At 35.3% G+C, this 208,286-nt stretch overlaps 14 protein-coding genes across 55 annotated transcripts; 3 read left to right on the top strand and 11 right to left on the bottom strand.

Annotated features, from left to right (window-relative positions):
* Positions 1 to 704: 704 nt before the first annotated feature.
* vg (transcription factor vestigial) lies at positions 705 to 31,094 on the bottom strand. 2 transcript variants are annotated; one of them, XM_036370211.2, is made up of 8 exons: positions 30,262 to 31,094; positions 26,090 to 27,445; positions 16,054 to 16,495; positions 14,050 to 14,301; positions 4,609 to 4,700; positions 4,268 to 4,458; positions 3,723 to 3,814; positions 705 to 1,670 (listed from the first exon to the last, which is right to left on the bottom strand). In XM_036370211.2, the coding sequence occupies exons 2-8, from the start codon at positions 26,183 to 26,185 to the stop codon at positions 1,621 to 1,623; spliced, it is 1,215 nt and encodes a 404-aa protein (XP_036226104.1). In that variant the 5' UTR covers positions 26,186 to 27,445; positions 30,262 to 31,094; the 3' UTR covers positions 705 to 1,620. The 2 variants fall into 2 exon arrangements, with proteins under 2 accessions (XP_036226104.1, XP_014095034.1); XM_014239559.3 differs by having other exon boundaries at positions 707 to 1,670; positions 3,723 to 3,796; positions 30,262 to 31,093.
* Positions 31,095 to 33,464: 2,370 nt separating this feature from the next.
* AspRS (aspartyl-tRNA synthetase) lies at positions 33,465 to 36,359 on the bottom strand. The gene is made up of 7 exons (XM_014239550.3): positions 36,244 to 36,359; positions 35,609 to 35,738; positions 35,226 to 35,542; positions 34,988 to 35,165; positions 34,702 to 34,930; positions 34,025 to 34,642; positions 33,465 to 33,950 (listed from the first exon to the last, which is right to left on the bottom strand). The coding sequence occupies exons 2-7, from the start codon at positions 35,717 to 35,719 to the stop codon at positions 33,787 to 33,789; spliced, it is 1,617 nt and encodes a 538-aa protein (XP_014095025.2). The 5' UTR covers positions 35,720 to 35,738; positions 36,244 to 36,359; the 3' UTR covers positions 33,465 to 33,786.
* Positions 36,360 to 36,807: 448 nt separating this feature from the next.
* On the bottom strand, positions 36,808 to 50,177 carry LOC106620899 (uncharacterized). The gene is made up of 6 exons (XM_014239556.3): positions 48,842 to 50,177; positions 40,234 to 40,617; positions 38,499 to 39,179; positions 38,353 to 38,430; positions 38,050 to 38,284; positions 36,808 to 37,720 (listed from the first exon to the last, which is right to left on the bottom strand). Exons 2-6 carry the CDS (start codon positions 40,412 to 40,414, stop codon positions 37,567 to 37,569), a joined length of 1,329 nt encoding a protein of 442 aa, XP_014095031.1. The 5' UTR covers positions 40,415 to 40,617; positions 48,842 to 50,177; the 3' UTR covers positions 36,808 to 37,566.
* Positions 50,178 to 62,424: 12,247 nt separating this feature from the next.
* LOC106620901 (phormicin) lies at positions 62,425 to 62,706 on the bottom strand. The gene has a single exon (XM_070108498.1). It carries the CDS (start codon positions 62,704 to 62,706, stop codon positions 62,425 to 62,427), a length of 282 nt encoding a protein of 93 aa, XP_069964599.1.
* Positions 62,707 to 67,759: 5,053 nt separating this feature from the next.
* Positions 67,760 to 68,041, bottom strand: LOC106620913 (phormicin). The gene has a single exon (XM_014239568.3). The coding sequence runs from the start codon at positions 68,039 to 68,041 to the stop codon at positions 67,760 to 67,762; it is 282 nt and encodes a 93-aa protein (XP_014095043.2).
* Positions 68,042 to 68,663: 622 nt separating this feature from the next.
* On the bottom strand, positions 68,664 to 70,403 carry LOC106620912 (ataxin-10). Its single transcript, XM_014239567.3, has 3 exons — positions 70,291 to 70,403; positions 69,130 to 70,235; positions 68,664 to 69,061 (listed from the first exon to the last, which is right to left on the bottom strand). Exons 1-3 carry the CDS (start codon positions 70,305 to 70,307, stop codon positions 68,898 to 68,900), a joined length of 1,287 nt encoding a protein of 428 aa, XP_014095042.2. The 5' UTR covers positions 70,308 to 70,403; the 3' UTR covers positions 68,664 to 68,897.
* Positions 70,404 to 71,448: 1,045 nt separating this feature from the next.
* Positions 71,449 to 157,483, bottom strand: CAP (Cbl-associated protein). Of its 28 annotated transcripts, XM_070108232.1 has the most exons (21): positions 157,421 to 157,483; positions 157,266 to 157,354; positions 156,882 to 156,985; positions 119,494 to 119,880; positions 114,811 to 114,873; positions 103,022 to 103,489; positions 102,566 to 102,661; positions 101,831 to 101,970; positions 101,576 to 101,648; positions 99,899 to 99,931; positions 99,064 to 99,229; positions 97,571 to 97,691; positions 96,906 to 96,938; positions 94,758 to 94,810; positions 94,512 to 94,690; positions 88,630 to 88,680; positions 73,821 to 74,160; positions 73,643 to 73,757; positions 73,059 to 73,265; positions 72,763 to 72,995; positions 71,449 to 72,695 (listed from the first exon to the last, which is right to left on the bottom strand). In XM_070108232.1, the coding sequence occupies exons 1-21, from the start codon at positions 157,466 to 157,468 to the stop codon at positions 72,524 to 72,526; spliced, it is 3,171 nt and encodes a 1,056-aa protein (XP_069964333.1). In that variant the 5' UTR covers positions 157,469 to 157,483; the 3' UTR covers positions 71,449 to 72,523. The 28 variants fall into 28 exon arrangements, with proteins under 28 accessions (XP_069964333.1, XP_069964332.1, XP_069964316.1 ...); XM_070108231.1 differs by lacking the exons at positions 156,882 to 156,985; positions 157,266 to 157,354; positions 157,421 to 157,483 and adding exons at positions 125,433 to 129,512; positions 149,950 to 150,320; XM_070108215.1 differs by lacking the exons at positions 156,882 to 156,985; positions 157,266 to 157,354; positions 157,421 to 157,483 and adding exons at positions 125,433 to 133,108; positions 140,100 to 140,114.
* Positions 152,248 to 155,088, top strand: LOC106615352 (uncharacterized). Of its 4 annotated transcripts, none has more exons than XM_014231537.3 (5): positions 152,248 to 152,682; positions 152,876 to 153,154; positions 153,878 to 154,003; positions 154,359 to 154,661; positions 154,724 to 155,088. In XM_014231537.3, exons 1-5 carry the CDS (start codon positions 152,493 to 152,495, stop codon positions 154,894 to 154,896), a joined length of 1,071 nt encoding a protein of 356 aa, XP_014087012.2. In that variant the 5' UTR covers positions 152,248 to 152,492; the 3' UTR covers positions 154,897 to 155,088. The 4 variants fall into 4 exon arrangements, with proteins under 4 accessions (XP_014087012.2, XP_069964346.1, XP_069964345.1 ...); XM_070108244.1 differs by having other exon boundaries at positions 152,259 to 152,682; positions 152,834 to 153,154; XM_014231536.3 differs by having other exon boundaries at positions 152,272 to 152,682; positions 152,834 to 153,154; positions 154,727 to 155,088.
* A 612-nt stretch (positions 157,484 to 158,095) lies between the features above and the next one.
* On the bottom strand, positions 158,096 to 163,751 carry LOC106615332 (uncharacterized). 4 transcript variants are annotated; one of them, XM_036370204.2, is made up of 6 exons: positions 162,549 to 163,544; positions 160,946 to 161,600; positions 160,509 to 160,662; positions 159,461 to 159,560; positions 159,177 to 159,383; positions 158,096 to 159,113 (listed from the first exon to the last, which is right to left on the bottom strand). In XM_036370204.2, exons 2-6 carry the CDS (start codon positions 161,051 to 161,053, stop codon positions 158,291 to 158,293), a joined length of 1,392 nt encoding a protein of 463 aa, XP_036226097.2. In that variant the 5' UTR covers positions 161,054 to 161,600; positions 162,549 to 163,544; the 3' UTR covers positions 158,096 to 158,290. The 4 variants fall into 4 exon arrangements, with proteins under 4 accessions (XP_036226097.2, XP_069964347.1, XP_036226099.2 ...); XM_070108246.1 differs by lacking the exons at positions 160,946 to 161,600; positions 162,549 to 163,544 and adding an exon at positions 163,629 to 163,751; XM_036370206.2 differs by lacking the exons at positions 160,946 to 161,600; positions 162,549 to 163,544 and adding an exon at positions 163,606 to 163,748.
* A 2,244-nt stretch (positions 163,752 to 165,995) lies between these two features.
* LOC106615333 (uncharacterized) lies at positions 165,996 to 179,725 on the bottom strand. 3 transcript variants are annotated; one of them, XM_070108247.1, is made up of 8 exons: positions 179,597 to 179,725; positions 169,495 to 169,709; positions 169,361 to 169,426; positions 169,120 to 169,251; positions 168,319 to 168,428; positions 168,147 to 168,258; positions 167,198 to 167,653; positions 165,996 to 166,492 (listed from the first exon to the last, which is right to left on the bottom strand). In XM_070108247.1, the coding sequence occupies exons 1-8, from the start codon at positions 179,651 to 179,653 to the stop codon at positions 166,216 to 166,218; spliced, it is 1,425 nt and encodes a 474-aa protein (XP_069964348.1). In that variant the 5' UTR covers positions 179,654 to 179,725; the 3' UTR covers positions 165,996 to 166,215. The 3 variants fall into 3 exon arrangements, with proteins under 3 accessions (XP_069964348.1, XP_036226100.2, XP_069964349.1); XM_036370207.2 differs by lacking the exon at positions 179,597 to 179,725 and adding an exon at positions 173,640 to 173,980; XM_070108248.1 differs by having other exon boundaries at positions 166,317 to 166,518.
* Positions 179,666 to 183,183, top strand: Syb (Vesicle-associated membrane protein synaptobrevin). 3 transcript variants are annotated; one of them, XR_004977983.2, is made up of 5 exons: positions 179,666 to 179,851; positions 180,039 to 180,126; positions 180,909 to 181,216; positions 182,135 to 182,363; positions 182,467 to 183,183. XR_004977983.2 is itself a non-coding variant. In XM_014231523.3 (4 exons), exons 2-4 carry the CDS (start codon positions 180,083 to 180,085, stop codon positions 182,535 to 182,537), a joined length of 423 nt encoding a protein of 140 aa, XP_014086998.1. In that variant the 5' UTR covers positions 179,669 to 179,851; positions 180,039 to 180,082; the 3' UTR covers positions 182,538 to 183,183. The 3 variants fall into 3 exon arrangements, 2 of the variants coding, with proteins under 2 accessions (XP_014086998.1, XP_014086999.1); XM_014231523.3 differs by lacking the exon at positions 182,135 to 182,363 and having other exon boundaries at positions 179,669 to 179,851; XM_014231524.3 differs by lacking the exon at positions 182,135 to 182,363 and having other exon boundaries at positions 179,672 to 179,851; positions 180,945 to 181,216.
* On the bottom strand, positions 183,167 to 186,376 carry LOC106615360 (uncharacterized). The gene is made up of 5 exons (XM_014231544.3): positions 185,936 to 186,376; positions 185,682 to 185,835; positions 184,742 to 184,867; positions 184,532 to 184,681; positions 183,167 to 183,622 (listed from the first exon to the last, which is right to left on the bottom strand). The coding sequence occupies exons 1-5, from the start codon at positions 186,253 to 186,255 to the stop codon at positions 183,461 to 183,463; spliced, it is 912 nt and encodes a 303-aa protein (XP_014087019.2). The 5' UTR covers positions 186,256 to 186,376; the 3' UTR covers positions 183,167 to 183,460.
* An 811-nt stretch (positions 186,377 to 187,187) lies between these two features.
* Positions 187,188 to 189,302, top strand: LOC106615355 (uncharacterized). The gene is made up of 6 exons (XM_014231539.3): positions 187,188 to 187,523; positions 187,591 to 187,735; positions 187,791 to 187,916; positions 188,557 to 188,706; positions 188,792 to 188,979; positions 189,057 to 189,302. Exons 1-6 carry the CDS (start codon positions 187,387 to 187,389, stop codon positions 189,151 to 189,153), a joined length of 843 nt encoding a protein of 280 aa, XP_014087014.2. The 5' UTR covers positions 187,188 to 187,386; the 3' UTR covers positions 189,154 to 189,302.
* Positions 189,284 to 200,014, bottom strand: Hdc (histidine decarboxylase). Of its 4 annotated transcripts, none has more exons than XM_036370174.2 (12): positions 199,905 to 200,014; positions 199,264 to 199,415; positions 196,586 to 197,164; positions 196,376 to 196,485; positions 195,214 to 195,267; positions 194,968 to 195,143; positions 194,629 to 194,897; positions 194,311 to 194,565; positions 192,955 to 193,100; positions 192,824 to 192,875; positions 192,565 to 192,726; positions 189,284 to 192,188 (listed from the first exon to the last, which is right to left on the bottom strand). In XM_036370174.2, the coding sequence occupies exons 2-12, from the start codon at positions 199,289 to 199,291 to the stop codon at positions 191,113 to 191,115; spliced, it is 2,907 nt and encodes a 968-aa protein (XP_036226067.2). In that variant the 5' UTR covers positions 199,292 to 199,415; positions 199,905 to 200,014; the 3' UTR covers positions 189,284 to 191,112. The 4 variants fall into 4 exon arrangements, with proteins under 4 accessions (XP_036226067.2, XP_014086987.2, XP_069964350.1 ...); XM_014231512.3 differs by lacking the exon at positions 199,905 to 200,014 and adding an exon at positions 199,642 to 199,659; XM_070108249.1 differs by lacking the exon at positions 199,905 to 200,014 and adding an exon at positions 199,125 to 199,204 and having other exon boundaries at positions 199,264 to 199,590.
* Between the last annotated feature and the right edge of the window lie 8,272 nt (positions 200,015 to 208,286).

Here is a 208,286-nt window from a genome sequence, read left to right on the forward strand (position 1 = left end):
GAATTGGATTAAAAATTTGTATTTAATTTTAATTACAGTTATAATAATAAAAGAGAAAAATTTTTATCTCAATCATATAATTAAGAATTAAAAAAATAATTCGTTACAGAATTAACATTTTTTCGTGTACGTTCAAATCAAAAAGTAATATTTTAAGTTTTCAACTTTCAATCCCAACCATCTTGGTTTAAAAAATGAAAATCGTAATACACGATGAATTACAAAATTCAAATTTATAATTAGAAATAAAAAAAGTGTTTTTTTAATTTTCATCTTCTGATTTTAGGATTAAAACTTAAATTTTAAATTTTTTATTCCATTTTTGCAATAAAAATTACATTTTAAATATTTTATCTGCTTAATCCAAAATTTTTTAATTAAAAAATATCATTTTTAACTTTTTCGGCTGGAATCTCGAGAGTAAAGTTGTGCAAACGTAAAGGGCACCTATTATACATAGATAACCTGAGATAAGCTTTACATCCTATATTCCAAGGTTTCCAATCGAAAAGTCTTCCAAATGACGTCATTTGAAGCAAGAATAGGCGAAGAAAGCGATTTGTCCCCACTTTTAGCCCCCCTATTACAAACAGATACATACATACATACAGAAAACACTATGTGCATTTTGAAATATTAAGAAACACTGTTTTGAATTGAAAATTGATTTATTTCTTTCTTTACATTTGATTTATTTTCTAAAGAACTTAGACGAAATTACATGGATAATTATTCATACCATTTTCTTAACTAATTACGAAGTGTCTTAGCATTTATTGCATTTGAATAACTTTAAGTACCTCATTTATTATTTATAATATTATATTTACTTGTTTCTAACATAAAATCGTAAGTGTTGTAAGTACATATATGTAAATATGTATATTTATATATTTCTATGTACACAGTATCTTGTATTTATAAGTACCTTAATTCCGCAGTAATCAATGCAAATCTACGAATAAAAATCGACTAACTAAAAACCTTTCAAACACAGCAGCGTCAAAATTACAATACACACCCACGTAAGTATGTCTGCAAACAAACTTTGATGCCAATATGTGTGTGTGTGTGTTTAATTGATAAATAATAATATAAAAAAATTAAAATCGGTTCCTAGCTACACCTAAAAATTATGCTTTTGTCTTTTTTTCACATTTAATAAAATATTAAAAGTTTCGCTACAATAATTGTAATAAATATTTGATCTCGCAATCGTTGCAGCATTCAACTTAAACTAGTTGTTTTTATGCTAAATGTTATATAAATAAATTAATTAAATTAATGCTGCTGTGAAAATTGATTATTTTGAGGCTTAGATATCTTAAAACGCTATTAACACAAAAGCCCGTTAGGTCAACACTGGCAATTACATATTACATACACATACATACAGATTTGCACGTTGGTTGTTGTATTAGTGTTGTTGCTTTTCATTATGCTTTTCTTTATAAACATTGAATTTCGAGAATTGAATTAACGCTGAACCACCAATACTTAATTATTGAGTTTAGTTTATAAATTATAACAATCATCGCTTGCGAATATACATATTTTGGTTTCGTATATGAGAGTGTATGTGTAGTGCATGAGAATTCTGGTTTAACGTTACACGTCAGTTTAAAACCAATAAAGATCCTTAGATGACTCCTGCACTTGGGCATCAAGACCTGAAATGAAAATGATAGCCAATTAAAATATAGATATATATATATTATATATAGTCGACTTCGATGTCCTTAGTGAAGCCATAACAAAGAACTCCTGTATTCGATATGATTAGTCTACAAAGCGCCTTGAGGCATATACTACAAATATGCTTAGGAGTTTAATTTCGAGTCCCAAAAGCTTAGTGGGATATTTGAAAGTGTGAGATCCCGAGTGTTTAAGCCTTGATCTCGCAAAGGCGAGACAATCAACAAATAAGTGTTGAGATGTTTCTTCTTCGTCTTCTTCCGAACAGCCTTTAGACAAAGCAAAATTAGATAGGTTAGCAGCTACAGTAGTCAGGAACATAACGAGTGGAGAAGTGGCGAATAGAAGAAGCTGAGATTACTTGAATACCTTATAAAAGTGTTTTATTTATGTCAATGATTTGTCCGATTTGCTTCAAGTTTCGTTCAATCAACTACAACTCAAACAAAATACCAATAATTAGGGACAACTGTGCAGTATTGATGCTTTAATCTATTTTTAGTTCAATTTAGTTCCAAATTTTAAGGGCCTTGCCATACATTTATAGCAATAACTTAAATCTGTGACACCATCATTGTTCGAAAAACTCGTTTTAAGAATATCGATTTGCTTATGGAATATCTACCGTGCTTTGACAGACTAACACTTTTACTTCAGCGAAGAAATCGTAAATACCATCGATAACTTAAAATATACTAAATAATTGTGAAGTACATGTGCTCGTTTTTAAGCTAACTGGGTTTACATCACATACTACATATATACTAGTCAAAGAGGGGTGTAATGAGCAGCTTGAAATATGTGGGTGGCAGGTTTTTTTTTTTTAATTTTACGACAGAGACATTCCAGACTGGCGGCCATTTTTATTGTTTTATGGCTTTTGTCCTTTCGACCTCGTAAGCGTTGAGCATATGTCATGTAAAGAAGTACATATGCTCGAACTAAGAGTTATTTGTATGTATGTAAATTTGCCAGGCCAACTTGGGGACATGTAACCACCAAAATTGTTTTACAAATGTAACCGCATACATCGTGTACACAGAAGCCAAACACAAAGGGAGGTTTAATGTTTGTATGTAAGCGTTTATGTGTTTACGGTCGAATAAATTACACATATGTACAACTAAATGTATGTAAGTAATATGCACATAGATATGTACAATTATGTAAGGTTTCATGTACATCCTTTTTTCAAAGTGAAATTTCACCGTGCTGAAAAGGGTCCCTTGTGTTGAGCCATGCTTTTCAACAGCTGGGGTTGTCGTAGCTACCGTCATGTACATATGTAGTTTTTCATACATATAAGTATATGTATGTATGTATGTATGGCTATAAATATGGATATATGTACATGTATTGCCAGGCATATGAAAGGACACTTTAAAGCTTAAATTCACTTTCATCTACTCCCATATACAATATATGTAGAAATGAAAGAGTAATGATATTCCATTCCAAAAATGGACAATGCAAGATATAGGTAATTGAACTGTACTTCTAGAAGAGGGTTGGTCATTTACATATTCGCAAAAAGTTCTCGCTTTGATGATTTCATGCTGTTTTTTCAAAGCTAGACAAATCTTTTAGTTCTCTTATCGTTTCATATTTTAAATCAAATGACAGAAGGATTTTGATGAGCACCTTTGCTACGTAGCCTAGGTATTACTAAGAATTCTGACATCACTTGCTGAGGACGAATGAAAAAGGAAGCTTTTCGGTATAATTTTAGACACTGCTCCGACCGGCTTCCGAACACTGAAATTGAGGCAGATGTTTATACTAATATTTAATAGCAGTTAGTGTTTCAAAACCCGGCAGAAGCAGCGCAAGGCATGGACGAGAACGGACATTTTCTTTTGAGCACGTGTATGTTATAATACATATGCACGAGTATGTACATTATTTACCTCATATATATATTTATAAAAACTATGATTATGGACTTTGAAATTTAATTGTGTACATTCATATACATACATATATGTTTTTGCATATATTAGTTCCCCTTTTTGTGCGTATCTACTCACCTGCCATTGTGGGGTAACTGGAATAGGCTGCCGCACTTTCGAGCGCATGCGCGGTCTGTTGGTCGTGATGCAGTCTGCAATGAGAAAAATTTCTAACAAATAAATATTTACATTAACATTTATCGCAAAAATCAAAACTACATACATATATACAAGTATAAATAAACTTGTAATTAATATAATAAATAAAAAGTGCAGTTGAATGTGACTCCGATAACGCCATATAACCATATATATATTGTATATATTTATTAAGGTGTTTCCTTTTCAATCTAAATTTTATTTTTGAGAATTTTAAAATCTTAAAAGAACTGTAAATATTGCCGAACTGAATAAAATTCTTCAAATGTGTCTACTTTTGTTCAAAAAATGAAAAAAAAAATCGACATTGGATGGTTATCTACTATGAATAGTTTTCCTACTAAAAAACTAAAATTTGAAATTTGTTTTTTTTTCGAAAAAAATGGAGCCACCCTAGCACTAAGTACACAATTGCATATTTTATATAAAAAACGCACAAAATAGAATTTGTATATTGCATTTACCTGGTACCGTGGCTATATTGCTGTGGCAGCCGTAGCAGGCTACCGTATTGCGCCATATTGTGGTGGTAGGCATGCGCGTGAGCAGCGTGGGCATGTGCAGCGTGCGCATAGGAGCCGTAATGTGCGGCGGCCGCATGTGGCACCCAAGGATCGGTTGCGTAGCCACCGTCCGATGCATACAAATCGCCAACCTAAAAAAACAGAGACAAAATAATCAGAAAATTGCAATATACTTGTAGATATGCGTGTAATGTCTTAGTCGAGTTCTTCTAGAATTTATAGGCATATACTACTAGCATGTTGTGCTAACTTTATACTATATGTATGTGCACTTATCATACCTGCGGATGTGCTGGTGCGGGAACGGGATGTACATAATTGCTATTCCAAAACGAAGGTGGGAAGTTTCTTGCTGACATGGGGCTACCCGTTTCTGTTAAGAAAAAAATATAGAAAAATTTATAATTTATTTTGTTAATGTATAAATATGAAAATATCTAAGTAACAAAAGTTTGTAGCAATAAATAAAGCTAAAAAAAAGAGAAAAAATTCCCTCTTCCATATCCCAGACACCTTTTTTCAGTAATTGACAAAGTTATTGGGTATAAAAGCCAAATAGCAAAGAAATGCTTCAGCTATCTTGCCGATCCGTAAAATATATACTCTTGTTTTTTTACAAATATTTCTCTAACATAATTTTAGAAAGCTCGACAGATCTTAGGGTCGTTAATTGAAAATGTCAGATCTAAGATCAGATCATCTGATTAATATGAAACGATAGTCCGATATACAATCGTATTTCTTACTAGTAAAAATTCCTTCTAAACCTAGTTCAGAGTGGACTGAAATATTGTAGATCTCGCTTATATCGAATAAGATCAATCAGATGTCGGTTAAAGGTCCAACATGTATTCGAAAACTAGAAAAGGATAAAAAGTCAATGGTAAACACTTCTACAAATGATCTACAGCAGAAATAATATAAAAAAAAGCAAGACAAAATGTTAACTTCGGTTGTACATAAGCAATAATACCCTTCACGAATACAAAAGATTTCTTAAAAGAACTTAATTTTTATACTTCAGCTTGTATGCCCTTTTATGCTATATGTGGTAGTCCGATCTAAACAATTTGTTCGCAGATTATACCGTTGTCTTCGATAATAATCATGTCAAATTTCGTGAAGATATCTCGTCAAATAAAAAAGTTTTCCATACAACAATTGTACCATTCAGTTTGTATGTTAACTAACATAGGTATGTATATGCTATAATGGTCTGATATCCGGTCGTTGTGATAGATTAGCAGCGCCTTGGGTAGAAAACAACTTGTGAAAATTTTCAGATCGACATCTCAAAAACTGAGGGATTAGTTTGCGTATATAGAGCAGACAGACATGGTGAAATCGACTCAGCTCGTCACTCTGATCATTTATTTTTCTTTATATGTATGGTATGTACATAAATATTTTATTGGGTTTCGGACTTTTCTCACTGGGTGTTGCAAACTTCGTGGTGAACTTAATATTCCTTTTATACCAGGATCAGGCCAAGGATCATGATTGAGTAACAATAGTTCAGCTTAAATATTGGCTATGACATTGTTTATTGTGAAACAAAATTTATGGGAGATGCATTGCATAACTGACTGTCTCCACCAAGGCAAAATCAGGTTTTCTTATTTTTTTTTTTAATTAATGACCTCTAATGTCAAACTAAATTTTTTTTTTTAATATTCTCTGTTTTTGTTGAAACTAATGTCATACTCAAAAATGTTAAGGCTTCAATTTCAAAAAGACTTTTATAGCTTTTAAGAACGCGCTAAATCTCCCACTCAAACACACTTCTGCACTCAATCGCATTCTTAAATCATGCACCCTCTTCCTACAGCCACAGCTGCCGCCTCCACTGATTACCGCCAGCAATTGTACATATTTTGTGGCATTCGTAGTTTCAATTGGTTGGCATTGAGGAATTGAAAGTGAATTTAAATGATGCCTGCTCTAGCCACCGCTACCGACTTTCGGTGCAAGCGCTGCCGCAGCAGCCTAACACGGCGTGATGGAGACATCTTGGCGCACGTATGCGGTTGTTGTTTGTCGTTATGGATTCGTGTTCGGTTTGTCTTGTTACTTCTGTTTATTTTCGTCTTTATTGCAGCTTTATTCAGACTTTTTACTTTCGCGGTGTTTTGATGTTTTTGGTTTGCATGTGCCTGTGTGTGTGTTTACGCATGCACGTTAACGTGCCTCAATTGTGTTGGTATTAATGGGAATTCCTTAGCGTCATTTCGTATGCGCATCGATGGGCTGACGACAGTCTTCGCAGCTGACTGGCGGGACTGGTTGCCAGCAGTTGCCTTTGGCTAACTGGAGCAGACTGGGGCATTGCTGCAAACAAGGAATTGGGTGTGTTTGCCCCCAATGCAACGCGTTGCATGTAAACATCAACCAATGTATATATGTATGTATTTATATATGTATGTTATTTGTTGTTGTTGTCTATTTGCGCCTGATTTTGGCTGTACTGGAGCCACTGTGGCACGCGGCATCTGAGCATTTGAGCATTTGGCATAAGCAGGCGCAATACGACGCGCCGACTGCGATTGCTACTGGTGTGGCATCGAGCGTTTGCGTTGTTGTTGTTGTCACAATTTTGTAACATTCAAGCGGCACAGCGCTAGTGTAGTATCAAAACATATGTAGCGCGCACAAAGAGTGCAAACAAATACGATTCCCGCACTAAATTGAGTTCGGAATGTTGTTAGTCGTTGGTAGAGTCAGACTCATCCGCGTCGCCATCGGCATTGCCATCATAGAGCATAACAGCAACGGCAATAGCAACAACAACAGCAATATTAGCTGCCTCAGCTTGTGCAACATTGTCTGCCGCCGCTACCAAATCTAACCGCCTATTTATTGGTTAATGCAGTATGACTGTGCAGCAACGCGTTGCGCGCTGAGCGTTGAGCGTGCGACAATACGAAATTCCGGCTGTTGCATTCCATCGCAGCACTCGGCAAGTGTTGAGTAGTGTTTGCTGTTATTCGCTCTATTTTTGGTAGTTAAACTTCACGGGACTTAATAGTGCAAGCGTTTATGCATTTATTATTCCATGTGGTCACGTTCAATGAACACTCTTGCACACACACACACACACACAGCTAAACATGCAGTGGTACATATATGCAGACGTGCCTTTATTTAGCTAAACTATTTCATATTAATGAGTTTAATTTATTGCAGTAATTGGTAAGTGAGTCCTTTTATTTTTATATCCGGCGCACTACTATGGCACTAGGGCATTATAACGCTATTCATATAACGGCTAACGCTTGTTTTAGATGGAAGAAATCAAGTTTGATATACGAGTATGCATATACATATATTCAATTTATACGCACTAGTTGCAGTGAATATATACTATATAAAACGCCCTTCCATATTAAAGTATTTTATAAACAGGTACTTGTGTATATTTGAAATGAGAGTATCTACAACTTCAGTTGATATGCGTGGCAGTACTATCACTGAACCGATCTCGCTTTGGAAACCCGTCTAAGTCAGATTTCTCGATATCGAAAATCAGTTCGTATAGGTACAAGTATATGTATATACATAAGTCATTTAGTGAATTTTCGACTGAAGTGCCACATAGTGTTAAATTTTTTTGTTAAGATAATCAAGTTCTTGTATGGAAAAATTTTTGTTAAAAATATTATTTCTTTTACGAAATTTAGCATAGATTTTTGTATAAAGCAATGCTACGATTTTCGAACAAATTGTTCAGTTCGAACCACTATAGCATATAATTGCCTTAAAAAATGACCGATCCAAATCAAATTCTTGTAAGAATAATTTTTTTATTTGACGAGATATCTTTAGCATATATTTCTGTCCAAGGCAGCGCTACAATAACCGAATATATTGTTCAGATCGAACCACTATGGCATATAGCTGTTATACAAATTGACCAACAAGATAAAGATTTTTTTTTATTATTCTTGTGCTATAAGAAATCAAACTTTGAAGAGTATTATTGTTTTGGTAAACCGAGTGAACGTCTTTTTCACAAATACTCTTCAAGTTTTCACAATGCCATCTTCAGAGAGAATGAATATGTAACTTTTTAGATTTAGCTTAAGTCGATTGTGGATATTATAAAAGATTTATGAAATACCTGAAATCTATTCTCTTACCGAAACGCAAAGAATTCATAAGGCATTCAACTGTCATTTTGGTAGATTTTAGAAGAGCCACTCACGCATTTTATGAAAAAACTTCACAAGATTGGTAAATGAGTCGAAGCTTCGAAAGTTAGATTAAGTTTGTGATAGCTAAACACTCCTAAATATTGATTGGAAAGAACCTCGAAAATCAACAGAACACTTTGAGCTTGGCACAATTTTTGGAGGCGGCTAACATCAATTCAAGCTAGCTCATCAGGTTCGCCGCAGATATGCCGATGTGTTTTAACCTTAATCTTGCAAAACCTGGTCAATGGAGGAGAAAATTCCTAGATGTTTCTACCTCATCTTCCTCCATACAACTTTGGCAATTTGCGACCGACAAGATTTTTTACTATTATGGCAAGATGAACTTTGCTGAGTAAGTAGTTCAATGAATCTCTTGCGTTTTACTTGAAGCCTTAAAGATTAGCGCCTGCTAAACTTCCACGAAGTCCAGAGGTTCGATAACATTTACCAAGGAATATATTCCTACTTGGTAGCAAAATAATCTCATATTTTGCCTATTCGAATTCTCGCTTGGCATGGTTAAGCTCTCAAACAGTAATTCTGAATGTAATAGGTCTAGAAAGAAACTTAATTGGCTATGTTCTATATTATTAATAATAACAACAGTTTTAGAGAGGCATATTATCAAATAATATTAAACTGCCCAGCAGATAGTAACTTTATAATTTAGCCCCTGTGATCTTTGTTTTTACATATGTTCATACTCAAAATGCTTCCCAACTATTTTCCATAAATGAATATCTACTCTTGAATATTTCTTTATTTTCCTGTAATTTTTAGTAATTAATAAAATCAAGCCTACCGTATTACTAATAGCCGTGTAGTGGCCTTAATGGCAGATCAATTGCTACTTTTTAAAGATAAGCGAAGGCTACCAAAGATTGTCGCCAAGCAATTTACTTTCTTTTACCTACAATTAAAGTATTTGCTAGCCTGTATGTACATATGTAGATATGTATGTATTAGTAACAGAATGGATTAAGATGTCCTGCTGCGCCTACGTGTGTTCCACGACAGGCCTGCACATGCACTGCTGCATGCAAAGGGGAAGTATTTGCCTACGTGTATGTGACTATGCATGCCAATGGGCGTTACTTGTTATTTATTGCGTATCAGATAAGCGCGCTTGATGAGTTTATCTCCAAAAGACCACACACACCCACAGCACACCAAAAAGAGAGCATACAAAGAGGAGATATGTGTGTAAGTATGTTTACAAGTCGATATGAGCGCATGCATTCTTTGCACTAGAAGAAAGTAAGCAAGAAGTCTCACTAAGGTATTGGTTGAATGCCTTCGGCCGCACTTAGCGCACCTTTCATTGAAGATATGCGCGGCCGGCAACCGCAAAAGCGAGCAAGCAAGGACCGCTAAGTGAACGATGATGCAGTTGTTCGACTTTTAGATTTAAAATTAAATAAATGACAAGAAAAAATAGTCAACGCAAAGGACGGACAAAATCGGTAGGAATAATTAAAAATAGCTTGACATCTGCATGTGATGCGGAGCAACTGTAAAATTGTAATGTAACAAACAGCAAAAACAGCGAAAAAATCTGTATGTATGTGTGTGCTTGCACTTGGTGTTAGCGTTGTCAACAGGCTGCGGCGAAATTCGATGAAGATACAAACGATTTTTTTCCTCCGCTGTTGGCACTCGTTTTAGCCGCCGCTGCTGCGCTAGCTGTTCTTTTTACTTGCACAACTTAGTTTTGTTGCTTGCGTTGCATTGTGGCGCGCACAAAGGAATTTCATCGAATTTCGGTTGGCATCTAATTAAATTGCTTTCGAATCATGAATATGCCATGGCTGAGCAAGTCAGTGCGTCAGCAACGAAGTAGAGTTGCAACATAAGCACAGAGCACTTTTCTACACCAATGTACAAGTATGTGTGTGTGTGTGTGTATGCATTCATATAGCGCCGCTTTAGTTCGATTTAAGCGTTTTATGCGAGCAACTAATGAATTAATGCAGTGCGGCGTTGGCATTGCAGCGGCCCGAAACTCAAAACAGTTGCGCGGCCACCGCCCAATGCATGCGTCCGCTGCAACAGTGCATTCCAATGCAAATACCGCACAAAAAAGTAAAATGGAAAATTTTAAAAAGTAAAAATTTCAAATGTTAAGGAGCAACAGCATATCTAAACCAACTGTTGGAATACGCGCGGCACCCTGTAGTTGATTAGTAACTGGGTTCACCTAGTGTTTGGCAAGCCTGTGCAAAAATATTAGTCTTTTGGCGGACCTATAGAAGTAAAAACAATGTTGGGAGAAATTCTATCTAAATTATTATATATAAAAGGTCTGAAAAATTTTTAAATAAAAAAAAAAATGGCTTTTATGAGTTTTCTAAACCCACTTCGCCCATAGCATTCACTTTTGAGCGAAAAACTCGATTTATTAATATAATAATATTTTTTATAGACTTCTATCAAAATTAAGCCTAAATCTGCGATCTAGGGATTTTAGATAAACAAATTTTATCGATGTTTTTCGTTTGTTGATTTCTGATATACTATAAGTATTTGATAAAAAATTGCTTTTTTAATCCATAAAATGTCTATTTTCATTATTGAAATCAGTGGAGCCTAACTTTACCAGAATAAATTGCAAATAGTGCATTTCTTACATTATCGATGAATCTAAAGGTGCAATAATCAAGTACTCCGAATTAAATTCAGCTAATGTCCAATATTTTTGATCAATTCGAAATTCAAATCAAATTTTTGCAGGTCAAAAACGACAAAAATTTGGTAACATTTTTTTTCTTTTTAAAACGCCTCCATTTTGTCAATTTGTGTTCTTTTTTGGACAGCTAGTCATTGCACGACCAATATCTTCCAAGAGAAAAATCGGAATCACTGCTAAATCTTTTGGCGTTGGAAATTTTTTCTTAAAAAATTTTGTTGTGTATATTTAAAATATGTAAAAATAAACACTTAAAATTTTAAAACAATTGATACAGTATGTGTCTTCATAAACCTTTTAAAAGGCATGTAGTTGTTTTTAATTATTTTTCTAGAAGATTTTTAGGGACTCATCGTAGAGTTGTAAAAAAAGCAGTGACTTTTGATTTTAAATATTTGACAGACTAGTCATACTACCACCCTGTTAAATTTTATGAAGGAAGTCTCGTGCTCGTATTGATTAAATGCGTTTTTAATGATTTTATTTCTTTTAAGGGCATTATTTATAAATACAATTTTAACAGCACGATGCATCTATATCTACGCTTTAACTCCAATGCCAAAGCATCATTTGTATGCATGTATGCGCGTACATACAGTACATATATTTACGTATGTATTAATTATATACAAAAGGCATTTTTTGCAACCAAAGTATATATGTACAGTGTTGTATTCGGATATACATACATATATACACACATACCAATAGGTACAAACAAATGCTTGTAGTCTTTGGGGAATTCTTGTAAGTGTGCCACATTCCAGTTTGGTGTTGAAGTTCAAATACTTTAAAGAACTGACATTTTCGAGATTCTTGCAATTATAAAGATACTGTACATATGTATGTCCTGCAATCGATTTTTGGCATAATTAATTACTTTCACTTAAATTATGGTAAGCGTATGCGAGTTAATGCGTGGATCAAGTTGTGTATAAAAAGAGTTGGCTGTTGTCTTCAAAAAAACAAAAAAAACCCAAACATTTCTTTTGAGGAAATATATGGTACAAGAACAGTGTTAGTGTATTGTTCCATAAAAGGGTAAAATAAAAAAAATAAAAACTATTAATAAATATACGTATATTGTGCACATTTAAAATAACAAATATATTAAAAATACATGTACGTATGTATACGTAACTAAATACATCTTTTCATTATTTGTCAAAATTTTCTTAATAATTTTTTAACAACTTGATCTACTTCTGTAGAGATCGTTATGAATTTTTATAAAAACATGTTAGATATTGCTCGTATTTTCTTTGGAATATTCAATAGTTGACTGTTCTTATTTAAAATTTCATTGACTAATAATGGTTATATTAGAATGTTATATCCACTTGCAAGTCAGAAAAATTGTGTGTTTTTGTTAATTTTCTTTTTGAAGAGTCATTTCATTTTAAAAATAAACTAAGAAATGTACATTTACAGAATTAAAAAACAAAAAAATTTGGGTGTAATGCCTGCACATTGTAAAACTAATTTTAGTTATCATATGCGATAGCAAAACTCATTTGTGTCAAATGAATCAATTTTATTGACACCCTGTGGTGCTGTTATTGACAACCGCAACCAAAATAACAAATCAAAATATGTTTGGTTTATGCACTGCACTTGAAGCTTATTTTGCTCTTTAGTTAAAAACATTTGCGGTAATGAGTCCGAACATGCTGATGAACAAGCAAAATATATGCAATACAAAAATCGAAAAAGACGCCCAGACACGTGAAAGTTAAAGCAACTAAATGGCAGGAAAAAACGCCAAGGGGTGAAATGAGACGTTGAAAGACACGAAAAAAGACAAGTCATGTGCTTAAGACAACGCGTTTATCTTCATTAAATGCGGTAATTAATTTCGCGAAATCGAAAAGAACAAGCAGCAAGTGTCAGGCACTGACAGCGAAAGCAGCAGCCAGCAGCGGTGCCGGCGGTTGAGCGGTTAAGCGGCTGCAATGCCACGCCTTGACTAATTTATGAAGTTATTGTATGCGACAGAAAATGCTGTTTTGCCAAAGAATCAAATTAAACAAAAACCATATAAAGTAGACGTGCAATATTGAGATATCAAACTGAGGCAACAGGCAAAATTTAAGTAAAACTCGTGTTAACTTCTTGTACACACTCATTATGACATGGCAAATTTTGTATGTTATTAAGTATGTGCGTGCACGCCGAGCGGGGGTTGACAAACGCCAAATACAAGAAAAGTGGAGTTTCTTTAACGTTTTAAACACTTGAAAACTTTTTGTTTTTGTACACACAACTCCCTTACTTCACGCCTTCCCTACTTGACGGCTAATCGAGGAAGGCGCGTACGTTGCGCCACTGCACTGACAGTTACATGACAGCAGCCGCTTTTTGATCATCACAAACGCCACAATCACACAAGCACACAATCACGATGACAATCATCCATGGCGCATTATAAAAGGCATCATTAGTCGTGTAAATCAAAGTGGCGAAATTGGTGTGGGCATCGCACTTTCACGAGCGACACCAAAAAGCGGCAGTTTTCAAGTGCGATTTTCATGGAAAAATTAGCGCAAGTGAAACCACAACTAACATACACTCACATACACATACATATATAATATATATATATATACTTCATGCAGCACGATTTCTTTGGAAAATGTGCAATTGGAATTACGTTTCGCTTTATTATCGCCAACACCATCTGCAACCAACACTACCAAATATGCATAAACTTGCAGTATGCATGTACAATATATATGCATGCATTTATGTGTATGTATGGCCGAACATTTCCATGCACAAATATGTATAGTTGTTGTAGAAATATGTGTTTAATTGCTTGGTAATTGACTATTTTATTGACTCACCTTTGCTGTCTTTGTTGTTGAAGTTGAGCGCCCGCGAGAAGTGCTCATCTACCACGCTGGCCGTGTCGCCGGAATAGTTTGTGAATACGACGCAGGTGGCTGATAAGTATTGTGCTCTGCCTTGTCCATTGACATTCGATGTGTCCAATGGCAGGGGCAGCTCCTTTGCCTGAGCTCCATGCAAGTTGTGACGAGGTGAATCGGGACTCGATGAGCAGGAGGACTCGTTGTGATGCGAACCCACCAGACGTGCTGTGAAGATAAGAAAATGATGTTTAGAAAATTGTGAAAAAATTATAGTAATTACAAATAAATCGTTGTTTTATCGCCAAAATAATATTTAACTATAAAATGTATACAATATAAAATATAATATATAAGTATACCAAATTTGTATATGTATATTTTTGTCGAGGTCATTTATATCTTAATTTTCCATTAATTATGGTAAGATGCTCTTGTTGGCAACAGGAAGAGTGCAGAAGATCTCCACATCACTTTTGTGTCGACGCAACAAATTTTGATTGATGTTATGGGTATGAAGCATGTAAATGAAATGCAAAAACAATGTCGAGTAGAGTTTATTCATCAAACGTATCGTTATTGGCGACGAGACAAATGTTTGACGCAGATCTGGGTAAACAAATTCCATGTGATACAACTAAGATTGAAATGAAGTAATATAAATGAATTTATCGCCTTGCTGCATGGTCTTTGATCAATTAGATTGAGGTTTATAATATTTGAATAAATTTATTTTATGTATTTTATATTCCCCGGAGCCTCATTGGATTCGGTTTACGCGAAACATAACCTAATTAATAAAATAAATAAAATAAAAGCACAAGTTTTCTCGTTGTCACAAACAAGCTTGGCGTTGAGTCAACACTACAACTTAGTTGCCTAAAAAGTTGATACAACCACCCATATGCGTTTATGTGTGCCATCGTAAAAGTAGATAATTAACGAAAACGACTAAAAAATCCCGGAACACACGCATTTCGCTTGTCATTTTAAACGTAAGCACATAAATCAGCACAGCTTGTTGATTAAACACCTCCGACTAAGTAAAGTCAAATAAGCATTTGACAGTTTGGATTCGCCAACAAATTTAGTAATAAACATTTTATTTGCTTAATTTTTTAAATATTTCTCAACACTTCCTTACAACACGAATGTGCGTTGAGATGGGCAATCAAATGTATGTATGTATGCACGGTATGTATGTAGGCAGTAAACAAAATGAAATTAATTTAAACGAGAGTTAATGACATTGAAAAATCTGAAAAATTTGTGCAAATTAATTAGCAGCGGCAACGGTCTTGTCACTAAGGCGCGCGCGCATTCAACCACAAAAGCTTACGCAAATACACATATACACATATCTACATAAAAATATATATATGTATGCAGATATAGATGTGCGCAAATATGTAGATATGTATATGGAGTAAATATATTAAAAATTCGTGTGTGGAATGCGAAAAATTCAGATGGACTTGACTTGACTTGAGACGATAGGAGAAGTACGAATAAGTCGCGCGCGCTGAAAGCGCTAGCCTAAGCGACGAGACGCGACACGACGCACCAAAGAGTGCGCAACCGCATTCCGATCAAGGCGCAATGCGGCTACTGGAATTCACTGTCAACACCTGCCCGCCAACTACACACATTTCAGTGTAATTTTGTTTGAGTCAGAGCGCGTACACATACATACATATATGTATGTGTGTGTGCAGGTTGCGTTGATCGCTTTCAAACAAAAAATGGTGAATATTCGCGGCGACTTGTAAAAATATTTGTAGAATTCACCAGCTATGATTAGATGTCGCATAAATTTTGCGCTCATAAAAATTTTTTGGTGAATGCCGATGTGAAATTTAAATATTTTTCAATGTCGTGCCGCGATCTACATACACACACACGTACATACTTGTACTATATAAAAAAAATTGTATAACATTAAAATTTGGCATATGTAGTTTATTAACAGTTTACACTCACCTTCGGCATCACTTCGTTGCACCCCCAGATCCTCTTCTTTGGTATGCGCTCTGCTGTGCTGTATCGCGCTGTTGACCGCTACGCTGCCGCCGCCGAGCACTACTCCACCAGCGCCACCGATCACAGAGCCGGCGATGCCCGCACTAACACCAGCACCTCCAACATTACCGCCGCCACCACCTCCGCTGCCGGGCACAACACTGCCGCTGCTGCCGCCCAGTGGCAGATTCGTCGTTGCACTTAAACTCGCCGATTGATTGGCGGTTTGCGCTGCGACGGCGACGACCGCGGCGGCGGTATTGTGAGCGGCCGCTACTGCTGCAGCGGCGGCATTCGCACTCACCGCCGGCGGTAGAATGGGACTGCAGGGTGAGTGTGAGCTGCCAGAGGCGCTGGATGAGGCCAATTGCACACCAGACGAAGAGTACAGATCCTGATTGAACTAAGCAGAGCAGTGAGGATAAGGAAGAAAACTAAATGTTAGTAAATTTTATGGAAAATTCGGTAAATAGTAAAAATTGTGGATGTCTTATAATCATAAACAACTATGAGAATGTAAATTGTTTTTCTAATAAATGTTTAGACGCGCTTCTGTAAGTGAAAGCACAGAGGGAATAATCTATACATTTGAAGTCACCGCTGATCGTGCCATGGGTTTTTATTAGAAGTACAAAAAAGTGTATTAAATATTAAAATATTTAAGTTTTAAGCTTACTTTCGATAGTTTTTACTAAAATTATATTTACTTTGATCACATTTGGAATTTGAATCTATCAGGCGGGCTAGGTGACTCAAAAATTGCAGTATTATACATATAATAATATATTTTATTTTTCAACTTAACTCTTTTAATTTTATTCCTCTTAAATTTCACCTACACTACTACTTTTTATCTTTAGATTTTTCTATTTTTTAAATAAGGTCATGAAATTCATATCAACATGCTTTGTTGGCTCCACCAAGTTTATGAATGCTTTCATGAACAAATAATGGTTTTGAAGGTTGTCAAAATATTAATTAGAAAATATTTTAGGAGCCTATCAAGCTACTTAAATGCATTTAAATAATGTTCAATTAATTTGTGACAACGGTTAATCATTTTACAGTGCTTTAAGAGCTTGAAGCAAAGCTGTCGTAGGAGATAAGAATTTATAATCCATTTCTCTTGTAACACTGCTAAACACTATTATATGCAAATGTAATAATTTAAGAATTCTTCTCAAACTAACGCTATTGATTCACCAAGTTTCGAAAATTTTAGGTAATAAATGGTTAATTTATTGGTTAGTAGTATAATTAAAACTATCAATTACAAAAGTGAATCATTCAGAAGAAATTAGAAAAAAATTCTATTTGGTTTTTTCATCGTTGTTGTAAAAAATATTACTGAAGTTTTACAATAAAACTACCTTAAGAGGCACACGCAGTATGCCAGCCGCAGAAAAGGTTTTAAAAATTTTAAGAATATATTTATACATAATTTAAGAATACAATGTAATATTTTTAAGAATAAAAACTAAATATTTTTCAAGTCTGCACTGCCGCAATGATTCGGGCTCTCTCCGTGGATGAAACCTAAAAAAACTTTTCGCTAGAAGATATTCCCATAGAATGCTCTGCGGTCGAAAATAACTCAATTGTCTCCAAGTAATCACTGTAGCAAATTCGAAAAATTTGGCTTTGGAAAAAGTTGTTCAAAGATAAATTGATTACCTACATTGAATTTTGTTGGGTACATTTTAAAATAAAAAAAGTTGCAAATGGGAAGTAGCTAATAGATCGTTTCATAGAATCTATTACTATCATAAATCGGAACGCGGAAAATAAATTTTAATTCAAATTCAGAAGAATTTACAAAGTCAAATTAATCAAAAAAAATATATTGGAAAACAAATTTTTTTTGAAGAGAAAAATTCTGAATCCGCCACCGCACACAACTACATAAGTAATTAACAAAACGCGACCGAGATATTCTCTATAACATCATTTAGTTTAACAACAAATTATGAAATTAGAAATTGATTTTACAGTTATAAAATTATAAAAATATTATTTTTGGTTAAAGTTTAGTTAAAGTTTTAGGTAATATTTAACCTTAAAACCTTTTCTTAGAACCAAAAAAGAAATATATAAAATATATATTTAGAATACACGTACAACAAGTATGTATAAGCAACTGAAGTTTAACGAATTCATTTGTTTGTAATTTGCTAGACACTCTTGTGAAAACACATTTGCTAATTGACGTTATTTCTAATAAAAAACTCCATATAACATAAAGATATACCATACATACATATTCTAAATGCAACGGCACTTTGGGGCATGATACAATGCAGAAAGCATATACAAAGTTTGCTGCCACGCAACATTTCAACCAAATTCGAACTGACACAATGCCTAATTTATGATTATGGAAGCGCAGCAGTAGCGGCCGAGCGGTAGCAATGGCGGCAATAACAACAACGCGGGTGTTGAGAATTTATGAGTGCGCAGCATATGACAAACGGCTGTGGCGCATTATTTTGTGTGTTTATCAAAAGAGGTGACATTATTGCTATTTATTAGCTCCGAAGCCATGCATAGAGGGCATAGCAGGGTCGCGCCAAAGGCTAAGCGATAACTCGTAGTAACAGCAATAACCAAAACACCCACATGTGATTACGACACTGTGTGTGTGTGTGTGTGTGTGTATGAGAGTGCCTACAGCTAACCCCAAACACAGCGAGTTGTGCAACACACCCACTAATGAAATGGATATTGGTGTCGTTAGGGAATTGGCGCCGCGACAAGCGTGCACATACTCACACATGATTACGAAAATACATATGTATGTATGTATGTATATATATGTAATGTGTCTGTGCCATTGTAGGTATGTGCGCTTGTTGTTGCGGCTCATTTAGTTTAATTTCATTCGGTTTAATTTTACTGACACTTAAAATTATAAAATCCATGCTGAACTCACGCATCATGCCGCCGCCTTAAGTGCCCCATAATGGGTTAACCAACACGTCTCATTTGCGCTTATGTGCATAAAAATAAAAGCCATCGACAGCGCTTGCAATGGGCCGCGGCTGCTTTGATTTACGACACGCTTATTGATAGGGTTTACGGCAGCACGTGGAAATATGCAATTTCGGTTTGTACGAAAGTATAGAACCCCATTAACATATAGCTATAATACCTCAATAAGCACATGTGTGTTCTAAGATTATCTGCTTATTGACAGCATTGAACTTCAAATGATTACAGTAATTAGAAAGCACCCTAAAGGAAAATCGCGAAGGGCACAATTTCAAATTCGGATCATAGCATTTAATTTTTACTTAAATAGTATTGTTTTCAATAGGGATTATACAAGTATATAGTGGCAATGATTTTCAAAGCGAGTTTATTGTTAGTAATTTCGAATGTATTCCCTGACCGCATATAAATCTGCTTTGTAAATTATATTAGTAATTCATAAAAGTAAATGCTCATTTTAAGAAATATACTTTAAGACACATCGTGAGATATCAGAGGTAACTTCTTCTGGAACTACAAATCAAGTTCGTATTGGATCACTCTGTTTGGAAGAAAGCAGTCCCAAATAAAGGTAGAACTAACTATATTTCCATTCCATTTAAAACTCTGCTTTTCCTCTAAAGAAACCCTTTAAGTTGCGGTTGCGGTTAAACTAGACATCTAGCTAGTTGGTGCCTCTTCTAAAATAAAAGCAGCCCAGTGGAAAAACTATTATCGTTTGCTAAATTTTTGTATTAAAAAAAGCAAAAATTTTGTCATGGTTGTAATTGTCAGTGAATATGGTTTGCTTTTCCAAGTTCTTCTGGGGATTATGCAGAGTTTCATGTAAAATATAAACAATCCTTGGAGAGTAGCGAGCAAACAACTAGTGCTTACGCTAGATGTTATGTTTAAAAATGTATGACGTCCGATGATCATAATCGGGCTATTCAAGTCAATTATTTTTTTAAAGTCCATTTAATGTTATCTAATTTATTTCTTTATACCCTGAACAGATATACGAAATTTGCCACGATGGGTAATACTCAGAAGGAAATGTGGGAGACCCTATAAAATATATATACATATTAGATCAGCGTGATGAGCTGAGTCGATTGAGCCATGTCCGTCGCTCTGTCTGTCTGTCCGTCTGTATTTACGCCCACGTCTTTTTCTTCCCAAGAAGCTGCTCATTTGTCGGAACCACCGATATCGAATCACTTTAGCTGTCATAAAAACTGATAGATCAAAATTAAGTTTTTGTATGCAAAACTTTTTTATTCGAGAAATTATTTTTAAGAAATTTTCATAGATTATTATCAAGGTATAGTTACAATCTCCGAACAAATTATTTAGATCGGACTACTATAGCATATAGAATCAAGCTCTTGGATGGAAAACTTTTATATTTGTAAAGGGTATTAAAGCTGCTGTGCAACCGCAGTTAACTATTTTCTTCTTTTTATTAAACTATGAACTTTAAGAAAAACATTAAGAATAAAATATAAAAAAAATCACAAAAAAATCACAAAAAATCTGAAAATCAAAAAAGTGTTTACATTAAACTTTAACTATCTGAAAATAGTATGTTTATTTGTATTTATGTATGCATTTAACATAAATATATAATTATTTACTCTATCACCTATATAAATATAATATCCTCACGATCAAAAAATAAATACCTCAAGTTAATTTCATTATACTTTATAATAACAGCAAATGAAAATCCTTCCCCTTCGATCCTCCTCCTTCTCCTCTACTGGTTTGCTAAAAATTTTTGCGCGGAATGCACATGAAAAGCGACAAATAATTACAAGAGCGAGTTAAGTAAATAGACACAGATACTATATTCCACACATACACATACAAATGAGTGTAAGTGTGTGATTGTGTGTTCAACGTCTGATTGTCGCAAGTGTCTGTCAGTTGTTTTAAGCACATAATCAATGTTATGCGCTTATCGACGGACACGATCGCCAATCGAACCAACATTCATGCGGTCAGCCAGCGATCGATGCACACGCCGAGTGGCAAACAACCGAATTGCGCAAAAGCGAAAAATGCACAGTAGCAGTAGTCGATGCCGCCACCGTCGCCCCCCATTTACCCACCGGCACAAAGTACAAAGACAATAGGCGATCGCAATGCCAAAAGCGTACGCTATTCAACCAGCCGCCCATCGCATTGCGACGCATATTCGCTAGACGGCCGTCTTTGTTGTTGTCAGCCGCATGCTAGCTGCTTATCTGTGCATCGATGTGTGCCGCTGCTGCAGCGATCTACTGTCGCTGATCGAACGATCGACCGGCGAAATTTATAAAAATCGAAAACCGGACTCGAAGGAATGTATGCAACGCTGCCAGCCGACCATATGTTGTTGTTGGAACGCAGCGCAGTTAAACACATTGTTGAAGGGAAGATTGAGTCGGAAGAAGTTGCAATGTGCGTAGCTGCGTAGTATTTGTCAAGACGTGCCGATTCCCATTAGTCGTATGAAAATTTCGATTTGGCTTGCCACGAAGGTGAATTTGTTGGCAAAAAATGGCTCACACGGCATAAATCACCGTAATATGGGTGCGAGATATGTATGTATGTATGTCTATATGTATGCCTGTGTACGTATGTATGTATGTTGCATCGGTGATGCTGATATCGATGATACTAACGAGAATGAGCAGAAGGCGGTGTCTGCCAGCGAACAGCGAGTACAATGAGTTGAAAAGGTAGTTACTCCACGAAATTAGCGATCGGGGAGGTGGAAACTATGCCCCTGACACGGCCTATTGTTTGTCCACGCTACACAGATAACTTCACTGATGGCAACAACGATTGCATATCGTTTGCCAGTATGATGACTAGTACTATATGCATATATCTCACGCGCTTCTCACAACCTTTCGTGTGTGCTGGTCAGCTTTATTGCGCTCTTCGCTTGTGACACTTTTCAAATGAACTTAACACATTTTTAATGCAGACAAGCCAGAACAACAACTCGACGGCGACAAAATGCTGTGATCATCGTCGATCAGCAAAACAAATCATTAAACGAATTTGGTGTTTCAACGAAAACAAAAAACAAAAACCTCCGCTTGACACACAATTCACACTCTGTCTCTCACCGTGTTGCGCAAATGAGCGGGAGTACGAAAATCGTATGTGTGCGCTGTGATCGGCGGTGGACTGGAGCGTTCACCGCCAATAAATTAAAAACAAAGGGCAAACATGCTGCTGCTGACATTTTGTACGTACGCCCGTTGGTTTTACGTCCGTCCGCCGGCAGACCAAATGCGTGTAAACTTTTTTTTCGATTGGGGGTGCCCGCAACAACAGAGCTCGACGAAGTGGTAGTCACAGTTTGTCCGTTTGTCCGTAGCAAAGTAGTTCAAGCGTCTGTCCATATTTCTTCAGCCGCGATCCGCTTCCAAAAAAAGTGCGCATGCAAAGCTTGGATTCGCGTCCACTTCAATATTTGTATGTACATATGTAGCTTCTGAAGTGCTTTTGCGGCTTCAACGCTTTTGTTTGTTTTTGTTGTATTTGTTTCATTTTCCTTTGGTTAGTTTGTTGCACGGTTTTGCTACATAAAAGGGCAATTTCGTTTTAGTGCCGCGGCCTTGTATAATTGGACCCGAAGACAGCGGAATTCCTTTGAGTAAAAGCGACTTGAGCCGCTTTGCTGGTTTTCTTTTAATTTTGTGCATTTTTATTTTATTTTACAACATTTGTTGCTGCTCACTGTGTCACACATTATCTTTGTTTTAGTTTGTTGTCGTTTTATTTATTTATTTATATTTATTTTTTCGTGAATCAGTTTTTGCTGCCAAACTTATATGTGAGTAAGGCTTAGAACAAAAGGATAAGTAGTTATGTTTATATCTACTTATGTATAGAGTGTGCACTATTGTATAATCTTCGACCGAATATTCGGTTTCGATTGCAAAATGAGATTTTAAAATATTACCTTTAAAAGTTCATGTTGAAAAATTGGGGAGTTTAGAAGTCAAAATTACTTTAAACTTTAAGTTCGAATACAGACCTGGACAAACAAAAAATTAAGAAAAAGCAAGAAAAAACGTTTACTTCGGTTGCACAGAAGCTATAATACCCTTCACAAATACAAAAGGTTCCTTAGAAGAACTTGATTACGATTGTTCAGTTTGTATGGCAGCTATATGCTATAGTGGTCCGCTTCTTGATGAGAAACAATCATATGCTAAATTTAACTTCGATAGATTAAAAACTGAGTGACTAGTTCGCGTATATACAGACAGACAGACAGACGGACAGGCGGACAGACCGACGGACATGGACTACATCAACTCAGCTCATCATGCTGATCATTTATGTATATATTTTATAGGGTCTCCGACGTTTCCTTCTGGGTGTTACAAACTTCGAAACAAACCTAATATACCCTGTTCAGGCGTGGAAGGTAACTAATCAAGCAAACAACTGGTATCTGTGGCGGATCTAGAATTTCTTTCTGGAGGACATTCAACAGAAAAAATTTCCTCCCAATATATTTCTAACATTGATGTTACTTCGTAAATTCATCTGAATTTTATGATAGAAGCGGATTCAACATTCATCAATATTTTTATTGCTTTCAGAAGTAAAAATTTCGATAAGAGAGCAGAGAATAAATCACGGGATTTCAATACACCTAGTATTTTCCAAAAGCAGTACCTGCAGAAACCTACCTCTGAGATTCTGAAGCTTTTCATGAACATTTGTTGAAACAAATCGGCTAATATACATGTCAATACTCTCAAATAGTAAAAAAATCCGTTTAATTTAAAATTCGAGATCTTTTCTTAGCAAAACCAGGTTTTACCTAACTTTTGATATCTTGGTCACGATCCAACGTTTTTTCAACATGCGCAAAACATTCTCTATGAAATAAAATTCATTTGTTATTTACAACTTCATGCTGAGTTTCGGTTTCGATCACAACACCAAATCCTCAAATTCGTCACTAAAAATTTATATAACTTGTGTTCTCCCTTCATTGTCTCAGTTGCCTTGCAGCAGCGTGAGAACTTTAGGATTTTATAAGAAATGTCAATTTTGCAGTGGCAGATTGCATACCTATGCCTACAAACATACAAACATGTGCAAATTGGTCAGTCTGGCCGTGAAATGCGAGTTTTTATATTCCTCTACATGTATGTCATATGTACATACAGACATGTATAGGAATATACAACACATAAACAAACAAAAAATCTATAGATGCGTAGTTTAATGCGCGTCGAAAAGTGATGAGATGATTGGACAACCAATTTCATGAATCATGACTCACTTTCAATCATTTATGAAGTATGGGTAAGTAGTAAATACAAAATATTGTATATAAATAAAAATGTTCTTATGTATACATACAAGCATACAAATATAGTTTATTAATTAATATTATTATATCTATAATCATATTGTTTGTTTGTATAATTTTTGTATGATAACACTATCTTACAAGAAAATGTTCGTTTTTGCGTTAAAGTGTTTTTATAACTTTTTTAAAAAGTATGGTAGGTATAAAGTTTACTTTTGAGCTAGTTATGGTAATAATATCACCATTTGAAGTTTTTTTTATAAAGTTTAATATATATAGAAATGAATGATGCATGATTGGAGGGGCTCTATACCTTCACATAGTGCTGTTAGATGGTACAATTCTTTAAAAACTTAAAATGGCATCGCGAATGTGCGTATGTGAAGCTAATGTTGTTTATTTTGTCGTTTTTACTAAAATTCGAGATGTAAAATACGAACTAAAGACTAAAATGGTGTGATTTTTAAAGGGACTATAGAGCGGACATAGAAAGTATCCGTGTTATTTGCGCTTAAGAGATAGTAGAGTAGAGGCATTACAAGTATATTCAACGGCCATGACCTGAAAAATTAAAACTTAGTCTATGAAAACACAACTAGAAAATCGGATGAAACTTTAAAAGCTGTTAGTTGCTTGAAAGTGCTTTTTCCGAAATTTTCAGACACAAAAGCTAAAGTTGAGGTTTTCGTAGGTTCACAGATCGGACAGGTTCTTGCCGATGAAAAACTTCCAACTTTTCTAAAATGTATTCAAAAAGTGAGTTCCAAATTTTTAGAAAATAACAAAGCTGAAAACTATGAAAAGTTGTGGATATGCTAAAAGAAATTAAGGTCGTGACATTCCATAAGTATGGTACATATTAAGCATGCTCATTTAGAGGAACAAGGGAAACGTGAATGGTTATATCTTAAAACCACAGATTTAACATCATTCAACATAACATAGACCTCGCATCGTCACTAAGTCAAAGTTAGTATAAATTGATTTAGCAGAATATTCGAATTCAAGAGCTGTAGTAACTTCGATGATACCGGGAAATAGCTGGTATTTGAATCTATTCATTTATGAGAAATTATTGAAGAGCTCAGGAAATACTGATTATATGTGTCATTTATATTTTTCTATTATAATTAATGTTTTTCATACTCAAATTATTGTTTTTTAATGAAATATATGCAAGGGTTACTCATACGCCACCTTGCACAATTATTTTATGTATTTTGCACTATTACAAAATATTGTTCATAAACAATATTAATATATTTTTAGTTCATTATAAGTATGTCTTGATATCTTGTCAATACTATAGATAACAATCAGAATTCTTTTAACCTAACTAAGTGGTGACTTTTAAGGGGCACACCTAGTGTGACAGCCTAAAAAGGCGTGAGGGTAAACAAACAAATAAAAATTTTTTTTCCAGTCTCGATTCTCGACTAATAGATTTTGTCCGTTCAATGACCTACGGCCGAAAAAATATCAAAAATTGGCAAAATCTGCGGCGTTATATACAAAAGTAAAATTTTCCTCAATATTTTAGTCGATTTTGGTCGATCGATTTAAAAATTTAATATGTTATGTTTAAAGGTATAACCTTAAGAAATGTTATAAAAAACATTTAAAAATTGACACTATGTTTGCCTCTTAAATTATTATAAATATATGTGTAATTATTCTGCTTATAATTACTCTCACCCTTTCATATTGATAAAATGAACGACTTGGTCCGGCACGGCCATACAAATATGGATAGTAAGCACCGTACATTACTTCGGGGCAGGACACTGCCATCGTCCAAGTAATCCAAGGACTGAAATTTTTTATAAAATCACAGTTGCTGAAGGTCTGCTACTTTTTGTAGTTGGATTTCCAACGTAGTTCCTATTGTATTATTGGTATGGTATATCGGGCAAATTTCACAATTATTTATTTTTATTGTTAAACTATTTTCCAAGTAACTGAATTATTATTATTTTATATTTTTTATGCGCATGTGATAAATAACTGTTACTTTAAGCAAACGTAGCACAACACTTTTACACACAAATCATGCGAATGCTCTTCAACTTAACTTCAATTAAATATGCACTGGCAACAACAAAAAAAAAACGAACGATGCTTGAATATTTATTTTTCAATAATATGCATTTCAGCTTAGGTGTTGTTGTGTGTAACTCCTTAAACGTGCGTGTGGTATTATTAATACCTGTTGTTTTTTTTTTTGTTTTTTGCTTTCTTATTGTTGTTTTCTTTTTTTTGCTTTCGTAATGTTGTTGTTTTTATTAGTAACACTACACGTTTTTGCTGCAGCTGTTGTTATTACTGTTGTGCCGGTGTGATGGTATTCACTTGTTTGGTTCCGCTGCAATGCCGTATTCCAGGAATGAAATCTTCGTGCCAATAGTTTTATTGCATTTTACATACCGCGGTTGAAAATAACAAAAACAACGGCAAAAACGAGTTACACAAACATCAACACGTCCGCACTATTCGCACACAATGAGAAAAGCACAGGTGTTGTATTTGTATTTGGTAGGCAATGTTACACGCACAACCGATTGAGCGAACGAACGGGCCGAACACACGATTTTCTATTATTTATTCCTCTTTGTTTACAATATATTTTTTACTTGTTTTTTGTTAGTGCTTTTAAGTAACAACAATTTAGTTGTTGCACTTATTCATAGCGACTGGCTGGCACAGTTGAAGGAACGGAGCGGCAGTTGCAAATAATGTTTTAATTGCTCAGCTCATGCACGTTTCACTCGCTGGTATTTCTCTCTCATCGCGCGCACTGCTATTCCACGGCATATACACACACGCACACAAACAATCGTGCGACTACTATTCAGCCAAGAATAGTTATCTACGATTTACCTCTCCCCTGCACAGATGCGCTACCGTGGGCCGGTCAGCATTCACCACTGCAGCAAAGTTTCCCCTCAACAGCACTTGCTAAGCCGTTGTGCTGGTCTCGTCATCACGATCGTGTTCCACGTCATCATCGTCAACAGCATCGACGAAAAATCAGCCTGGCCACCAACAATTGTACTGCAATTAAGAAGAAGAGAAGTCATTATCAAGAAAAGTAGTAAAGCAGTGCTATGAATATTAAAAATGGTGGAAATACTCGTTTCGTGCACAACTCAATGGGGTGCAGTGTTCGCAAAAAAACTATAATTAGAAAAGAAATAAGGTTATGTGGAGGCAAAAACAACTGACGGGAAAGGATGACTTAAAGCAATCATAATTATGAGCGGATTAACATTTCTGCATAGGCCAACAGTGGTTATTTATCATGGAATCGCAAAAAATACTAAATGTGCTAAGAAGAAAAGCCAATCTGGAAATACTTTTTTTACAGACAGTAAATGAAAAAATTGAGGACATGCGAATACAAATGAAAATGGGCTCAAAGTAACAAATAAGCGCTTGTTGGCCTTAAAGGTATTACATTACTGTTATAAAATATGAGTTTATCATATGTATGTATGTCGATGGTTGTCAAGGACCGATGACAATGCAATACTTTGGTAACAGTTTCTCATTACTTTAAAGATGGCCGGCAAAGCTAACTCAACTAAATTTGCTGAGAGGAAGTCTTTTTAGCCCTTTTTCACACGCTGTGATAATGGGCAAAATCAGATAATAACCACGCCCACTCCCCATATAACAGTTATGTTAAAATATACTAAAAGTGCGATAGCTGAAGAAATAAATGCGCCATAAGCATTAATTTTCACAAACAAGATGGTAGGGAAAAGCTTTATAGGAGGTTTAAAAATTCCTTTAAAGCGCGTTTTTTTAGTTTTTTAAACTATAATTTATTTGTGAATTTTTTTTCGAAAGAGCATTTTATTTAATAAATAAATAAATAAAAATTCACATTAACAGAATCTATTGTATTTTAATAATCGGTGATTCATGTTCAAACATTTTGAATTCCCTTGATCCTCTAACTGATTGACTGGACTTCCGGAAAAAGATATCTGGAGGTCAGAATGTTTTTATTGCTGAAAATACTCTCAAATCTAATATCAAAAAAAATTCTTATTTTTACAGATGAATACAGGCAATGATCGAAGTACTATAAAAGTTTGATTTTTGACAAAAAAGTAGAATTTTGTGAAATTTTACACTTTTGATTAAGGAGGTGAGCGCCTTAACGAACTATATCATTAGGAAAAGTTCTTATAAAAAGTAACAAAGCTTAGATTAAAACTATTTTCACCTTACAATAGAAGAAACAAAAAATTACTACAATATATCAGAGACTGTTGACAATCAGTAACTATTTGAACCCCAAAAATACACGTTCAAATAATTAGTTCAATAAAATTGTATTAACAGATCCATTCCAAAGGAATTTTGATAATTTTGAAATTGAAGATTTCGCCTCAATCTGAATGAGAACTCAAAGTATGTTTAGAAGTTTTAATATTCAATGCAGGGTCTACCGCCGATTTCTTCAGCACATATTTTGTCCGAAAAAATCACATCCTTACCAGTATTCAGTTTTGGAAATGCATTTTCTGTATATGATTACAATAGAAGCTTTTAAGATAAGATTTTAGATTTGTTTATGACTTGTTAACCTACGACCCACCGAGTCGGCTCCGACGGCTATCTTGTCTACAGTAATAAATACAGTACAGAAGTTATGATACCGCTACTTAATTCATTTTGCGACAATTTAATTTTCAAACTACATAAAAATCAGTATATTACTATCTGTTCAAATTTGACCCAGACTGGTACATTTAGCTTGAAAGTCACCTTGTTAGCACCACAGAGATAGCAGAGCATCTCAACATTTCTTATGGATCGACTTAACAAATTTTGGTCACCGTTTTGGGTAAGAAATATAATATAGATACTGGACTCGTATCAAAATACCTGAATATTTTGCAAGATACGACATTGAGTATGGGCCGTAAAGGAGATAATAGACAACGTGGCTGAGTACATTCATCAAGCGCATCATTACTGGTGACGAGACATGGTTTTATGAACATAACGTCAAAACAATCTAAAACATAGCGCTTCGAAAATTAGCTGAAACCAAAAAAAATTAAACAATTCGCTGAAGGCACAGAAGGCTATAGCTGGCGATGCTTATAACTATTTTGAATGAAACATTTTTGAAACAACAAATACACAACTCAAAATACTTTACATCAAGCTTTCTGATGCAACGTATATCATTCAAATAAGAAACATAAATTAATGTATAAAAAGCAAGTGCGCCTTCTCAATACCCGACGTACTTTATCGAATGTAACTTTTAAACTAAAAAAAAATTACAAATTGCAAGAATGAACCACTTAAAACATTTCAAAATATTTTGTGCCTTAATTTTTATTGAATTTTGCGTTTTCTATTAAAAGGATCAATAACTCAAAATATGCTCAGTTGTAAAAGTAACGTTGTTAAAAAATTTTACTCTGGGTATTCCGAAAGAAATTTAAGTTTGCCAGCGAGTAATGGATTAATTTTACAAAAAATATCTTGCATGAAATAACTACTCAAATTAACGACAATAAAAATGTCATATAGCGACTTTTGAGAGCTAAAAACATATTTTTCAAATCATAGCTGACAAATCAAATGCTTATTAATTATATAAGGGAGAAGAAATATATGTAGGTGGTCGTGCCATCCTCAAACAGATGAGACGAGTTTCCTAAACAAATTATTTTATTATTATTTCTAAAATTTTCAATTTAACGATTTATATCATTCATGGGAAGACCTAGAGTGGCAGGCTAGCAAACCGCACATACTCGTACGTACATATAAAAAGTATTCATATATCTGCTTATAATTTATAAAAACGTTAATGTCATACGCCTTGTGACGCTTTATACCTGCAATATTTTTGTGTTGTTTTGTGTAGATAATCCGCCTTGGGAGTGAATATTTTGAAAACGTATAATCTTTCTAAATCACTTTGTTTATTTGTAGTTCACTCTTGTTGTTGTTTTTTTCAATATTGCTCAACAAATTACACAAACACACTAACACTATTCATTATTTTTCTATTCAAATATGCCGAGGAAACTTTTACACAGTTGAAAGAGTCGTCAAATATACACGAAAACATATTTCAGATACTTTTTGCAATCACACAAACAACATCTATCTCAAAAGCGACAAGAATTAATTTTTTTATTGAGTCTTCACTAACAAAAAATATACAAAAAATCGCCTAATGTCAAATTCCAAAATACTTTAAATATTTCGATCGCATCTACATCTACTTTAAGACCGATAAAGACACCGACAAACGCGCGCGTGCTAGAAATATGCGAAGAAGCTCGTTACTTAGCAGGTATTTGTTCATAGCGTACACACTTTCGCTTTCCGGCGTGCAATGGAAGGTATTTGATCGCGCACTCGCTGCACATGAATCGAGTAACGCTTGGAATTCACAAAAGATCAGCTAATTGTCGCGCTTCACATTTAATTGCGCAACGTTGTTACTATTGTTGATTGAATTGCGGCTAGAACGAATTTGAATGACAACGCGGATGCGACACTGGGCCGCTGTTAAATGATGACTCGCCAACTAACGTCAATGGGGGAATACACGTTTCCCTTGCACACTACACAGATGCTGCTGCCACCGTTTTCAGCGCGCAACGTCTTCAGATTTCGAATCAGCGCGAACTACACATTTAACATGCGCTGAGATACAAACAACACTGCCAGCGCCCAGCTGTTGACATTACCGCTAGACGCAGTGCGCGGACAGCGCCATGCCAAGTTGTGGCGGCGAAGCTGTAGCAGGAAAGAGCTAACTCTACTCTCTCATAAAATACGCGTTTTGTGAGCGCTGATTGGCGGAAAACCCGTTTCGCTTACAACACAAGCGCGTTGTTGCATGTGTTTGTGTAAAATAAGCCACGCCTACCGCGCTTATAATTCTCAATAATTGTGTAATATGGTGTAGGAATGCAGTTCTGGCGTTCATTTTGATGAAAGTTTGCTGCGGTGTTCACTGCAGGAGTGTGCGAGAGAGCAAGAGTATGCATATGTGTTTGCCTGTTGAAGAAGTAGAGCGCAATGTGTTGTTTGTAAAAGTAAGAAGGGTGTTGAAAGGGTGGTTTTTTTTGTTAATTATTGTTGTGTGCGGAAGAAAATGGCGTCGCTCAAATGCAAGCACATACATATCAAATCAAAAAGGAATGGACTGATACACCTTTACTGCTTGTTGGTGTGCGCTGGCGTTGTTGTTGTTGTTGTTCGTTGGCAACATAGTGCATCAGCAGAAAATCTTGTAAAGGTCACGAAGCTCAGGTGAACTGATGAGTATCTCGATTTGTTGTTGAAAAAGGGGAGGTTTATTGATACATGTAGATTTTGAAATAATTTTTTCTAAAAACTTTTCGCGAAGAGTTTTAAAATTTTAAAATGTTTATGCTCGATTACACAAAAGGTTGAATTAGAAAATTCAAGATATGGAGATCGGTGGAATACAAGTTTACTCGCTTAATATTAAAAATATGTTGAAAGAAAAAACTGCCCCCAGAAAGAAATTCTGCATTCGCCACTGAGATAATTTGACGAAATACGTTTGCATACATACATTTGTATGTATATAGGTTGATTAGAAGGTCGATTCAAAAGAGGAACACATCTGTAAATACTCCTAAGTAAAGGTCGCAGGCCATTAAGCGTTACCCAGGAGACACTGAGCGAAGGCGAAGCTAATTTACATCATATTTATATAAGTTAATTAGTCGATTTCGAAAACACTCAAACTGCCTTTACAGTGAAAAAGTTATTTACAGTGCAAGTGCTTTAGAAATAAGCTTTTATGCAATATTTCGAAATTTTTTATTGTACCGTTATCAAAGGGTTGACGGTTGCAAGTTCGACTTGGGAAAGGAGGTGGCTTGGATGGTTCGATTGCCTTCGACCAAGTGTCTCGAGAAGATAGAAAATGCAGCTCGCAATGCTCACTGAAAGGCCTTAAATTTCAACCGAAATGAGAAAAAATTACAGCAAACTTGTTTTTTATTGTAAGCGAAAGGAACCCCGTTCGAAATGTTTTCTAGATGCATAACGCACCGGTCAGAGGGGCTGAGCCCAAAAATAACCAACTTGCTGATTCTCTTGTAGAAAGTTATAAGAAGGCTGAATATCATGCCTCTTTTTGTGATGGACCACCTGTGGTGTGGCGAAAAAAGAAGAGGTTAGCCTTATGGGATGGCGACTTCTATGACTTTGACTTCTACTTTGTCAGATATTGAAATGTTTTCAGATTTCTAGAAATGTTGGATGCCGATCAAGAAGAATTGATATACAATATTTTAACCCGTGGCACTACATAATTATTCATTAATTATATTAATATAATATCAATCAAATATATATACATATGTACATATATAATTAATATAGACTTTTTTGTAAAAAATAATAAACAAAATTAAAAACTTGGTTATTTGAATGTTTCACATATAGTGGAATAAAAATCTTTTTCTTACATAACATAAAATTTTGCCATTTAACTTCATTCCATAGGCCTCGTGGTTTTGCCGGGAATCGTAATAAACCGCTTTTAAGCCTTAAAAATTGAAATACCCTGCACTCCCGACTCTCTTCGAGCTCAAATCGCCCGTAAATTATTTTTTATTTCATTTTTGTTATAATATTTTATCTTCGGTTTTCAATGAGTTTCATTCAACTATGATTTTGTTTTTGGTTTGAAAATTATCGAGTCTGGTCTATTATTTACATTCATATTTATAGTGTTATAATTTATATAACAGTTAAAAAAAATTATACTACGTTCAAAAATAATGTAATTTTATGTTACATGTAAAATAAATGTAATTTTTTTATTTCTATTATTTTAAACAATAATAATAAATATACCGCTATTTTCTAAAGATTATGATTGATCTGCAACTATCTGTTGCATTTTTGTGTCAGAAACGGTGCTTTTTTGAACGCATCCAAATATAAAATGGTCGGTTTTATTCTTTCGTATTCTCTTTTGGAATCTACAGAGAATATTTTAATGTAATTCCATTTTCCGCTTGCTTAAAGAAAACAACAACGATTTGTTTGTGAAGATGTCGTCTTTATTTCAGTCTTAACACCTATATAATTGAAATGTGGACACCTTTTACACTAAAGCGGTTAGACAACTTCTGGAGTAACTACATAATTAAGTAAATAGTTGGATAAAAAAAAATTAAATAAAAAAAAGAACAACCTTTAAAAAGATCAAATGGAAAATCTCGTTTCGAATGATCAAGGGTAGGATAATGATGTCACTAAGGAAACAGAGCAAACACAAAATTTATTTGAAACCCATTAGCAAAGTCCGCGTTGATTATTTCCCATTCAATTTTTGATTTTTGCGCATAAACATCAAACATTTAAGGCGTTAATCGTTTGGGATCACGTGGGAACATCGACGTTTTTCGAATATTGTCAAGCCCTAGATAGAGCATGACAACACGCTCCATGCCAATACCACCACCAGCATGCGGTGGGCAACCAAAACGGAACGATTCAATGTATGACGCAATCTTTGAGATATCTGTAATGAAAAGAATGATAGAGCAAACAATTAGTAAAGGAAATGCTGAAAGCGTCGCGCTTAAAAGCACTTACCGATCGCATGATGTTTTGCGCGTTCAATAAGGAAGTCGGGATCGTGTATACGCTGCGCACCAGAAAGTATCTCCTCGCCACGCATGAACATATCATAAGAGTTGGAATACATTGGGTTGTTGGGATCGGGCATCGTATAGAAAGGACGAATAGCCAGTGGAAATTTGTCCAATACATAAAAGTCGGTGTCATATTTTGCCTTAACAAGCCGGCCCAACAGCTTTTCGTTTGGTGTCGACAGATCTTCCTCATCACCGGTTTCAACGCCAGCTTCACGCAACATTTTTACACCTTCAGCAAATTCCAATATCAATGGCGGCTCCAAGAATTTGAATGCCTCCACTTTAAATTGCTGATTTACCGCCGCAATTTCCGCGCTATAATTATCACGCAAACCCTTAAAAATGCCAGTAAACGTATCAGCAATAGTGTGCAAGACCTCGTGGTAGTGATATTTGAATGCCATCTCCAAATCGAGACCGACGAATTCAGTCAAGTGGCGATGAGTGTTGGAGTCTTCTGCACGAAAAACTGCGCCGACAGTGAAAACTTTATCGAAATCAGCAGCAATAGCCATTTGCTTATATAATTGCGGTGATTGTGCCAAATAAGCCGAGTCTAGAATTGAAAGCAGTGTGGGTTAACTATGGTAGAATACGGAGTAAACGGATGTTTACCTTTGAAATAGCTAACGGTAAATACGTTTGCGCCACCTTCACTGGCAGCAGAAATAATTTTTGGAGTGTGAATCTCTGTAAAGCCTTTTGTAGTAAGAATATCGCGGAACAGACGACAAACGCCGGCTTCCAAACGGAAAATAGCTTGATTGGCCGGTGTACGCAAATCCAACACACGGTTGTCCAGACGTGTATCCTGGTTTACGCGAATATTCAAACTGTCGGTATCCTGGAAGATTGCATATTAGTGTCAGCATATAAATTACAAATATTTATTTGAACATACATCTGGATTTTCGGCGCGGGATGCATCTTCAATTTGTAACGGCAATTGCGGTTTGGCTTGTGAGACCACGAATAGTTGTTCAATACACAGTTCAATCGTTTGTTCAGTACAAGACTCGATTTTGTTGGGCACTGATACAACTTTGGCTTGCACATCGATAATACTTTCTCTGCTGACGCTGTTAGAAATATTTAATTATTAAAATTTTTTTGGAATATTTTGTGAATTACTAACTTACTTGCCGCTAAACTTCACCATTTGTTTGGAAATACGTTCTCCTACTGCCAAAATGCATTGTACGGTGCTGCTCTGCTGACGCAGCACTAAGAAACATTGCTTGCCCTTCGAACGGGATGTATGTACACGCCCGCGCACCCACACCAATTGGTCCCTATGCGCCGGCTGGCTCAATTCGTTCACTGACACAAATTTGCGATCTTCAAACTTATCTTTCGATTGAATAAGACCAGAAGAACCATATCGATCTGCTGACACATCAACGCTATCACCAGCTTCTTCACCATTGTTTGAGTTGGCTGCTTTATGTTCAGCTTTCTGATAACACAAAATAATAAGTTAGCTTTACATAAAATTTCTTTATTTATTTATAATTTATTATACCTTAGCAGCTTTCAATGCTTCTTTCGCTTGCTTCTTGGCTGCCTTTTTTGAAGTCGTCTCGCCTTCAAGTGCGCTCGCACCAGTCGCTACGTTTTCCTTATCAGCTACCATACTGAACTTTTTCTTTCGTCTAAAAATTGAAAAGCACAAAAATGACAACAAGATCATATAAAATATTCATGCAAGGCATAAAAACAACAAGTCAAACTACAGATAAACTATTTGTCACTTCATTCGTCACCGCAACTGGCTGTAAGCGCCAAAGTACCCCACAGTAAGTATAAATTTTTTCGGGGACGACGAGCGGGCGGCTACATTTCGTATTTGGTTTCGCTATTGCGTCATGTTTACAATTTAGTTTTTTGCAAATTAAACAATTTTCTATTTACACATAAATATTTGGCCTTAGCACGCTTTCAACACATTGCACAGAGAGCTTTCGTTTGCTTTCATTTAGGTTTTTTGTGTGTGATTTTTGATGCACAGCTGCAGCGCCGGTGCCTCATTCCCTTTCTCTTTCAGCTATATAAATCACATGGTACTTGCATCATTAGTTTTGCTAAACTAATTCGCTGTATATAATATACGATTCTTTGTGTTCAAATTGGAAAATTTGTGTTTTATTCACTGCTCACCCTTTTGATAAAGATTTATCTCAGTTTTATACGGAATTTGTGCTTAGAAACACACAAGTTGTAACACCACACACGTTTCACGTCCACTGCATTCCACAAAAGATTAAATTCAATTGTCATTGCGGTAGCAGCTGTGAAATGCGGACGTGTCAGCACAGGGTTGCATGAAAGAAAAACATATTAAATTGATCTTTTGATTGCGATATCTGATATAGTTACACCTTTATTCTTTTTATAATAATGCTAAAAATGTACACGGTAGTATTTAAAACTATTTGCGAACCCATAGACATATTTTAAATACTACTTTTTGCACACAATTTAAATACTTTTAAATATCGTATATGTGTCATCCTGTTTCAAAACATTCCTTACAAGTCTTGCCATATCCCACCAATTAAAATGTACATGTATTGCATAGTTTATTGTATTATAATATATATATATATATATACTCTCGCATTATGTTAATACAAATATACCAGTAATTTTTTTTGTTTGTTTTCTTTTTTATGGAAATAAACTCAAAAACATTACTTGCTTACTTACCACACTTGTTTAAAGTAATTTTTGTAAAATGTGTCGAATATATTTTTATTATAAAGAGAGAAAGAGAGACTTATATATATATATAAAGCTGATAAACTAAGGAAAATATTTTAAACCTTAAGTAATTTGTTTAAGCAAACTTCGTCTTCTCGAAAAACTAACTTTTATGTCAATAAATTTCTTGTTTTTTCGTGCTATTATAATGTTATTTGCTTTGAAATATTAATTTAACAGTGAACAAGTTTGAAATTTTCGAACATGCATATATACAAATATAGCTTACAACGAAATTGTACATACAATAATTAAATATTTAAACAATAGTGACTTTTTTTGGTTTTGATTGCTCATTTCAATATGTGAATGTGTGTTTACATATTGTTTTATATTCGTTTACATGTAAAAATTGCTTTTAATTTCTTTTATAATTATAAAATGTAATTATCTTTATTTTTACAACATTAGTCATTTAGGAACTGCAATTTCTTTTAGTAAGAAACGTATTACTTTCATATAGCTCTGACTAATTAAGATTTCTACTCAAAGATGACCATTTCCGATGCTACAATATCTGTTTCGTATCATCTTTTTGTTTCATGTAATAATTTAAATTTGCATTATTTGTTATCTTTCGCAACAAAATGGTTATCCCTTGCGCACATTAGTGAGTATCTTAAGGTACACTGATGATCGGTGGGCACTATTTTGATATATATATACATATATTCATAGATACATATGTATATATTGCACAACATTAGTTAGTTAAAGTTATTATCTGCCCATTATTGTAGGCTCATCTGCCATGGCTACCTCATCGTTAGGTGCCTTCGCACCCTTCTTTTTGCCCGAGTACCACATAAAGAGGAGACCACATACTAGATTCACTATAAAAGTGAACCATGCTAAGTAGACGCCATAGCCATATCTGAAAAAAAAATTATATGAAAAGGTTTTAATTTACTAAATTAAATATTAAATACAAAATTTGTAATAAGAAATGCATTTAAAAATATTAAAATAAAAATATTAATATACTAGTAGAAGAGAAACTAATATTTAGTACGTGGTAACACTAAGCGGGTAACTGGAGAACGGTATGGAATCGAAACGAGTAGGTAGGTTGGTTGCAGCAACCGGAAAACGAACTCGTACCGTTAATCGCGCGATTGTGAAAATAAATGTCAAAATTTTAAGCATCTAATTATAGCAACAATAAAAGAAAGCTTTTTTCCGTACAAAAATTTGAATACTTACGTAAGTTCAGCACCCTCGGGATAAGTGTAGAATAAGTGCTTCTTTGTATAATCAACTGATGATTTGAGCACCTGTATAACGACCACGGCAGTAGAGGCGGAAACCAAGTGAATACCACCAGCTAAACGCTTAAACATATAGCGCGGATTCTTAAAAGTGTAAAAAGAGAAAACCGAACCCAAACTCATAACGAACACGGTGATGCAGGCAAAAGAAGCCTGCGTGCGTATATAATCTGTCAAAAGAAAAACAAATAGTGTAAAGTAGCTGTTGTGAGACAAGCAAAACTGCGCGCTTGCTTACCCATCAGCTCCATATCGATGCCGGGGTCTTTGTTCAACGACTTGGGGTTACTGAACATGTCAATGTATTTGCAACGTTCTGGAAAAAATGTGATGGTAATTTTCACAAAATTATTTTCTTACATTATTTATGCGACTTGTGCTTACCATTCGGTTGATAAACATAACCGTTCGCTTCGCGACCACTACTTGGTGGTAGTGGTGGCACCAGCTGCAATATCACCTGATGGTCATCCAGTACAAATGCTGGTACGCCCAAATCACGCACATATGGCCAGAAAAGTTTCGGCACATATGGCTTGTCATTCCAACCCGCAAATATTGCTAATTGCGCCGCTTCTGGTATAACAAAATAATATGATGTCGAATTGACCTTGACATTTTGTAGGGCCGTTCCAAAAATTTTTCTTGACTTTATTTCGAGTACATTTAGCGGATCAATTGCGATCGGCTTAGCATTGATGGGTATGGTTTCGGCTTGTGTGGCTGTTGTATTTAATACAAGATCTTCAAAGATTTTTTTGAATGCCTTAAACTCTTCCTCGTCATTACGTACCCAATGCGCAAACATGCGTCGTCTAGCGGACTCTGTGAAATTTTTCATTGGTATCTCCACTATTTCCTCGCTAAATTCACGCACAAACTCAAGTGCTGATGCATTCAATTTGGCATCGATTAACGTTGTAGGGTTCACATAAGCAATGGAGGTGAAATTGCGCACCACATTGGCGGCAGGCAAAGCGTTAGGTGTTTTAGTATGCCGGCAATGCACCCACAAACCGGAGTGTGAGTCCATAAAAAATCGACGTGTCTCAGGTATGAATATGCCTATTGAAGTAAAATATAAATATATTGCAAAAATTAATTAAGACTATGCCTATAAAATATATCAATTCAAAAACAATTTTCGTTTGAATTTTTCAATTATAAATCTGGTATTAAATTGTAATTGGGATTCACATTATTTTATTCATTCCGGTATTTGTGAATAAAAATTTATTAAACATTTTCCAATTCGGTATTTGGGATAAGAAATTATTTTTAATTACGATTTTTGGGAATACAAGTAAAAAGATTTTTCTTTTTTGGTTTAATTAAAAAAATCATGAAAAATCCAGATATTGAATAGGTGGCAAGTACGCGAAAACATATAAATTAAATTCAACATTTAAAAATCGTTTATTTCTCCTCGAACTCTTCGCTACTGATTCGAAAATAAATAATATTAAATTGCTTCCTGTTAACTTTTTTTCAAACATTCTAAAATATGACCATACGTAAATCAAACAATAAATTAAAACAAAAATCAGTATCTTTGCCTAATTGGATATGCTTAGCGGATATACGAGTACAAAGAAGCTAAGGCATCTAATATCTAATAGGTAATTACAAGAGCTGAACAAGAAGACTCGTGCTAAAGGCGGAACGATAGTACGTTCTGGCGGATGTGTAAACTAGTGGCGAATTGCTGCCATAAAACGCAGTTGCTACATATAAACATTCTTTCAAAAATAGGAAAAAAGTGATAAAAGTTCTGAAGTGCGAACAAATAGCTCATAAAATTGTGAATATTGCTCTGCGCAGCCTGTCTCTGATCATTAGCGGCATCTTCGAGCCAAATTGCTTCCTACTTTTAAAGAAAATAATAACAAAAAATAAAAAAATTACAAATCAAAAGTATTCGAAATAACATTGTCACTTAAAATATTTTCGAATTTGTTATCGCCAAAGTTTGTATTTGGTGTGTATGTGCTTCGGTGTGCAAAATTCGCTTGCTATTTAATGGCCAAATGTTATACTATATTTTCTTGGTGATGGAAAATCGAAATGTGTCTAACAAAATATATATAAATATTCAATTGGTCGCTGATATTAGTCTTACCTTTTCCCCCGGTTATAATAACCCAATGATCTGTCGAAATGGCAACAATCCACATGATGAGCGACACCACCATCAACACGCTACAACCGAACAGCACACGACGCTGAAACATGTACGCTGCCATAAGTGGCTTGCGTTCCTCCTCGCGTCCAAGTGTTGAGCTGGAGACATCTCGTATCATTTCGCTGGTGTTTGGTTGGTCCTTGCTATGGTACTGTTATTGATAGCAGCGAGGCGCTCAAGGCACAAAAAGCGCTATGGCTCTGTGTCGTGTCTTTATCTGCTTGATTGTTAATGCTTCGGATTTAGTTTCTAACCCTCAGGGCGTATAAGCAACTTTGTGCCCCAGCCGCTTATACAAAGTGTAAGCGCCAGTTTTGTTTACTTAAAAATGAATGAAAAAGATTTTTGATTATAGCTACGGAGATCATACCAAGTAATTAGGGAATAAATATAGCAAATTAATATTTTATACATTCGGGCAGAGCAAAACCAAATACTTATACATACATATGTATGAACATACACATGTCTGCCAGAGAAAATTTGACAGCTTACTCGAAAAATATGTGGCTATAATTTGTTTTTGCAAAATTTTTATTTTCGATTCATATTTTAAACTTAATATAATATTTTATAAATATTTATAAAATGATCGAATATAACATATTTTGTATACTACAGACAAGTTTTTTGGAATAATTCCTATTTTCGGTATACGGTCTTTGCGTAATTAAACATTATACTAAATGTATGCTACATCTTATATGCTCATGGCTCTTATTGTAACCTGAAATTTTGCAGACATCTTTTTGCGCCCAAGAAGCTGTTCTTTTGTCGGACCACAATAGTCTATAGCTGTCATACAAACTGAGCGATCAATCGAAAAAAAGTTCCATACAATACCTTTTTTATTTCACAAGGTATCTTCATACATATCTTGACATAGTTTATTGTTCAAGGCAACGATACACCATTCCGAATACTTGTATGTTCAAATCGAACCACTATAGTATATAGTCGCTACCATTGAAAGTGACCGTTGGTCCGTTACGTTTTCAGATATAGTTATGCTCGTACAAATAATTGCAATAAAAATGCACCTGTTGTTAGGTCATAACAACAACAGGCCTTCAAAAGCTTTTAGATGAAGCCGCTTAGGTTGTGAAAATTACGAGTTTTTATTAAAATAATTAAGATTAAAAATAAGGCATGTTTAATCATGAAAAATAATAAGAAACTTTTATATTAGAAATTGATAATCAACAAAATTTCTTCAACTATTTCATCCATTTCCTCTATTGTTGAAGTCCAATATATTTTCTATTATAAATAATAAAAACTATACAATTGAACGAATTCTGTTAGCTATCTGCGAAACAAATTGCCGGCCAAAGCGTTTTGTTTCAACAACTTTTATGTGTTTTAAATTATTTTTTCGAAAATTAAATTTAAATTTCTATTTTAATAAAACTGGTAACAGTTCCACGGTTCGTCAAACACGAGCACAGGCATTGCTGTCACCGCTGGCATATTGACGTTGAGTTATGTGCACGCATCATTGCCAAATATGTGTGCGTGGGCGTGTCAAGGTGTGCGTGCAAGCGCGCAAAATTTAACAACTGTTTGGATTAAGATGCGCAAGTGGTTGTTTCTTTAGCTCAAATACATACATACATATATGCATGTGTGGCTGTTTGCAGAAGTACACACTTTGCGCTGCCAAAATAGTTGTCTGCCAAAATGTCAAAATTGCGTGCGACTAATTTATAAGAATGCTTGTTGGTAGATTGGCGTCAACGTTTTAGTTTTCATTTTTCATTTTCGATTTAAAATCTTATTTTTTACTCTTTTGCGTCCTACTTTTTGTTGTTACTACATATATTTACTAAATAATTAACAAATAATTGTTGTTGTTGTGCATGTACGCTTAGCGTTTTATGTGAATATGCTCACGTCGTTAAATCGCATTTAAACAAACAAAAGCTTCATTACCAGAAGTCGAAGCAAAAATCGAAATAGGAAATGTGATTTTCCCGTATGAAATGTGCGATAGTTGGTCCATATGTGCATGTATGTATGTATGTATTTACGCGTATGGTATACCTTGAAATTGAAGCTGGAATGAAAATGCCTACAAATAGATCACTCATCTGAACAAACTGTTAGCTATTTTTAAGTAGCCCAGTGGGAAATACTTTTACATAGTATACATACATATGTATTGGATGTATGTATAAAGGTGCCAACTATTTCACAGCTGGTATGATGCCCAAGGTCGATTAACTCTAGTTTTTCCTAACAAGAAAGTGATATTTTAACATTTGAATGCCCTAGAGTTGTCAGCTACCCGATTTTGGTTAAAACATAGAAATCTTAGAGTAGTTCAAACTTGATAAAGTCTAGATCAGTTTATAGCTCTAGAAAAAAAAACTTCTTAGTAGTTTGTTTAGGTTCTCCAACATATTTGTATAAATCTGATCCTTTTCTCAATTGTGTGAGTCACATGACTTCGATGAAGCTTAAAAAGTCAGACAAATAACGGTAAATTTATTATTTTTTGTGTCCGCATAATTTAAGATTGATTTCTATCTAGGTTTTCCTACTTTGTAATCATTAAGTATATTATTATACTTGTATGTATGTAAATATATAGATAAAATAATTATTTTGCTTTTAATTTTAAATTTACTTCATTTGCAGATTTTTTATTTCTGTTCGAGGAAGAGTTTGTGATTTGTGAAGTAGGTTTGTATATAAATTTCATTCATTAAATATGTGGTCATTATTAAGAAATGTTGTTATTTTTCAGTATTTTAAGTGCGTGTGGGCAGATCGGTTAATTAAAAAATAAATAAATAAATAATAAAAAAAAGCAAAATTATACACAAAAAAAAAAAAAATGGCAGTTAATAAATATTTAAGTATTCTAATATAAATAATAATAAAAATGTGATAAATGTGAAGAAATGAGAAAGAAAAATATGAATATGTCAATTCGGGAATACACAAAAAAAAATAAACAAGTAATTAATAAAAAAAATAAGGCAAATTAAAAAAAATTAAAGAGAAAAATGCTGGCTATAAACAAGTTAAGTATTCTAAATTAAATTGTATTTAAAAAGTAATAAAAATGCTATTAATGTAAAAACATAAAAGTGCAAAAAAAAGTTATTAAAAAGATGTGCTAAGGAAAAGAAAAGAAAAAAAAAAGAATTATGTGAAAAAATTGATATAAAAATATAAAATCGAAAAAAATTTGCAAAATGCAATTATTATAATATAATATTAGTATATTACAAAAGAAAAAAAAATTTAATTTTCATATATTATAATATGGGATATATTTAGAAATTAACACAGCAAAAATATTATCGGCTTCTGTTTCAAGAGTTAGAGAATTTTATTCTGCTATATCTAGCAGAAAGTTTAAAATGATTTTTTTTTTCAGTTAATGAATTTGCCAATTTGTATTTTTTATATTTTTTGCCTTTATCATCTTATTGTTTCGTTAAATATTTCGGAATATAATAAGCATATATTGCAGGCAGCATACCGGAAATAATATGTATGTTAATTGTAAAAGGCGTTATCAAAAAAAAAAATATGCTTCAGTCTCAATTGCTTCCAAATTACATATGCACATACATACATACAAATCAAAAATTTTAATTTTTTTTTAGTAATTGTGCACAAATCAGTTTTTATACACATATTATATTTAGTTTACCTTAACTGCAGTGTTTTTTTTATACCTTTGTTCTTTTCAAAAAATTTAATAATTAATTCGATAAAAATCCTGATAAAATCCAAAATAAAGATAAAATCCAAATCCAAATATAAAATAGTCAAAATTATCATTTATAAATTTTAAAATTAAATAATAGCAAGTGAAACAGTGTGATTGAAATAACTTCGGGGTCGCACCTTAGCTCCAAGATTTTAATCGAAATCGTTTAATTTGCTGTTAAAAGTTGATAATTTCTATTACCAAAGTGCGAGAGTTGCGGTGCATAGGTGAGTAACTCTAAGTTATAGTTTAATTTTTTTGTTTAATAATTTACAATGGCTTTTTGCGATTCCTAAAAACCTACCCAAGATTACTTTTGATTAAATAGGTATACTGTAATTTTACCACTGGGTTAATTTGCATATCCATGCGTGGACAAGTATTCTAAAAAAAGTTTACATTTGTGTACATATACATGTATATTCATAAGTTATGCGCGTACTTACATAGAAATATATAGCGGTATAGCACGCATGGTAATTATTTAAACAAACGAGTTCATCACGGAAATGCCAAAAAGAAATTCTAAAAAATATATTTTTTTTTTAAATTAAAGTAATAATTCTTTCATATTACTCAAGGATAAGCACGTGTAAAATGCTAACATATTCGCATGTGTATACATACGTGCACATACAAGCTAAATTTCCATGTTACCGCTATTCATGTGTACATTTGCATACTCTTCGCTCTCAATTCGCTCTGAGCTCCGCGCTTGGCCTTCAAGAAATGCTTGCAATATTCCTGTTGCATTTAACACAAATTTTGAGTGTTGCTAATATGTATGTATGTATGTGTGTGTATTTACAGAAGTAGTTTTCTTGTTTTTTACTTCTATGCACAATAATTATTGCTTTGGACACGCATATACAAACATGCCTAAAATAGATGTAGATATGTGTGTACATGTGTATATACATATATTATATATTGCTTAGTTTTGTTTGGTTTAATTTGTCTGGCACTTGGCATTTTACTACTTGACTCGAAAGTCTTTCATTTGCCACTTGCGGCGAGCTTCTTGGCTGCTGCTAATGTCTTCGCACCAAGTGTTGTTGTTGGTGTCTTTGTTGTATTAGTACATTTCATTGTTTTGTATTTCAAGTAATTTTAAGAATTAAATATATAATAAGTATATAATATATTATTTATTGGTGCGCGTGTAGGTGTGTGTTTTTGTGCTCTTGTCTTTAGTGGGATTTTCCCATTTGTTTTGAGTGATTTTTTGTTTTCAATTTGAAGAGCTGCTGATAATTTTATTTCTGTTTAAATCAATAATATTATGTTCAATGCGAAAAAGTTAATATACGGTATATATTTGTACATATGTATATTTGTATATTGTACAGTTTGTTTTGTTTAGCAATAAAATAAAAAAGGAAGTATAATATGACAAAATAACAACAATAAAATGTAAACAGAAACTAAATGAATTAAATAAATAGTAATAAAATAAAAGAAATAAAAATATGTTTAACTTGCTCGAAACAAAATGTAAAATATATTTGAATAATGTGGAAATTCTTATAATATAAAATACAGTTTTCTCGTCATTGTTGTATGAATATGATATCGTGTTTATTGCTTATTCTAAACTTTGTTGCCTTTAGTTTAGTTCACTGTATTGAAATTTTACTAAAACTATACCTTGAACTGAAAAGATTAGCTAGAAGTGACTTCACTGGAACCTATTGGTATAATCTGGATATGGGAAACGAACTCGAACTGAAAAACATAAAAGACAAAACAAATAATTTCGTGGAAGACTATCCTTAACTCGATTTTCTTCAAAAGTAAAAAAATTATAAAATTTTAAACAATAAAATTTTCAAATAATCTCAACTACAAAATCTAACAGACATGCTGACCAGAGTTCATTCTGATAATGGACTCTCTCGACAGACAATGTCAGAAAATAAAAACATATTTAGGATTTGGAGAGATAACTTCTCGAATTACCTCGTTAACGTACGAGGTATCGAAAAACAACACGTAGGTACCGACATCAACAAAATACTTTAAGTTATTTGAAAATGTTCTAAGGTGAAACGCTCTATTTTTTAATTTGGGAAATGACCTTACATATATGTAGATGTCAAAAATTATTTTTACTTACATCAATATATGATGAAACACAAATGTGAAGGCAACATTTTTCCTCATTAACAACAACATTAGACAAAAAACTGATTTCTAAACATTCCATTCCACACATTTGTGGGCGAGTCTGGTGCGTCGTCAACATCGTTTAACGAAGACCGATTGACATGTTTCGATATACGCATGGACGAAGGTAAATATGTATGTATATATGTATGTACAAGTATATAGGCAAATTTTTTTTCGCTAAAACGTACTTATTGCCGATCATTTATTATTGTCAATAATAAATCTTCAGTACAGATTTAGGCATAATACAAGATACATAAGGCTGAGCCAAATGTTAATCTATATACAGAATAAAAAGTGTTTCTTGCGAGTTAGTATTTTTAGCTAAATTTTAAAATGTGTCGGTGAGCTTTGAAAGTTTTCCATTTAAATAACTGATAAAAAATGTTTTTTCATTTAAAATACCATAACTTTTGAACCTCATAGTATAATTTTTTACATCAAGGATTCTTGTAGAGCATAACATTTTCTAAAGAATATACCTCAGAGGGATTTTCGCATTAAAAATTCCTGTATTTAAAAGCTTTGAAAAGTGAACGAATCAAATATTTAAATATATTTTTATCAGATTTAAGAAAAATGAGCTTTAACAGTGTTCCTATATCGCCAGAATTATTTTTATCATTATTTAGTATTTACCAACGTACTCTATAAGGGTTAAGGTGTCGACGCTCTCTGTCACTTTGTAAAACATCTTTTTGTTTAACGGAATTTACGTCTTCGAAATTTATGCATATTTTTTCGAAATATTTTGTATAATTTTTTGTGCAAAAATAAATAAGAATAAATTTAATAAAGAAAATAATAAATTAGCAGGTTTTCGCAAGCGTTCGCCAGCATACACAGCACATCTTTGTAGCGTAGCAGCGACACACATACATACATACATGCACACAATGTAATCGGCAGCGCTAATGGGCTGCAGAAATATTTTGAAATGCGCAACACAAATAGGTGCTTTTCTCATAGAGATTGTCATAAAATACATACAGTTAAACACTTATATGCATATGTCATTATGCTTGTGTGTTGGGGTTTATTGTCATTTTGGAATACTTGACATTTTTCGCGACCAACACTGGCACAGCTTCGTGAACATACATATGTATATCGCACAGACTTGAAGATCTTTCGCTGTGGCATTTTTATTGTTGTTTAAAATATTAAGTATTTAAAAATATTTTGAAACTTGAGTGATATACATAACATGAACAAAAATGACATTTGTAAAAACATAAATTTGAAAAGTGTAACAACGAGCTGGCAAAGTGACTTTGGGGCTTTCACACATTTTAAAGTACTGCCAAACTGTTTATTATTTAAATATAAACGTTTTAAATAGAATAATATATAAGGTGGAATTTGAATTCGGCCCATGGTTGGATTTCAAAGATTTTTAAAACCGAATCAAGTTCTTGTTTGAAAAACTCTTTTATTTGACAATTTATCTTCACGAAATTTAGCATAGAATATTATTCAAGACAACATTATAGTTTTCGAGTCAATTTTTCAGATCGGACCACTATAGGATATAGCTGCCGTATAAACTGAACGATCAGAATCAAGTTCTTGTATGAACCCCCAAATTATAATAATAATAATCCCCCGGGATTAAAATAAAATACCGGATTAAAAAAAAATGTTTAATCCCATATACGAAATAAAAAACTAAAAATTATTTTTTTTTTCAAATGAATTTTTAATTTGGTTTTTGGGATCTCGGATTAAAATTTTTATTTTTTATTTCAAGCATATAATTAAGAATTAAAAAAATTACATGCTTTTGAATTAACATTTTTTTGCATTCAATTAAATCAAAAATTAATATTTTCAATTTTTAATCCCAAGCATCTTGGATTAAATATTGAAAATTTAATTATATATTTGAGTGATTTATTGCTATATAGTGTATGGAATTTTTTATCACAAAACAATACTGAGTTTATTTTTATAGTTCATTTACGAAGTAACCTCTTTTTTTATTTTTTTCGAAAAACTTTCAAAATTTTTAAAATTGCTTTAAAATTACTGTTGTACTTCGTAATATGTTTGAGCCGAAAGTGTGATGTTTGGAGGGTTTGTGGAATTGTTAATATTAATTATTTTATGTACTAACACTAACTGAATATATGATGAACAACTAACAGACCTAACATAGGTACTAAGTAGTTAAATTTTCAAAATTATATATGCACTAAAGCGCTACTTGAAATCACAACTCTGGCATCAAGCTCAAATGGTCACTCATACGCCCCGCACAACACTCATACGCCATGTAGCCTACATAATAAATGAAGAGTAGTTGTTTATTTTGAGATTTGTCGCCTCGTAGGCATTTTCATTGTGTCAATTTCGTTTAGTTGTGTTTATTCGATTGTTACTTATGTTTTTGGGTTTACTTTTTTTTCGCCTTATTTCCCATATCGCCTTCTGTTTTTAGCTGGCTGTGTTTTCGATTTCACATATTCATTGTCAGACTGATCGCGAAAGTCTTAGCAACTACTACAGACAAAGTTAGCAGGCAGCTTACAGCTCAAATGAATTATGCAACTGCGCTGTCAACAGGGTAATATAATAACACAAATCGAGCACATTATAAATAATTAAACGTTGTATATCTTTTCTTAGTAGCTGACAGCTAAATATTACCTGCTGTGTCGCACATAAAATACGACGTTCAATTCAGCAACAACCAAATGTTCGTACGTGAAGCAAATTTATTTATAAATAATTTTTGTATTAATTTATAAAATTTTTAGAAATTCATTTGGAAATAATTGTTGTATTTTTTTAAATTTTATTACTTTCTTTAATTTTTATTTATTTGCAAAGAAGTTGTATTAATATGGAAACTTTATATATTTTTTACTTTGATGTGATTAGCATACAATCTTCTGTAATGTTTCTTTAAATTTCAATGCACGTTTACTGCTTTATACTTTTCCAATTAAATATCTTTAAAAAAACACTTGTGGCTATATATTTCGATAAGTAGACTTTTCGTTATAATTACACATTACGCACTTTCACACTATAAAATCAGTAATTCATCAAGATTTTTTCGCTACTGTTTACTTTATTAGCACATTGAATTAGCTGAAAGTGTTTGGGACCCGCACTTTCCGGGTATGGGGGGCACCGCAAGCAACCCGCTCGCTTCTAACAACGATAACAAGAGTTCGTCCGATCGGTCAATCAGTCATTCGCACACTGATGCGACCGTTTTCTTGGTGACTGGCGAATGCTCATATAGCTGCCTGGCTGCCTGCTTGCCTTTTTCGCCTACTTGCTGTATTAGCAGCTCACTTGCCACTTGGTTTGTGCGCGCGTGTATGTGTGTGTGCTAGCTGCCTGGCTGCGAGCTGATCTGAGTAGGCGACAAGTAATCATTCTTCATTATATTTCTGTTGTGCTACTCTGTGCCGTCGCGGCACATTGTTTAGCTGTTGATTCTTCTTTGTTTGCCTGCAGACCGCAAGCGCTGAGCGAGTGCGCCCAAGGAGCGCCAGTAAAAAAAACAACGCTTGCTCCCTGTTTGCACATCAAAAATGTAAATGAATTGAACGTACTTCTAAAGAAGTTGTTGAAGTTGCACTGGTCTTTGAAGCATGTTGCTGATTGAGCGCCGCGAGCTGGTGAACAATCCAATCCAACAAGTTTCTCTCTTCTCAATGGCTCTTTGCCATTGTATTTATGTTTTTAGATACATATGTACCTATGTGTGTATATCAACATGCAAATAACGACAGTAAGGCAGCAAGGCAACTCATCTCGCCCGCCTGCTCTGCGAGCGGGCCAACAAACAACTAACCACAGACCGCAATCAACGGGCCAACAAACAGTCAACAGTCAGGCAATTGTTTTGCCGTTATTCATGTGCTCTGCTTGCTCCGCTCATGTGAGTTTATAATTTCTGCGCTCTTTGTCATGTATAGCTAGTATAAACACATGCTTTACATAGAGTTTCTTTGGCAACTTCAGCGCCTGTTGATTTTTTACCAACCGACCACCCCGGAAATTCGCCCAGTCGCTCTACATGCTGTTCTCATTACAACTGAAGCCGAAAAAATACACACACACATTGATATAAATATGTATATACTATATAACGGCAGCTTCCTTTTTTCATTGCGTGCTTAAATAAATGGCTCCGTTTGCTTTCGACGTCATCAATGAACATACCCGTTTGCAGCCCCATTGAAGATGTCAGTGGCCCGAACGTGCTTTCTACACTCACTTTCATGTACATAGAATTTTCACCCACAACGCCGCTCTCACTTAAACCAACACCATCATTAAACCATTGAAGCAATACAATAGCAATAACAACAGCGTGGCACGCATACATCGTTATTCCGCTAAAAAATAAATATGAAACGGAAGCATTAAGCTCGCAAATGCTGAAGTATCACAGCGTGTAGCAGTCAATGTACAGCAAATAAGTTTTTCGTTGTGCATTTGGCAATAATGTAAACAGCTCACGTTTTCCCCCAACGTAGCAATCAGCGATAACGACGCAGGCATGGTCTGGCCCCACGTGTTGCCTCTCGAAGTGCCCGCGTGCTTACTATCCACTTTTGGCTGGTGTTAAATGAAATTGAAATTTCTATAAAAATATCATACGCAATATCACATACAAAGTTCTATATAGTATACATATAAAGATTTAGGCCCTTGTTGGTGCCTTTCAATTGTTACAAATTTTAAAATATTTATAATTTAGAGAAAAACAATTTTTATAGTTAGCAATGATTTTCATTTCAAAGAATCATTTCCAAAGACAGTTAAGTCTACGTTACAGAAAAACTCAGATTATAGGTTTCCGGTATGTTATAGCACACTCACTGCAACAATAGCAATACAATTTAAGGTACACACCTAGCGTGAAATTAAAAAAAGGTTTTTTTTTATTAAAAAATCGATATCTCAAATAGTTTTGGAGTTACAGCCTTCTAAAGTATAGCCGCTCAGTTTAATCTGTACATTTTCCAAATTGCGTGAGTGATTATTGGGAGACAAATCGTTTCGATCACTATCAAATTTTTTCTGCATTTTCTGTATATATATATGTGTGTAGTTCTCCATACAATGAGCCACAAGTTTTTTTTTCTGAACATAAAATGAACTTTGGCAGGCCAAAAATTACCAAAGTTTTGTGTGAGTTTCAACTTTTTATTTTTAAAAACTGTCATTTTGTTAATTGTTGATATTTTTTCAACAGTAGATGATTGTTTGAACACTATCTTTTAGTCGAGATGTTTTTTTTTTTTTTGGGTTAAACCATGGAGAAGACCGCAATCATTGCAAGGTAGAGGACCTTTGTTTAGCGCCGACGGAGATCGCGTTTAGCTCGGAAAGGAATAATTTTTTCATTTTACTGTGTATTCTTAAAATGTTTTGGGTAGTTATCATGGACACTACTAAGTAATAAATAAATTTTAATTACTTCTTTTTCAATGAAATCACTTTTTAAAATTTTCTTCAAACAATCGAGTCGCAGCCTTGTGTGTACCTGATCTACTACCTGCACTATAATAATGCCAAAAATACCGGCACACTAACAACAGAATGCCCACTGAGGAGAATGTGTCCAAAACAACAGGTTTGACAACGTTCACAAAAATATTTTGCTAAATTATAAATAAATTATTTGTTGTTGTAACACATTGTTGCATGACATGTCGACAGTTTCGCTAATTTTGTTAAATGACCTACAAATCTGGTACAGCATAAATAAAGAACGCTGGCAATTTATTTTGTCAAAATAATTTCATTCGAGAAAATAAGTGAAAGTGAAAGAAGTGAAGAAAATACACAAGTTTACATACATACTCGTACATATGTATGTGGTGTAAGCTTACATGCTACTCGTACATATGTATGTACCTGTATATGTGTTACCTGTGCTCGATTCGTGTCTACGGCGTCGGTCGCACTACATAAGTGGCCTACATGTAGGCGTTGCTGGTGACAAACATTTACATTTATATATATAACATTATATAGATAGAGAGGAAAGTGATTCGAGAATTGGCTTGCATGGCGATACGTTGCAAAGAGAGAGGGTTTCATATAACTTATGTGCCAATTTGTATAAATGATTTCGAAAATTGGCTGCCAATCGAGAATCGAAGCACTTATTTATTGTACATTAATCACACAACAACAGAAGTAAATTTTAATCAAAGCTATTGAAGTAGATTGGCAGATTTCGTGATGCGCTGCTGGAAGTACATAGTTAATCAACATTTTTTTGTAATTTATTTTTCATTCGCAGCAATTGGTTGATACAAGTACCATTTTTTTGATATTTCTGCTGTGAGAAGTTTTATGGTGGTAACATAGGAGCCGTCATTTCGGATTGAAAGCACCGATAAATGTTTTTTTGTTATTAAAAAAATTCTAATAACGTTTATTCGAAAAATTATATATACTCGTATTATATTATATAATTATTTAAACCCAAAGATAGATTTAAAAAACTGTAAGACATTTGTTCTGCTTAGTTGAAATAAGGGGTTCAACTGGGCTAAGAAACAAGAGAGTTAGTGTAGAATATAGAGTTGTATTGAACTATTTTAATAATCGCACCTGATTCCATTCTTTAGAGATTTACCAAACAAAAATTTACACCTAGTCGAAAGCCTGAATACAAGGCCGATTTTTTGAAGAAACTAATCCATCAATTTTGTTTTAAATTTTAACGAAATATTTACTCATATTTTAAAAATACACAATAAAAAAAAGTAAATATTTTTCACATTGAAAAATGACAAGTAAAATATCAATTCCATTAAATATGACATTTTATTAATATATTATTTTCCCTCAATTCTTTAACCGGCTGCTTGAAAATAATAGTTTTGACAAATTGCGACATCAAAAAATATTTGTGCGACAGGTGTCGGCAACGTAACACCACAATACTGCTGTGATCAGCATCACCCCCACCACTACCACCGTTATGTACCGTCATGGGAAAATTCTGAAAATCATTTTGATATTTTGTAGCATTTCGACGCTGGTGCTTGCTTTGATTATATCGCTACATTATTTTTGCGTATTTTATTATTTTGGCATCTGCCGCATGTTGGCCCATGTGAGTGTGCCACATAGGCGCTCTATGTATACGTAAATACCGCTGTGTGAATTGTCAAGTCGTTCACAAAAGTAGATATATCAAATAGCCGGGTGCGCCAATTAAAGTTCATTAAACGGTATTCGAAAATGATTCGCGTTTTTCAAAAATTATTTTAAAAGATTTCGAAATTAAAGCAAAAGTATGGAAAGAATTTCAAAATCACGTTGTGCTCTATTTTTATGACTTAATTATTGTTGATTTCTTATTTTTGCGCATTGTTGTTGTGCTAACAGGCGTTGCTGCGGGCTGTGGTCATGCTTAAGCTCCGAAATACAAACTTATGTAGATATGGTTGTGTATAGAAGTCCCAATAAGTGAACAACTACCGCACTGAAGCAGTAGTTACCATACTGGTGCAATAATGAATATATTTGGATTAGTTTATAACTAGTTCGATAACTTGAACAGGGTATATATGGAAAATTTCTATATTTGAGAAGATATAAACACGAACTTTGGCATTGATTGTTATCCAAGGCAAAGCAACAATCTCCGAACAAATTATTTAGATCGGACCATTATATTATATAGCTGCCATACAAACTAACTGATCGAAATTAAGTTAAATATATAAATTTTATACTTCCATATATTTGAGTCTCACCTCTTCTCGCTTTTCTAGATCAATTCCTGCGCATTTATTTGAAGAGACATTGCAGCACTAAGCAAGTTAACTAGTTGGCAAGCATATTTCTATGGTCATGGTTATTTGTATACGTACATATTATATATTTAAAGCTATGTGGGTGCTTTATCAATTGGTAGTTTTGCTTGTCATCTACTCATTCTCTTTCTCTTTTGAGAAATTTGCAGAAGTTAATATGCTTTGAGTTATTGCCGCATAAATATATGTATGTATGTGTGTTCGAAGTAAGAAAAATACTTTGTTGTAGTGTTTTTATGCCAAATCATAATCGTTTACATTAAAGAATAATCCAGTCGAATTACATCGGAGCACTTTTCGCCATTAATGCGATCTCTTCTTTTGTTTGGGGAAGCACCAATATATGTAATATATATATAAACAATATAAATACTTTTGATTTAGACGCGTTTGATTGTATAACCATAAACAATTTTGTTAAATTACTCATGGGGGCAACACCTGCATTGAGCTGGCAGTGAATCGGTTTCAAATCTTAGTTTTGCTTATTGCTTCGTGAGTGACAAAAATAAACAGTTATAGCCCATAAAATTAAAATAAATCGTAATTTCCGATTGTACCCAAGACTTGCTCATCTCGATTAGAAGCTTTGTCGCTCGCATTGCTTTTGTGAAATTAATACTTTTTGCATGCCTGTGAAATTATTTTCAGTTATAAAATACTCGTATACCTTATTCTGTTCTAAGAGTTTAAAACTTCGATATATCGAATATCAAATTCTAAATTTCGTGCTTTTAATATGAAAAAAACCTCCACCGAAAGTCATCGTATTTTTGTGCAAGTTTATTGTGAACATATTCTGGCTGAGCGAAAGTGCTAAAAGTGGTTTGCACGATTTCAGAGTGGTGATTTGGCTTCGAAGACCAAGAATGTCCTGGATGGCAAAAAAGTATGAAGCTGAGGAACTGAAAGCATTTCTCGATGAAGATTGTTGTTGAACATTAGTACACTCGCTGCATGAACACTAAAAAAAAAGTCGTTTTTACATTGGATTGTGACTGCTGATCCTTCATTACGATAATCCTAAACGCCAAAAATCATATGTGAAACCTAGCCAACCAGCCAAATCAACGGCAAAGCCGAATGTTCATGGCGCCAAGGTAATAATCTTTATTTGGTGGTATCCGAACGGTATGCTGTATTATGAGCTTTTAAAACTAAGTAAAACTATTATTAGGGAACACTACTGTCCACAAATCATCAAATTCAAGCAAGCGATTGTCAAACTTTCAGTCATGACAACCTCAGTCTCATGCTGCAACCGGTGAAAAACTATTTGGAAAACAGTGACTTGGAAGTTTTGCTTTACCCGCCTTATAGCTCAGACCTTGACCCTTCTGACTAGCATTCGTTCTGGTCGATGCAAAACGCACTCACTGGATTAATAGGTTTCGCATGAGAACTAGTTATTAAAAATTGGCTTCATTCATTCAAGCCTGCGCAGTTCTTGTGGGGTGGAATCGACAAATTGCCAAAAGGAGGCGAAAATGTTATAGCTTCAGGCGGACAATACTCTGAATAATATAATTGTTCAAGCTTTAAGAAAGTAACAACACGAATATAGTTATAGACCCAAATATATACGAGCATATGAAATTTCCAAAAACGTGGCAATCCTACTCTAAATTATTAATTTATTTTTTATGCCGCTTTACCATGTTAGCTATTTTCTAAGCAATTATTTCATTTTATAAACTTTATTGAGTTGATATTTTTTAAATAGGTGGCAGCACTTCAAATATACTTTATGTTAACTGAAATTTTGATTTATAAATTTTCAACAGGCCTTTATAGATAATATCTGAAATATGTCTTCAGGAATATCGCCGATTCTTAACTTAGCGTATTTTTCTAGTGATTATAATATAACTTAACTAATTGTTATGTAAGAGTATAATAGAAAATTCTTCGTTTTAGAAATATTTTCGAGAAAAAAATTTAAAAATTTACGAAATTGAATATATTAATACATATCATCAAAATGTAGATAATGTAGTCACTTTCGAAATATAATGTATATGCGTCGAAATGTTTCCAAAACTGCCGCGCCCACCAACTGTGTGCGTTATTGATGTGCTCAATAAAAGAAGAAAATCTGAAACAAAAACATTAGATAAACGTTTTACTTTGAGTGCGTTCAAAGCATATTTACAAGTGCACACACACATATAAATATATATTACATACATGCACATACATACATGCATGCATGCATACAACAAGACCACTTGTTAACAACAACGGTCGCTCGTTGGTGTTAAGTCAGTTGATTGGACCAGATGGTGGCGACGCCGACGCGCCTCACTTATTAAAATCTTCAACAAAGCATAAGAAATTGCACGGTCACAGAATTTTGATTTTCATAAATTATGCACAATTTTTCTATATTTTTCGACAATTTCTAGTTCTGTTTATTTAATTCACGCTGTGAGCGTGTGAATTCACAGACCATACAAACCATTTATTCATTATCGGTCGCACTGATCATCATAACGGTGCATCTATCCTTTCATTGCTTCATTGAAACGCTTTATGGCCGTTGAAACGATGAGCAAATTTCCGAAGCAATTAATTAATTAAAAACGTTTTTTTACCATTTTTGTTGATAATTTTCAAATTAAAAATATTTTTTTATTATAAATGAAATGAAATAGTGCATACCAAAATACTTGCGAAAATAGTAAATAAATGCGCCCCTCAACGCGCCGCTGTGAATGCTTATCAGCGACAAGCGCACACGTGCTGGCGATTACAGTAACCGTCACTTGCTCACCCGAGCAATATGCAATGCGCTTTGCAGGCATAGCTGTTGCAGGTGAAACGCCTTTGGCGACTCAGTGCAATAACGGGGATTTGCTTTGCTTCACCCATTTGTGGTGTTAACGGTATTGTGTCGCCGGGTGCAACTTCCTCACAATTGCAGACGTAAATGCAGAAAAGGCAGAAGGAAAACGCGAAAAGTACTATTCTCGTCATATCGAATTGTTAACGCCGCGAACTCAACTAAATTCTGTTGCTCTCAATCGCAGCGCATCTCTGTTTTATATTGCACTTCAGAACTTTCGCCTCAATTCGTTGGCGATAACGCGAAATTCGCGCATGTGCTTCCCAGCGCAAAGCAAACATTACACCTACACATGGGGATGTGTGTACATATGTATATACATTAGGGTTCCTCTTAATTTGAAAAGAGTTGAAATTATTGCGCTCGCTGACAGCGGAAGTCTTTAAGTAGGTCATTTTTGATTGTGTTTTTTAGTGTTATCAAGATTATCTAATATCAGATGTTGAATTGCATAATTATAGGAACTCCATCCCTCATTTTTTATTAATTTTAGCTAGAATAAATTTGGGTTACCTACCCAAGTGGTTATATAAAATACGAGGGGATTTTACGAGGTACATATTGTACAATACATAAGTATATCATTTTGAATGTATAAATAGACATATAACTTTTTAAAGCCGAGCTAATTTATTTGCATTGCAGTTATATACACAAATACATACGTATATACATAAGTATAAACATTGAGGGAAATTCCGTTAAGTCTACATCCACCATTAAGTTCAGATAGGATTCAAATTCATTATCGCTACAAATTTATTATCGCTATTCAATTAGTTTACATAATACACTTAATTGGTAAACGAATAATTCTGTGTAGTGTTGAGATGTTTTTACTTCGTTTTCTTTCATACAGCTTCTGCAGCTAGCAACCGGTAACACTCTCAACCTTAAAGCGTGGACGCCTATAGAACAATGACCTGTTAGAACCACCAGAACTAGAGAAAAGCTAGCCTTACTGTGAACAAAAAGCTCATTTGATCGACAAAGGTCGATCTTTGGACAAAAAGATGTTGCGACAGCATAAGAACCGATGATAGCCGAGCGCTGGCCAAACTCCCGCGAAGCCCAGCTATCCAGTAGTAAAACACACAACACGAACCGTTCCCATTCTACTTGTCAGGCGCCAGAGTGGATAGTCACTTCTTAGAAGGAGGCTGCACTCCGAAGCAATTAATCTGCCGCTACCTTAATGGTAGCAACGTTAACTTGAAAAACGCTACAGTAGTCAGGAAGTTTGAAATTGAAGTTGATAGAGAGTTCCTGACAACCATCAACTTTCCGCCCAAGAAAGAGAAATCCTGATTCTTTAACTCAAATAACAATTTTCGCAGCCATACACCTTCCGACTATATCTATGGGCACTATATGAAGAGTGGCATTAATCCCAGAAGAGAACACTCGTACCTTTTTCGTAGTAATTTAGGCATACTTTTGACTAGTACAGATACGGACCAATCGCTTTCGTAGAAATCTCGGGTGCGTGGCTTTGGTTCTTTTGAGATTATGTGTCCGAATACTTCAATAACCCGTTTATAATGCACCACCATCATGAACTTAAGCCGTTAAAGTCCTATTCGAACGACCTACTTATATGACCACCACAAATAACGGATGATTTATCTATAATGTTGTGGGCAAGTCTTTTGTCCTCAATACGCTTTGTACTGAGCCCTCTGAATGGAGAATCATACGAAGAGACAGCGAGTTTATTCTATTTGGGGAGACTGTGGTAGCGATTTGTTTTGTCAGCCTCTATTGGATCTTTTCATAATATAGGTAGGAGTGTTTTTAACACTAAGCTAATACGACCGATCATTGTGGGAGGAGTTCCCAACAACTCTTAATTATAGATCAACAAGACTTTCAAAAAGCGGAAAAGCACCTCGAGCCTGTCACAAATTTGTTGAAGCGGCCCAGACCTGTTTCGTATGTTATGGCTATGTTATCTAAAGAAGTTTTTGTTTATTATGGTTGAGTAAAGTATTTCTTTTTGATACCGAATGCTCCACTGAGATATTTATCATTCTGGAGTCTTAACTTTAGAAAATTAATTTGCTTAGTTTGAAGGGAACATTGAAATTTGGTTTAGAGTTTAAACAATTTTGATAACTGTTGAGTGCTATTTACGAAATTATGTATTTTAGATAAATTCTGCAATCCAGTTGTATATTATTCGATAATTCTATCACGTAACTGGGAATGGTTTTTTTGAGTAGAGAATAAAATGCGTCTCACACTATCACCGATTAGAAAACCATGTAAGTTACAGTTATTTATGTAAGCCCAATATTCACTAAGTTTATCATTATAAATAGAAATTTAGTGTGTTACGAAACACAATTTTTTTAATGAAAAATGCTTTTCTGCGGTAAATTGGTAAAGTCCGTATTGCTTATAAGAGCACTGAAGACGATGGACGTTCAAAAGATAAGTGCTTCGATGAAACCAACGAAAGAATCTGCATAATGACTCTGAATAACCGTAAAATGAACCTATTGAATAAATATATTATATTGTGGTATAAGAAAACTCTACGCATAGCAGTGTTTAATATTTTTCATTTATAATAAATCAGAATTTATTTTGCCAAAAAATTGAGGATATTAAAAAACAAAAATTAAAAAAAAGGAAAGTGAAATGTCATTGCACTAAAAATCGATTATTTTTGTAATCCTTCCAAGTATTAAATTGTCTGAAGAATAAATTATACGTCTCCATATCGCCTATTACTACTAACGAGGAATAGGTGCATGTCTGTTATATGTTGAGAGTTTTGAGAAAACATTTTATTTACCTAAACAATGGATCACTAACAAGCTGCAGGACATTTAGAGAGGTAAAATATTGAAAACTTCTCAAGAAAAACATTTGTGATTTAAACTCAGTTAAATTTTTAAGCATACCAATTTGATACTTTATTTTTGGATTAGAGATATATATTTTTTGATTAAAATGATAAAATAAATGTAAGCAATTGGTATATAAAATATTTATTCACTTCATTGACGACAGATACAGGTTCCACTACGGCAGTAACCGCCCCGCGATCTACCGAGGAACACGCAATGACTGGAGCAAGCCGCCGGACTCTTGAGCACATCGCAAGTAAAACGCTTCTGCCGATGTAAAGTCACTAAATTTTCGAGATTTTCGGCTGTCAATTGTTCATTGAAACTAACGGTTTCTCTATCCCTATCGGCAGGTGCAGCCTTTGAGAGGCTGAGTAAGCACAAAGCGCAGATGAGTCCAGCAAAAAATACGATTTTCATTTTGTGCAGGTTGTTGTTGTGGGTAGTAAATGTTGCCTATTTGAATGGCTGATAGCTTTGCTTTAAGTTGTGCATGTTGCTGCGAAGACCGTTGTACACTGATGCTAAGCTTTCGTTCCCAATTCAGTTTTATACTCTGAACCGAAACTGAAAACACACGTACCCCTATTTATGTAAACAAATATTTCTTCCCAACTCTTAGGGGACTCACGACGCAACTTTTCATATTCCATCAACAAAAAGCATTTACGAGTGAGGTGAAATGAGTTTACTGCTATGTGAATCATGTTAATCGCATCAGCCAGTAATAAGCTGGGAAACATTTGTATTTGGGAAAATCCGTTACACTATTTATAACCATAAATATTTTTAAATAAAATGTTAAATTAATTTAGTTTCGCATACGGATCATTCCACGTGAAATCGACAAATAGTTGGACACGACCCCCCACCGATTCGAATGAATTTTAGTGGAAAATTTGGCTTATCATAAAACGAAGTTCTGCCAAAGGAAAAAATATTTCCTAAGAGCTATGCAAAATTGAAAATTTCACTGTTTTTCCGATTTTATGAGTTTTTTTATTTAATATTTCAGAAACTACTGTATATTAAATAAAGAACGCTTGTGCGTTTTCAAAGGACACTTAGAGGTGTGAGAAAATTTTTTTTTAAAAAAAATTTTGAAAATTTTGAAAATTAAAAAGTTTTGAATTTTTCAAAATCGTAAAAAGTAATAACAAAATTTTGTATTATACCTCTAACATATCTAAAGAAATTCTGAAATTTTCAGAGGGGCGTTATTTGATATGACTTTTTGAATTTTGGCAAAATAGTTTTTTTCTGTTTTTTCAACTTTTAATAATCTAAACTATTTTTCTTATGTTAATGGGATTTAAAAATAATAAAAATAAAAAATATTAACATAAGAAAAATATTTAAGACCTCAAATTTCAATAATCATGTGATAGAAATATGATATTGAACAAAAAAAGTTACATCGTAAAAAATTGGTTTTTAAAAAATGTTTTGTTGAGTTAAAGCAAAACTTTCGGTCAAGAATTATTAAAAGTGCGATGCAGTTCTTCAAGGAACTAGAACATAAGAAATTTATAGTTATTGTAGATGCCTTTGAGGGTATGCATTTATTAGTTTTTACTCTAAATAATATATACAATAAATATTAAGGCCGAATATGTTAAATGTGTGTCTTGACTTGACCTCAAAATGAAAATAATTCATTGGCAAATTTCGCGGCTACATTTTTCAAAGCAATTAAATAAATTTTCTTAATTTCAGATTCTTGTTTCCAGCTTTGTATAGTTGAAATTCATGTCTATGGTCAGCCAAGTTCATTAGGCATAATTCATGGAATTTTCCGTTGTAGAAAGATGGAATGTTATTAAGAACCATTAGATAGTATATTTAAAAGATCTTATCACATAAAAATTACTTAACACAAAGGACTCACTTAGGTCCCCGGATATGTATCATATTGATTGTCAGTAGTTGTGCAAATTATTCAACTAACTTCAGTCAAGTGACATTAAATGCACTTCAGATGTGGATCGATATAAAGGGCAGAAGATAAAGAGATCTTTCGACAGGTTAAGTTTCAACACTTTATCTTTAAACGAGTTTTTCTCCCAAATACATTTTCCAAATTTTTTTCAGTTATTACTCAAAGAAAAATTATCTGAATTATATAGCTGTGTATAGTTTTACATATGTACAATAACCTGCCAATTTTTTGACGTCATTTTATCAATATTTTTTTCGAATGTTATATGGATAATATCTCCTAGTAAAGAATTTTTTATATTAGATTTAGAAATGACTATTTCAATCTTGAAAAGCCGATAGGTATGCATTTGTCTAAAAAATGTTTTTAAACCTAAACTAATACGCCGCTGTTCTCGATTCAATTATCGAAAAACAATATAAATTCTACAGATTAGAATCCTTTAGAAAAGCAAAGCTAAATCCTTAAAGATACAGTTAAAAAAAATTTAAAAAAAGCAATGTGGAGAGTAAGGTTACAAATAATAACTACTGCTTATAATATAATATATATAGAAACAAAATATTGTGAAACTATAATAATTAAAATAAAATAACACTAAAGAAGGAGTTCGGCCAACGAAATTTACAATTCATCTTCAATTGCATTAAATAAATTCGACAATTACTTTCTTACATATTTTTGTTTATTTAATCATAACCCATTTAAGTTTAAATACAGATTCTTTTAATAAATGATTGAATAATTGAAATCTCAAAACATAAATAAAGAAGAGACGTACTGCATCCTTAATTACGACATTCGCAAACTCCACGTCCATTGCAGTGACCGCCACGATTGCCACGGAGTAAACAATGGGCCGCACACGCACTGTGCTTGATGCCGAATCCGCTCAGTAGATCGCAAGTGGCGCGCTTTTGACGAATCAATTCGGAAAGAGCTTGCTCCTCCAAGCCAGGCAATTGTGCCTCCTCTGGTTCTCCAACATTTGCTCCAGCAGGCGCTGCGTTGATCGTCTGGAAAAGGCAGTAAGCGCAGATGAGACCGGCGAAAAGTACGATTGTCTTCATGTTGATTATTCCGGAAGCTTTGTTGTTTTTATATAGTTTACTGAGGTGTGTATAATGTTGCACTGTTAAGTTCTGTTGCGTTCTGATATGCAATTCAGCTGTTCGTCTCTATTATATATGACTCGTCTTAGTTGTGCTGATTAGGCGGTGATCATGGGCATGTGTGGGTGGTTTTCCCAATAATAACAAATATCGGTTCAATATTGTATAGGGGACTCACTCAGGTGGTTTTGTTGTAAATCATTGAGCGTTATTGAATTGTGAAAACAATTGGGAAATTGCAAAAATTTCCATTAGTTTGACGTAAATATAAACGATCCTAAAATATAACATTAGCACGAGTCGCAAATAAACTGGAATATATGTGATCGGTCTTGGAATTGCTGACATACAAATTTTGGATTATTTTACCGTCACAACTTTTTGTAGAGATTATAATAGGATTGTTCACCTGAATATGGTTTTAGAAATTTATAGGAATATATATGTATATCAAGGTATTTGAATGACGGAATTCATTGATTCCCAGATTTACATATGTCTACGAGTCCATTCGTTTGTTCTTGCAAGCGATAATTTGCATATAAATTGATGAAACACGAGTCTCCTAGCATTATAAAGAGATCGAAAATACATTTTGGTGGAATAGAACCAATACCATGGTGGCAACCGTATTACAAACAAAAATTTTCAAAGAAACTAAAAGTGCCATAAAGCGATCATCATTCAAGCTTCGAAACTAGATCCTAGAACAACCATCACCATGGCAAAGTCGAGAGTGGAAAGAGTTAAATTTGGAAATAACCAAAATCAAGCGTTGCAAGATTACTGAAAATGCGTTCACCGATGAAAATGGGTTATATGTCCTAGTCTCGGTATAGTGAACATGAGGATTTCCGTCATTCCGCTTGACCTTATATATAGACCGATCAATATGTGTAATATCCAAATAGACTTCTCAATAAAGTTAGTTGATAATTGATTTGAAGAGGACAGCCCACTTTTACTCAATTTAATAACTTTCATTCCTCTGATATATAGTATATCGGTTGTTATGTGAGATACCTTAGTAACATTTTATGATAGTAGATTTTTTTCAACGGATCTTGATTTGGTATTAAAAATCGATCTAATTTTATTATATTTTCCTCAAGCTCTCACATATCGCACATATCATTTGAAAGTTAAAAGAACGTTTCATTCAGGACGTTCATAAATTTTATTTACAAAGTTATCATATACAGATACAAGTATATGTATGTATTTTTGGTAGTTAAATGGGTGAAGGGTGGTCATTCATTTACACAATTTGGATCAGTTCTCTAGAATTACAAGCAATACATTTCACGAATTTTGGCAGTAATCTAAGTAGAGAAGCTACATTATTTTAATTGCTTTTGTTAATTAAATAAATATACACTTAATCACATTTAGAATAGTTTTTATAAAAATGCGTTTGAATGGATTTTAACTGAATACAATTTAAAACAAGAAAAAAAGTTAACTTTAGTTGCACCGATGTTTTAATACTCTTCGCAAATAAAAAATTTCCATATAGGAATTTGCTTTTTATCGTCCAGTTTGTATGACAGTTATACTCGTATGTTATAGTGGTCCGAATCGGCGGTTTTGACAGCAGAGCTCAGTAATAGGGTCATACATAGACTTTACTCTAAGCCGAGTTCGCAATATTGCTTTTAAAATTACAGTCCGGATTCCGAGTTAAGCGTCCCGGCCGACCCGGGCTTAGGAATTAAAAAAAGATAGTGTATCTCTTACCTATTATATGTCGCGATTTTCAGTGAATTATAATATGGAAAAAATCGATGACTAAAAACAACCGACAAATATGGTCACTTAAATATAGACCCATATACACTTATAGACGTCTAACGAAACGAGTATCTTCATGTTTAATATTTGGAAAGCTTTTGTTGGTTTTAGAAAGTTTACTAAGTTTATTGCGCTCTGACATAAAAGTCAAGTGTTGGTCTCTATTATACAATACATACATATAGATATGCCTCCTTTTATTTGCGCTGAAAAGGCGGAGTTCATGTAGTTATCTCAATAATAACAAATATGTGTAAAACATTGTCGAGAGTACTGAATCAGGTAGTTTTGCAATAATTTATTCAGCTTTATTGATTTGACATCGCATTTAAGAAGTTCAAAATAATTTTTGGAATACTGAGAAAACTACGCTAGCACAACATTGAATTCGTTTTACCTTTTGTTGGCTTAACGTAGATATAAACGAACCTAAATTTTAATATAAGCACGTGTAGCACATAAATTTAACAATAGAATATATGTATATACGATTTGTTATTAATACACTATAACATGTTGCATAGTGTATAATAAATTGTTACGAGATATATGTAGAATCATGTATACATGTGAAATGATCAGAATGGCGGGATGTATTGGCACAGCACTGCTTTGGTGCTCTGGAACAGGCAGAAAGCGCAAAGGAGACCAGCGAAAAGCACGAGTGTTTTCATGTTGCAAGTTTAATTGCTTAAAATTGATTGAACCTTCGAAATCGATCTCGCTGCAAAAAGTTGCTACTGCTGTAGAATCTACAGATAGTTTGATGCTCATTTAAGTTGTTTAGCTCGGTTTTATATGCGGCTTGAGCCGCGTTTGGTGTCATATTGCTGATGGCGAACTATGTTTGGAATCTCCCGTCCAATGAAAGGGGACTCACAGAGTTGCTTTCTGTTGAATCTGCTGGAGTTCGATTGGATGTACGTATAGTATGCTTTCTAGGTGTATGTTATTGTTAAGGCGTGAATAATAATTATTCTTGGAAAGTCCACGGCTATATGTAAGTATGTATGTAAAAAGGTAACATTGAAATCTTGAAAATAATTGAATCGTTTTGATCTGATTATGTGTGAGCATGTCTGTAGTAAGACTTATTTGCTCGCACCTAAAGACATCGGCGGAAGAGTTGTGCCATTTTTTCATTGTTTGTGGAAAGTTTAAATTGGCATTATCAATATTCTGTGTGTGCATGAGGTACTCTTGCTAAGGGGATGCACTTTTGCGCACTTCGTGCTAGGTATGTACATAGGTAGATAAATTCACGACTCAGTTCTTCATTTACGCTTACCTTACTTGAAAACATTCATAATTCATTTATGCGTTTAATGACAATTTGTTTGTAAGTAAAATATATATATATATATATATATATAATATATATAGTGTGTGTTATAATACTTTTTATAGTCATAGCAGTTCATACTATTGTATCGTATAGTAAAAATTAACAGCTTCTTGAGGAGAAATCTGTGTGTAAAATCAGATCGATATCTCACTAACAAAGAGACTAGTTCGGGTATGGTATACACATCCTTTCATTTATCGGAACCGCCGATATCGGACCACTATAGCATATAGCTGCCATACAAATTGATCGATCAAAATCAAGTCATTGTATCGAAAACTTTGTGATTTGATGAGATATCTTTACGCAATTTGGCATAGACTAAAGTCAACGGTATATTCTCCGAACAATTGGTTCAGATTGGACTACTATAGTATGCCAACAGGGCCGTTGAGAGAAAATCGATACCCTGGGGGCATCTAGAAAGCGAGCAATCTGTTCCAACAATTGTTGGAGAAAATAAATCTGTAAAAAATGTTGCAAAGCATCGGGATGTCCTGAGAACTCCAGACCCAATAGGAATTGCGCTCATCTCACATCCTCTCTCTTCATTTACTGCCATACAAACCAACCGTTCAAAATCAAGTTCTCGTATAGAAACTTTTTTATTTGTAGAGAGTATTCTTCTAACGATGTTAACGCTTTTCCTTGCTTTAGATTTCATTGGACCTATACGCTCCTTGACTATTTTCAACAAATGTTTTATAGAATTTATGTATAGAGTTTTTTTTTTTTTGTATTTTTGGGGGAGGTGGGGGGTTGGTCTGGAGATGCCAATCCATAACTTCAACTCCATTGCTTAAAAAACAAGTTTTTGCTAAGCCGCAGATGTGTTCGGGATCGTTTCCTGCTGATATATTCTTTTTAAAAACATTACCGACTAAGCAAAAGGTAGAGTGACATTTTATGTAAAGTTATTTAGTCAATTCTAAATTCTCAGATCTAAAGCTACGTAGCCAGTATATATTGAAGGAGGGCACAACATAGAAGCGATAGAACTTAGAAGGCTAATACCATGAGTCTGTTGCTTTACTACCACTTTACATACAGCATGTTGCCCATTATTTTTACTACCGCCTGTTGATTTTTTTCTGTTTATTATAGAGGCATATGAGTATTTTAGTTTCGGCAAGCTCTCTCCAACACCACAAGGCCATAGTAGATATCGCAAAGCCCAATAACTTTTTGTCTAACCTCGCTTATCCCATATCTGTGGTGCCAGTATTGTTAGGCTTTGTATTTCCGAGGACAGATACACCTTTTCACCATTATATAGGAGGAGCATGTTTATTATAAGCTCGCCAATTTAATTTATAAATATTTATAAGTCCGTATCTATCTGTATTATGTAATATATTCAGCTGAAGAATAAGGAATTACTAAAGTTGAATTTTACCAAAAATGTTGGTTGTTTTGAACTGCCAAAATTAGATTTTTGATCAGTTTAAAATTTACCTAACACGCAGAAATTTAATAGTGATCAGCGGATTGGTCGCAAAATAACCACTCAACTAAATTTGAAAAATTTACTTTTGAGAAAAGCGTGTTTAAGATAAACTGATTTAGCTGATTAAACTGAACAGCAATACGTTAGAAGGATGTAACTCAAAAACTATTAGAGATATAGATTTAAAAATTTTTGTATTTTGCTTTTAAAGGTGAAAATTTTATTTTTTTAATTTCCCTCTACGTGTGCCCCTTAAACATCCTGTATTAACAACTCAGTTTGATTTCCAAGATAATTATACTTTAATCTTTTTGAAAGTTTATTGAATCAGAAATATACATTTTTGAACAAAAATATTCGATGATTGCTACAACATGTTAATTTATATAAGGTATGCGTTAGTTTAAATTATTTTTGCAAAAAATCCGTTAATTTCGGCAGACGCAGACACCGCTACCATTACAATAACCGCCACGATTGCCACGAATTACGCAATGGGCCGCACAAGCGCTGTGATTAACACCGGTTCCGCTCAACAGGTCACAAGTAGCGCGCTTTTGACGACTCAACTCCACCGCAGACTCTTCCTTCAGCACAGCCAATTGCGCGTCAACGGCCTCCAGAGCAGCTGCATCAGCGGGAGCTGCTTTGGTGCTGTGAAACAGGCAGAAAGCGCAGAGGAGACCAGCGAAAAGCACGACTGTCTTCATGTTGCAAGGATTTAGATTTCAGTTGAATTGGTTTTACTGCAAATAGTTACTGCTACTTCAGGCGCTAGAGATAATTTGATGTTTAATTCAGTTGTTCAACTCGGTTTTATACTGAATTTGAGCCCAGCTTGCTGTCATATTCGTGATATTGCGTCCATATAAGTTTGGGATCCCCAATTGATTGATAGGGAACTGACAGTCGTTTTTTGTGGCATCATGTAACATGTAAATTTACTGATAACTTACTTATTGTTTTTCCGGGGAATTACGTTCTATTTCAGAAGAAAAAGCTTATACCTTCAAGAAACTCTATCCTTCGTAAAAACACTCTTTAAATAGATATGAATGTATGTTTGTCCCCTTGAAAAATCAAAATAGCAGTAGAATATTTTTATTAATCAAAAGCACCTGTGAGAGTGTGTGTGTGTATCTAAACCTGGTCGTTTGCATTGAAAGCCAATGGCGGAAGTATTGTGTCACGTTTTCTTTGCCTGTGTTAAGTTCATAAATCTATATTATCAATGAGCGAATAATATTACAATTACAAAGAACGTACGCGAACACAACACACTCTTTTACCCCCGAAGAAGCATATAGCTGCAACTGAACAATCAAAACCAAGTTTTTGTAATGAAAACTTTTTTTTATTTAAAAAGATATCTTCACGAAATTTGGCATGGCTTACTATTCAAAGAAACGATACAATCTCCAAAAGATCGGACCATTATAGCATATAGCTGCTAATCAAACTGGCCGAAAAAATCAAGACAAATATATTTTTATACTTATCTATGCTAATATTTAAATTAATTATACATGGAAATAAACAATACAATTTTTTTACAAGCGGACAAGTTTATCGACTGGGCTTAATGCGCAGAGCACCCATATCCAAGTTCAATTCGTCAATAATATCATTCTGTGCCGCGCCTTTATTTGTCATATTCGCTATCATGGCCTGAATCTCTGGACAGCCGTAACAAGCATTGCGAATGGCCAATATGCTCCACTCTTTCAGAACTAGAAAGATAACAGTTACAATTAAAAACCTAATGTTATTAAAAATATTAATAAATTAGAATACTTACGTGGATTTCGTGCATCCATATTGGTACATTCCAGCAGAGTGGGCAACAATTGGGTGTCTATGCAGTAACCTTGATTAGCTGGATTTTTATAAAGCAAATTAGCAATGCAACGCATCAATAAGGTTTTCAGCTCAAATGACAATTCCGTTTCGAAATCACGCGATATGTTCGATGTGAGCGCTACTTCTTCCAATTTATTCATGGGTGTGAAAATATTTTGTGACTCTTTACCCACTTGCGCCAGGCAACGTAACAGGCTACTCACATTCAAAAACAGTGACTGTTCGCTCACATATTTATCTGCATAGAATTCACTTCCAGTCGCGCTGGCAATTACACGCAAGAGCGCATAAGCTTCCCGGGCGGGCATTGGATCAGTGGCAGGCACCTGGGCGCTATCCGGTTTGCAGATTAATATACGATCAGATTTCATATTGAACTCTTTGGTTATGTATTTCAACAGAAATTGATGTATATGCCCATTTGGACTGTCTTGACGAAGATAATGTACTAAATATTCTAGAAATGAAATGCGTTCCGCAGATGTTAAGTGTGCATAATAGCGTACAGTATTGTGTCCGCCATGTACAATGAAATGCTCAAACAGAAAATGCAGAAATTCATAGTTATCTTCGCTGCGTTCATCCACAATTGTTTGCCAAGTACGAACTGCAGCACATAACGCATGTTGCTCCATATTCGACACTGCAGCACATTTCAGCACATTGTAAACTATCATAAGCAGTATATTAGTATGACGTCCCAGTGGTGCTACCAATCCACACTCCACAATAGCAGCGCCATGACGTTTCCAAATGTTGCGTTGCGAGTTTGGATTTTGTACAATTGCATTCGCGAGTAACTGCAGCGCCATTAGTTGCAGATTTTGTGGTGGTCTAGGTGTAATTCTGCTATCGAATAGTAACTGATGCAACTGATCGTTGAATTGTTCATGTTCAGCAATTGTATTCTGATGCGCCGGATCTTCGGCACAAAGATTTCGCAGAGTTTTCAGTTGCTCGACATAATGAAGCGCATTTGTGTCATCCAGCGGTGGCGTCTGCATGAATATTTGGATTCTTTTAAGGCTCTCCAGCGGCTCAGTGCTGGAGAATTTGTACATTTTTATTAATTTTTTGTGGAAGAAAACCAAATACTTACTTTTTGCTGCAGTCCATGGTTTTGCCTACAATTTGTTTACGTTTTTATCAAATTTTGATAGCCCGCGATGTAGTGAACATGTGAGCTGCTACAGGGTGACCTGAATAATAATGATATAGGAATGCATGGCGGAGTCATCATATGATATACATACGTTCTTTATGAACGGTGTCTTATTTTGACGGCATGAAAATGACATCCGTAACATAAAAATATAAAATTGTGATTTGATTAATAATTATTTACCTCATTATATATATTTATTTGTAATCATTTACTAAAATGTAATTTAATATTTATCTTTGTTCTATTTTTAGGTTGGAAAATATTTGAGAAAAAAATCAAGTCTTGTGAAGTAGTAAAAGTGTGTCTTGGCATAAGTAAAATTGAAAATTGAAACTTTTATTTTTAATTTAATAATAAAAATTGAAAAAAAAAATTTTATTATTTAATTAAATTTTTTTTTAATTTCATAGTAAAATATTAACATCTTGGAGTAAAAATTAATAATATATATGTTTTTTTTTTATTTCAAAATTGGGGTAACAAATGAAAACACTATTTTTCAAATTAAAAGCTGGAATGAAAAATGGTAAAATAGGAAGCATTTACCTATTTCTAATTGAAACAATACAACAAAAAGCAATTAAAAATAAATAAAGTAAAAAGATTTAAGCTATGTTGATATTTTATTAAAAATATGCTTTCCTTTCCAAAAGATAACAAAAAGGATTAGACGCAAAATATGTAAAATCTAAAACAATTTTTTTTTAGTTTTTAATTATAAGTTTGTGATTATATATAATTTTGTAATCCGATATTGGGAATCAAACATTAAAAATAATTTATTAATCCATTTTTTCGGATTAAACTTTAATTTCATCCGATATTTGTAAATAAAATTATTTTCTTTTTCAACGGAATTAAAACTTTTAAATTATTTTTAATTAAGATTTTCGATATTACAGAATAAAAAAAACTTTATTGATATGTTCATTCACTTATTTTAGTTAATGCATTATTTTTTAATTTTAGACCAGACTTGTGGTACCTTGAGAGAGACATTATGAAAGTATTTAATATAATGTTCTCATATTCTAGAAAAAAGTGGTTTATTTTGAATTTTGATACTTAGTACAGGTAAAAAAAAACAACAAATAAAATTTTTTGGTGTTTAATGCTTTTTTATTATTTTTTATTTTTTAATCTAATAACAACAAATACATTAATATGTATGCGAATTAAAACTAAATTGTGTCAACTACAAACCAGCAGGCAAATATTTTTGTTATATTAACGTTTTATTTTTTACAATTACAATGCAACGCGGTTATAGAATTATGAATTGTTTTTTTTGTAATATAAGGCAACATGGATGGATGGTGGTCACGAGAAAAGGCACATTTCGTTTGATATTTTTGCTATGTATATAAAGGGTATATAAAAATAAGATGGAATTTATATGCCATATACGAGCTGTACATCTGTTTGTTTTACTAAGCTGTGCAGTGACACTAATATCGGTTGAATATCTCTTTGTATAATAAAATTTATTTTTTATTTTATTTTTCAAACTAAAAATTTGTGTTACACTGAATTTTTTTTTTGTAATTTATTGCCCCTTTATTTAAGTTAATTTTCGTACTGCAGTAGTAATTAATCAATTAATAATTTTTTTTTTGGAAATAGCTTTGACTAGTTTTATTAGTAAACCATGTGCAGGCTTTATTCGCGGCCGCATTTGTTCTGGCTGCTCTTGTTGTTGTTGTTTTCATAAACGCCTCACTTTATGCTTTTTAGCAAATTAAATATAAATTATTATTTTCCAACGCTAACTTTGTGGTTAATAATTTATATGTATATAATGTATAGAGTTATGTTCTTCAACATTAATATATGTAAATAAATATGTTTTTTGTTTTTTTTATGTTTTTGTTTTAAGTTTAACCATTATACAAGTCTGCAAAATAAAATAATATATGTATGTATATAATAACAACAAAAATTAAATGTAATTTATATTAAGCGACTTTTACTATTGCAGCTGCTGGTATTTGTTTTTGTTTTTGTTTTATTAATATTTAATTTCTTTGATTGCTTTTCATTAAATTTGTTCATTCAACTAAAGTGTTCATCATTTGTTTGTTTTGTTTTTGTGATTATGTGTATGTGTGTGTGTGTTTATTAGAACGCATTGACCAGTTCCACTGGCGCCAACCATGCACTGAGGCGCTCAGCGTACTCGTTCCACATAGTTGCCGGGAAAGGTGCCGAAGCAGCCCGTACGCTGTGACGTGCCCACGAACCAGCCGTCGTCGCATATCTCCAGCACATGAACGATGTCGCCCTCCAGCAGCTCCATTTCGTCGGAGTTCTGCGGTCGGTACTTGTAAAGTGCGCGATAACTGTGAAAGTATTTAGAGCGAAATTAGAAATCATTTTTAATTTAAATTGTTAGTTCTTCTAACTTACACTAGAGGCTCTGAATGCGTGTCCACGTGTAGTGCATCAATTTTGTTGTTGTGGTGTTTGGTTTCTTTGAGTATGCCATTCGGTGGCTGATGGCCATTTTTGGTTATTAAATTGAACTCGTTATTAATATTTGTGCGTAGTGTGTCGAGTGAGGGACGTAAATTCGTGACGCTCGCCTGTTCGGTGATAACGGTGCGAGCGGCAATATCTTCGGCGCCAATATCAGTGAGTACCTGAAAGTTGCATAATATTTTGATAATGGTAATATTTTTTTAAAATTGTACTCGTTTACTCACCTCAACATATGACACTGGGAATATGCCCTTTCTATTAGCTATTTTGCCCTCAAACCAATTCTCATCCACGCGTCGTGTCAGTGTGACCAGTTCGCCTTTGTTCAGCGACAATTCTATGCCGGATTGCGCTTGGAAGTTATATTTGGCACGCGCCTGTCCTTCTGATGGTTTCTTTGGTTGTTGACGAGCAATTTCTTTGTTTACGACCTACGAGAAATAAATTTAGTCTAATTTAATGAACTTGAATTTCGCATTAAATGTTTAAAGTTAAAGTTAAGGTCACTCCCAAAATTTTAGCAAATTGGGTTAAAATTTATTTAATATTCTTGATAGAGTTAGAGTTTGCAATAAATTTTTTCAAAAATGTAGAAATATTGATTAAATTATTTGAAAGTACTGATGTCAACGGGTTGCCACTTTTTTTTTGAAAAAATATTTTTAAGTAGTACACCTTATATATTTTTTCTATAAAATTTTTCTATAAAACTATTTTTAAAAACGTAAATTTTTTTTCTTCGAAGCTACATCTCATTTTTTCTGCTTTTTCTCATTCCTTATAATTTTCCAACAATGGCAACACTCACCTCCACATAGCTCACAGGCAGTAGACCAATCATGGCATTAAATTCACCTTCGTACCAATTACGATCAATTTGGCGACGTATGTAAATGATGTCGCCCTTCTTGAATGTGAGTTCTCTGCAAAGTATTTCAAAACACATGATTTTCAATTTAACCATATTATATGCATTTCCAATTTACCTTGCATTTTGTCCTTGGAAGTTGTATAGCGCACGCGCTGCCGTTCGTGTTGTTATCGCGTTCGGCGATTTGGGCGCCAAATCCGATTGGAAGTCATCATAACGATTTAACGGTATTGGTGATTTTTGTGTTGGTGTAAAGTTATCGGTGTGGCGACGTGCATTCATATCCTGCAACTCTTGTAAGTACTTGCGACGACGTTCCTCCTGATAAAGCTTTTGCATTTGTTCGGCTTGCCGTTGTGCTAAATCCTCATCCGACATGGCCTGTTTGTATTCATGACGTATTGGTGTCTTGAAATGGATATTTACATCCGATTCAAGATAACGATTTGGAGATTCTAAGGGAGGAGAATTAAAGGGAGCGGAAATGTTATTAACGGCAGTTTTTCTTGTTGTTGTAGCAATAAAGTGCATATGTACTTTAGACTAGATTGTATTGGAATTGGCTGTTAGAAAGAGCATTAAATTATTATAGTTTTTAATGCGCTACTAACGCCTCGTTGTTCAAGTGTTTTAACATTTTCTTACTGATAACACGTGGGAGCTTTAATTGGATTATATTATTTTTAGGCATTAAAAACTAAACAATTATAAGCAAATGGGTAGAAACAACTTGTAGATCCTTATCGGTTGAGTTTTAGTTATTATTATTCAGATCTTTATATGCATATTTCTGAATAATCTTAGAAAAAAACTGTATTAGGTCTAAGCTATAAGTGTTGAGTTTTCAGTTTTCGGTGAAGTTTTTGTTTTTGATTTCATGGTGATCTGCTCTTTCGATGGACAATATCGTTGACGTATGATTTATATTTTTTTGTAATCAATCATAAAAGCATATAATAGTTTATTATACCTTAATCTGAATATTATCTTTTTATTTGTGTTATACGTTTTAACGATATTCGACCAAAACAGTTCTTAGGATTTAAGTCTGCTTTTGGAAACATTTATTAATTTAATAAATAATATTTTCATGTCGGAAAAATACTATAATGTTTGATATTACCTACAGAAAGCTAAATCATATTAAAAAAACCTTTTCTCGATCGGAAATAGAGATTAAACTAGGTTTTGTGGAGATGTAGTGTCAATATACCACAGTGGCCGCAAAGTATGACTTCAATAATGAAATTGGATCACTTCTAGATCTAATGGCCGTTTGTAGCGCATATCGGTAGATGTTTATCAAACTGCTAGCATAGTAGATTTAAGTTGATTTAAAAAGATTTTAAGAGTTTATAGGGAGCCAGAATTATGAAAATCACTGAATAACTGAAGAAGGTACATTTTTTAGCAGAAAGCTTAGGAAAAACACTTTTAAAATGCTAATTATTAGCCATTTTAAAATTAACCATAATTAATTTGAATTCTCTCGAAGAGAGGAAGACGGTTTTCTCTTTGGAATTTCACTCGCACTTTAGTTTTCTACCTTAATAATTAATTTATTTTTGGAGTCTATGAAATATTAAATAAAAAATTATTTCATAAATACGTGTGAACATAGTCACCAAATTTTCAAAAACGGTTGATTTCATCTAATCGAAAGCATAGAAAATTATTAGATAGTGGTTTTTTTATATCCTGAACATTCAACTATTCATACCCCGTCATTCAAATCATATCCTGAACGCGGTATATTAAATTTGCTATGAAGTTCTCTTAGTTTTTGAGATATCGGTCTGAAATTTTGCACAAGTCTTTATCTTACGAAGAAGCTGCTCATTTATCGGAACCGCCGTTATCGACTCGCTATAGCATATAGCTGCCAAACAAACTGACTTTTATATTTGTGAATGCTATTATGGCTTCGATGCAACCGAAATTAACATTCGTATTTGCTATTATACATAAGTATGCATATTGATTTACTTCTACCTTAATAGCAAATCAACGGTTCAACGCTGATGAATTATTACAAACCCTTATTGATAAATTATTTACATTCTTTCATATAATAATACATTACAACCCCATTACCAAGTAATGTTTATTGTTGTTGTTGTATTGTTTTTTAATATACGTAACACAAAATTCCACGAATTATTTATGAGTTGCGAGCAATTCATTCATTAATATTATATTTTTATTGCCGCGCTGGAGACATTTTACGAGCATATTAACACCAAATATGTATATAAATATGTATGTGTCTTATTATAATATAAAAGCACTGCATTAAAAAGGACTAGTTCAGAACTAAAGCAGAAGTCACTCATAAGAAGGTGGTACTATTTTATTTCTGGAATTATTAATGCTTTCAAGTGTCACTTTTCATATGAATATCTGCGAAGAGGTTACGATTAACAGCACTACAGGGCTTTAGAACGTGCCTTTAAGTGCTTTCAGGAGAGATGTTAAATTTTACTGTTATTTCTACAAATTGGTATTAACTTCTTTCGAATTCCACAAATACTGAAATTGTCACGAAATCTGTGGCGCAGAACTAGCGCTTTGTTTGTATGTGGTTCTGTTTGTGCTTCGCTGTTTGGATTTCTTTACATTTAATTAGATTTATGTTTAATTGCGCTAAAAACACAATTAGAAAATGTATAGCAATTGTCACGCGCCGAAAGCCAACAACAAACGAACAATGCAAGTCAAGTCTCAATGAATGGTTAAATGAATGATGACGCTCTCTCTGCGACAGGTGCGAGTACTAATTTTTTTGTTGTGTTTTGTATTTGCTACTTATTTGGTCTAATGAAATTCGAAACCATTGAAAAAGCAGTTTGTTTTCAAGCTTAGAAAAAGAGGCTTTTAATAGTCTATATATGTACATATGTGTATATTTCTATGTTTACAAACCGTCGTCAGCGCACACGTTAAAAAAAAAATTAAAAAATATTTCTATATATATAATTAACAACGAAAACCCAAGCCTTAACAATACGACTAGAGAAAATAGACTGTCACTGATTGCTGTCATTCAAATCATTGATCGTTCAGTGGAAACTTGATCGCCTCAATGTTTTTCAATTGTTTGTAGATACACTTTTGCCTTGACATAAAGAACTTAGTGATGGCCGACAAAGAAAAGCAGAAACGCGGGAGTCTTATGCGCCGGCAGCGCTTAACTCACATATGCACATACATACACACACTCGAGTACATATGTATTTATTATATATTTATGTACATAAAGTATTTGCGTCGCCACAAATTTATTGAATAAAGTAATTGTCGAATAACAGCAAATAATAATTGTCAAATAACAATTAGTTGGTCGCCGCCGCAACGCGCGTGCTCGCTTGGGTGCTGGCGAAAGAGTGGGGCGGCAAGGGGAACTACAGACTGACTAGCTACTAGTCACTAGCAAGTAAGGGCTAGCGTATGTGTTGTTAGACCTTCGTTGGGTGGTTCAATTCAATCGTGTAAGCACACTACATAATACAAGCGTATATGTGTGTGTGTCAAAGCGGAGAGTGGACGAGCGGTTTGGGTGGCTGGTGGCTAACACGACAGACGTCTCAAGCTGTCTGCCTCGCCTTCGGTTACAAAAGTGAGGTAAACAAACAGGTAAATAAACAAAAACAAAGCAAGAAAACAAAATAGTATATGTGTGTGTGTATGTGGCAATATGTTATTGCATATGAAATACAACACATTTTTATCTAATTTCCTGACTTTATCTGCAGATAAGCTTTTTTAAAAGAAATTTAATTTGTACGTCTGGCGTGGCATTTTCCGCATGAGCAGCTGGAAATTGTTTAATTATTTTGATTGCCGTTATGCATAAATTTCTTGTTGTGCTGTGATTGAAAGAGAAAAAACTAATAATTGCATGCATAGCTAGTAATTGCATACATACATACATACACATATACCCATTTTCGAAGTGTAAATAATAATCAATAACCGTATGGGGAAATAACGCAAATAAAAAGCAGGAAATACGTTAAAGTAGAGGTTTGGTTGTATAATATTTAGACTGTTTCCTTGTAAGCGAGTAGCAAAAGAACACTCGCTAAAATAATAAGATATAAAGTAATTCGGCTGCATTTTCAAGTTGACAAAGTTGTTAAAAAGAAATGCGTTAACTTCGGCTGCATCGAAGCTAATACCCCTTACAGGCTAATTTTTTATAGCTTAAAATTATATAAAGAAATTTTTATCTAGAATTTGATTGGTCAGTTTGTATGACAGCTATATTTTATAATGGTCTGTTCTGAAAAATTAGCTCAAAGATATAGTGCTGCCTTGGAAAAAAAATCTGTGCCAAAGTTCGTGAAGATATCTTGTCAGAAAAAAAAAGTATTCCATACAAGAACTTGATTTTGATTGGTAAATTTTTATGACAGTTATACGCTATAGTGGACCAATCTGAGAAATTTGTTCGCAGATTGTACTGTTGCCTTAGACAATAATCTATGACAAATTTCGTCAAGAAATCTCGTCACATAAAGGTGTTTTATACAATAATTTGTTTTTGATCGATCAGTTTTTATGACAGCTATATGCTATAGTGGTCCGATATCGCAGTTTCTGACAGATGAGCAGATTCTTGAAGAAAAAAGGCTGTGTGGATAATTTCAGGTCTATATCTCAAAAACTGAGGGAAAAGTAGCTGAGTTCTGCTAAGATAGCAGGACCGTTTCTCAAGCAAATAGCATTAATGGTGCGGATGTATTCGACATATTCCAATATGACATCTGTACAAACTAGACTATATAACGTTACAGTAATCTGTAAAATATGTGTTAATTAAATATGAGATCTATATCAGAATATTTTCACTACTACTACTTAAATGCTCAATTTAAGGTTGTTTCGTGTATTCAACAAAGGAAGAGAAAAGTGATTGAGCAATAGCAGAAAATCGATAGAAAGAAAAAATAAACTGGCTTAGTAGAACCAATCAAATGTAGAACAAACCAATTTTGTTTGACCCAGAAACGATTTGATTTAGTAGCTCAAACTATTCTCTCCTGAATGGCTTTACAGCAATGTGTTAAATAAAACCATAAACACCAAAATAGTAATAGACAAAATACTGTCAAAAACTGAAAAATAATTACACACCAAAAGACAAAAGCTAAAAAAACAAAAAAAAAAAATAACGCAAATTGCTAGTTTGATGCGGTTAATTGATTGTGCGCCAGCCGAACCAGCTTGTCACTTAGCGTTTGTCTGCGGTCTGTGCGCCGCAGCGCCAGCTGTCGGACGAGCTTTGTCTTGTGATGCCGGTTATATGCGGCGCGTTTAATTTACACTTTCACTACTGCGCAAGCGGGCAACAACTTTTCCACAACACTTTTCCCACAACTTTTTTGATTTTGCGTTTAACTTTTTTGTTCCGTTTTGTTATTGCTTTTTCACAGTGACTTAAACAAAAGCGCTGCTTGGCGGGTTAACTACCTAAGCATGTATAAAATTGCACATAAAATACCTCGAAAAGCATTGCACTGTCTAGCGCACTGCATTTGACGGTGTGTGACGGTGTGCGGCGCGGCGACCAACGACGTCGTCAGATAAGACAACTTGTAGACACTAAACTAAACTGAACTGAATTGAACTTTATGGCCGTATGTAAACGTAAATTAAGTGTTTTCCACTTTTTTTGAACCGTTATTCAACGAACAATACAATCAGCGCGGCGTGTGGAGATTGCGGTGTGGCAAGCTGAGACGCACGCTTCGAATTACGCGCGTATCAATTGTTTGCTAATTAGAACAGTCCACAAATAACAAAAACAATAATGCAAAGCGCACAAATACTAGCTAAGATTACATGCAGTTCGATGCCGCAGTCCCTAATGTTATCTTTGCGCGCGGCGGCATGCCACTGTCGCTCGCATGGCCTAACACTTACTCGAATTTAATTCTATTATATCCAGTGAACGTGCCTATAGTGCTTGATTCGTTGAAGTTTTTTTTGTTCTCTCAATTTAGCTTTCTATTTGCCTCAGCTGCTGAGCGTTCGCGAAAGTCTGCTTGAACCCACTTGAAATAAAAAATTCGATACAATTCAACCGTTAACCGTTAGCGTCTGTACATTACTGGCGGGCGTGCATCGTACAACTGTTTGTGGCGCCGTTCAATCGAGTCACTCAGCCAGTTGCTCCACTGCCGGCTGCGCTACTCCCAGTGGGCTCGACTGTGCATGCTTCTGGCGCATATTTCGCGATGTGTCTCAGTCGTCAAGTACTCGGGTGTACTCACGTACTTTCATTTAGATTTGCAACGGTCTTTTATTAAAGTGACTGATTTTTATGTACTGTGGTGTATTTGGAACATTTGTGTGGGAAATATTATCTCTGGAAATAACATTCTACTAAAAAAAATCGAGAAGTCATTGAAAACTTGTCTCATTCCGGTCTTCCATGCATTGCTGTAAATTACGTTAAAATCTATAAAGTTAAAGAAATAGCGCTTAAAAATCGTCCTGTTGACTTCAAGGAGATAGCAGAAGATCTCAACATCTCTTACGGATGGAGTCAAGACATTTTGGTTTAGGTTTTGGGTATGAAGCGAGTCAATACTAAACTCGTACCAAAATACCGGAAACCTTTTACAAAAGCGATATTGAGTGGCGGTCGCTAAATAGATGCTTGACAACGCAGCTGTGGACCCTACATTAATCAAACGCATGATTACTGGTAGTTTATGAATATGACGTCGAAACTGTCTAACAATATAGGGAATGTCACCGAAAACAACAAAATTCGCTGCAGGCATTGACGGTCATTACAGGCTTTTAACAAATGTGTGGAAAATTGGATTAATCGTTGGCGTTGCTGATATAGGCTCAAGAGCCTATTTTGAAGAATTTCGGTTAATTTTGATCCTGTGGTAAATCTTGCATTCGATAAAGAGCGTTCCCACATTGACCTTAAGCATAATTTCTCCATTTAATTTCTGATTATTGTTGTTATATATCTCCGTTAAAGATGCCTGTATACCCTTTAGAGAGATATTTTACTATTTCTTCTAAATTGGAAATAGATAATTTTCTTACAATTATTAATATTTCACAGTTCCTCGAAAATATTTATGTTTTCTTTCAACTTTTATCCACCTTGTATCACTGTAATCATATGCTATTTGACTTACTGACTTATGGAGCGCGCGCGAAATTGCTCGTTACTCTCATTTGACGCACTACCGTAACGACAGACTCTCCACTCGGTTTCTTCATACTAACACTTTTACCATGATTACGATTTTCACATGTGCCACGAGGGTAATTCGTAGTTAATTCACTTGTAGTTGTAATTAATATCTCAACAATGCGGTTTAATTGTTCACTCTTATACCCAGCCGTGAACGCTTCTCGCAAAAACTGAGTACCGATTTATTTTGTTGCTTTACAACAACTTTACGTGATAACAATTTTTGTTGTTGTCTTACTTTAAAGCAGCGATATGTTTACCTTTTTGCCATTTGTTTATTTTTCATGAAAGCTCTGGGTGCCACGCTACGCGATAACTCCATTTTTAGATTGTCTCTTTTGTGTTTTCGTTAATTTTGGAGTTCGTTTAAGTGTTACGTAAAGATTTAGGTACGTAAGAAATAATTTTTGAGTGTCGACAGTTCCACCCTCTACTTATTGTTATAATTGCCATTGTAATTGCTTTTGTGGAGCGCTGTGAGAAATTATATTAAATTAAATTCTTATGTTTTTGTCAAATTGAGTCAAATTAGTGTACTCAATTAAATGCTTAAGTAAATGAGGGGTTTTGTGTGAGTGTGAGAAAAGAGAAAGGAGGGTTATACTATAGTGGATTAAGTTCAACCTGCTTTGTTTTATATGTCTTACAACAAAATTGTGAGACGTAACAGAATCACGTCAGAGTCGCTGTTTAGATGGCACTACTTATTATAATTATATAAGTTATTTAGATTATAATAAAAGTTCGAAAACGTTTGCCAACTGCCTAAAATTATCTGTTATGGAAAGTTAGTAAAAAAAACAAGTAAGGAGTGGTTAAGATCGGGTGTAACCGGAAATTTCATACTCTTGCAAGTTGCAAGGAACAAAGCCGGGAAAATACCTTCAGGTTGGCAAAACTTTATATTAGAAATGTAGCGAAAATGTATTTTCACTTAGTTTTATTACTATATTATATACTTCCTGTCAGCGAAAATTATACTAAAATCATTGGGGGCTTTCTCAATTTCCTAAATATAACTTGCACATTGATTGATATATATGGTATTAAGCTCGAATATTAGGTATATGAGAGCTAAAGGAAGTATTGATCCGATTCAACGCATTTTTGACACAAGGTTATATTAATATCAAAAAAACATTTTCCTCAAACTTCAATTATATATCTCACAGATTGCCAGATATTTTCGGCAAAAAGTCATCCATAGGCTCTGGGGTCCACATTTCCGCTTGAATAGTTATAGTCGGACTTTGACAATTTTTTGACCTGAGATGACATAACTTAAAGTAAATATTTGTATCCCGATATATTAACTAGTGCTTCATTTGTACATATACTGGAAAGTGAAAAAAAATCAGTTGGAATTTAAAGTTATATGGAAAGTAGGCGAGGTTACTGTCCGGTTTCGCCCATTTTCGCACTTAGGAATGTCCAAATAATCTTTTGTTACAAATTTGGTTGACATAATTGGAGTAGGTTCGGAGATATGTAATTTAACATAAATATGGGCGGTGCCTCGCTTATTGTTCAATTTTGACAACTGCTCCTTTAAAGCCCTTTTGTGTCATCTCGGATGTAAAATTTAATATCCCTGACACATTTCGTTATTGATTTGTCGCAGTTTTAGTAGTTTTTAACAAAACCGTTATATGGGGAGTGGGCGCGGTTATTATCCGATTTCACCTACAATATTTTCTTGCTGTCGTAAGAAGTGTCGAAATTATATGTTTTGTGCAAATTTGGGTGATATAGGTTGAATAATTTGGGAAATACATATATACATTAAACATTTTTGAGGTTGCCACCTGTTTATAACTTATTAAAATACTTAAAGTTTAAAGTTTAAAAATTTATGGAGAAAGGCTACCTTTTGCTTAAATTTTTTGTTCAATTAAATTCATTAACTTAATGAAATAATTTTATATTAACATCACACTAAATAGATTTAAGAAAAAAATTTTTTTTGAGAAGAGTTGCACTTGTTTCTAAAATTTACTTAAAAACGTTTGTCAACAAAGCTCAGCTAATTATTTTTTTTTATTTATTTAAATCTCTGTATTCTCTTAATTGCCTTTTGCTACCTTCAGTTGCTGTTAATTATATTGTTATAAAATTACCTATATAAACCCGTACATGTAAATATGTTTTTGTACTTGGAAACGTCATTCAACACAGTGCACTTCACATATGAGGGTCACTGTTATTACATTCAAATGTGTGCATGTGTGTTTTTAGCAGTCTCTCGCATTAAGTGCATTGTGACTCGTGTCATTTATTAGAACAACTTTTTCTAAGGAAATAGCCTTCTTTTGTTCCGTTTTTTGGCGGTTAAATTCTAGCCTTTGACTGAAGGAGTTCGCTACATGGCATTTATGCCAAGGCTTCGCAGTGTAAATTACTTTAAATTGCATTTAATAGCTAAAATTATTATTTTGGAAGGATTTAAATTTTATATGTGCCAAATATAATTGTATGCAAATTTCTGAAAATTGCCCTACTTTAGAGAAATGGAAAATGACTTCGTAATTATTTTGAATAAATAAAGGTTATATGCAATATATACTAACTTTAATATCTAGATTGTATACTGAAACTCCGTCACGGATGGGAAAATTAGATGAAAATGAACTGTGAAACGATATTAATAAAGTATATACATATGTACATACATATATATGATGATTTTTATACCCTGAATAGTATATTAAGTTTGCCATGAAGTTCGTAACAGGCAGAAGAAAACGTCGCAGACTCAACAAAATATTATACATATAGATAAAAGTTATTAGCGGAACGAAATGATTCGATTTATTCATATCCGTCTGCTGTCTGCCGACGAGAGGATATCTAACTACAACTAAAATCGACTTTCACTTTTTCAGATTTATTTTTTACTCATATAATTAGAGAGAATATGATATTCTTTAAATAAATAAATTTTAGAAAAGTTTTTGAATTTCAATCTGGCCTAATCTTAATAGTTTTTGTTGGACTATTTTCAAAATTATTTCTTGAGTAAATTTAAACGATAGTGATCATTATAGCGATCCTACTACAGTAGAACATATCTAAAAGGAACCCTATAGTAGGGATTTATATCTGGTCAAAGCTTATCATCAGATTGCCTATTTTACCATCCCAGTTATTACTCAATTGTAAACAACCACTTCTTTCACTTTCGGTGAGCAGTACATTTATACTCCTGCAACATGTTGCTACAAAGTATAATAGTTTTGTTCACATAACGGTTGTTTGTATCACCTAAAACTAATCGAGCTAGATATGGAATTATAAATATCTATAAAAGATCAAGATGACGACACGAATTGAATTCCGAGTGACTGTGACTGTTTGTCTGTCCGTCCGACCGTGCAAGCGGACGATTGGCGCGCCTTTAAAACTCCATTAATCAAAAACATATAAAGTGCCATAACTAGGCTCACATTTAGGAGAAACCCCATATCTTGAGACCTACTTGACCGATTTTAAACTAATTATGCATGCAATATTGTCCTGACATGCTTACATTACAGTGAAACCGAAATCAGACAAATACCACACCTCCTTTCCATATAACACAATTTAAAATTCCAATTTTATTCTTTACCTTTCCAATATACAAATCGAAAACAAATTAATGTATCATAATGTGCATTTGAGATATGCCACCTTATGGCCAAAAATTGTCCAATTCGGTTTGATCTTTGCAATGTGCAAAAGTTGAAAATGTTCAGTTACACCAGAATTTAGCTCTTCCTTACTTGTAGTATCCTTTAATAAACATTCAAGTATATATAGAAAGTATACAACCTTATGTGCTATATTTTGAGCAAAGTAAATCTATTTTAGTTACTGCTGAAGCTATAAATTTGAACCCGCCTTAACTGCATTGACATACTTTCCACTTCAAAATATTACACTATGCAAATCACTCTCGCTCCACACACACACATTCCCACACACAATAATGCAAATAGGGCACTAGGATACTAACTAGAGTGACGGCGCCTGTTGAATACCAACGGCACCACTGCTTCAATGGCGCGCTGGTTAGCTAGGAAGTCCTGTTTGCGCTCCGGCAACGGCGTATAAGGCAGCCCCTTGGCATTGGTACGTATGCGCACATTTTGCTCGCGATCATAGTAATAACCTTTACTAGCGGCAAAAGTGCGCGCTGCCTCATAGTCATTGTCCACTGGTACGCCGACTGTCTCGCGACTCACCCACAGTATTTTACCGCAATTGGCAATATTGCAGGAGTCGCTGGAGCGTTGGCGCGACCAGCGGTGTGTTGCAAGCGTTGCACTGTTATCAGTTGTTGCATTGTTGCTGGCGCCGACAGGTGTCTCGATGCGTTCAAATGCGGGCACTTTACCGGCTAACGCACGCGGCGCAGCAGTCAGCGGCTCTTGTAATGCACGTAAATCATGACAACTTTGATGCAAGCGACTCGGCGTTGTTGAGGTTGGTATGGCGGGCGTGTTGTTGCTGTTGGTGATGTTGTTGGCCAAGTTGGTGGCGCGAGCATAATGCTGTAGTTGTTCCGCATTCAAATGGTATCTGCGGTTTGTGGCCACCGTACTCGGCGGCAAGTGGAAACCATTCTGCGGCGCTTGATATGAAAATTTACCGATGCGCGTGTACTGCGTTAGCGGACGCGTGGTTTCGTTATAGCACTGCATGTGAGTTGGCGGACTGACAGACGTACTAATCCACTTCAATTCATTCACTATTCACTTTCATTTTCGATTTTATTATTAGCTCACTATTCGCTGCTCACTTATTATCTACACTATATTTATAAAAAATCGATTTGTTGTTTTTACGCCGATTGGATACAGTGGTGCACGCGTCTAATTTCTGTTAGAGTTGCGGAAAAAGCAGCGGTTCAACGCCGACTGACCAACTTGACTGCCTTGGTGGTACAACGTGAGTGTCCAATGCGCCAGCTAAGCCTGTTTGCTACTAGCCTTTTAGTCTAGTGGCTTGCTGCCGCTGGCTAGCTGACTTGATTGCCTTGTGGAAGGGCGTTCGATACTAACATTGAGCGCTGCATGATTGCTCTGCCCATTGTTGTTGTTATTGTTGTGTTGTTATGACTGTTGTTAGCGCTGGCCATGGCAACGCTTTGAACATTTGCACGAGTGCAACCCCCCGAAAACCACCACCACACTGGCTTTGACGTTGCGAAGTTTTCTTCCACCAACTACGTACTAACTTGGCTAACTAACTAATAGTCTGCGTACTGCAGCGCACTGGCCAAGCCAAGGAGGTCACAAAGCACTATTGGTAGTATTGATTTTAAGTCTTGAGCTACAACACACATACACACCACCGAACAGGTGTAACGGTGCGCAAGTGGAAACGAATATGAAAATGTTAAGAAAAACAAAACGAAATGAAGGGAATTAGTCTTTTGACGGTGCTGCACCTAGCAATTCGCTAACCTTCTCAGCCTGTACTCGCTAAGTAGTAGTGGGCAGTTGTAGACCGGCGACGGAAACGGCTTTTAGCGTTAAGCGTCTTCGATTTGTTGTTTGTTTTGCTTGAGCTGCGCACTCGCCTTCGCCTTCGTGAGTGCGAATTATCTCTTTTTGCGGTCAAAAGGAAATATTCCTTTTATTATTAGTTTTTGGTTTCATTTTATTTTCACTTTGCTTTTCATAATCTTAATGACGACAGAGTGTTTCTTAAAGGTTACGCGCACTTGGGTGTGTCAATGGCCTATTGAGCTTGAGGTTTGTCTGAGGTAGAAAGAGTAGCGGACTTTGTAAGTTCCGTACGCATAAGAAATGTAAACAAATGTTTATTTGTTGTTATTATTATTTTTTGTAACGAAGAAATGCAGTGGGGGTTAAAAGTAAATTTAAGCAAATGTTGTGTCTAATTTTATACTGGAGCAGTATTTCTGAAGCTTATCAGCCACTTTGTGAGTAGTTTATGGTTATGGTGTCTGGTTGGAAAACATGATTCACAACAATGAACAATGATTCTATAAATTACAGTTCATAAGAAATATAAGACAAAATATATACTATCGTGAAATAATCACAATAGTCGTGTAAAATATAGTCTTCTACGTCACTATTGAATATGAAGTTAAAATTAAAACCTTGATAACAATTAGCGAATTTAAATCGATCTAAAGATTATTTCTGAATCGTTTAGGTCTTCGAAGTACACGTATTGGTTTAAACGAATAATGCACAAGTGTGTAAAAATAATTTTGTATTATTCCCTTGAGAGATCTTAGGTCGTTTCGATAGGAACTTCAGAACACTTACGACACCGTTTTATGTTCTTGTGAAGTTTGATCTTCATATGGCAATTAATGTGTTTTTGGAATCTAGTTGTTACAGGAGTGTTTTGGGGAGTCTACTTTATCACGATCACAAATATTTAAAAAATTTTAATCATCAGTGCTTGAAAATCGTCGTGTTGGCATCAGAGAGATAGCAAAGATTCTCAACAGCTCTTATCGATTGACTCGAACACATTTAGATTGATGTCTTGGGTATGAAGTTTGTTAATACTAGATTTGTCTGTATGTGTTGTAAAAATTACGCGCCGAGTAGTCCAACAATCAAGCGATAGGCGCTCCAGCAATGAACTTAAATCGGAAAAAAGAAAATTCGCTCAAGACACTGAAGGTCATTCCAGCCGAGGCCTACATGCTTGGCCTATTTTGAAAGCTGTTTGTTTATGTGAATTCGTGTAAAAATTGATCAGTTTATACTAAGAATTTAAGTCAATTATATAATACAGCGAAGCAATTTTGCCAGCATTACAATATATGACATTGACTCCAACGATTCAATTGATTACAAAGTTTCCTACAGAGGCTCGAAGAAAAAGACTGTGCAATAAGGAAAACGCAATGAGAAACGCGTATCAGAACAGATCGAGCGAGATCGACATATTTCTTATTCGGAAGTACGCTCTAAGCGGTCTAGCTTTTTAAAGTGCTTAAAATATCTGTAAACCGCATTCTTCCCAAATGTTTATACTTTATTCTTTAACAAAACCTTAAGATCAACATACAAACTCTAGTGGGAGAGGTAGAGAGGATCACCAGCTTTACGAGAAGAAGGGAAATTAGTGAGACTAATTTTTGATTTGCAGCATCAAATTCGTATAACCTACTGTATATGGAAGCTTCTTCAAAATTATGAAGGATCACATATGCATTATGTTGCTTAAAACTAAAATGCTTATTTTAAATACTAATAAATAAATAAATAGTTTTTATATAATTTGTGTAATTTGTTTACCACTATTTTGAAAATAATGACTTTTCGTCTATTCTGAATGAAATATCGGTTACAGTTCTATTTTAAACCACATACTAGCATATGCTGTTAGGTTTCCAAAGGTTTTTTGTACTTTAAACTTAACATACTGCATTGGAAAACTATAGCCGTTCTCAATGCATTTCCTCTCTGTTCGCTACGTTAGAGTTCTGCTATCATCAAGTGCAAGTAATAATAATATTATCCAGTTAAATTCAAAGATTAAAGGGAACCCGTACCATAAAACATATAACCGCTTGCTATATCCGATTTATACCAGTTGTTTGTTCGATTAGCCACTCTTGAATGCTATGCGAAATTAGCGAAACTTAACATATATTATAGTAATGAGGATCCCATCATCTCTTAAATCTTGTATGAATAGCAGATATATGTATGTAACAACTCACCTGCGCGATATCCACTGGGTTTTGGTGGTACTGGTGGTTCGTTACCGTCATCTGCGATAACGTGTTTAGAACGTAGGAAGCGGACATGAAAAAGGACATTTAAAAGTTGAAGATGTTAATAGAGATATAGATAAGGAGAGGGCGTGAAAACGCGTAAGCTAATGAAGCCAAAGCAGCAAAAAACGGTATAACCCAGCGAATCAGTCAACCATTATGTAAAGACTCTTACACAAATACCAAAGCGAATACGAATATTATGTACGTAAAAGATAAAGAGCAGTTAGAGCTGCTAATTACTGAGAAGATGGATGTGTAACAATGGCACGAGAAAAAAAAATTATTTAAATACATTAAGTACTCATAAGGGTCCTATTGGTTATAAATAAACATGCAAGTTTCATAAGTAAATATATAAATAGGCAGGTGGAATGTTATGAGCCCAAACCTTGGAGTTTCATTATTAAAGACTAATAATTAAAATATGTTTCTTCAACTCTTTGATTACGCACAACCCAATCAACATTGTTGAGAAATAGTTTTAAAGGTTGATAGCTCTTTAAATCACTTTAATTGTTGTGCTCTTTCTAAGTATCATCATAAGTTGTGCATATTTTGAAAATTTATATTTTAAAAACCTTGAAATGATACCGCCATCGCACTCTTGAGTATCTCACAACTGCCACCGCAACGTGGATGCGAAGAGGCACGCTTACGCTCACTTGGCTCGGCGCCGTCTGGCACATAGCGTGCCTTCGGCTGATGCTTCTTCGGATCGAATTGTTGATTTGCGAATATATCGCTACGATGCATTCTCCATAGCGAGGTGTCACGACCATGTTGCAGGGTTTTCGGTGGTCTTGGCGGCGAAGCCGAACTCGACCGTGGCGGCAGTCTTCGCAAAATTTTTGCTATACGCACTGAAGTGCGTTCTTTACTTATCGGTTTTGCAATTCCGTTTCCTTTGTAGGCATTGTGGGTTGGGCTTGGATATTTGTGTGCAATCCAGTCCGCCGACAGATGTGGTGAAATGGCTGCTGCTTGTAGTATATCCGGGCTTGAGCGCGATTTAAACACGTCTGTTGGCGGTGATAAGCTACGTTCATACTGACTGCGTATTTTTTCAACGACACAACTACGTTCGGGTGCTGCTTTTGCTAGACGCCGCTGTGTCGCATGCTTATTCTCTTTTAGGGCAGCTGTTTTACTTATTATATCGATATGCGGCATAAGCCGATCTCTTACACCTATCGGCGAGATTACACGACGGTATGGTGTACGTCCACGTCCACGTCCACTTCCGGTGCGTACGCGCATGCTCTGACTGCGTTGTTCGAATTTGTGTGCCAGCGCTTGTACATCACCACATTCTTCATTTGTGGTCTCCATATTTAAGGCGTCTTTTGAACCTGTATTGAATTGCTGCAATTCAGGATCGCTGCGCACCTTTCTCAGCGTACTAACCCCAAAAAAATTACACCGACTATCATCGTGTGCACCAAAACTTTCGAAACGCTCCTTCATTTTACGTACATCTCCAGTGTGTACGCGACATAGGTAAGAGGATGAGGCCTGCGAGACGGGCGAAATGCTCCGTGAGCGATAGTGTGAATCCAGCTGCTCAACACTACTGTTTGGCGTCAATTCGCCTAAATCATACCAAGCATCCTCTGTCACTTCCATGCAATCATGCACTGGACTCGTGGGTTGAGACACGCTCCCGACGTCGGGTGGCCGCTCGGGTGGTGAATGCATGTGAAAATTTACACGTGCTGTGTGGCGTTCGCCAAAAATATCCTTTAAATCGGTTAAAGAGTGACTAAGCTCCTTATGATGATGCTGTGCTGGCGTTGGAGTTCCTTTGCGTGCGCGCGATTTCATATTTTCTTCAATTACCTTCATTACTTCGGCTTCGTCCGGAGAAGAGTCTTCGCGTGCATGATAAATTGTCGTTGGTGGTTCATCATATTGACGTTCTTCAAAGTATTGTATCTTCTGTGTGATTTTTTCCTTCGGTTCTTTTCCGGTCGGCGAGTGTTCATATGACCTATGTTGTTCCTTTTCAATATCCTCCTCGACTTGTTCATAGTGCCCATGATTTCTAAATGGCTCGGTTGCTACATTTGTATGTTCGCATTGTTCTGTGGTTTTCCTATCTAGTTTTCCAGATTTGGGTTGTTCTGGTATTGGGGGTGGTTTGGGCATAAAAACTTCAGCATTTTTTGCAGCAACTGCACCACGAGTTTCACGCGCCAGATACACTGGCGAGCTGCTACGTGCGGTTTTAACGGTAGCTTCTATCGAAGTGGATTGTTTTGCGGCCTTATCTTTTATGTGCTCTTTGCTAGTTGTAGTTTCTTTTGCTAATTTTTTGCTAATCGTCGGCTTTAAAAGTTCTTCTTTCGTCAATGTGGAGTTACATCGCACTTTGAGGGCACCCGGTAGGGCGGCTCGTCTCTTGGCATCCGCATCTACAGTGATCACATAATCTTCCGAAGTGGCATGCGTGTTGTTTGCATAGATTTCATTTAATTGTTGTGTAATCTTCAATATCTGATCCTTGGAGAGCGTGCTTACGAGATGGCTGCTTAACTGACATTTTGCGAGCTCTTCAGGCTCTGCTATTGCTGCCTTGTGATCGACTACACCATGTGGCTGGAGTTTGACTTCCAAACTGGAAGCCAAATCTGCTACAGTGTTTCGACGCCAGTAAGGGCGCACAATTTCATGTGACCCATCAAACTCTTGACGCATTTTTTGTTCATAATCAGCGAATATATTCTTTTGTTCGAAAGTATATCGCAAGTCCTCCACGGATTTATCTTTTGAGTGCAAGCCAAAGTCTGTATCCTGACGCCATTTTACGTCCTCCACGTCTTTGGGACGAAACACAAAATCCTTTGTACGTTGTTCATGTTTAAGCTTACCTACCAAATAGTTTAGCTCCTTCTCTGCACGTTCATGATGTCTTATCTTACGCCACTCATCAAAATCTAAAAGCTCGCCCTCTCGACGTATCGGTTTAAAGGATGATAATGAGGTAGCACGCTCTAACTGACCGACTCGCTCTAGAGTGCTGTAGAACCTATTCAACTCCGTAAAACGTTCGGAGTTATTACGATAACGGCATGTGGGGCTGTGCCGTTCATAATGTTCGAGCGAGGTAGCGCTGTGCGCCAACTCACCACAAAGATAGAGACCCCGCTTGGAGCGATCATCGGCACTGCTCAAACTGCTGGCTCTTATTACTTTACCAGCATCGTATTTATCTGTAGATTTTGTGGTGCTGGCACGGTAGGTGTCTATGCGACGTCTTGAAGGCGAACGTACGCTGCGTGCACTCTGTTGTGGAGGAACTCGAATCTCACGTGTGGGCGAAAACTTTCGCAAAGTGGAGCTCTCGTCTCTCGAAGGAGAGCGTACTGCACCGCGCACTGCGTGTGCGGAAGAAACTGGTGGCAATGGTGGTGGTAAACTTTGTTGGGGTTGTGGCACACGTATCTCGCGTGTGGGTGAGAATCGTCGCGTATTATCCGCAATAGCGGGTGATTCCGGTCGTGCGATATCACGTACAGTTCGTGAAGACTTCGAACGTTGCATTGCGGGTTGCAAACTCGGAGGCAAGTTTGGCATACGTACCTCACGTGTTGGAGAAACTCTACTGGTGCGTTCGGTACTAATGCCAGTTCGCACCAACTCTACGTCCGGCCTCGGTGATTCGGTTTTGCTGTACGAAACTTGCAAACTTCTGGGCTCTTGTGGCACACGTACTTCACGAGTAGGAGAAAACTTTCTATATTTCAAGCTTGGTGTGGGGGATTCGGGGCGTGCGATATCTCTTGCAGTTGCCTCGACTGGCGTAGCCTGTGGTGGGTAGCGTTTAGCAGTACTACGTTCATATTGCCAAAGTAAATCATCTACATAACTACGATCCACTACATCGTAATCGTCTAATCTGGCGTTATACTCTTCCAGGTGATAGTAACGCTTTGGACTGAGACTACGTGATTGATGTAGGCTTATTGATTGATAACCGCTCCGTGGTATAGTATGCGAATCATCCACGCGCTTATAAGTGGTAACTGTAGGCGAAGTTTGTGTCTTTAATGAGCTACGCATTTTCACCGTTTTGGGTATTGTGTTGCCCTTCGTCGAAGCGGAAACACGCTTACCATTTTGTTGGGTTACATATTTTGTTTTGACGGACTTGCTTTCAGGCTTAGACTTGGTCGGTACAACTCGTTTCGCAACCACTAAATTAGTTCTACTCACGTTTTTAGGCGCTGTAGAGTCTATCGAGAAGGTGGAGTCGGTGCGTGCAAGACTGACCGTAGATACCGTTTTCGGGCGTGGACTCTTCGAACGAGTCAATGATTTACGCACTGCTTTGGCACAATCGAATATTTTGGCCTGTGGAAAACACATTGAATGACGTACTGTGGTGCTAACACTAGAGTTCTCCGTCTTCTTTATTTCCTCCCTAAGGCGTGGCAGTGACTTACTACGCAGATGTGCCACACATGTGGCATATGAGCGCACGGCTTGTTTCACCTCTTGCGGTGACTTGAGTGATGGATCGCGTAAAATATTAGTACTGGCTTCAAAATTTGTCAACCCAGTAGGCAGAGTATTCTCCAAACGCTTCTTTTCTTCGGCAAATGTACGCTCCTTCGAGATCGAACGTCCGAAAGCAACCGGACTGCGACTCGATTGACGTAAGGTCGCTACACGACTTTGCGAACGTGTGGGGCTAATCGAACGAAAGCGCGTATGTTGTTGCACACGTTTCAGCCTAGTGCCATCGGGAACGTTTGAATCATCGCGACAAATGCTGAGTGCTCTCGGTGCTGCAGGTGTTTCAGCGCGACTTTTTGTAGCCGCCAACAATGTTGAAATAGCGCCAGCAGATTTTGAGCGGCAGACAGCGCCATTAATGCGACCGTGCTTGCGCAAAGTAATTGTTGCATACTTGTTGGCGCCCAATACGGTTTCTTCGGGGCTTTGAAAACATTGTTCATGACGTTTCGGTATGACCGGTGTTGGCTTCGGTGGACGTGCTGGTGATGTCTTTGCTGTCACCTTTTGACACGACGATTTACGATTCGGTGGTTGTGGTGGTGAAGCACCGCCCGTACTGGAGGTACGCTTACCGCCGAGCGGTATGAACGACGGCGTGAACATTTTCGCTTGGTGGTGAACTTTGATATGCGTCAATTGTAGAGGAGGCGCTTGTTGGTGTGTGACTTGGCTAGATTTCAGATTCTTGCTAGCAGTATTACCGCTCGCTGGTGCTGTTGAGATCACGCGAATTCTGGTCAATGTTGGCGAGATTTGTGTGTAGTCGAGGTATTCTTTTGACGTTTTCAAAAATGGAATAATTTAAATGTATACATTAGAATTTGTTGCGGTAGCCGTTAGTTTGGCAATACTTTGTGAGTTACTTTCCAAACGGTGCGGTGCGATTCCGTGGTGAAGAAATAACTTTTTGTGCGCGAAACTTATAATGCGCATGTTGAGCGTTTGTATTTGTGAATTATTTCTAATTTACAGATTAACTTAACGGTAATTGTACTTAATATCAAACAATTCAAATTGTGTTTTAGGGATCAGTTACACTTGAGACCACACCGGATTTAACCTATGTAGAAGTTATACTAATTACTTTCCGTGTGGTTTTTGTTGTGTTTGGTATTGTGTATTTGGTAGTGTGCATTCTAGAACAGTATGATAAAGTGATTCTAAACATTTAAAATCGATTTTAGTATGCACGTAACCTTGTTCTTGTACCCAGTGTTAGTATCAACAATTATACAATATTAATAATCTCAAAAACAAAATCTACAAAATATGCTTTCGAATGCAAATTTATTATTTTTGGGGCTTACCTTTTGGTCTTTCCGGTGCTGGTTTCCTAAACCCGAATAAAGGCGGTTCGCCACCTGCTTGCACGCTCTTATAAGCCTGCTTTTGTTCGACCGGGCTGAGTGGGCTAGCTTGGGGCACGTCACGCTTGCGGAATACCAAATTTGAATCACTTGCGTAACCAGACTCTTTGGCTAAGGCTCTACAAAAGTATTGTGAAAAACGCGATTAATTTAAATATACTTTATGTGTATGCTTGCGTGGTTTACCTGGAAAGATTTCCTTCAGTATAGTGCGGCGAGAGCTTTGTTTGTTCCAAGTGCTGTTAGTTAACGGAGTGTGTTAAAAAGTGAGAAGAGAATAAATATGTTAATACATTGTTGAGGTGAAGGCTTTAACGCATCGATTGCAGTTTTAAGAAGACATTTTTATTAACAAAAATTTAATTATAGGTATGTTTATATGAAAAAAAGCTTTTTAAGTTTGAGCGTTGAATTTGCAGAAATGAAATTATTTTTTCGTCAAAAAATTTGTTACGATTTTTTGGGTATGTTTTTACACCGTCCTTGCTATAGAAACCCGGTTTAGACCATTGGTTGGAGAATTTGTCCGACAATGAAAAAGTGCCCGAAACTTATTTGTTATGAGTCTTTGCTTTTTGAATGTGATCTTTAAATAATAACTTATAGCACATAATTAATTCAATCATCACTCCACAAACTTAAAAAGCTTTTCTTCCTATTTATATACCATACATAGTTCAAACAATTACTTAAAAAATAATAATAGTAAAAAATAAATAATTAAAAAATTATAAAAATGTAAAGCAAAACTAAAAAAATCGCTCAAAATCATAATAAACGAAATAGTGGTGTTGATTATTTCTCTCATTTAAAGAAGTCATTTAAAAATAGTATGTAGTTGCAACGCGATAAAGTGCAGGTGCCTTGTCCAATACGCAAAAAATATCACACTTATAAGTTTCCTTTATCCAAGTTTTTATAAAAAACCTATAAAGTGTACGTTCAGTGCAGTGCTTTCTACGCTACGTAATACGAGTATTTGTGTGCTTTATATATAATGCACTCGTGATTCGCATAGTAAGTTATTTAAGTGCACATGAAATTGTGGTGAACTTACGGTTACATCATCGGCGAATTCGATGAATATACGCGGAATTACACGATGCTCCCTTAACCACTTAACAAGTTAGCGAATTCCAGATATAGAATTATTTTGAAACAGTAAATATTAGTGAAGCAAGATTTATTGTGAAAAGGTGATTTCAGTAGAAAGAAAAATACTAATATTGCACTTAATCACTAAACGAGTATGTTTTCAGAATCTTAAAAGAGTTCCAGCTACATATTATTATATATAAAAGTGAGCATTAGTGTGCGAGAGGTTGGCACTTGTAGATTATAAATCTAGCTGAGACATGTGTAGTTTTAAGAAAACATATACATATGTACTTTTCTGATCTCAAACAAACTTTGATAGTTTGCTTTTGTTTTTTAAAAACGTCGAGAGTTACGATAAAATTCTTAATAGAGGGATTTTACAGATCAGAGTTGTGAGAACTCAGTTTTCAAACAATAAGCTTAAGCGTAGATTTAATTTTTTTGTGTCATTTCTATGTTCTCTTTTCCGATGCAAAAACCACTATATACAGGTATATAAGTCAGGGCCGTAGAGAAAACACCGGGGAGTATATGGGATGCGGGCTCCCTGATCTATCAATTTTTGGAGAAGAAAATCTGCAAAATATTATTGTAGAGCACCGTGCGGCACTGAGAACTGCAAGCCCGCGAGAAATTGTTCTCGATCTCCCCAACCACTTTTGGCCACTGATTTTAGTAGTGAATTATATTAGAAAGCCAATAGTGCAGAGAAAATTACGCAAAATCAATCGCTTCCTCAATCAAAGTTTTTTGATTTTTCTAATAATCTGCTTTAAAATAGAGAGCTCAGTCACTTTTAAAATTTTGCTACAGGCCGATGAAGACCGTAGCGATGATCAATGGCAAATTTTTGGTTTTCGGTTCTAAGGATAGTTTTCGAAGCTATCTAAGAAACTGAACGGCAAAAGCTATTGCTAAAATTTTCTTGTAAAAGTACTTCCCATTTTTCTAGGATAAATATTTGCCTAAATAATCATTAATACATGCAGTACCGTTACTAAAAACCAGATATATTTTTATGTTTAACTGAACATAATACCTAAACTACTCTGTGTTCAGCCTTCTACGCCCTCATTATCAAAAAAAAAAAATATTCCCACAACCAAAATAACACTAAACTAAACATTATTCATATCATCTAATGGCTTTTCAATCATATGATCATAACTCATATTTATCAATCTTTATACTCGTATCAAATAATAGTTAAAATTTAATCAAAAAGGTGATGCATACCCCGTTAAAGATGTCCATCACTTCGTCCCACCACTAGAAAACGTGGAATAAAATAGATTTAGTTAAATGAAATAATAAATAAAAAATTAAAAACACAAAAATAGCTGCATTAGAATACAAAAGTTTATACATATGTATATAGGACTAAGTAGATTTGTAGTTGCTGTTTTCGACTGCAGCAACCTTGACGATAATCGGCTGGAAACGTGATAAGTACTGTTATACACGTATGAGTATTGTACAGCGAACGTAATCGAAATTCACGGACAAGGTAAATAATATTTACGTTATAAATAACTGTTATGCAAATAGAAACACGTATAATCGTATATGTATGTATGTGGTTAAAAGCGTTAATAACTGAGCGTAGGTGTTGATGTGGATATGTTGGTGTTTGGTTATGTATTTGATCGCATAAGTATTCGAGTGTTAACGGCAAGTGAAAGTGAATAGCGTAGAATACAAATAAATGCACGTACATAGTGTACGTAGTGTGTGTGATCTTAAAGTGGAACGTATGATTACTCGCAGCAATTAGATTGCATTACTTTGCATTAACCTGGTTGACATTTGATAATTGCTGTTGAATTTACTTTTTATTGATTTCAATAGGTTGTAAAAAATTTTTTCTATGCAACGAGTTGTTCGCTCTTTTATATTTATACCTCTTTGCGTTCCTTCTCTGAGACTGATGAACGTCCCGTTACGTAGTCTTCAATGCGTCCAGGTTGATTTTTATACGTGTTTTGTTCCGATTTAATCGGATTTGGCATAGTACCATATAATCTGAAAGTGGTATAACATAAGAAATATTAATTGATGTGATTTTTGAAAATTATTATAATTATTAATTTTTAAAATGATAACAAGAAAACACGTTAACTTGGGCTGCACCGAAGCTATAACCCCTTCACAGCTAAATGTGTCATAGCGTCTTTATCTTGACTAAGGTCGCCAGTTATCGTAATTCGACCATTAGAAAATACAATTTTTTAACAATGTTAATAGTATTTAAATTTTATTGAAGAATTTGAACAAAATTTGTATGTTCGGTAGGCGATATGTTTTTTGTTTTCACAAACAATATTTGAAATGTAATTGTAACAGAATTTAGTGGTGTAACATGAAAAGTCAAAACACAATTAAAAGTGGAAAAAAATCGCAACCACAAATCCGCCGTAAATAATCGGATATATGTATGTATTTGCTACTGATACAGAACAGTGACGAAATGTACTTCTGTATACGACTGTGTTAAGCGCAAAGGAGAAATAACACCAATCAATTAAATGCGCCACCGCGCTTGTAGTTGTTGTAGTCGCTAAATTTGAATTTTTACCTGTGTTCCCCTACATGCCAAAAAATAACTTTGTGCATTTCTGCACGCCTTTTCCTTTCCAACAGTATGAATTTTATTCATATAGGTATGTGAACGGCAACCCAGTCAAAAAGGGAACACAAGCTTTTCTGCTAGCATATTTATATGCTATGACAGCTCTATCTCTATCTATAGCATTAGATATTCAATCTGAAAAATTTGTATAGAGAATGTAACGCTGCCTTGATTTGTAGGCGGAAGCGCTTATTAGTACTCTGGAGAGGTTTGATGTCGAATTAAATCTCAAGCATCTTTTCTGTGACAGAACTGTCGTAGTGGAGCAGCGTGTGTGCACTATGAAGTGACAATAGATGGGGTTCTGTCTCCTTTACTTTGCGTCTTAGTGGTAAATGACTCGACGGACGAGGCTATCGGATCATAGCCTATGCAGAGGATGCTGCTGTTATGGTTAAATGGAAATTCCCAGATACCTCAATGTGGTAGCTATCTGAACGGAAAGAAGCGGCTTAGCTGTTAATCCAAATAAAACTGAATCGGTATCGGACATGCGAAAAACGGAGTCAACTTTATTGAGAATACAAGTAGATAATTCACAAAAAGCGTTTATTACGAATCGCAAGATCAGAGGAAGGTCAGGTTAGGTTAAAAGGTCGGTTCTAACAAAGATCTCACTTGGATAGCTTAGAACGCCGGAGGATTAGAAAAAACTTATTTTCCAATTTATATGAAAGTTGATCTATTATCTACCTATCTTATTATTTATCCTCTATTAATTTTCAATTATATGCTATCTTTAGCCTACATACGACTAATACTTACTTATCGTCCTGGTATGTATTCGTGTGGCGATTCGCAACGTTCGTGGCCGATGAGACCGATTGCAAACGTCGGCGATCTAATGTTCGATACTTTACTGTGGAGTAGTCGGAATCGTAATTGGGCTCGGGTTCTGATTGGTAGCCGGTCGACTTCAATTGTGGACGAACTGTTGTAAAATTCGAAAATATTCTTTAAAAAAATGTGAAATAATAATAATTTTTAGCTAAGAACTACAATTTTATTTTTCTGTTATTTTTCGTTTAGCGCATTTTTAGTATAATTTAGATGCATTAGCGGCGTATCAAAAACCTCCCAATAGTAAAGGTGTAATTTAGTGAGGTGTATACTTATGCTAGATATTGTTTGCTGTTAGGATTGTTATTGTTGTTAATAGTATTTTAAATGCAGTGCTAATGCTTACTAGTAATTGTGGCGAATTGTTTCTTAAAATACTCCTAGAAAATTACCCAAGGAATCAGGCATGCAACTATTTATTCTAGATGTTGATTATAAGGGGTATTCGGTACATAACATAAATCTAAATAACCGGGTTCATGGGTAATATTGTTAAACCTCTTACTTAAGTTAATACTCTCATATATATGTACATATAATTAGACAATGAGGCATAACAGTTGTGTTAAGGTTCTAAAAAAGCATTTCAAGCATTCCAAGACACGCGTTCTAAAAATGTACGTATAATGTTGTATAAATATCTAATGAAGCATATAGTCCAATGGACGCGTTTGCAATTTCTACAACTATTTCTATAGTTTACTACATTTTTGTTGTTCTTTTAATTTTCTTGTTAAAAAGTAAACGTAAAATTCATCACCTCTTTGACATTTGTAGCGTATCACGTAATCATCTGTAAGTGTTGTAGTTGTAGGCGCGAGAAGGACGCATTGCAGTTGCGATGCGTTGCGTTGCGGAGCGCAGCAGCGTTGCCGGCGTATTGTGTTGCGAGCATTAAAACGGGGAATGGTATAAACGCGGGAAAGCATTGTCAAAGCCGAAAAGCATAACGCGTATTATGAGCGAGTCGAAATTCGATAAAAAAGGAAATTATTGATTGTAATTTATGTAGTAGTTGTTAAACTGGTGAAAGGATTTTTTAACTTATCTTAGATACTTAAATAATTTTATTTAATGTCGTCATTAATTAGAAAGCTCGAAATAATAAAAAAACAAATATAAAAGCGAATAAATTACCTAACTTATTAATTTTATTTTGTATGAAAATACTTTTTCTTTTGATATTTTCTATGGCAATTAAGATTTCTCTAATTTCGATCTCTGATTGCGCTATTTAAATGGCTATTGCTGGTTCTGCCATACGTTCCACGAAATATTTTCTTTGTACAGATATACGTTTTCATATAGTTTGTGCACATCTAGTTATATACGCTTGCTATTTTCATTTCCGTTAAACGAGCGGAAATGCTACTAAATATGGCACGCCAATAAATTTTATGCACATTTTCTTCATTTACTATAAATTAGTGCCGCTCGATTAAACAAAAAAATTGGTTTGTGACAGCACAACAAGAAATTCGTCACATAGAGCTCAATTACTGTATAAATGTTGGAGAAAAATGAAAGTGGGATATATGTATGTATTTGGTTAGTGATGACCATTTTGAATCGAAATAAATTTTTCGGTAACTTTTAAATCACGATGTTCTTTTACCTTACTTAATATAAAGGTTATTAAAATTTTTTTTCTGATAATTTTTAGTGATGGTCGTCTGAAATAGGTTTCGAAATACTTCCACCTTTTAAGTTTTGGTATGGCAAATACATACGTACATTTATAAGTGGAGGAATTGAGAAACTGTTCTTATTGTGTCACTGTCCGCAATTACCATTATATGATAATTAAGTTTGCAAATAATGCATTAAAAAATAGTTCAATTCATATTTTAATTAAATTTTTTTCATTTCTAATCCAGAAAATCTTACTTAGAAATATTTTTCAAATTTCTAATACCAAATATTACATTGAAAAATTTTAAATATATTGTTAAAAACTTTAAGCTTTATTGTAATCAAAAATCAAACAAAAAATTTTTTTTTGAAGATGTTTTGTGAATGCCATCGATTAATTATCGATTGTAACTGCCGCGTATATTTATTCATAAGATTTCAATTTAGTGAAATCTAATTAATTTGCAGCTTTTATAAAATTTTGAACGCAAGCGCAAAAAGCCTTAAAAAATGTTTTGATGAGTAATGTCTTCAGACCGTTAAAGCTCAATGTAAATTTTATTCATAATGCTATTCAATTGCTTCTAAGTTCATATTTCTGGATTAATGCGATAATATTTTTAAAAAGTGGTCTACAACCATTGCATATACCTATCTAACACCTAGATCAAACTCATTATTCTTTAATTTCTCTTAGCTTTTTTCTACACAAATCGACACTGGTCTATTACAACCTCATTTACTTAACCTCTACTACAGATAAAATTTATTATTTTCGAATGATTAAATAATTTATATTCATTACCGCCGCTCTTCTGCTTGTGTATCGTCTGATAGAGTCGTTTATACCATTCATGTTGATGTGGCTCCTTCACCTCCTGGGACGCGTGACCGAATAACAACACATCATATACGCCATTAGACATCGAAAATGAGCGATCGTTGCGTTTCGAATCGTTTCGAATTTGTTGTGAAGTGTTAAAAAATGAAATTTTTCAATACGATAAATATCTAATATGCTTATTTGTTTGTAATGTGTGTATGAGTTTGCGCTTTTTACCGATCTCAATATGATGGGCATTCCATCGTTGGTAACCGGTCCGATGCCGTCGACCTGCCGTCGACCCAATTGTGCCATTTTTCTTGGACGATCGTGCTCCGTTTCCGGTTCGCTCATGTACTCATGTTTAACTTTAAAAACTGCAAATTCAGTATTATAGAGTGAGGATTTGTTGTTGTAGTTTCTATTAGTTCATATTTTTATACAATTGCTTGTATGAATTTCGGTTCGGAATAAAATTTCCAATAAAACATATAAGATTTTGTAAGATTACTAGGCAACATGGATATTGATAAAAGTTACGACATTTAATAACAATAACAAAAAGTAGATAACATGCAAAAACACAACGTACACACTCTAATTATTTTAGAAAAATTTTCTGCTTGAAAAAAAAATAAAATATTATTTCACTAAAAATTTGCGCTCTTTTTACACTCGGTCTAATACTATTTCTCGACAAGCGATAATATTTGTATATATATATTATACACCTATTTAAAAATCTCACTTAAACACAAAACAGGTGCTACCGACGCTTTTCAAATCCCACAAGTTCCCACAAAAAATCATAGAAATCATAAAAAGATAAAACACAGAGTTGCTTTGCCACCAGAAAGTGTGCAAGTGTCGTCGTGAAAGTGATCGTTAGTATAAAATACGAAGACAGTCGAACACCATAAGTACGCAACGGAGTTCGCCGTGTCTTTCGATCATCATATTGGCAATACTTACTGACTTCATTGGGTTTGTAAAATGGCTGAGCGGTGTCGTGTCGGCGTCGCGCCGCCGGCGAGTATAATGCCGATGTAGAGGCTGATCTTTCGAACGCTGTAGAGGGTGTGAGAAAATGTTATGTGGTTAGAGATGAGAGAACTTCATTATAATGTGCCCGAGACAATATTTGCAACAATTATAAATTGACCAAAACACGAGACGTTACCCAGCCCCAAAGAGTTGAACAAATGTAAATTGTTTACACAAATTGTCTGAATTTCACAATTTCGCACATGCAGCCGAACACAAAAAACATTCTACTATGTATGATATGTTCGTGAGTGAGGCGATTTCGTAGGCACAATTCACTCTTTATGCTCAAAATATGAAATGAAATCACACAAAAACAGCACAACGACAACAACATTTAATGTAACCGTTAAGTGATAGCGATACATTTTTAACCATCCATACTTTTAATTTTATCCGCAACACTCTGGCTGGGACCGGTGCCCACGTGATTCAGCAATGACGATTCAGATGGTATGGAGTCGCAGTAGTTCGTGCTGCCAGCCGAGCCGATCGTAGTTGTTGGCGTACTGAGATTCGTGTAACTGTAGGCGGAGCGTGGTGAGGGCGCTGCATAGGAGCTATCGCCGTCAGTGGTTGTGGCGCTTTGACGCCAGGGTGGCGGTATTTGACTAGTACCGTCGTTGGTTTGCGGCGAGACGTAACGACGTGGCAGTGTTGGTGATTCGAAACGCACAGGACGAAATTCTTTACGACCGCTAGTCGGCGATGGCTGTGGCGTCCAAACGGTATGCCCGACGCCTTTTGCTGGAAGTGGTGGTGGCGGTGGGGTGGGTGTGCTGACCTTCGGATGTATGTCGTTCAAATTGGTAAAGGATGTGTTGGGTGTTTGCGTGCCGGGTGTCCAGATGCCTAAATGTGCATATAGTCCAAACAAATACATATGCATTCAAAAATCGTATGTTCATAAGGAGTATGAGAGAAGTAAAGAGAAAACTTTTGATTGAAATCGCATTTGATTTGAGTTTGAACAAAATGTGGGTGACATTGATAAGGATGAGCCTGATGAGTTTGATAACGGCGATCACGGAAACGACTCGTAAAGAAGGAATAACAAAGGCTATGTTGACAATGGCGACAAAAAGGTTTTAAGAAATATATTTCGAAAGGAACGGAAAATAATGAGGTTACAAATATAAAGGGCATGTGAAATCTGAATGAGCACAAGTTCAATTTCGAAATCCTCATATTATTTATAATTTCTGAAGAACTTTTGGAAATTGTAATGAGAAAAGAAAAATGAGTTCGAAAAAATGTATTTTAGTTACACTAGGTTCTTATTTGAGTCCCACTCTGATCTATGGTCTGATTTCAGATTACCAAAGTTCTTGAACCGAAGAATTCGAGTTGCTTCGAATATATAGTGAAAACTGCCCAACTTCCTTTTGAAGAGTGTTGTGGGATATACACCTATTCTCCTCCTATCTAGAATCGACTCCGTTATACCAAATATATGCCTTACGTGCCATGAGTCTCCGCTTAACTCTAAACACCTCTTTGCATGCCCAATGAATCTAACTCATCTAACATCACTCCACCTATGGACCGACTCCGTCGAAGTAGCACGTTTCCTGGGCCTCCTGTTAGATGATTTTGATGGACACATTACATCGACAACAAGATCGTAAAAGTCTTGTCTAGCAAGACAGAACTTTGTTAACCTACAGTATTTTCAAGATGCTGAACGCATTAGACTCGATCGATCAAGAGTGTAGAAGTAGCTAACACTTTGCACTCGAGCGGCGCCGATAAGCCCAGCCAATATGAAGTGTCAACTCGAGCGGCGATGCTGCAGCGCCTAATACTCAAAGTTTGTTGGTTTTGGCATCTAAATGAATAAACAAATAAAATTTTGTACTTGTGTATATTTTTTAAGTAAAATGTTGACCTAATTCGGCGGAAATGGTCTCGAGTTGCTGGATCGCGCAAGCGAAAAAGGTCTTGAGTGCAAAGGATTGAATTTGTAACGAACAACATCCAGAAGGAAGCGTCGGAGACCCTATAAAATATTTAAATTATCAGCATGACGAGCAGAATCGCCCGTCTGTCGGTACATACGCGAACTAGTCCGAAAAAAATTCATCGAATACATTTCACTGCAGTGCCGTAGTAGAGAAGATGACAACCAGTAGTGACAGTGAGAAGAGGGATCAAAGCAAAAAGTCGGTTGTTCAGTTGGTTGTCGAACCCTTAGGCTAATGCGTGGCTCTCACATGGTGAAAAATGAAATGCTAAGGCAATGATATTTTCTTACAATAATTGTACCTCGGCAGGTACTTTCAAACGTCATAGTATATTTTGTTCGAGGTAGCTCAAAAAATAATAATATTACGTTAATTTATAAAATGATTCCAGTTGTGAAATACTGATGAAGTAAAGATGTTTTATGATTAATGCTCCAGAATAAACTTATTGAAACATCCATACAGCAAAGTAAATAATTTTACATGCTTAGATCACTACTATTATTGTTATCAATTTCAATTTCGCTGAAGTATTGCAAAGCTTATAACATTACTGTTTTTTCCCCTGAAATACCGCATCAACTTAAATTAATTATTTTTCTAAACAGTGTAGAGCTAAATTTAAAGCAAAGCGTACACGAAGAGACTATTTTTAGCTGAATATATATGGTATGTATTTAGTATATATTGAACTATGAATGAATTTTTCCATAGCAGCAGCGAAATCGACGGGTGAGTGACGTTTGCTATCTGGAATTCTCACTTTGCCTTCACTTAAATTCTTGTAAAAACACTTAGTTACATACGTAAACCGTTAAGGTATGCTGCTAAATTGAAATCACCCGCAGATGAGAACAGAAATTTCTGCAAAACGAAATTCTTTCCAGTTATTTATGTTTGTCCGAAAAGAAAACATTCGCTACAGATCATGATTAACAGCCAAATATCGAAAAAATTTCAATATCGTGGGATTTCGAGGCGGAAATAAAGTAATTTGATTAATAAGAAGAGTAAATAATAACAAAAAAAAGAGTTGTTTGGCATTTCTTCTTTGCATTCGACACGCTTTTGTTTACAGGGTAATTCAGTATTTGCGTGCAACACTGAGGTAATCATGCAACAAAAACAACATATATGCAATCCGAAAGCATCACATTTGGCAAGTAGTCAAAAAATGAATGGCCAATAGTAGTGGCCAACGGCGATGGATGAATCATCCGTTTTGGCGCACGTCGCTACTAGGGGCTGCTACCAAGGAACCGAACAAAATAATGGCAAAAAGAACACGAATATAGACAGTGAGATGTACAACATCATTTACAGTCTCAAAGCCATCGCTGAACGCAATATAGTTTTAGTTTTTCACTTCGACTTTTTTCTTTTTGACTCTAAAGCTACGCACAGAGCACTAAATTTACTAGCGTTCGCGCTGATATTTATATATAATATTTGATGTGTTTGTGTGTGTGTGTGTGTGTATATGGACATGTCCATTTAACGGCAGTGAATCTAATAAAATTTCGACGCCTTCATAAATGTTTTTTTTGGTTTTGGTTTTTGCTTTCCTTAATTTATCTGCCACCTGTAAGTGAACGAACGCGGTGAAGGTGGCTGCCATCAGAGACATCATCAACACCGCTGGTTCCTTGGCTGTAAGCATATAAAAAGAAACTGTCTCAAGGGAAGTGGCGACACTTCATTTCTCATCAGCATCACATCAACGTTGACTCAGCGCACCCGCTCTGCTTTTTATATGGTACATTATATTGGTTGTTTCATTTTATTTTTGTTGTTGTCTTTTTTTTTTATTAATCAATAAAAGTTGTGGTAAAAGGGAACTTTTTTATTTTTAGCAAATATTACTTGTATATAAAAACTATGTTGCAATAAGTAACAGAGGTAGATGAATATTCAGAAAAGATTTAATTTTGAAGTGTGAATAAGGTGTGAAGTGTAGATTGGAAGGTGAATATTTGAAATTAGAATATAGAGATCCTTGGTAGTCATTTATTATTCTTCTATTCCAGAAAAAGAAAGAAGAATAAACTGATTTGGCAAAAACCATATGATTGATATAATTTAATGACATTATTTGGTTTTAAAGGATTAAGCTTATTCGATTTTTTGTAATTTTAATACCCTGAATAAGATATATTAAGTTTGCCACGAAGTTTGTCACACTCAGAAGGAAATGTCGGAGAACCAACAAAAATATATATATGTATAAATGATCAGCGGAAAGAGCTGAGACGATTTAGCCATGTCCGTCGGTTTGTCCTTCTGTATATACGCGAATTTTCATACGTTCTTTTCTCCCCAAGAAGCTGCTCATTGTCGGTATGGCGGATATCGGACAACTATAGCATGTAGCTGCCATTCAAACTGACCGATCAAACTCATGATAAAGATCTTTTTATACCCTTTCAAGCCATAATAAATGCACCTGTGAAGGGTATTATAGCTTCAATGCAGTCGAAGTTAAAGTTTTTTCTTGTTTTTGATAACAATTCCTTCATTAAACACACCTCACAGAGTTGCAATTTTACACTAAGTGAGCAAATATTTAATTGCTTCATAAATTGAGAGCAATTAGTGTTTAAAATTACAATAAGAAGACGGTTTAGATATAGTATAACGTGATTTCCCCGTCTGAGCATAAGAAATTAAATTTTACAACAAAATGTAAATTGAACAAAAGTAAACTTTTCAAACGTATAGCCCACGGAACGTTTGATAAGCAAAAACCTTTGCATTTCAATTTAATTATTTCAGGGGTATAATGATACTATAGTACGCGATCGTAGTTTTTATTTATCCGGTTAACTTAATACAAAACAAAAACTACAAAATTATGCGAATTGTGTTTTTTTTGTAAATTAAATTTCGGACTTTGCCGCAATGACAAACTAAACATAGAATTAGCTGGGAACGTGATATGATTAATATAATAAGATATATTATTATATGTAATAATATTTAGCAGAAATTAGAGGCTCTTAAACATTAGTTCTATATATATGAATACCGAATCGAATTACTGAAAGCTATACGGATCAAATTTCCAAAATACTATGCTTTAATATTCTAGTAACAAATATTATAAACAAAATAATATAATATTACCAATATTACAACTAATCTTTAGCATTTTACGATAATATGATTCATTATTGGTCCAGAAACTATCAAAATGTAGTCATGGGGAAAAATAAAGATTCTTCCTGAACAGTTCATTTGCTTCAGTGGCATAGACATGGTGACCATTAAAAATGCTTCATGGTCTCACCCTATTTAAACATTTAATTAAGTTGTAATATTATATAAGCCTACAAGCCACATACCGGTTAAATCGCCGGTAATTACCCAACAACACTACCAGAGATTTCTGTCAAAGTTTTTATTAGCTTCTTAAGGCCCAGTTGACAATTCTAACCGAAACTTTTGCGTACGGGTTATCGTTCATCCCTTTGTTAAACAAAGTACTTCTCAGTTACAGGGTGTTTATGTCCCTGCTAATACTTTCAATGTATTAGAGTTTCGATAGCCTTGACTTACTGGAACTGAACCTGATAAAAAAATGTCAAAAAGGGATATTTTCAAAAGGTATAAAAATTGATTTGACCATGGTGACATCCATTTAAATAAATAAAATTATGAGTTTTCTTTTAGAAAATAAATTGCACTGAAGATGGTAGTAATTAAATAAATAAATAATTATTTTTAGCTTTATTTTATATATTCGTAGATATATTCCTTGCACATATTATATAATGAAATATTATTCCCAAGACTTTTTAAATCACAACACCCCTCATCGCCACTCAAATGTTATTACTCACATACAACTACTTCAACATTTGTAAGTCACCCACAACAGCATTAAGAATTGTCAGCCAACACAAAACTTGTTTTGAAAAAATCAGCTATACACACTTTCAAATAACCTTTACGCTTTCAAATCACTCTTAATGTTAACAAAATCACTTGCAAACACAAAACACTAAATCATGGCTTAACACACTTTCGAACATACTTGGAATAACAAACTTCGACTACACCGCTATCACTGCGGCAATATCCTTTTTCTGTAAATGCACAGGATATTTGTGAAAAGGAAGCGTTTTTTCGTTTTCACTTGCAAATTGTCGCTTTTTTATATTTAATTGAGAGATTTGCTCGACGATTCGCGTTTTTGCTGGCTGACTCCGCGCGCGTTTGGAGTCGACTGAATGTTGCGTGACATCGCATAAGTAAACACTCCAAAATGTTGACTGCTTCGAAGCGAAGGCAAAACACCAGCGCTATTTTGTTGTTGTTACGGCTGCGGCTGCGGCGGCTGCTGCTTCTGCTATCGCTGTAGTATTGTGCTGAGGCAGCTAAATGCCCACCGCAGGCAAAATGAATGCACTGCCAAAATCACTACCTTGTTGAATAGACTATGGCTTGACGTTCGGACGGAAGGACAGACGGTCGGATGGATGAACGCAGCGCGTACGCGCAGACAGACGGTTGGACGGGCGTAGGTCAGGCTAGGCTGTCGCGGTAGATTCCAATGCGACGCAAGCACACACCCAGTTCGAGTGGCGTTAAATGAGTGCAGCAACAACAAAAACACTAACAACGACAACAATAATAATAACAGCAATGACAACAACTCTTACATGTACCAGTTGAGGAACAAGGCGATCAATTACAAAAGCGAAATGGCAATGCGACAACCGGTGACTGACTGACTAAGCGGCTGAGTGAATTAGCGCGTCAGGGGCGAACAATGCAAATCAAGCGTACTTTTTATTCTCAATTTTGTTGTTGTTGTTGTTGTTGTTTTGCGGGAATTTATTTCAATCCATTTCTTTTTTAATTCGCCATTTAAATATAAAAATGGAAAACAATAAAAAAGAAATACCTGATCAGTCAAGCATCAGTCAATCGTGCGCGTCCACGTTCGTCCGTCCGTTTGTTCGCGCTATATGCGTACACAAATACAATTTGAGCATTGACAGCATTTTTGTGACTCCCTGACGCACCCTACAGCGGCGCAAACAACCGCACATACGCGCCTGTATGCATACGTAATAATAAACTGCCAACAATTAAGCTAATAGTAACAACAAGAACAAATCTCATTATTGTCGATTTGTAGTCCATATTCGCATATTGTCTAATTATTGGTTCTTTAAAATATTTGCTCCGCTGGTGTGCGCTTATGCGCTTTATATAGTCTAGCGGTGGTTGTTTGAACGTTGCGCGCCATCGCCGCGGGCCATGAAGCAATCGAACGCGCTTCCGGTATGTGCGGGCGCGTACACAGTAAGACTTGCGCATACAAGCGCACACCCACAAGTACGTGAGCAAGTAGTTTACAATGGAAGCGACCGCTCCAAGGCACTCAACCGCGCCGCACCACCGCTATACCATTTGTAAAGTCGCGCGCCCGCTTTGAGGCACAGAGCGCTGGGCTGTTGGTAGCAAGGTGGCTAGCGGCGTACGGCAGTCGCAGTCAGTCAATCAAATCAAATCAATCGGAAACAAGCTTTTATTCAGCTCATTTTGCAGTACTCGCATTATCAAACAAAAAAAAAATTTTTTTTTGTTAAATAAAAAACATACGAATAAACTATGTGTAGAACATTAAAATAGGAACAAAATCACAATAAAAATAAATGTAAAATTTCAGCGCTCAACAACAAAACTAGGCGCGTACAAGGAGCGCCATTGGTGCATTGAAATTAACTAGCGTCAATCTGCCTTGAATACAACTCCAGTCGCCACCTCAATAGAGTTGCGGCACATATTTATGCTTTAGCACACACATACACACGCATATTTGTTTGTTGACGCGTTCAATGCCCGCCTGTCTACCAAGTTGTGGAATGGTGAGCTTTGTGGGCTAGAGTTAGGCGCTCATCGTAAAAAATCACTAAAAGTATTATTGATTTTCTACAAGCGCCGACGGACACTATTTAGCGTATGGTGAGACATAATGAAACGCGGCAAATAAAAAAAATTACAAAAACCCTATGGTTATAAAAGTAAATAGAAATTTATTGGGAAATAAAGCGCCCGTTAAGTTTAGTCGCTCTATCCGCTTACACTCTACATCCGTGTACACTTTTGCGGCTTTTTATGCGAATCTCATGCTTATGCTACTAACATAATACCTTTGTTCTTGTTTTTGGCCTTTAATAAGGTGCGGCAATTTAAATCGATTTTCCGTAGCATAGATTCGTGCAAATAGATATTTTCTAACGCTTTCCGAGATTTGTTTACGATGACCCAATTCGCGGAAGATAAGCAAGTGGAGAATAAAAGAGATGATTGATGGTAGTGATCAATGTTCGTGTGTTGTAATTACATAAATAAATCATTAATTTTGAAATGAAAAAGAAAAGTAGTTGTAATTATAGGTGTTGTTTTGCTAATGGAGTTGTAAGCGAAAAATCAATTTATTTACGACAAAAGAGAAAGAGAGAAAAGAACCAAAAAAAGGTATTTATAATAATAATGTTATGGTTTTAAAATATAATAGCTGATATTACCATTATCAAGTTATTTCTTTTTATCTCAGTAAAGAGTCTGCGGCAGGTGCGGTAACTGAGGTGGTCTTAAATATAATTGTTTTAATTGCTGGTTTATCGCTCCCTATTCTATTTAAATATATGCTATTTTTATGTTATGTAGGCCAAGCCTTTGTAGACCTTAAATGACGTCATACTCTTGTAAGTGAACGGCAAAGGAACACTCACTAAATTATCAAAGTCGGCTATTCTTGTGAAGTTTAGCAGTGTTGGTAAAATCATAAGCGTCTCAACATAAAAAAGTCAGTTCTAGCAACTGCCAATCCACCGCAGTAAAAGTCTCTGCATTTGTTCATAATTTGGGTTCCCGTTCAGAGGAACACTTTCAGCAACGAAAAATCCAAAGAGTTGGTCAAGTCATAAGCCTCTCTGGACGACGTATGGAACCCGCTAGGAAAGATCCCGCTAGGAAAGATCAATAGGAAGCTCCATACACTATATGAACAAATAGCTCAGAACGGATGAAAATCTATAACCAAATACAACATAGCGAAGCAGATATAAGATAGAAATAAGTAAAGGGTTTTATACTTTTTCTGTGAACTCCCAGTTCTATCACAAACTCGACATAGAATTATTGGAATCCATCAGGTACCAAGCCTTGAATGGAGACAAGTAGTTTCATTGAGGGCACCAACTTTAAATTCTACCCGAATATAGAGTTCTGCAGCAATTCTCTTCAAATCTTTACTTCTGGTTCAGGATATATTTTCAAATCGCCCAATAGTTAATCGAAAATATTCATATCGGTTTTGAAGTGTATCAATTTCGATTACTACGACCTTTCAACAACTATATAAAACATATTATTTATGTATTTATGGGTATTTACATACATGAACTTGAGTGAAAATTATTGTCAAAATTTTAATTCACAGCGCTGTTGTGAAATTTCGCCCACACATTTAGACCTGACAATGGCCCTGGACCGAAGATTTTTGAAAGCGTTATTAGAAGGGTGCCCAAAAGTGCTCACCCCGAGCGTGTTACTTGTGAAATGCATATGTAAATTTGTTTGTAACATACATTCGGTGCGATATTGACTCATAAATAAATCATTCACACGTGTTCATAAATTAGTGACTATATAATTAGATGTTATTTTGCACGCACACTTGCCATAGAAAAAGGACACATATACATACGAACATATTATGTATGTATGAGTGTGGGTGTATGGAATAAACATCCCACACACCATTCGTTCATCATTCAGGCGCTGCCAATAAAAATACGATTACCAGCGACAACACGCATTCGGGATGCTTAGCGGTGGCAGCAGTAAAACTACCAGAAGATTTTTTAATATGTTGACGCCAATGCAAACGAAAACAATAAAAAAAGAAGAGGCATCGAAAAACATGATAAATTTAGTTGAATACCAGAATTATGTGCTGATGGATTGGTTTAAAGATTTAAAAGGGGCATATAAGAGCGGACAAACAATGAGATGCTGACAGTTCATTTCCAGCGGGTGGCAGTTTTGAAAATAGTGTAAAAAAAAAATTAAAAAATATAAAAAAGTGCTGAAAACACACAAATTCAAAGCAAAGAAAATCGTAAAAAAATAAAATTGTGTGCTAAATTGAATGCTGGCTCTGCCAATAGCACCAAAACCACAACTGCTGGACAATATGTAGCGTTAGAAATGGTGACAGGTTGGCGCACAGTGGGTCTTAATTGTAAAAATATGCCACAATTTTTGAAGATTAATAAATAATAATAAAAAAATTAAGTAAAAATAAATAGTGACGCATACAACCTTGATGTGGTTGCGGGTAAGCTTTGTACGACATTTTATTTTTGGTGAGGATGACGGTAAAGATATGAATAAGTGGTTGTGGTTTTTGCGGTTAAGAATTTATATGTATATTTTTTAAAGAAAAAAAGTTTATACTTTTTACCCGACAAATAGTTGGATTTACAAATTTTCAACCAACTTGGAACGGCTAATGGGTTTTTGGAGAAGAAGAACAGACATACATATCAGAAGAAAGAAGATACAGAAATATCCTCGGGGATTAAGCTGATGAGATGATCGCTACTTGATATTGGTTGAGATATAGATCGATAGAGCGTTACAAGAGGGTTACAATTATTGTATTACACTTCACTAACTGAATTTTGTGTTTAAAATGGTTAAACTCAAAGTGTACATCACCGATGCATAAATTACTGATTTTCATTTTTCAATGTAAAAATTCAGTTTGCTCCCATTATAGATTTTTTTGGTTTCAAAAAAGTCTGTAAGTATGGAAAGTTCGTCATCCTGTTAGAATATATATGAATTTAGGCTTGCACTACGACCAAACTCGTAAGCACAAAGGCCCAGCACTCTAATGAATTTGCATGAGGAACCTGCTGGGCGCTATTTAAGCAATGTGATTTCTATCGGATATATAGATCAACTTGCGTCTACAGATTGCTATGCAGTCTAGAATCAGGTGCTCAGGTATTATCGACTCCATGTCGTAAAAACGTCAATTTGCACAGGAGGCTATACCCATATCGAACAGGTGCTTCTTAAGCCTGTGTCTTCCGATTTAATGACTGACGAGGCTCCGTCAATGATTTCCAGATAGATGTTCGTAGTTCGTATTTGGGCAAGTGATACAAAAACAAAAATTACGCCGATTGCAATTGTTTGTTTTTGTAAAAATACACACTGTATCAACTCGCGCTACACACGCCCACGGAAAAATCAACAGCGCGTCATACAATAAATTTAGAACTTGTTTATATTTAATAAATGTAGCGGATGGCAGCAAAGATGCTGCAGTACAAACAAAAAATGCGGGAACTTCAAAAATATTTCTTTCGAACACATTTTTGTAACGGAATATTTGCTAATCGCTAATAATGGAAAATCGTAAACTTGAAAAGAACCTGTGACTCTTTCGCCATTTGCAAATTCAACTGGATCGTTTTAGTAAATTACATAATAATTTTCAAAACACAAAAGACCACTTATAATAGGAGAAAGAGAAATGTGATGGAAACCACAGCAGAAACAACAAAAATACACGTAAAAACCACAAAGCACACAAAACGCTTACAAATGCGATTAATTAAGAAACGCTAAAAATAAACGGTAATAAATTTCCAACAAATAGACATTCGAATGCTGAAGTGCACAATAAAACAAAAAAAAATTGAAAATTTAAGACACAACAAACGGAGTACTTATGGAGCGAACTAGTCGAGCATTGTGGGTGTGGAGCAGGTGGTGGCGGAAAGCGCATCAACGTAGTTGGCAGCGTGTGAATAGCTTTGATAACCGAAAACACTAAGAATAGTAACTAATAGTAAGAATAGTAGTAAATACTTGCAACGACGGTTCTGGCACTTGGAGCGCGCAAAGGAATGCGTGTGAAAGCGCAAAAGATCGCGATTTGGAAGATAGACGCTCTTTCAAATGGTGACACAAGTCGGAACTGGGGCAGATGAACTCATAAAACACACGCAGACTTTCAATTATGCTAGACAAGGTTCTAAGCGCGAATGTTTTTCGAGTCGCTGATGCGCCTGATGAGATGCTGGATAATGATGGTGATGGATGACGATGGCAATGAGACGAAAGAAGATGGGCTGATAATGACTATGCGTGACCACTTCTATGCTCTTTGATTACCTGAGCCACTTGGTGCGGTCGCTTTGAATTTCGGTACGAACATGCTGCCTTTCGTTGCTGGCTCTGCAAGTTAACGGAAAAGATATAGCGGGAGGCTAACTCAGAGCTTTTATGATTTTTCACTTGACAGTTATTTAACTAGCTGCTGTGTGTGAGATATGTGACACTTTAATTGGAATTTTCAAATTTTGCTAGCGTTTAATTGCACTTGACTGACAAAAACGAACATTACATCACTAATTATTTTTTCATGGTTTTTTTATTGCTCTCACTAAATTGAGGCTCACACAAAATTGTAGAAATTCACAAGTTTAATATTTTTTTTCATTTGGAACACTAAAAAAATCAGTAAATTTCATTTAATTTTTTTCTACAAAAAACTAACCCTGTCCCATTTTGCTGACGCGTTTTTACAAAAAACAGAAAATGAAATTATTTTCAAAAAAAATTTAAAAACCGTAAATATACAAAACGAACGCGCTTTTGGTGGGTTGTGTGTACGCCTTTGCGTCCGCCGCTCAACTTGCACGAAATTTTCAATTTATTTTGATTTTATTTTTTACTTTCGAAAAGCATATTCGAATCGTGCAGATCGGGTAATTGGACGAGTGAGCGTTTTGAGATACGAATGGACTACATATTGGCGGATCGGCTATTGGCTCGCATTGCTTCTTGTTTATTCTGTATTTTCGAAAAAGCGACAGAAAAGTTGAATATAGCATAGAAAAGTTTTTTATGAATAAAATGAGCTCAAAAAAGAGTATTGGAAAACTTTCGTAAACAATAAGCATATGGCGAACGCGCTGCAATGGCTAGTGGACAGCAATCAGTTTAACGTAGAGGTGTACAGTGGGGTGATAGCACAAAATAAATAATGAAATTTTTAAAATACAAACAAAAAAAACAATATATCTATACACATTTCTAAGCTCTGCTGGTAAAAAAATTAAATTATTTTAAGTAAAATTTTTAAAATAATACAGTCCTTTGAAAATCATTTCGATTGACTAGTCTCTTTCTTGAAAAAACTGTGAATACTAATATTTTATTGAAAAATATTGTTGGTCTTTGCTATTTTAGGCCACAATTCAATAAACTTCAACTAAAAACTACTATTTATTTCTGCAAAGGAGATAAAACCCGAGAACACTAAAATGTCACGAAAATCCTTAAGTAATGCATTATTTGAAACAAGTGAAACTCAGAGGCAAAAACATAAACGCTTTTCTTTTGGAAGGGGGCTGCAAAGAATGATATATTTTCAAAGATTGTGACCCGCTACGTCACGAGGGAGAGTATGAGAAAAGGCAGCCAGTTAAAACTGTCAAGTTCTTCGAGTTTTCGCCTCACTAATGATTTAAGAGCAAAGTTTGCTGCGGTTGTCGCTTTTGTTTTGCAACATTTCATCTAATGTCGTTAATTATTGTATTTTAATCAAGCTTTCTGTATGCCTTGTTCTACTTTATCATCAGCTAATATTTGTACCCTGAACAAGATATATTAAGTTTGCCATGAAGTTTGTAACACACAAAGGGCTACGTCAGTGACGTGATTAGCTGAGTCGATTTAGTCATGTCCATCTTTGTATATGGTGATTCTGTATATACGCTAAATTTCAGATCGATATCTTAAAAACTGAGGGAGTGGCAGGTTTTGAAATATCGATCTGAATTTGCAGACGTCCTTTTAAACCCAAGAACTTGCTCATTTTTCGGAATGGCCGATATCGCACTACTATAGCATATACATAGCTGCCATACAAACTGGCCGATCAAAATGAATTTAAAGTTCTTTTTACACACTTTTATGCTATAAGAAATGTACCTCTGATGGGTAATATAGTTTTTTCTTTTTTTTTTTTTTTAATTTTTCCTTCCAAAAAATGTCCAATTTCATCCTCCATTTGTTGGTCACCAAAGCACAGTGCAAACTCATTAAGACTAAGGCATTTTTAAAAGCTTTTTCGTTTTTATATATGTATACTTTTATATACATTCGATTATATGAGTATATGTACAATATATTCGAATACTCCAAATTATAAATTATGTACCACATTGTAGTACTATAATATATAGTAAGATCGTATGTGCAAGAAAGCTTTTAAAATTTTATAAATATTTAAAAACTTATTATACTATAATTTTGATTTCATTTTGAGTTTTTTTAACATATACAAATGTACTACATGTTAAAAACACTCAAAATCAACGCAAAATTCTATTCTGAAAAATTATAAAGTTTCGGATCGACAAAAATTGTTTGTTCGCAATTTCGTGATATAACCAGTTCATACTGTATATATATAACTAATTATTATTTACTGTTTCACATATGCCCACTTTTGCTCAGCTCATTAAAATTTATGAGTGAATAAATAGTTGAATTTCACTCAAATATCGAGTATTTGCCGAGCAATAATCATCAGGTGTGAACATCGCTCGGCTTTTTGAAATATTCAATTGGATTATGCGCAGAGTTTCTTAATATCCTATTCTTGGGAGAGATGAACAATTGCAGAGCAACGAACGGCGCAAACACTGAGCGTTGATCAGCTGCGACACTGAGGCAACGCCAACTGCAAATTAAGCAGCAGCAACTGTTAATGTTACAAAGGCGAGTACATACGCCGAAACATTAGGTGAGGTTAGGCAATTGTTTTCCTAACCCAGAGACACACTTTGTTCAACATAAATAGTTCGCACGCACTCAATAAATGTTTCTAGTTTTCATTCACCCAATGCCTCACCACTCTGCTCACTTTCGGCATAGCGGCCTATCGATCATATTTAGCAAGACGTTGGGAAAATTTCAACAAAACATCCGTTCTCACTTTCGATCGTTGAATGTCGCGTTGCCGCCTTAGCGCGGTGTGTCATGTCACGACTGATAGATATGTAAATTTACTTTAAGATCCATATACATTAGCATCTGTGTGTCAGTGTGTCTGTATTTATACAACGTTGTTGACAATTTATGTGTTTCGAGTGTCTCCATTTGACACTTTCTTAGTTCAAATAAAAAAATTCCAACAAGTTGTTCATTGCGTTGTGTTGTCTAAAAATGGATGCTAATGGCACAAATATCGAGTTAACAAGCTATCGCATAAAAATAGTTTCCCTTTCGAAATGCAAACATCTGGATAATGGACGAGTTAAATAAGTGTGAAATATGTTCGCAGTCATTAAAACCAATGTATATTTTAAATTCGAAAATAAGTGGATTATAATCATCAAATCCAGCGTGTTTCCACGAATTTGAGTAACCATTAGCGAAGCACTTAACTCAGCGTGCATATAGAATGTCTGGATATGTATGCTTTCTATTGCAACACTGGTTGTCAATAGTGGTTCTCAAATAATTAATGGATATATTCTAAGAGATTTCACTTAAATGTCACAAAGTTTCCTTACCGCATGTTCCAAAGAGCATAGTGTTTACTTTTGAGTAACTAGTACCTTTTTATCCTCGAATCTTTTAGAGAATAACTACTATATAATACATATTTATAGAAATTTTACGCAAATGGTCATAAATCTGACGATCGAATAAATGTCTATTTCAACTCGTTGATAGTAAACGGCAATGATAGTTAATAAGTATCCTTTCGCCTTTTGAAAAATAAAAATCAGAAATCTAAAAAACATACTCGCATCCTCAAGTCAACTGCGAGGTCGTCTGGTTTTGTGTTTTTCGTGTTGCAGAGATCGAATAATTTCAGAAGTATAGCCAACGATTACTCTTGCAATAGAAGTTTAGACGAAATTTAAGATAATAAAATGAGCCCAAAAAAGATTTAGACTGCCCATGCTCAATGTGCTCAATGGAAGTCCAATTCGTCTAACTACGAAATGCATGATCTTATCAACTAACGTTCGACAGGTTATGGGAATCGGTCAACACAGCAGCCCATCTTTTCATTCTTCGAAAACACTTATAATGCTGAATGGTAGGTGCAACTAACCGACTCACTCAAAAACTATTCGAGATATCGAATTAAGACTTTAATAGGTTAACACAACGAAATAAGTAAAAATCGTTTTTTTTTTTTTATTTCATAGTATGTGTGCCCCTTAATTCAATTCCAGAAATATTGGACGAATAACCAATTTTTCTGAAAATTTGCTTAATTACTACAACACCTTACTTTCAACACATACTTCTTAAACTCATTTCGATATTCCTTAGCAATTAACTAATTTGAAAATAATTCATGCAGAAATAACGGCAAATTGTAATAAATTTTTGAATAATTGGGGTTAACAACTACGAAACAAATAATAATTGCAAAGAAAACCAATTGACACTTATGCATATCGATAATCAGATGTGTATCGGATCAATAAATCAAACAAATTTTCAATCAATTGAGTAAAGAATTTTTTGATAATTTTTGAATAATTTTTTTGTTTTTCAAATTTAACATTATTCATATAGAGGGAATTACATTAAATTGAGGTACATGGCTGGGTGAACATTGGGTTGTAAACGCATGTACATATCTACTTCAAATGCAACTCAATAACAATTAGCTCGTATATGTGAAATCATTTTTAGGAATAACTATATTACCACACGTACAACTCATATACTCGTCAAAGTACTAAGAGGGGTGGGGGTGACATGCAGACATTAGCTAAATTGCACACACACAATCACAGACCGAATGACTGACTCACCCACCATTTGCATAGAGAAAGCCCTTCGCCAGCTTCAGTTCGCTGTCGATCTCCTTAAGCAGATCGCTTTCGGACCAACTGCGGCGATTCGGTTCCAGCAGGAAACGTGTCTTCTTGCAGGTGCGCACGTGTGGCGCTGGCGGCCGGCTGCTGCTGCTGCTCGTTTTGTGGCTGTGACTGTGCTGATGATGGTGGTGATGCTGGTGTTGCTGCTGGTGATTGTGGTGCTTGAGGTGCGTGTGCGACTGCTGTTGTTGGTCAGCATCAACCATAGCACCACTAGCTACTCCACCTGTGCTCGAAATGCTTTGCTGCTGCAGTTTGGCGTGCGTTTCGTAGCTGCTGCGCGTACTTGACGTGGCAGTGGAAATGTGGCTCCTACGTGTGACGACTAAAGTGATTGTTTGGTTGAAGAAACAAATATGAAGAAGAAAAGGAATAAAAAATAAGAGAGAGAGAAGAGGGTAAAGCTCATAAGAAACTTGATCATTGACAAGATCAACTGACAGCCACAAAACGAATGTTTGTATGTATGTTTCAATTTGGAACGGGCAACGGAAGGATGTGAGGAATTTTGTGCCAATATTCGGTGATGGGTTTGAAATTTTGATTTTTTCAGATTTCTTGAAAGTGTACAACAGCAGCTTTGGGGTATTTAGGATGCGTGTAGCATGCGTTATTAAGGCGCGTAGAATTTTGATGAGCAGAAATTTTGATTTTATGTTATTTGCCATCGTTCAATGACCTGCATACTTAAAAATATCACTTTTCAATGTTTTATTTTTCAATTTTGCGTCGATTTCGCTTAAATTGCTATATAAGCGTGTATGTATGTGTTTAATTTTAAATACTTGCTCATTTGTTTTCCATGCCGCTTATAATTATTGAATTTGTGGTTCAACGCTCTGACCGCTAGTCCGTCCATCAAACCAATTAGCGTGCCAGAAGTGCCACAAAAGCCGCTGATCTGTTGGCCGACCTAATTGAAACTTCCTTTTCATGCGCGCTTTTATCTTATCTTTTGTATTTTATTTAAGTTTTTTCTTTCATTCTCAACTTTTGCTCTTTGCGATTCTTTAGTTGATCTGCAATTTAAGTTGCTTGTTTGCTGGTTGAGATGTTCGCGTGCTTTGAGCGTCGGGTCGCGGTTTAACGGTAATTGCATGCCCAAGTTGTAACGATTTGATTCTTATTTTTCATATTTCTTACAGATGAATCGCGTTGCTATTTTTCTTTTATTTACGAGACTTTTTATTTGCTCTTTATCTCTCGAATGTTAAGTAGCGGATCTGTTAATTGTTCGCCTCACTTCGTTGCAATTTCCGTTTCTTGTTACTTTTTCTAAGTTGAACACATGCGACTTTCGACATTTATGAGATATGTATACTAGGGTGGTGCGCACAAAAAATTTTTAGCCTGAGGGTAAAATTTGTAGATTATAAAACAAGAAAATTTTTGGAAAAGAAAAATTATTTTAACATCTAGAAGTGGCTCACTCACTTTTAAAGTAAATTTTGAGTTAAAGTTTTTATTTCGTAAAACAAATTTGATAAGTATTCTAGAAGCTGGGGAGAGTCCTCTTTCTGGCCAATCAAAAGTTATCAACTTAAAAATTTTTGTGTGGAAAAAGTCTTAAACGACAACATGCTTTCCTTAAGCGTTAAAATAAATTTTGAGTCAAAAACCGTAAAATTCGTTAATTTTTATATAAATGTGAAGAATTTAAACCAAAAAAAATTTCTTTTTGTGTCCAAAAAAGATTTTAACTCGAATTTACTTTAAAAGTGAGTGGGCCGCCACTAGATATTAAAAATTTTCTTGTTTTTTAATCAACAAATTTACCCTCAGGCTAAGCAAAAAAAAATTTTTTTTTCGTTCCACCCTTATATATATATACACATTAGGATAGGTGGATGTACGTATGTATTTCGAATTTTTTCCCAAAAAATCCCAAAAAGAAAGGAGTTTTTTATTTGTAATTTTTTTTAGCCAAGGCTTAACCAAAAAACTCTGGTTATGGCAAAAGTTCAGCATTGAGTTCATTTTTTTTAAATTTGATGTTCGATAATTATATCTTTGTACAAGAATATTTGTGTTAAAAATTTTTCAAAAAAGTTTATCAATGAAATCAAAATTGGTTAATGCACAATTTCGTCCGATTATGAAAACGAAATGTTGCATAAACATTAATTCAGTATACAATTGTATATGAAAACTTATTTAAGACCACAAAAAGTTTTACGATTACTGAATTCATTACACCTGAATACTAGTGAAAAATATATTCCAAAACTTTTTTCTAACTTACAAAGTCTGAAATATGTTCTTTTTTGTGTATATAATAAATAAAGAACCACCCTAATACAACTTTTAATTTTGGTACCGAACAGAAAATAATAATTAGCTGAACAGGTTAGCTAATTATTATATATAAATATGTGTACACAAATACTCCAAGTGGGTTTTCTCAATATATTGACATACAAGTAGAAGTTAATTATAGCGTCATAACTTAAAAATATTTGTTTCTCAGAGTTCATTATAGGGAAATAAAAAATAGAGGCTTAATTGGACTTTTTTTATATTTCTATTGAAGATAAATAACTTCGTCGTTGCTGTCATGTGTGAATCCTATAATAGAGCGCGGAGCTCAAATAAAGCTAGTGGAGAAGTGGCGAATCGAAGACGACTATAATTGTACCAAGCGCACAATTTTACACTACGTTTTGAGTATTTATTCTACAATAAATAGCAAATACTGACAAGTTGCTTACGTTTCGGATTGGGGAAAAAAATTTATATAAGATTAAGAGAATTTTATAACAATAATTTATAAAAATATGAGCATACTTAACACATACATATATAATAAATATATATATTGTACATTAAGAAGTGACACATCTGATGTGTAGGTTGATAAACAAATATTGAAAATTTTCGATAATTTCAAAAATCTTTTTTTTTGATTTACAAAATTAAATTATTAAATTAATTAATTAAAAACTAATAAATAAATAATACTATTTTATTTCGAATTGTCATTGCCAAAAAAGTAACGGTAAAAAGGAATATAGATAAAGAAACGGAGGATTTTCGCGCTAGATCAACATGCAAAAGCAGAGCAGCCAACGAAGAGAAAACCAAAAAAATATATACAGGACAGCATATAATACATACATACGTAAAATGTGGTAAACATATCAATCAAAAGACAAAAAACAAACAGCATTATAATTTTTTTTGTTTTTTTGATTGGTTAAAACAATAAATATGTATTTTTATTCAACAAAGAACTGCATTAATATTTATTACATACATATTATTAAACTAAGAGCATACAGACATAATTTTCATCTACTAATTTTACAAGCGGGTTGGTTTTGTAACAGTAATTGTTGTTTATGTTTTTTTTATAAATATATGCATCACTTTTAATTTCATTAGTACTTTTGATTTTTTTATAAATACATTATTTTTTATTTTAATTTTTTTTTATAATTTCGTTAATATCGTTTTCGCGAATATCGTTTAGAAGTAATACAAAATAATAATAATCCAAATAAATTTTAGTAATAATTCATAAAAAATTAAAATAGTTTAATAAATTGTTGTTGTTGTAATTGTAGTAGTTAATAGTAGAAGTGGTAGTAGGTGTATATGTAAGACGTAAGTAGATAAGACTACACAATACGGGGTTTCATTCACAGGGTTCGGGAATACTCGGCTTGCTAGTTGCAAATCGCACGAAATGTTGTTGCAACATCACATGACACATTACTGCGGCTTGTATATAATTTTTTGTGGTTGTTGCAATGTAGGTATGTAGATAGCTTCAGAGCTATGTGGTATGATCAAAGCTACGCCAAAACCTTTCGAATTCGTCATAAATTCGGCTTTTGAACGGTGACGTGGCGAACATCTCGTCAAAGGAGGGCGATACTGGTAGCTTGCTAAAGAATGGTGAATGGGGTGGTGGTGGTGTTGTTGTAAAGGGCGCTGTTTCAGCAGCGTCGACTAAAGCGAGCAATTGAAGAGAAACATTAACTTTTTATAGTGTACAATTTAACTAATTTGTGAGTTGTGTAGACAAAACTACATATGTACGAGTATGTATAGATACAAATATTCCCAGATGGTTGGTTGTTGAAGTTGATTTTGAAGTAAAAATTTTAAAGTTTTGGCGCACAATTATTTACAAAGTACCACAGATGTATGTAGTTATTTTCAACTTTACCGATGAGCTATTGATGCGTGGAGTAGTTACAGTGGTGGCTAGATAGGAAAGTAGGTTGTTGGGATATTTTACATACACGTATTTACATATACGTATATGAGGTGGGTATGTAGTTACATTAAGCAGAAAGTTGACAGCATTTTTTGTTTTTTGTACAATGAAGAGAAGTTGATGAAACATTTAAGTACTCAAGAGTATGATTTATCCTAATTATCAATTATATTATTTATATGCACTAGCCTCTTGGTGATTTTTTATGTGTTTGGTGTGGATAGATGAAAACGTGGTGACAAATGAAGACATGACAGCTGCGGATCGTATGTGGGCTCGGCGCGCGTTAATGTTTTGTAAATATCTTCAAAGCAGTTTTGGCTTTTTTTATACAAAAAATAGCACAGTATAATAGCAAAACCCACTGAAAGGTCTCGGCTTAATCAGAAAGGGGTTTTCAGCGTACTCAAAATTTCCCTAAAAACTAATTATTTGATTTATTTTTAGTCTATATTTCTTATTTTTTCAAAATGCAATTAAAATTTTTTGTGCTTTTGGCGTTTCTAATTTTTTTATTTTAATATTTTTTTTGTTTAAAATTTTAATTTCTTTTATATATTTTTTGTATATTCAACTAAGCTACGCAGTTTTTTTATTTTTAAATAGTATTTTTTGGGGTTTTACGAAATTTTTGTTTTTCAGATATATTTTTTAAATTTGCCGCTGAGTTGAACGCCGATTTTAAATAGTTTACTTGTTTGAGATTTATTGAATTTTCAAATTTAATTTTGCAAAATATTATTATAAAATAAATTCCAACAATTATTTATAATATTTTTATTTCTGTAAAATACATTTGCTTTTAGTCAAAATCTATTTTTACTCTAAATCTATCAGCATTAATTACCATTATTTATTTTAAAAAGCTTCAAAATTTATTGTTTTTTACTTTTTTTTTAATTTTTTGTTATTAAAATAAAATATTGCTGCCTCTTATTCACATTTCCTATTACTAAAACAAGCCAGGTAAAATTTTTTGTTAAAATTTCTCTTAAATGTTGAAACCCCCATCACATGTCATATGATATCAAAAAAAAAATGCTAATAATTTCACTGGCTTTTTTGCCGTTTGGCAACCCAACCTGTGCAATAAAGTGACAAAAAATATTTAAAATCTTTTTCTTTGAATATTATATCCCTCTCAAATTTATGCGCTATAACAAAAATGTATGACTTATGAGGAGCTCATGCGACATTTCTCAAGGTCATTGCTGTTTTGCCGTTATACTGTGCTATTTATTCTTTTTATTCGTTTTCTTAGCCATTTAATTTCTTTGAAATTTTCATTAATTCTACAACAAATAAAAATACACGTCACGCTTGCTTATTTGCTGATCGAATTCATATTTAAGTCCAAGCGCTCCAAATCGACAAGCCGACTACGATCGCAGTACCCAAAAAGCTACCAGCACCAATTAAAGCGGGTAAGGTTGGAGTGGATTCATTTGAGTCGTTTGAATTACCCGTTGCAACAACATTGTCGCTTGTAGTAGTAGCAGTAGTGGTAGTAGTATCGATTGTATCGGTAGCGTTCGAGGAATTTGAGTTGGACTTGGTTATGGTGGAGGAGTTGGTAGTAGTAGTACTAGAAGCTGAAGCAAATGTTTTACGAATAGTTTGTAATGTAGGAGCGTTCACATTTTGCATGCACTCACCCGTTTCACCGCCGCTTGCTGTACGGCTATGCCCTTGTTGTGGTTGTTGTCGCGGTTGTTCGTGTTGTTGCACACTTACTGGCGGTGCCGCTACACGTTGGCTAGTGTTTGTTACGATTTCCGGTCTTGCAATTTTCACAGTTTTCACCATAGACGATTTCTTTAATGCACTACTCATAGAATTACCATTCGCCTCTTGCCGACGCTCCTCCTCCTGATGCACCACCCGATGACCACCATCGATTTTCTCTTCATTGTGATTTGAGAAGCGTGCAAATTCGCGTAGATGACGCGGTAATTGGCGCAAATCCGCTTCCGATTTTCCTTCGATCACTTTCACTGGCGGCACCTCAGCATCACTCTCACTCGCATGTCCTGTTCTGGCAGGCTGTGACTCGGCTCCACTCTCCCAATCGCTGTCAGCTGGCATAGCCAGTTTCGTGCGTCGCTCCTGCACGCGTTTAAGGAACTCATCGCTAATGTCAGGTTTGGGATGTGGCGGCACAGGCGGTTGTTGCTGTCCCTGTTGCGTCTCATTGACCTTGGAGATTTTGATGATTTTCTGTAGGCGGCGCTCTTCACGTTCCGCTACTTTGCTCAGCCACTCTTCAGCCATTTGCTGTCGGAACACTTCATCTTCCGTGAGTGTGGGCAACTTTGGCACTGGTCGGTATATGTCACGCATTGGATGTTGTGGCATTTGTAGAGTTGCAGCTGGTTGCGTATTTAGCTCATCCATCAGTCGGCGTCGTTCGTTTTGCAAACGTTCAAATTCCATGCGTAGCTCTTCTTCTTTGCTACTTATATATTTAAGTTGCTGCTGTTGTATCTCACGTGGTAGTGAGGCGCGACGCTGCCGCTCAGGCGCATGTGGGCTGTAGAGCGGCTCCTGTGCTGCCGCTTGCGGCGCTGGCGATACTGGTGCTGGCGATACGCCGCGTCGCGTTGTTGTGCTTATATAAGTTGGATTGGGATCACGCTCGAGCACTGAGTAGCAACTGCCGTGATGTGGTCGTTGTTGCTGTGCCACAGGTTGCAACATAGGCGCATGTGAGCGACGCGCATTGTAAGCGTTATAGTTATCATAGCTGTGCGTGTACGACGAAAGATCATTGGTGGAGGCGGTAAGGCGAGGCGCGCGTATGGTACGTGGTCGCTGACGCTGATAGCAGATCTCCACTTCACGTGCGAAAGGACGTGTAATATTTTCCGAAGAGCCAAAGTCACTTGCATAACGTGCCCAATCATCTGCAGCGGCGGATTTAGGCCGGTCGTAGGTAGCATATGTTTGTGGTGTTTGAGTTTGCGTGCGTTGCGTGTTCTCAGTGAGATTAAACATCGACTCTGCACGTCTGAATCGTGACGCATCATCCACTGTATCATACTCTGCTGTTGGCGGTGGTGGTACTATTGGCGCGTCACCATTTTCCATTACAATGGGTATATTGTAGGAGCGCGCCTGTGTTAGTTCTCTAGGCGCTGAACTTCTATCACTTTTGCGCGCAAAACCATTTAGATGCGCGTTGCCGTAATCACCATTACTTTGTTCAATTTGTATTGGTATTTCATAAGTACGACTAGCAGAGTGTGTACTCGTGGTGTTTTGTGCACCATCATTTGCCCACCCCTTCAATTGACGCGAACGCATCGAACGCTCGATTTCACGCTCCAACTCTTGCATGTGCTGATGCCGTTGCTTTTTCAACTCATCGAAATGGTCCTTGAAATTCCACTGCGAACGATTGAGATCGAAAAGTGATGCAGACTTTTCGCGTTGCTGACGTTGCACCTTACCCTCTTCGAGTTCCATATGTAATTGTTGCGACAACGCATCAAAGTCCTTGAACAGTTTGTCATGTTGGAAATTGAAAGCGGAATGCTTACTATTGCTTTCGCCAAGCGGTGGCGCGGTGGCTGGCGTCTGACCACCGAAAGCACCGAACGCACCGCCGTCCGCTGCTGCTTTGGCACGTTGCCTAAATTCTTCATAAGCATTGCCGCTGTCGCCACCACCACTTGAGGCTTGCGGTCGTACCGTGCCACTACCAAACTCTTGACTATTTTTAATATGTTCTTCTTTTATTGTAGTCTCCGTTGTAGCCATTGTGCCAAACGTGCGATCGGTGGGGTTGTGCTGTGTTGTAGCTGTGGTAGAAGTGGTGGTGGCGGCAGGGTGTACGAAATTTGTCATGTTTATGCCGTTTGTTTGTTCTTTTGTTTCTGTAGTTGTTTTTTCATTTTCTGTTGTGTTTAATTTTATTGCTGACATAATTTCACTATTTCCGCTTCTACTTGATACGCCATCGCCGGCCACGGGGTACTGCAGAAATTCTTTGGACGGTTCTCTGACGGGGAATTGCAGCAAAGAGGGCGTAGATGCACTTTCCAAGGACTTGTCACCATCCGATGTACGCTCGTGTTGTGAATTACTGTAGTCATAGACCACTTGTCCATTTTCCATGCGTTTTTTCGCCTCGTAGGAGTGCGTCTCGATATTGGAGTACCGTTTGGGCAGCGTACTCTGGAGTTGGGCGCAATAGGTGCCGTCCTTCGATGTAGTAGAAGATTCGATGTTGGAGAAGCGTTTACGATTGCTATCGAAAATATCGCTGGTGCCCATCGATGGGAACATTTTGGCCAATTCACTCTCGACACCCTGCATATTGACTGAGGTCGTGGATGTTGTTGTTGGGAAACTGTTCTTTGTGTAATTATTAGCAGCGAACAAATCGGACACTCTACTAATGCTGGTTGATTCGGACGCGTTTCCGTTTGAATACTGCCGTGTATCAGCGCTGGCTGTTGGCTGTTTTCCTGCGAATGCTGGCGCGCCACCCTGTGCAGCGGCAGCGGCACTCGTTTGCCTTGAGTTATTTTCAAGTGATGATGACTGTTGTTGTGCCGAAGATGTTGATGATGAGCCATCTACCGAAACAGCAACAGCATCAGCTGGCGCGTCAGTATTCTGTATTAGCTTTAGCAAACGCTTTTGTTCTGACTGGTTCGGTTGTATCTGCTGCCGCTGTTCTCCATCCGCAAAAGTGGCTGATATTTGCTCATTGGCATTTCTATCTTGTATTACGTCATAAACGCGTTGACTGTGGTCGCTGCACACATACGAAGACGACGCGGCTATTCTTGCTTGATTTTGTGCCTTCGCTGCCGTTTCGGCATTCTTCGCTGGCACTGGTGGTGGCGGTACGGGCGGCGGTGGTGGTGTTAGGCTTTTACGTAATTTCTTCATATACGCTGCCGTCTTCAATATCTGTTGCTCCTCCTGTTGCAACTCAGCATTGAGTGATTTCATCTGCTCGTCGGTGTATTCGTGATAGCCACGTCGCTCCAGAAACTTTTGATGTGCATCCAAAAGTTGATCGGGTTGTGGTGTTTGTTGGGCGCCAGCCTGTTGCGAGGATTGCGTGTTGTTCGTCAATTGATGCTGTTGCGCGGGCGAAAGACAAACCAGCACATTGGGATCGGCTGCTGTTGGTACGCCCAACCAAGGCGCATCGCTGTAGCGCACAGGTGGTGCGGGCACTGGCGGTGGTGGTGGCGAATGCAATAATTTTGCAGAGGCGGCAGTGAGATCACGCGTTGCGCCTACTGGATCACTGAGCTGTGTGATCGCCACATTGTGGGTAGTAGTCGTATGTGTGGAGGTAGCACTGTGTGACGCCTGTGCGTTCTGTGGTTCACTGAGTGTTGTGGGCGTACGACCGTCAGCGATCGACAATTGCAATTCGCTTATGTGTGGTAATTGGGGTAATGGATATGGCATGTTCGGTGCGTGTGTGGTTCCTTGTGCCAGCGCTGAAATTTTCTCCGCTTGCGTTTGTGTTGGCGCCTTTGCTTGCAATTCACCTATATTCTGTGCTACTGTGGCCAGCTCTACTAGTACCTGCTCGCCATATGGCATGGAGGCCAGTGTTTCGGTACATAAGAGACGTAACTTTTTAATTGAAGCATCCTTTTGCGGTGCGCTCGGATATTCTAAATCGTTTTTCTGACCGTATGTGTTGGCGACGCTTTCACTATTTTCTCCATATTTCCATTCAGTGTGCTGACGTTGCTGTTGTGCATCTGAAATGGGTGAGATTGCAGTCAGTGGTGGCGTCAATTCATGATCGGTAGAGGGGCGCGAGCCAACATTAATGGCTGTGCACTGACTGTGTTGTGTGCTGTCGGAGCAATGGGACTCGGCGGACTCTTGTCGCGACAGCAAGGATAGTGAGGTCAAAACGTTATGTGTGTTAGGGGAGAGTGTATTTGTTGTTGGCGATTGTGGACACTTCTGTTCTGTTGTAAGTGTAGATGCAGAGTGGAAGGTGTTGTCTTGTGGGACACGCGCGGGTATTAGCGGTGGTGTTGGCTGTGTTTGAAAACCTGCAAAATCACTATGAAAATCACTAGCACTAGCACTGGTGGGTGGTGGTGGTATGGGTGGTGGTGAGGGCGAAACATTCTTAGCACTATTAAAATTATCAATATTTTTCAATTCACACGAAGTACGCGTATTGGAGACATGCTGATTCCCGCACGTTGTTGCCGTTGTCTCGATTGTATGCGAGTTCAATATATCGCGCACGCTATTCATTTCTAATTCAATATTTTCAAGCAGCACTGCTGGGTCAACGTTTAAACTATCACTAGTCGCAATTATGGCTGGCGGATACTTAGCATCAATACTGCTAGTGAGACTGCTGCTGCCGCTACCGCTGCCATTGCTGCTCGAGCTGCGCAAATATTCACACCTCTCCGTTGTTGTCTCTGAACTCATCTCCGTCTCCGTCTCCGTCTCTGACTCGCTAATTGCTGTTGTTGTACGCTTACTAGTGTTTGTTGTCGTGTTTGTTTTTGTTTCGCCACTGCCGTTGGAGAGTGCGCGCTCTCCAATTGGCTCCGCCAGCAATTGCAAACTTTTTAAATTCTCAAATATTCTGTGCTCAATGGGATTAGTGATCTTGGCTGTGTCAATATTTGTGCCATTAACAGCGGCTGCCGCTGACGTTATTTGTTCTATACTACCACTCTGATTGTTATTGTTATTTGTATAAATTTTTTGCATTTCATTATTTTCTGACAGTCTTGTTGATGTCTGATTAACAGGTGTACTCTCGCGACTATCATTTGCTGCCGTCGCACACTCCTCGCTGCCTGGTCGTGTTATGATTTCCCTTACGTCCGTGTCGAGATCGATCGTTGAGTGACTGCTGTTGCCGCACTCGTCATCGCCGTCACCCTCCGCGTCGAGCTCCATCAGATCGGACAGGCTACTCGATGCCGAACTACTCAGATATATCACTTCAGCTGCTTCCGATTCGGGCGTGTGCTCGCTGGACAAACGCGTACAACATTCCTGTGCGGGAGTTATTGCGTTATCGATCAATTTGGCCGCAACCACCATGGCAACAGGCTCTTCGCGTATGGGTAATGGTTTTTTTGGCAAAGCGCCAAGCTGTTTTTTCGGATGTCGTCGCGTGAAATCCAAATTGCTGCGCGGGAATACTTCATTGGCTTTGCGCACTTTCGACGCGGATGCATCATGCAAATCGTCGCCGGAGTGTGTTGTCATCAGGGGGTTCTCGGAACAATCGCTGCGCGCATCGCTCATGTCACTATTCTCTTCCATAATGCTGTCCAGATAACGTGGACTTAATAATTGTGGCAGGAAATGTGTTTCGAGCGCCACACGTTTTTGTGCGCGCCGCTGCTTCAGATCTTGTTGCTCCGGACTTGGTATGGTGGGGGGTTTGCGCAAAATCTCGTAGTTGTCCTCGTTTTCAGGAGAGAGTGTGCGCACGGCTTGTGCATAGTCTAAAGCGCAAGCGCCAGCCGCAGATTCGGTCTCGGACTCGGCTTCGCTTATCACAGGCGGATTGTCGTTATATTCGCTGGAGCTTTCGTCGCTCAGCTCTTGTATTTGCACAATACTTTTATTGAGCAATTGTGCTTGTTTGCTGCGGTACAACTGCGATGTGGGGCTGTCAGTGTCAGGCGAATCAACGCGATAGTTAATGGGTGATGTAGATTCGAGTTGTATGTGATGTGTAATGACTTTCGAGTCATCATTTTGATCAGGCCTACCTTTGGGGCTAACGCAAGCGGCATTAGTTGAAGTCCATCTTGATTTTTCGCTTTCAACGCTCTGTATTCGACTAGCACCTGCATTATCGTTCGATGTCTGTGCGATCTTGTGTACGATCACCTTTGCACCGGCATTCGATTGCGGCGTATGGCTAGTTTTTTGTGTAGAAAAAGCTCCTGATTTTTGTTTAACCGTTAGATCGTCTTCTTTATGCTGAAAAGCGTGCACTATAACTTTCGGTTTAACATTTGTCTGCCCTGCTTTCTGCTCTTCTTCCTGCTTGTGCTCGATCTTGTGCACAATCACCTTAGATTGTTGTGTCTCGATCTCCTTCGCTGTACTTTGTACCGGCTCTTGCAGTGCGGTCCCTTCAATTTGTCCATTAGTCGCCGCCATTTGTACTTTCTGCTCATCCATCAATTCCACTTTAAGCTCACCCGTCGTCGCGTTAGTAAATTTCTCACCAACACTCGCCACTTGTTCGACCTTGTCAATGTCTCCAATGTGCTGCTTATTATGTCCCCCCTCACTTGTCGCCTCGCGCACTATTCTATGCACAATCACCTTTGCCATTTGCGTTTTCGGCACTAGCGTGTGCAGCTCGTCCAACTCTCTGGCACCGGCTATGGTGCGATCTGGTCTACTCATGCCGCACAAATCAGTCGAAGCTGTCACTGTTTCGGTTGTCACTGTCGCCGATGTTGCAGCGTCATCATCGCTTGTGATGTACGATTTCGAATCTTTATTGCCCATCGTGGATTCCTGCACTGCGTCACACACTGCACCCACTATCCCCTCAATGCGCGCTATATCACTATGTGTCGCTTCCTTATTATCTAATTTCGAAAGTTGTGCGTCTGCATCTTCCACACGATTGCACTCTTCACGTTCAACTGCAGTTGTGAACGTTTGGTGACTGCTTGTGGGTTCGTTCGAATTTAAATTATGACACTGATTGAGCGCAGCAGGAGGGGTGTCAGAGTCCACTTCTCGCGCATCTTCTGAGCTCGGCGGCTGCTGCTGTGGTGAAGTAGCTGCTCGCGGCTCGTCTAGCGGAGCACGCGGTGTGGTTTGGGTGGCAGTTAGTGTGGGGGATTTAGGTGATTTCGGAGGTGTTGTGGGTTGTTGTTGCTGCTGATTAGATTGCTCACGTCTGCTTTGACCCTGACTTTGATTGTCTTTATTATCGGTTGGCTGCCGGTTTTGATCGGTTTGTTGAATTTCTGGTTGTTGCGGGTTTTGGTTTTTGTTTTTATTTTGATGCTGTTGCTGTTGCTGTTGCTGCTGTTGATTCTTCTGTCGATTCTTATTCTTGTTCCTCTTATTTTTCTGGCGATAATTTGGCATGTTACTTCCAATTCAATTAGATAGTTTTTATTGCACTTGTTGTCCCTTGTTCAACACGATCGCTCATCGATCACTATTGATTGACTACTTAGTTCTAGGCGGCCCGTACTCAAGTGTATGCCTTGTGCTTGCAAATGTTTCAGTATTCTACCACTACTATGATAATTAGGTTAACCGCGCACGTTCTCGTTTCTTTTTGTTTAAGTTTTTGCTTTGCGGTGATTTTCAGCGCTTTTTGTGGTGACTAAGGTCGCGTACCCAGGAAAGACAAAAACAACAAAAAATGTATCTATACTATGTCTATACACAGTTATGTATATTTGATCAGTTTTAAGGAAAGTTCGTTGCGTATGAAAAAGTTTGCTCAATTAATTGAAATTCGTATTGCGTATTTCAAAATTTCCGCTAATAGTTCTATTGTTATTGCTGCTGAATGTGCTGCTTATTCTCCTTTTTCTTGCTATTCGTTTCGGTTGTCGAAAATCGTGGACTCATTCTGTTCGACTGTAGGTCTATGAAAACACTGAGTGATCCCCACTAAATGTTCAACAAAGTAGCATCGACCGGCGAGCGCTGAGCATAGCCTCAACGGATATTCGCCGTTGTGGACGACGGCCCAAGAGACATTGGACACGCGCACTGTTTCCCTAAATGTCACACAGAAGCGTTTGTATCTTGGCGCGCTGCCTTTTAAGTTTCGGAAAACAGAATTTTGGATATGCCTTAAGAAAACTTTTATAATTTTTTTTGGTATTCGGCACACACACATACACATACATAGAGCGCAGGAGATTTCATAACAGCTCGAGCAACATCGCTTTGCTGCCGCTACTGAAAATTCACATAACGCGTAGAGAAATTACAAAATTTTTCACTCGATTTGTTTTCGAAAACCACTGAGTACCACAAAAACAAAATAGAATTTTTGAAAACTTTTCGCGCTTCGTTTGCTCTTGTGCGCCAACAGCGCGCGATCGTTAGCTCACCCGTGCACGCTCGCACGTCACGGAGAGTCGTTGTATCAAACTAAATAGTATGTGCGCGCAATGTTTTCGAAACGCTCTCAACATTAATAATATTTATTGCTGTTTTTTGTGTTTTTTCTGTTTTGCTTTCTAACATTATTTGCTGCCTTTTGTTTGTAGCTAAATAGTACACATTTTGGTATGGTGGTTGGCCATTCGGTTGGTTTGGTGTGCTAAAATGAGCGGAAAAGCAGCAAAAGTTCGAAGTGGAAGAATATGGCGCGCTGTGAGTACGCTGCCGCCGCGAGCAGCCCGCCACGGAAATAGAAGTGCGAGTGAAATTTGAATGGTTTTTTGAGCGTCGATTTCCCCGTACACACGCATACACATTTACAATTGTTGTGGGGTGAGGAGCTAGTGGAGCGCTACACGAGCTGTACAGCAAAATTAATGGTTCTAGTTTTTTGTGTTGTTTGGTTGTGTGTGTACGTGCGAGTAAAATTCTATAAAAATATACTAAACAGGCATTTTCGGTTTGGCAATAACGCATACAGGGGGAGTAGCGTATGATGGCAGCGGAATAAGCAATGAAGGTAAAAAGTTGTGGCTTACAGCGTTTTTGGGTAAAGCGGGATGCCTTTGGTTGTTTGTATGATTGAATATCAATTGAAGTGTTATTAATTAGCCAAGATATTTACAATAAATATGTTTTTTTCAAATTGTAGATTGAATTTTTGGTAAATAGTATAAAATTTATTTATTATAAAAACTTAGCATAAGCAAACATTTGTCTCATTGTCAGATAACTCGATTTTATTGGATATTTTGGTGTATGACCTTAATTAATAATCATAAGCACGATATTTACGAGATAAAATATTTTATGTTTAACTCGTCCACACACCGATTTATTTTGGTGCTTATGAAGATAAAAAAAATCTGTTTTGCAGGAAAACTTGGTTTCACTGTAGAAAAACTCGGCTACACTGTTGACTATTTTCACAGTTCAAAATCGAAGCATAAATTTATAAATTAACGTATTATATAAAGGGGTTGAAAATAAACGGATCATAAAAAAAATTAGGAAACTAATTTTGGTGATATTTCCAATTTTTTAGGAAACGATGTGTCTATTACAAATCCGAAGTGTGGTTTATACTCATATCGAAAAAAGTGTTATGGCGACTACTCAGAAAAGGGCGAACAATTTGGAGAAAAATCTTTAAATCGGTTTAAAAAGTTTCAATAATCTGCTATTATGAAGCGGAAATTATTTATGCAGTAATGACAATAAAATTTATTGAGTGCAACAAAATTATGTTACGCGACGAAACTTCGTCACACCTACATCATACAAAATGTTACCATAATAAAGGCGGAAGCGGTTAGAATAATTTTATTTAAATTGTTCGATTTAATACTCGGTTTAAAAAAATTGTAAAAAGGTTGCCACTTGCTTGAATTTTATAATTACAAAATATTTATGAAGAAAAAATTCCACAATATCGACATTTAACGCACGAAGTTTAAGCATGCTATTAGTTCGAAATGTTTCTGAGAAGTGTTGTCAATTGGTTTTAAAAAGAAATAAATAAAAGGTTTTAATTTTTTTCAACTTATGACTATTATTATTTTCCACAAATTTTCTAAAAAATCTCGACTAATCACACGTAATGTTCACAAAAATTCTTTGTGTAATTATCACAACAAAATATATTTCTAAGCAGTGTTGCCAAATGTTAAAAAAATTTTATTAAATTTAATTTTTATATTATTATAGTTTTTGGAGAAAATGTAAGCTTTTTTTCTAATAATTTCTCTAAAAAATCCCAACTAAACACGCATAATGTCCACTAAAGAACTGTCTCGCCCGTATTTGCTTACGTCGAGGCATTATCTAAACACTTAATTGTATTTTTAGTTAACTGACAACTAAACTAAAATTTTGCTTTTACGTATGCTTAGATTTCTATGTAATGTTTGTATGTAGTATATGTATCTATAAAGACTAGCAAACACACTTTAAATAATTAACTAAATTTAAGCTTAAGTAAATAAACATTCTAAAAACCGGCTGATTAGTCAGCGCTGCTTTTAAGCGTTTTGTTCTAAGTGTATTTCATTATTATTTTTTATTTGCTTTTGCTATTTCGTTTGCTTGACACTCGGGTATGCAGATTACTTTTAAAATTGTTTGCTGCGTAAATCAACTTTACTCTTCAGTCATATCTATTGCTTGTTTTTTGTTTCCCCGCCCCCTTCGCCTGTTCGTTTATTCTTTCATTTTCGCTCTTTTTAATTTCGCAATTTTCAATTATCATCAATCTAAGCGCAGCTTCGGCTTTTGCTCTACTTTTGCAGCACTAATTAATGAGAATGCGCTGGAAATAATTAGTTTCTATTCAAACCATTCGCTGCGCGTACGCACACACGCACAACGGCAAGCGCGCAAAGCTTTTGTCTAAGCGCTCGATCACACACCCCCAACTGCTGCCGCTCCGTACTTGGCGCACCGAGATCACTGCATTACATGTGTGTAGTTGCTGTTGTTGTACGAGTATTTCCTCTCGCCTAACTTAGTTTGTGGGTCGGTCGTCGGTGGTCGGTTGGTCAGCGCGTCGACAGTTCACTGAATGTGACCGCTTTGTTTATTGTGATTTGCGTTTCGTGTGGCTTTTTGTTGCCGCTCTTGTTTTTGGTAGACTCTATGTTTACTATTGGTGATGATGTCACCTGTGTGTAGCGTTACCGGCTAGCGGCTGAATAGCGACTACAGCGTCGACGATCGTTGTCGCGATAAACAAGTTGGCACACAAAAGTTAATGCATTCACAAATACTTGTGTGTGTGTCTAAGTGTGTGTTCACATATGACAAATATGTGTATGTGGGAATGCGCTCATTCAATAATTAACAAATATAAGCGGGTTTCATCAGCATCGTGTGTTTATTTGTGTATGTGTGTAAGTTTATTTTATTTTTGTTTGCAATCAAATTGCACATTGCAAATATTTTTTTAATAATTAGCATATGGATATTTTTTGCGCTTGTACCTAGCAAGTGTTTCTTTATTATTGTTGTTGTAGCGCATGAACAAAATTTACTGTCTATTACAATTTATTTCACTGCACCGCACACACGCACGAACGCGCTGCACTTGCCTAGCTAATTTAATGAGGGATCACCCGCCAGTTATCCACTTGCACTCATGTATATATGTATGTATTTCGTATTTCTTTTTGGTGGCTTATGCGTCCCTTTAAAAACTCGCCCTATTGCCGGCGCAATGGTCAAGCAAATACTGCCAGTTGCCGGCAACAGACAACAGAGTGTCCACCAGCGCGCACCAAGCTGCAAGTTGCGTCACACATACATACATATAACATATATACATAAATAAGCATAAGTATGTGTAAATAAAGGAAAAACGCAAGAAACTGCAAAGCGCATTAGCTGTTGCATACGGTATTGCGGCTGCCGCACAATTTTGTGGCCAGACGTTTTTTGCGAATTAGCAATTTTACAAGCCGCAAGTGCCACAAATAGAGTGCTGCAACGTTTGCAAACCACACGTGAGCGCCGAGCTCGTACAACACTCTATTGAAAGTTACAGCGCGCAGAGTGCGCAGGGTGCGAAACATCTTTTTCAGTAGCGCGAAGTCAGGTGAGCAGCGGTGTGGTCTGTTAACTGCTGACACCTTAATCGTCAATGTGTTGGGGTGGTAGTTTTTCACGTTTTCACGTTTTCACTTCCGGAAAAGTTATACTCAATTTAGGTTTTGTAGCGTCTGTAAAAACGACGAAGTGTTGCATTTTTTCTTTCATATTTTTTTTTAAATGATAATAGTGAGTTAAGGCTTTAAAACCAACGCACAACAACATTTAGATTTATAAGCTTGGCTGATAATATTTAACCCTATACGTGCATTCCTCGACGGCTAAATGTTTTCTCAAAATCCATAAAGTGAACAAATTGACTTAAAACACGAGCATATGTAAAGTCAATGAATTATCAATTGGAATAATTATGACAATTCAGTTCTTAATGATACTCAATTTAATATTTAGCAAACAATTACAAATTGTCCAATTCGTATTAATTTCAAATAAATTGATATAAAAGTTATTTATTTTTTATTGAGTTTTCGAATTTTTTGCTTATATATCGAATGTACATACAAGTACATTTGAAAATAATCTCCAAAAAATTGAAGTTGATCCGGCAAATGGTTTTGGGAATATGAGCGTATTTGTAAGAATTTTTTAACTTAGTGTAATCGGCTCCCCAAATATAAGATTTTTGATAAGCCATTTTTGGGAAGCCATCATTTTGTCTAAAATGAAAATTTTGTCCAGTCCTTCGATCACTACCTGTATTCTTCTATTATAATATTTTTGGTTTTTGGTTTTTGGATTTGCACAGACACATATTTTCGGTGGTCCTCCTGGAGATTGACTATAGGATCAAGTGGATCCAAAATTAATTGAAATGAATCAGCGATTATTAAAGTACCTGACATTCTGTAAATGCTCAATATTTTTTATTAATTTATGAGATAAAATTCCTATTCAAAAAAAGTTACGAAAAAATGTGTTTTTCTCACTAGAAAATCACATATAAAAAATTATACGCAGTCGCTCCTAACGCTGACGATGTTTAATGCAATAAACTGAGTTTCGCGAAATGCTTAAAAAATTACATGCGTCATACTATTATTTGCTGCAAGATATCGATCTTTGAAAAAATTAAGTAAATAAATAAAAAATCATGACGTATAACGCTTAATATCAATTTGAGCAAACAATAACTGCCATGAAATTTTTTATTATTATTAAATCAAATTGAATGTACTTCTGAGCATATGCAAACGTAATTTATTTAATTTCTTAACTATGTATGTATGTGTGTAACGCGCAATATTTACAGAGATTAATCGCATATAGACATAAGCCACTGTAGTTTGTTTGTACGAAGCGTGTGTGGTGGATTAATTGAGCAAACTTTTTCATAATAATTTTTAGAATTGATCACTGTTTCGGTTTTAAATAAAGGTGTATGACGACATACATATGTATGTTTATATGCATGTATGTTGAACAATTATAACATTTATTGCCTCTAGTCGCCCAAAATTTTTTTATGACATTCTATGTTTGCCAAGAGCTTTATTCAATTAAAATGTTAATTAGCAGCTTGAATGTTGCTTAATAGAAACACGATTTTTGCGCGCAGAGATTTGTTTTGCTGTTTTCATAAACTTCAATTGGATATTTTAATTTCAAAACTTTTTTTCAATGTAAACGATTTTTTGAATTTTTTTATCAACAATTTGTACTTCAAAAAATTCGTTTTTATTGTTTTCTATTGCTTCCTTATTGTCTTGATAGTACTTATAGAACTTCCTTAACAGTTACGTGCTGGCTTTTTTATACACAACATCCCCTTTTAACTTGGTTTTTGACTAAGCTCAAGCACTCAAAAAAAATTACACTTCAAACCGAAACAAAACGATCACCGATCAGTTGAACATATGTGTCCACAATTATTCTTGATTTCATTAAACGCACAAAAGTCAGTACTTAACTCACGTTTAAGCACATTACCGAACCCAAAACCATTTAAACATACGTTTTCTATCGATTGTCCTTTGGAATTGCACGATCACTTCACCAACACTGCATTTTTTATATTAATTGCAATTCAATACAATTTTGCAAAATGCACTGTCCGTTTTATGCAAATTATGCAAATTAATTAAGCACTTTGCGTAGTCCTTAACAGCTGACGGCAGGAGATGATCGGCGCGATCATTATGACTATTAACTGCGTGCTCTTGTGTTCAAGTGTAAACAAAACTAACTTCACATTCTTGTAACTATATGTGTATACTTGGTTTTCTTGTTTACAGTTATTGACTTGATTTTATTGTTTTTGTTGATTTTTGTAGCTCTTTATTGTTGTCTATGGCTATTTTTGGCAAGAGCCGCGTGCGCAACTTCCCACGCACACAACTTCCGAGATTTTTCGTAAGCAAATGCAAATAAATAATTAAGTCTGCGTGTGTGTGTTTTGGTACGTGATCTCCGCACTACTTTACTAAACAATACCGAAAGACTGGCAATTGGTGCGAACAATACTTTAAGAGGGCTCTTAACACCGCACTTCAAGCACACACACACAGAAGAGCAGCAAGTAGAATTAGACGCGGCAACGCGGTAGTGGGTACTAACAATAAAGAAACAAAGAACAAAAACAGGCGAAAAATCACTACCGCTACAAACGAACGAACTGTATAATACTTGTACGCCAGGAACGGAGTTCTGTTACTCACTGACTGACACAATACTGTGCCTTGTCGGCCTGCGCGCACAGATAACCCGTTGCGGCGCTGCCTACTGCCTGCCGCCGGGAGCACCGACTTGAGTGATCAATTAACGAGCGGTCGCAGCCAACCGTTGTACACAACCACTCAACGCCACAGAAACAAAAAAAAAATAATAAATAAAAAATAAAAAAATAACAAGGTACGTGAAATATAAAAAAATTGTAAAATAAAATAAAAATAGCAACAACAATGCACAAAAAGCATCGAACACACGGCCAAACAACGTGTGCGCGGTATATCAACGCCACACCGGCAGGTCGATGGCGCTGGCAACGCGCAGTGGGCCCAAGGGTGTGGCGTCATTGCGGCCGATTTGCAATTAAAGTACTCGAAACATTTATTCGTACAGCACTTTGTCGCTTCGCTATGTTGGCGCTGTGCTGTGCGAGTTCGCGCGGTTGACGCGCAGGTGAGTCTTCGCAGCGCTGTGCCTCAACGTGATCGCGCAGCAGAGTGACAACAATCAGCCGCTCCAAAATGACAATGAAATCGTGGTGGCATTGTATTGTTGTGATTTTGTGATGTGCCAAAAATGAAGTGTGTAAGTGGCAAGCCGAAAAACGGCTGTGCGGAAGCGCACAATGTCTACATATATGCATATGCATGTGTGTACACAAAAGGTAAAGTGCTGATATATTTCGAAGAAAAAGCACAAAGCATGTTGTAATAAGGTAATATATACCTATGTCATTCATATATATACAGTTATTCACACACACAAATATTTATCGAATATATGTATTTGTATACAAACACTTATGGCCATATTCATTGCTTATCAATACGGTTATTTGCCGTACGCTCTTTGATAAGCGTAGAAAATTGCACGTCAATTATCTGCACAACATGCATACATTTACATGTATATATATATATGTATATAATATATAGCTATAGACACATATGTATATATATATATACATATGTATGTAAATCGAAATTTTAATAAAGAAATTGTATTTATTGTCTGCAATAGTATTTTCTAATTCATACAAATGTAATAAATTATCCACTAACAGTAAATTAATTGCTCTAAAGCAAAAGCACAGTTGTTACCAGATAATAGCAGAACAAACGTTAAAATCGGCTGCACCGAAACTGTAATACCCTTCACAGGTGTATTTTTATAACAAGTATATGTATTTGTAATTTTGAAAACGTAACCGGTTAGCGGTTTACGTCTAACGGTTTGATATAAACAACCATCAAGTCGAATTAAGGATACGTAAGTAAAAAAGTTTTTCATACAAGGTCTTGATTTGGAGTAGTCAGTTTGTATGGCAGCTATTTGCTATAGTAGTCCTATATCGGCAATTCCAAGCTCAGCTTCTTGAGCAGAAAAGGACGTTGATAAGACTTCAGACCGATATCTTAAAAACTGAGGAACTAGTTCGCATATATTCAGAGAGAGATAGTGCGCCTGAAAATGTGCCAAATATTTTTACTATAAAAACAGTTATTGCATATACTGCGGAGCGTTTGTTTAAAACAAAGTTAAGATGTTTTTCGCCACTTTCGTACAACTTAATTATTAGAAATGTTCTTCGAAGAAGGAAAGGTTTATTACTCTTCAAAAAGCAAGAGAAATGAAAACACGAGATCGTAGCGCCTGCTTCAGCAAGCTCACTATTCTACCACAATCCCTCTAAACTTGGAAAAGGTTGCTGAGTTTGTGTTGTATTTAAGAGGCAAATACAACGGTTTTAAAAAAGTCAGCTTGATTTCTTTCAAATCAATTATAGTTAGTATTAAATGTGTTGGCTAAAAATTCATTTATCATATTATATTAAGCTATAAAAAGAACTATTAGCTTCACTCTCTCTAATATTGGTGTAGTGTCTATTAATAACCCAAAATTTGTTAGTTCGCTGTATGTTGTTTGTGAAAGTAGGCACATTTGGGGCATTTCCGTAAAAAATTGAAAAAAATATTAATAATTTGTTTGGAATTAAGTAGCGAGCAATTTTGTAATATTCTGCGGTGAATGTGTATGTTTGTGTGATTGTGCAATGGGTATTTTAATATTTTTTTATTTAACACAAAACTTGTATGTAATTACACTTTTGTGAAATGTGAATTGCATTATTGCAATTATAAATTGAGCAGAAAATTAGTTTTCAATCATTTATTTTTATTATTGGGGTGCTTCATATATTTAATGGACTTTCGGTGATATTGTGAAACTAGTTGAAGCCTCTAATCAGTGCTTATAAAAAGAAAAATTCGGCTATAAGTGATAATAATAAGATAATCCGCTGCATAGACGATCAAAAAATTAGTCAAGCCGGAAGCTGACATCTCAAACACAAACCGAAAATGACCAAATTGTAACCCTTAGTCAAGCAATTGGCAAAATACATTTTATTAGTAGACGTAGTTACCCTTTTTATTTACCTTTTACAACATAAATAGTAAAAAAAAATAGCCCAAAATCACTCAAAATATCATTAAAAAATTAAGCAAATTTTTAACAGCTTAGATTTGGTCAGTGTTGGTCCCCTTCAGGCAAATTTTTTCTGAGATGTGTGTTCTTTTGCAACTCGATTATCAAAATCTTTCAAATTACCAATAAAAAATTAAGCATAGGTTTAACAGCTGAGATTTGACCTGTGTTGTTATATACCTTCAGGGAAATTTTATACAAGTTGAGTGTTCGTTTGCAACTCGATTACGAAAAACTGGCGCTTTGTAAAGTTCATTGGAAATTTCCCTTTCATTTACAGTGATCGCATGATTGTACGCTGATATCGAAAAGTCCACAACTTCACGTACGTATACATGGGCAATACATTATGTTATGGCCAATAATGAACTTTACACAGGTTTACATATTTACTTGAGGGCATGCGCTACATTAACGCCATATGCCACGCAAACATACACCCATATATGCATATGTATATACACCGGCATATATTTATGTGGCTTCCATATATTTTTGCTATATTATTCTATATTTGTATATGTATGAGTTCATAAAAGCGTATGTATGTATATATGCGCTTATAGGCTCCAGAGTACAGATAAGTAATTGTTATCTAAAAGCCACAACAATATGTACATAATTTAAGCGTCTAATTGATGGAAAACAGATGCAACAGTAAAGTCAATGTATCTGCATAATTATATATACAACTTTGAATCCCTGTTGGAAATTCTACATTTAGATATATTGTATAATTTTGAAATAAAAAATAAAATTGAGTTTAATTATTTTCATTAAATTTATTTATTTAATATATTAAACACTGATATTAAAAGCATAATGTAGTTATTGTTGTTGTATGCAAATTTTTAGGTAGCAAGTTTTAGTTATTCACTAACGTTTGATCGCAGAAAGTGACAGCGACACACGATCAAACTAGTGAAAGCGCCATGAAAATGAAAGCTCTGCTCTTTAGAATTGCTTCACACACACATTTCCCTAACAGTAATATATTTATGCTCATATACTCATGCATATGTTCGAGTATTTATTTATGAACTTAAACATATGTAGTTACATAGCCAGCTACTCAAACGAGACGCCCCATATTTTTAGAAGCGCACATACTAAAATAAAAATAATAAATATTGAACCAAAAAACATTACACTGACGAGAATGCATTTGTATGAAAATAAAGTATGGCATTTGTATGAGTGCTGATGTATTTTTGATCTGCTAGACAATGAAAAATATTATACGCGCATGCACCTATCTATTAGCTCAATATCTTAATTGGACTTCCTTCACGGCAAATGCACTATGTGATATGGGCATATGTATGGATGTGTGTACAAGTATATAGATGCATGCCTGACACTTATGAGCATGTAGCCGCTAATGTATTCTAATTTTTAATATATATTTGTATTTTTAGATTTATATGGCTGAGCCAATGTTGCACTGCACGTTTATGGATCAATGAATAAGGGGTCACCAAATATGGAGCATGCAAGTGAAAAGCTTCTCAGGTAGGTTTTTTTTTACATATATTTCCCTGTTTTGATTATTAGCAATGAAAAATAATAAATATTAAATATTTTTGCCAAATATTGTTTGCCATATTTTGACGTAAAAACAAAAGTTAGCCTTCAAATAAACTTGTCAAATACTGTTGTTCATTGCTTTGATATTATTCATCCAATTCACTTGCTGTGCGCTCCTTACGTTGCTAAAAACCTCAAAGCGAAAAAAAAATTTTCCTTAAAACCAAAACATTTTTATATAATTTCCCCTACCCTTACCAACACACCACACATACGTTGATTTGCGTGTCAAAATTCATACATTTATACACACACATATATATACATGCCGTTCATGCAAATGTAGTTCAAATGTAGATCAAGACCATTGTCAGTCATCTGGTGATTTTCGATATTTCATAAATTTGCGAAAATCTCCACAGCGCACAAATTTTCCGAGCAAGCGCTAACTCGCCGGCATTCAAACCATCCGAGTCAGCAAATAGTTTTGGTGTTTACAATATTTTTCATATTTGTTTTAGCTTTCGCTGCGACGTGAAATTTTGTGCTTAAAAAATTCGAAAAAGGTTTTCATTACATTTCACTCTTATCAATCAGCTGTGGCCATTGGAAATTTATGGCTGGCAACAAGCCAAACTGTGACTGTAGGAGTATTTGGCAAGTGTTCAAACGAAATAATAAACACGAAAATAATTATAAAAATAAAATACTTAGATTTATGATAAAGCTTGTTTACTGCAAATTCATTTTATCTTCAAATAGATTTGTGAAGAAAGAAAAGAAATTTCTTCAATACAATATCCAATGAATGAGTTCAATGCCAATTTAAGTACAGAGTATAGAGCTTAATCTTTTGTTTTTCCTACCTCAGAGCGTGTCTGTTTACTTTTCAAAATAATGATTTCGAAGTAAGTAAATATAAACCAACTAAATATAAAATTTGAGCACGTCTATTATTTATTACACCAACTGTCAATTCTTGTTATAAACCTAAGTCAAGACAGACTCCAGGATAATCTACAGTGAGAAAAACCAGTCTCTTGAACAAACAGCCTCAAACAGATAATTAGTGATTTCAGAACTGTAACATATCGGATATTTGCCTGGGACACTTTACTTACTAAGCCAAATTAAAAACTTTAAAGAGGGTATATTAAGAAGAATATGTCGAGAAAGCTATTTGAAATGCACCTGCTTCGGTATATAGCTTCGGTGAAGCCGAAGGTAACCTCTTTTCTTATTTAGATAAAAAAAAAGGTTTGAACTAAATAAATACTCGACGATTTTTGGTAAAAAATAATAGAAAAGAAAAATGGTCGACAAAATTCAGAACGAAACAATCTAATCGATTTAGTCATTTGAGTGCAAGATCACACTTTGTTCATCTAGATAGCCTGATTATAGAAGATGTTTGATTGATTATTATAATAAAAACATTATTTCTGAATAATGTAAGGTTCTGAACAAACGAAGGAACATATGATCAGCTAGATAGAATAACAAGCGATTATGCCATTTTGTTCAGAATTCAACTGGCAACAAGAAAGTTAATTTCCTCTCCAAATATTTTGACAACCGACAAAGCGAGCATAAGAGGGAGGGAGAGGGAGAGGGAGCAGTGTCGAATCATAACGTCCACTTCTAAGCCGCACACAAATATGAATTTTCCAATTCAATATAATGCAATATTTTCCATATTAAGATAAAGAAACTTCGGGATCCCGAAAACCCAAAAACTTGAACCCAATATTTCCTGGCGTAATAATTCAAATTAAAATTTTGCATTTTCTTGCACCAAATTGCGCGCCATAAAAATTGAATGCCAAATCAAGGAACATATATACATACAAATGTACGTATTTCGTGTGATATAAAAATGTTTCAATTTGGAAATAGAATAAATTACGCGTTGCAAAATGTAAATGCTGTCCTACATTTGCGCAGCAACCGTTTGAAATTTCGCAAAATAGCATGATTTTTTCATCAAGCGCACGGCAATTTACATTTACCCATACATACCTACATGCACATAAATAAATGCCACAAATTTGTTTTTAAGTGAAAAATTAGCATAAGCTTGAATATCAGAAAAAGTTCGTATGGACCCAGAAGTCCGCGCTTGTTTATCTCTTGGAAGAAGTATTATAAATTATGCTTACATATATACGTATGCATGTATGTATGTATGTAGAGGCTATTCAGCTCGTATGCGAGCTCTGGCAGTCTATCTATGCTTATACATGCCGACAGTCGCATACATATCTACATCGTTATTTTATCTGAGCAAGCTTTTAAGTAGCAGCATCTAACTATTATCTCATTTGTATATTCAAATGTCCATTTATTAGAAGAAATTAAATTCTAAATTAATGCTTAACGTTCGCGTCGCAATGAATTGAATGGAATTCCGAAATTAGTTTATGCTATAGTATACTACATTCATATAAATAAGGAAATTCTAAAATAATTATTCAAATTCCATTTTGTTTTTTTTTTACTCTTAATATTTTTATAATTTTGTATTTTTGTCTTTTGAATATTTGTTAAAATATTTTGGCTACCATTTGTGGCTGCTCAGACACATGTACACTTATACAATTGCACCCACACACAAACATCTATAGGAAACCGTTTATTGTCGGTTTGGTCATCGCTTATTACATTATTATTCTATATATGTACATTGCTGGCAATGTTGTTGTTGCTTTGATTACGCTCCAATATTCTCGTGCACGCTCGCACAATCACTTCGGTATGCATATTAAGCAGCAAGCGATCGAGTGACGACAGATCACACTCCAGCAAACCGGACAAGTGGCATACAAGTCTAGTTACAGGCGAATATCTACGCACATACAAACACACATGCATAAAAGCTTACGTACGAGCTGGTAATAGACCAAACAGTGAACCACTGATCGCCCAGCGACAAGGTAATCACCATTAAAATTAGCTCACACATACATAGAATTACAAATACAATTACAAACTTACATAGAGTAAGTCATATGCAGATTATATGTTATTGCTGTTACTGTTGTTGTTATAACTATTGGTTTTATTCTAGCTTCTGCAGCTGCTTTTCATTACATACTCTTTATATTTATTTATTTTTATAGTTTTGTTATTGTTTTCCATGAAAAGTTGTCATAATTGCAATCAGTCAAGCGCAACGCACCGTTTCCACCGCGTTGTCTGTCAGTGTGCTGTCTGTCAAGTACTCATTGCTATTTAAATAACTGCATATTCGGCTCGTCGTTTCGGCTGAGCACTTGGGCGCGGTGACAGTATGGGAGCAATTCTTGTTTTTTTTTTCTCAATGGCAAAACCTTATATTTTGAAGGTGTGCCGATTTTATGTCATTTATTTTAAGAAATCAATAGTTTGCAAATGATACAGTACGTGTGCGAAAAAATAGCAACAGTAGCAAAGTTTTATAAGTTTTCAATGTGTAGTTGGTACTTTTTCGATTCTCTACTACAAGATCGGAAAAAAGTGGGCTAAATTGGGGCATAATTTCTTAGTTTGGTACAACCTCCTTGGACACTAATCTAAAGTTTGAGTGAAAACTGATATTTGATCTGTGTTTGACAGCTTTTTGTTAACAGCAGTGTCTGTTGATTTTGATTGTGAAAATTACTGCAAATATTGTAAACGTGCTTTATAAGGTGCATGCCTAGTGAGAAATTAAAAAAAATTCTTATTCGATATTCAATATTAAAAATAACACAATTAAATCGATATCTGAAGTAGTTTTTGAGTTACAGGCTTCTAAAGTATTGCCGCTCAGTTCAATAGCTTATACATTTTATCTTTATATTTGTCTCAAAATCATATATTTCAAATTTGCATGAGTGATAACTCAGAGACAACTATCAAAATTTTTCTGAATGTTATACATGTACATATATAGTTCTCCATACTATGACTTACCAGTCAAAAACAACCAAAATTTTTGATAAAATTCAACTTTCCACTTTGTCAATTTTTAATTTTTTTTATTTCGACAGTAGGTCATTGTACGGATAGCATCTTCTAGGAGAGATTTTGTTTTAGGTTTCAGTTAAAAATTTTTATGCTCAAAAACTAACTTAAAATAATTTGACAAAATAGTATGTACAGCTTCGAACATAAGAATAGGAACCTTTTGAAAATGTATTAGTGAGCTAAGAAAAATTCTAAAAATGTGACCTATTCTGGAAAAATACCATGTGTGAATCAGAAAAATGTATTATATACAAATATATAGGTGATTCGAAAATAAAGGCTTATAAAATTTTGGGTCGCACAAGTATACAACCATTTTGAGCATTGCTGGAAAATAATTATTCTATCGAGCTAAATATTTGTAGGTGATGCGCACCAAGCTCCTTTTTAATTATCGATAATTCTATAACTAGAGAACGGTTTCAGTCCAATGCTGAATTAAAGATGATATTAAAACAATTTTTAGTAGAAGTTAGATGTTGAACTGTCCATAAACTAAAACCTATGTTATCAAATTCGTCTTGATGAAGAGTTACAAACTCAAAGCAGAATACTGCTTCTAATTATTTCAACGAGTTTCAAGACTATTGGTTATCTACAAAGAATAACGCGTGGCTTAGATATTGAAATTGAATTGTAGATCGGTTTATAAATATAATTCGTAAATCATTTTACCAAAATAGCTGCAAAATATACCTAATTAGTTTCTATTGGTTATTTGTGATATAGTGATTACTTGAAGAATCTATATTTAGAAAAAAGGTGACATTTTGCTTTTTAAGAAATAGAACAAAATTAAAAATTAAAATCATTTCCAAGAAAATTGTTGTAATAATAGGGTGTACCATAGAAGTTGGTCGTCATAATTAATCATCTTACCAACTCTATCTAAAGTGTGTCCATTTTTATGCCACACACTTTTTATAATCGACATGCTTACGAACAAATAACTAGACAAATGCGTATTGTACTATCATTTCTTCTAAAAGCCATTGTATACATATATTGGTGTGTATGTGGGTGTGTGAAATAGTCTTTTTAAGTCTGCGCGCGTTGCGCTTGTTATGGGTGATAATCCGTTTGATTAGCGCTTAGTGTACTATCTGTTTACTAGCGCTTTTGATTTTCTTGTTTTCTTTTTATTATTGTTGTTGTCAATGTTGCTATCACTATTACTGCATATGTTGTGATTATTGTTGTTGTAGGCGTGTAAATAATTGCACCATCGCTGGTCGTTTGAATTGCGTGAATAAATGCTGAAAGTTATTCGAACGCGTGCCCTGTAGGATGGCGCCGTTGGGCGGTGTGGATTTCACTTTTTGACTTTGCTTTTCTTTCAAACTAAGTAAATACCTGTTGCGCTTATCGTCGCTGTACTTGACACTTTGTTGTCGACTGAGCAAAAACAAAACAAAACACACACAAACAACACAGCGCAAGTTCATTTGAGCGCTCAAATAGAAATGCTAATCAATTCGCATACAAATACATATACACATGCAGACACACATATGCACACACAGGGAATAATAGCAGCAAACGTATACACAAACACACACGCGCGCATTCATTCACAAACCTAAAAAACAAAAAAAAATTATTCACACAATTCTTTAACCGTTTTAGTATTTTCTCACTTATCTCACTAATTAATATGTGTTTTTTTTCTTGTAATCATTCTAATCCTATCTGTGTCTAATTATTGCTAAATAACAATGAAACAACACAAAAAAGAGGCAAAATGTAATAATAAAGCTTAAAATATAATTAATCACTTACGTCGAGAATTTTTGCAGGTTATAGTACAACCGTGTTGTTGTTGCTGCCGACAGCTGACTTTTTACTACAAATTTTTTTTGCTTAGTTTTTGCTTTTGTTTATTTATTTATAATATAACTTTATTTTGTTTTTGCAAATTTCGTATTACAACACACACGTACGAATGTAAACGAGATGCGTTCATCGGCAGAGACAGCGACAGCGACACACAACAAAACATGAACAGAGACCCTCTCGTAATCAACGCGACTTGACTTGACGAAACTTATAATATAACTGAAAAAGCATTTGCTGCGGTCGCTGAAGTTCAGAGGGGCTCGAAACAGCCAAACATCCAAGCAAGCAACCAACCAAACAGCCGACGAACGAGCCAACCCAACAGCCACTCAGTCAGCGTCAGCCGTTTGGCTAGCAAGCAGGCGAGCAGGCAGTGTCGCTCGCTTAGTCAGAAAACAGCGTTACCACCACCATCACTCAATATACCGCTGTAGTTTGTAGTCGTCGGTGGCGTCGGCAGATGAGACGAACGGCGGCGGTATCATATCAGCATTCACGAACTTAGGTGCGCTGCTGGGCTCAGCGTATCTGCAGAACCACCACCGACCACCATACAGCTCGTTGACTGATCGAAGTGTGGATTTGAACTTAGAATCAACAGGCCATACAGTGGGTGGAATAGTGTAATTTCATATAAGAACGGATTTATTATAATTTTGGTATGGAGCTTCATGCACTTTAAGGGGTTCTCATATCTGTAGAACAATGACAAATAAACTAAATTGCGCTCCTCGACACCTTCTGAAATATTAGTTGCGAACTATTTCGAGGTATCGAAAGTAAGCGCTCAATTAATCGTTCCGGGCAAGCATAAAATCAAAGGGTTATGCTTACAAGAAATGTGTCTGGAGAGCTAATAAAGCTCTCATATGGTACTGTAACATATTCAAAATCTTTGAAGACACTTTTAGCTTCGGCTATATAATATAGGGCAGCACCACTTCAGCTAAGCTGAAAATCATGTTTAGCAGTCACTGATCAAGTAAATCGTTATATTATTGATCTGATAATCACCCGATATTTGCTCAATTCAACACCACTGTAGGAACTGTCCATGTATTTTCTTGCTTCCAACAATAAAAATAATAACAAACATTAACTCACAACTGATCGGAACGAGAACACTTTTGCGCTGATTCACTAACCGGCTGGTCGGTTGTATATGAATGAGTATATTTGTCTGGTCGGATAGATAGATGGATGAACGGTTGGTTGCTTGTTGACTGGGAGGCTGGCGAATTTAGGGTTTCGACTAAGCACTGACAACAACAATAAAATGTTCGCACTGACTACTCAGCGGCGCTGTCTGACAATAATTTACGTGGTTGTTGTTTTTGCGGGTATGCAGGGTAAAAAATCGTTTGTGTCGAAAGCAGAGGGCAAAATAAAATTATTTCTTTGCACAAATGAAGAATGTGTATTTATGTAATAATAACAAGCTTTAGCTCGAGAGCTACATATGGCTGCTTACTCTAGAGAGCGGCTTCAGCTTTGATCTTAATTTTTTAAATGAAACAAATGACGTTACAGCGAAGTATAGATCAGTGGTGAAATGTTGGCAGGTAAAACAACAAGTGTGAGGGTTAAATGATATTTAGAAAAGCCTATAAAATTAATGAATAGATGATTGGTAATTATAGTCATTATAAACTGACAATGAATAGTATTTAAATACAAGCTTAGCTTGAGCTGTACTTTAAACATAAATTAAACAAGAAAAAACGTTAAACTCGGTTGCACCAAAGCTATAATACCCTTCACAAATAAAAAAGTTTTCTATACACAAAGTTGATTTTGATTGTTCAATTTGTAAGGCAGCTTTATCCTATAGTGAACCGATATCGGCGGTTCCGACAAATGAGTAGCTTCTTGGAGAGAAAAGGATTTGAGCAAATGTGAGATTTAGATCGATGCAGGGGAACTATTTATACGCGTTTATACCGACGGCCGGGAAGACAAGCAGCTCTAACTTAGGGACAAATTAATGAAACTTTTAAATTTTCCAATAGATTTTACATATGTCTTCATACATAAAATATAATACAAAATAAAATTACTTTATTTATTAAGTACGAAAAAGTTAAGGCATACTTATGTCAATTTTGAGCTTTTTGTTCGAACTGTATTGTTTTCATATTATTTTGTGTTGTTTATGTTCTGAACACCTCCTTTTATATAGTTCACTTTACCCTAAAAGTAACCGTAAAAAATTGCATTATTCTTTGTGCAGCGTTCAACTGTTTTATCGATTTGGCGAACGTGTAGGAGTACGAGCGCTGGAAGACCACAATTATTTGCCATATTATTCTTCTCATTTCAGGCATAATCGTTTTTTACAAGAAGTGTCTTAATGTTTTAGCGTTCCAATAAATTTAAAATAGAATAGTGTTCCTAAAAAGGAAAATAAAAAAGTCAAACAAAAAAAGTTTCATCTTTGGATAACATAACAATAATAAAAAAAAGTATTCAGCGACCTTCACCTCTAAATGAAAATGGGGCGAAGGGGTAAGGGAAAGGCGAAAGGCAAACCTCTTACATCTGTCAACGAAAAAGAACTTACCGAAAGGTCGAGGCAACTTGTACAAAGCCATGTTACACAATTCCTTATCAGACACCAGTTGCTGGAACTACATGCGGAAAAACCGTCTACAAGTCGTGCTAATCGAAAACCTAATTGTAAGTGAGCATATAAATTCAATTTAAAATAAAAGTTTACTTTTATTAATGTAAAAATTTGCGAGCTTGCGCTTTGTAAAGCAATATTAAATACCCTCACACTACTATCAATCTACTCTCGATGGATTCACCCAACTGTTTTTGGTTTAAGTTGGTTCGACGTTTTATTCACAACTCAAAGATGCATTCGCAGATGCCTTTTATAGCAACAACATATTGAAAATCCCGAAGTTACAGAGCATTTACAAGGCGGAGGATTTAGAAGCAACCGCAGAACCCATACCAAAAAATGGCAACAACAGCAAAACTGATATTGAGGATATGCTAATAATTTTGAAAGTTTGCCAGTTACGTGGAATAATTGTAAAAATAGAAGAAGAACAAAAAATTGGATTAGCTGGGTATGTTATAAGCCCACACGCACGCGCTAAGCTTTCAAAATTAGATTATGTACAGGAAGGCATTCGAAGAGGTAAATAAAATAATTAGTATACACGTATATGTAGTCAAATACAATATTCCTTGATATAATAGGTTTTTTTCGCGTGTGTATAAACATTCTATTCGATCTCAATTTAAATTTGGATAGCAACAGTCTTCTTGTATTTAATTTATGCCAGTTGATTGTTCATTGCAAGCACTCTCCTATTTTTGGGCGAATCGAAAACAGCTACACATCGATACTTATATTTATTATACCCTGAACAGGGTATATTAAGTTTGCCACGAAGTTTGTAACACCCAGAATTAAACGTCGGAGTCCCTATAAAATATATACATAAATGGTCAGCATGATGGGCTGAGTTGATTTAGCCATGTCCGTCTGTTTGTATATATACAAACTTGTCTCTCAGTTTTTAAGCTATCGACTGGAAATTTTGCACCTATCCTTTCCTCACTAAAAAGCCGCTCATTTGTCTTTTATGGGAAACTTTTTTATTTGACGAGTTTTCTTAACGAAATCAGGCACGGATTATTAAAGGCAACTATCTATTCTCCGCAGAAATTGTTGATTATATCATATAGCTGCCATACAAATTAAACGATCGAAATCAAGTTCTTGTAAGGAACCGTTGTATTTTTGATGGGTATTATACCGTTTTTTCTTCTTTACTTTGAATTTTGCACCGGTTGTATTTTTTTATACCGGTTTTTGGATTTACTTACGTAATTTATATTTAATATCTTTTAACAGACATCCGTACAATGAGGGAGCAACTCAGGAGTATTCGCAAAACAGACATAGAACAGCTTAATAGCAGCGAAAAGAATTCTGACTGTTTCGCAATTGTAGATGAACATGGTGAAAACATATCTGATGGTAAAATTTAAAATTAACTTAAAGAACTTGGTGAACAAATAATATGCTCATTGTAAAATATTACTAGATATTTGTTAGACCTAGAACCTAAACTCTCGTGCAGTGATATGAACCTTTGTTACGTCACAAAAAATGTTAGACGTGTTCGTAGCTTTCATTTTCTCGATCTTTATGCATTCTAACAGCCAATTATGTCTTTACTGAAAGCTCTTACTCTCACTGTTTTGCTAAAACTTTATATCTATGTGCGTGGGTGTGTGTTATGTATATGTTGGCGTGTAGGAAGTTACCTTTTTGTATTAATCCGCCAAATTGGAGGCAACAATTTAATAAAATAATTTTATAATAATTTTAGAAGGAAGAATAGTACAGGTCAAGGATCTTAGCAAAACGCACGAACAAATTAAAAAAGAGTTCAGGTCAGCTTTTTATGCGAACATGGCTGCCCATCTGGAGGGTATTTACTCATGGCAAAACATGGGTGCGAAAATGGTAAAATGTTCTTCGGAACATCATGTGACTGAGGACCATTCCGAAGTACTGGCACGAGCTATAAAAGTCATAGAGTCGCGTATATTGGACTATGACAGCGGCAAAACGGTCTATTTGGAAGATGAAGAGCAAAATTATTACAAAGAATTGGATGGTCTTTATCCGGGTGAAGAATTCCGACTGTTTACATTTTACATTTCAATATTTCATTTATTTAACTATTTTTAGCAGATATCCCAATTAGAGGCGATTACATAGCAGATATGGAAGAAAACTTTTTCTTAAATCCTCCAACTTCTTTAGGAGAACCCTCTATCATCATAAATACGGACGGTGAAGAGATGTGCAAACAAGAATTTAAGAAATTCTTTACAAATGAGTGTCATCATAGACCCTGCTGAGTAGCAATTTGTTGTTGTCGTACGCTTTGAGAAATCAACATTCGGTCGATAAAAGACCGGTTTAAAATAATATAATAATTGAATAAAGAAAATGATATATGTCAAAAATGTGAAAATTAAATTTAAATGTCCACTGCTTAAAAAAGTCTAAAAAAAAATATACGAAATCACTAATTATTGAATAAGTGAAAAGTTTATATGTAATTTTAAAGGTACTTACGCGAACTAGTGCTCGGTTTTAAGGATGCCAATTTGAAAATTTGCACACATTCTTTTCTTTCCGGAAATGTCAATAACATATTACTATATCATAGAGCTGCCATACAAACTAACCGATCAAACTTAAGTTCTTGAATATTTTTTTTATGAAGTGTATTATAGCTTTGTTGCAACCGAAGTTAATGTTTTTCTCGTTTTTATTTAAGCTCTAGGAGATATAACCAGTGTTAATCGAGAACACTGGTATATAGCGCAATCTGTTTTGTCTGTAAGTAACAGAGAAAGCATCCAAGAAACATAAATACTATTATCTATCTGTTACATATTTCTATCCTATTACGCATTTTTTAGAGTGGACCTAGCATGAACTATACATTTAATATACACTTTATGAAATCATCATATGGAGCAGTTGTCAGTGTAGATTGTCAACATATTTCTGTTCTGACATTTATGAGCTCATCTGTCAATGAAGGCACGTCACTGAAATTATAATTTACAGTTTGCCAGATGGACAAATGATCGAATATATATACTCACATGACTGCTAAAGTTTATAGATATATCTGTATATATGGACATTCTTACTTATGTTCGGTATGTGTTTAGAATGGGAATAAATAGAAAGCATACAACAACAACAAAAATATACTCCCATTCAGCGAAGCTTAACAATAAACCCATTCTGCTGCGTTTAGCTTCTGCTAATAATTACAAAGCGCTTTATTAATAAAATACTACATATGTTGCTATGTATATATGTATACATGTACAACTAATATTGAACTATCATAGCAGTTGAAGAATGTTGGCAATTCTAAAGAATTTTGTAAAAGCATTTAATATGGAGTTACTGAAAGCAGGAAAATAAGAGAGAATGTGAGACAGAAACCGATATATACATACCTACATACCTATAAGTCCATATATAACACATATGTATCTTCATACAAAAATTGCATTCACAGAAATCTTTCTGTTGTAAGAACTATGCCAAAGATGAAACGCCTCATTGTGGTGCCGCAGTAAACATTACGTTTTGTTATATCAATGATTCTCGCCAAAAAAAATTCTCAAAGAGATAGATTTTCAAAAAAGCTTGTGTCATGAATGGAATTATAAGCATCAAGTAATTATTTTTTTTCTTTGGATTCGAGGCTCTGAAGCTGAAATCGGCTACCTCACACCAGCAGTGTTGCCAGTACGCGTCAAGACAGTTTTTTTCTATATCAACAATTAATGAATGAAATGAAAATAATAAAAAAATTGGGAAAATATCGTATGTAGTTTTTTGCAATTCATCGTCAAAATATGCTCGAAATTTGATCGCGAAGGTAGACGACCCCCTTAATAAAGATAAGATTCTACTAATATAGCTACATATATGCGATTCTATGCCGCATTAAATTTATTTCATAACTCTTTTTTTATTTTCTTATAGTAGTTTGAAATTCAAAATTTTTTACATAATCCTTAAAAATTGTATTCCTTAAAAAAATAAAATATCACCATAGTAATATTCATTTAAGATAACCTTAAGTTTTAAATATATTAAAATTGGGAAAAATCAGAGTTGCCATCTATTTCAGAAGTTTAAATTTTATAGATAAACAAATTTTCAAGAGGAATATTCGGAAAACGTCTCTGATATCAAGAGCAGTCTGAACATAGCTTGCCATTTGCACTTTCAAGAAATCTTAACAAAATAAAAAAATTTCTTTCTATATATAAATATAATTTAGTATAATTAAATTTAGCTAACTTACCACTGTTGCTGCGTACTACTGCTGTGTTTGTTGCTTTTGTTTTCTTAGTTGTCAATTTTTCATTTAAATTTCCGCACTTGCAGCAACGCTCAGCTGGCTGATTGCTACGAGGGGCGTGAGTATAATTACAAAAAAAAACATTAAATGAAAACAAACTGAAGTATAATTAATAGTATGATTTTACAATTTTAAAATTTTGAATTAAAAAAATTAAAAAGAAATAATAATTATTTAAATATTGATATTTTAACAAATTAAATTTATGCTAGATATTTTGTGAAACTAAAACTATGCCGTATTATGAAATATAATTTTTTTAAATCTAAACTGAAAATATGTTCCACAAAAATACCCCTAAACTTCACTCTTTAAGCCCAACTTTACCAACTGAGCGCCAAAATTAGCGAACTGCGCGCGGGTGTTGCACGTATGAGCTGCACCAATTGTTTATCGTCGAGCTGCGTTTTTTCATTCTGCAAGCGTTTATGATACATCTATATTAGTATTATTTTTTATTTTTATTACTTTGCGAATTTCACCTTAAGATTCTCCGTTTTAGCCAACTTTGAGGTGCGAAATTTTAGCATTACAATTTATTACAGTTACTGTCTAACCAAACAAGTTGTGTTTCAAAAAAGAACTGATCACATTCACTCCACTCTTTCTATTTTCAATTTTGATGGGCGTAAACTCAATTTGAAATGATCGCAAGTTCTCTTTACAACCGTCTAAACAAAATCACACATCGGGTGTCAATCACTCACTCACAAATTTAGCCGAATGTGATAAGATTGAAAAATTATCAGCAAAAACCAATTAAAACTATACCAGTGGCGGATCAAGGGGGTCTGTATTGTGGGCCTTCAAGTCCTTTAAATTTATTTTTTTTACGTTTAATTTTCTTACTATTCATTGACCATTTATAAGGCATGAAAATTTGGAAAATCCTAGCGTCGATCTTCAAGCGTTGATGGTTAAAGCGCTCTGAGTATTCCCGATCATAATTGTTTCGATAGAACGAAATCGGTCGAAGAACAATAGTAATTTTTCTAAAGCTTCACTTTTGAAAAAAAATTATATAGAGCGATCGATCCGTTAAGTCGAATATCATTTGTTCATATATATACTTTTCTTGTTCGATCGAAGAACTAAAACTTTAATTCGGAAATAGAAAATTATAGAGCCATCGATGAAATACACTCCATTAGGTCAAATATCTTTTGTTCTTTTATATATTTTTCTATTATTAATTTATAATTATTTCTTTAGGTACTATTTTACTTAAAGCTTAGTTATTGTATATAAAACTGACTATAAATATACGAATCTACTATCTTAGAGCTAAGAACACTAAATTTTTTCAAGTCTTCAATTTGTTTGTATTGGCATGTTTACTTATTCCGCAGGCCCTACGTCACGCATATGCCACTTTCGGTAAACACTTGGCCGCAAGTCTCATCCACACGATCCCAAATCAACGAACCGAATCGACGTGCCGTGTAGTCGACCATCAGTGGAGCCTTGCAATTGATACACTGATCGCGGTAATGGAATAGTAGACCCACACTTAGGGGCACAGTCGTCTCCGTATAACCCGGTACACTGCGCCATACAAAATGATTACCCATTTCGATAATGGACTGTGTATTCACAATGCATTTGCTGCGCTGATGTGTGGGCATAACCTCCAAAGTACGACGCACCTTCATTTGTGTGTAAAGGAAACGATTATGCGTGTGAGCCGGCAGACTGAAGCTGTCGTTACTGTCGAGCTTAAAGAAGAAAACATTACGAAAGACATACGCCGAGGTACGTCCTTCATCGCATTGCCGCAGAAAAAACGCCAGCGAATTGTGTTTCAATGGTATAAGTATCTCGTCCAGATCAACAGTGGCTGCATATCGATAGTTGTCCACAACCATAGCGCGATATACACAATCGTTGATTTGTGCCATAATTCCCGCGTAATGCACCTGAGATAGCAGTTCAGCGGGCACATTCCATTGCAGCACATCGATGATGCCTTCACTTTGATAATACCGTAATAGACGCATCACTTCGTCGCTAGCGGAGAGATGATAGAAGTAGAAGTGTCGAGTGCCGAGTATGCGATACATTTCGACGAATTCAGCGACGCGCAACACGTCCGAATAGTTTTGTTGCAGCGGCCCGACGCACACCGAGACCAGCGGACGTGACCTGGCGAACAATTGGTCTATATCGCGCGGGTAGCTAAAAGTATAGAAATATTATATATTATATATATGGAACAGCGTAAACAAGTACTTCACCCACTTGATCGGTACAAATGTCGGACTCAGTTGGCTTAGCCTGTTGGAGGGATAAGAAATCGCAACCGATTGTGGCAGATGAATTGTAGTGCTGTTACGATTTACATAGAGTGGGCACATAATGGAGTAAGCCGCGTACTTGTAGTCATGATGTTCGTTCAACGGTTGCACTTTTCCAATTGGGACGCTTTTATCAACAAAGTCCTCGAATCTGTGTGAACATAGAATCATTTTTTTTTCGATTAGGTCTAATACTTTAATATGTTAGTAATGGTAATTAGTAAATACCTGATGGTGCAGGTTATGGCCTCTTTAAATTCTCGTGGTAAAATGGCGATAATACGCAAAGTGCCTATTGGCACCTTCGTCTTGTGGTCGTTTATTGTTTCTGAAATATTTATTTGGTTAGTTACTTGAATATGAATATTGCATAATGTAATGTAGTGCCTATATATTATTAAGTGTTTAGATGGTTTTGGATTTATTAGAATCGCCATAAAGAGTGGAGACAAATAATATATTCATTCTAATGCATTTTTTTAATATTGAAAGATATTTAAGAGACCCGAACAAATTTCTAATATTTCCAAGGAAATCAAATAGTTTGAAGGGCTCAGTGGTACGTACAATTAAACTGTAATATATATTTTGTATTTATATGAACGGAAGCTCTCCCACACATTTTTTTCTTGAGCCGGCATAAACCTCAATGACGGCTGCGGGTTACGTCGAAAGCAATATGGCCAAAATCTAAATTTATTTGTATTCCACGCCCTTTACATCAAAGCTGTAATGACCGTTCAACAAGACACAGCCCGAGCCGACAGAAAATTATCGGTTGTGAATCCGATAGTATATACTTTCATAAAAAACTTCTAGCTCAAGACTCAATACAGATTCTCTTCGTATAGAATTTAAGGGAAACCCTTTCCTACTTAACCAATATCTTTGATATCAAAGCTTTTATGTTTACAGCTTACACTTACAGAGCCAGGATCTGATTTTTTCATTAAAATTGAATCTTTCTATCTTTTTACGTAAACATGAAAGGCTAAATAGTAGTTCGGAAAACTTGAAGTCATCAATTTAGAGTAAGTTTAGAATGGTTTTGCAAATAAATGTGAAAAATATCAAAAAATATGGACAAAATTCTGTGAAAAAGGTATTCTGAAATTCTTTTACCGAAACAAATTTGAAAATGGAGTTACCACATATCGAAACAAGTTATTTAAATATTAAATTATTGTATTAAGCACTTTTCTTTGACTGATTAAGTATGTACAACATTTAGATAAGAGCAACGGTTACCAACTTTGCTGGTGCTACACACACTCACCGATCACATCCAATCGATCATCGAAGTATGCTGAATAAATCAAATGTTTTTCCTTGCTGCCTATTTGCCGCCAAGAATTGTTGTATCCCCATGATGGTTTTATATAAATGTAGGATTTTTGTAGAGAGCTTAGATCTTCGCGCAATTTTGAGTCCTGAGAGTATAAGAAACGTATTAAGCCATAAAATACACATAATAACACTAATTAAAACCACAAAAGCAATGTGAAGACAATATTTAATATTTTTGTAATTATTTTCTGACTTTTTTCTTATTAATTACAAAAGCATTGCTTATTAAACGCTATTAGTTGTATTTAATTCATATTGAATTGCGTGCAAGTTTTAGCTGTATTTTTCTTCTCCTACTTTTGTCATATACACATGCATTAGTATGTATATATGTATGTGTATAGCTGTCCTTTATATATTGCTTACAAGTGTTGTGCGCACTGACACGTAGGCGAGTATAATGATGGCTAATGCCACTGCGGCCGACAGCAGAAAGTACGCATACTGCGCTTGATTGCCATTGCTCGATAGCATTTCTTCACTGATTAAATTCTTTTTTCAGCGCAGATTAATAATTAAATAATAATAATTAATTTAATAAAAATTCCTTAAAAAATTTATATTACTTTTTAACACTTCACTAGACCGATTTCTTAATACGCCTTTGATTTTTATTGCACAAGCGCCTGTGCATATGCTACGTATCGCGCGCGCCGTTGTTGCTTAACTGGTCGAACGCACGCTTGTTAAGCTTTCTTTTTTCTACTGTCTACTTGTCATTTGCGGTTCTTAAGCAACTTTGGTCATTCCAACAAAAGCAAAGCTGACATTTTTCTCACGGACATTACTATTTAATTATCGTTGGCTTTCTTGGGCAGACGCGTTTGTGTTTGTTGTGTGTTTAGGCTTGCTGTTTTTTGTTTTTATTGTGATTACTCGTGCTGCTGCCTCAGGCAATGTTTTTTAATAATTCATGTGTGTGTGTTTTTTTTTTGCTATATTTGCGACAACGTTATTGATTATTATTGCCGTAATAACCAATTGAATAATATCGGTTTATTTAGTAGGGTTGTTCTTTTTACTACGGTTACAAACATGTTAATTCGATATCATTTAATATTCCGAATTGTTTTAAATTGTTTACTTTTGGAGCATAAAAATTTTCGAAGATGAATATACAGCATTATTTCTCTAAGGGATCGGAAAATTTCACTCGATTTAAAGGCGCCACATTGGCAACCCTTCCAAAACTATTTTTAACATATTTCATTCTTTAAAAACTAAGTATTTCACAGTTAATTTTGGGTTCACTCAAGAGAGAATACTGGAATAGAATCGTCTATCTTCTAAGATTCTAAGTTACTTTTACCACATTTCAGGAGATAGACGTGCTTATAATGACACTATATTTCAATATATAAAAATGATTTGACCATAAAAGTTTCCAAAGATCTTGGAAAATTAGTTGAGAAGTCAAAATCAAATTTGGAAATTGTTTAGGAAAAACTAGAGCTTTTAAAAACTAACGAAAGTCAGACTAAAATGGTTTATAAAGTCCATATCGCCAATATGTATAGTGCAGGTGTGTTTTTATGTGGCACATTAAGTGAGGGTTATGACGCTATCGATAACTTGCCTCATGTGAGTCATTCACCAACCTCGTTTAATGACGATAACATACTAAAAGTTAAAAACAATAGTGCTTGATAACCGTCCGAACAACTTGGGTTAGTGTTTTGGGTATGAAGCGTGTCAATCTAGACTCGTACCAAAAGACGTGATTGCATCGTCCGATTCGAGCATGATTGTGTCTGACCTTTTGGCCAAACACGAAATAAGAGTCATCGCTTAGACAGCGCATTCGCCAGATTTGGCTCCCTGTAACTTTTTTTGGTTCTCGAAACTGAAATATCTGCTTCGTGAGTCTATTGACCCAATATATAAAAATCGCCAGACAAAATTTTGCCATCGTAAATAAACAGCAGCTAAACACACACTAATTAACATACGGAGATAAAAAAGGTTTTACCATTCCAACCAAAAATTCTTTATTGATTCGGTTAACGCGCACAGTTTAAATAGACTATTACGAGTCAAATTTGATCTTGAGTGTATTTCACCTAATTTCCTCTCTTAAAAACCAGAGCGAAACATAACACACAATTTTTATCACGAATTCGCGTACAATATATATACATGCGTATCATTCATAAATTTAACACACCCTAATATATCGATTACTTTTATTGTTATCTATTCACACTTGTGAAACAAAATGAATGAACACTTTTGAAAAAACACTTGTTGATATCATTGCACTAGGTATTTGAAAATAGTTGCTATTTATCACTCAAAGTTGTTCAGCGCGCAGCATTTGTAACCCATTCCGACTGGACGCGCAAAAGCGAGCAAAATACTAAACCGAAAAGCGGCGCAACTCTTCTGAGGACTTTCATTTCCACGCCTTATGCACGAAAGTGGTATCGCGAGCGCGTTCGACTTGTAAATGTAGCACATGCTTTATATTAATTCGAATTTTGATGAGATGTTTCGCGCTATTTTTAGTCTAACAAATGTGTCGGAGAAATGAAAAATAAAACATGGACAACAGTAAAGCACAAAGCACAAAATTAATTGAAATATATAGCAAAATAAAAGCCAAACAATATGTCTCCTTTAGCCAGCCTGAGCGCTGAGGTTTTGGCATTTTGTATATTAATGACGCGTGGATTATTTGCTTTGTAAATACTTCTGCTACACATCCACATATAAAAATAGGCGAAAATTCACTTTACTGCACGTTTTCATTTTCGTTTCTGAATTTTCTCAAAGCGCATTCACTTTTCCATAAAATGCGCGCGCGCTAAGCAGCGCGGTATAGCCGCCGCGTGGGTGTCTCGCGTCATTTCTACAAAAATTCCATAGTGGCGCGCCCACTTGCGTCAGACGCCTACAATGCATACTTCCAAACAAATATAGAATCGTTGAAATGAAAATACGCGCACACAAACTTTCTTGCATCAGTGGATTGAAATATATTGTAGAAGTTGTTTTCTAAATTCATTTTAGTTAGTTGCCACACTTACAAAAGGAAACACGTAGAGCTTACAGTATAAATAATAAAATACAACAAATATGCCGATAACACAGAGTGTTGAACGTTGATATGGACGCGCCAACATCGCACTGCTGTTCCCAACTTGTAAATGACGCGCATGCAAACGTAAGCACTCGACGTAACCTATTCACGATAAACGATACCGGTTTTTTATGCTCCTTATCAGCACGCGGTGACCACGCTGATAAAGCATTTTTGACACTCCAAACGGTATTTGGCGAACAAATAAATGCGTCATTTTATGTGTTGAGAAATTTTAACAGAAAACATGACCGTTAACGGAAATGTATTGTTGTAACAGTTAAGATTCCCTACTTGGGCTTGCGCTTATCATCGGCTATTGCATTTATACCATTGTTTGTACGATTTGCCATCATGATAGAAAGTAAATGCCATGTAAGATAAAATAAGACCGAATGATTGATTGGCTTACAAATATACAAACAGTAGTTCTTTACGCCACAGAGACAGTTAAATTTTGTATGTATTTGAATGCCTTTAGAAAACTTGTTACGCAAGTGCCGTTTCAGACAGGGATGCAAAAGAGTCTGATGTTTTTCAAATTTTCTTTTGGTGTCGCTCTGGGCATTCACACGGTCAAAAAGAGTCCAGCAACTCGAGTCTAGTTTTTCTGCATTCCTTTTCACAAAATGTTCGTAAATATTTGTGCGGTTCGACTGCGCAACACCGCGCAACACTGCGTGCTGCGTATTTCATTTGTATGTTGAGATGATGGTCACACATTTTGCTTGCAATGAATTACCATGAATATGGTAGAACAATATGCATAATACAAGTACCTACCCGCTAAATAGTTTCAAAAAATACTAAAGACGGGAATTCCCTAATCCACAAGAATGTATTGAATATCCGCTACTAATATTTTCAAGGCCAAATTTATAATAGGAATTTCCTAATCTTTAAGTATTAAAAACTCATAATTTCTTTACTCCGTATTAAAAATTCATAATTTCTTTACTCCATAATCTATATCTTAATTTTCTCCTTATTTACAATTTGTCATAATATTTCTATTATTCTATGCATACGTATTTGCATATTACATACAAAAATAGATAACAGAACTCAAATTTGCGATCGCATTGAAACCGAGCGCTCTTGCAACCATTCAAAGAATTTGAAAGTGAAAAGGAATGCTGAGTTGCGTATCAGCGAGCTGTTACGAACAAGAACACAAAGCGTGCCACCCGAACACGAGTGGCACGGTCCCTTCGTCTTTCCTCGTCGTCCCCTCGCCCACAATAAACTGGTTTGAGACTCTTTTGCGTCCCAATGTGAAACGGCTCTAACAGAACTCAAATTTGCGATCGAATTCATTTGAAACCGAGCGCTCTTGCAACCATTCAAAGAATTTGAAAGTGAAAAGGAATGCTGAGTTGCGTATCAGCGAGCTGTTACGAACAAGAACACAAAGCGTGCCACCCGAACACGAGTGACACGGTCCCTTCGTCTTTCCTCGTCGTCCCCTCGCCCACAATAAACTGGTTTGAGACTCTTTTGCGTCCCAATGTGAAACGGGTCCAAGCGACATACTATCGCTCTTTTTTGTAAGCGTCATATATCATTCTCTCCAATAACCAATAATGAGCACTTCATCGCTTCCCCTTTAAATAATACCGGGGTCTGCTCAGCGGCCCTGCAAACGTCCGACAATATTCAGCCCGTAACTTCGTTACATCTCATTTACGCAGTTTGCATTCAACTAACCCAACTTCGATGATTTTTTAGTATTGTTGTATTTTTATATAGCCAATAATAGTAGCGTATTAATCTAATAATTTATGATAACGTTTACATTAACGTTCCTCGTTCACTCCTTGTATATCACAGCTGTTTAGTTACATGAAATTTTATTTTTTTTATTTATTCTGTCTTCACATTTTAAAAGGGTTCACGCAATAAACCAGATAAAACCGACACTGCCGTTTCTCCGGAGTTTATCTGTTGGATAAAAGAGCTCTCACTTGCTTGAAAAATAGCTCTCTTCTTCTCTTCTATTACCTTCTCTTCTTTTCTCTGCATCTGAAAGATCAAATCGATATCTCTTTTAAAAACAATTTACTCTAGGATTTACAATTATATCTTCTAATTCATTCTTATCAATGCCGGTACTATTAAGGTGGCTCTGTAATGATTTTAATTTCCTTAAACTTTTGTGAAATTTTTTTAATGTCAAATATGAACCGGGTTTTTTGGCGTTATCTATTATAAAGTACTGGCAATTAAAAAGTTTACTTAAAATCAAGATGTCTTCAATTTATTTCTTCAAAAAAAATAAAACTAAAATTCGAAATCTTCTAAATGACTTTTCCTCTTTATCATAAAAACAACCAATAGTTTTTATACAAATGTTGCCGTAAATGGTTTTACATTTACAAAACGCTTTATTGGAGATTGAAATTTTTCTTTTGCTTCACACATTGCATACATATATTTTCCATTCTCTGATTATAATTTACAAAATATTTGTATTTAGAAAAAGTTTACAGTAAATAATATTTTTTCTCTTATTATTATTTTTATATATTTTTTATCATATTTGATTTTGATGATCTGTTCATTGCATATCCCTGACATTTGTTTGCGTTTGCATTGAATTTGTCATGCCGCCATCACTACCTCCACCACCGCCACCGCCGCTATTATTCTTATCACGATTTTGTTTGGCAGCCATTGATGACGACAAGATATTGCTGACGCCATCAGCATTGCCACCACTGGTATCCTTATCTGCTGCATTTTCCGCCATTTTTTCATCTCCTACCACATTCGAGTCCCGGTCGAAGAGGTAGCTGCCACCTAATGGACGTGGCGGTCGGCTACCGTAGGAAGAGCTGTAAGAGGTGAGAGGAGTAGAAGCCTTCTTTAAATTATTTTACCCATTCACTGTGAGATTACAAGCAGGTGCCAACGAAATTCGTCTCTTATTTGTTAGATTAATGTGTTTTGTTATGGTTAGCAGGTTTAGGGACAAATAAGTGATTTCTTAAAGAAAACATGGAGGATAATGAAAACAAAAATTTCTGGAACAGTGAGATACTATTTTCGATTTGCAATTGCGTTCCTAGTGTTAAATTTTATTTTTTGGAAGGAGAGGTCGATAATTATAGAAGTTTTCGTTCTATATGGACTTCCTTCACGAATTTCATCTTGTGGTAATCAAAGCTGTCTTCGATTCACCAAGCGTTGGAGAGAAGCGAATCGAACAAACTATACCAGTTGTTCAACCAAACTGGCACTACGGTTTTTATAAAGAATTACAATTTCTTTGAAGTCTAAAGTAGATAAAATGTGTAGAAAAAATCACAATAATAAATCTGGTGTAAAATTTGTAAAAGAAAACTTGATAACATTGAAGATAGCGGTTATACCACTTTAATGAGTTATCTCTTGTATCGAATTCAACTCGCTAACTTAGTTGTTGCTCTTGCATACAATTTTTTTTGACAAGAGAGCTACGATAGCGAGCAAAGAAATCACCAATCGAAGACAACTAATATAAACCAACACCTCATCAAACACCAACAACTACAACTTACCTCTGCGGATCCCTGTCACGCTCACGCTCCCGCTCATGTCCTCTATTCTCATCCCTACCGTTCCCCCGTGCACTTGACGCTTTATCGCGCTCATCTACATAGTTCCAACCTTGACTACTACTAGAATTACTGCTATTATTTGCACTTGTGTTGCGTGTTGCAGCGCCTGCGCCGCTTCCACTACCGCCACTTCCATCGCTACGACTACTTCCCGCACCATAACTGTAACCGTAATCATAGCCATGTTGGCTAGTTATGGGCCGAGAGGTTACTTGTGTTGTACTACCAGCGCTGCCTCCTCTGGAAGCGTAGGGACAATCAGTGACCCGTACGCCACAGGGTGAAGAGGAAGCGCGCTGATCGTAGCCAGATTTGCTGCTCGGGAAACGTTGACGATCGTTATCTTCGCTCGCGAAATAATAACCGCGTCCGGAATTGTCAAATCCCGATTGCCCTCTACAGTTGCGTTATAAGTGGAGCAACGGGGCAGAGCGTTGGCATAAATGATGCCCAATTTGTTGTAAAGGTTTGCGTGTGCGTTTGCGTGCGTTGAAAGCGGTGGTTTTGTTGTTACCATACATATCATACATTCACACACATATATTTGTATATTTGTTTAGTTGAGAAAAATTCAAGTGCAACAAAGTGTAGAGTCAGCGGTAAGGCAGAGAGTTTTTGGTGTTGTTGTTTGACACATACATATGTACATATTAAAATTTAGTATTGTTGTTGTTTTGCAGTATTTTTACAGTGACGGTAGTAAAGACAATATGCAATGAGAATAAGAAGAGAGAAATTGCATATTTAAAATATAAGTAAAAAGTGGTTAAAGGCGAAACATACATACATATATACAAACCTATATGTAAGAGTTAAAAACATTTACTACGACATACATTTGCAAAGCAAAAAAATGTACAAAAAATGTCAATAAAATACGACACATTACCTGTAGGTTTCATCCCAAGGACGATAATTGCGGTAATCATAACGCGATGAGGAGGAGCGATCGTAGTAGTCACGATCATAGGCGCTACCGCGTGGACGCTCATAATAACGATCTGGCAGAATTTAATTATTATTATATATATAAAAATAAGGAATTAAATCCAAAATACTACCACGAGAATAATCGCCATAACGATCCTGATCGTATCCACCACGGCGATCGTAGCGATCATAACCACGTGTATCATATCGATCGTAGGTGCGCGAACCTACGCGATCATCTCTAAAAAAAAAATAAAGTAGAGAACATTTCAGTTATTAGAAAAGCTAAAAACTCGCAAAATCATATGTACACTACTACACACATGCATATAAATATGTATGCATACCATTTCTAAGCAGTAAGCGGAACAACACTACAGGCGATCATAAAAGCGCTGAACAATAAATTACTATAGATGACGTAATACTCATCATTCAAGCTTCAATATAATTATTTCAAAGTCGAAGCAAAAATAAAACTAAAAAAAACTGTTAACTTCGGCTGCACCTAAGCAATAATACCTTTCACAGGTGGATTTCTTATAGCATATTAGGTGCTAAAAAGTTATCTTGATTGGCCGCTATATGCTATAGTGCTCCGATATCGACGGTTTCAACTAAGTAGCTTCTTGGAGAGAAAAGGAGGTGTGCAAAATTTCAAACCGATATCTCAAAAACTGAGGGACTATTTTGCGTATATACAGACGGACATGGCTAAATCGATTCAGCTCGTCACGCTGATCGGTTATATATACACTTTTTAGGGTCTCCGACGGTCTTCCTTCTGCGACTTAAACGTTGCTTACAACAATGATTTACTTTAAATGCAACCACTAGTTTTTTACGCCTTTATAGTTTTCAACTAGATTTAGAACGTATTTAATATTCAAATATTTTTCCAATATGGTAAAAATATTTGTATCTCTACTCACCTGTCACGATAATATGAAGATGCCATGGAAGAAGACGAAGAATAACGATCATAATCTGGTCGATAACGATCTTCCGAGCGATAGCGGTCTTCTGAACGATAACGATCATCATAACGATCGTATGGATAATACCTAAAGAAATAAAAAATGAAAAGTTTCATAAAAATTTTAGTACGAGAGTGTTAAATAAATAATATTTTCCTATTATATATCTAACTCTAGAAAATGACAATGTACATACCAGTTGTCCGACGAACGACTGGAGTAAGCGCCGGTTCCAGAGTAACGACTGCGATCATCGCCGTAGCTAAAATTTTAAATGAGAATTATTTTAAATTTTCATAATTTTTTCTCAGCTTTTCATTATATACGCACCGATCTTCGTAGCAACGTACGCATCTCGATTGTCTGCTCTTACGGTATATTGATCCCAAAACACTTTCTGAAGGTGGCGCCGCTGCATTATCGCCACGATTCGAATCGTACAATTGCACAGCCGAAGAATGCGCGTTGACGGAAGTTTCTTGTTGTTGCGCTGCTAAGGTTAGCGTTAGCCATTCTTGATGCAGCAGTAAGGCTAACCATACAAGCTAAATTGAGTGAAAAGCGAATCGATTATAGATATGTATTCAAGGAGTTTGAGCTGATCGAATATTTTTTCTATACATTAATTCAGTTTGAATATACGGGGATTAACACAACTGAAAAATTTTAATTCAATACGAGCTGAGTTGAATGGTTCAAAATACATCTACTCTCAGAAGGTTTTAAAACCCTTTCGACTAAAACCTGCAGATGCTTGGTGTCTATATCAAGCCTTTGAGTATAAATTTGAATATATCTGCTGAATATTCCAAATAACCAAACTATATTCATTCTCTCATTGACAGAACAAAACGCCTAGCAGTTAGATTTATATTTATTTTAGGAGACTGTAAAGTTCGCGCAATTTCGGAGCCGTGAAATGATTAGCGTTTTTTTCTTACAACATTTTTTCTTAGAACATGGTACAGGATAAAATAATGCGGAATTCTATACACGCAGGTTTTTGCTCTCGACTAATAACCAAAAGCCATAAAGTTTTGTTAATTTTTCGCTAACTCATGTGGCCTCATTAAACTCATTTTGTATATCAAAATTTTATAAGTAAATATGTATAAACGGTGTGTACTAGTTTCTAGTAGTCGATGGAAATACCATTAATTCATATACTATGTTATGTATGGAGGAACAAACACGAATACTTTGTCGAAAATGGGGGTAATAATCTAGTTATCGATCGATCTTCATGCCAGTGAACTCGCCAATTTTGACTGCTTTCGTCGAACGCGCAGGCATTTGTTCAATTTAATTTCACAATTCAACAGTTATTTGGGGCAAATGCGGCAGCGATTTCAAGACTATGCCACGATATGGAATATCTGCAATTATGAAAATAGATATTGGCCAGCAAAGCAACGATCGCTAACGAGTAATCTCGGGCCCAAAAGTTAGGAAAAGCTGCACGAACAACGCGCGACAGAATGTCAATCAGCACAGCTCACACTGAGGCATGTCTGCTGTAATTGTGTAACGATATTATGGCCATAATTTTGCATATATGTATGTGTGTGTGTGTGTGTGAATATATGGCGCATTAACAGTTAAGCGAATGAGTGCGTTTAACACTTTGCTGAATGGACACCGTTGTCATCGCCACGACCACAATCGGCGGTCACAAAACTGTCTGTGTCAGCGCTATTACCATTAACCACTCACCGGATCTAATTAATGCAAGTAAAGTAAATATGTAGCATACACATACATACATATACATAGTATGTACATTATGTATTCATTTTGCCACAATTATTTGGTTATAAATTTGGCTTATATAAATACAAAAGTTATTGTTTAAATTTTTTAACGCCATTTTTTGTGCCTTATTGTTTTTGTTGTCGCTCGCATTTTTATGAAATTATGATAAATAACATTGACATCATTCTAAGCGCGCAGCGTCAACAGCCCTGAGGGACGCTTAGGCCGTTTCAATGGAAAATATACTACATTTTTATTTAGTGGCAACAGCAAATACGACAAAAACAATACACATACATACATACATAAAATCAAATCGAATAGTCAGGCAATTGGTCAAAATGTTGAAATGGTGCGCCCGCGCACGCTCTCCACGCATTGCTAGTCAAGCATCAGGAGCCACTTCCGCTCATGTTGTGGTATAGAAAATATTTACGAATATGCAAAACATACTCACTAGTACCTTTGCACCTTTACGCATATATGTAGGTATATATTACATACATATATGGAATGTGGAATGAGAATCTATGTATATAGTCATAATAGGAATATACTCGTATATGTACACATGTACCTATAAACAAGCATGTGGCCCATAGTGGTAATTTGCGCGGGAGCTTAAACATGTACTTTGGATTTTTAAAACTTTCGTTTATTCTATAGTTCATTTTGTTTCTATGATAAGTCTATTAGACAAAGTCAATTCAAATGTTTATAGGGAGGTAAATGATAATTGTTTTACTGCCGGTAGTCATTCATTTGAATGTAGAAAATAAAAGTGTTTCTCAACACTATGATAAATATGGGCTTTCCAACATTGTGTTAATCGCTTTAGGTACATTAAGTATATTAGGTTACAGTGAAGGTTCTCACGTAATCTCAAACAGATTTCGGGATATTTATGACAGCGTTGCCAACTATCTCTCAACTACACAAGGTACACATTTTTCATGTAATACCAGCAGTTTAGAGTCATCATTTATTACCATCTCAGCCTGTCAAGAGATCTAATCTTGTGGATATTTGAGTTCAAGATTTTTTTTTTTTAATTTTATCCATTTGAATCATTGGTTGACGATAAAAAATATTTTTCTTAGATTGGTACAAACTTTTTATGTGTGGAGTGTGTGAAGTTTGATATATTTGCTGTATGTGACATGTATGTCAATTAGTGTGGTGTGGAAACGTCAAAAGTTTATCAGGCGATTTTTACCATAGAAAAAATTTAATAACGAATTTGTTGATAATTTTATGTTTTCAATGGAATCACGGCTACGTAATCGTTGAAAATGTTGCAAAATTGTTTTGAGGAGTCTACTTTATCACAAACATAAGCATATGAGTGACAGAAAGCATTCAATTTAGGTCTTGAAGTCATAGAAAAATTGCCTCACGCGAGTTGTTCAAACACCTCTGAAGAAACAAGACTTTAAAATTAGCGTGTTGGTACCAGAGAGCTGGCAGAGAAGCTCAACGTCTCTTATGATCGATTCAATACATTTTGGTTTTGGGTATGAATCGTGATCAAAAGACCTGAATCTTTTGCAAAAACGACGTCGAGTAGAAGTCGCAAAACCGATGCCTGGCAACGTAGTTGAGAACCCTACAGTCATCAAACTGGTGACAAGATGTGTGTTTATGAATATGACGTCGAAATAACAATCTAGTGAATGGCGCTTCCAAAATGAGTCCAAATCGACAAAACCCGAATTCGCTGAAGATACTATATTTCATCCTAGCCGAGGCTTATACCAAAAGTTGGGAAAATTGGATTAAGCATTGGCATACTTGTATTGGCTCAAGAGCCTATTTTGAAGCCTATGCTAAATATTTGTATTAAAATAAGTGAAAATGATGTTGGTCAGTCCGGGTCAATTTTGACAAATGGTATTAACAACAATGTCTTTTCCTCTAAACGCTGCCTATATACCCAGTTGACTGAAAGTTAGTAGCTAATATTAACTTTCAGTATTCCTACATATGAAACTTAGCTCAGGAATTTTAAACTAAAACCTATAGATCTTAATTTTTTTTAGATATTAGTCTGTAAACCAAGTAAAATGCATACATTTTTTGATTTAAAAATTAATAAAATTCTAAGAAGGAAATTATCCAAAAAATATTATAGATAATCATACAAAATACATTTAAATTAAAAACGTAAAATATTAGATTACAAACTTTTCATCTAATTTAAAAATATAACAAATCTCAATAGTTTGCTATGTTATGTAAATGTTCTAAAAAGAAAACCATTATCTAATGTTTACGTTAGGTAAAAGATATGGTTTGCAAAAGCTCTGATGCAGAAGATGATGAAAGTCCCTGAAAGTCAACATAAAAACATTACGTTTTGAAATTTATTATTATGGCAGTCCTTACGATATAAGCTAAAGTATAGATGTTCGGCAAATTAATTTACTGTTATAACTTTACCAAACAGTCTAAAAACGTATATATTTGATAAATTGACCGCCAAGCGGTAATCTTATGGTCAATTACTTAATGAAAAAGTTCTTTTCAAAAACATTATATTGTTTTAAATGTAACTTCAAAAATTTAGGAATTATGCTTATGCTTTATTCCACTTCCACACCGACACTGTCTCTCTCCAAAGTGCCTACTAATAAACTAGACTAAATCTGCATTAATTACCTAACCTAACTAACACAAATTTCCTGGTATTTTTCAATATATCCACAGCTTTGACTTTTACATACCACATTTAGTTGTTTCATCCTTATTCCTTAAAGCGAACGACGCTCACTGCGCACAATTCAAAATTTCTATTTTAAAAAACACAAATGCAAGTTTCCTTCTTTCTTCACTTTAACACCACATTTGTCCAACACTTTGCATTCACGGCGAATTGTCTTTAGTTGTCTTAATTTAGAATATTTTAAGCACTACTCATTCAAAGCCTCAGGCGATATGAAATTGGGTAAGTCAGAATGTTAAAATTAGTTAGTCTGCGTGCGAGCTGCTGACTTTCTTGTTTTGTAAACACACTGCGAATGCGCGCATCCCGGCTCTTGGTCTGGTATTTATTTAATATTTTCCTCTTTGCCATCCATCCATCAGTTAGCCGCTTAATAGCATTGTAATAATTTTTGGTAGCTTAGTTTGGCTCAAATCATTTTGGCATAGCATTAATGTTGTTTTTGTTGTTAACGACGAACCGAAGAGAAGCCGTGCGCAGCGACCTGAGTGGATCAGAGACCGAATTAACTGCGCAGGGCGGCTGGGTCTGTCTCTCCGCCAACGGCGAGAGCACATAATCTCCACCACCAATGATTTAATTCAATATTTTAGCCAGAATTAAAAAAAAAACGAAGTGCCGACTGAGCGTGGAAAAGTCGTTAGTTAAAATTCATAAAAATCATATGCAATAATTAGAGTAAGACTGGAGAGGATATAAAAACCAAATAAGCACAAACATAATAAAAATGTGGAAACTTTAATGAAAAAATCTGGGGTTTATACATGGTTGTCTACTTAAAAAAAGGTGACTATGCCGGGCTTCGGTATTTAAATGTATGTATGTATGCGCTTTTATGCGTATGTTAAGCGATTATATAAACATATGCAAATTTCCACCTAAATTACGTTGAAAGTTGGTATAAAAATCGTTTATTTCAAGGTCAACGACTTCATCACACTTTGAGTGGGATGAGTTAGATTTTTCATGAAAAGCGGATGTCGTGGATTTTCTGCGTTTTGCGGCGTGGTAAAATTAATAAAATTGAGTTAGGTGAATTAAGTGATTTCTTTCAAAATACTAATATTGAGAGGATAAGCGAAAATCTTGGAAAAGTTATGTTAAACACTTCAACAAATTAGATCTTGGAGGAAGAAGAGATCACTGCTTACAATCAAAACTTCTAAGTTTTTGACAATTTTGTGTAACTTGAAATTGGAAGGAACAATGTCACCTGAATTACTCGTTATAATAAATGGCTTTAGAATGGATAAACAAATGAGGTAAAATTCTATTCCATGAACAACACTTGCACTTAATAAACCTCATCTGTCTTACACCTAATGATGATTACAACCGATAAACCGCTTCCTGGAACGTTCAAGATACCATAAATATTTATCGACCTTTATGCGCTAGGTTTGGTGTACCATCCGATTAAATTTGACCCGCACTGACAGAAAAAAAACTATATTTTCACGTAATATAATAGAAGTCTTATTATTGCCTTCAAAATAGGCTCCTAAGTCATCCAACCATGCCAACGCTTAATCTAATTTTTCACACAGTTGTTATAAGCTTCGTCTGGAATGGCTGCTAGTGCCTTCAGCTTTTTTTTTTACGGTTTCGGCTAATTTTTGGAATGCCATTCGTTAGATTGCAGGTCTTTTGGTACGAGTCTAACATTGACACGATTCATACCCAAAACACTAACCAAAATCTGTTAAGTCGATTCGTAAGAGATGTTGAGATACTCTGCTTTGTCTTAGAGGCAAACACGATGATTTTCAACTTCACACGGATATAAAAAAAGGTTATACCAATCTGGGAAAAAGAATTGTCGATTCGGTTTATGTGTACACTTTAAATGGACCGCTTCGGGTCAAATTTGATCAGATATCTCATGGTATGGAATAATGTGCTGATACTAGCGAAAGAAGAAGGATTCCTCTGTGATGCATGCAGAGCAGCACTTGACTTCACTTGCTGTTTCGCATTAGAGCCAACCTCTTATACAAAATAAAAACAATTTGATTCACAGTGAACTTAGCGTTAATCCCTTAAGCGGCTATGGAGCTTACTGGGAGAACGAGGATCTCACGAAATGTTCCAAGATACTTCAGAAAGGCATGGAAAGACAGTGTGTGCGACGATATTGGTGATCCTTGACTAGGTGCAGAAGTAGGTGTCACCTTTTGATAACATAATTTTCGTAAATTTTCTAAAGTAAAATACTTTTTGGCAGATATTGTCAACTCCTGGTGGATAACAAATGTGAAAATAATTAGTTGGATCTTAAAATTTTATTTGTGAAGGAAGATCTGCATGCAATTATAGAACTTAATTTTCCTATAAGTGTCTGTATTCCTAAGAACGAGATCTAATTATTTGTTAGCGAACCCCCACTATTCTCAATCTGAATGACTCAATGGCTACAGTAACATTCTTTAAGAATTATTATGTTTTGCTTATCTATTCTCAGAAGTCTTTCCAATGTAAATATACATAATTGTATACCAAAATAGAAAACAATTTGCTAGTAAACACTTGTCTTTGCAAATTTTATTTTGTCCAATTTTCGTGGGTGTTGAACTCGTTACAATTTTCTAATTTCCTGACCGTGACCATGAATCCGGCTTCATCGCAACACGACAACGCAAGGCATCTCATTGCAAAATATTATATTTATGGACGCCTCTTTATTACGCGCTCGAATTATAAGGAATTTATTTATGACATAATGAACTTTACGGTACACTGCGGCAAATTGCCCAACTTAGGCGTGAACTAAGGCAAACACACATACATATTTACATGTGCTTGGGGTTAGTTGAGTAATGTGAAGTGCATTCACGTATTTGTTAGAATTCGTAGTGAGTAATTAATTTGTATACTTGCTAGGCGGATAAATATATACAAAATATTTTGTATGTGTGTATGTATGTACGTATGATAATATGTACGTATTAATAATAATATTAATAAAGATTATTGCTACCACATGTTGGTTTATGGCGCTGTGATACATATGTATGTATGTCACACAAACATGTATGTAATTGCTGGCGATACCATCGTATGATCAACGGACCTTAAAGAAGGTCATCGTATAGGCAAGTTCATCTATTACTATTTGGCGACATTTCCAAGTACTAATTATACATACAAATGCACGTAGCTTCAGAAAATAATCAAGTTCGAATTCTTGCATAAGTAAATACATGAACGAGAGAAAATCATAAAGAATTGAAGAGGCCTTTGACTTCAAGGTCATACTATTAACTTATTTATATGATTTGTTCAGCCTTTTAAGTCCTTCGTCGTTGCGGTACTTGAATCTTGTATAGTCTACTATAAGTAAGATATACTAGTCAGTATCAAATATAATCCAATTTGTTCTTATACTTAAAATTTACTTCAAAATTAATTTGTTTCGCGCCACTTACGCCAAGTCATGTAATTGACTTATTTAACAATATTTTTGTCTGTCTTATTCTAGTTTGTTAAGTTTTTTATGTCTTAAGGACGTAATTGCAGAGCAATATCTTTAATGGGTGTTTGAGCAATTGTCGCTAACACCCTTACTAACAAGTGTAGGTGCACTGAACAGTTCTATGACTTTCCAGTAATTTACATTATTGTCTCAATGCCGAAACAAGAAAGGAATTTTGGCCGATTTTTCTGATTTTTGCAGCCATACCGCGTACTTGTGCGTATTTTAAAGATAAATTGTTCCTAAAGTTATTATAAATATTTTTTTTTTACGAATTTTCTATCTCTTGATTAAAGTGGTTCTCACTTTTGAAGGTTTTTTTACTATTCAACATGTATAAAAAATTCTAATAATGGTTTTCGATTAACCTTCAGTCAGTGGGAAACTAATCAAAAGAATTTCATAAAATCCATTTCCGTTCAACGTCAAGCCATCTCAATTTGTTTGATTAACTCAAGGAATCAATCACAACACGGAGAAAAATCTCAAAAATAATAATTACAGAATTATCAGAAAGGAGCTCCCTCTCATACTTTGATATTAAGTATGTAGTTCCTTGAACCTTGTAAGTTATTGATAATAGATTAAAAATACGACCTAATTTGGGAAATTTTTACTTTCATTCATTTGATGAAGATAGACAAATCTGCCTTGGATCCAGAATTTTGGAACGTGGGCGAAGGTTTTGAAAAATTACTGTTATTTGGAGGAGAGTTTTGTAACCACAGATGTTGATAAAAATATGGACTAATACTACTACTTTTTAACATTTTCTTCTTTAGGGATGACTAATACGGGAAAATATTTTTAATGAAGTAGTTCAATATAATTATGTGTAATTTTGAAAAATACAAATTTTATGATAAAATCCTCGATTGTCAAAATATGAAAAAAACGAACCTACGGAAAAACTACAATATACAGCATTAACCTGATGCATTAGCGGTTTTGCCCAATCGGCTTTAGATCTTTATCCTGATATTGATCGATCAGTTTGTATGGCAGCTATATACTAAAGTGATTCGCTCTGAACAATATATTCGTAGATTGTTTTTGGTTGTCTTGGACCTTAATCCATGCCAAATTTCGTGAATATTTCTTGTCAAATAAAAAAGTATGTACCGGGACCAGATTTTGACCGATCACCTTGTATGACTGCTATATCTTATAGTGGTGCGATATCGGCGGTTCCGAGTAATAAGCAGTTTCTTCGAAAAACAAGAACGAGTATAACTTTGTTTACACTTTAAGGGTCCCTATTATTTAGATGTAATGAGATCAGTGACCCCTTTTTTACATTTTGTGGCATCAATGGCTCTTTCCTGTACTTATTTTCAAGTCAACAACCATTTTTTGCACTTAGCCAAGACAAAAACTTTGTTTACATTTGGAGTCAATGACCCCTTAATTTAAATCTTACGGGCCAATGGTTCTTTTGTTTACATTTAGCCAAGTCCACAACCTGATTTTACATTGAGCCAATTCAAAAAATGTTTTTCACATTTGGGTGAATGACCTATATGTGGGGTCAATGACCCCTTTGTAAACTGTTCAGATCGGACTACTATAGCGTATATTTGTCACACAAACTGACCGATCAGAAATAGGAGCCTAATAGAAAACTTTTTTTATTTCACAAGATATCTTCACACAATTTGGCATAAACCAAGGCAATTTAACAATTTTCTAACAAATTGTTTAGATCGGTTTACTGTAGAATACAGCCGTCGTTCAAGCTGACCAATCATGTTAGATTAGTCCGTTTAGTTTTATGATAGTAGCATGCCGAATTTAAGTACTTCTCCGAAGTTTTGTCAACTGAGATATACATATGTGATATAAACTCAACCGAAAGGCGTCAAATTTTATATCCCTGAAACATTTATTTACTGATTTATCGCATTTTTAGTAGTTTTTAATGTCGTGATGGGTTGGGAAATATGTATATTAAGCCTATTTGGAGGAATGGTCACAAAAACTTTTTAAAAAGTTTTATCCCAGATTGATACGATTCGTCGCACCAAATTATAGTTCTATATCTTAATTTGCGGCTTAGTTATGGTTTTCGATTATTGGCGTTTTGTGGGCATGGCAGTGGGCCGATTACAAAATTCTTATTGTAAAATCTGCCTACAATTTTATTTGATTGTAAAAACATTAATCTTTTTGAAATTCATTTGAAACCGACCGAATGAAATTGCTTGTTACAATATTTTGAATTGTTGTAAGCGACTTTTATTTCTGCAGAATATTAATTTCTTTGGCACACTCTGTTTTGCGCAGTGTTGTATCTATCAAATTTTTACCGAACTTGTACCCAATAAATAAATATTGGTAAAATAGATAGCTATTGATAAATGTTTACTATAATTGGTAGTTACTTTTAGTATTCAATTTATAGTGTTTCACTTTTAACTAACTTTTGAAGGATAAAGAATTTTACACCACATGTGTAATTGCATACGAACTGCTATATCGACGCATACCTTTCTACACAGTTGGCATCCAACAGCAACCCGTGTACGTTCATTTCGTTTGAACATTGATTCATCACCCAACAAAGCGGCGAAAAGAAGACAAAAACGCTGAGCAGTTTGTAAATTTTTCACGATCCTTTCTGTATTTACCTTGCTTCTCAACTAAAAGAAATTACAAAGGTTGTGTTTTTTGTTTCTGCGATAAATAAGATACGCACAACAGAAAAACAATACAAAGTGTTGTGATTTTTAAGAAATACAAAGGTAAGTTCAAGTGTTCTCACGCTCAATTAGAACTGTGCAACAAGTCGCTAAGTAAAAGAAAGAAAGAAATTTTATTGTGGTGATTCATTCGGTACTGCGTGACGACTTAGCTATTAGCACAGTTCTTTTGTGAGAGCTAGTGATTATTTTCGAGTTGTTTTATTATTTGGTATTCGCTTTATTCCAGCAATTGACGCACAAAGTTCGTAAGAACAACAAAATTAAAAAAATATGGAGAACCCAAATGAATTTCCTGCACCATCTGGATCAACTGAGTAAGAATGATGATTTATTTAATGTAGTGTGTGATAATTCATAAAATGTATAATCATTATATGTCAGTGTGTTATCAGTCCGCTAGACTTTAGTGCTATTATTGCAATTAGCACATATTCGCCATCTTGGCCAGTGCAATAGAATTGGTATCGTACATATGTTTGCACCTACAAAAATACGCACAAATATACTCGTATTTTCCTACTGTTTAGTTATCTTTAATACGTGGGTTGGTTTATTGCTGAAGACAATTTACATACAAACATAAAACTACGTGGATACAAATAACGTTTTATTAAAACTCCATTAGTGACTTCAGAGTGCAAAAATAGAATTAGTTAATATATGTGTGTACATAGCATACATTAATAATTTGTGTGGCTTTACTTCTAACCGTTGCCGGTATGACCTCAATGGCCTTAAAAAGTTAGCTGACATTTGTATTACACTTGGTATGACTACTTCGGTAATTCCATAAGGGCAAGTGGAGAAATAATTCACAGCTGGTGCTGCATGCAATCATTAGTTGCTTTAACGAGAATTGTATCGTGTATTTGTCAGCCTATTACTTGCGTACATATAATGAATACTTAATAGTTCTCGTGAAGAACATAGTCTAGCCAAATGTTTGTGTTGTCTGTGTATTGTACAAAATGTTTATACAGGGTGTTTTAGGTGGGTTAGCCGTTGTCTGACACGCTTCTCGCCGACAATTTCTGCATACGAAATGAAATGAACACCCTGTTATATTTAGTAATCTAACCCGTATAAAATTGTATAGTTTTCCTGTTTTACCCCCGCCTCCGAACTCTGCCAGTCCCAGCAACAATAATCAAGCGCAGAAGCGACTGCAACAAACCCAAGCCAAGGTCGATGAAGTGGTCGGTATTATGCGTGTGAATGTGGAAAAAGTTCTGGAGCGCGATCAGAAACTATCGGAATTGGGCGAACGTGCTGATGCGCTGGAAGCCGGTGCCTCACAATTCGAACAGCAAGCTGGCAAATTGAAACGCAAACAATGGTGGGCTAACATGAAAATGATGATCATTATGGGTGTTATCGGTGTGGTTCTCTTAATTATCATAATCGGTGAGTACAGATTGTTACATTTATATGTGTTGTAGTTGTACAGTAATATCAATTTCTTTGGCTGTGACAATTATACGTTATTATAAATGGTTTTTGACATTTGGACTGCGGTGCAATTTAATAAAAGGTTTCAGGGTATATTAATCGATATTTTTGTTATTAAAATTTTTAATGACTCTCTTTAATTAATTACGTTAAGGTGGTATTTTATTAAGGATTTCACATTACATGTATATAACCACATTTCTATAATTTATTTGAGTAATGTTTGAGTACAAATATTTTATTTCAATTTTTATTTATTAGTATATTAATCGACATACTTGTTTATTAAAGTTTTAAAAATATTTAATTTTTTATAAGAGGATTCATGTTACATACATAGCAATTTTATTTTTCTAACATTTTACTTTTGTTTGTTGGGTAAAAATGTTATGTAAAGTTTCTATTTATTATTTTCTTTTATTTTTTATTTATATAGTATTTGCTTTTATTTATTTGTTATGTGTTATTTTATTTATTTTTTATTTTTTTTTTAAATTTTTTTTTTGCTTGTGCAGTAAAAAATTGTATTTTATTTTTTCAATTTATACGAATATACGTTGTCTACTGTTCCATATAGCTGCATACACCTACTTAGTAATTATCAATACTAATTTGATTATTTTATTTTATGCGCAACAATATTTTATTGACTTAATTTTTCATTTCATTCTGTCAAGTTTAAACTTAACTGAACTTATCAGCTAACCAGGTAATCACTCTTATCAGTTCTGAATTCTGCTTTGTTTTCACATTTTCATTTGGTGTTTCGTTAACTTTATGGGGGTTTTTTTTTCATGAGAAACAAAATTTTTTGCGCTAAACTCAAAACTGTACCAAGCTGTTTTCGCAACATTTTTACTTTTTTATTTTCAGTTATGCTCTTTTATTAACCGGTACCAATTATCAGTTGAAGATCAACATTTAAATACATATATATTGAACATGTTCTCTATAAGTGTTTGTTTGTATCTATATATGTATGTGTTTAGTGCTTTCAGTTTCTTTAATTTAAAAATAAAAAGGGGTAAATAAATTTTTAAGTAGGAAAAGTAATAAAAGTTTGCACCGCCGCATTACGTCTGAAAGCCATTTTGTTCAAAATGTAAGTAAATCATTGCTAAATTCGTGTTGATTGAAAGATAACTGTTCTTCCTCTTTTGCTGCAATTTACACTCATAAAATTTTCTCCTCTCTCTCGTTTACAGTATCCTTCCTGCCATCCGGTGGTAGCAGCAATGAATCACATAACCAAATTCAAAACACGCCAGGAAATTAAAAAGCTCAGACCGCAGTGGCCTTACGATGATTCCTTGTTGTTTTGATTGAAAGCATTAGTCGTGATTTACAAAACGCACAAAATGCCAACGCACAATCAATAAGCATTGGATCGTTTCTTTAATACAGCTCTAACTGAATGTCTTTAAACAGTATACAAAAAAAAAAACATATATATATATACATAAATCATTATACATATATACAAGTACTTGTAATATACAAAATGTATGCCTTACATATACAACGGATATCTGAATGAAATTGTAATTTGAAATGTAAAACAAAACAAAGTATTGGTTTAATTTTGTGTTTGTTTAATTGTTTTGTAATATAAAAACGTTTGTCGTACTCTTAATTGTTAAAAAGCCGAAAATCCATTTGACATTTTTACATATTCAATATATTAAAACGATTTGTAAAACTATATTGCTGTTATATGTATATACAGAGCATACATACATATATATCTATATACATGTATATTTACATAAACAAAATTCTTTAATGCTGATTTTAGCGTTTTCGAAGTATTTACACAATATACATATTCTAACGGTGTATGAGAGAAACAAAAAATAACTATTTACAAAATGTAAACTATACACATACAAAATAAATTAAGCAACATTTTGGAAAACATTAAACGCGTTTATTACTCCACTAAGTAATAGTAATAGCATGGCAAAATACAATATGTAAAAAATATATATACATATACACATTTATATACATATACATGAGGAACATATTTATTTATAGAACAGCTGTTGTTTGACTTTTGTGTAAATTTTAACGAAATTTTCTTGTATACAATTACAAGAAGAAAAAAAAGAAGAGAACGTAAAGATAATCATTAACTTGAAGCTGGGTCGATGAACTTTATACACTATTTCTTTCCCTTTTTGTTCTTGGCTATTGGTATTATACTTTCATTGCTGCATCCAGTTCCACAAAGAGTAATATGCTCATCGAGAAGAGCGTCATGTAATTTATATAGAACAACGATCCATACATATGCGGACCATATGTGTCCATCCAAATAAACTCGGCACTGCTTATAGCTTTCGCACACATCAAGATGTACTGCAAATAATTTTTATACAAATTTTTATAAAATACTAAAGTAAATCGCATAATGCGTAACAATAATTTATTTGTTAATTTGTTGTACTGTGTAGTTGGTTATTGTATGAAAATCTTTTTTATTCAACAGATATCTTCACGAAATTTGGCATGGATTATTGTCCACGACAACAATACAATATTTGAAGAAACATTTCAGACTGGACCACTATATATAGCATATAACATAAGTGCCACACAAACTGAATGATCAAAATCAAGTTTTTGTATGGAAACTTCTTTATTTGTGAAGGGTATTCTAGCTTTGGTGCAACCAATGTTACCGTTTTTTCTTGTTATTTTTTTGTTTATAAACGCAACCTAAAAATAAATTTTTTGCCAAAAAAAAATTATCCAACGTAGACCAGCTCTTCATTTTCAATTTAAACCGTGCCTAAATCATGTTTTTTTTAACTTTAACTTTAAAAAGTGATGTTCTAAAAGATCTCCTTAGCGTTTTCCATAGAATCATGCGATTAGAAGTTAAGCCCAATCCAAGTTATATATAATATTAATTGAGCATTCATACAAGCGCCTTATATTATAAATTCTGTGTTGCTCATACGACATGGTGTACTGTATGAATGCTCAGTACATTTGATGCATCATTTTAAATGTGTATAACTTTAAAGTAGTAGTTTTGTGGTAAAAACCACATTTCTGTACAGCGTTAAATTTTATATTTGAATTCCCCTTCTCAAAGTTGTAGCTGTTAGTTTGCTAACCCAAATTAAATACATGAGGTACAATAGTTTAACTCGTTTAGGCACGGTTTAAATTAAAAATAAAGAGCTTGTTTCAATTGGATATTTTTTAGCGCAAAAACTGTATGTTTGTATGCTAGTTACACGTTTTATCTGAAATACTTACAAGTGACATGAAAAATGTCATTGTTAATGTCATAACCACATCGAAGTAAGGACTTTGCAGTGATATTCCAATTGTAATACCCATTGAGGCGACTAAAAAACAACGACATGTCCAAGCGAATATAAATGCCGGCTTATATACATAAAAATCCTGTAGGGAATAAAGCAAAATTACTGTCTTCCTTGTCATGCGCGTAAAATGAGTACTTACTTTTTTTGAATGCGCGATTAAGATGCCTGCTACTATGACAACTGTTGATATGAAACCCGAACTCATCAATTGAGTCAAATTGTATGAGGACAATGGCATTGCTACTGGGACGCTGGACAACTCAAGCTTCGGAAATATTAAAGTTAGTGGGTATATGTTGACCACATTTGTATGTATATATGTATATATATATATATATATATATATAGCCACCGTGCTGCTCAACTGCACTTATACTTTTAAGCAAAGACACTATCAGTAATCTGAATACTGTTCGCCGCTTTTTTTTATACCTACATGTGTGTCACGTTGAAGGACATCTGAGGATCATTTTTATTCACGATGTGCATACGTCACATTTACAACTCCTCCAACCGAAGATATTTAAGTACCATTTGTGAGCTAAAATTAACTTATTTCTGCTAGTCACCACGATCAGCATTATATTCAATTAAATTCAAAAATAATTTGTGCCACTGAGTACTTCGCCCATTCCCACTGTCGTCGAAAATGACTTCGCATTTAGTTGCTCGTGAAATAGTCTAGCACACTTTTAGGCGGTATAACTTCGACATAAACATATGTATGCGTAATATTCATAGCCTACTATTCAATATGTATAATCGAAAGTCACACAATAGACACACAAATTACTGTACCAATACAAATATGCTTACACATGTATATATTATATATATATATATATATATATATATATATCCTTCGGTTGGAGGAGTTGTAAATGTGACGTATGCACATCGTGAATAAAAATGATCCTCAGATGTCCTTCAACGTGACACACATGTAGGTATAAAAAAAAGCGGCGAACAGTATTCAGATTACTGATAGTGTCTTTGCTTAAAAGTATAAGTGCAGTTGAGCAGCACGGTGGCTTAGCTATATCCGGTATAGTATACTTTCAGGCAGTTATTGAACGTACCATTATTACTGTATAACAATAAAATACCGCCATATGTCGCCCCTTCGTTATGTCATCATAAAAGAATACCAAGGCGATCAGCATTGTGAAACTCAAGACAAACGGCAGCAATGAAATGCAGTAGTGCGCTCTCACATAATCGGCAATTGCGTCGCTGTAACAAAAGCAAAAACGAAAAAAAATGATAACAAATCAAAGCGTAATAATTTTAAGGGTTCAATGCACTTCGAAAGCACAATAAAAAATATACATACATTTTATATATCAATATCCACTGAGTAATGCTCACAACCAAGTAGCCAAGCGCGTGCAAATGCACCTCAACTATGAAGTCAGTGTGTATTTTACGCATGGCGAGTACACCCTCCGGCGTGTCGTCCTGCCACAGTGGAATTTTACCAAAAAACTGAATTTCTTCTTCTTCTTCAACTTTCACCACTGGTAATTTGTATTTCCTTAGCGCTTCAGCCGGAATATCATCCGGTTGCTGTCTATTATAAGCGGCGGCTTCGATCGCTACTGCAGCCGCCGCCGCGATGGTTGGCTGTGCGCCGATTACTTTTACCAACGGCATTGCACTTCAGAGTTCCTAAATCTTTATTATTTATATACAAAGAGAATTGTAACAGCAAACGCTTTTACACTTTGTTGACGTTCGATGTCAATGCTGTTCCCGATGTAATAAAAATTTACTATTGTTTTTGTTTTTGATTTTGTTTTTTTATGTAATTTATTTATGGTTTCTGTTTATTGGTGTGGCCACACCACACATATATAAATATATGTATATATGGTATATATAAAATGCTCCACCCTGTACATATTTGATAATGTTACACAGATATTGGCGCAGCGTCTTTTAGATTTGATTTTTCTTATAAAATGGGTCTTTAATATATTTAAATAACTTTCTAGAACTTACAAGGTTTATATAGATTTGTAGAAGTCTGAGTCGCCGAAAACAAAACAGATCAAAACTAGTTAATGATTTTTGAAGTAGATTGTTTTGAGACCTGCTCTAGATCTGGAACAATATGGGGTTTTCCAAAACCTTTATAGAAATTTGGAAACTTAAATATTGCTATGTTAGTTCATCATAGTTTGAAACCCATACATATTAAAAATTATCACCCCAATGTCAGTGTTTCTAAAAGATCAGTATACGTGTATATTCTGTGGCAGTTGGAAGCTTCTGAGATCACACAAAAAAGCCTACACAACTCCAAAAATATAGAAAATGTGTTGTTCGAATAAAGTTATTAATCATCAGAGATATTGTGGAAAGCGCCCAAGCAGTAATGAAAACTACAATCTAAAACTTTTCAGATCCTTCATTTTGAGTGCTGATAACAGGTCCAAGCAAGTGGGGGAGATGATTATGTTCATCAGTGAATAGTTAGGAAACCTTGTCCGTTTTTTAAGTGCTAATAAATATTGTGAATTCTCCCACTTTATTTTATTTAATCAGTGCTTCTTTTTCGTTTTTGATTATTGAAGTATTCCAAAAAAAAATATATGTTTACGTTTTGTGTGGAAGAAGAAAATTTCATTGTTTTGAAAATTACAAGTTTATTTAGTGTAAATAAAAAACGGAAAAAATAAATTCAAACAAAATTACGAAACGTTAAAAATCTCAACATTTAGTAATACTTTACTAAATTCATTAACCAAATTACGGTGTGTATTTGGTGTGCCAAATGGCAGAATGGCGGATGATGATAGCAGAACACCGCGTTTATATCAGTACCGACAAGATCGCTCACGATTCGCTTGCATTGCCTATAGTTTAACAGTGATCTTCTTTTGCATCTCAATCGTACAATGGATCTTAATGATTACGCTGTGAGTGTTTCTTTGACTATAACGTTCTCATTGAGCTCAACGTCTTTCTCGTTTGTTTGCATTTTAGTGATGGATTACGCAATTTTATCATTGACTCTTCATATATCTCAATAATTGCGCTTCTTATCGGCATGTTGTTGGTGACATCTTTCGTATTCTTCGAAAATCTGCGCTTTGCGAAGCCCGTCAATTGGTTGATAACAATTGTCATTGTAAGTATTTAACGAAGTTCTTCGTACCACAAATTAAAATACAAATTATTTATAGGTCCTCATGACAACTTGGGGCATTTCACGCGCTATTGTCGAACCAACTCTGGCGCTTTTCGGCATAACCCTGCTGTTCGTGTCTATCTTGGGCATTGCCTTCATAATGATCGGTGTATACATTCGTGTAAGTGCCGCGTTACTTTGAGAGAGTACTAATATATACATTTACATTTATGGGCGATGTAGAAAATAACCTTTGCATAGGCATGAAATTTAACCCACAAACCGACGAGTCAGAATCATGCTCAAATTTTCTTTCGAGCTTGCCTGGTTATATCGTATTGATAGCTATAAAGATTACTACAATCACGAGTACTTTCATACGCGGAAAAATTCATAAGTTCTTGAAAAAATTTGACAGTTCGTTTCGTTTATGACGTAACATGACGCGAAATAGATTGTATCGACTTAATTTTAATCAAAAATATGACAAGTTGTAGTTCCCCTTTCCTTTTCCTTCTAGCTTGCCCCGGGTGTATTCATATATGAGTACAATTACGTGCAATTACTGTTATCGACGAAAAATGCATTATTTCATGACATATTCAACGAAAGAAGGGATCTTTCTACAATCGCTATGAACATATATTGACAGTTCGTTTTGTTAATGTATGTTCATATCACTCCTGGAATACCCAAACTTAAGCCATTAATCCCCGAGGCAAAAGTTTTCTGTGAGATTTCACCTTTTCCTGGTTAAAAAAAAATACTCTTTGAATATTATATAATGTATGCACAACTTACGCATTTATGTTTTCTTTCAGCACGATTTAACACTGGATGTTGTAATATTGTTTGTAGCTGCTGTAATATTTTTTATTACCTCGGTATTCTTCGTAATGCTGCAGCTTTTGGCGGGCCTTAAAATAGCCTTTTTCATATATTCAACGATCATAATAATAACGGTGCTGATGGTCAGTTTTAAAAACTGTTATTGGTTTGAATTTTTTACTATACAACACTACGACTATTATACTCATTTCTTTGCCATCCTTTCAGTTCCTCATGTACCATGCGCAAACTATAAATGGTTACCGTTACGCGGAAATGCGTCTAAATGATTATCTGCTAGCCGCGCTTATACTCTATCACGATCTAACAATCCTATTGATCATGTCCTTCTTACTGATTGCCAAAATATATGAGTTGGCAGGCGGCAGTGGCCTATCCTTCTACGGTGATTCATGGTGAGTATCAGAAATGCAATGCGTTGAAAATCGTATACAAATTTTTAATGAAAAATTTTCCTATTTTGCAAAATCAGTTGTGGAAACTATACTGGCGCATCGAACAGATCGCTTTCTGACGACCTCGCGCTATATAACGACGGCAGTGACAATGTGGCACCAATTTATCTGTAAATTGTGCAAATTCCAAATTTTGTGAGAAGTTTTGATAAAATTGCAATAATTTCTTTGTTTAGTAAAAGTATGAATATTATGTAACTGTTAATGTATGCATGTGTGTGGTGAATAAAAGATCTTTGAAAGATTTTCATTTAAACAGTGTTGGATAACACCGGAACATTTATTTTCGATTCATTTAGGTTAATTTTTGTAATTAGACAGACATTGTATTATAATGTGAGTAACTCCATTTAAAAACACAGTTAATTTTTTTTTTTGACATTTGCAGTGTTGTAAACTGTTACACAATTAGAAATTAGCACAGATTGTCCTTTAACATGTTGGAAATTTTTTTTGTTTTGTTTTTTGCTTTGGTTTTTAAATATTTAAGCATTATTTTAATATTTTATTACGCGCTCTTCTTCTCCTTTAGCTTTCTTTAACTATGTACCTATAAGCTTAACTTCCGAGTTTTCCATCCACAATTCCAACATTTTCATTACACATTTATCTTTTTTTTTATAAGTTTTTATGTTCGTTTGTGAATTTATGTAAATATAACTCGTACGATCTACAACTCTGCCTAGCGCACATATGTATGCAGCATGCAGACTATTCTTATATATTTTAATATACATATATATATATATATATAATTTATTTATATTTGGTTATAATCATAGCAAGCATAAATATTTTGATTAATACGTATAATATATATTGTTCCCCTTAATTCTAGCCTTATTCTCAGTGTTCGCATTGGCTATGTTGTTAGTTGCCAGAAAAATTGTTCATTATTAGTCAGTGATTTTCATATATGTTAATAACTTTTGGGGGGGGACACACCCCAACAATTGAGTAAGATATACTTGATATAGATAATATAGATAATATTTGGTTATATTTATGTATTTTTGGTTATATTATATAGCATCTTCAATAAGATGGTACCATATTTGGCTATAGTAAGATATAGTAAGTGAGCAAGCTTGCATTTTCTCTTTTCAGTAGTAAGTCCAACGCACATTTATTTCATCCGAACCATATTAAATACTTTTTTATATTCAATTTACTTTGGTTTTTTTTTTAATTTCCCCAACATATATATATATATGTATTTTTGGAGTTTGCTATATATGCTTATATAATAAAGAAGATATAGTATATATGTAAGTATAGATTTAATAATTAAATACGTTTATATTTTTTTGGATTTTTGCTACGTTTCTAGTAGATTTTTATGCACTATTTATTGCTAGCACAGCAGAAGAACGCTACTCTTTAGGAAATATTAATTTTTTCGTATTCTTTTTTTACCAATTTTATTTGGAAGAAAAAATAAAATATAAGAAAATAACTAAAATACAGACATAAATAATAATAAAAAAAAAAAAAAAAAATATTTAAAAATGGTAAAAAAATTTTAAAAATCATAAAAATATATTTAAAAAATTTAAAAAAAAAATCCTACTTTGAAAACATTATTTCAAGTTATGCCGAAATAGCAAATAAATTATAAATAAAAAGGTAACAAAAAATTAACAAAATAATTTTTATGTTGAAAGATTTTTTAAAAATATTTTTTTAAATAAATTTCAATTATTTAAAGAAATATTTTTGTAAAATGTATAAAATCAACGTAATTAAAATATAAACAAAAAATATAAGGCTTTACTAATAATCTAACATTTTATACCTTTTTATTTAAATTTTTTTCATATCTCTTTATAGTAAATCTTGAATATAGTACGTATGTATATTTGCAAATTCCATGTAATTCATTAGCTTTAGTGTCTAGTTTTCCAAATTCGTTCCATACCATTAGCGTTTCCGTTATATTATATATATTACTTTGCTTCTATATTTTCATCTCAAACTAAGACCCAGCTCATCATAAACTAAAACCCTAACAACCACTGTATGTATGTATACATACTCACCTCAACTATCACATTAGCTCACTTTCAGCCAAAATCAAACCAGATCTAACGACGAAGAACGCGATTGTGCACCCGATGAAGTGATGGAATAGTCCTCCGAACTGCCACAACGCGCCACTTGCCACGCATCCGCGTCTGTCTCGTCCTCGGAGAGTGTCGCTGCGTTTAACGAAAACGACGCCAACGTGCTTGTCATTGTCGCTGGTGTCGCTAACACCTGCGCTCCCGGCCGCGCGTTAGGTGCGCTGTAAAATCGTGTTACATTGTGCCGATTCGAAAACAATTGCGCAGACATACTGAATGTGTCAGCAGGCGTGGACGTCGAAGAGATGGACATGCATTCGGAAGCGCTTTCGTCAATACTTGGTAGCGTTGAAGTGGAGCGCGCCGAAACGCTATCCATATTGAGAAGACGACCGCTCAAATAGCTCACACCGCGCACTGTAGGTGCGGGCGCGGTATCGAAACTGTGAAATAGCGCGCTCCATTGCGACTCAGCGTCCGGTGTTTCGGCGCTTGGTGTAGTCGGTGTGGTGCCGCCGCTCGGCGTGTTTGCATTGATTATAGTATTGGAGAAGTAATTGTTGGAGGGACCCACAGCCAAGCCCGTGTCGAGGTAACGCTTACCATGATAGATCTCTTGCATTGTATTGGCGCGAATTATCGTGCGCGTTGAAACGCTTGCCGCGTTACTAATCGCTTGCATTTGCTGTGTGAAATTATTATTGCCTGCGCGCTGTTGAGGCGGTACTAACAAAGGCGGGGATGGCGTTGTGCGCAGCGAGGCAGGCGCCGTGGAGGAGGTTGTGGCAAGTGTTGGTAGTGTGTTTGCCAAGAGCAGTTTGCATTTTGCGGCCACCAGCTGCACATTCGCGCTATCCAGTACACTTTTTTCCGACAGCAAGTCCTCGGATGTCTCATCGGAGACTTCATCTAAGGTGGCATGCAATGGTTTGTAGTGATGTTGTGGTGTTTGCGTGGCGGTGCTTTTGCGACGTGGCGATGCGAGGTTCTTTGTAGAAAATATCAAATTTTGGCTCAGATATTCAGCCGCGATCTTCATCGTGGAGAAGGCGGGCGGCGTTGCGGTACGTTTAACCGTTGGATAATCTATTTGAGCAAGGTGCGTTGATAAAAGTAAATACCTCACGAATACAGTGTACAAGTGATCGGTAAAGGGTGCACATAGCGTGAGATTATGATGTAAAAGTTATAGCAATATTCTTCAATTAATATGAAAAAACTGATTTTTATTGTTTTCTTTCAAGTTTTCCCTTTGGGGCCCATAGAAACTTCCTACACCCTTTCCGATATTGACTTAAAATACTTATATATCAATGTATTTATCAAGCCTGGCTTTCACTACACTCCGTTGCAGGTGAAGCTTTACGAAAAATAAAAACAATAGCAACAACAAATATAAATACAATACAACATTTAGCATTTGCAGAAGCGATTAGCTGACTACTCTACCTTGACGGCATACCTTCCGCGGACTCTTCACTATCTTCGCATATCGAGCTTGGATTTTTATTCTTTTTAACTGGTGTTGTAGTGCCATTTGCTTCGGTGCTAGAATTATTTGTACCCGAATCGAAAGAGTTCTGCACAACCACATCCATATGGGAGTCTAGTGAGAATTGCTTGCCTGTTTATAATGAGACGAGATATATCGTTATTTCATAATATTATAGATGGTAACCCATATATGTAAATAAAAATGCACAAGGTCCACTTATTTTTACCAGACATAAGAATACCGCGCACTCGTCGCCGCATCGATGGTGATTCTTGGTGCTGTGCAAATTAAACAAGTGGTGAATATGAAAAACTATTAGGGTTTGTGCTGGTAAATATGAAATTCGTTGAAACTTACAGCAATACGTACGCCAGCATAGGTTTTAGCCAAAAATTCGTCGGCGTCAAATATTGCCGCAAAAGAACCGTTGACGATTTTGGGAGAGAGTGGTGAGTTTGAGAGCAATAGACTGGAGCCGAAAGCTTCGCTTTTATCCTTGGTATCTGTGAAGTTACAAAGGTTATGTAAAAGGTGTTAAGATAGTTGGGTGTTTTTTATATGTATATTTGCTATGTATAATAACGTAACAAAAAAATATCCTTACACTTATATTTCTTGGAATTAATATGTCCATTAAAGAATTTCATACCATATGATCAAAATTTAACCGGACTGACAATATTTTTACGTGTTTTAATACAATAAGAATTGTTTGCCACCAAATTAAGCCTTCAATGCCTTCAGCGAACGATTTTCAATGAACTCATGACTCGTTCCCAGAAGCGGATTTTTTTAGCGATGACTCTCGTTTCAATAAATTGCTGCCCAAAAATCCGGTCGTTTACGCCGAATTACTTCATTTAGACTCCTTAAAACGGTCAAGTAGTATTCCTCATTGAGCGTTTGACTCTGTGAAATGAACTTACGGTAATCAAAGAAAACGATTAGCAGCACCTGGATTATTGGTAGTTTTTTTGGTTTCGGTTCACCATTCGCTAGACTGTCTAATAGTTTCAACGTCATATTCATAAGCCCAAGTTTGCGATAAAGTAGACTCCCACAAACACTTCTGCAACATTTTCATTGATTGCGTAGCCGTGATTCCATTGGAAACACAAAATTTCAAGCAAATTCGTTGTTCGATTTCTTTTTCCATAGTAAAAGTCGCCAGACAAATTTCTCGCGTCAAGCTCACACTAATTGACATAGGGAGATCAAACTTTATGTTCGTGGTATGATTGAAGCAATCTAGGAAAAAATTCTATCGAATCGGTTTGCGCGCTCACGCTGCGGTGCATTGAAAGTCTTTGCTTCACCCAGCTGAAGGAGTTAAGCTAGGTGAAGCAAAGATACATAATCACCTTAAATTTTGAGTTATTAGTGAAATCTAGCTGTCAGAAGAAGCGACTCTATTTCTAACAGCCCATATCACTTTTTATAAAAAAGCCCTAAATTTGAAAGTTATTTTCCAATAAAGCACAGTTCTTTGTAAGTCCGCTCTTCTTACAGTTTATCATAGTGTTAGCTGAAAGTTGCATAGTTTTAGGCGCTTATTTAAAGAATCTTCGCAATACATCGCCAAACTTCATACCTAAGTTCTTCATATATTCACACACACTTCTGCTGTTTTACTTAAGTCGAAGAATTCATCAGATTATGCTCTTATAATACTGTTAGCTATTAAAAAAAGGGGAATTAGAATGCTAAACTTACCTTTTAGGTAAACTTTATTTCTACTCGATATTGTAATATTCATTTCATCAAGTATCATGGACGCCACGCGTCTTATCTCATTCCAATCCTTAACAATATCGTCAACAGTTGTATTCGTAGAGGTCACCGTGAACCGTATGACATATTTGCCTTTCAAAGAGGATGGTATACAATGCAGATTACCGCGATGATTGAGACGCTTCAAGAGACGTTCGGTAATCTCATTGTCACCTTTAATGCGAAACACCACCATGCCTGGAGTTTTTAAGCAGTCACACTATTATTGCCATTACTATAATTTCAATATCCACGCCTTACCCAAGTGCCGTTTAGCTGGTATCTCGAAACGGTGGTCGGCCAATACAAGCGCTTCGAACTTTTGCGCCAATCGTACACCTTCGCGTATGTGCTTTTGCAGACCTTTAATGCCGAACGAACGCAATACGAAGAAAACTTTCAAAGCGCGAAAGCGTCTACTTAACGGTATCTGCCAATGCATGTAATCAATGGAGACACCCGAGTTTTCATGCTGTAAGTAAAGTGGTTCCACATTGAAGGTGCGATGCACGGCGGTGCTGTCCTTAATCCTAATGTGATTGTTGCAGTGAAACGAAAAATGTGCTGTAAATAGTGTTCTTAGATCGAAATATCGCTTACCATAATGCCGTCGCGTCAAAATGCACCATGAGCCACTTAGATGGATTGAACGCAATCGAATCTGCTTTCTCAATGCCACGCAGCCAGGTGCGGAATTCAGGGCAAATAAAAGCGCTACCTGCGTAAGCGCTATCGACATGGAGCCAAATATTGAAATCGCGACACACTATGCCAATCTGTGTGCAGTAAAAATATAGTAAATATTTTTGATGGCTTTCAAATTGTGAGAAGTTAATGGGTGCGTACCTCTTCCAAATTGTCGAAGGAACAGGAACCTGTGGTACCCAACGTGGCGCAAACCTGAAAAATTATTTTCGAAGCAGGATGCAAAAAAAGAAAGAGTGGAGGAAAATAAAATATCTTCGAGATATGAAAAATAAAAGTACTGTCTCTCAGTCAATTTTATAGATCTGGAAGAGTGGTATCCTTAGATAAAATCATCGCTAAAGAGAAACAGGGCTACTGATGTGTAATGATGGTGAAAATTTCATGTCTGATGTAAAAAAAGTTTTATAAAACCTAGGTTCATACGGAGAAAGTTTAAATTTTATAAAATCCATAAATATAAAAAACTCGACAGAAATAAAAGAGAATCTCCACCAAACTACTATCAAATTATAGTAGTATATAATCTAATAAGAAAAATTCGTTGTAAAATACTTAAGATATGATAATAAGAATTTAGATATCCTAAACAAGTATTAGGTGTTCACTAACAATCGGAATAAAAAAAAATTCATATCCGAAACTTTGAGATATTTCATTATATACTTTCATTCTGATCACTAAAGAACTCAGGTAATCGTTCCTCGATATATACATTTATTCTATTTATTCCATTCCCCATTTGAGCAGACTACGTTGCTCAATTTGCTTAAATACGAAACTAGGCCGCTTCAGCACACTCGCACATTTCCCTTTCCTTTGAATTATGAGGGCACTATTTCTCTCAAAAGTACCAGTTGCTTATTTTTTTGTTTATTGTTTGCCATCTCTCTTTCACCAATGCCCATTCTAATGATTCTTCGCTGATTCCGAAATGCGCAAAACACTGTGATTACTTTGCTGGCAGCAAATGTAAGACTTAATCCTCTTTGGAGTCATTGTAACAAAATACGAAGCAATTTGTATGACACATGACATGTGCCGCCTGCCGACAAGTGACTTAGCGGTGAATTCATCTACTTCACGTGGACTTTTCAATATTAATTGGTCCCCATGGGATCCCACGCAAAGGGGTAACAGGCAATCAGCTAAGAGCAGCCGCGTCTATTTTAATGGACATTGGTGAAGAGGAATAGTCACCGTACTTACTGGGCGAAGTGACGGAATTTAATAGCTAAGCTCTTTTGCTGAATCAATTTTAATAGGATATAAATAATTTGTTAATTTTTTGTTGGAGACTTACCCAAAACGGCACGAGTCCTTGCTTAATGTCATCCTCGATGGCCTCGCGCAACGCCTTGCCACGCATCGCCAAGCTGTCGTCGGCCTCAATGAAACGCATACGTACAAGCCCTGTGAATTAATTAAAGAAAGAAAGAGAGAACACGAAACAGGCGTGAGAGTGTGTATAGCTCATAAGCTGATTAAAATTTCAGCTGAGCGGAATACTTACCTATTAGCGCTGCCTTCTCCACGCTTGAGTGTGCCTGATCAGAACAATAGGCAACTAGTCGCGCATTGATTTCCGCATCCTGAAAGCCGGGATGACGTTCGTGAAAGCGTTGTATGGCTCGCGTGCGTCCCGCCAGCAGACACACCAGTGTAGCTTCACTTGCCGTCGTCTGTATGACACCACCGCCTGGACTTTTATTATGCAAATGCAAGAAATCATCAGGCAAACCAATCATTTTGCCCAACCAATTCATCACAATCACTTCGAGTTCCGTGCAAGCGGGTGAACTGGCCCAAGTGAAACCTAAACAGTTAATCGCATCGGCTAACATATCGCCGAGAAGTGAAGGAAATGAATTCAGCGCTGGAAAGTAAGCATGCATGTGTGGACTTTGCCAATGTGTTATGCCTGGCATAATGACGCGTTCCACATCGGCGAATATGGCATCCCAATTTTCACCTTCGACCGGTGCAAACTCGGGCAACAGACCGCGCATGTACCCGGGTTTGACATCGGGAAACACGCGACGATCACGAATGTTTTCTAAATAATCGGCAATATAGTCCACCATCTCTTTGCCTGACAAGAATACAACGAATTGGTTTTTTTTTTTTAAATATATAAAATCAAAGTTAATAACGTTTGATTAGAACGTAAGTCGAATGAGAATGTCATACGCTTGATTTTTATCTTTAGAAAGTAAATTTTTATTTTTTTAGTCACGTGACAATTATTTGTGACGAATTTGATTTTAAGTAAGCTGGCTTCCCAGACATCGACTCTCAAGTTTTATAAAATTGCTCTGAGATTGTGCGATCTACTTTTTAAAAGTTGAACATTATATTTATTTAATAAATCAATAGGTCGGCAGAGAGGGATCTCACGAACTTTTGCTTTTAAGTAAATGTTTAGCGTTTTCGATAATATCGCTAGAATCTTGAGGTGAATTTTTCACCAGCAAAATCATTTGTCATAGACAGGAACTGATAGTAATCACTTGATGCCAGGTTTGGACTATTAGATGGATGCATGAGACCAAGCTCCGAATTAGGAATGCGGCTGTAGGGGAGTAGCTCATAGTACATAATTCCTGATGCTACCAAACACTTGACAAAAAATTTGAGAGTTAATCCTGGCTAGGTTGTTCTTTGTGTTGGCTAACCGCGATTCGACTTCTTTTGTCGAAGAAGAACTGTAAATTATGGTATATTTTCTCTTTCGTGGTGTGCATCTTTGAGCGTGCTCAAACAATACCGAGTCAAGCAATCACAAAATTATTTGAGAAGTTCATTTAGTGTAAAATCTTATATTTCTTACGCCATACTATAGTGTAATCTGATCACATTTATAAAACGTGAGATATAGATAACTAAAGCCATATATTATTTTAATGCCGTCAATACATTCCAGTGTCGAAAAACCTAAGATGTTAGGCTTATCACTTTTTCAGTCAGTTCTCAGGGTGTAGTAATACTAGAAACTAAGGTAGGTTAGGTTGGGTTAGATGAAAAATGTCGATCCAAAAACGGATTCTACTTGAACAGCTGAGAACGCAGGTCTATTGTGATATTTAAATATGTACACTTCTCAGTATTGAACGAAAAAACTTTCAAAATCAACAAAGCGTTTATAGTCTGCCAAAAATTTGTTGAATATCTAAGCTTTTGACTCACAAGGACCTACACTGTAGAATCTTCGCGTTTTTCTCAAATATGTCATATTTCGTATATGCTAATACAATTACTTTGCTTAATTTTTTATAATATATGTGAGCTCGGACCTTAAAAAGTGGCACTCCAAAGAAGATTTATGGGGTACGTTTAATGCTGGCATTTCACAACAACATTTAAAGACTTTATAAACGAGCTCGCACTGCATAGTAATGCGCGCTTAACAAATCAAAAAATTAAGATTAAACAAAAAAGAGATACTTTCACTTTATTCCATTAGTCATATGACGTTGTAAAGAGTCAGCTTATTTGCATTGAGTTTAAATTTCGCAATGATTCATGGGGTTTCAGTCGTATTTCAAAATAAATGTTGGACAATGCGAATTGCTGCGAAAGGGATAAAAGCGGAAAAAATCAAAAAATGCTGAAACGTACTTTTCGCTAAACTGGCTAACAAGACAGAATGCAAAGCAAAACCGAACCGAGCGACAAGGGATGGGTGAAAGTGGAAAAGTGGAGAAGGCAAACCAAATGTCAGAAGAAATTCTGAAAATCTGATTATGTGCGAGCGAAACGAAAAGTTTAGACTATGGAATGCAAATGTCCAAATGATTTTACATGAGACGCAAAGCTGACACAAACACCCACACACACACACGTACATTTTGATTTCCATTGGTTTTCACACTGTACATATGTTATTGTTATTTTTATTGCATTTTCCGAAGGATTGGCAAATTAAATTAAGTTGAAATTTATATGCGAATAAAATTGGACTAACGGGATCTGCTGCTGCGCTAGCTGTGTCTTCCGAATGTTGATGCAGTAAATGCATTTTTTATATATGAACACCCACAGAGCGGACTTACAAGTAGTTAATGGGGGTTTGTGTGCAAACTCTTTTCCTAGCTGCTCCTAAGCAATTTTACATTCACACCATTTAATGTAACTGTTTGTAGTTTCATTTAGATTGGCTTAAAAATATATAAATTTCATTTTATTACTCACCCCGTCGTCGGTATTCGTTCACATCCATGCTATTTTAAAGGCGGCTGCTGCTCAACTTCGAATTATTCAATGCCTGTCCTTGGCTGTGGTTCCAGTTGTGTGTTTCAAAGTAACCGCACTTTAAACTGAATTTGAGAAATTCCTCGGAGTCACTTTATTGCAAGCGAAAATTTAGAAGAAAAAATCTAAATTTATTTCAATTAAACCTTTGGAGTTCGCATATGAAACCACAAATCGCGATTTTGGATATTTGCGTTGGGCAAAAGTCGAGAATGACGATTTGTGGTTTCTAATGCGGCTCCGCAAAGCTCAATAAAAATTCAAATGAGTGAAAAACTAATTTACGTGGGCGAATGCACGAAGTGCGCTTTGTCTTACGTTTTGGCCCTTTACCTGGCACCTGCTGCAACGCAAAACTCGCTTTCTACGGTTGCTGCGTTAATTTCGTTGCGGAAAAATAAATTCGCCTACGATTCTAGTGAACGCCTACACACACAAGTGACTCAAGCACCTCAAGCAAAAAAGGTTTCAAAGCACACACACACACAAACAAACAAACGTGTTTCTATCGATCTTTTCTAAGGCTTCTTTATTTTGCTGGGGAGAATGCGTGGAAATGAGAATAGACAATGTTCGCTTACCGAAAACACGTAACAGCTGCGAAAATATTTTCAAAAGCGTGTACCGTTAATATTCATGCAGTTAGGGGTGTTGGGTGAGCCGTTGGCGGTGTTGCGCTGTTGTTGTTTTTTGGCGTTGGAATTGGTTATTGTAAAATGACAATTAGTTGACATTTGGGCTCGGAAAAATGCACCACGATACACCATGGGGTCACTGTAAATTGTGAATAGAAATATTTATATTTACTCAATATGTTTATGCAGGTACGTACATATATAATATTTGCATACTAAATAAAAGGATGTGGAATATAACTGCCCTGATTTATGAAAATTTTCGTATGAAAGCATTTTTCTTACTTCAGCAGTGTACAATCAGTAGCTCTTTCGGTTAACTTGTCCTAACGACAGCACAAATGTTTCACAGCTTGCTTTTGTTACAACAAAAATCACAGTTTTGTAAAAAAAATATGCAAAATGAATTCACTGACGCCACTTGGCTCGCATTAGTTCAGTCAAAATTAATGGGAAAAATATAGCCCTTCGTAAGTGTAAATGTTTAGGACGGCACTGTCAGTTATAATATTGAGCTTTCTTGACCTATGTAATTAGTTAAGAATGTGAGATTTTCTGAGATTTGATATTCATTTGAGTTTAATTTTTTGTAGTATCACGGAATGGGTTTGGAGAAATTTTTTATATTTATTGTTGACATACCCACTTTACGAGTGGCACGAAAATACTGAAAAACTACTATTCGCAATTAGCGAAATTCTAACAAAAACAAAGCAAAATATAGAAAACTTAACTAGCAGACCAAACCACGCGTGGTTGGTATACATTGAATACTATTTTAATAAACTATTCAATGCAGTGAAAATATAGTTATCGAATAAAGGCGAAAATGTTATTGCCGGTATAACAATCCGAGAGACTAGTGCAGAAGCCTTTGAAAATTATTAAAAAAGAAAGTAATTCATATTGGGTTAAAATCCATTGGAAACGAAAGATAAAATGACAAACATTAAAGGAAAATGATTTACGGGCGATCTGAGGTCGGGAAGAGGAAGAGGAGGGGCGGTTTTGAATTTTTAATGGTAAAAAGTGGTTTATCCCGATTTTCGTTAAAGCTACCAGTCCTATAGAAAAAGTACGGCAATGTGTTAGGTAATGAAATGATATACAACTTTTGTATTTAGATTCTTTTCAGATTACCTGAAAATATATGTAAAAAATTCAAAAAAAAAAGTTTTTGGTTTTTTTTTTAATTTTTACAAAATTTTTTTTCTTTAACGAAATTTGGGATGAACTTATCTTCTTATATCTCAAACACATTGTAATTTTTTTAATTCAAAATATTTGCTTCTTCTCCTCTATTTTGATCTAACAAGTTGCACAACACTGTGTGGTCAGTCCAAATCTATTAAAGTTCTCAGATTTCTGTCTGCTTCCATTTGTGTGATATACCATATGATTAAATATGACCCGGACTGCCATTTTCGCGTACTTTAATACAAATCTTTATTATCGACTTCAAAATAGGTTCCTTTTAAGCTGAAACAAGCATGCCAACGTTTATTCCAAATTTTCATACATTTTTTATAATTCTCGGCTTGGATGACCTTCAGTGCCTTCAGCGAGTTTTTGTTTTTATATTTTCGGCTGATTTTTTGCACGCCATTCGCTCGATTGTTGGAAACTCTCGTTAACAGTTATGACGCGTTTGATGAATGTAGGGTCTTCAGCAACGTTGTAAAGCGCCTCTTTTTTGACCTCTAATTGATGCAGATCAAACTTTATACGAATATAAAATATCTATTATCTATTGTAACTAAATGTTATTAACTCATCTAGTTTTATTACTATATGCAACTTGCTTGATATTTAAAGAGTTTATCTAAAGTCAAGTAGACTAATACAAGTAGAAATCCGTAAATTCAAGGTATGGAGGCTAGAGACCGATGACCGATTTTATAAAATTTTGATACCAAACACTCTTTTAAGCACTGAACTAAGCTAGCTTAAAGCCTAATAGACTAAACTGGGCCCCTATTAGCACACTGTTTGTAGTAGTAGATCCAAGTGCCGTTGTCTATTAATTTGTAATTAGCAATTAAAATGGAATTATGCAGAGAAACCATATTTTTTCATACATAATAATCATATTTTTATATTTATTATTTATTTTTGAAATATATACCTTGGTTACACATAATTTTCCAAAATTTCACTACATTCTTGGTTCACATACATAAGTATGTTTCTTAATGCCAACTTTTATTTTATATCTACACCAATTTCAGGAATATATTTTTTCATAACTTATTCACTTAAAAATCTGAACTATTCGAGCATGGCCGAGGGCCATCACCGACTGCAGCATTTCACACACAGGATGCGTATTTATACCGAACGAGGCATACAACAAAGGCAATCCTAGCTCTAGCTAATAAGTCATTGTAAAGGGCCTTAGAAAGGCACGAGCTTATACAAAACATTAGTATGTATGTATGTATATTACTATGGATATCATATTGTAAATATACTATATTAGCAAACGACATCACTTGCAATTGGCTCCACTAACGAAAGGGTAGCAAATTCATAATGTCCTTTACGTCAAGATGCCAAAGCTAGGCTGTCTAACACTTCGTATTGGCCGAGCTATGGCGTCGTAAAAGACGACGCTGCGATGGTGTGTTGCCTTCAAGCCAATCAGAAACCAGCATGGCGGGTGGTTAACGATATTACTGTGTTGCTAGTAATATGATACTTTTTACCGTTATTTTGAGTTATGTTCTAAGCTGCGATTAGCTTAAACATAAAGCAATATCTAAGCTGGCAAGTGCAAGCTGCGCACTGGTGAAGTATTGAGAAAGCAAAGTTTTTTGCTTTATGTTTAAGAATTTCGTTCTGCTAAAGGAAATTTGGTATAATTAAACAGAAAAACACAAAATAGCTAAATCTAAAAATAAGTCAATAACTCATCTATTCATTATGGACAAAATACTCTCAAAATCGCAATATGTTCATGCCTACATATTTACAGTCACGTGTATGCATGTAAATATATGTATGTGTGTATGTGCTGGCGTAAACGCTTGCGAATGCTTAACTAAATGGCGGCTATATATAGAAAAAGGTATAGCTTTTCATATTTTACATTGACCATGTACTTAAATATACAATATATTTATACATGAATGTACATATGCGTGTACGTTAGCAATTTTTTCGCTGTAGTAACAGCAACGCAGATGAGACGAAATGAAATCGCTTCCAAAATACCGCCTAGTTAGCTGCACACTTTGTGGCGTCATGCTTGGGGTCAATGAGCCGCGACGAGCCGTTCGCGCTCGCAATGTTTTGGCTTGTACAATAAAATACCGCTACGTTTAGTAGCTTCTGAAATACAAATTGCCAAACCAACAAGCGAAAGAACGAAAATGAAAATAAATTAAAAAAAAAAATAAAAATATATACAACAAAAACGCTGGAAGAAATTAAAACGACGAAAATTACAAATAGCTGTAAATGAAGTTGGAGGGAAAAAGGTGAAGCAATACGGCAAGAATTTCGGTTTTTAACAAAAGAACAGTTATTGCTGTTGCGTTTTACGACCGCTACGATGAACCGTTTTGGGTTGCTTGTGTCCGTTGCTGTCGATTGCTGTTGTCACTACCACATAACTTTTGCTCGCTGTTGTTGTTTTTGTTGTATTTGCCGTTAGCCCATTGGTATTTTTATTGCACACACGAAAAATTTCGCCAAGAAAACGCAAGTAAAAGTTGGTTAACTCGCCGAAATTCGTGAGTTCTGCGTCAGCGTCAAGCTATGTATCACTTATGGTGGACGGACGCAGCATTTTATTTGTTTAAGACGTTACTTGTCGATTGCTTTGCATTTGCTGTTTTTACTGTTGTTGTCACACGATACCTGGCTTTGTCATTGTTTTATTTACATTAGTAGATACATTCAAAACTATACATTTACATACACCACTAGCCCAGCAGGAAAAATTGTTGGTAGTAAATGTATGTATAACGGACTTATAATCATATTAATTAATCATTCCCATTAATGCTTGAAGACTAGCGACCAAAGCAGTCACTCCTCACTTGTAAAAATCAGAAATCAAAACACACGCCCATCAGTCTGGAAACCTCAGCTTAAAATTTGAGCGGCATATGCGAAACCTATTAACATCCACAATGAAAGAAAGTGTGATATGGGAGGAGAAATAAGAATCAAAATATATTTTATTTATGGTCAAGTAATAAAAATTTAATCCAGAACCGTCAGATGAATGCGGATTTTCCAACAAAAGTTTTCTGAAGCTTCATTGAAAGTCAAAGAAATTCTACTGAGAAAACACTTATAAAGAGAAGCCCACATATTCACCCTTAATTTCACAAGGATAAACTTGACGTCACTAAAAAATCCATTGTTAACAAGTCAGTATCTTTATCCATATCTAATGTTTTCAACTTATAGTCTTTTGCATTTAATACCTTTTGATTTACAATTGCAAGTCCGAAAAATCACGCTTTGTTGTGCATTTTTTAGAGCGATTTTATTTAATAATGTATAATAAATAAAAAAATATACAGTTACAGAAATTAATATACTTAAAAATTAACGCTTTATGTTGAAAAAGATTGGATTCCCTTGATATTGGATGAATGAACTGCAGGAGGATTTCAAAAAAGGGGTCTAGCGGTAAGAAAGATTTTTCTGGTTAAAATCATCTCAAATCTAAAAATAAAAATATACAGATAATAATCAAATTCAAAATTTTGATTTTTGTCAAAATGGCAGCTTTCCAAAAAAGGCATTATTTTTGAAAAAATTTACAATTCAGTGTGGCGATTTGATTATAAGAAATATAATTCCTTCGATCATTAAATTAGAAATATTTGTATCTAAGTAGATTGTGTGAAATTTTCAAGTAAATAAGTTAAGTCCGTTTGCAGAAGATTTGCTCACCGAGGCTGAAAGCAGCGTTACGAGAAAAACGCGTTTAAGGTTTTGGGAACTGATTAAACAAAGTTTAAAATTCTTACAAATACGCTTAATGTATGTATATCTTTCAAACATTTTTCGGGATCAACTTCAAATTTTTAAAGAATATGGAAATATACGATGTGTATTCAATATACTTATATGCAAACAAAATCGACTTTTTGAATTTCACATGTGACTATAACCCCTTAGATGTCTTCCATTTTCTTGTTTTTCCTCTATAAATTTGAGTCTCTATTTACACGTTTTTCTACTGGGTGAGCGTGTTTAACCTGTATCGCAAGCATATATGCATAAAGTATTTTTGTGTTTGCTTATACATATGTATGTATGTACGTATGTGAGTACTGCTGCGTACATTCAGTCATTCATTTGCATTGAACGTTTTTAATTATCGCCGAAAATACATAACTCAGCATTATGTGGGTGGAAATTTCCGACCTAAATTATGCCAACGCAACAATAAAAATCGAAAAGTTCTAGCTTTCAGTTTTATCTGTTTAAAGTCCGTTTTTACTTGTAAGTAATTTGTAATTGCATACGAGTACATATTAGAGACTAAATTATAAAATATCGTAGTAAGTGTTATGTGGGGTCCTCCAAACTTATTGAATTGATGGACTGAAATGCAGCGAGATACATTCAAAAGCAAGGAAATAGAAGAAATTTTAATTGAGTCGTTTTTACATCACAAATAGACTGATGATGAAAAATTAATTTATTAGGCAGCCCTCAAGGCAAGAAATTATATATGAAACCTGGCCAACCATACAAAACAAAGGCAAAGAAAAATATCCATGACGCCTCTGTGTTAGGTGGGATCAGAAGAGCGTAATTTGCGACTAGACACGAGGCAATAATTTTATTTAAATTATGACATCGCTTGGCCTTATGTTGCAAAACCTGTTGGAAACTTTTTGGAAAATACCAGCTGGGAAGTTTTGCTTCACACGTTCTATAGCTCAGACCTTGCCCCTTGTGAATACCATTTGGTCTGGTCGATGCAGAATGTACTCGCTGGACTACGTTTCACATCAGAACAGGGTATTAAAAATGAAGCCATTGATTCTTGGCCAAGCCGGTGCAATTATTTTAAGACGGAATCAAATTTCCAGAAATATGGAAAAATGTTTTAGCTTCAGATGGGTTAATTTGAATAAGACTATTTAACATATTGCTGTTAAATAAACGTTCAAATTTAAAAAAAAAAACCGAATACAATTATGATGAAGCTTGCGCTTGGATACCTACGAGAAATAATATCGATCACACTAAAAATAGCCGATTTGACTAAATCATCAAGATTCAAAGCACAGCTTAATGGCAGAATGTCTCCGAAAGCACAAAATATTGGCGAAACAGAATAATAACATTATTTTATGAACTGCCGTGAATGATTGCCACATTTTCCCACAAGTGTGTAGTACAAATTCGAATTCCAGTAGCATAATTTAAGTAAGAATTAGGTTACGCCAATGTCAATAATGATGTACGATGGACAGTTTGATGGTTTCAGAAAAAAATCCCGCACGTACACATAATTTATAGGGAATCATTTACATGGTACGCGAGTGGCAACGCCAATCACGCCCTCCGCTTTCCCTACATACATATGTACACATGTATGCATGTGTGTGACACAAGCTTATCAACATATTTAAGCGATTTATTAGCCGCTTGTTGAGCTTCGGCGCATTGAAGTGAAATTCTGAAATTCTCTCTTACACGCGCTCTCTTGCATTGACTATTCTTTCACTACAAGCTAGCGCAACAACAATGACGACCGCGTGAGGGCTTTTGTGTGTTTTCTCTTTGTAATCTTCCGTGTACTTTTTGTTTATGTTGCTGCTTTCTTCGCCACACTCTTAGGCTAACAAGCAACAGCTATCGCCAAAGCACGAAACAGGCTGGTGAGTATATGTGAGCCTCTGTGTGAGTGTGTGGGGCTATTTATGAGATTGTTGGGTAATATGTAAACTGAAGCAACCTACCTACCTACAATCGTTGGTCGGCATTCGCTTGTCCGCTGTTTCGTTGTTGCCTCTCTGCTTCGCTCGTGCACATTTTTCGCTTTTCGTTATTGTTTTGATTACATTATTCTTAACTGCGGCGAAGTAAGAACGTTCGATGACCTTTTGCTGGAGGAACGTCGCTGTTTGCTCGTTTTTTCCGCCCGTGTTGTTGTTGTTCTTTTTTTCTTGTCGTTAATGCCGTTTGTTTTTTTGTACGGCTTTGTTGTTCTTATTGTTATTGCCGTTGCTGGTGTGGCTAGCTATTGGCTGTTGGCCATTGCTGCTGGTTCGGTTTCTCGACTAGCGGTACTTCTTAACTTGTTTTTCGACTTGGTAACGGCCGTTGGTATATATACATATATAGGAACATACGGGTGTAAGGTTGTGTATGTAGATATGAATGCAGATATGTTTATATTTTATTATTTCCCGCTTGCGCGTCGACGTCGCCGGCGCGATTGCGCTGCTGCTTTTACTTGCCGGCATGGATCGGCACAGGGAGGCAGCAGCAGCTGTTGCTGCTGGGAAGTGATCGTTGCCGCTGCTGCTATTGTTGCCGCCGCCGCTGCTAGCGTGTATTACGAAATCAACTTCTGCACACACACACACCACATGTACACATCCGCTCGTTCATTTGATGAAGCTGTGGGAAATAAAGAATCGATTTTAATGTTTCCTCAATGCAATTTGTTTTCAGATTTTTAGCACATTTTTTTTACAACTTATTCTTTCAATTTCGTGTAGAGCTTTTTGCTTGGATGGCACTTATAATCGCATTTAAATAATCTGCATTAAATAATCGCATTAGCACAAATTAACGGACGAAGAAATGCAAATTACCGTTAAGACACTTTAAAGAAGTTAATACGAAGCTCAAAAACAATTAATTTTGTCAATATATATACATTTTTTATAAAGCGCTGAGCTGTGCAAATTTACATACGAATATACTGAAAGATTGGCGTCAACCGTGGTCAATCGCGTTCAATGTCTAGAGAAATGTTTTTGTGTACACAGAACAATCATGCAAATCTGGTCTAACTAGACAATGAAAAGCTTATGTAATGAAGGCCATGAAGGCATTTTCCAACATAAGTGTAAAGGATCTGAAAATACTAGAATACCGAGATGGAATTTGAAAGCGTTGAAATTGAAGCGTACTGAATTCATTATTGTTTTTACTGACTCTGATTTGGAGCTACCAAAGCTTTTGGTCTGTATTCATCATAGACCGTCAATAACTACTTCGCTGGTCAAGCTTTTAACAACTCTAAAAACTCAGACTGATTTTCCTTCTTCATCTAAAAAAAAAGTCGGGCAGTCGAACTATTCCCTCTTGAAGGGATGGATGCACCCGATGGATTAAACA

The sequence above is a fragment of the Bactrocera oleae genome, chromosome 4 (assembly GCF_042242935.1).
Source record: "Bactrocera oleae isolate idBacOlea1 chromosome 4, idBacOlea1, whole genome shotgun sequence".
NCBI classification, from domain to species: Eukaryota; Metazoa; Arthropoda; class Insecta; order Diptera; family Tephritidae; genus Bactrocera; species Bactrocera oleae.

Coding starts and splice junctions, on each gene's coding strand:
- vg (XM_036370211.2), bottom strand. CDS start 26,185: ATGGCAGTGTCCTGCCCCGAAGTAATGTACGGTGCTTACTATCCATAT. Junction 16,496..26,089: donor CATTTTATCAATATGAAAGG/GTGAGAGTAATT, acceptor TGCTCTGCTTAG/TTCAATCAGGATCTGTACTC. Junction 4,459..4,608: donor CCGCACCAGCACATCCGCAG/GTATGATAAGTG, acceptor CTGTTTTTTTAG/GTTGGCGATTTGTATGCATC.
- AspRS (XM_014239550.3), bottom strand. CDS start 35,719: ATGGTAGCTGATAAGGAAAACGTAGCGACTGGTGCGAGCGCACTTGAA. Junction 35,543..35,608: donor AAGCATTGAAAGCTGCTAAG/GTATAATAAATT, acceptor TTGTGTTATCAG/AAAGCTGAACATAAAGCAGC. Junction 34,643..34,701: donor TACCGTTAGCTATTTCAAAG/GTAAACATCCGT, acceptor TTTCAATTCTAG/ACTCGGCTTATTTGGCACAA.
- LOC106620899 (XM_014239556.3), bottom strand. CDS start 40,414: ATGATACGAGATGTCTCCAGCTCAACACTTGGACGCGAGGAGGAACGC. Junction 38,285..38,352: donor CATCGATATGGAGCTGATGG/GTAAGCAAGCGC, acceptor TTCTTTTGACAG/ATTATATACGCACGCAGGCT. Junction 37,721..38,049: donor CCCGAGGGTGCTGAACTTAC/GTAAGTATTCAA, acceptor TTTTTTTTTCAG/ATATGGCTATGGCGTCTACT.
- LOC106620901 (XM_070108498.1), bottom strand. CDS start 62,706: ATGAAGACAATCGTACTTTTCGCCGGTCTCATCTGCGCTTACTGCCTT.
- LOC106620913 (XM_014239568.3), bottom strand. CDS start 68,041: ATGAAGACAGTCGTGCTTTTCGCTGGTCTCCTCTGCGCTTTCTGCCTG.
- LOC106620912 (XM_014239567.3), bottom strand. Junction 69,062..69,129: donor TATGGATGCACGAAATCCAC/GTAAGTATTCTA, acceptor TTATCTTTCTAG/TTCTGAAAGAGTGGAGCATA.
- CAP (XM_070108243.1), bottom strand. CDS start 132,864: ATGCCAAATTATCGCCAGAAAAATAAGAGGAACAAGAATAAGAATCGA. Junction 103,490..114,810: donor GACCGCACCAAGTGGCTCAG/GTAATCAAAGAG, acceptor ATGCACATTTAG/GCATCTGGACACCCGGCACG. Junction 72,696..72,762: donor ACGCATTCAGAGCCTCTAGT/GTAAGTTAGAAG, acceptor ATACTTTCACAG/TTATCGCGCACTTTACAAGT.
- LOC106615352 (XM_070108244.1), top strand. CDS start 152,493: ATGAAAATGGGGCGAAGGGGTAAGGGAAAGGCGAAAGGCAAACCTCTT. Junction 153,155..153,877: donor ACAGGAAGGCATTCGAAGAG/GTAAATAAAATA, acceptor ATCTTTTAACAG/ACATCCGTACAATGAGGGAG. Junction 154,004..154,358: donor TGGTGAAAACATATCTGATG/GTAAAATTTAAA, acceptor TAATAATTTTAG/AAGGAAGAATAGTACAGGTC.
- LOC106615332 (XM_070108246.1), bottom strand. CDS start 163,736: ATGCGCGTCATTTACAAGTTGGGAACAGCAGTGCGATGTTGGCGCGTC. Junction 160,663..163,628: donor TGTATTTTATTATTTATACT/GTAAGCTCTACG, acceptor TTATACTCTCAG/GACTCAAAATTGCGCGAAGA. Junction 159,114..159,176: donor CCGACATTTGTACCGATCAA/GTGGGTGAAGTA, acceptor CTATACTTTTAG/CTACCCGCGCGATATAGACC.
- LOC106615333 (XM_070108247.1), bottom strand. CDS start 179,653: ATGTTCAAACGAAATGAACGTACACGGGTTGCTGTTGGATGCCAACTG. Junction 168,259..168,318: donor TTATGGCGATTATTCTCGTG/GTAGTATTTTGG, acceptor AAATTCTGCCAG/ATCGTTATTATGAGCGTCCA. Junction 166,493..167,197: donor CGTGACAGGGATCCGCAGAG/GTAAGTTGTAGT, acceptor CACCTCTTACAG/CTCTTCCTACGGTAGCCGAC.
- Syb (XM_014231523.3), top strand. CDS start 180,083: ATGGAGAACCCAAATGAATTTCCTGCACCATCTGGATCAACTGA. Junction 180,127..180,908: donor GCACCATCTGGATCAACTGA/GTAAGAATGATG, acceptor AAAATTGTATAG/TTTTCCTGTTTTACCCCCGC. Junction 181,217..182,466: donor TCTCTTAATTATCATAATCG/GTGAGTACAGAT, acceptor TCTCGTTTACAG/TATCCTTCCTGCCATCCGGT.
- LOC106615360 (XM_014231544.3), bottom strand. CDS start 186,255: ATGCCGTTGGTAAAAGTAATCGGCGCACAGCCAACCATCGCGGCGGCG. Junction 185,836..185,935: donor TGGATATTGATATATAAAAT/GTATGTATATTT, acceptor CTTTTGTTACAG/CGACGCAATTGCCGATTATG. Junction 184,868..185,681: donor ATTGTTATACAGTAATAATG/GTACGTTCAATA, acceptor ATATTTCCGAAG/CTTGAGTTGTCCAGCGTCCC.
- LOC106615355 (XM_014231539.3), top strand. CDS start 187,387: ATGGCGGATGATGATAGCAGAACACCGCGTTTATATCAGTACCGACAA. Junction 187,524..187,590: donor TGGATCTTAATGATTACGCT/GTGAGTGTTTCT, acceptor TTTGCATTTTAG/TGATGGATTACGCAATTTTA. Junction 187,917..188,556: donor TGATCGGTGTATACATTCGT/GTAAGTGCCGCG, acceptor GTTTTCTTTCAG/CACGATTTAACACTGGATGT.
- Hdc (XM_036370174.2), bottom strand. CDS start 199,291: ATGGATGTGAACGAATACCGACGACGGG. Junction 194,566..194,628: donor ACCAGCTAAACGGCACTTGG/GTAAGGCGTGGA, acceptor TAAAAACTCCAG/GCATGGTGGTGTTTCGCATT. Junction 192,876..192,954: donor ATGCTGGCGTACGTATTGCT/GTAAGTTTCAAC, acceptor TAATTTGCACAG/CACCAAGAATCACCATCGAT.